At 34.6% G+C, this 288,358-nt stretch overlaps 13 protein-coding genes and 2 long non-coding RNA genes across 24 annotated transcripts; 10 read left to right on the forward strand and 5 right to left on the reverse strand.

Annotated features, from left to right (window-relative positions):
- The first annotated feature begins 23,699 nt into the window (after positions 1-23,699).
- On the forward strand, positions 23,700-33,932 carry LOC117335340 (serine/arginine-rich splicing factor 4-like). Its single transcript, XM_033895273.1, has 2 exons — positions 23,700-23,838; positions 32,468-33,932. Exons 1-2 carry the CDS (start codon positions 23,784-23,786, stop codon positions 33,598-33,600), a joined length of 1,188 nt encoding a protein of 395 aa, XP_033751164.1. The 5' UTR covers positions 23,700-23,783; the 3' UTR covers positions 33,601-33,932.
- Positions 33,933-38,045: 4,113 nt separating this feature from the next.
- On the forward strand, positions 38,046-80,426 carry LOC117335341 (putative uncharacterized protein DDB_G0279653). 2 transcript variants are annotated; one of them, XR_004534327.1, is made up of 6 exons: positions 38,046-39,824; positions 72,463-72,708; positions 73,391-73,537; positions 73,781-73,843; positions 75,092-75,211; positions 77,301-80,426. XR_004534327.1 is itself a non-coding variant. In XM_033895274.1 (5 exons), exons 1-5 carry the CDS (start codon positions 38,389-38,391, stop codon positions 77,341-77,343), a joined length of 1,935 nt encoding a protein of 644 aa, XP_033751165.1. In that variant the 5' UTR covers positions 38,052-38,388; the 3' UTR covers positions 77,344-80,426. The 2 variants fall into 2 exon arrangements, 1 of the variants encoding a protein (XP_033751165.1); XM_033895274.1 differs by lacking the exon at positions 75,092-75,211 and having other exon boundaries at positions 38,052-39,824.
- LOC117335344 lies at positions 78,684-82,533 on the reverse strand. Its single transcript, XR_004534330.1, has 2 exons — positions 81,193-82,533; positions 78,684-81,151 (listed from the first exon to the last, which is right to left on the reverse strand). It is a non-coding gene; the product is annotated as an uncharacterized LOC117335344 (long non-coding RNA).
- A 200-nt stretch (positions 82,534-82,733) lies between these two features.
- On the reverse strand, positions 82,734-93,044 carry LOC117335342 (RNA-binding protein 1-like). 4 transcript variants are annotated; one of them, XM_033895275.1, is made up of 6 exons: positions 92,980-93,044; positions 91,891-92,113; positions 91,378-91,554; positions 87,531-87,590; positions 86,620-86,646; positions 82,734-85,398 (listed from the first exon to the last, which is right to left on the reverse strand). In XM_033895275.1, the coding sequence occupies exons 2-6, from the start codon at positions 92,100-92,102 to the stop codon at positions 85,374-85,376; spliced, it is 501 nt and encodes a 166-aa protein (XP_033751166.1). In that variant the 5' UTR covers positions 92,103-92,113; positions 92,980-93,044; the 3' UTR covers positions 82,734-85,373. The 4 variants fall into 4 exon arrangements, 2 of the variants coding, with proteins under 2 accessions (XP_033751166.1, XP_033751167.1); XR_004534328.1 differs by lacking the exon at positions 82,734-85,398 and adding an exon at positions 88,831-89,465 and having other exon boundaries at positions 86,629-86,646; XM_033895276.1 differs by lacking the exon at positions 86,620-86,646.
- Positions 93,045-103,182: 10,138 nt separating this feature from the next.
- Positions 103,183-112,725, forward strand: LOC117336573 (zinc transporter ZIP8-like). The gene is made up of 7 exons (XM_033897183.1): positions 103,183-103,473; positions 105,847-106,009; positions 106,911-107,080; positions 107,868-107,996; positions 108,494-108,740; positions 109,340-109,527; positions 110,765-112,725. The coding sequence occupies exons 1-7, from the start codon at positions 103,183-103,185 to the stop codon at positions 110,909-110,911; spliced, it is 1,335 nt and encodes a 444-aa protein (XP_033753074.1). The 3' UTR covers positions 110,912-112,725.
- Positions 112,726-116,412: 3,687 nt separating this feature from the next.
- On the forward strand, positions 116,413-133,680 carry LOC117335740 (ADP-ribosylation factor 6). Its single transcript, XM_033895917.1, has 5 exons — positions 116,413-116,618; positions 117,821-117,915; positions 119,947-120,050; positions 125,428-125,626; positions 126,080-133,680. Exons 2-5 carry the CDS (start codon positions 117,834-117,836, stop codon positions 126,220-126,222), a joined length of 528 nt encoding a protein of 175 aa, XP_033751808.1. The 5' UTR covers positions 116,413-116,618; positions 117,821-117,833; the 3' UTR covers positions 126,223-133,680.
- Positions 133,681-137,057: 3,377 nt separating this feature from the next.
- LOC117335743 lies at positions 137,058-140,502 on the reverse strand. Its single transcript, XR_004534485.1, has 3 exons — positions 140,308-140,502; positions 138,926-139,036; positions 137,058-138,496 (listed from the first exon to the last, which is right to left on the reverse strand). It is a non-coding gene; the product is annotated as an uncharacterized LOC117335743 (long non-coding RNA).
- Positions 140,495-146,061, forward strand: LOC117335742 (tRNA wybutosine-synthesizing protein 2 homolog). 2 transcript variants are annotated; one of them, XM_033895919.1, is made up of 6 exons: positions 140,495-140,617; positions 141,731-142,077; positions 142,835-142,991; positions 143,501-143,610; positions 144,115-144,272; positions 145,269-146,061. In XM_033895919.1, exons 1-6 carry the CDS (start codon positions 140,529-140,531, stop codon positions 146,037-146,039), a joined length of 1,632 nt encoding a protein of 543 aa, XP_033751810.1. In that variant the 5' UTR covers positions 140,495-140,528; the 3' UTR covers positions 146,040-146,061. The 2 variants fall into 2 exon arrangements, with proteins under 2 accessions (XP_033751810.1, XP_033751812.1); XM_033895921.1 differs by having other exon boundaries at positions 140,526-140,612.
- Positions 146,062-146,063: 2 nt separating this feature from the next.
- Positions 146,064-149,262, reverse strand: LOC117335741 (kelch-like protein 5). Its single transcript, XM_033895918.1, has 2 exons — positions 149,127-149,262; positions 146,064-148,531 (listed from the first exon to the last, which is right to left on the reverse strand). The coding sequence occupies exon 2, from the start codon at positions 148,331-148,333 to the stop codon at positions 146,489-146,491; it is 1,845 nt and encodes a 614-aa protein (XP_033751809.1). The 5' UTR covers positions 148,334-148,531; positions 149,127-149,262; the 3' UTR covers positions 146,064-146,488.
- A 3,135-nt stretch (positions 149,263-152,397) lies between these two features.
- Positions 152,398-173,800, forward strand: LOC117335744. Its single transcript, XM_033895922.1, has 10 exons — positions 152,398-152,535; positions 161,966-162,042; positions 163,925-164,014; positions 165,681-165,780; positions 166,697-166,818; positions 167,821-167,988; positions 169,597-169,699; positions 171,198-171,322; positions 171,651-171,809; positions 172,542-173,800. Exons 2-10 carry the CDS (start codon positions 161,991-161,993, stop codon positions 173,180-173,182), a joined length of 1,560 nt encoding a protein of 519 aa, XP_033751813.1. The 5' UTR covers positions 152,398-152,535; positions 161,966-161,990; the 3' UTR covers positions 173,183-173,800.
- An 18,072-nt stretch (positions 173,801-191,872) lies between these two features.
- Positions 191,873-195,097, forward strand: LOC117336574 (vicilin-like seed storage protein At2g18540). Its single transcript, XM_033897184.1, has 5 exons — positions 191,873-191,960; positions 192,600-192,777; positions 193,072-193,377; positions 193,616-193,807; positions 194,875-195,097. Exons 1-5 carry the CDS (start codon positions 191,873-191,875, stop codon positions 195,095-195,097), a joined length of 987 nt encoding a protein of 328 aa, XP_033753075.1.
- A 324-nt stretch (positions 195,098-195,421) lies between these two features.
- On the forward strand, positions 195,422-196,335 carry LOC117336575 (nucleolar protein 58-like). The gene is made up of 2 exons (XM_033897186.1): positions 195,422-195,758; positions 196,043-196,335. The coding sequence occupies exons 1-2, from the start codon at positions 195,422-195,424 to the stop codon at positions 196,333-196,335; spliced, it is 630 nt and encodes a 209-aa protein (XP_033753077.1).
- Positions 196,336-210,178: 13,843 nt separating this feature from the next.
- Positions 210,179-219,138, forward strand: LOC117335554 (probable serine/threonine-protein kinase DDB_G0282963). Its single transcript, XM_033895625.1, has 4 exons — positions 210,179-210,317; positions 211,903-212,028; positions 213,141-213,302; positions 213,865-219,138. The coding sequence occupies exons 2-4, from the start codon at positions 211,910-211,912 to the stop codon at positions 216,740-216,742; spliced, it is 3,159 nt and encodes a 1,052-aa protein (XP_033751516.1). The 5' UTR covers positions 210,179-210,317; positions 211,903-211,909; the 3' UTR covers positions 216,743-219,138.
- Positions 219,139-222,474: 3,336 nt separating this feature from the next.
- LOC117335555 (ABC transporter G family member 21-like) lies at positions 222,475-262,184 on the reverse strand. Of its 5 annotated transcripts, none has more exons than XM_033895631.1 (17): positions 262,115-262,184; positions 257,946-258,153; positions 244,837-244,928; positions 241,147-241,345; positions 240,739-240,908; positions 238,407-238,512; positions 237,799-237,899; positions 237,103-237,264; positions 233,599-233,692; positions 233,019-233,082; positions 231,108-231,283; positions 230,249-230,514; positions 229,576-229,633; positions 228,394-228,608; positions 228,124-228,214; positions 225,985-226,102; positions 222,475-225,077 (listed from the first exon to the last, which is right to left on the reverse strand). In XM_033895631.1, exons 4-17 carry the CDS (start codon positions 241,298-241,300, stop codon positions 224,873-224,875), a joined length of 1,980 nt encoding a protein of 659 aa, XP_033751522.1. In that variant the 5' UTR covers positions 241,301-241,345; positions 244,837-244,928; positions 257,946-258,153; positions 262,115-262,184; the 3' UTR covers positions 222,475-224,872. The 5 variants fall into 5 exon arrangements, with proteins under 5 accessions (XP_033751522.1, XP_033751517.1, XP_033751518.1 ...); XM_033895626.1 differs by having other exon boundaries at positions 257,942-258,153; XM_033895627.1 differs by lacking the exon at positions 262,115-262,184 and adding an exon at positions 261,926-262,088 and having other exon boundaries at positions 257,942-258,153.
- Positions 262,185-267,187: 5,003 nt separating this feature from the next.
- On the forward strand, positions 267,188-269,676 carry LOC117336426 (renalase-like). Its single transcript, XM_033896939.1, has 3 exons — positions 267,188-267,336; positions 267,969-268,946; positions 269,249-269,676. Exons 1-3 carry the CDS (start codon positions 267,216-267,218, stop codon positions 269,359-269,361), a joined length of 1,212 nt encoding a protein of 403 aa, XP_033752830.1. The 5' UTR covers positions 267,188-267,215; the 3' UTR covers positions 269,362-269,676.
- The last annotated feature ends 18,682 nt before the right edge of the window (positions 269,677-288,358 follow it).

Genomic DNA, 288,358 nt, shown 5'->3' on the forward strand with positions numbered 1-288,358 from the left:
AAGAAGCGACAACAAAAGATTTATTATTTCGGTTGAGTTCACTTCCTGGTTTTCGCGCTTTCATTGCTAAGGTACCATGCATAACATTAGCCGTGATCACATGCAGCTGATACATTACTGCTTTAACGATTTACGTTTCAGTAATAACTGCTGCCTTAAGCAGGACAAATGATACCATACTTCCCTGTTGATTTTAAAGTTACAGGCTTGTGTGTTCTGAACATTTGATACCCATCAAATGGGCATAAGATTATCTAAGTTTGTCCTTTGATTTTATTGTATTTAACAGTACGATCTTCGGGTTACTTATTTGCGAAATAATACGGTATGGAATAAGGAATGTAGAACCGTTTGAAATATTTTCCGTTACTACTGCACAATCAATTTCGAAATGTTAATTTAAAACGCAAAATGAGATCCATAAGTTAATTGTGGGAAGTACGTGAAGTCTTCCCCGGGTTAATAGCTGAAGAAACAGAAAAAGTTCCTGCAACAACATATATTGGCCATCCCTTTTTTGATAACGTATTCACAACGTCTGAAAATCCCGCACTTCGGCGGCATGGTTTTGGCCAGAGTATCATATATTGATATAAATATCAATCTATTTAAAATCAAACGTGTAATTTCCGTTCCTCTACGATACACTACAAATTTGTATTGCAGTTTATCGTAGAGGAGCGGAAATCACAAGTATAATTTTGATAAGATTGATATAGATATGTGATTTTTTTAAAAGCATTTTTTTTATTTTATTTTTTTTATTTTATTTTTAAATTATTTATATTTATTTATTTTTTTATTAATTAATTTTTTTGTATGAATTTTTATCGGATGGCTTGTAGCATTCCTGTGAATGGAAATTCAATAAAAAAAAACCCACATGACAATGTGAAACAGAGAGGAGTAAAATACCGAGGTAAGACGGAGAACCTACTACTTATATATATGTTGACAAAAGTCTAATTTGTGTAAATGAGTCTTTCTAACAAAACTTATTTTTGTTAAATAACGTTAATATGTCCAACATTAGACGAGTAATGGTGGGTATAAACAATATTATATCTCATGTTACAGGAACAGCGTTATTAATATCATGGTTTGAAATCAGATGACATATAATAATTCAGAAATATGAACTATAAAATGACATTAAAACGGTTAAAAACTCTCATTGGACTCAACATACACAATATCTTCTCGCCTATAAATATTTACGTCATAATTTATGACACGCGCCCGCAGTGCCTACAATATCAGGTTAAAAGGAAAACGGACGCGCTTTAAGTAAACATTAAAATGGTATATATCACAAGTACTTTTGATAAGCAGGGATTTTAGGTGTTACAAGAATATGCTCTCATACGGAGTGTTAAATGTCATTAAATTGTTGACTTGTAGAAACATGCCGTCTTGGATTTTAGCTGTTACAAGAATTTGCTTTAATTTAGAGTGTTAAATGTCATTAGATTGTTGACTCATAGAAACGTCTCGTCTTGATCAAAACATGTTCATTAAGATAGGGATATGTAGACTCAAATAAATATAGAAACTTTGATAACAAAAAACCTTGAAATGACACGAATGTAAATAAATAGATAAATAAATAAATAGATAAATGAATAAATAGATAAATGAAAAAGATAGATGAATAAATAAATAAATATTTAGGACTGGCTCATGATCCACAGCTCGATACGGTTTCCTTTCGCACATGTGCATTTTAATACTATAAGAATATAACATAGGAGACACAAAATCAAACAAAACGTTGCTAAAAATAGATTAGACCATTTCAGTTATGGCCACTACTAGGCTCCTGTAATGTTTTTGCAACTGGAATAGTTATATTTGATATTTACTACATACACCTTAAACATGAATATTTTATATTCAGTACTACAACGAAGCAGAAGACGCTTAATTTTGCGGAGCTCATGGTCTTACTGCCTTCGTACTCTTTGATGAGTTTCCGTGCAGATCCATGCTTTTGTTCCTTTTTGGAAGCCCTTTTTTTTATTTCGTGTTAGCATTATTAATTCATTTCAATGGCGGCATACTCTGTTCAGGGGGGAGGGGGGGGGGGGGGGGGGGGGTAGGTCACTGCCAGTTACGAATTTCCAAGCAATCAGTTAATATTTTGCTAATTACACTAAAAAATCTTCAAACAAAAGATACGTTTTTCACATACAATAAGTTTCCATTTTTAGATAAAATACCCCTGTACAACTTTTGTCTAATCAATTCAGACATGCATAGTGGTGTTTTTTTAACAGCTTGGCAGTAACTTTCGACTTCCATGTGTCTCTCGATATACGGTAATACACTGTATGTAATTACCATGACGATCCTCAAAACATCGGGGCAGCATTGAGATGAAGTTGGAACCCAACGTTCCACGAGTTTAAAAAAATACACTTCTTGATCAACCGCTTTTTAGTATCATATTGTGCCCAGATTAAGGGACGTTTGCTACGTACATGTTTTGTTTGTAGAGTTAGATAGAAAGATTAAATGGCGCAGACTCCCAAGATAGGATAGATAAACTGAAAGTAATCGACCACCGTTACAAAACATCCTTTGGAACAATGTCATGCAGACATGCAAGAGTTAAACGAGAATGTAAAATTAAGCTTTGAGGTGAACAAAAATGTATCATATTTAAAAGTTTTAAAACTGAAATAGAAAATGTTTATCCTACAACAAGATAAAGACATAATTTTTATGCAAGATACATACCAAGTGTGTTTGAAAAGTATTTTAATGTAGACCACCGGCATCGTGTATCATTATGTCGGCATTTATAATTTGACGCAGAAATCATTTGCTGATATGAAAACCCTAGTCCTTTTTGTAAGGGCCTCTATTTAAATCCTTTCTTACTATTCACATTCAGAATCATCCTGTTTTTATTGCCAATCAGATCGCTCGTTAAATAATCGGCCGCTTTTCTGTATCAGTGCTATTTATTCTCTTTTGTCTACCAATAAGCAATATGCATCATTTAAGGCAATGCTTTTGACGTCATTTGAACCAACTTCTTTCGCGGCGCCTTTATTTCGCGTTTTCTTGCCTAACGACTTTTTTTTTCATGGCAATTTTAATTTCTCGATTTACAGTCATAAAGGCCTACTGTACCTATGATTGAAACCATTGCACGGCGATTAGTTTTGGCGATTGTATTCGTCCGCGAAATTCGCGAAAATTAATCGCCCGCGAAAATATTTGTATTTACAGTATATCACGATCTGTAAATGATTTTAGCGTAACGTTTCGGTGACTACACTGTCATCTTCACCAGCAAAAAGTTATGTTTGAATTGAGAGAGAGAGAGAGAGAGAGAGAGAGAGAGAGAGAGAGAGAGTCAAATGAATTTCAGTTAATGGATAAACATATGAGTTTATTCTAATTCATTCATACAAATTTCTTATATGCTACTGTGTTCCGGTAGATTAATTTGGGATTCGTTGCATTGCGTTCTAATGCTTTTTCTTTATATATAATTTGGAGATTTTCATGATTCCACTTTTTTCACACCCCATTTAAACAGCCTCAAGTATCATTAGAAAAGGCGTCTCCTCCTTCTTGTTGATTTATGTGTGATACATAGAGGTTACACAACGAGTGGTTGTTGGATATGGAATTTATTTCACACGAGTAAGTTAGGTTTTTTAAGCTAAAAGCTCGTGTCTTTTGTTATTTAAAATAACTTCCGAGTGTGGAAATAAATTCCATATCCAGAAACCACGAGTCGTGTGACCTGTAACAGTACATAATGGTGTGGCAATTCGTGACGTCACACCATTATAAATGTCTTCAGACTTTGTTGTTATATATACATTGCAGCTATAGTTCATTCTCTGTTGACGATGCGCTTGAAACACAGCCAAAACTTCACAGATGGGGAATGGTAGAAGTCCAGAAAGCCTGGAGTATATCCTCTCCTCCTGTTTGTTGCATTGGCGCAAGGCCGATACACGTGGAGACATGACAAGCTGTTAAGGCAACTAGCTCACATAATTGAGAAGGAAAGGAAAAAAGGGCGTGGAGCACAGAGGGGACCAACATTCATCCGATTTCACAGAGAGGGACAGACGCCATCTCGAACAGCAAGAAACGCCAACATGGGGATTCTTAGAGGTTCCGAAGACTTGGGGATGCAAGTGGATCTTGGCGGGAGGAAATTGGTTTCGCCAGAGATCGTTGAGACAACACTGCGACCAGACATAGTGTTGTTATCAACCAACAAGAAAAAACAACTTGTGATAATGAAACTGATTGAATCAAGGGAGACGAGGTGTGAATCAGCACATGTAAGGAAGAAGTGTAAGTATGCAGAGCTGACAGAGAAGTGTTGCAGAAAAGACTTTTAGGCGCGGAACTATCCAGTGGAAGTAGGCTGCAGAGGATTCCCGGCCCAATCTTGCTGGAGGGTGTTCGGAGCCCTCGGCATCACAGGAGGAACTGCAGTCAGAAAGTTGGGACAAGAAGCTGAGCGGGCATCACAATTGCTGTTGATGCGGCGTAGAGAAAGTAGCTGGAAGCCAACCGTCGGAGAGTAGGGACTTATCACCTCTACTGACCCAACATCCAGAGAGAGTTCCAGGACAGGGGTTGAAACCTTCGACGATGGATGGACCTGGCTGATGACGACGACGGTTGAGCAGCGATAGTATAAGGGTACTAACGAGCTGTTACTTGACGCAAAACAGAACAAAATGTATGCGAAGAAAATTGGTGAATTCGGGACAAACTGTACAAAACAAGTTGCAATGTAAAGAAATAAGGAACGTAGGAGAAATGTCTATGAAAGGAAACGGAGTGATGGCTTGACACCAACAATACACAAGTAGAGATAGAACAGAGTCTGGATTCTCAACATGAAGTCTAGTAAATGGCACAGAGGATGGGTAGGGGGATTTAGTAGTCCACAATAGGCAGTGTTCGACTATTAACGAGATGATTATCGGCACAAATTTCCAAAATGCCAGATAGATTGATGATACTTGGTTTAAACCGAGAAAAAAAACAAAAAACAGAAAAGAGGAAAAATAATGACACATGTCAGCGCAGAAGTAAGGGATGAATGGTGGACGGAAAAGGCGTGTCAGTTCGCAATTAATCTGTATTTACATAATCATGTTCCATCGAGCCCTTTAATGTCATATTGCTTTACTCTACTAGAATTTATCAGATGAAAATAAAAGTGTGTAATATATCGCCAGTCACGGTTCGTTGTATCTTACGTAAAATCATTTATATATTTTAAAGTAGAAATAAGTGTAAATGAAGAAAACACGCATTATCCAAGTTAATGCAGTGTGAGCTGATTTCGGGGTAACTTTTCATTATCAACTTCGTTCTGTTGTCACTTAGTTTACCACCCACAACAATGCTTGTCCTCCTGTCAACCCCGCATTTCTGTTTAAAACACTATTGTTTGTACTCAAGTCAACCCCAATTTCCCTTTATCACACATAATACAGCACGCCCTCCGTTCAACCCCCGCCACATTTCCTAATAATACCACACATAAAACTTAGCCTTCTTGTCAAACCCCTATTTACCTTTAACACACATAATACTGCCTGCACTCCTTTCAATCCGCCATTTTCCGTTTATCACAAAAAAAACACTGCTTGTCCTCCGTTCAAACCCCGGTTTCCCTTTATCACAAATAAAACTGTTTGCCCTCCGTTCAAATCCCAGTTTCCCTTTATCACAATAGTACTGATTGCCCTCCGTTCAAACCCCGATTTCACTTAATCACAAATATGCCATCCGTTCAAACCCCGATTTCCCTTTATCACAAAAATACTGCTTGCTCTCCGTTCAAACCCCAATTTCCCTTTATCACAATAATGCTGCTGCCCTCCGTTCAAACCCCGATTTCACTTAATCACAAATATGCCCTCCGTTCAAACCCCAATTTCCCTTTATCACAAAAATACTGCTTGCCCTCCGTTCAAACCCCGATTTCACTTAATCACAAATATGCCCTCCGTTCAAACCCCAATTTCCCTTTATCACAAAAATACTGTTTGCCCTCCGTTCAAACCGCAATTTCCCTTTATCACAAATAAAACTGATCTTCCTTCGTTCAAACCCCAATTCCCTTTATCACAAAAATACCGCTTGCCCTCTGTTCAAACACCAATTCCCTTTATCACAATAATACTGCTTGCCCTCTGTTCAAACACCAATTTCTCTTTATCACAAATAATACTGCTTGACCTCCGTTCAAACCCAAATTTCTCTTGATCACAAAAATACTGATTGCCCTAAGTTCACCCCATCCCACCAAATTTCCCTTTCCCACAAATAATACTCCTTTTGCGTGCACCACACTTATAATACTTATGCTCCGATCAATACCCGTTTCCCTTCAGCACACCGTACATGCACTTCGTTCAGTTCTCCTCTAGTCAACCCCCACCCCCTTTCTCCATCCCATCCCTACCCCTCATCCCCACCCCTTCCTCCATCCCATCCCTACCCCCCATCCCCATCCCCACCCCCTTCCTCCATCCCATCCCTACCCCATCCCCACCCCATTCCCGCAATCCACTCCCAGTTTAGCATTACACCATTTTATTTTGCATCTCCACTAGTCAACCCTATTTACTTGGTTCTCATCATTCAATTTTCGTTTTTCTGTTTCGCACGTTATGCTTAATTTCTAATTTATCAATTAAAAAATATTAAGATGCCGTGGTAATTAAACGGAAGGATTAAGCAGTAATGATAATTAGTAACAAAGCTACACTTAATCGTAGTACAGGACGAATGGCTTTATAGCGATGTCTCTATTGTGACGATTGGTACATTATATCTCAACGTCACATAACATTTCATGTTGGTGTATATCAGAACCTAAAGATAAAATTCTTGATGTCTCATTTGCATGTTAAAATTCAATCACATATGCTTATGGCAACTGTAATCTTGATTTGGCAGATTTCTCAGATACCATTCTTGCTGTTAACTACTGAAACATTTTACATTTTATCAAGATCTGTTAGCGGCAATGAAATAAGTCGAAGTGCACTTATTTAAAAGTCGTTCCGCGACAATATGAAAGAATGGAAACAGGAGCTGTCTTTCTTTTTTCTTTTTTCTTTTTTTTTTGAAAGAGATGTAAACATTTTTCCACGAAATGCAAATTCCAGTCGGTAACTGGAGCAGAAGAAGCGACAACAAAAGATTTATTATTTCGGTCGAGTTCACTTCCTGGTTTTCGCGCTTTCATTGCTAAGGTACCATGTATTACATTAGCCGTGATCACATGCAGCTGATACATTACTGCTTTAACGATTTACGTTTCAGTAATAACTGCTGCCTTAAGCAGGACAAATGATACCATACTCCCTATTGATTTTAAAGTTACACGCTTGTGTGTTCTGAACATTTAATACCCATCAAATGGGCATAAGATTTTCTAATTTTGTTCTTTGATTTTATTGTATTTAACAGTACGATCTTCGGGTTACTTATTTGCGAAATAATACGGTATGGAATAAGGAATGTAGAACCATTTGAAATATTTTCTCTTTTCCCGTTACTACTGCACAATCAATTTCGAAATGTTAATTTGAAACGCAAAATGAGATCCATAAGTTAATTGTGGGAAGTACGTGAAGTCTTCCCCGGGTACAACATCAAGTACTCTCCAGGAAATACAATAAGCTAACTGTGGGTAGCAAGTGAAGTTTTCTCCGGGAACTACACCAACTATTCCCCATGAGACACAATAAGCTAAAACTGGGTAGCAAGTGAATTTTTCTCCGGGAACTACACCAACTATTCCCCATGAGACACAATAAGCTAACTGTTGGTAGTAAGTGATGTTTTCTCTTTGAACTACACCAAGTATTCTCCATGAGACACAATAATCTAACTGTGGGTAGCAAGTGATGTTTTCTCCGGGAACTACACCAAAGATTCCCCATGAGACACAATAAGCTAAAAGTGGGTAGCAAGTGAAGTTTTCTCTTGGAACTACATCAAATATTCTCCATGGGACACACTTAGCTAACTGTGGGTAGCAAGTGATGTTTTCTCTTTGGACTACACCAAATATTCTCCATGAGACACAATAAGCTAAAAGTGGGTAGCAAGTGAAGTTTTCTCTTGTAACTACATCAAATATTCTCCATGGGACACACTTAGCTAACTGTGGGTAGCAAGTGATGTTTTCTCTTTGGACTACACCAAATATTCTCCATGGGATACAATACACGAGAGTGACTTTGAGCTGTACAATGGTTGAGAATGATTTGGGTTTCTGTAAGAAAATTAACTTTTTAGACACAAGTGGTTAGAAATGATTTTAAATACTTATAAACTCGATCATAAAAGTACTTTTTTGGTACTTTTTCTGTATAACTGGGATAAAATTACTTTGGATTTGACAGAAATTATTCCCTTTTTTAAAATAAACATCCATGGACAAAGCAGCTAGCTCCCTTGCAGGATTTCCGATGAGGTATGAGAGATTTAACATTTTACCATTAGGCCATTGCAGGGACTGCGTTGACAGCATACTTGCATTGTAATAAACCATTCTTCAGAACACAACATCTAAAGTATTATATATAAGAGATGTCTTTATCCAATCTTTGTGATCAAGTAAATGACAATATATGCAGTTCAAAAATATGTTTCTTTATGGATGAAGTACAGGTGATTATCTTGCTATATATAATATTTCCTTTTAAAATATTTTACTTTAATAAGCGAACAGTTACCGGCAAACGTTCAATCTTATATAACAACGATATCATTTTCTTATAAAAGTGAAAAATAGAATGAAACTCTTGTTCCGCTGCATCGACAGTTCTAATGATGTTTTCCTTTTCGCTTATTATTATATTGTCATATTTCAGCTACGAAAAGTACAGTGGACTGTGTCCTCACGGAAAACATAATTTTGTTCACAAGATTAAAAGCGACGCAGTGGAGCAAGCATCCGTTCAGTACGACTATTTCATGCGTAAATGTTATTTTGTACGGTTTGTCCTTCCATCGTCCTTTCTTCAAATTTATCCATGAGAAATTTCGCAACCCAGCTGAAGTCTTGACAGGCTGGCCCACCATTACTTGTAGATGAGGCAAATTTACAAAATACTAGTAGATAAGATTCCGTCATGGTTGCGCTGTCGGAATAAAAGCTTTTTAAATCGTTTTGAAACAATTCATCAGAATAAAGAGCAAAATTCATAAATGTACACAATATAACACATTTATGTTGATATGTCACAAATTTCATATAGAAATCCGCTACGTAGTCATGTTTTGTTTTGCTAAACCATCAACAGCAAGATGGTTTCACATGTTCATTATTTCGAGGTAAGTACTCGAGATATGCTCCAATTGCTCCATAAATTAAGGTGCTTTGTGAATGCGTGGGAAATATAGCACTTTCATTTGAATGTTATTGTTATGCACTTTGAGAATAAAGAAAATGTGTAAAAAGAATATGAGTAACCATATTTAAGTTATTTAAATCAAAACTTATATTATCACAATGAAGATCTCTGTTTGATAAAAATGTATACAGGAGAAAGCTAATGTTGATTCGATGAAACCATTTTGATAATAAAGGTAATTTTTAAATAGCTTCCATTACTAGTCTAACATGGATGCCCGAAACCATTATTGAATGAGGTCATTCTCAATGGATGAATGGCCATTTTATGTTTTACTTGACTAGAATGTTACAGAAAAGTTACAATTTGTATGTTTCTGTCAACGGATTTTTCAATTACAATGGAAAGCTTATATAGCATCTATATGACACTACTTCGATTCCAAATATTTCTTATATAGATCATGGCATTGTATACTTGATGTATTTTGTAATTAACAGTTATGTACCGATCATTCTCATATATTGTCATTTAAAGGGTATTTTTATACTAAAATGGCATGACGTGTACCACACACATATGTCATTCTTGTAATTTGTAATTTTCACAGTTTCACATAACATATTTTACATTTTTCATCAATCAATTTTTCTTTGTTATAACGTTGCGGTAATCCTGAAAAAATGTTACCGGAAACACTACTCATCTCAATATGCAAATTTGGAAGTGACGTAGAGACACAGGAGGTCATATCTCATGCCTCGATTTGCACTCACCAGACAACCTAATAGGACACTGAATGTGAAGGCTAGATTTGATTTGCATAAATGATACATCAGCGTACTATTTGAAAGGAGAAGTCTAATCTAGTTTTATCTTTCTTCTTTCCTTCATTAAGCACATTCTCAAAATTTTCAGGGAAAATGTTTCACGGCAGAAGAGTTAGATTAAAACATCATTCCGAAAATCTTAAGATAGTATCACTAAAATAAAGTAAAAATAAAAATTTCAAAAATCAACAGTGCTCCTGTGTTTGGCTATGAAGATAAAATCCATTTATAGTGGAAAGAATGACAAAGATGTCGTTGTTTATGACTAGGTTATAAATATGTATAAAATGTAAATTAAGTAGTGATGGGGAGTAAACTGGTACCAAATGGGCACAGTTTCATCTTATGGTATACTATATTCCAAAAAACGACAACTGAAAGATGTTGATATATAGTGTTAATGACAAATGAATAATTACAAATCACCATAATGGTTTACCCCCTCATTCTGTTGTTGGTTAATTTCCGTAACTTTGGAATGTAACGTAATGTGGAGAACGTTTTAAACTAACAAAAACAAAAAACAAAAAAAAGGTTTTCGAGAGAAGCAGATTGATGGAGATCGTGCTATAGATTTATGGGCGCCATCATGATCTCGTCAAGTTGTCATCCCCTTGGTACTCGTTGGTTTGTTGTCACGTTGTCATCCCCTTGGTACTCGTTGGTTTGTTGTCATGTTGTCATCCCCTTGGAGCTCGTTGGTTTGTTGTCACGTTGTCATCCCCTTGGTACTCGTTGGTTTGTTGTCATGTTGTCATCCCCTTGGTACTCGTTGGTTTGTTGTCATGTTGTCATCCCCTTGGAGCTCGTTGGTTTGTTGTCACGTTGTCATCCCCATGGTACTCGTTGGTTTGTTGTCACGTTGTCATCCCCTTGGTACTCGTTGGTTTGTTGTCATGTTGTCATCCTCTTGGAGCTCGTTGGTTTGTTGTCACGTTGTCATCCCCTTGTTGCTCGTTGGTTTGTTGTCACGTTGTCATCCCCTTGGTACATTTTAGATTGTTGTCACGTTGTCATCCCTTGGTACTCGTTGGTTTGTTGTCACGTTGTCATCCCTTGGTACTCGTTGATTTGTTGTCATCCCCTTGGTACACGTTGGTTTGCTGTCACGTTGTCATCCCCTTGGTACTCGTTGGGTTGTTGTCACGTTGTCATCCCTTGGTACTCGTTGGTTTGATGTCACGTTGTCACCCCTTGGTACTTGTTGGTTTGTTGTCATGTTGTCACCCCCTTGGTACTCGTTGGTTTGTTGTCATCCCCTTGGTACTTGTTGGTTTGTTATCACGTTGTCATCCCTTGGTACTCGTTGGTTTGTTGTCATCCCCTTGGTACTCGTTGGTTTGTTGTCACGTTGTCATCCCCTTGGTACTCGTTGGTTTGTTGTCAAATTGCCATCCCCTTGGCACTCGTTGGTTTGTTGTCATCCCTTTGGTACTCGTTGGTTTGTTGTCACGTTGTCATCTCCTTGTATTGTGTTATTGTTGTTTGTTTTTTTGTATTTGGATGTTTTTGTTGTTTTTTTATGGTTGTTATTATCATTATCACTTTTGATTAATCAGGAGAATGGTTGTCCTTCAATGGGTGCATTTTGGTCAATTAAAAGTAAGCTAATGTTTAGTATTGTAACTGGTGATTTGAAATATTTTAACGTGGATATTGTTCCACACACTATAATTTTTTCACAAAATGCCTTAAATAGTCATTTCATGATTTAAGTTTTCTAATTTTGTACCGATTCTATGATTACATGATACGAATCTACCACATTATGATATATAGATAACTAAAAACCACATGATATATAATAATCTACATTTTTTAAAACCACATTGTGGGGTATTAAAATGTCAGGACCTCACACATTACCTATGACATATTAAGTATTTACCATATTGATTGAATGAAAAAAATTAATGTATTTTTTTTTGAGTAATTACACAAAAAATTATAAAACATACTTGAATACCCATGTTCATGTAATATTGAATTAATTGAACCTGATCATTAATTTGGTTTAGTTTGAATCAAGCCAATTCTGGTATCAAATTAAAATCTTAAATTCATTTGATGAATTCCCATTTACATGCACACGAGTGTTGAAATTCCCTGCATGTTTAATATTGATAACACTGTATCATACAGTACGAATAAATCATTAATAATATTAGTGATAAACATTTTTTTCGTTTACATAATAAGGGCTTTCAAAAGATAACTTAGTCCATAGAACATAATTTACAGGTATCCGTTTCATCAATGTTTCTTAAGCAGAGTCCTTAGCTGAAAATGATCCATAGAAAAGCATTAAAGTTAAAAGTAAATTTTCTTCAATAAGAATTTGCATTAAATAAAGAAAATGTTATGATATGGAAATTTTAGGTATGGAGTTTTCAAAGTTAAGGAAAGTTGATGAAACTGACTCAATTTGGTCTTACTACAAAAATAAGGCTATTGACGTACAGGGGGTACGTAGTTTATATTTCAACCACAAATAACATTATCTGTATTACACAGGTTTGACAACCAGATAATGAAAAAGTTTCTTCTTCGAAATATTTTCATGATAGCTTTACTGTACTGAAAAGGGGACTTATGAAAGAACAGCTGTCTCGAATAGCTTAATATACTGTCGTGTCTTTTAAAAAAAGGATGTATGTATACACACATAAACACATAGACATATATAACTGGCAGTGACACTTACGCCACTGGTACAGATTAGAAAACATGACAAATTATTATCATGACATCAGATCACTGTATAAATCATGTAAATTGATACACATACTTTGTTACTGTATAGCTATTGGTGGGAAGTCTTCTGTGTCCATATACGTCACTTAATAAACACAGGTGCATGTCAAGCACTTACCTGACAATGATTTCCGAGTGATGATGAATCCGGGTTACTACTAATTCAAGCGTTCATATGCCTGTATTGATAGATAACATAAGTACAATAACATTATCTTTAATGACTGACTGGATCATGGTTGATTGATACGCTATGCAATTAATGTTTTAAAAGACATTTAAATGGTTATATACCAAGCGTATTTAATGTCCACTGAAATAATCAAAAACATGTTTTTCAAAATTTGTGAAAATATTAATCTCTACTGAAGGTATTAAATAATGTATCTATTAGAGCGGTACAAGATGTATCATATCGTCTATATGTCTTGTCATGTCTCCGTTGTAACGACATTTTCCATTGGCCAGTCACCTTTATTATAAAATGCTCCTGTAATAATACGTAATTTCATCATGTATGTCCAGGTGTTTATAAGGTGAAAGAAACGCTGATCAGTTGCAGAAATCAACTTTGTAAATTCTTGTTGATATACATGTACTGTAAAACCCTCCAGAATTTGTTTGTTTTTCCTTTTTTGTTTGTTTGCTTGTATTTTTGTATGGATTTGGTTTTTTTCTTTTCAGCTCATATTATCAAATATACATATCCAAGTATGACGTCAGTACATATATCTAGTTGCTATATATGATAATTGATATACCTTTAATACTAATTTGCATTGTCGGAATGCTTTAAAATATCACTATTGAGAAATAAGATGTCCAGGACAGATTAACTCTTACCAAGTGACGACTCATAGAGGACACTGAAATGCAAACACAAAGAACAAAACAAACGAAAACAAACAAAACAAAACCAAAACAGAGAAAAAAACGAAAAACGTAAATAGCCATTCAAATCGAAAAAAAAACAAAAAACAAAAAACAGCCTTCCCTGGATAGCTAGCGATAAAATGTCGGGACACCCCTAACAACTCGGCCACGACGATCCCTATTAAACGTTAAATCTAGGTCGGTCAATATAACACCAGATGTATTGAACTCGTGTTACATATTATACAACGTAACATATTATGTAAGATATGTACCCTGTAATTTTAATTTATATGCAACACCACAGCAGATGTAAGGAACCAATGTTACAAATCATATAACGAAAGGTATAGTGTACAGTAAATATCATTAAATTATGATAATCTATAATGTTATGATACAGAACATCGTAGCTTATTATATACGGTATTTATCCTTAAATAACGATAGTTTGTAATATTATGTATAATACAAAATTACCAAGCTAAGGCATTACATCTCATATAACATGAAAATTTATTACGCAATTAATTCTTAAATAACTATTGGTTATACATGTTAAACAACGTCAGATTATCAAACTAAAATTTGACATAGAAGGCTACATTTAGTTTTTTATTGTTATTGTATTGTGTATTTTCAGTATCGAGCCTTGAATAACGATGCTTTATATATATTACATGTATATAACACGAGAAATACATTGCCAACATACTATTAAAAACCAATGTTGCCCACCCTGAAGAATATCATAAAACGATATTTTTCTCAAAGAAAGGCAAGCTTTTAATGATACTGATTAATGACATTAATTTGTTTATATTAAAGTTGAACATTAAACGGTGATTGACTTGTCGATATTAATGGTGATTTTGTATAGTGAATTTTGCATTCCTCGATAGCAGTATTCCTGCTCGTCTAATCTACGGTATTATCATTATTATCATATTATTATATTTTCTCGTAAAGTGTTCACTTGCATGATGTTTATTCCACAATTTTGTCGACTATGACTTTTTAAAAACTTGTTTTATAGAATTAATACAAATATTATCAATTCATTCATGATGTTTTAAAATTATATATTGCAATGGAGTCTGTTAAAATAAGTTTAGTTCATTAAATATTACTCTGGGTGGGGTAGCGTTTAAAATGATGAATGAGAAAATTAAAATCTTTATAAGATTATTCTTAAAAGTCTTTTTATCATCAAATCTCACAAGGTTGATTGGGAAATGTATGATATATTTATGAGCACGAATGAAATTACCACATAGAAATACTACACACTGCTAGACATGTAATAAGTACTGGTATAGATAATTTAACAATACCGTCAAAAGAAATTCATAAGATATTGATCTCCACGAATGTCACGTCATGTTTTCGAGCCGTTTTACCAACGACAATAACAACTAGCACTATGTCTACTTCGTACACCATTTATAAATCAGATATACTGCATAATTAATTTGATTTGCAAAGATCACTTTCACCACACCCAGACAGCAAACTCTTATGTCAAACAGGGTCATATAAAAACCGTATAATTCCAATACACCTTCTATCTATTAAATCTCAAAGCATTCTTTTTTGAATATATCATAATTGTGATCAGACCGTGCTAAACGAACGTTCAGAAGCAGACCAAAAGACAATAATTTATTGACGACTACTTTAGGTTAAAGAGCAATTTAAAGGGAAATCGAAATGAGTTTCACCTGGAGTCGAAATACAGGTGTTAAGTTAATAAAAGTGTTTTGCTTTGTCCATACGAAATGACTCATGTTAATCCTGTATCCTAAGAAGAATTATCAATGCACTGGTTTTTTTTTAGTTCTTGGTCCCCGACATGTAAGATTAATAGAATCTTACTTGGGCCTGTTTTCTTAAACGGAACTCGGAACTCGGACCAAAACCCGTAAATCTTCTAGATGGTAGTTCTGTTTTTTCTTAAACGGAACTCGGAACTCGGAACCAACCTCAGGGTCTTATCCTGGGGTTGAGATATCCCTGTCCACAGAACAGATCCATTTTGGACTTTATGAATTACATTCTTAGCAACGGCGGGGTAACCCCGTGAAGTATGTGAGAAACCCTGATAATTGTATAACAGTGGAGAGTTCTAGGATTACATAAGACAAATACATTCGTTACGAGACATTGCCTGTCAAAGTATTCGTCACTTTTAGGTATTAGATGTTCGTTGGCATACCAAAAATCATGAAAAGAAATCTTTTTTTTTTAAATAGTTATAAAATAAGTATGGCTAGCTGGTACACGCATTAATCGATTCCAATATTATAAACTGTTAAGGTATTTTAATTACATCTATACATATATATATATATAACATAGTAACACAATTGACGATATGTGTGTGTGTGTGTGTGTGTGTAATTGTAATATGTGTATAGACAATGTATTTTGATTACTTTCAAAACTCTTCGGTAATGCACCTCAAATTTCTTTATAAAACTGTTCATTTTATCAAAATATTACCTTTCCAGGACAAATAAGTATCTTAATGCATAACAAATATTTGACATTTTAAACAAAAATAGCATTAAGTACATATTTTCATTTGCCAAAGCGTAGAAAATATCTCGCTAACCTAGACTCAGAGGTCAATTATTTACGATCTGCGATATGAGTGATGTTGCGAGAAGTTTTATTGGAATGTAATGAGTTCCACGTGTTAATTCTTTTTGAAGATTATAACGGATGGACACTTCCCGCTCTAACAGAAACGCCTAATGTTATGCAAATGATATTTTTATTATTCAAATTTATTCAGGGAAATATACACCCACGTGGTCCTTCATCACCGTGTGGCTTCTGTTTACCATCTTGACGTATTGTTATCTATTAGTCTCGTGTTAAAAGCAGTGATTTCAAAAAAAAAGTATTTACATCAAATTGTAATATATGTATATAAAACGGAAGTGGAAAACCCTAGTAACCATTGGTTCAGACCATTATGATATGTATATCGAGGGCACACAAGGACAGATTGCTTGAATTTTCTTGACATATAGAAGATCAGTTAGATTTCGCGGATACTTTATTTTCGTGAACTTACCTTATTAGAGCTATTCGCGAATACCTTCGCGAACGCTGATCTAGAAATGACTTTAAACTCGCTAATGATGAGCTACTAGATTCCTGGAATCTGCAGGACTCCTATAACGGTAGCCGATAGCTTGGTCGCCATTAAAAAAAAATTATTTTTACACAAAAAGTCGCTAAGGAGTTGAATTAATGATTGACTCCCCATGAATTAGCTATAATCTTTATTTTTTTACTTTATTGTTATCATATACTAAATACTATTGTTTGCCCCGAGAGAAGCGTGCGACGGGTCTTACTATGAGAGGAAACCGAAGTACCAGAGACATAAACCTGGCAGTTTACCATCATACCTTTTCATAACCGAACGAGGAATCGAGTCCCAATCGCCAAAGGGAAAGGCGATTGTGTTATCAATGCGACACCTTACCATTGGAAGGTTTTGGATATAACATTGAATGCCCTTACAGCATTCAGTCATCCTTTTTTATATTTACAGAATACAATATTTCTTTGACTGTCATTAATATGTTACTACTGGAACAATGTAAATTATTATGATTTTCCCCACCGTATCATAGCTCTAAACACCTCCCTATAAAAACACACTCAATGAAAAGAAAATACAAATTATGCAAAACAGTTGATAAGTTTTACTGTAGACAAGGAAACATTCAATGAGACCATGTTTTACTTGTCACAAGCAATTTATGCATTTACGTTCGATCAACATAATTAAATGTCGAATTCATTAAAATGTTAATAAAGATTGCATTACATGACGTAAGTTAATCTTATTTAACGAAAAGTTCGAATAGCTCGTTCATTGTATATTTTCAATTTTACTTCAACAAGAAAGTATTTAAAACTAAACTAAAAAAAAACAAAGAAAAAAAACAAAGAAAAAAAACAAAGAAAAAAACAAAGAAATAAACAAAACAACACTATATACTTGTGATAAATAAGAAAATCATTTATTAAGTAAAAACCACAATATTAACCGCAACAAACCATAACAATGACGAAAATCTAAACCACATCTACATTAAATGTAATCGACAGAGACAGTTACCCCTCAGTATCACAGTAAGCCGTGCGATAAGCGTGGTTATTCCATTTTCCATTTTATGATTTTGTCATTTCTAGCTAATAACATTCCTGTTTTTACAGTGTTAATATATTGCATTTGATTCGATATTCATTACCGTTTCAGAGACCAATACCCACTTTAATTCTGGTGAAAAGAAAAGTCATCAGTCTCTCAATTGGAAGCAATTTCCTTGTGTGATGTGAATACATCCCTGCTGATTCCATTATCAATACACTAGTTCTTTCTGATATGACACTCACTCCTCTTTCGTTCATGATTTTACCCTCTTATTAAAACCAGTGTTATTCAAGGTCATTCAGGACGAAAAAATCGCCCGGAACATTTGCCTGTATGAATAGACTACTTGAGGGTCACATTGTTGCCTGCATAAGAATGTGCTCAGATTACCACAAGCAATCTTAACACTAGAAACAGATGTCGATACAGCGAAGACAATACATAAAACATACAGCCGCTAGAAAAATATTCAAATTACTGCGAAACATATGCGTTAAAGTAGAGAATTCTTCAGCTTGTGAACCCTATCGTAAAGTGATGTTTAAAATAGATAACGCTATCCGGGCTGATTGCGTCACAATCGATTTACATGTATATGCACTGGTCAATCCTACGTTCCGCTGTAGTAAAATACTTATCAATTGTTTACCTCTATAGTTTCCTTGTCAAACAATTCGGTATATCGAGAAATAAAGAGAAAATATGCCCCTTTAGTTATCAAAAAATACTTATCTCCCTTGGGATGTCTGGTTGGAGACAAGTTTAAGGTTAAATGTCCGATCGGAAAATCGAACTCCATCGCATAGGTAAAAGGCATGTATGTTACCACTGCGCAACCTGACACCTGACCACCCATGTCATGGAATGATATGCAAATGATATTAGTAGTTGTCTTGACAAAAAGGCGTTAACTACCTTTGTAATCGACAGAAATGATATTTCGTCTGTTATTTTTTAAATGATACATGTTATATAAATATACCATAGTTTGTTTAATCAGATGGAAACCAAAGATGTCAAATATACTGTTATGATAGAAAACACCGATTTTAAAAATAGCAATGACGATTGGTACGTGGTTAAAGGCACCCTGTTGTCTACAAATATTATGAAAAAATATGAAAGCATTCAACAAGTCACCATACAACACCTCTCCATTACATTCAAGGTACAATGTTTTCGTGTCAACAGGTATTTTACAGGCATTGATGGCACAAAAATTCTTAATTAATATATTATGTAATCGGGAAAAAACATCCGCCATTGCAACAATAAGCAGAGAAAACGGTCCGGCCATTAACGAAAGAGAATTCAATATCTTAGGGCGTAGCCTTTAGTATTTTGTTTCTCGTGTTCATGAAGGAACCCATTTAATAATAAAAATAAAAATTCTTAAGAATTCTGTTGAGTACAAATGTAAATAAAAAATGACTGCATAGATTCGTAGACCCGATATAACAAGAACGGATTTCACAGTTTCACGTTGACAGTGCATTTTAAAATTTGAAATTAAGAAAAAATAAACAGTTTCAGATTTAGAAAAGCTTTGAGATAATCCCTTTGTATTCGCTATTGCCTCAAGACAACCATGGCTACTTTTATGCGTTGTATCTCTGTAGTATTTCATGGATACCTCAGTGAATATTCCGACGGTAAACATTCTATAAGATAACTCTTTTACCTCTGATTTTTCATGACCGAACTGACATAACGATGTTCAACTGTTTAAGTGTTTAAGTGTATGTTTAAGTGGATAATGAGTTGTGCTAATATCTGGAAGTGCTATGTACATGCTATTTGGTATCATAGAGAATACTAGAGTATTATGAGTTGACATTGAGTGTTAGTAATACATACATTTTATCTCATCGCAATAAAGATGTCAAATATTTCTCACATAATCGAAGGCGCTTTCGGAGATTATTATCTAACCACTATCATCTTGCTGGTGTCGTGGTTTTATTTAAGGGGTAGCTATTTCCGGTGTGCAGAGGGCTTCAGGTGTAAGTGGGAAACAAGTACAAGCGAACGAGTTAGACCTGGCGAAGGCGAACGACAAGTTTTAGGGGGAAAGCTGAAACTCGATATATTAGGCAGGTGACAAATAATGCTTATGTCTACACCATAGGGTATCTTATTTCGCAAACATGGTGGAGTTTTATATTACATGGTGTCTAATTTCTCATAATTATACTCTGTCGGGCTATTCAAATGACCATGTTCTATGTCCTACACGAATAAAGTTATATAGAAACATAGTCTCCTTTTCTATCTAAGACCATGGTTATATAGGAAGGTAAAAAGGTACTTAAATATCTATTTTTAAAGAATGCATATTTAACTTTATGGATGTTGTTACACTTATAAAATTATGGGGTACTCTATCTTCCGTTCATCAAAATTGGTTATATTTCAACTCTGAAATTACTTCTTCAAGGACAAGTGCTGATCAGATTGAGCAGCTATCAAATGAGTATCATGCAGGGATATCAAGGATCGATCAAATAAAGTTCAGGTGATGTTATAATATCACATACCTGTCAAAGACCTGTCATTAATAATTGGAACCAAATATGGAGAACTTACCGTACGTAGAAATTTGCTGCAAAGATTATATAGAAAGGAAGATGAATGAATGACAGAAAGAGGACGATTAAGAGAAAAAATATGATCATTATTTAAGGTTCAAATTTTTTCATGAATCTGTGTATGTGTGTTTTTCAAAAGCAGTGTCAACTTTGATAGGACTGATATATGGTATGTTTCAGAAGCAGTGTCACTGTTGATAAGACTAATATCGGTCATGAATCGGATAAAATTCAGAGACAAAGAAATAAACAATTTCCTGTTGTACCAATGCATGAGTCTGTGTAATGAATAGTGCATAGTGAATTATTAATGCCTGTCTGGTATATAAGAATATATAACAAAACTATAACAAAAAGTTTATTACAATGTTACATATCTATCATTATAAATACACAGACATACTTAAACATATTCCGTAAATAACAGCCAATTATCGCGACTTCTTATACATTAATATAGATATAAAGTCTATAAAACATCTAACTCTGATCAGTCAGTTAATTAGGAGCACGACGCATAATCATTGTGACATTTTAATTAAGACAAACGTGTATTTGGATATATTTCCGGATCCAAACAGAAAAACATCAAATGATTGGTAATATTTTAATGCCACGGGGATTATGAACTAACACATTTTCATTTCAACATTAAAGATTTATAGATACATGGAATATTTTTTCCACAATCTATTTTCCAGGATCTAATAGTCATACTCCCAACAAGTAAATTACTGATTTTCTGGGTTTTATCATATCCCATGACGGTTTGAATTATTTTTAGTTTAGTCTCAAACTTCAAACCCAAACTCTAAATAATGTAACGGTACCGGTTAAGCCAAATCATGTAAGCTTCCCATATCTTTTCCCACACCCTAAAATCTAGCTTCAGAACTCACATTTTCAGAAAAGGATTTTGCCATATAAATTTCCTAATGTTGATCAAATGCCACTGGCGAAAAAACGCTCAAACCATTTGGTGCGGGATCAAAGTGGCATTGAGAAGGAAAAAATGAGGGTTGTACACATCAAAACGCTCCTCAAAAAACAGTAGACCTACTCCGCTAGCTAACATGTGATAATATGCTCGAGTACTTACGCTTGATTGGAAACCTCTTATCTTAAATGCCCTTTATAATTACGAATTTATCCTCGAGTTTACCACCTTTTAGAAATATTTTATAAAGCTCTTCATGGTCGTTAAATGATTGAAAAGGGAATAACTTTTTCATTCCCATGTGTATTCATGTACGTTTATGTTAATTGTTAACATCACATACATTTGTTTTGTGAATACGTATCTGACATCAACATCTGCTTGAAAAACGATATGCATTTCATCAAGTCTGTTAGTCTTATATTGCTTATAATATGCTCTAGCACGTGAAGAGAAATGACATCTGTTGACATTTGTTAAACTAATCCAAAAACCGATCTACAATTACGAGTTATAATACGCCGTGTGATACATGAGACACCGCTGAACTTTGACCCCCTTCTCCCCTGTAGATTTTTACACGGCATATAATACCCCCATCTCTGTCTTCAATGTCTTCTGCGTCAAAAACCTGTTTACCCTCAGGAATGCTATTGACCTGTGCCCGGATAGCATGGACTGTTGGCGGCTTATATGTTCTCTGTATGTGCCCTCGAACAGCCAAGGTCACCGGCGATGTCCCCGTATAGTGGAGCCGCCAATGGGTCACTTTAATGTAACGCCTCACTGCGCATAGATATATTTGTTTTTGTTGCCTCGGCCAGGAGACAGTTTTCATAACCTTCATCATTTAGAGGACACAGTCTATGCTAATAATTAGAGATATTCTGAATATAGCACTAGAAAAAGATTATACAACTAAAATTAATGCACTCAGAAAAAGGAAAGATGAACTAATGGTCAACAACAAGGGAAGTAACTTAATATAACTTTCGCCAACTGGGCCTCAGGTTGAACAACACCAATTCAGCATGCGCCCTCTGATAACGGCACTATATAGAATATTACCATGAATGTTATTATGGCGCATCCGAATTTTGCAGGGAAATATATTTTGCTTGTGAATCCGACATGCATGTCAGTACATATGTACCTCAGTCATTGTGAGATTTTGTTTTACGTATTTATTGTTGCCATAGCCATATCAATATCAATCGTATCTTGTATTCAAAGAACAAAGAACAAAAGCTGTTTTTGGCATTGTCAAACAAGATGTTTTAATTGTACAGCAAGATAATCGTTTAAAAAAAAAAAATGTTTTGGCATTGTCACCAAAATAATCTATTTTTTCTTTTTTTTCTTTTTGGAATGTATTTTTGTAAAGAAAGACACACGCATTCTTCAAAGGCTTGTAAGACGAGTTTTTTTACTTTGTTATCTCGTTTATATGTAGAAAGACTTGCACAACATGAATCATTTATGTATATTTAATTATTGGAGAAAAGCGAGATACACATTTTGTTTAAATATTCAGATAAGAATGGTTGTTAAAGTTTTGGTATATGTTAAAATAACAATTTTTAAATAAGGATCGTCAGTGTCTATTTTTTACCACACAGCTTTGACATTGAACTGCTTTCAGTAAAAAAATCTGGCTTTACGCAATCTAAAATAAAATATAGCTTTCTTTACAATAGAATCTACTGATATTTCTTTTTAGCTGTTACGTCAGTCTGAACCACAATGTTGCAATTACTTAATGAGATTCATTTTATGACACGGTGAGGTAAATATTTTGCGCAAAGATACGCACAAATGACATCATATATGTACTGATATGAAACAGCATTGTATTATATATACAATCATAAAACATCTATTTTATGATTAACCTAAAGTCTAAATACAAACGAACTAAGTACGTAACGCCAATGACTAGACGAGATGTGAGACCTAATCATTCATAATCGTTAATGAACGAGATGTCAATCAGATGTAAATTTTCTTAGTAAAAACAAACTAATATCCTACATTTAAGGCGTCTATCCTTCTTCAAATACAATTATGCATAATTTGTCTTGATCAGTTCTCATTTCATGAATAATTTTATATGATTTAACCCTCCACATATAAGATCATGTGTATATAAAGGACGGTAATGGTTTGTCTGGATTAGTTAACGCCGTATGACGTTGGGGTTGTAGGCGTTCTTTCGTCGGGAATCAAGTGAAATACGGAATACTTCTTTTGATCACCATGGCCTTTCAAACGCAATGTTGTATATTGTTCTTGATCTCCATAACAATTACAGGTAAGTTTTACGTGGTAATTACCTATATAATAAATAGTAAACAATTTTTTTTTTAGATTTTCAGGTGAGTCTCCATGAAATAATTACTAACAATGTAAAATATGAATTATTATTGTTGATTATTTTTAAGTAAAGGTGAGTCTCTTAAATAATTACTAAGAGGTTAAACAAGGAACTATTATTGTTGAATGCTATGTAATTACAGGTGAGGTTCTTTGAAATAGTTACCGACAATGTTAACGATGAACAATTATGGTTGATTATTTCATAATTACAGGCGAGTCTCCATGAAATAATTACTAACAATATAAACAATTGTTGTTGATTATTTTATGATTACATGCGAGTCGATATGAAGTTATTGTTACAAGCAATAAACTGTATTTGTTTATCATTGTAACAATTGCAGATAACTGCATGAAATAACGTTATAAATAACCAACTGTTGTTATTTTCGTGTATTGTCATTTGACATAACACACAATGCAATGATTACACATGATGATAAACAAAGTTTATAGTATACTTCGCATTCCATTCCTAAAACGAGGTTGTAACATCGGTTCATTAGGAATATATTTGTTTGGAAAATAGAACATGAAAAAATCACAGCATGCCTCACATATTGTAGAGATCAAACTTGGGAAGTAAAGCATTGCATTTGAAGGGGAAAAGTGTAGACAAATACAACACAATGAAAGGTGGCGATGCCATTCATTATATTTATGTTTTGTAATTAATGTCATTGAATAAGTCATACCATAGTGTAATATTAAGAAACAAATAATATATTGTTATTGGTGGCACTCTATGTAAACGATCAATGTGGTACGGATTCGGATATATTATATGTTTGACTGCAATTTCGTTTTTTATTTAAGCATTGATGTCATTTTTTTTTAGTTTCATCGGGGTACGAAACAAATTTTGTTTGCAAACTGTATGAATCCGCGTTGCGGATTCTTACAGAAGTTTGCAAACAAAATTTGTTTCATACCCCGATGAAACTAAAAAATAATTGACATCAACGCTTATAATTAATTTTTGAAAATGATTTTCTAATTTAAAACATGTTTTATGTACAATTTTACTGGTTTTAAATGGGATTCTTTTTCTCAAATCAATACGCAACGTCAATTGTCGTATTGTGACGTCACATTTTTCGCGCCATTCTCGGAATTTCTTTCATAGATGAATTAAAAGAATTTTTCGACCAATCACATTTGAGTATTTACCATGAAAACAAAGAAAAATTTATTATAAAGTCATACAGAATCTGTAAATTTGTTTCATCAGATTATAAACTTTCTTAACCGTAATACTAGATCGGTTTTGTAAAGTGGACTATGATTATATGTAACTTCAATTTCTCTTTTTTATAAAGTCATACTGATTCTTAAGTTTGTTTAATTAGATGTTTTCTGAGCAATATATTATACTTTCTTTCTCGTAAAACTTGCCCGGTTTTGTAAACCGGACCAGCATTATATGTGACTGCAATTTCATTTTTTTTATAAAGTCATACTGAACATGTCAAAACATTTTATTATATGTTTCTTTAGCAATATATACACTTATAATGTTTTGCAAATTACTAAAATGCCTAAGCAAGTTACATTGTTGTAACATAGGCTGACAAACCTGTTTGATAATAATAATGGTTTGTTTTGTCCGACACTTTTTTAAATGCAATTTGCTTCTGCAGGAATAATTAACATAATTGATGTGATTCACTTCAAGGTGTAATGTATTGTATCAGATAGCTATCAATTTGACAATAAATCATATTTTGACTGTTTGCATCATTTTATCGTTTCCCGAGCAGCAGTCTAGGACTTTTAAAAATAATACATCTATAATAAAGCAAAGCAAATATATAACAATCGTCAGGTGAGATAGAATGATTAATGACGATAAAGACACATTTCATTATGGTTCTCAAATCAAAGAAAAACATTGGTTTTCACACGCTATCAGTCTTAAGTTGACATGTCATGCTCAACAGATGCAACACGTTTTGTGCCACGGCTCCGGGATAAGGTTGACGCCTTATTTATCTTATTTAACATTTATCTTCAACAATACCATATTGAAAGCCACTGTAACATATGTGATATTATTACGACGGTTCAATATCAAATGAATAGGTACATTATGATATTGATCACTTGGCATCGATATGTCGCCCTGCGTGGCTTTTAATAGAGGTTTAAATCAGTGTATAAGAAGACAAAAATATCGATACTGAACTAGATTTCAAATAAGGTGTGTACAGTTTATTCAGCCGAATACCCATCGAATCAATCTATAACTGTGAAAAATAGCAGCTAGTCGAATGAAATACCGTTTCCTCGTTCCTGTTAATGACAAAATCATCTTAGGTTAAAAACCGCTTAGGTTGGTCTACTTTCTGCTAAAAGAAGCCGGCTTTTTCATCCATAATTAGATAGGGCGTTAGATTTTAAAAGGTTAGGTAAACTGTACAATGAAGATGGCTATATTGGAACACAAGCATAACTTGAGAAATCACTCATCCTTTCACACACGGAAAGGAACATTTTAATCAAATCCAACACAAACTACTTGAAGATCAAATAGCGAAAGTAGGTAAAATCTTCACAGAGTTCGAGTTTTATTCATATCGGTGGCATACTTATAGGGAGAAACTGTGTTCCTTTCATGGCTGACGTATTTTTATTTTCTTCTTGGGCTGCATTATGACCGTTTCTTCAAATTCAAGTTTGATTATATTACGTATTAGCTAGGAAAGGTTGTAAGTTATCCTTATTTCAGTCCTGTTCTGAAAACATTTCCGAAAAGGCTGGCATAGCGTGTCCTAAAAGGTGATATAACAAAAGAGCAGATATGATGAATTTTCCTTTTTACAAATGAAATCTTGCTGATTTTTTACTATTTTGTCAATAGACTATCATGAAAATCGTCTATTCCTGAGACCTTTTTTTCTTTCTTTTCACAATGGCAGGTTCAATTACGTTATTTGGGGCGTAATGGGAAACTGATATATTCCTTTATAAAGAAAGTCGCTATTTATCGAGGTATCACTTTGAATTTTTTGTTGATTTGTTACTTCTTTTTGTTTGTTTTTATGTTTGTTTTTTCCCCTCTAATTTCATTGTTTATGTGTTCAATTTTTATCTTTGGTCACAATTTAATGCATGGTGCGCTTAAGTCATGAATCAGACTATCAGTTTTATTTATCCATTTTCTTTAAATAAGTGACTTTTTTTCTTCCATGTTTTGGTTTGTTTTTGGTTTGTTTTTGTTTAACGTCCTATTAACAGCCAGGGTCATTTAAGGACGTGCCAGGTTTTGGAGGTGGAGGAAAGCCGGAGTACCGGAGAAAAACTACCGGCCTACGGTCAGTACCTGGCAACTGCCCCACGTAGGTTTCGAACTCGCAACCCAGTGGTGGAGGGCTAGTGTTAAAGTGTCGGTACACCTTAACCACTCGGCCACCGCGGCCCCTTTTCTTCCATGTATGGATCGTTACATTTTCAGGCCACAAATAGCAACATTATATTTATTTTTGATATTACACTTATACAATATGTATCATTATAAATAAGAGGTTTATATCAGATGTAGAAATAGCATGACAGTATCACGAGTAGTATTTCAATGAATATGAATACATGTTGTTTGAAAGTAAAACGACTCGCAGTATATCGGAGAATCATGCCAGTTTCTGTAAATATTATATCATAATATTTTAGTTACATGAGAGAATGTAAAGCTTGTTTAACAGTCTATATGATTTGTATGACAGGGCAGTTTATATGGTTTTTATGACAGAACAGGATATATGATTTGTATTACAGGACAGTATATGATTTGCATGACAGGACAGTATATATGATTTGTATGACAGGACAGTATATATGATTTGTATGACAGGACAGTTTATATGATTTGTATGACAGGACAGTAGATATGGTTTTTATGAAAGGACAGGATATATGATTTGTATTACAGGACAGTATATATCATTTGTATGACAGGACAGTATATGATTTGTATGACAGGACAGTATATATGATTTGTATGACAGGACAGTATATGATTTGTATGACAGGACAGTATATATGATGTGTATGACAGGACAGTATATATGATTTGTATGACAGGACAGTATATATGATTTGTATGACAGGAAAGTATATATGATTTGTATGACAGGACAGTAGATATGGTTTGTATGACAGGACAGTATATGATTTGTATGACAGGACAGTATATGATTTGTATGACAGGACAGTAAATTATTTGTATGACAGGACAGTATATATTATTTGCATGACAGGACAGTATATATGATTTGTATGACAGGACAGTATATATAATTTGTATGACAGAACAGTATATGATTTGTATGACAGGACAGTATATGATTTGTATGACAGGACAGTATATATGATTTGTATGACAGGACAGTATATGATTTGTATGACAGGACAGTATAATGTTTGTATGACAGGACAGTATATATGATTTGTATGACAGGACAGTATATTATTTGTATGACAGGACAGTATGTTATTTGTATGACAGGACAGTATATATTATTTGTATTACAGGACAGTATATGATTTGTATGACAGGACAGTATATATGATTTGTATGACAGGACAGTATATATGATTTGTATGACAGGACAGTATATGATTTGTATTACAGGACAGTATATATGATTTGTATGACAGGACAGTATATATGATTTGTATGACAGGACAGTATATATGATTTGTAAGACAGGACATTATATGATTTGTATGACAGGACAGTATATACGATTTGTATGACAGGACAGTATATATGATTTGTATGGCAGAACAATATATGATTTGTATGACAGGACAGTTTATATGATTTGTATGACAGGACAGTTTATATTATTTGTATGACAGGACAGTTTATATGATTTGTATGACAGGACAGTTTATATGATTGTATGACAGGACAGTTTATATGATTTGTATGACAGGACAGTATATATGATTTGTATTACAGGACAGTAGATATGATTTGTATGACAGGACAGTATAATGTTTGTATGACAGGACAGTATAATGTTTGTATGACAGGATAGTTTATATTATTTGTATAACAGGACAGTGTATGATTTGTATGACAGGACAGTATAATGTTTGTATGACAGGACAGTATATATGATTTTTATGACAGGACAGTATAATGTTTGTATGACAGGACAGTTTATATGATTTGTATGACAGGACAGTATAATGTTTGTATGACAGGACAGTTTATATGATTTGTATGACAGGACAGTATAATGTTTGTATGACAGGACAGTTTATATGATTTGTATGACAGGACAGTATAATGTTTGTATGACAGGACAGTATATATGATTTGTATTACAGGAGAGTATTTATTATTTGTAAGACAGGACAGTATATGATATTATGACAGGACAGAATATATGATTTGTATGAAAGTATACGTGAATTACATGACAGTGAATATCGTATGTATGACAACACTATTGATGGTGGATGTGACAATATATATTCTTTCTATGATAGAACATATTACTTTTATGATAACATATGACGGCGTTAAAATCGTATACGAGAATGGCATTGTATCTTTTTATCTTAAAGGTAACAAAACACGTCTACATAATTGAAAAACAGCACAACGCAGTTAAAATCTTAAACCTGGTCATTCGGCTGACAGGGGCGCCATTTCTCTTATGTAGATGATGGATACAGGTCACCGGGACCTTTGTAGTATCTGTGTAAAATGAACTCCTACATTTTTATGTTGGAGAGATCATATCTTATATACAGTGATTCATACAAAAAGATACGTTTTGTACTGATAGTGTTACTGCCCTGCTCTAAATCACTACATCTTTCCCCTTGATCGCTTGATTGGTCAAGTAGTAGATGGGACAAGTCCTCCTCAGTGTCATCGTGAGAAAAACATAGTAGCAATTACTCCATCAGTATGCAGGTTTAACTTGTCGTTATGCAAATTAACAAAATATATAGATTTGTCTTGTATTTTTTTCAGACAGAAACTAACCCAACCTAGCATTTGTCTTTGTAGTAAAATAATTATATAACGACAACTTGTCAATAACTTAGATGTCACAACAATAAACATCAATATACGTATATGGGATTTAATTATATTAATAAATGCCATCTGTTTGCTGATATAAAACATAATATATACATACTTTATGTGAAATATGATTATATGTCAATGACAGTCATTGAAAGACTTGGTGTTGAAGTACTCCGTTAAAAGTTAACCAAAACAGGCAGATTATGAAAATATAAAAACGCCCTGGTATGACATATGGTTTTATGGTGGCGCAGTGAGTCACGAAAATATCATGCATGTAAAAGGTGTTTTCTTCGTTAAGTATAGTTATATTAAGAGAATGACTTGCAAAATATGCATAAAAGGTATATTGTTAACAATAAAAACATGGAAATTGGAATTGCTTTATTTTAAATCAAAAATGGTATGCTTAATTAAACTTTATAATAATGTATATTTATATATTTATTTTTTTTTAACAAATTTTTTATTCAATTTTAATTTTATCAACAACACATTTCAAATACAATACATGTCCATTCAAACTTACAAGCATACATCATATTCATTTAGATATAATGTGATATATATTCATACATGTAGCCATTCTATATGTCTTTACTCACTCACTCACACACATAAAGACACCAAATCAAACTTACACATTACAAACATATGGGTTTTTTCTTTTTCTTTTGCAGCCTCAGACTAATTGTTGCATTACACAGATGGTAAATAGTATATACAATATACACATAAAAGTATAGATATGAACTTTAAATTGACAGCACAAAACTGTTTCATTAAATAAAACCACATCATAGAGATATTAAAAGCATTAAAATCATATGTTAAGCCAGTTTTCAAGATTATTTTGTAACTCAACGTTGTTTCGGTATGCCTTATGCTTAACTATCATCAGCTTATGAGCTTTCAGTTCAAACAGTATATGGTTTTTTAAACTTATTAAATTGTATATATCATTTTATGACGCCGCAGTCTATCAACACATTATTTGAACTCTTTTTTAGCGTTCATAATTATCATGATTAGTTTTGTATGTCAATTGAGTAAAGTGAGCACAAATCTGCTTCTTAACATTTGATATTCGCTTGTAGTCATGTGTATACAACTATACATATGTAAATATATTACGTCAGAGACGAGATTTGACAATCTCAGATTTAATATCAATTAGTAGGTTTTCGTTTTTGATCTTTTATTCAGTTATTCGTGTCCATGTCAAACGCTCTAAAACCCTCGTGTCATAACAGATTATGGACATAACCTCACATGTCTAGAAATACGTTACAATTGAACTAATAACCCGGTTGTTTTCCTCTGATCCCCTAGCATAATTAAATCATTTTCATTACTCATGCTTGTCATAACTGCTAATCTGCGTTTTCGTTTTTGGTTAGCAGAAATGCAATAACGCGTCGGTTATCTCCAAACGTATTCAGCATGATTTTTGTCTGATTCATTATACAAAGCATTATTTATCCAAAACAGCTGTGATGATGAATATACGTGGTTTATTGTTTAATTAACATAGTGATGATTATATATTATAATGTATGGCCAGCATAAAATTTTAATAAAAAGTTTCCCCTAGTGATCTATTTTAATTTTTTAATTGATTGAAAAATGATTTTTAATTTTACGCCATAGCTAGTTATGTGACTAGTATTTTTGCTCCATTTGAAGTGCAGGATATATGTTAGTGCTGGGTTGAACTGTGTTTTGATTTGATATGTTATGACATAACTGCTGTGTGAATAAATTAGATAATTCAGAGACATCTTTTTCATAAATATGTACATCATAACGCATCTCAGTATTTAAAAAAAAATATTTGTCGATAATTCTTATCATCATTTATAGTTAAGACAATAGTCATTATCATTAAATCACCAGTTCTCTTTGATTTGACAGATAAGAGAGATTTTAAGTTGATTTATCACACTTGATAGCTAATAGCGCCTTTGTAACGAGAGTGGCCTTAACCACTGCTACAACAGCTGTCCCCACCATCAATCGTACCATTAAGTATACTTGAAAACTAACTCGATTGGCGTAGTGTTCGCTGTGGCAATCACGACTGATATTTATTCCTGACAATCTATTTCTTTAGCAATAAATATAAATAAATTAAGGATATCTTTGCTTAGAACCCTACATCCAAGTGTCTTTCCTGTACTGTCAGGGCACATTTACAGCCGAGAAGCGCAGTGGTAATATACCCCTTTCACCTATTCGAGACCGGGGTTCGATTCCCTGATCGGAGTGAAAAGATATGGGATCTCCTGCCCGACCACTGGATACTCCGGTTTCTCCTAGAGCCATTGCTCGTTTTACTTTAAGCTAACAACATAACTTAATTGTTCCACAAATATTGTCGGGAGGTTATATTGTTTCTGTTTTAGATGGAAACAAATTGTGAAGAACAATATAAAGAGTAAGATACAACATCTCTATGAAAACATTTCCTGATGAAATTGAACTTTTGCTAATAAGACATTATTTCTGTTTACAGCAGGCGTCCCCGCCCCACGTCAAAATGGCGATACAGCGATATCCCCCGGCTGTTCCCCCTGTAGAACTCCTAAGCACCTCCCAGATGAATGTATATACAGGGTCTTGACACGTAACCCAAGCACAGGAACAATCTGCCCCTACTGCATCAACTTGTGTCGATCCACAATGAGAAGTACAGCCAGCTCTATCATCCCTGGGGCAGTCAGTACCAGTAAAAACGCATTAACAAAAGAACCTGTTAAATCTAAATCTGTTGATTCGACCAAATCTAAAACTCGTAAATCTAAAACGAAACCAAAAACTACCAAAAAATCAAAATCAAAAAGTAAATCCAAACGAAAATCTTCAAGAAGGAGGAAGAGCAATAAAAGTTCAGGAAGGTCGAAATCCAAAGCAGCATCTGGAAAGGTCGCAACTAACATGCAGGCACATGTTATGAAAGACAATATTGTAAACACTAAATCGATGGAACCTGGAAAGGTCGCAACTAACATGCAGGCACATGTTATAAAAGACAATATTGCAAACAAAGCTATGGAACCGAGTTTAATCAACAATTCGCCTTCAGTTCAACTTTCTTACGGTGAATCTCCGCCAGAAAAGGTAGCTCCTTTGGTGCCATCGTCCAATGCCGAAATGTCACCTGATGGAATAGCACAATGGAAGACTCCGAAAGAAAATTCGCGTGGATCCAGGATGCAGTCTATGACACAGCAAACCAGTGTCATGGATCCGTATGCAAATGAGGCACTGCTTCAACCAGATACCATAGGCAGATCTTATTTGTCAGACACAAAATATAGGTCAAATAAAAGATATGGCGGTCGAGCTCGTCCAATGACCAGACAGGGTTATTACACAACCAATCAAAGACAAGTGTACCACGATCCTAGGCCGGGGGCATGGAATGATGGTCATTATGGTAACAATGGATACGATTACAGACAGGATGGTGACGGAAGTGACGACAGAAGCAACGATAGTAACGACGATTATTATCACACTGGCCCTTTAGTACCTCAAAGGTCACGTGGTGATGATAGCAGCAGTGATGACAACAATGACAGTTTTAGCAGTGATAGTGGAGAATCCGGCGGAGGAGGAAGCTCTGAAAACAGATCTGACAGATAATGACATTGGTAGTAAGACATAATTGAATTGTTAAAAAGTTGTATATACACCTGTTATAGTAGTTGTACACATTCATAATGTTTCCTAGAGAATTGTGTTTTGTAAAAAAAAATTAATCTATGTTGATTAAATGTAGTAGTGGCAAAATGTCATCGTAAACGTTGGTTAGCGGGTAAATTAGTAGTACTAACGTACAGATACAGTGCAATATCATTCTGTTTTTTATGGAATTGTTTATTATGCAAAAACTCATCAACGTCTGCATATGGTTTCATCGCCACCTCACAAATGGCATCAGCATAAGTATTTGAAAATACAAATTGTAGACAATACAACGTGTTTTTTTGTTTTTGTTCCGGCTTTTACGATACGGTGTTATAATAACACATATGTATTATGTCGCAATATATAGAGCCAAGCTACATAATGCTTTGCAAATTCATTTGAAGCGGCTTTTTTTTTTTTTTTTTTTTTTGCCTTTTTGTGAAATGTATTTGAAGTAGATAAAAATAGAAATCAACACGTGTGAAAAATATAAGTGGAGAAATCAAATTTAAAAAAGAAAGGGAAAAAAAAGAAAGGAAACACCTTATTAAAAAGCGGAAGCAATACCGTACATGTGCGATCCGTCATTTTGTCTCCTGTCAACTTCTGACAGCGATACCTGGCACTGACGTCCCAGAACACCACTGACAAGTCTGAATTGTTGACAACAAGGAATGAGATACAGCTTCTAATCACACGTTTCTTATATCTTATAAATCCATTTGTGATTTCTAGGCGTACATAAAAACACACATACTACAATAGTTAAACAGTAGGAAACAATGGCTATTATTTAATGTATACATTAAATTAATGAAATTACGCTCGGACATTTTCGGAATTTTCCGTCAAGTCCTCCGACTAGGCCCGACTTGTTCCGATCAAGTATTGTCATCTTGAATATGCACCGTATACAACAGTATACAGCAGTGTTGTCACAGATAACATTCCAGAAAAATAACGACCTATCAAAAGCTCATCTACTGAGTTATCACAGTAAGTTATCAAATAAACTTAACTGTGTTAACGTCTTTCATCGTTTATTCATAAATTTTGACAGCATAGTGTGTAGGAATAAAGCTCATACTGTGGTGCAGCGTCCATCGTCAGGTCGGCGTCAGTTTCACTTTAACACGACTTCTCAATAACAAAGTGTCAGAAAGCATGGTATTTAGCTGGTAGGTTCCTGGGATGGAGCTCAAACAAGTTTTCGTCGATAAAAATTAAAATGTGTTAAATATTCAAATGACTTCTTTCGCGTAAGGGAACGGCCTAGAAACAATATATTGGCACGTTCCTGGGATGATTAAGGTTGTTAAACGAAATGGCCTTGACCCATAAAACATTTTTGTTCAAACACTCAAACAACTTCTTTGAGCTTACTAACAAAGGCCTCAAATCACTAAAACATTAAAATTAACACCAGGTGAGCGGTGCAGGTCCACCAAGCCTCTTGCTAGTTCAAAAGATAGATAAAATGTCACAAAGCTTCATTTTCCATAAAATGACCACATTAATATATATCGTCTACAATATGTTAAAACCACCTGCCTTCAAATTCAACAACGTATGAAGACAACATCAATTGCGGTCAATTAACACTGCAATGGGAGAAAACTCAAGCACGCTCTATCCATTTTGACAGATTAAATTTGACTTTGAAGTAGCAGTAGTAGTACAAGCTTATACCATCATTATTTATTTATTGATCTATTTAATTTTCGTTAATTTCAGATATATGTAATTGTTTATTTGTTTATTTTTTTCCGGAGAAAACTATGAAAATGGAGATTTTAGTTACGTTTACAGCGATGACTTCTCAACCTCTTGGTGTCTTTATATATCTTAAGCAGTATAATATTATCTTACCAACAAACGAAATACAAAGATGATGAAAAGTCTGATAAAACAACCTCACAAATTCAAAAATTTCCACATTTATTATGCCAGGAAATAGCAAGAATATACCATATATGCCCATATATGGTCGGTTGTGCGGTCTATAAATGTGCGCTCGATTTCCATGATTTTATTGATTGATCGAACACCTTTTTACAACATAATGTTTAGAAAGCAGTAAGCATGTCAGTAATCCTAAGTTATACGGGTGATATTGACCTAAACTCGTGGCATTATTATAAACAACCCCGCAGGGATTTCGTCCCCACAATCTGTGACCGATCTGCTGAGCGATGTTTCCTTCTTATGTCATCACAATGCTTTATACACCGCCCATTGTCACGTAGAAGATGAATACTGAGTCCCACCGTAAAGCTGTAATGCTTTATAACAATAGAAGTTTAGCCTTCGTTGATTTCTATTCACAATACAATATATTAGGTATGTGGTAGCTGTAAAATAGAATTACTGCCAGAATGACCTGGATTAGTTCCCTGTTGTTGTCTTTCCCTTAGATCTACAGTACATGTGTTATATTTGAATAGAGGAATACGTATTCATGTCAGTGCTCAAATAGAGGTTTGCGGCGAATGCCTTATATAGGATTCAACTGAAAAAATATAATACCGACCCTAGATTAAAAGCAAATAAAGTTTGATACATTATCATACTTTCAAAATGCAGTAAGCAGTGAACGTCCAACTATAAATATTTCATTATTGCATGAAGGCATTAATGCAAGCAATAATTGGCGAGACAAAAGGATGATTAGCATTATTAGACTATCTAAATAATTCATGCATGCAATAATTGGCCAGACAATGTAAAGGATGATTAGCATAATTCGATTATCTAAATTCATAAATTCATATTTTGCCAAAAACTGAATTAAATGCTTTAGTAAGGCCACCACAGATTAAATGCCCTATACATGGAGTAGGGTTACAAATGGGTTATTCCCATCTTCAATATAAAACAGGTATTTATTGATTCCAAGGTTCCAACGATAACATTAATTATACTTGAAAGGTTAAACATTTTACAATGTCATGCTGTAATATATTTCATAATGAATATGACATCGTTAAAAGAACATATCGTTTAGTATTCTATCAAGATTACCATATGTTTAAATGTCTCATAAAGGATATGACAGCGTAAACTAAAAAGATATTATATATAAGTTTTCTATGAATATTATAATTTGTTTGCGTTATCGTTGGCTAGTTTATACAGTTTAGTATATCGTTAAATGTTCTATTAGGACTATGGTATCGTTATATTTTCTATAAAGGATATTATATAATTGACTGGCCTATCAAGTTTATTGTGTCGTTTAGATATTCTTTAACGACTTTGATATCGTTATATATTCTAGCAAGGAAATTATATCATTAGATATGCCATAAAAGATATCGATATCATTAAATATTTCATAAGATATATCAATATCATTAAATATTCCATAAAATATATCGATATCATTAAATATTTCATAAAAGATATTGATATCATCAAATATTCCATAAAAGATATTGATATCATTAAATATTCCATAAGAGATATTGATATCATTAAATATTCCATAAGAGATATTGATATCATTAAATATTCCATAAAAGATATTGATATCATTAAATATTCCATAAGAGATATTGATATCATTAAATATTCCATAAAAGATATTAATATCATTAAATATTCCACAAAAGATACTGATATCATTAAATATTCCATAAGAGATATTGATATCATTAAATATTCCATAAGAGATATTGATATCATTAAATATTCCATAAGAGATATTGATATCATTAAATATTCCATAAAAGATATTGATATCATTAAATATTCCATAAGAGATATTGATATCATTAGATATTCCACAAAAGATATTATTTTCATTAAATATTCCATAAAAGATATTGATATCATTAAATATTTCATATGAAGAAGTGGAAGGCGATGTGTGTAAAGATGTAATGTACTTTACCATTCAATAAGCAATCAACAATATGATATCGTTTACCACTCTTTAAAGATTGAGTCATTTCTTTCACAGTATTTGAACAAACTTGTCAATTATTCACCTTCTACATGCATCAAAAGTTAAACATCGCACGTAAAACCATTTAATGGGTTCTCATACCTCTAACAAACAAGTCATTGGTTTGTTTTTCCACCTTTACTAGGTTGTAAAATACGTTGTACGGTTACAAATTCACAAAATATGTTTTTATCCAGTTTGGGGAGAAAATGTCTTTCTCACGTCTGTTATATATACATTTGCATATTTTGTATACGTTGAAGTGTAACTATATTAAGATCTAGTTTAGAAAACTGTGATTAAAAATGCATGTAGTAGTTTGAATTAAGATTTTTCTATGTATTCACGGTACGCTGACTCCACAAAGTGACACACCCTCTAGTGTATAGGCGATTCAGTGTATGTGTGTGCATACACCGGTGACGGCGGATAGTTAAAACCGTACACCCCATTTACACCTGAAGTCATGGGACAGTCATACCGGTAAACAAGCTTTTCTCATAGTTCGCTGGTTCCATATGTATTGTACGACTACAAGAGGAAAGGACCAACATAAAACTCGTGCGTTTTTATAATCAAAATAGCACAACTAACCTTTTGTTTACATTGGTTCTTGGTTTAGTTACAATCCAGACTTTACACACGTGGCTATTTAACGCTAGGAGTACTGCTAGAAGGATTAGATTCGATCGGAGTTTGAACGTTGTGTTTACATTCGATGATCACAGGATTTTACTAAGCGTACCTACATGAAAGACTTCAGTAAGGCATTTCAGTAGTGGTACAGAAACGAAGACATGCAATATCACCAAGTGCCTGTGAAACCAACGGAGTATCCTCCGGATTTACGTCCTCATAACTTCGGTAAAAAACCTCTTTTACCTCTGCCTCCGCCTCATATGCGAAAAGGACAGATACCACAGGAAAGCATGTTCCCAGTTTACAATGCTCCTGCACCTTTTGTGACTTACCCCCGTGAATATTATAAAAAAGGAATCGCGCCTCCACCTGTGGAAACGTATTTTCCGACTGAGCCTTTACCTAACTACAACGGCAGCACTTATTCCAAACATCCTGTTGAAGGTTATCACGAATTTGTTCGAGATGACTGTCCTGATAAATCTAAAGTTGACAGTTCCACACAAGTGGATGACAATTTTTCCGAGGGATATATTCCAGACTCTGAACAAGGCAGCGGGTACAAGAGTAGGAAGAATGATCATAAACCAGGGAATGGTTATCAGCCATATTCTAGACAGACGAAACCCAAACGACAGGAGAATCAGAGTGGTAAACATCGCTCTAGAGACAGTCAAAAGAAGCATCAAAATGGTGTTCACCCATCTGGCTATCGAAAAGATGAAAACTGTAAACATCAAATGAATGGTTCATCATCGAACGGACACGACCCGTACATCGATGATCGACACGACGATATATCTAGACCTAAGCATCGCAGGGATGATGTTCCATCACATCAACAAGACAATTACTCCGATCCTCGAAACGACGATTATTCAAGACAACGCAAGAATGGTCGCGTATCACATCGGAGTGATGACAAAGCTAAACATCGCCGGGATGACCATTCACCACGTCGACAAAACAGTCATTCCGATCATCAAAGCAATAATAGATATAGAAACAACAGGGACAGCCCTTCGCCAAATCGACAATATAAACACTCTGAAAATCGAAGCGACGAAAACTTTAAGCATCAAAGGGACAATCGTTCTCCTCATCGAATTGACATCTACGCCGATCATCGAAGCGACGACAAATTCTTACAGCGAAAGAAGGATCACCCATCACGCCGTTCGGATACTTACAACGATCATCGACGCGACGATAAACCTAACCACCACAGAAACGACAACTCAACTCATCGATCAACTGGCCACTGCGATCATCACGGCAACAACTGCTGCAAACATCAAAGCGACGACTATACATCACATCGACACAACTCTGATCGTCGAAACAACGATAGTTCCAAACATCGAAGGAAAGATCAATCATCAAATCGACGCGATAATTCTTCAGATCGTCGAAGCGATGATAGCTCAAAACGTCGAAACGGCGTTCACACCGATACTTCACTCGATGATAACTACAACGATCGCACTGAAGATTTTCGCGACGACTATGATTTTTCGACAGGTGATTTTTACACCTACCCCAACGACAAAGAGATTGTATCAGAAGACGATCAACTTTACATTACAACAGACAGGTTTGTTTTTGTTTATTAATTTTGTATAATCGACATACAACACATTATATCATTACAGTATACCATTTACAATATTTGTTGTACACAAACGACTACGTACCCCAACTATAACAAACATATATCAAGCCTGAGAAGTTGCAGTCTTCCTCAAAGAAGGTAAGTACTCACACACAAGTTTATAATATCTTCTCAACAAAGCATGGCTATAAGTACATCATATATATTATATTTTATGTTGTATAGGAGGTGAAATACTTATTTTAAGCTTAAGGCATTATAGGATAAATCTGTGCGCCGTAATGACAAGTTATCAAATAGTATAATCCGATAGTAAGCCTTTTATCACAACCGAGAGTCATTGATAAATTAGACCTATTTGAGTCGGGCATTAACACCTATGCACTTATTGTGAAAGGACCTACTTCTAAAATCAACTAAACAACGTACTGATATAAATGTATTACCAAACCTATACAATTGCCCTCTCGTATAATTCGTACTACAAATTGTCCAACTGACATACCTATAAGTGAAAGTATTGGACCAAACCCCTTGATCAATGGACCCTGGTATGAATATTGGATCTTTATTTACCCATGGTACATTATATCTGATTGAAATGTAGTTAAGATTGCGAAGGCAACGCATGCGTATCCCAGCTAATAACACCGGATGTAAGCTATTAAGTCTGAATGTTATACTTATCCCATTACCCTGTAATACAAGCACGGGTTACTCCATTTACGGGTTTGATACATATATTGGTGTAATTGCTGAAATCGTAACTGATCTCATTTACCATGAACACACAGTATAAACTACCGGTAAACTGTATGATTACTGGACATACAGACCGTTCCCTCTAGTAGTAACACCCGGTATAATATGTATGTCTACAACCGGTATATTGTATGATTACTGAACGTATAAAATGTATGTCTACTACCGGTATAATGTATGATTACTGAACATACAGACCGTTCCCCTCTAGTGGTAACGCCGAGTATAATATGTATGTCTACTACTGGTATAATGTATGATTACTGAACATACAGACCGTTCCCTCTAGTGGTAACACCCGGTATAATATGTATGTCTACTACTGGTATAATGTATGATTACTGAACATTCAGACCGTTCCCTCTGATGGTAACGCCGAGTATGATATGTATGTCTACTACCGGTATAATGTATGATTACTGAACATACAGACCGTTCCCTCTAGTAGTAACACCCGGTATAATATGTATGTCTACTACCGGTATAATGTATGATTACTGAACATACAGACCGTTCTCTCTAGTGGTAACACCCGGTATAATATGTATGTCTACTACCGGTATAATGTATGATTACTGAACATACAGACCGTTCCCTCTGATGGTAACGCCGAGTATAATATGTATGTCTACTACCGGTATAATGTATGATTACTGAACATACAAACCGTTCAATCTAGTGGTTACACCCGGTATAGTATGTATGTCTACTACCGGTATAATGTATGATTACTGAACATACAGACCGTTCCCTCTAGTGGTAACACCCGGTATAATGTATGATTACTGAACATACAGACCGTTCTCTCTAGTGGTAACACCCGGTATAATATGTATGTCTACTACCGGTATAATGTATGTTTATTGAACATACAGACCGTTCCCTCTGTTGGTAACGCCGAGTATAATATGTATGTCTACTACTGGTATAATGTATGATTACTGAACATACAGACCGTTCCCTCTAGTGGTAACACCCGGTATAATATGTATGTCTACTACTGGTATAATGTATGATAACTGAACATTCAGACCGTTCCCTCTGATGGTAACGCCGAGTATGATATGTATGTCTACTACCGGTATATTGTATGATTACTGAACATACAGACCGTTCCATCTAGTGGTAAAGCCCAGTATAATATAAAAATGTACCAATATTATATATTACTACTAAACAAATAATTTAGGTATTCTGAAGCAATAGCAGACGACACGTTGGCGATTGGCCATTCACTTGGGTTTTAAACTTGCCTTTATTAAGACAGTGATATATATCATATATAAATATATATTGTCGTATTCATTGTTCATGAGCTAAGATCACTTTTGAAAACATTGATAATAAGCACCAGATCATTTCAAATATTTCAATTTCTACTCAAGTTGGACTCAATGAAACTACCAAACTTAATCTGTTTCATTTGCTCATGAATTTGACCAGATTAACACTGATCAGTGCGTATGAATACATGGTTAAAATCCTTCCGCGAAACGATTTCACTTTTTCTACATTGCTGTTATAAACATGGAATAATTATTAAAATTATCAAATATATAATGCATTCTTGTATTTTGTGAAAGACCAGATATGCTAAATACTTCTATTTTGACAAATTAATGCTGTTTTTAATCCTAATATTGCGGACTATTTTACTCGACCGACTAGACATGCACAATCCTCAGGCTTTTCCGCAATTGGACTTGCACAAGCTTCCAGACATTAATATCTAGACCGACTTTTTTTATTAAAAAAAAAAACAATTGAAATATAAGGATTGAATCTTGATTTGGTCGATTTCATGGGATCATGAATTGAGTTGCTCTTGAGACAAATTCAACATGAACTGCTTCGCAGTTCATTAAATTTGTCTCAAGAGCAACTCAATTCATGACCCCATGAAATCGACCAAATCAAGATTCAATCCTTAAATGTATGTCGACGATATTTTCTGTCGTTGTCAATTCAGCCCATAAATCTTTTTTATCTGGAACGATTCCTCCTTCTTATAAACTCACCTTAGGAAGGCGTGTTAATATGACGTCTTTGAATCTTAACAAACCTAATCTAGTGTAGATAGATCTTTTAAATTCGGAGATCTTATATAATAGACTAAGTTCAGTACATATACGTTAAAAGGCCTACCTTGAAAAACCTTATGGAAGGATTTCGAATATCTATTGTCAAATCATTATCAAACCCATACATGTGTTAACGTTCCTTCTTATGCAATAGCGGTGAAGTGGGACTATACATAAATAGTGATTAGGTCATTGACATGGAATTAGTCTTTTATCTGACATCTGACTTATCTTAACATTTAGAACTGACTATTAAAGCATTCGGTAAGGTTTTTTTTAAGTCTGGTCAATCTTCCATTATATTAAAAACCCGAATAATTCATCCCCAACATTCACCATGCATTTTTTTTTTTTTTTGAGAAGTTCAGTAATGGAATGCGTAATGTTTACAATATAAGTACATACTCCGTTGATGTATGTATATAATCGTCATTGGCGTTACTTTAATCCTCCGTTAATATACACCACGTTTATTCACTAGTTTTTCATGTTTGTTAATACATGATAGAACTAAAGATTTTCTCGCTCTGTTGGCACATACATTCAGATTAGAATCCCAATATTTGTAATACTATTACTAAAGAACGGGGCGTCAGTGTACTGCAAGATTTCGTTTATGTTCGGGTTTGTGAAACTAATGTTAAACCGCTGAAATCAATATTTTGCTTTAATCTGATTAGATTATACAACAGCTGGCCAAGTCCTGACTGAACTCAAGCTATATAAATAAAAAAATTCAATCCTGAAGGTTGAACGGCATCTTGTTAACTATAACACAATGGTCTGTCATTTTCATGTCAATAATAAGGCATATACAAAGCATTTCTGCTCGAATGAGAGGTTTCATCGATTTACAGAAAATAGCATCTGATACATTCTCTCACACAAACACCACAGATTCACCCATCATCTAAGCAAATAGTGTTCGATTCTGCTGTCAAAGGAACCCCTGCTATAGCTACAAGGCTATCACTCTTTACAGACGAGTTTGCACCCTATCATCAACATGTTGAGTGAATTCAGGTAGAGTATCGATATACGACATTAGCTGAAACTAACAATTATGTATCCTTTCATATAGCTTAAATAGGTATCTTCTCTATGGCTGATTTCGTATGGCTTGACATACACGCAGCCGAACTGACAGTATGCGCGATTTCAAATGCCTTTTCTCGAGATTTAGCGTCCCTTACAATTGCCAAATCTGTAGCAGGTGTGTATCTTAACATATGATATGGAGTTTGAATTTATCAGATATTTCCGATGATACTTTATATGCCAAACTCATGTTTTGAAATCTGCAGTACCTCTACTTCTTAAGATGTTTTACTACTGTGAAGTAGCTGTAAAACTCAAAGCATACTCATATTCCTATTTTAGTTTTGTTGATTAATTTATTGAATGATTAATTTTTTCCGGTGAACTGGTAGCATAGAGATATAACATTCTGTAATTTTTTTTTAGATAATAGCAATTCATTAAAATTTCAAAAATCAGCGACAAGTTTTCTAGCCGCGTATTAGTATCAGCCTGATTCACTAATGTAGTGATAAACTATATCTGGGTATTTTCCTTTAATAGAGTGTTGTGATATTAATTATTTACCATAATATAGTACTTTCTTATCTATTATACTTTCATTTTGCTGACTGTTTCTCCCATTATTTGCATCACAGTGGTGAGCACCACAACCAAACCTTGATTTGAGCTATTGGTTTAAATCCTTTTAAACTTATAGCATCTACATGCAAAACATTCGCAAATACAATTTTCATTTACTTCAACCGAGATGATTGTTTGTCCGATTTCATTATAATTCTATCAATGCTTTATTGCATTAACGCCCACTTTTTTCGTTGATTATTTTGTTCGTGACTTCGAAATTGATGGAAGAATCATTGTCGACATTTGAATTCATACATATTATGTGAGATGAATATCAAGAACATATAGTAATTTCCGTTCGTCTTTAGATACACTTTATTGAACACACACAATCGACATGTTTTGGTAGTTCAGGGGTGCTGAGTAAAGGTGGTTTAAATGCCCCACTCTCCTAAAGATGACGTGTGTATAAACGTAAACTGAATGTTGATTTGGAACACAAGGTAAACATACGCTTTATTTAAATAGGATATACACGCCTTGTTTTCCAATATAAATAACATGCAGTGAAAACTTTGATCAACACTTGTTCTTTCAATCCCCGTTTTAAGAGTGTTGCTGATTTATGCTGTTGATTATTACTTAATTTCCATCATTTACTTAAGATAGGATAATGTAATATCAAATACACACTTAACTTGATGTAATATCAAATACACACTTAACTTGATGTAATATCAAATACACTCTTAACTTGATGTAATATCAAATACACACTTAACTTGATGTAATATCAAATACACACTTAACTTGATGTAATATCAAATACACACTTAACTTGAAGTAATATCAAATACACACTTAACTTGATGTAATATCAAATACACACTTAACTTGATGTAATATCAAATACACACCTAACTTGATTGAGTATATTGGCTAAGACATTCTTAAAGATAAAAATTCCCTCGTGAATATTTTGACTCAATTTCGAAGATTCCTGGTTGGAGTAATAAATCTATATTTCATTCACTTACACCAAGATACAAGAAAATCCGCTATTGTTTGAAATAATTATTATTAAATCCTTTTGAAATACAACTAAGTAAAATCAGTAAACTAAACGTATAAATGTTAATATACATGTACACATGGGAATCCGGCACACTGTAAATGTAGTTAAGACTTTTCGGACTATTTTTGGTACTTGTTTTCCATTCCTCATTTCTTTCTATGTTTCCTTCATTCGTTTTGTTGTCCGTTCCTCGTATTGCGTTTTTGTTCCTGCCCTATATTGATTTTGCATACATTTGTAATGCCTTGTGTGAGTGTAAATAATAAAAAACCAGATGTTCTTCTGTTCATCAAGCTTTTTGCATCAACATAATATGGATTACATCAGCACAACATGCGTTATTGTTATGATACAAAAGTCCAAACAAAGATCCACAATTTCCAATTTCTATTAAAATAGTAATTTCACGAAGCAAAAGGCAGAACTGATTATCTGACTGATATTTACTTTATCCTGCTTAACATACTCGTCGGGAGATCTTATCTAACAACAGGATCTGATTCATATGGCTCACATTCATTGAAACTCAAACAAAAACATGCAATATTTGAGGGTGTATCCGCCCTGTCGACAGTGTGAATGGTATTTATCCAGATTGTACTTGAAACGTGTTAACTGAATCTGAGATTACATGTCATGCAATCCTTCTGCGATTATATTTTATGTAATTCACAAATCTTTTTTGTATTCTTTAATGTCCTTCATTCTTTAGTTGAACATTGGAAAATAGATATATACCAGTAGCAGTTGTCCGAGATTACAGGTGGTGTTCAAAGAAATGGCAGTCAACTTAAGATAGAGAACTTGTTTAATGCTTAGAACGTTTTAAAGAATGATAGAAGTAAATATTTTGTGAATATTACTCTTTCACTTTTTCCTTGAACCAGTGATGAGTATCAACATATAGATGACACATGTTGTTATGTTGTGGGACTCTCTGTCAATTCACTGATGTGAAAGGCTGTTACTGACGTATGCAGATTCTTTAACCAAACTCTACATTTGATATAAAGGGTCGTGTTTCGTTTTTACAGTGTGTTATTTGGTAGGCAGGAGTAATGAAAAATACACTGCACGTGCTGGGGCTCAAGCTAGCGACATTTTCCTCTCAAAGCAAACATTCTACCACTAGGGTTAAGGGAAATACTCGCTTATCTGAGCTAGTGAGGTGGCCTTACGCTCTCTATTTTCACACTACTTCCTCCTTCACAAAGTCTGTGCCCCCACAGACGACCACAATATAGGTTCTTCAGCTCCAAGGGAAGCCCATTAATCTCTTATTGCTTTCAAACTTGAAGTGGTCAACGGCATCACAACTGTAATAGAAAGCAGCAATGAAAAATGCCTTCCTGCGCTGGGGCTCGAACACTATAGATAGCTAGCAACCTCTAACTCTAAAGGCAAACATTCTACCAGTAGGATAAAGGGAAATTCCCACTAGCCTGAGTTAGTCAGGTGACCGTATACTCCTACTTTTGCATTATTCATATTGGAATATATATATATATATATATATATACTTAATAGGTAATTATTTGATTATTAAAGACATTCTATGTCGTATAATCATACTTGAGTTTTCGGGGGAAAAGTTAGTCTATTAATCATTCATTTACGAATTTGGCAGGTTATTATCAATATATCTTTCATAAATAAGGGAACATGAATTGGGTTTTTTTTAGATTAAAAAATAGTATGTACAATATTTCGGGAAAATTATTCATCTCGTTAATGAAACTTCAAATATATTTCACAAGAAAAGAAAACCGTTCTGCTTATCGCTGTTACTATTGTTATCGTGATAAGCAAAATAGTTTTATACTTTATAATAATAACGAACATTGTATGTATCATTGTTCTATTATTGTTCCATGTTCTAACCACGAAGATTTATACTCGCGAAATAATTCGAAGAGTCCAAACTGCAGAAGAAAGTACACATGAACATTCCCTGCTATACATTATCACAAGCCTACCCTAGTATCAAAGAGGTTTAAGGAAGCAATAAATACAGCCAACGTATTATGAAGATAATGTTTAGTTCTGTTTCTAAGTTTTGTTTTCAATACATCTACTCTTTTAAAGACGGGCTCACATTCCGTTGCCTGTGTGTTGACAGTGGGTTTCATTGGACTGTGGTTTGACCTAAATCGAGTTTGCTTCTTAAACGGTCCTTTTTCCTATTTTTTTAAATAAATCTATTGTTAGACAGAGATTACAGGATCCATTGTCACAGGGTCGTCTTGCAAAGTTGGTTTGTATCGTTTACGATTGATTTCACTCGACTTCGGTTGTGTAAAATAGTCATCTGTACACATGTGCTTTTGAAAAAAAAAAATCTTAATTGGGTAATTATCCCATTTCAAAGAGATTGTCTTGGTTTACTATTGAAAGGATATTAAAACATTGTACGCCGCACGCAAGATCAATTCATAACGATGTCGACACAAGTTTGAATTTTACAAACGTTTGAGTGATACTTAGATATCAATTATATTCGAAACTACCATTCTACATTAAGTCGATAAAGCGTTGTAAAACGATACGAAAACACACAAAAAATGACAAATAATAATTTTCGAATTGATGACGCGTTTGTCTTGTTAGCTTATTCGAATTTATTTCTTGATTATAGAATCAACCCGTCGATTTTATTAAGCGAGTAAAAATCAAAAGCATTTTTTTTTTTTTTTTTTTGAAAACTTTGCTGTGTTAAGAAACTTATAGGAAAGTACATATATGTACGCAAAATCAATCATCAAGCTCAACATATCGATGAAACGAGAGTGAAATATAACGAAAAGGAGCTTTCAAGTGAGACCCTTGAAAACATGATGATATAACTTTGAGTTCCGGAATCGCTTGCGTCTTCAGCATCAACGATGACTTAAGACAAGAAAATCTAGATCAAATTCATTTTTAATCAGGCATAATATTGACATATTACTTAATCCATATCTCTAGTTCAAATGACAAATGTTAACGGCTTTTCGGGTGTAGTCATTTAAAATGCTTATGAATATTGTATGAAATGAATTGCCATGAGATTTAATGTGTTATAAGTAATTCTAATTTGATTTCTTAATGCTTCTCTTATGTTTAAAGATTGTATTTAAATATTTATTTACGTAGGTTATAATGTGTTTATGATATGCACCACTTCCTGTTCAAACATATCAGTCAAAAAAGTCCAATAAGTTTGAATATATATTTCTCTCACCAAATTGGACACATATATCGATAAACACGTAGCGACCACTGCATCGAAACAGCTTTTAAAACTTGAGGTTGAAATCTTAAATATCAATGCTTAAATAACGACATGTTGCAGCTATAAAATAAAATAAAACCGGATTCAAGGGAAGCAGTATGACATTTCAGTTAGAAAAGATAGTACGATTGCATAGAACAGGAACTGACATGTTTTTCTATGATGATCATATCTCGGAAAAAGCAAAATACTCTGATGAGGACAAGATGATATTCTAAACATCATTATATATTTACATTTACACTGCAGCCCCACTATATAACTTTACCAAGCTCACTTGGAAGTTATGAGTGCATAACTTCCAAATCATTATTATGACGTCATTCATATAGTGACGTCATAATTGTTACGTCGGCGATAACGAAAGATGACTGTTGAAAAGGCTGTTCCGTCTTTGACGATAATAATTTGTTCATTCATCGTCGGAGCAAAATTCCTGGATATAGTCTTTAAAAATCGTTGTGAAATGTAAATATAAGCATTGGACTGCTTTTAGTTGGAAGTTATGGGCTGATGAATGCCAACTGGACAAAGGCAAATTCAACATGAAGCGCTAGTGCGCTTCATTAAATTTGCCTTTGTCCAGTTGGCATTCATCAGCCCATAACTTCCAACTGAAAGCAGTTCAATGCTTAAATACTCACAATATTTTACTTCTTTGATGAAGAGTTCATCTTAATTAATCAATGACCATATTGTATTTGTATTACGCGAGCACGTCAAAATTGAATAAGCTATTGAAAGAGGTGTAAAAATACATTTGACTCCCGAAAAGCCATAACCTATAAAGCTTAGTTTCGGTTTAGAAAATTACCGGTTTTCTGTTTATCAGGGGATGTCTCGGTAATATGGAGACCTTCGGTAGTACGGAAATGTTTGAATGCCTGTTTATCAGGGGATGCCTCGGTAATGGAAATGTTCGACTTCCTGTTTATCAGGGGATGTCTCGGTGATGGAAATGTTCGACTTTCTGTTTATCTTGGGATGTTTCGGTAATGGAAATGTTCGACTTTCTGTTTATCAGGGGATGTCTCGGTGATGGAAATGTTCGACTTCCTGTTTATCAGGGGATGTCTCGGTGATGGAAATGTTCGACTTCCTATTTATCAGGGGATGTCTCGGTGATGGAAATGTTCGACTTCCTGTTTATCAGGTGATGGAAATGTTCCAATAAACCATGAGATATCTCGATTTAGGATTGTATATGTTCCCTAGTTATTGCAGTAAGGTAAAATAAACTTCATGTTGATCATGGAATATCCCTTATATGGGGCTGTCTCGGTAAATAAAATATGCTCGACTTCCGGTTAAACTTGATGACGCAATCCTCAAAATCATGTTCACTTCCTAGCAAATCTGGAGGTATCTCAGTAACAGAAATTACTGTTCTCGACGTACTGTTCACCAAGGAGATATCTACCTTAAGGAAACAGTATCCTTTGTTTAAACAAAGCTGCTTTAAGATAAAGGAAATATCTTTTTTGTAAAGCTAATTAGTTGTTTTTAATATGTCAACGTTGATATATTTCCTGTCAAATCGACAGCAAACATAATACTGTACAAAAAGGCTGTATCATTCTGATGCTATTTCAATTCTGGTCTTATTTACAAATTACAAATATAAATATCAAATATGAGTATGATACACGGGCTACTTAATCAAATGTGAAATCTATAAAAACATACTTCAAAACGATTATAGTAAAAGTATATGATCATATTTGGTTCTAAATATTTGCTTGATGATATGACGTTTACATGTCAAGGTATGGTGAAAGTTTGAAAAGTATATTGGGGTTTCTGTAGTGGATATTATCCCATAAAGAGTTTACAACAGGGAAACATCCAACTATCAGGTCGGTGCATTTTATTTCAGATGTCTAACCTATAGTATAATATATCAAAATACTCTGAATACCATTTATGAGTGACACTATAAAGGGGGTGGATCATACATATGACAGAATTGACGAGTATAATGTATTCTTAATATCCGATATGAATATATCACAAAAAAGACTCATGTTTACGAATCTATACTCAGATCGGGCTACTAGTGATACCAACCACACCCTGTAAAAGCAATTTAAAGTTGAATACATCTTGCCGGTTGTATAATGCGTATTTGCCGGAGGGATAGTCACTTGATCCAAATATTTGTAGTCACGAGTCTTGCTGCTCGATTGGCCTTTTCTTCCTTTCTTTATTATAAAGTTCTTTATATCAAGCAAGAACGACGATATGATAAATGTCCTGAATCTAAATGTAGGGAAGCAGCAAGATAGCTGCCACCCATAGCGTTAAATACATTGGCGATCCAAAAGTAGTTTTCTGACCCCACCACCGGCTTTACTTGACTCCAACAAAGCAATTTCTTTTGAATCCATATATTTGATAATTTTCTGTTTGACAACCTGACCCGATCCACCATTGAGGTTGAAGAACTTATAAATTATAAATTGTTCTCTAAGCCATAACGCTTAGGCATTTTCTTGGAATCCATATGTATTTATCAATACATATATATGATTTTATTTTACTACCTGACAGCCTGACCTCCATCGTTAAAGAAGCTTGCAAATCCAATATTTGTTTCTATCAACTCCCATTTAAACCCTTCGTAGATCTTTTTGGCTTATCGTATATTTCATCCTGGTATTTATGTTCCTTTCAGTACTTAGGCTACATCCGCATCGCATTTGTCTATTTTACTATCATATCAAGAATGGGAAAATGTCAGATTGTTTATAAATTAAAAGAGACAGCTGGGTGAAGTATGAAATTTGTAAATGAATAGTTTACTTAGTGTCAGTGTCCGATGACAGCTACAAACACCTTAAGAGTTTATACGCAACGCTAACCCCGATACGCCCGATTTACTCGGGCTAATCTAAACTAACTACAGGGAGTCCCCATACAATAAAATACTGTCCCACTTACTCCTATTGTCAGGGGTACGTCTCCTCCTGGGGATAAGTGTATAGAAAGCGAGCGGAGCATGTCCCAAGTTCGACACTATGTAAGGTAATAACAATGGAGATCACTTTATTGACTGTGTTTATTTCTGCACATTAAGTGTTTTCATATTCTATCAAACATCACATTTAAAACGCCAGAGGGGTTTATCAGAAATTCCTACGTCATTTCTTATCTAGCGAGCTTATCCGTTTTTCGGACAAATATTTTATCATTGTTTTGCTCTGTGGAACAGTATGTGTTTTATACCTTAAATTTGATAACCTTACTATAAGCATGAATACTGCGGAAGTATATCTTACAATAAACATTAATGCAAATCTTTGTTTAGTCAAACGTTTGTTATGTTTCTAAAATTCTTCTCTATGTATTGGTTACTGATAACTTATACGTACCCTTGTCTGCGATAATATCTTTCTTTCGAAATGACGAATAAAAAAAGCGATAGTATAGCTTACATTGGTGCGATGAGCGAAAATATCATTGTCAGATTACTTTAAACTATTGAATTTACGTAATGGAAAAACAGAAGAGACAAAATCTTTTCTGAGCACGAGTTCTAACAGAATATTTCTAAGCATGAGTTCTAATGTAGTATATACATCTTTGTGAAAAGCAGTCTTTGTCGAAACATAGCTCCCAACAATTCCATTTATTCTTTAAATAAAGGTTTCCTATACATATATATTTACTTCAGCTTAAATCATATCAGACGTATATACGTTCATCTTTACTTCCATTTATGTTTATGACCAAACTTTTAAAATAAATTCGGGGTAGTGAAAGTGAGAGCTTTTTATTGATTAAAGAATAATATTGTCGAACTCATTTTTTGTTATTTAAAGCAAATCAATATTGTAATATGTATTATTTCACTTTCTCCTTCCTCTCCCTTCTCCTTCTTACTCCTCCCTTTCCTCATCCTTCGCCCTTCCCTCCTTATATTCCTCCTTCTTTTCTCTTCCCTCCATCGTCACTCTTCATCTTCCCTCATCCTTCTTCCTTTCCTCACCCTTCTCCCATTTGCTCGTCCTGCTCCCCTTCTCCTCTTTCACTTTCCTCCTTCGCCTTTTCCCATTCTTTTCCCTTCCTTCCCTTCCCTCGTCCTTTTCACTTTCTTCCTTCGGTTTTCCTCCTCCTGCTTCTTCCCTTTCTTCCTTCGCCTTTCCTCGTCCTTCTCCCCTTCCCTCGTCCTTCTCTCTTTCTTCATCCTTCCCCATTTGCTCGTTCTTCGCCCCTTCCCTTCTCATTCCTCTTTCCTCGTCCTTTTCATTTTCCCTCATATTTCTCTCGTTCTTCATCCTTCTGACGACTGACATTTTTAATTATCGAATCCAAACTGAATGATTTTATATTATTTTTTGGAATTTGGCCGTACCGTGTTAACTCATGAGAGAGAATGATAAAAAAAAGAGTTACAACAGCAAAGTAATGTTACTTAATGGCCGAGTACATCGCAATAATTACAACATGTATTCATGCGAGTCATGTACCCTGTCATCTACCCGAGAAACCTGTAATCTTGTCATCGGCCTCTTTCACAGTATTACATATTAAACTATTATTTATTCTTGATGTAATGAGTGACTTTAAAATCTCATTTCATCTAAGGTTCAACATATACACTGACTTTAGATAAGTTCCGTATAATTCGTTCTCATCTGGGATCACGTGAAAAGAACGTAATAACAATTTCACACGCAATGTTTTCAATTAATTTTATATGAGAATTTTTTTCACAATTAAGAAATATATTGGAAAACATGAGCACCCATAAACTGTTATATTAGTTTGTAAGTTAGAATCAACATTAAATGGTTCCCATGACCCGCTTCACCTTCAAATAATGGAAATATTTCACTCTCAGGGGTGTGTGATTCGTTCAATGAAATTTCTATTGGGGATGATTTGAGTTAAATAGTCCGACCAAAACGATATTATCTGAAACGAATTGAAGACGCAGTTATAATGGCTTTTATTAGCATATTTAGTGACGAAGTACGTCAGCATCGTTAAAAGTACTGAATTCTGTTTATTTACGAATGTTACAAAAACCGAAAGGGTATTTCAATAAACGTTTTTAAGTTTGGATACAGTGGCCAGTTTGATATGAAAAGAACATTTTTGTTAGCATGCTTAACCTGTTTATAGGTAGAGAGTCCAATCAACTAAAATGCATTTTCATATTGCATTTAATAAAATTTTATACAAGTGTACTTTCAAGAAAAACCTGTATATCAAACCGTGCATTTTCACTAGGAAAAAATTTAATTGTTTGGAATGTTTCGAGATTGCCAATACGGTATTTTAACTGTATTAAAATATATCCCAGTAAAACAAATGACATATTTTCTAACAACAGTCCTTGATTTCCACCGTTCGTCTGTCGGTTAATCTTTCATAAGGAACGTCAACATTTATGCGATTACTTAAAAAAAACAAAAAAACAAAACAAAAACAAAAACAAAAAAAACAAAAACTGCCATGCTGATAACATTTTTCAGGCGATATATCAAAGTTAGAATGTATTTCTACGATATATATAGAAAAATATTACCAAAGAAATATATGTTTGTCTTGTCATTTTACATCATACATGTTTCACAGGCTGATACTTATTATGGTGCAAAATAAAAGATAATGTTTCACAGCATGTCCACTCTTTTATCAATGTAATAGTGTCCTTTACATAAATCATACATCCATTTCCTTCTGACGTAACAAAGGAATGACACATTTGTAATTTAAATACAAGTATGCTGTATCAGATAAGTCTGTAAAATGAGTTTAACTTTAAATTTGATATTGTGCAAAGTTTTGATTTCATGAAAAGTTTATGAAACGAATCAAGAGTTTTTCATGTTAGCCCGCTACAGACTACATTGATATATTCTTACATGCGTTTGATCAGTCTAATAAAAAAACAAAAAGTCGTGTAACAACTTCCAATTACTGCCTTCATAGCCCTTTTGAAAATTTCTAGTAATTGACAACATATTGTTATAGCATACCATAAGTTTGTATAACAATACCTATATTATATGAGAAGTAAAGTAACACAAACCAATCAGACTGGAACAGAATTGCCTTTTGTCTCCTACCACCGAGACTAGTTCCGAAGAAAGAGATCCCGACCTCTCTAAGATCTTTGATAAGAGATAGCATAGTTTGTGATCTTTCACCCTTTATCGGGGCCATCATTGTTACGTGTCACTGCCTAACCCACCCTACCAGGGGAACGAGATATAAAGATGCTTTGTTTCTATCGAGATTGAATCTGCGGTTTGTATCCATCTTTTTATAAACAGGGTATCTGTCTAAATGCCGATGACATCCAAAACGTAGCCATCTACTTGCCAAAATTCCTGTCTGGAAATTATGGCTTGCTTGGAAAGAAGGTTTCTTTTCTATGCCCGGATTCTCCTTTTTATTGACATTGAATTTCACAGAAATTAATATCATGGCCTATCTATAAGACGAAAACGGCTACTTAAAACGCATGTGTTTATAAAGGTCTTGTTGTTTTGTGCATCACGTTTAAACCACTGGTACATATTACAATATGTATATATGAGGGGTCGTATTTGCTTGGTATATGACTTACCAATAGAGGGCCGCAATAGCTCAATCGGTTGAAGCGTCGGCCAGAATGCATACTCGTGTCTGTTTGTGTTTCTCGGGAAGCTGAGAAACGGGCCGGTCTTTGTTGCCGCGGTTGCGTCCTTTAGCAAGACACTTTACCCTGTTTGCTCTGGATGGCATGCGACACGCCTCCCGCGTGCTGTTAAGTGAGGTAGGCACCAACTACTACAAGGAAACCGCGCCTCAAAATGACGCTAGATGGTCACGGCGCGATAAATAATCAAAACAAATTTACCAACAAAAATCTGAAAGTGTAAAATTTGTTTTGCCGAATTCAAATAATATGACATCATTCATCCTATTAAACGGGCCTCACGCAACAAAGGTCCGCTTATTTAACCATTTTAGAATTCAAATGGATTCCCAAACCCAAAATTGGAAATAAAACAAGTGATTTTTCTTTTGACTCTATATTCCATCCAATATTTGCATATTTGATTATGGTGTAGATATGAGAAACATCAACATTTAAATTCGTGTACAGTCTACAAGAGGTGTTTGCTTCATGTTATTAAAAGAATTTGTCCTAGACAAATATAGTATTAGTGCCCCCGGGTAAAAAGAACCAAGCATAGTGACTTGGATGGGATTAGGTCGTTATAAATGTTTGGATCTGATTTTCCTGTATGCCGTATGTTGATATTATGCATGGGAAAAATCATTTAAAGTTTATATTTCTTGAGATTTTTTATACTTTACACATTAGTTGACATTTCAAAATGTAATGTTTAATGGTTCGACAAAAACTATCTAGATATATACATACGTATTGGTTTGTAAAATAAATTATTACTACAATGAATTTTATTCTATTCATAAAATAGTGATTTGATCAAGTCAAACAATAAGTTCTGGAAAACACTCGTCTATGTACTCCACTCAAATATCATTAGTGATAATAAAGATATCAAACGTATTTATCTGAAGTGTCAATATAGCCTTCCTTAGGTCGGAAATGGCATAATATCACTTCAAACCACCTTTCTATTTTCTATGTTTAAACACGATCCGATAACAAAACGCCATATACTAACCCTAATTCGGGTGATTATAGAAGGCTATTGTTAGAAAGGAATGTCATGGTTCAATGGCCTTTGTAGTAATTATGGGGTATTCAAAGACCCTTCACCTTGACCCGCTGACAAGCTGGCCAGGCATACCGGATTATACCATATGTTTGTGTTAGGAATGCTCGAATCATAGATTGTTGTAGGATGAAAAGATTTATTTAATTGTATTTTGTGTGCAAAGGAATGAAAACTTTTGTATTTTACTACAACATAAATCAGAGTAAGAACAGCCAGAAAACGTATCTATTTATAGAGAAAATAATGGTATATATCTTTAAAAAAGATAAACGGCATAGTTTCAATGCTGGTGGTTATAATGTAAAACTGCTTGAGAAATAAATCAACAAACTAATGCGATTCAGCACGAATAGCAAAATCATATCAGTTTGATCATTTTTGGTAATACTAAAATAAGACTACATTTGAATCAGGAATATAATTGTATTAATGTGTCATTTGAAAAGATACATCCACTTATTCAGCTTGCATTCAATCTTAATTATATTTCGTTTTTAACTGCATATCTGCATTTTGCATTTACCGCTACATTGACCAATCACATACTTCATCTTGACCAGTAACGCCACCTGGCGCGTCATATCCGGGGCCAAAAGAACAGCTCCAGTTGGATGCAGTGACTATCGCTGACTTTCTCTTGGATGTGTATGAGCTGAACTTTGTAAACGATTTAAAGGACTTCTTTAAATCACGTCAAACTCTAAAGTAGTTGTATGTGATTATAAACATTTCTTTATGAAATATTTACAAGTACATACATGCCATACATAATATTAGGATATCTGACAGTGTCTTCGGTAATGCCAAATATATATCATGGGTGCGGTTGATATTTTGATATTTTTCACGTGTGAAAAATACCGAAATGTTAGCCACACAAGTGAAATATATTTGGTTTTACTGAAGATATTGTAGGGTCTTGTTTATTACATTTTATAGCAAAATCTACTGGGCAGCTTTACTTTTACGCTACTCCCTCGTTCACAAAGAGTAAATGTATTTAAATCGAACGGGAAACTTTATATCCTATGCGTAACACATACGCAAACTGGTTCGAAAAAAGGTATAAAAAATGAGAAAGTATATATATGCGAATGATTTCTGTAGCTTGTTAACTAATTACGTAAACTATACTTTATAATACATTTGCAGCAGCTTTCAGTAACAAAAGAGGGCGTTGTCTTTTCCATGTCCGATTTGCATTGCTTTGAGTCACATTTCTCTTCTAGCTGCTACAGGAAACGCTTTAAAAAAGCAGCATGTTATTATATACACAGAGCTTCGACATAAAATGACAGCTGTCTATATTTTCAACGTTTATAAAGGAATGTTTTGTAATTTTAAAAAAAAATGAATAACAGAGGTTACATGGATGAAATTACTAACATTCTCTTTATACCATGACTTTAAATGATAGTTTAGTAATACAAGTCAAGTTAATTTGCCAATGGATGACCTTTAAAAAGCAACGAAGGTCAAAGTTTCAAAACGATCGACAAAATATTTACGATACTACATGTGTTATGATGCGATAAATATGTAACATTTTGTTTTATTTTTATTTATTTTACATCAGATAAATAACCTGTGTATATGTCGTGTGTAATATATGGGGAAAACATCATCCCCTGAAAACTATGGATTCTATGGACGCTAGTACTACTGATACTGTGTTTTTCGTCATCATTCTTGATGACATCATCGGTCAACGAGTGTTATTCGTTACAAAGCACCATTTGTGATAATGAAATACCATTTGCATGCTAGTCAACATTAGAAAATTTGAATTCTGTGGCAGGAGTGATGATATCATTTCTATGCGAGGAATATATTTTTGTTGTGTGATATTACCCACAGGAAGTTTACACGGATCACTTACGACAAGAACATTTACGACATTTCTCATCCGGATATTACGTCATTCTAATGTCCTGTAAGAAACTCCCTGCTTCAAATGGATGCGTTATTCGCCATGGAACATCATATCACAATAAATACAATATTTTAAACTGTGATATGTGACTATTGATTCGAGGACTGTGTCGTAACGATCTAAACTAATGAATCAGTGAAAAATTTAACAGTTATATGATTGTGCGCGAATCAGCCAGAGAGTGTAATCAACATCATTCCATATGGATTATATACCAGATTTCATACGACCAATTCAACGTTGATGTTAACCTCGGCAGGAAGCAACTATTCCATCGTTACAAGATCTCACCAAAATTATATCTTAAATGCCTATGCTACATTTTCTCTTTCATTGGTGGACTTTTTTTTCTGAAACAAGCAACAACCGAATTTTTCAACCATACCAGTGGGATCAACAAGGCTTCGTTCACAATATTGCAGATGCTTTGTTTATCATTTCCGAAAGAGCAAACGTCTTTCCGTTGACGACGTCTGTCTATTTATATTAAATATAGAATTCAGGAAATGTCACGTACTCAAAGTGTGAGTTGTGATAGTCACAGCTAAAAAATGGACTCTTAATGTGCATAAAAAGAATCTGTCAATCTTTATTTTCTACAAAGATCCATAATATTTCACATTAAGCAGTTGAGGTTGACCTTTCTGTTTTCCTTTTAATCTGTATCCTTCCTCATATCTCAGTACCATGAGATGTTAGTCTGCTAAATAACAGCATTTGTATTTCTACAAATGAAGATATTGCTACATCATCTGACGCTTGTGCTATCTACATACCACCACTGTGACAACATCATCTGTCGCGAGAGGCACTCTGAAATAGCTTTGCCTTCGCTTCCCTTCAGAAGATATTCATTTTATTGGCCGTTCTTCTAGACCACGTTAAAAAGGAAACGGAAAAGCGTGTCTAAATTTTAATCTAAGATTTTTGCACTGCCGGATTCAAATGACATGCATTGTATAAACTATGAAAGAAGGAGAAGGCTGGAAATGAGCTTTTCTTTCACCGTCGTATCATCTTACCTACGTGCCTGGTAGAAGGTGTTTCGTTGATAATGTATTCTGGTGGAAATTTACTTCCTCATTGATCATGCATTAAAATGCGTGCGAGAACATGTATATTATATGGCAGTCTAGCAATCATTTGTTAGCTTACGTAATGACACATACCACCTTCATGGATTAAGATTGAGATGGTGTTATATTCTGTTGAAATATTGTCTTAATCCTTTTATTGAGTTTAGGCGTTTCTTATGCCGAACGATGCTCTTCTTTCCATTAGATGTCTTCTCCCCAATGAAGTATTTATATCGCTTTTGATAGAGTTCTAATTCAATCCTGGTTTTCATTCATTCTGTTTTCTTACTTTTTTCTTTGTCAATATTTTCGAAAGGAAATCTGAAATTGTTTCATATTATTGAGCTTGGTTATTAAGAAAGTTTTAATAAACTGAAAATGTTGATTTTGCATATCATTAACATGGGATTGGGGACGAGGTTGTCAAAATGTGCAAGATTGCATAGATTTCAAACTTAATCTTTTTATGGAAAACATTTTAAACAATCTATTAAATTTTAAAGTTGTCTGGTGAAACAGGTGGTAAGAACAGTATTAGCGATATGTCCTGTAAATATGTTTGTGTAGACTTAATTCGTGTTCAAGGACTTGTTTTATTTAACTTTTTTCTTGTATTTTATTTGATTTCTGGATTAAATGTTTGAGTAGACTGGTAAGTAAATTTCTTTGGCTAGACATATCTCCTTACTGGCAACCTCCGACTTTTAATTCTCGTATACAGTATGTTCAAACTTAAACGCTTAATTACGGATAAAATAGCATAGTCAACATGCTCACCTGTCACATAATACTTATAAAGATGTATAAAGCTTTCATACAAAAGCTTCAGCGATATGCATTGGGGGTTTGCACCATGCAATGAATATGTCTCATAGCAAGGTTTTAAAATCGGGGCTTATATAATGCACTGGTGTTTTCTGAATATATTTAGGGTTCGTTTTAAAAAGTCAACATCGCTTTAATTTTTTGTTTTATTTATTTTCTGGTATGAAGTACGGTGACAGGACAAAATTGTATATGTGTTAGTATCACGTTGAACAGGACATACGTCATTTTGAATGGATAGCATGTGGAGCGATGGCAACAAGAAAAACAACAAAATAGGTGCACACCAATGAGCTAGACAAAGACACCCTTACAATATACATAGGGACACGTGTCCCGTGGAATGTCATATTCAAAAAGTGAGCAAACATCATGCATACTCATGAGCATAAAGACAGTAGAATTTCAAGTCTTTACACTTTTCTTTTTTCTTCTATCCATACAGAAAACAAGCCAACATTAAAAACACTACAAAAGGAAATATTAAAGCTGACAGTTAAGAGTGAGCTCTCTCATATATGTAGAATTAACATGTTTACATGTATCTATGTGAATAAAGAATTGTCACTACCAACACAGGAGAAATCCACAACAAGAAAAAATAACACTGCAATACACATTAAAAAGGAAATAACAAAATCAACAATGGTAACGTTGGCACCTTCAAGACAAAAAACAAACCGCCGAACAAAAAGAATGTACTCTGCCAAAATCAGTTAAATCAAAGCAAATATGGAATACATGAATCAGGGAGATCATCTGACGACCAGTGTAAAATACAAGGAGAACATGGCCAGTTCTTCTGAAAGAGTAAATGTCTGTTTTATAGACTACGCACGCCGTGTACATTTATTTAAAATCCACGATATGCCATGTCGTCAAAGTATGGTGAGCGTCAGGTTGATGACAACTACGTCAAAATGTACAAAATGAGTATACTCTCTAGTATATACATTTCACTCAAGAAAACAAAAGTATTTCTAAACGTAATCATAAAACATGCCTTCATCAACTCGTCAACCCTGAGAAATGTACTGTGACAAACATTTCATGTCATGTGATGTTAATACTACAGCTGTTTCGTCCCTCTAGGACCCATCAGTGATGTTGAGGACATAATACATCTGTTTCGACCCTCTAGGACCCATCAGTGATGTTAAGGACATAATACAGCTGTTTCGACCCTCTAGGACCCATCAGTGATGTTAAGGACATAATACAGCTGTTTCGACCCTCTAGGACCCATCAGTGATGTTAAGGACATAATACAGCTGTTTCGACCCTCTAGGACCCATCAGTGATGTTGAGGACATCATACAGCTGTTTCGACCCTATAGGACTCGTCAGTGATGTTGAGGACATTATACAACTGTTTCGACCCTATAGGACTCGTGAGTGATGTTGAGGACATAATACAGCTGTTTCGACCCTCTAGGACTCGTCAGTGATGTTGAGGACATAATACAGCTGTTTCGACCCTCTAGGACTCGTCAGTGATGTTGAGGACATAGTACAGCTGTTTCGACCCTCTAGGACACGTCAGTGATGTTGAGGACATCATACAGCTGTTTCGACCCTCTAGGACCCGTCAGTGATGTTGAGGACATAATACAGCTGTTTCGACCCTCTAGGACCCGTCAGTGATGTTAAGGACATAATACAGCTGTTTCGACCCTCTAGGACTCGTGAGTGATGTTGAGGACATAATACAGCTGTTTCGACCCTCTAGGACCCGTCAGTGATGTTGAGGACATAATACAGCTGTTTCGACCCTCTAGGACCCGTCAGTGATGTTGAGGACATAATTCAGCTGTTTCGACCCTATAGGACTCGTCAGTGCATGATGCTAAGGGTCTATATAGCTTGTGTTGAGACCTAAGAGATGACTAAAATATGTCGAAAGAAAATCAAAACCTCAATTGTGGGGTAAAAGAGTCCAATAATTCAAAACAAGCCAGCATATCGCTGGATTTTATAAGCAAAAAACTGAGAGACTGTCGACCATCGACAAAGGCATCGCATCCATTGCGATTGAACGCTCTGTGGTAGCGTAAACAAAAAATGCTCAACAACAAAGTATGACGCTTACACATAAACATCATGTTACAGCCATTTTTCGGTGTTGTGTAATAGCAGTTGTATCAAGCAACTACACAAGGGATTATGAACCAGGAACATTTAATACGACTAAATGTATACACCAGTCTGGCTGTGAGCGTTTTAGAGCTTATGCGTACCAAGAACATATTAGCCACGTTTCAAATCACTTACGGATTAATCCAGACCAGGGGGAAAGGATACTTATTTGAGAGAGGGAGACAGCGGTACCCTTGCTACAATACACTCTCAACATCCAATTACCACGTCTTAACTATCAGACACCGAAACAGAATTTCAAGGCCAGGGTGGAGATGTCGCCAGCAGACCACATTGTGTTTAATATCCAATCTAAACGTCCTTAATGTTTACTTATATCTTTTAATGTGTCAAGGACACAAAAGCGATCGTAAGTCTTTACCGCTTACCACCAAACTCACAAATAACCTTTTTTTCAATTTATTTCACTAATCCGTCATAGTGCCAATTTGTCACCGGCAGGTTTGTAGATTCGCACAAAGGCTTTGTCACTCTGTAGATATAACTTTGTTTGTATCCATGTGGTATTTTGATGAAATACAATAAAATTACGTGTAATGTATCAGAAATTAGTATTGCGATATTTTTATTGTTGTCATTGTTGTTGTTGTTGTTTATAAATGCTTGCTACCGATAGTATGTTTTTCAGTAGTCATCTGATGAGTTGGAAATGAAACAATATAAACAGATTCATGAAAATGTGACAAATGTGTAGATTCAACATTATATCACACTACACCAACGTGAGTTTCGATTTTTTTGATTTTTTTTATTTATTTATTCATTTATCTTTTTATTTTTTATTTATTTATTTATTTATTTGATTTTTGCTTTATTTCTGGAAAAAATAACGGGTAACATTAATCCGGTGTAGTTTTTCATAATGAATGGATTTATACATCGGGAATAACAGATTAGTTTTTAAGTAAAAAGTAAAGTTTTAAACTCCGCAAAAATAACCCTACGCCAAAAATTTCCTGTTTGCGGTGCTGTTTTTTGGTTTTTTGTTTTTTTGTGTTTTTTGTTTTTTTTTGTTTTTTGTATTGCTATGATGTTGAGTTTTTTAATCGGCTTCAGGAATGTGTAAACATCTAAAGAGAGCCAGAAACATCTGTTACGTCGTTAATCAGAGGCACGATCGATAGAGGTCTCTTCTACAATTAACTCCCTCCAGGCTTATTACTCTCTGATTATACAGATGTTTGCATATAAAATCTCACATGTTATTGACTGAGACATGAAATCAATGTTCGTAATCTGATCGAATGAAGCGCGTGCTTATAAGTTAACCCATTAAGTGTAATGATACCATACAGTATAGGTTATTTTGATTTTTTTCCTGAATTTCGTCAATACACCCGTAAAGATTTCTCGACATGTGTCATAATCTTGAATTTCGTATGCATTTCTAAGATCAGATAACATACAGAAACTTATATGAAGTACATTTATTTCTTAAAATGAATCATCTATGGTTACATGAAACTACACACTGGAACAGGAAATGACGTCATATCAAACTACAGAGAGACAGTCGGGTGGAGATATTCTACGAGGTGACACTCAGGTGAATACTTCAAAGGATATTCCGCACGAGTTGCAAAATTTTTGTTGTTATTTACTTCTTACGAACATCTTCTAATATCTTTTAAAACTATCGTCGACTTCAAAATATCTTCTCCGTCGCCAGTATCCCGGTCAATATAAAATTAGACCGATGAAATATATCGTATTGGAGAATCCGGAAATAAAGGCTCTCTGGATTATAGATTGTATGTACATTGTATTAAACACACACACATATATATACCATATATATAGAGAATACATGTTCAGTGTCTAAAAAGATTAGCTGTACTTTGGCAAGGGTAAAGAAAGACAAAAATGGTGAGTCTTGTCTTTCTTAACAATATTTAAAGACACTGACCATGTGTTCTCTATATATTGTATGTATAATTTTAAAAACAAAATGTATTGGTAAAAAAAACTTTAATTTCTTTATTTCCCCGCGTTTTGTTATCAAAATAAAACTCATATATTGGAAACTCATGTCATGATATTGTCAGGATTATTCTTTTACTGAGCAATTATCAAGTTATTTTTACACCTTATATCGCTCTAAATGATTGTGTTAAAGCTACGCAAGAGAAGAGCTCTGTGAAAGATAAAGATAACAAATACGTCATATGCTGAAAAATGATAACAGAAAAGCATTCTACAATTGCTTCGTCCATCCATGGAACTTCATTTATGCTTCGTGCCAAAAGGCTGGAAATACAAAATGGATTTCAAGAAAAATAAAAATATTTCTGAAAAAAAAACAACTTTGAAATAATGCATAGCAGTAAATATATAATTTCAAGGTGTTGCACAAACCTAGAATTCAACCTCTTTTGTACATTTTTGATATTAGATAAACTTAAAAGAGCATCTTGTCACCGGTGTTTGTATCAAAATGCCGTCACTTTTCAAGTCATTCTTTGCTGTCGTATGTGATATTACTTAACTTTCGGTCAAAAAAAAGATGTCGTCATTTGACAAATGGTTACAAAACTAAGATTTTACAAAATCTGGAACATTCTGGGTTGGCGTTTATCCAGATTTTTTGGGGGTATCTTAATATCTACGGAGTGGCGTGCATATAAAGACACGTTCTCGCTTTCCTTTCCTCACCACCCAGAGAACGGCTGCACGCGTGACCTTCACCTTCATCGCGACACACTCCGTCGGCAGGTTATATTACTTCTCGGTACATTCCTTTCTAACCCATTCTCTCATATTACAAAAAGGTTCAGCAAAAGTTCGTGGTAGGCTGGTAACAAAAAGGGGTTACTTACAAAAGTTAGAAGATATGTTTTCTGGTAAACATGTTTTTAGAATATTGAGTTCCCCCATTAAGATTTGTTGTTTTGATAAACATTTTTAGTTCATTACTTTTCATCATATTAAATTTCCAAATGCATTGAAGAAAAAACATCATTAATTGAACCGTGGAAGAAATGCTATATCAGTGCTGTGAATCTCTGGCTTTGTATCACATATTTGATAAAACATCATGGAATCTCTGAAATCTAGAAAGTTAATAGGGTAACACAGTCATGCCTTGCTGTACTATTTACCACACAAAGGTCAAAGGACATTCTTATAGTCAACAAATTTTCAGACCAGTGACTTTAAAAAGAAAAAAAATATGTATTCATAATATATATTGATCAAATGATACCTTCACTGGGCAAATCACCTCCCACTGACCAGGTTTTTCGTGTTTAGGAAATACCACAACAATTTCAGCACGAATAATTACTGATAATTAGTTAATTAACAAACATATAACGCCTTCCTATTCAAAGAATATATGAAGAGTCTACATGTACATAGACGAAACTTCAACAAAGTAAGACAAAATATCTAATTCTACCATGTTTGCTATGCAAGGCCAGTTTTGATTGGTTTAAAACCATGTATTATTTTCCAATAATACACGCTCGTGCCAATAGTACACGCTCGTGAGTCACGGCTGTTACAATTTTATATATCTAAAATTCACCCGTTTAGTAAAAGGTTACTATAGCCGAGTGGGCTAATGGGTTAGTCTTTCAATACATTTTTATCACGACGCGAGTTCGAATCCTACGGAGGTCCCCCTCTTTTTCTCTTTTTCTTTTTCTTTTATTCTTTTTTTTTTTATTTTCAAAATCAATGCCATATGATAGATGCTTTTGATCGTAGTACTGTATTGCCTGTATATTTCATCAACAAATAATGCAATACTCAAGAAATAAATTACAAGGTTTTCTCGGGGTTTCTTTGCTGTTTTTCTATTAGAAAGAGGTCGATCTCAGAACTAAACAGTACATGGTAGAATAGATAAAATTAGACCGATGAAATATATCGTATTGGAGAATCCGGAAATAAAGGCTCTCTGGATTATAGATTGTATGTACATTGTATTGGATAAATACACAGGTGTGTACGCTGTTCACTTATAATTTCACCTGGGGTTGCAGTTCTATCGCTTCGTAAGACTGTCTTCTGTTTATTTCATAATGTACAGAAATAAGGACCACCTTCATTGACGTTCGAGTCCTATCTATCCTAGACTCGGACTCGGATATTTTGCAATTTTAATTAATAACTCAGGCCTGCGGCCTTCGTTATTAATTTAATTGCAAAATATCCTCGTCCTCGTTGTATATCCTGCAACAATACACGAATCATCGTTAATTATTTCTTAAGTAATTTACAGTGAGGAACATATTGAACGTCAACAATTACTTTTGGGAATATCATGTGTAAAAAACGATTTAAGATAATGATTTTCAGTAAGACATTGCCATGGTGTAAACTATATCGAAATGTTATTCTAACTAAAGAATATATAACTAGGGCAAAACAATAACAAAATATAGCGACTCTTGAAATGTAAAATGAGAATAGGACCACGCGCTCCGGAAGCGTAAACTTCATACTAAAAGCTGAAACATACTGCCAAAATCAGAAATCCTGTTTCCGTAAGTTACATTGCGATGTGTTCCAGAGTTAGCTGGAAACCATTCTTGTGGTAGCTGTTGTCATGACTGTAGAACCGACATTGTGTTTTTGTTTGTGTGTGCGGCTCAAGAAGATGGGATGTTTGATTTCTGCACTCTCTTAAAAGCCTTGGAACAAGACCATGAGCAGTACTTCCTCGTGGTATAGTACAGTTCCTTCCCCACGTGGTCAGCACAGGTATCCGTCCTTTAAAATGGTGTATAAATATAGGTATATCAAACTATTTAAAATTGTCAGTTGAATTCTGTTTTCACAAGTAAAACACAATGTACTTACATGTTGAAAGAACCACCAATTTACGAAACAAAATGGCAGACTGATTATGAACAAATCCCTCGGGCAAAGGGATAGCACAACATAGATTTGCATACTGTATTTAATTTAAGCATGCAAATATGTACATTCAAGCATGCAAATATGTACATTCAAGCATGCAATATGTGCATTTAAGCATGCAAATATGTACATTCAAGCATGCAAATATGTACATTCAAGCATGTAATATGTACATTCAAGCATGCAATATGTGCATTTAAGCATGCAAATATGTACATTCAAGCATGCAATATGTACATTCAAGCATGCAAATATGTACATTCAAGCATGCAATATGTACATTCAAGCATGCAATATGTACATTCAAGCATGCAATATGTACATTCAAGCATGCGATATGTGTACATTCAAGCATGCAATTTATATGTGTACATTCAGGTATGCAATGTGTATGCACACAAGAAAACGGAAACAATTTTATGCGAATCTGTCAAAATTAACGTCAGAGATTGAAGTGATGGATGCAGTAAAAATATCTAATAAATTGTATTACGCTATTTACTGTACATTAACTGAGACTGAGAGGGTAAATAAGGTATATATTTGAAATATATGTATTGTGTTCGACAAACACTGACAATAGAATGGGGTTAGGTGCTTGTTTGTAAGGAACAATTTATGTGGCGTATCTAAACAGTAAAATCATACAATGCCACAAACAGCTGACAAAGAGAAAACCGGAAAGCAACCGATATGGCAAAAGTACCGCGGTAAAATCTGGTAGAACTTGTTTTGTCGGCATTCTTTGTTGTTTTTGTAAAAATAATTTGACTTTAGTTTAATAAAATATAAATAGTCCATCTGCACAACAATGACATACAGGAGGCCAACGATGTGTACTGTAAGTTAGTGTTTTATTATGTAAAATGTCGTCTATCACAAGCAATAAAGATATTGCTGGTGACTGGCGTTTCGATAAAAGCTCTGTTGTTAACTCCCCAAACTTGATTGACCAGCATAGCGTGTTAAAACTATAAAGTTCTTAACTATCAAAGTGTTTTACTACATGTGAGTAAAAGGAAAGCGTAAAAAATATATAAAAATATTTCGCTTTATGAAGAAAATTAATGACAGTCGAGGCATTGTATAAATTATTTTATGTATTTGATATTTACGTTCGATAATAAACCCCCAATATCGCGTCTCGTTTTTTTCTCTCCCTCATAAGAGAAAAAAAAACAGAAATTCAAAAGCATCCCTACAGTTAAGCGATAAATACTGTTTCAATAATAAAACACACCCATAACTCTGAACTTCAATACAGCATGTTAAAACATTCATTAAAAACATTCAAGTCATTTTAACAATTTATTCGACCGTAATTGACAGACTCGATATTCCTCTTCATGCGTGGATTCTTCTAAACAGTTGATTGGACTGTGGAAAGTGGGCGTGGCTACCATGTTAGTTTATAACAACAATTCACGCTTCCAGTTGTATTACATACTAATTTACAGTCAAGTAATGTACGAAACTAAAAACTCGAATGGTAGTATGTGATATATATAAAAAATAACTTAAATGGAAAATAAAGTAGATCTCGAAATGAAAAACATATAAGTTTGTTTTCAGTATCTTTTGAATTCAAAACAAACGTTGATCAGATAAAATATTTAAATTATCAAATGTGTGTTTTTATATGAAATAAGACCTGAAGTTATATGTCGGTTCGTCGAACACTAAATAGCGAAGAGAAAAATGAGAGACAATTTGAATGCCGCCATATGCTACAAGGAAGGGAAATAAGTTATTGTGAAATGATCAGTGTTGATATCACTGGGAAGACGTGTATTTGTCAGATCAGTACAGAACAGCTTGGATCTTAGAAACTGGATATCGCAATGATGATGATGTCGAGGATACGATATAGGGACATCGAGTGAGTACACCAAGACATAAACAGATGCATAAACGCACTGCATACATGCGTAGTATTTTTCTGTATGTTTTTTTTGAAAATACATAGTTACTGCACGTGAAGAAATCTCTTTGAAAATAGTTAACGAAATATTTGTCACTGTGAAATGAACACTACCGTAGTACTTTTTGATTGCTGTTTTCCTTTTCTATAATTTACTGCATATGGTACACTTGCATTTGGCAGCATTGTCTAAATTCTCATGTCCCTGTGACTATCACAGAGACATGCGAACCCGTTACAGTCAACATTTTTTTCTTGGGAGGGGGGCTATATTAAAATCGGATACACGACATCCCTGCCCAGCTATAATGAGCCAAGGGGGTGTCATTTTTAACGAATTGTAAATCTACCCCCCCCCCCCCCCCCCCCCCGTTCTGAAATGTGCTATACATATAGACTGTAACAGAGTCTTAGGTCCTGTGCTAGCTATCATAACTACTACAGAATATGATGAATTACTTTTTTTTAAATGTTTATTTGATTTTAAAGAAATAACTGCACAATAACGATTTTCAAAAAACAGTAAGATATGTACAATGTTTTTTGTTTTGGTTTTTTTTTCATTAAAAAACTATGATACCGGTGCATATATTATGGATGTGATGACATACATTGGAGATGATGCCAGTATCATAAAAAAAAATACAATGAAAAATAAATTCATATGATTATTCCTTTTTGAGATCCCATTTAAATTCGTTTGAACTCATAAAACGATACAAGTTTTTTAGTAAACTGCTTTGCGTACTTTCAGTTTGATTGGGTTTTTTTAGGTAATCAAATATTTTTTGCGAATGTTTTAGATGTAGGCTAGCATGAGATTTCGTATTCTAAGGGAGGTAACTCGATGCAAAGCTTAACATTCCATTTGTTAAAATCTATCTATAGATAACTATATATAACGAAGTGAACTTAAAATGATTTTTCCACATTGCATTAAATTTCCATCCAAAAATATTATTTTTAATATAAATATTTGGGCTTACGTTTATAATATCCGTCCGTGTTGGCGATCCGGAAAAGAACACGTTTCTAATTTAGTAAGTTCCTTCCATTTCCGGACTAGCTTTGTTGGTATGTAATTTCGTTTTCCATTTCTCGCATTTTTATGCACATATTGAAGCCGTTATCTTCATAAATTATGTTTGCTTGGTATTTCTGTATTTGGTTAACATTTGGAATCCATAAATCGGCTAGACAATACACCCTGTTTGCCAGCAGGACGATTTCACTCGACACCTCGCCACATGTTGTCCATACTTGCTGATCGGGACTAAGCTTACCCAAGCGTGGTACATAGAATGGGAATTAGACATCTACTTTATTGTAGCTCAGGTTATTTGACACTTCCTTGAGATTTTAATTCTTATTGGTAGCTGTTTTATGTATAGTTATTTGTATATTATTTTCCACCATCCTTAATATTTTTGATAAAATGCCCTATTTTAGAACGCGTTTGACCCGGCCGGTGTACTACTACTACATGTGCGGTACAGTATATGTACAAAGAATTACATCATAGATTAGTTTTGCTGCAATTTTGAACGCTATCACATCTTTAAGACTAGACAGAATGTTGTCCAAATAGCTATAAGCTATATTAAACCTACTTCCCACCGGAAGTACGAATAATAGAGATAAATAGGTTATGTTACACATTATGGACATGTAAATATTTTAAAAAATGGCCAGAAATATAAAATACAGTAGGCATTATGTATGTTGAATTGTTAGGATCAGTTTTCACTTCACCTTAGATTATGAAGTATTATTATCAAAGAAATAAACATGCTAATGATTCATTGCACTTACATTATGGCACTAAACTTTTGAAGTGGACATCAATTAGTTTGTATTGTTAATTGAATGATCAGATATATAATTAAAGACTACCTTTAATTATGTACTAGCTCATACCAGTTGGAAATTCCCTTGACTTTATATCCGCATAGAAAATGAGGTGTCATTAGTGTTAGTCCCAGCTTAGAAAAAAATTTCATTAATCCTTTCTAAAGTTCTATATGTTTTGTTGCGACTGACATCTACAAATATATGCCATGTGAAAGGCTTTATTAGTTGTGGTTCTGTGAACATGTCTTATGACACAAACTGTGCCTTTATTGTGGGTCAAAGGTCTTATGACACTAACTGTGCCTTTATTGTGGGTCAAGGAATCCATGGTTGATTGTTTCCAAGGCATTCCAAAACATATTGCATCTTTACAGATATTCACATGTCTTGTGCAAAAATTGACAATGCTAAAATAAAAGAATAGAGATGCATAGGTAATTATTGTTACAAAACCATGTAACAGGCTGTTGCCCCCTAAAAAAGTGACGTGTCCTGGATACAGTCAAGATTTTTGTGCTCTTGCTGTTTTGTCTCAGGTTTATAAGGTTACAGTTTTGTTCTGCTCTGTTGTATCTGTTTGATTTTATAAACGCCTACCAGGAATCAGGTCAAGAACGTTAGTGTGTACATGTGTTGCTCTCCAGATTGGGTAACCCTACTCCTAGGAAAGATCACACTGGTATATATATATACATACCTATATGCATATCAAATTAGTTACTGGTATTATATGAAACCATATAAAACATTTAAATATTTTGGATTGATATTTATTCAAGGCCCTGTATAAACAGGAGATCTCAATATGTATTCAGGGAAATGGTCGATTTTTATAAGCTGAAGCATTTGCTGTGGTCCGAGATGGATTTCCTTGTTCCAAATTAAAATCCATATTATGCCAATGACTTGTACCTATAGCTTACTTTTGTAACTATGTGTTATACATCAATATAGAAATGTACTATTAGTCATCAGAATTGCTTACTTTCCGCCAAACTTAAGGAGAATGTTAAACCTTTAGGGTTTCATGCATTACTGTTGACTTCATTCAAAATTTCCTTTCCATTCAACCAGCATTTGCGTTAAAGCCGTCCCCATTAGCTTTATTTAGTTTTTCCAGGAAGTGCATTCAAGCTAAAAGAGGAACCCAATTTACAATTAGTTAATACCTGTCATAAAACTATGAGTACATGTAGACATATAGGTAAAAAGATCAAAGAGTAAAGTTCTGACCTCACTTGCACTGCAGCCTTGATGTGTATAATATATTGTGTGTGCACCATTTGAAAATCTTTAACTTGAAACATTCTAATTTCCTTCATTTAAGAAATGCCTTAAAATAAAGTTCGTTACTTAGTTGAATAGAGATCTACATAATACTAATTTTCTATTTTATTTATATTTTCTCCCGATGTTAACCTGTCAGTGGTCTTAATGACATATTTATCAAAACTTCTGTCTTAAAGATTATTTATGTTTTCCCCCTTATAGCATTGGCTGGCCGCTTGAAAGTGACAGTATGAGCAGTCGTGGAAGTTCCTCTGCTGGGGACTTGGACTGTAAGGTGTATGTGGGGCAGATTGGACGAGGCGCAGTGAAAGAGGAGCTGGAAGACAAATTTGGTCGTTTTGGACGCATAAAGAGCGTATGGATTGCCCGCAATCCCCCAGGCTTTGCTTTTGTGGTATTTTACAACATCAAAGACGCTGAGCATGCAGCAGATGAAATGGATGGAGAGTAAGTACGACCGTACAGCAATCAAAACTGTACTGGAGTTGTTATTCAGAATACAGTGTGCTAATTTAACGATAGACCGAGTCTAGTAGATTTGCTGTCGGTCTATGAAAAATAAATACACTGAAGACCGAATGTCTATGCACAAGAATCTGGTGCATATACAATAAAATCGGGAGTGACATAACACCTTCCTTAAATATATGGATAAATGAGATATCTATTTACCCCAGAACACCCATTTAGTCCCATCTAGGCATTTTATTCCGTCCGTATTGAACCTCGTTTTACGCTAGTCAAAATTTCATACTGTTGAGCCGAAATTTCCCAGAAATCTAAAGGATCAAAACATATTTCGAATAGACAAGTTCCTTCAAACCCAAGAGTCAGATCTCATTTACGGAGTCAAAACATACTCTTAGTGGTCTACTGGATGCCCAGGTTACATATCACAAATTTCTACTGAAAATGGCCCAATTCAGTTATTTATATTAAGAAAAAACTGAAATATGGCATACAAATAATTTTGAGTCGTCCAGATCAGACTTCTGGAACATATGGTGGTTGAGTCTGAAGAAAAAGGACAAATCTGTGGCTCAAAATTCTGTTTTCTAGGTAATTACAGAATATTGAAAAAATACCCATGCATGATTTCTAAATGCTAATACATGACTCTGTTTCATAGGATCATCAATCATAGAAGAGCTCGAGTAGAAATGTCCAGTGGGAAGTCCAGGTGGGGAAGCTCAGGTCCACCTACCCGAAGGAGGGATAGCCGAGATGGACGCGATAGTCGCAGGCAGAATATGTACAATGGAGGAGGATTTTCAAGGTATATTATTGGCATTTCAAGATGTATACTGGTGCTGAAAGATTGCAATATCTTTAACTTGTACAGCTAATATGAAAAACATATTTTTGGTATTCAAATTGTCTCAAGCGTTTCCTCCATTCTTTGTCGGGTTACATTTCATATATAAATATTTGGTAGGTGCTGCAATAGCTACACTATCAGAATGCTAGTTTTCTTGTGACTTCACAGTTTTCTTTTCAAAAACATTGCTTGTGATTTTAGATCCAGGTCTCGTTCACCACCAAGATACGACAGATACAGGAAGTACTCTCGGAGCCGAAGCAGGTAGGAAAGTCAGGGAAAGTTACGAAGTCCAACACTCAAACGTCCTGTCACTTCAATGACAGATGAACCTAACATGTACACACATCTCAACACTGCATTGAGTGATAACTGAACCACATGCTACAGTGACAACTCAATCAAACACAAGTCATCCAATACATTAGTGACAACTCAACCAAACATACACACATCCCGACACTACAGTGACAACCAAACACACACACATCCCGACACTACAGTGACAACCAAACATACACACATCCCGACACTACAGTGACAACCAAACATACACACATCCCGACACTACAGTGACAACCAAACACACACACATCCCGACACTACAGTGACAACCAAACATACACACATCCCGACACTACAGTGACAACCAAACATACACACATCCCGACACTACAGTGACAACCAAACATACACACATCCCGACTCTACAGTGACAACCAAACATACACACATCCCGACTCTACAGTGACAACTCAACCAAACATACACACATCCCGACTCTACAGTGACAACCAAACATACACACATCCCGACACTACAGTGACAACCAAACATACACACACATCCCGACTCTACAGTGACAACTCAACCAAACATACACACATCCCGACTCTACAGTGACAACCAAACATACACACATCCCGACACTACAGTGACAACCAAACATACACACACATCCCGACTCTACAGTGACAACTCAACCAAACACACACACACATCCTGACTCTACTGTGACAACTCAACCAGGTTTTATTTTAAACAAAATGGATTGGTCACAATAGCTCTTGTGGTTTGTGAACTGCCTCTACTTAAAAACACAATCACTGATAAAAACAGCCCCAGAGGAAAATACAATGTCTGGGGGGGGGGGGGGGGAGGCAAAATTCCCAACACCAAAGTCCAATTTACGGTATTGTTCGTGATATTCATTATGACAGAACAATAAACAAGACTGTCGGACAACCCCTGAGGTTATTTATGAATTCAGTAAAATCTCGTTCTTGTTCTGTTGGATATATATATATAGGGAACTGGTCGATGTGAGAAAAATGAAGACAACCATACATGTACACATACATATCATTCACATAGTGTTATGTGGATGGGGAGGTGGTATATGGTGAGCAAGGGGGTTATGAAGTTAAAAAAAAATCTGATTAAAGTATGTTTGTGTTCAGTTGTTTAAATTTGGCTTCAGTAGAAACTGATTACTCCCCTTGTCAATTGTAGATCCGCTGATGTTAAATCTCTACGCCTCCCTTCTCAGGATAACAGCCTGGGATGAGGAGATATACTCGTCAGATCGTCTTTTAAGGAAAACTTCTCCTCTCAGTTACATACTCTCAACATGCGAGTACACTTTGTCTGTGCATTGTAGAATTATAACCATATTTCATCTATTTTTAATTTTTTTTTTTTATCCTTTTGTCGTTTGACAACTTCAAAGGCTATAGTGAATCATAAGGCATATCTTTCAGAAGTGTACATACTAAAAAGCTTCAGTGATTTTGCTAACAGTTTATCCGTGTGGGAATTCCTCTTAAAATACCTGCTACTTACATAAAGTATAGTGATCTTACTAGTTCGATTACCTTAATCTATAGTTTAAAGTTCTCTTTCAACTGTGAGTTTTAATTATTTTACTTATATTAAGTTCAAACATTTTGTTACCAGATCACATGTTATGACGACATTTGCACAGTTTTACAATCTTACGATTAATTTTCAGACTTAGTATGTAATTCATTGTAATTTGATAGATAACCAGAATTTGGATCTTTAATTTTATTGCATGAGAAAAGTAGAGGCTTTAGAAGAATACTTTTGAGTTTAGACATTAGTTTTCACTTTGCCAAGCTGAAGTTTGCTTAGTACGTTGTATTTACATAGATTCACAGATTTTTAGTCCACCATTTGATGATGGTGGGCTGCTTGAATCACCCTTGGTCGAATTGAATTTTGAGACTGATCAGAAACAAAATGGCTGTCTGTTAGCCATTTGATTTCTGATCAGGTTGAAGTTTGTTACAGCTATTTCTCAGAAAGAATATAATGAATCTTTCTCACATTTCATATATATATACAATTTTTAGTTCCCCGTTGGTCCCTAGCTGTGCATATTGAGTTTGAAGACCGGAAAAACAAAATGGCTGGCAGGCACACTTTACCATTCTTAACAGAAGCTGGGTCACATATATATATCCATGAATTCAGCGAAAGATTTATTTTATTGATTAAGAAGGTGGTGGTATATCTGTATGAGCTCCCATTCACTTTTTATTATTCCTATTATTAAATGATTATGAGGAAAGAAGGGAAATGTAGAAAAAAAAAAGGGTCTAAAGTCTATCATAGGAAAACTACCATTTTTAAATGACCATAACTGTTAGGGTTATAGGACCTTAAACAATACAAAACCATATTGCGGGACCACAGGGCTTTTTTTCACTACTTTGGAAATGGGGCCTATGGCTTTGGGATTGGGAAAAAATGCGTGGCAACAGGTAAATTAGGAAAAATAGACAGAATGATAAAAATAACAAGAAGACACAAATATGGATCTATGCTATATTTATTTAATCTCTTAGAGCATTATCTCCCTCTATCAGGCCAGAATAACCAATTAAACGTAGACGGAAAGACACCATCCGGATTTTTAAAGACATTATTTTTTTATAGATCATTCGATTGGGAATTTTAAATGGTCGTATTAGTGAAAATATCCAATTTTGCTGTGGGGAATGGGGCCGAAATTCAGTCCCAAATCGGCCCTGGACCAATATTTATTTTTCAATGGTTGGATGCTAAGATCTCCCTGGAATCTCTTGTCAAGTACATCCTATGCTATCCTATATTTTTCAATGGTGGGAATGCTAAGATCTCCCTGGGATCTCTTGTCAAGTATATCCTATGCTTTTGTCCATCATTGCCTTTAAATAGCTCACATTCCAACTTCTCCTAAACTCCATATTCTAATAAAAATTTATAAAATTCAACTCAGTTCTAATAAAACTCTGGAGGGAACATTTTCTGACAAAGGATTCTCCAAAATTTTGAGTAATATGCTCCTAAGGCTTTGAGGAGGGTCATTTTAGCTAAAATTCAAAGATCTTCTTCAGATATTCTGGTATCACATATATTCTGAATAAATGGTCAGAGCTTTTTATCAAAATTGTAATACCCCAAGACTTCACATTCCTCTGTTAGGAGGCGGTGAAGTTTGCAATATGTTTTTGGCGTTCAGTTGATATCAAAGTTGGCTGTAATCATGCTAGGTCTCCTGCATGCTATATATATAATAGTACATTAATATTACCATGGCTACATATTCTAGCTATATATACATATATATACATTGTGATTTTCATTTAGAGTTGCTATAAGAATTAAACCGATGTGTCTTATTTCTGAAATGACATATGTGTTGTTTTAATTTCAGGTCGAAATCGCCTTTTGAAAACATCTATCGGGACAGACGGTGATGCAGTTGTTGTTAGTGTGTTTGAGGACTACATGTTAACACAGAACTCGACTGTATAACAACCGACACCCAAAATTCTACTCTACATTTCGATGAAATGAACAGGCAAATATCCGAGAACATTAACACATTTTGGAATGTGAACCCCCTCCAACAACTTTTTTTAAGGAAAAGAACTCTGTAGATATAGAATTTTCATCCCATTATCATTCAACAGTTTTTAAGTTTGCAAGAAGAAGAAAAAATCACCTACATCTGTGCGAGTTTGTTTTGGTTGGTTTAGGACTGATGCGGCCTACTTGAATTGCTGTAATGGAACTTAAGTCTATTGTGGGTGAGGAAATCACAGAATTTCAATATGATGATATGAACATGTTGAAGTAACTGAACACGTTGTATCTTAATTGTGGTTTGAGTATATAGAATTACTCAACTTTTGTTTTACTACTTTTATATATATATATATATACACAAAAAAAGTAACAAAATTCAAAAGTACCATCAATGAAGAGATGTTCGATGTGCAACCTGCAAGATCTTACCGACTATATGCTGACTGTATCAGTCTGCTAACTGAACCATCAAGAGTTGTCCGACTGTCTATGACCTTCATCTTCATTACTTGTGACCTTGATTATTCATCATCCGTGAAAGCAATTGCATTTTTGTTAAGACAACATATCATTTTGCATCAGATTCATTGTTTTACAACTGTAACAAAGCCATGTGTGTCTTAGCATTTTTGTTCCCTCTAAATTTAGATTTCAAAGAAAAGCCACGTTAAGTGTATTCATATCGATAACATGTGAATATACCAAAAAAGATTCTTTATGAGTGATCTTTATATGACTATCCTTAAGTCATGTTATGGTACTCCAGTAAAATCTTAATAATTGAAAATACTTATATATATGTATAAACACAGGGATTTGGCAAAAATCCCAACCCACTGTCCATATAATTGAATAATATACATGTACTATGTATATATTGACTTTGGGGTGGTTATTTGTGTCAAATCTCTGTGAACATATCCTATATTAATACCATCATACACAGGGGTACAGCAATGAATGATAACCCCACCATCCACATATATGTATAAATGTATCCATACATATATATGAACTTTGGTGGTTGAACTGTGCGCCAAGTCCCTGTGATATTTTTCTCTTGCCATAGTTATATTCAAATTGTATGGTCTACTTTTGCTCCTATGAACTTACAGATCATGTGATAAATAATCAAAACTGGTCCATTGTTTTTGTATTAATTGTAAATTTGAAGGTCATGATACCAAATCAAGATAAAAATTTCAAGTTGTGCTTTTTTTTTTTTTTAATTTATGATATTGCATTTGGTCTAAGAAATGAAAATGTGACTGTTACGATTTGAATGGTGCATTGCTTGCAGGCTTAGCTAACATGGAGCATTTAGGACACTGGCTTTAGACTCCCAAGAGTTGGGATCAATAGAACTTGGCTTGATATATTTTGACAGGACAGATTTCTTTGTTTCATAAAATATTGAAACATATCTTCATTCACTCCGTTCAGGATTTTGTGAATTTTTTATTAACTCTTAATTTTGGAATACATGTATTTTTTTTTTCTACAACAGATTTCCAATTTTGCATTCAATGGTAATATTGAATCTTAATTTATATAGTTATGAATTTAAACATTTTGAAAATACAGAGATAAAGAGCATTTTACATACAGGATACAAGGGAGACTTCTGTTTGATGTTTTGTGGAATATGGGACCAACCACTTCCCAAACTGGATGAAGTAATCAATGCCAGTGTTGAATTGTAAATGTATTAGAGCTGTTTTGCATATTGTTACTCATAGGGCATATATTTGTACATAGAGAGTATTTGTACATTGATAGAAGTTTTAGATTGGAATGCAACAACTGGTATTATTATTCACGTGTAGATTTATGCATTTATGTTGATATTGTTCAATTTGATTACCTCCCTTTATAGGAAAATTTACAACAATGAATATTCTTTTAAAAAACAAAGTTTGTTCTAGAAATTACATAAAAGACCAGAACATCCAGTCTGTATGTAGCTACCAACACTTCTTTACACATACAGGTAGAAAATGTAAATCTGTTTTGAAAGTGTATAAAATCACGAGAAGATCCCAAATTAAGATTATTTGACTGATAAATCTCGAATTTTTATTTTATTTTCATCGCATGTGTACAATATATAAATCTAGATATAATTACCATCTTCAGATTTTGTCACCATGAGAACAAATCTCTCCAATGATATTGAATTTTGCATATGCTCCTGCCCCGGGTACTTTTAAGAATCAAATCGAACAATTGCAAAATAAGGGTATTTTATCAATTTACTCAGGTTATTAAAATGAAGAAGAAAAAAATCTTTCTTGCTTTCAATTGCACATTTAGAAACCAATATTTGGTTCCCTATGTGTAGGCAAATGTATCCAGTGTGAAAATAATTTAATACTTTGCATCAGGTGAATTTAGTTGGACCCAAAGAAATGGTATGTTCATGTCAGGTATAGGTAAGGAAAACTGATAGATGGGAATCGAGCACAGATATATACATGTATAAGATTATATTTCCACATAAGGGTCAAACAGAGCATAACTTTTTGCTGGTTTAGGCCATATTTTGTTTTGTACTAGCTTTTCACCATTAGCTATTGTGATTTACAAGAGGTTAGAAAACATGTAGTATACCACATATATGTGTGCATTGTTTACAAAAGATATAAAGTATATCTACCCAAACTTAAGTGAACGTGCACAAATTTTAGTGCTTAGGACTAGCTTTTATACAGGATATGTGGTGGTCTGTTTTTAATTTGTGAATATCATGAAATAATTACCAATGTTTTGATTTTTGTAAGTAACTCAGTGTTCACAGAAAAGATTTTATGATGACAAGCTACCGCTTGGGTAACTTATCAGATGTAGTTCTCAAATAATCCATTTTAGATTTGGACTTGCATCAGTTGATAAATAGACTTTGTATGACTTTTAAATCTTGTATGATACCATCTCATTCCATTATGTCATTAAAAATAAAGTTTGAAATGTTGTTTATAGACTTGTTGTTTGATTTCATTGACAAATCATGTATTGTGACCTCACATACTGCTAGCTCATATAATGCTCAACACAGAGAAGTTAAAGGCACACATGGAAATGGAATTAGTTTGTTTTGGTGTCGGAAGTAGAAAGGTGTTTTATACTGGTGTCAGAAGTAGAGGTGTTTATACCGGTGTCAGAAGTAGAGAGGTGTTTATACCGGTGTCAGAAGTAGAGGGGTGTCTATACTGGTGTCAGAAGTAGGGGTGTTTATACCGGTGTCAGAAGTAGAGATGGTGTTTATACCGGTGTCAGAAGTAGGGGTGTTTATACCGGTGTCAGAAGTAGAGAGGTGTTTATACCGGTGTCAGAAGTAGAGAGGTGTTTATACCGGTGTCAGAAGTAGAGAGGTGTTTATACCAGTGTCAGAAGTAGAGAGGTGTTTATACCGGTGTCAGAAGTAGAGAGGTGTTTATACCGGTGTCAGAAGTAGAGAGGTGTTTATACTGGTGTCAGAAGTAGAGAGGTGTTTATACCGGTGTCAGAAGTAGAGAGGTGTTTATACCGGTGTCAGAAGTAGGGGTGTTTATACCGGTGTCAGAAGTAGAGAGGTGTTTATACCGGTGTCAGAAGTAGAGAGGTGTTTATACCGGTGTCAGAAGTAGAGAGGTGTTTATACCGGTGTCAGAAGTAGAGAGGTGTTTATACCGGTGTCAGAAGTAGGGGTGTTTATACCTGTGTCAGAAGTAGAGAGGTGTTTATACCGGTGTTTATACCGGTGTCAGAAGTAGAGAGGTGTTTATACCGGTGTCAGAAGTAGAGAGGTGTTTATACTGGTGTCAGAAGTAGAGAGGTGTTTATACCAGTGTCAGAAGTAGAGAGGTGTTTATACCGGTGTCAGAAGTAGAGGTGTTTAAACCGGTGTCAGAAGTAGAGGTGTTTATACCGGTGTCAGAAGTAGAGGTGTATATAACGGTGTCCGATGTAGAGGTGTCTATACCGTGTCACAAGTAGAGAGGTGTCTATACTGGTGTCACAAGTAGAGAGGTGATGCCAAAGTGACCGTGACATTAAACTTAAGTGAAATGACACGATGGCTCCATTGCTGTAGGCAGCATCTGTAATTGAGCCAAATGATATGTTGATTGGATGTTGAACAGCACAGAGTAACTACGGTAGTAAACAGGTACTAAAGTGTCTATAATATAGGTTGGAGAGTGCAGGTTTGCTTTTATTCCCTCTGATGCGAAAGCTACAAATAAATCTGCACTTAATACACTAATTTCGGAATATACTTCGTGTCCACGTTGGTAATTTTTCTTTTTTTAATGTCTCTCTAAGCAAAACTTCACTTTTGGACCTAGGTAATGTGTTTCAGTACAAATATAGGAGAAGGAGGATATGGTGTCACCTAACAGATAAAGTAATATCATATATATATGTACATGTATGTTTTGAGATGTGAATATTTCTAACTCGTCCTCTAAATTTGGCATATAGGTACTGTACATTGAACATGAAACATTCATTGTGTATAAACTTTTGTTGTTTCCATAGTTGCTATTTTTGTATTTTTCTTGCATGGACTAGCCAAGCTTTTGATTACATTACTCTCCACAAACCCTTGGCAGATATAGTCGTCAGCTCTGGTCATCTTTGCACCTGAAATTTCGACGTTGCAGATGTACTTCATCGGTGATATAACAAACACAAATGGAGGCTCATCATTCTGATGAAATATGTGATCATTAACTTCTATCAATTGATCGAGCACTTCAAATATTTCCCCCAAATATTGTTCATCTGTGTTTTTAGGTAAAATGCCATATGACATAGTCAACAAGGTAGCTTTGTACTGGGTACTGCCACAATTTTCGTTTACTGCGATACCAAGTCTGAATGTAAGACATAATTTGATTGGATGCCCCGAGATTCCAGGGTGCGTCGGAACAACATCACTATATCTATACGGTATGCCAAGGGGAGTGTAAGCCAATCAAAGCCTTGGCTAGCAAAGATAGGACTAACCATGAAAGCTTGTACTAACAAAATAATGCGAAATCTCCAAACCTGACCACCAAATAAAGTATGTACACATGAAAATTTCAAAACAGATTTCCGAACAGAAATCTAGAGTATACAGACTCTTGTGCTTAATAGTAATGCTATTTATGAAACTGTGAAGTAAAACCTGAACAAAAGAATCTCCTGTCCACTGATCATACTACACATAGGACTGTTTTGATGATAGACAGGACAGACAATTCACCATTACATCAACTTATAATTTCCTTTCGCCAAGTGAAAATAACACCTATTGATATTAGTACACCACTTTTATTCAAACATTTTAATAGTTTATCCTGAATAAAGATCTTACATTCAAATTAAAGATTTTTGATGAAATAAAAGCTGACTATGGAAATATCAATCTGATCAAAATACATCTCTTCATTAAGCGTTAGTGTATTTGATGAGATATATTTGAATCAGATTGATGGCAATATATACAGGTCATTCCATGAATGCAACATAGAATTCGTAAAACGGTCACATAACTTTTATATATCTAACCAGTTAAAATGGGAAACAACATAATTACAAAGACATCCTAACCTATCAGTGCCCTATAATTTCCATGGCTTTAACCAGAGTTTCACCAACATGAATTCCTTAACTTGGTATTTTCCGAGGATAATGACATGTCTCTAAGCTAAGAAATTTGTCTCGGCTCCAAAAAAGGATTCACCTAGAAAATAAGTTAAGGGACTTCTTGAATAAAATATTCATGAAACTGGGCTCTGAACCATCAAATAGCTATTATGCAACACAAAACTTGGAGGATGTTTGATAAATACATGTCATATCAGAGAAAGACACCTATTTTGTCTTGGTAACAAGGGATAATTTGGATATAAATTACTTGCTAGTCCTACCATGTTATTACTAGCAGCAACCTAGCTCTTGAAGGCTGAAGGTTACAATTCCCCAGAACTAAAAGCATGTACCAAAACATGTACAATGAGAATCATCCTACTTGTAATGAAAGAAATATAATTAAAATATTACCAATTAGAAACAATTATGGAATTGTATTTTATATGATATTTGAAAGAAATATGAAATTCTGATTTAAATTTTAACTAAGACTGCATTTACACCAAAGAGCATTTGTATTTCAAAATTATATTTTCTTAATTATAATTTCACACTTGTGTACGTTGGTGTCATTGACCTGACTTAAGCATATAATAGGCCGATAAAACCATATCCCTGGCATAGTTACAGACTTACCAAGTGTCCATTATCATATTGCACAATACCTACAGAATATGACAGCAACATCACACATCAATATCACAAAATCCATCTAAATACAAAATTGAGATGTTCTTTCTAACATAACCAATAGACTATTCATGATTCAAATAAATTTACAAAGTCCAATTTCAACATAAATGATAAGATCATGAGTGAAGACTAGAGAAAAATAAAACAGGAAATTTCACAAATGAATAAGGTTCTCCCTTCAAACCCAAAGAAGCAAGTCTTTTTATTTCTTAAACTCAAGTACAGTTATTGAAAATATTAAGATATCTGTTTATATAACCTGGATACAATTCTGTGGTTAAAATATTTCCTTGTTCTGTAATTTTAACTGTTGATGTAAAATAATTAAGAAAGCTTCTGGAAACACTTATTTGTGTTTTATTTCTTCATTAAAATTTTCTGACAAGACATACAAGAATGACGACAATATGATTAGAAGGTTAAAAACAAAATTATGATATAAATATATATATGGTACCTGCAATTTACGGAAATTATTTCCTCCATTCACACAAGCTTACACTCATTACGATCTACTACCACAAACATATCACTACATTATTAACACAGGTCCCAAGAACAGCATGACAATCCATGATCCACGAAAATACAGACGCTTGATTTATAATGTATAAACAGTGTATTATATGATGTTTATCATCCGGAGAAAAATCATTGACAGTTTTCACATACAATATCTGTTAATTCAAACCTAACAACAAACTAATATACACTGATGTTTGCACTATACATATATTATTGGATCTCAATCAAGATTAGCAACAAAGAAATACAACAAAAATTTTATAAACCTGTCAATCGTTGCAAAAGCATGAAAACAATTGCAAGTTGAAGATGTTATCATGTATAAATTCTGACATGCTTTTGATTTTTTTTTTATATGGCACTGGCCAATTAATTTAATTACTAGGTTACTTTAAAACACATGCTATCAACAAATATTACCGCATTTGACCAAATAAGCACTAACAAAACACACAAAAAGATGCACTTAATAAAAGCATGTACAAAGAAAATTTCCATGTGAAATCTGGGTGGAAAAATGAATAATATTTCATTTTCATACTTTTATGAAGTAAAAACAATCTAGATCTTAGTTAAAATACAAAATTATATTGGCAGATATGATCAGTAAAGTAAGGAACTTCTTAAATGTTTCAATTAGCAGACCCATCCTCTAAGTCTTCTCATGAAAAAAAGTAAGAGGTGTTCTGATAGAGGCAGTTGCGCTTATTGGGTCAAATACAGTATATTACAAAGTAATATTTAAAACATGACAGTCTAAAACTCCAGGTGGTACACATGCCAGGAATTTTTAGCAGTCTAGTAATGTGTGGTGTAAGGCAACCTGGCCTACATCACAGGTGGGAAATATGAATTACTAGTATATACTGATAGCTTCACAAGTCCTCAAACCAATGCTCAAATGCCGATTATTATTCCAAATGTTTGTACATTTCAATACGCTCTTGTCTGTGATAATGAGCAGCTCCATGACTTAAGAAACTGCAGGTTTTAAATGGTTTGTCCACTTGACAACCATTAACACCTTGTAGCCTGCACTCCAGAGAGACTAAATGCCTCACTTTTTGTCCTGTTGCACCAATTAGCGTCTGTATGGAGAATTTGACCTACAAAAAATGAGAAACATCATTTTATTTGCCTATAATTCACAAATGGGGGATAACCAGAAAGAAATAATTTCCCTTCATGCAAATGGATGCAAGTGCTACCAAAGTGGAAAACCTCAACAATAATTCATTTTTCAGCAGAATATGATTGCATGATATACATATGCATGTGTATGACACAGTTTGCAACACTCTTCCACTTTCTTTAATTATAACATTATAAGGAAACAAATTAAATGGTTCAATGCATGTTTACATGGCGAAGATACAAGATTTATGAATTGTCAAAATATTTTATGGTGTAATTAAGTGTTGTAAGTTAAGTTGTAAGATAATGCCCTCTTAACTGTCCATTGTTTAAAACACCCTTACATATGCATGCATAAATGTGAAACACTCTATACATGTATATACCTAGATGTAAATGAAGACTTTCAAACAATTTTCGTGTGTAGCTTTATAGGGAACCTTCCCGTTTTGGTTTCTTATTAGAGTCAAACTGTAACTTTACCGTTGGGAAAGCCCAAAAATTGCATGTGTCTAAAAGAGATGCTGGTATTTTTGAAGTTGTAAAGTAGACCTAAGTTGTTGTGACCAAAATTAAATAGTAGTCTCTGAATTCAAGGGTATACCTTGGTAATGAATCTAATTGCAAAAAAAAACACAAAAAAATATAGACAGAAGATTCCTAAAATGTAACCATTAATAGTTCAAAGTTGTTGCAGATCTGAAAAGTAAAAGACATAAATATCCTGCCATCAAAGTTACTACACCTCACCAAATCCCCATCCCAAAAAGCTTTCTAGCAAGACATTTTTTCATACATCTCTCAACATCATTGGTAGAACAGTCAAATCTACTTGAGTCAGCCATATATTGTTAGTTTATTAAATACGGTATTTGGAAAAATATTTTTCATTAATTAACATTTAATAATGATAATTAATAGGCTCATTTATACTATCATCAATAATCCCCCCCCCCCCCCCCCCCCCATCAATTTCATTAAACCTTTAGCTGCTTCTTGTTAAGTACGTCGAACAAATATGGCGTTAAAGCAGAGTTGACAGTTCAAACTTCACGACATAACTGTACTATAAAAAGTTATAAGACAGCAATGAAACCTGACAACCCAACAACCCCAGCTGACCATGAGATAAGGTTTTAAGTTGTAGGGAGCCAATAACGTGATAGCCGACTATACCAAAATACTAATCCTACCTGCTGCTACTGCTTCTAGAATGTCTTCTGAAAACCAAATTATTCTGATAAAACTCTTATCATGTGAAAATTAAAATATGTTGTGATTTCTTTTTCCAAAATGCATCATATTTGTTGTCGTTTTGTTGCTATGTCCAATGAAAATACTTTGTTGTCGTTTTGTTACTATGTCCAATGAAAATATTTATTCTGAAAAAACAACCCATTCTGCATTATGTACAATTTTTTCCTCGATTCCATCTTCACTAGCCCAGGGTTCTTAATTTTGTATTCACCTTTCCCTTATTTAAAAGCGTAGAAAACACAGCAAAACCGGATCAGTGTCAATACAAATTTATGTACCCTTGGCTAGTGAAGATGCCTCAATACATACCAAGACAATGACCCAGTATTATTGAATCCTATGATGCTTATATCTAAATGAATGTTATTTGCAAACTATAACACCTCAATTTCATATGTTCTATCTAAAATTCCAAATACTATTATAAGTTTGCAAGCCTTATAACATTTTAAATAAAGTCAATAAAACATCTCCTAACCATTTAAAATTGTCAGTGATTAGCAAAATCTTTAAATCTACCAGAAATGAGTCACCAGAATTGTTGATTACAATATATCTCAAGCTTGCTGATATTAGACTAAGAAAATATTTCAAATATTATAAAAATGTTGTGAGTAGGGAATGTGCTGCCATCAGATAGTAGCTTTATTAGTATGCATAGGACTGACTTCCTGCAGTTACAAAAGTTTTTTTAAACCTAATGAAGCAGTGTGCTCTGCAGTTAAAATTAAAACAGCGCTCAAATTTTAACTCTAACTTGGTTTAAACAACTTTGAAAAAAGCTTACAGACAACCAAAAACATCACATTTTGTTATCATATAAAATAGTCAAATCAGGAAAGTTTACCTGCTGCGGCTTCTGCTTCTGGAGTACTTCCTGCGCGGTGGTGGAGATCGGGACCTCGACCTACAATGAAATTTGAGGTTAATATCCCATTTTCTCATTTAAATATTTTCTACAAAAATAAAGAAAAATTGACATCAATTCTGGAAAGCATCACACAGTACCTGAGAGAAGATATACTCTCATTTTCCAACAGCATTTAGAATTGTGTTATTGATGCGAGTTAATATTGTACGCATAAGTGTACACTCTGTTAGTAAAAACAAGGAATTCACTGTCAGTTATATTAGAATTCAATTTTGTAATTCTTGATTTTTTAAATTATTTCAACATTTTCATTCAAGATTAGAGATAGTTATATCAAGTGATGTTTACCTTAGTCTTTTTAGGTAAAAACTTTAAAAACATATCTCACTGCTTAAAAATATCAATTATTTCAAAACATCTGAATCTGACTTGGAACCAAAAAAAAATGGATAAGTGAAAAACAAAACCCTGAACAGTGAGGGGGATATATTAGCAGTTAACTATCTGTAAACCACCTCCAAGGAAAGATAGACAGGGAATACAGCAATGATTTTTTTTATACTATTCTATGCAACTATTTTTCTATTTCTGATCTAGATTTTCACACATGAAATCTGCTAGAACACAAAATATTTTCTTTTTTTAAGTTTAAGTATAATTAGTTAATTACAAATGTATTTTTATTAAAAATTAGACACCTAAGTTATCAACATTGATAATATAGATCAAAAGCTTGAATTTGCATTGCTTCGCTCTTTAGAATTGGAATTGAAATACCTCTGAAAAAGAAATCTATAAACCTTTAAATTTAAAACTTGACCCAGTAATTGTGACGCTAATATATATAAGATACAAATTGCAAGATATCAATATAACAATTTTTGCAACAAAAATTATTCTGGATCCAAAACTGAACTTAAAAGCAGCAATCAAACTTATGGCAATGAAAAAGTTTATATTGAAACCCAGAATGCCAGTTTCAGAAAATAACAAAACTAAGGAAGCAGATTACATTTTTCAGTGCACACCATCCAACTTGATCCCAGACCAATAATATGCACATTATATATAAATATATATATATAAATATTTTATATAAAGCAACAAATGAAATATGTTAATAATGAAATAAATGAAAAAAATATATATGAATGTAAAAGGAATTAAAATGGTAAATACAAATGCAGCAAGATAAAGGTTAGTAGAAAAATAAGCATGGAATGATGAGTTAGAACAAAACATGAATGACATATAATACTGGATTTGTACCCAATACCATTGTGCTGTCATCAATCGATGATGTCTACTGACGCTTGTAGCCCTGCTGAGTGGACGCACGATGACTGCAGATTTTGGACAGATTTGGGAAAAGTGGTTTGCCCCGTAAACCTTAGAGCTGAGGGTGAACATAGTGTTGTTTGTTGTGGTAATGATGGAGCGAACGAGGACCGAAGCCGAACAACGAAGAGAGGGCTGTAGATAAGTTGATTGATGGTGGAAGGAACCTACACATTTGATTGACAATTGTCAAATTGGTGCCGTTGCACAATAGTCAATCAGTTAGGTAAATCGTGTGGCGACAAGAGCTGAACTATGCAGAGGCGGACTGATGATGGGCAGAATGCTGAAGACAACTCCCGGGGATTTTGGAAGACTTTGTTGTAGAAGTCTTACTGTACTGTAGCACCTGATGATATTTACGACGTGGCTTGTCAGAGAGATTGCTGATTTGCTGTGCCGTAGTACGTTGAAGTATTGAAACAAAACGTTGTTTCTTGGCGAGATGCCTAAGGTGTGTGCCTGAGCTAGGCTGGGCGGCGAAGGTGGGAGGAGAGTTGATTTGTAAGTGTAAGACACTGCACTGATGCTGTTGGCAGGTGAAGCTGTCCAATGGCATCAAAGGGGATAGGCCTGTAAATTGTTCCGTTAAATTAATAATATATATATCTTAAATAGATAAATAACAAAATGAAAGCATTTTTTTTCTGATGAGGGGAAAATATTCAGCCTGATATGGCTTTTTAAAATTATATTTTATGATGGAAAATAAAATATTTTCAAAACATTTTTTTTTGAGGATTATATACATTTTGCTCTTTAATTTACTGCCACATTTACAACAAAAAGCCCATGAGCTTGAATAGCTCACCTGGATTCTATTGAAATCTTCTGTTATAGAACATTTAAACAAATATATATATATAAATATACACAAGCTGAAACATGCTCAATGTTAATTAATTATGATGAATGTTAAAAAGTACCCGTGTACACAAATAAGAACGGTCTTTTTTACCATGTCTTATGATATCCACAACAATAAATTAATGGGCCACACTTACTTTACCTGCTCCTACATCTAATTAACATGGCTAAATCTAACCGTAATCTGTCGGCCAATGAAAGTGATCATTCTTCCAACTTAAAAGTCTGCATTACAGTTTTACACAAATATTCCAATATTTACCCTTTTATGTGCAACATCAACCAAATCTGTTTAACTAATTATTATATAACGAGGACGCTCACAAGTTAAAGTATAAATACAAATCATCAGGAATCAACACAACAACTACAAATTCAAATGAATTCTGCTATTCTACTCTAAAGAGGGCTTTAGTGATTTACTTCTAAACCAAAACTGCGAAGACAATTTTCAATTCTACTAAATAAAATGAAAATTTGTTAATTGATTCTGTAGCTTTAATCCGGATTTACTGTTTACACCTTCCAACTGAATATGAGGCCAGGCCATCTGCTCGATTTTTCTTTCTAGTTAGCAAAAATTTTAATATATTTCTGAACCTCAAGACACTACACAAATTTACTTGATACATTCTCCTGTTTAGCATTACAATGCTACGGTATATAGAGATATCTTTTTAAGAAATCTGCAATAAGTTCTGTTCTACTTGCTAATGCCACTCTTCCGAAAGTGGATTGTGGGAGTCACTGAGTAAACACACCTACTTCATGTTTAAAGTATAATTTCTGACCCTTTAGATGCTTTACCATGTTTTACTTAAAAATCTGCTGTTTGGACAAATTCTTCTTCTGAGAAATATTAAAGACAGACGAACGATATGCCATAGTAATATTTTTGTGTCTTTTTCTTCTTTATGTTCTTAAGTTTTACACTTTGCACATTACATTTTTTATCACTTACCATGGAAAATTTAACAAAAATCATTATAAATTTTATCTGTATCAAAAAACTTTAAAATAGATATATTGTGATTTTATTTTAAGTTACTGGTTAATATGTTCAACAAAAAAGTTATTTCCTTAATTCCTATATATAACCAGGCCCCACCCATACGATCAGCAAGTTCCTAAATTATACAACTGATGAAAGATATAAATGATACATGCCTCAAAATAACAGGAGAAAAACAACTAAAACGACATATCTCAAAAAACCTAAGAAACACTTCACCATTTCATTTTTTTCAATTTTAAACTTATAGATTAATTGATACAATATTAATAATTAATATTAATTCTATTCAAGAAAATAAAGAAAATATTTTGGAATATATCTAGTTCTTGCAGATGCAGAATAGAAAAAATTTAATGACTTAAATCATTATTAATCAATAAGCTTAATATATATGTAATTTGTTTTGCACAAAATTTGTACAACAATTCAGAAGTTTTAAACAAACAGAAAATGGGGACAATTGTACAGACACACCAACTTCCTAACAAGAACACACTTGATACAAAACATCAAACAAATATGGTACACGAAATGTAGGACAGATGACTTGTTCACAGGAAAAAATGAGTTATTGTACTTTACTTCTATAATGTATATGCATACCTGGAACGTCCCCGACTTGTTCCTGGCCGCCAATAGCTATCTCTGCTGTCTCGTCCTCCTCTGCTACCACCACCACCACCACCACCACCTCCGTATTGACGTACTGGTGGACCACCCTTACCCCAACGGGACTTTCCATGTGACATCTCTACTCTCACCTTAGATCTACATAGTCTCCTGAATTATGAAAGTGTAACATTAAAATTTTTACAGTTTTATTTACGTAAAAAAAGACCAAAATGAAAACTTAAAAAAGTTTACATTCAAGTAATTATAATCCTCACAATAGAAAATGTAATATTATAATTCATTCCAGAGAAATTTTAAACATAGCCACTTTTCAAATAAATGTTCACGAGTTATTTTTAAAACACCACATCTCTTGTCGTCATAGAGCCATATTTTTTTTTATATTTGACTAAAAGACTTGGTGTATGGTGTAAGTCTACAAGTAAGCAAGGCTCTCACTAAATTTTGTTGTCAATTCAAATGAATTTTTTGTGGTTTTCTTACTTTCCATGCAATTCTTTGCATGCATCCTCTGCATCCCTGGCATCTTCAAATTCTACAAATGCAAACCCTGGCGGATTCCTGGCAATCCACACATTCTTGAGTCGCCCATACTGTCCAAATGCATCTTCTAACTCCTGTTTGTTGGCATTGTTTCCCAATTCACCAACATAAACCTTACAGGACAGTGTCCATTCCTTTGAGCGGCCACTCATGTTTTATTTTCCTGCAAAATAAAATTTTACAATCAATTTACATCATCATGTCTGGAGCTCAATTATATTCAAATGCAGCTGAACTGGACTGGGATGAATGCCGGACAGTTCAATGGTTAGAGCGCCCTCTAACAGTTCGGAGATCCCTGCTTCGAGTTTTGGACTGGTTGTTGCATTTTCCCTCTCCTGTACACAAATATATGCTAGAGCCCTACAGTCAAATTATAATGGGATGTGTCACATTTTTTATAACCACATAGTACCCCTAGTATCAGTGGTGCAATGCTGCCAGTTTCCTTCATTAGCCCCCTCTTTTCACCGGTTTGGGAATTGTTTTTCCCTTCACAATTTTTTAACTTTCCACTAGAAAAACATAACAAAACGAAAATTGTTGGTTTGTGAATATATAATGATCTATCGTAACGCTGACAGGTTCCCAATACTGTAGCATGAGAAACACTTCGATTCGGGGTTGGATATAGTAGGGAAGTGGGGGGGGGGGGGGGGGGGGGGGGGGGGGGGGTTAGCAACTGCATGGTGGATTCTTCAAACGTGTATATTTGCTAGGGCGTAATCAAGAATCAAACATCAAAACAGCTATAATATATTATCAAAATACATCTATATTCTACCGGATGCCCAGATACTGAGCTCGCATCAGTGCGACTAGTCTTGCCCGAGTGCAAAAAAATATGGCCGCAGCCATTTTCATTTTGCCATTTTTGATCCTTCGTAAAACTCCGGTAATACGATAAACGATACTGTTACACAAACGCATTTAAGCAATTTGATTAAGAAACCGTAGCTTCCCTTAAATAATGCTCTAACGTTTCTCTACCCAATACCAAATGCATGTATATGTGCTCTAGATTCTTACGTGTCTCGACGCAAGCAAAATGGCTTCTTCCCTCTGAAGCATACAGGCGTTTGATTGGTTGTCCGTATCGGGGTTGTAGTCACGCTTTGAAATAGACTTGCCGATGTTCCCACTAACGGGAATTCGACGTCAAAAATGAATAAAAGCATTATCCAAACAAAAATACTGAAATGCATATTATGGATTGCTTAGCATGGGAAGCTGATCAACATTAACACATGTGTACACTTTAGCCTACATGTAGATATACCATACGGCAGAGCACATGCAGACAAAACTTATAGACATACATGTACACAACTTCAGACTGTCTTTTTTTGTAAGAGTCTAGTCTAAATAAAATTAATTAATGCTTAATGTTTAATATCCATATATTGTTAAGTGATACTGCTATATCTAAAGAGATTTTTTTTAAACTCACAATCAGGTAAATACATTTGTATGCTTTTATATTCTATTTATTTTAGACAATCGGTTTTAATAGCTCATTAGATCTCATGTTGATTTGTTATAATATGTACCGACTATACATAAAGTTTGAATTGAATTGAAAGTGCCAATATGCAAGGTTACAAATAAAATAAAATATAAAAATGATTCAATGTCATAATGACATTGTTAGTTTAAACTGTGTCTTATTTGTCAATTTCCATTTAATAATTTAAAAAATATATATATAGCAGTTGGAATTTAATAAAATAATTAAACATTGTTAGTTTATACACTATGGGCGCTGTTTTAGTATAAATCTGCAAAATATGATATCACTAAATCGAATTAATGATATCCTATAAGACATACCATTGCCATTTCCCTGTGCTTACAAACTATCTCTTCTTTCACTCCACTGATTTCCAGTTTTGTTTAATTGTATGTATATGATCGGGTGGCACAGTGGTAACACACTTAAATTGCATTTCACCTATGCGGCCCGGGCCGGGGTTCGATTCCCCGATCGGATGTGAAAAGGTATGGGGTCACCTGCCCGACCACGTTGGGTTTTCCTCGGGTACTCCGGTTTACTCCCACAGTAAGACCCCTCGCGCTTTTCTATCCGGGCTAACAAGCGTGATTAATATATACGTTGATATAATTACTTGTTTCGCAATTGTTGTGAAATAAATAAAGTTAACATTTTTTAAAGTACATGTATAGACCTATATAGTCTACTGTTGCTGTCACATTGCTGAAATAAATTGTGGATGAGAGGGCTACTATAAGTTGCCATAACTTTTGCCCAATCATTTTGCTTGTCTTAAAGAAGCAATGAAATATATTTAAATTAAAAACTTATTCCATTTAATGATATCACGAATCCGAATTAACGATATCAATTTATCGCATTTGTGATATCAATAATTCGAGTTAATGATATCACATTTTGTAGATACATGTAAATGCTAAAACGGCACCCCATATATATGAAAACAACCTATGGCAAGCCATAGATATCTTAATTTTATCCGGAGCATATATGGAGCTATGTGGTTATTCAGTAATTAACGAAATTACATACGATATGTAGACCGTATAATAAGTAAGATATATCATATCCTATGAATGATATTTTATATAATCAATTATATATATCTAGCCCCGGGTTGCTTGACCACATACTGTGTCCCCTCGAGTGGAACCTTTTTTTTTAACATATGAGAGAGTCTTCTTAATATACATGTACACATTTTAGAGCGTTTTCTTAGTATACATATAAACCCGAGAGAGTCGTCTTAAATATTTGTTTCATTAAGTATAAGATATATCTTAAATGATATAAGATATCGTCCTACAATTTGGGTGGATCAACATACGTGTCAACCTAATTGACAGTCCGTCCTGTCGATATGGACATAGTATAGAGGACGGAAAACATTTTATTTTTCATTGCCCATTATATAATGTACAAAGAAATACAATTCTTAGAAATCTATCTTGGTATATATATATATATGACATACGAAAGATGGCGTGTCAAACGTTGCAATATTCAAAAATTGTAAATATATGTGCAACAATATATAATATATATGCAATAAAAAATATTTATGTGCAATAATTTTAAATATATATATATAATGCCATCTGCCTGCCCGTTATCTTTTTAAATGTATTCTCATTTCAGTTACAGGTATCATTCTTTCTCTCACTATTCCCTTCCTCTAAATTCAAAATCAACATCGCTCTATGAATGCAGTCATACACTCAAGTTTTTTTTTATGCTTCTAAAGATTAAAACAATATAAACTTACTACATCTACATCTGCTACACAAACTGGTCCATTCCTCGAGCTCTGTTTGCTCCAAAATTGTAGAATTTAAAATAACAATCTAAATGACTGTAAAATCTTGGCATAACCCTTGATAAAGGGGCAGCCGTTTGTCAACAACAGAAACGTTTAACATATATATATTTCATATTTTAGTATTCAAACATAATTTCTTTAGCAATGGTGAGCGAGAACTACGCCATACAGGCCTTACAAGGCCAGGCGCCACCCGAGAGACATTTGTTTCATCTTAATCGTCACTTTCCGAGAGTTTAACGACATATACACTTCTTTGTTTTGTAAATGCTTACAATTTTATAAAACACCATTCTATTTCTATAGAACTCACCTGAAATTCTTTAAGATAATTCGACAGTGTGTCAGCCGTTCGGACTACTTCTACGGCTGAAAGGAAAATTACATATATATATGCGTGTATCTTTTTATTGCTTTTTACGACCTTTCCGATTTGTTCGATAAAGCATGTCACAAACATCTTAAGCTGAAATATTGAACAAGGGAAAACTTACTGTTGTCTGTCTGATCGTCAACGATTCGTTGGTCATCCCGCTTTGGACGACTATGAATGTTTCTAGGGTGTTCTTCAATTATATGTTCCCGCCCTTCTTTTGTTTTATATTATTGACCTTGCTGAGAAGGGTGTAGCACGAGTTTCCTCTGGCCCCGACACCATGTCTGGTGTAGCAAACATGGTGTCAGGGCCGGAGGAAACTCGGGCTGAGAAGGGTGTAGACCTATTCTTTTCCTTTTCTCAGTTTCCCGAGAAACACCAACAATTAGCAACATGTAGTTTTCTGATAATCAATTATCGCTTACAAGACCTTATAAGAAAAAGAAAAGCTCAGACTTTTGGAGAGTGGTACTAGCTTAAGGTATAACACTTTTAGCAGGTGCGTAGCTGCCTAGATACGCAAATATGCAGTTGCGTACACATCAGTTTTCAAAAAAAAAAAAAAAAAAAACACAAAAACTAAGAAAATAAAACATAAAATTAAAAAAATAAAAACAAAACAAAGAAAGCAAAAATTCTGTTATTTATATGAGCTTATCTATACACAAAATATGAATGATGTCCCTAGGTGATGGGTCTTGTCGACGTAGGTAGACTGCTTTTCTAACACACAAGTCCTTCTGCTTTCTAATGTTCGTCACATCCTGTGCTCAGTATCGTTCTCCATGTTCACTCGTAATCCTTCTTTGGTCTCACTTCGAATACATATCCCTGGCTACCTTCGCCGACAAGACCAGTGGAACCAGGTACACCGTCAATACGACATAAAATTTACAGATACATGTATATATACGATGAATGATACATTTTAATGGTACTAATACACAGTTGGTGTTGGAAGGAAGGGTTTAGATAGGATAGGAGGAGAGTGGCAGGAAGGGAAAGAGAAAAGAAAGGGAAGAGAATTAGCTACCTAGGTATTTGATTGGAAAAACTCATATTAAATGTTAAATCTTTTCGAACCTGATATGAACATTAGTACAGACCTGCAAATAAGAATATTATGGTTAGTATCGAGATTTGCGTCCCCGAAAATAAGATGTTCCACGGTGATTTCTTTGTAACAGTTAAGTTAAGGGATTGAAGCATTATGCTTCTGACTCGATCATATTTTTTACAGTGTAGTAAGAAATGAGAGGAGTTTTCACAAAGGTGACCGCATTCGCAGGTAGAGTTTGCTAAAAGATGATCTTTATGAAGATCATATTTTAGAGGACTACAATGATTACGTAATTGACAATGTATTATATTGACTTTTATATGCCTGTATTCGAGAAATTTTTAAATTTGAATTGGAATGGTATCTTGGCGAGATAGAAAGGTTTTTAAATGCCTGATGAATTGTGATGATTTTGCTTCTGTTGCTAGGTTATTCCAGGAATTTGATGTACTTGGTAGAAAAGAGGATTTTTTTACTTGTAGTCTATAAAGTGGGTTTTGGAAATCATCTCTGTTTCTAAGATTATAATTAGTATGATTAGACACTGTGGGTGTGAGTAGGGACTTTAAATATAAGAAGGAGAGTTATCGTTACGAATATAATAAAACATACACAATTTTCTATGTGTTTCGTCTGTCTGCTAGCGACTGCAATCTAAGTTCCCTATATATATATTCTCTCTTAGTAAAGATAGGTAAACCGGTAATTATTCGACCTGCTTCGTACTGCATATTCTCAAGTTTATTTGTTGAAGTGGCGTTACAGTTATCCCATACTTCGGAGGCGCACTCGAAAAGTGGTCTTATAAAGACAAGGTATATTTTTTTCCAAGTTTTTCCTATTTATGATGTATTTTAATTTTCTTAGAGTTGCTATATATTTAGTAGTTTTAATTAAAATGTCTTCAATGTGGGAATTCCATGTACCACTGTTATTTATTACTACACCTATATGTTTGTGATTGTTTATAACAGGGATTGGCGTATTATCGAAAAGAAATTGTGGGTTAGAAGGTATAGTTGTGTTAGAAATCAAGAGTATTTCGGTTTTAGGATTGCAATTCATTAGCCATTTATTTTACCAAAGATTCATTTGTTCCATGTCAAAGTTTATTACTTGTTTAATGTCGAGTAGATTTTTAGAAGAATGTGTCAGTGCGGTGTCGTCAGCAAAGAGCCTAGTAATTTAGATAGAAGTGTATTAGATATATCGTTTATATATATAAGAAAAGACGTGGCCCTAGAACGGATCCCTGAGGAACTCCAGCTTTGATGCATAATTGCGAAGAAATAGTATTTTGTAGAACAACTGATTGACGTCTATTAGTTAAATAGTCTTTCAGCCATTCCAAAAGTTTGCCTCTTATCCCGTATTTTTCTAGTTTTATTTAGGAGACCCTTATGCCAACCTCTATGAAAGGCTTTAGAAAAGTCGCAGAAAACAATAGCAGTATGTTCATGGTTTTCCAAGGCAAGACGTATGTTATGATAGAGTTCGGTTAGTTGGTGAGTAGAAGAATGGTGGGAATGCAGATTGAAGATTGTAGAGAAGTTTGTTCCCAAAAAGATAGTTGTAAATATGTTTATGGTGTGACATGGGCTACCTTCCATGAATAGGAAAATATTGTACGAAGGGATTCGTTGAATATAAGGGTAGGAGGTTTGGTTATTCCCGAGGTTAGTATTTTCATCATCTTATGACTAATTCCGTCAGGACCAGCGGCTTTATTAATGTCAAGGGTATGAATTGTATCAGCAACCTCTTGTTCGCTTATGATAATTTCAGAAAGGGATATGTCAGTCTGGGTTTCAAAGTAGGATGTATCATCGCCAGGGTCGTCTAAGTCAGAAACAGATTTTAAAAAGTTATAAAGAATATTGGATTTCTCATATTTGTCAGAGGTAAGGCAATTAGTTGTTGGGTTAAGCAAAGGAGGAAGAGTAGTAGTGGTATTACCTTTCAAGAGCATGCTTATTAGTTTCCAATATATTCTAGGGTTAGCTGAGCTATCCTTTATTAGCCCATCAACGATATTGTAGAAGAGGGTTTTATCGTGTTTGAGCATGTTACTAACTTTGTTTCTGGCACGTTTGTATTAAATTTCAGACTATGGTGATTTAACTCTAATAAAATGTTTCCTTCATCTCTTTCTACGCTTTATTTCCCTTCTTAGATGACCGTTCATCCATGGTTTGTCGTTTTTGTTCACGGTTATGGTCTTCGTAGGAATATTCATGTATAAACGTATTAAGTGTATTAGAAAATATGTCACTTTTTTCATTTACATTTTCAGCATCAGAAAACAAGTTTTCCCAATTTACATTTTAAACTTCGGCTTTAAGGATCAAAATGTCTGCTCTATTGAATAACCAAATCCTCCGCTTAAATGACGCAGGTTTTGTTAAAAAAAGAAGATATTGAAATAAGAACAGCTCTGTGATCACTAATGGTTTCTAAAACAGGTATAACTATGGTTGAATCGGCTCTGATAGTATCACTAATGTAAAATGGGTCGATTAGGGACTGCGTTGTATTAGTTACTCTTGTAGGACTGGTGATCAGGTAAGTTAAATTATATAGTTAGGTAAGGATGCTAAGATCATTGCTATTACATAAAAGTACATCAGTGTTAGTGTCGCCTGTCAGTAGAACATGTAATGTGTAATTAAATGCTAAACCAAGAGAGTGTTTAAGTCTTGTGCAGATGCCAGAATTAGCATGCTGCCAAGGAGGTTTATAAAGTACGTTTTGTTTTCGATGAAAAATGCAATCCACATCGTTTCATCATTTTGAGTTTCGAGGTCAAGTCTGCGTTTGGGAAGTATGTCGTTGGTAGAATATAACATTATACCATCACCAAAAGCATTTCTATCCTTTCTGAATATGGTTGAGAAATTAATAAGAAGAAGGTCAGAATCGGGGACAGAAGGATCTAAACGCGTCTCTGTTAAACAATATCATCAGTGAAACTATCAAGGAAGTCAATTTTGTTTCTGACGCTTTGAATATTCAAATGCATGATATGAAGAGAGTTATCGTCTGGAAGAGAGAAGGATTCAGCGTAGGAGAGATGAGATGAGGAGGAACTAGCCGCTGGTCCTAGATATATCCCCGGACAAAAGTATAATTAGAATTAAAACAGTTGCAATATTGTTTAAATTACTGTAAGTTTGTAGAAGAGCGAAAAAGATAAAAAAAAAAAAAAAAAAAAAAAAGCATGGGCAGGCATGTAAAATGTAAGTAAATAAGATCGTGGTAGGAATATGAATTATTGCAAGGTCTGTAACGTATCTTTAATCTGAACAGTTTAGAATAATAAAGTCCAATAGCACATCTCCATGAGGATAATGAGCACCCTGTCATTTTAAGTCCATTGGAATCGCCTTTTAATAGATAATTGAAAATGTTAATTTGTTTATCAAAGGGGAAAATGCTATTCAGGGAATACAAATGTACGCAACGATAAAATATAATGTGCATAACCAGATAAATTGCATTCTATGTATATTCTTCGTGTTATTGTTTTTACCTATTTCACATTCAGTAAGTAGGCAAAAAGAATATGGCATGCCGTTTGGGGATTTACCCATTTAATTAAGATATCTTTACTCAGATTAGAGATATCCGTATTTATTGAAAAAAGATACATATATCTTTACTTAATCAAAGACATCTGAACTTAAATTAGAGATATCTGTATTTTAAATACAGATAATATGTATGTATGTATGTATGTATGTATGTATGTATGTATGTGTGTATGTGTGTATGTATGAAATAGGGATATCTGTTTTTCTATTAGATACAGATATCTGTATTTATATTAAAGATATCTCTTATCATCAAATGAATAGAGATATTTGAATTATCAATAGAGATACAGACATCCGTATTTAGATAGAGATATCTGTTTTTAAAATTGAGAAACAAACCAATTACTTGTGTGGATATACCTAAAAGACTTGTTTAGTGATGTACATGTATATTGACTATAAAACTGGTCATTATTTTTCACCCTTTTTCAAATGCATAGTTGCTCAATTAGTCGTTTGCCGGTTGTATTAACCAGGTAATACGCAAAATGTAATTGTATACCTGTATATTAGATTCTGAATTTATGCATTCTCCCTTGTGATATACGGTATCCTATATAGTCTGTGAGGCTGATCACTATCCACTTTTGATTATTAATTACCCAAATTTGAGTTTATGTGACGTGCTCATCAGAAATGAAATAATGGATCTCAATGTAAATTCCGACTATATACATTGTACATGTACACTGGGTTTTTTTTCGTCGTATTCACATAATTTGGATGCATACCGGCTTGACATATAAGAATACTTCTTAAAATCCAGAAGCAGCATTTTGATGTTTTGGTTTCTATCCCGAAGGTATCCACAGTTTGTTATGTCTTCGAGCATTTTGGAGTACATATGGAGTGTATATATTGCTCAAGATGCCCTTGAAGCGTTCTTTAACAACAGCAATTTCGAACAATCGGAAAGCCACTCGGGCCTTTCCGCCATATTTCGGAGAGAAAAACACGTGTTTTCCGAAGATATGATCAAAGCATACCAAAAATCAATGGGTATTTTATAGCTTTGGAAGTTTTCATAGAATAGATATTGAATTAATTGCAGTTTTGTATGATGTTTGTATTGTTTTTTTTATATGTCGTGGAGTGTCCAACCCATCAATCATATTGTCTTTCGAATTTAATGAGTTGAAAATCTGTTGTTGTTTACACACCATGCATATCATATACTTCTTTTGTGAGGGACACATGTGGTATTGGAACATAAAAATCAAATAAAAAAGAAAATCGTTGTTTCAGAAACAAACGAATTATGTTTGTTTGAGAAATGTTTAATGGACCCGCAACAGCCAAATAAGGACGGGTGTCGAGGTCAAATAGCAGCAACATTATTTTTGTATAACCTTGATTTAGAGACAGCAGTTCAAACACTGTCACAAATAAACATCAATATGATTAGATAATAAACGAAAGATTATTTATTTAAGATCGACATCTGCAAACGTCAAGTTACGACTTAATACATACAATGTACAATTTACTGTCGTATAATATATACAATTTGTTACCTACTGTAGTACATTTTGTGAGTAGTTCATATACTCCTATGGTAATGACAAATTAAAATATGTATCACTGACTGAGAAACACATTTAACTGTCCATCACATGGATCAAATAATTTATTTTTTTTTAAAGAAAAAAAAAAAAAAAAAAAGAGAGAGAGAGAAAACAAAACAAAAACAGGACACTGTTCCTAGACATTTAAATATATATTATATTAATATAATTATATCGATATGATTAATTGCAAGTTAGGATATTATTCCCAATAAGTGACCCAACGTCTAATAAAATTTAAGGTTATTTGAATAGGACTTGTTTTTGTTCGATCGTTAAGTAAGACTGCATTTCAATGACAGAAAATATAATTCGTTAGTTCTGATCTTGTTTTGGGCCACATTGTATAAATTCATAAAGCCGTATACAATACTATATTACATCTATACATACAAAAATATACATGACTGAGATTTAGAAGAAAAAAATATAAAACATCAGAGAAAAATATGTAAAAGGCATTCTCACAGAGGCATCTCTGAACGGAGGGTAGGGCATCCAAACCCACATCTTTGTTTCAAACGACCGCTCTCTTTAATTTTACGTAACTCTTTAATGATTAAAATCTTTTTCTTGAGTACAGATGAAGGGTTTTAAGCATAGTGAAAGGAATCCCATTTTTGCATATACCGAAAGTCTGCTAAATCATCATGATTTCTATTTTCGCGAATTTATCATTTTCTTTGATATAGAGTAAATAAGAGCCCAACGAAAATAAAAGATTTAAAACCAGAGGGTCTGATTCCACGCTTTATGACAGACATCAGTGAGTATCGAACAAGAAGTGAAACTTTTTGGTCGATTTCGATATTTGTATGTGGTCTTTAAGCATCCAGGCACCACTGACGAATGCTAGAAGGACGAAACAGCTGTTTGGTGTAGTTTTAATTAATTATACATAATTGCCTCTATTTCAAAATTCCAACGATATCATTTTCACGGAAGTGTGTGTGGGTGTGTGTGGGTGTGTGCATACGTGTGTCTGTCTTCTGAACAATACCGTACTATATCGGAAGATCTTTTCATACATGATGATAGTTCTTTTTAATTTTAATTAAAATCCATGGCTAGGGAATGTGACCAAGCATTTCATATCAGACCAGTTATGATACCAGTTGGTAGACATAGCAGAAAATGTGGTTCCGTGACTGGATATTGAACCGACAAATTATATTAGCATCCGGATATTAATAACATATGGCACTAGCTATTGTATACTTATACATGACCATTTGATGATATGTTTTACATATTATATGTTAAACATTCCAAACGTATGTTTTATTTATACAAAGATGTTAAGTTAATGGTACAAAACTTGTGTGGGAAAAACTATTCATCTACATCGCGTGGAAACTTAACTGCATCACAGATGTATCTGGTAATCTTCCTCGTGGTTGGTTTCTTGACCGGAGGTAGTTTTGAAAAAGTATTTGAAAACATTAATGTAAAGGAACTTTTTGTGAACAGACTTTTAGATAAATATGGTTCCGAAGGAGCTATTTCAGAGGAAGGGTTTTACAAACTTGGCAGTATTCTTGGCTTAGATCCAACTTACGGTGTTTGTAATTCCACAACGGATACATGCTTGCGCCAGGTTGGTATAACTGCAACTTTTCTTAAAGTACCGAAAAGGTTCTATGTGTGGAAACGAAGAAACATTATGAAATCATTAACAAAGAAGAACCACTCAGATTTTTATCCAAATAAGAAAAAGAAGATAATAACATAATATGCAAGGTATATGATAATATTACAGAATTTTCATAAAAGTAATTTATATTTACTAGTAATCAGAATTATCGTTTTGTTATTATGAAAGAATTGACTTGTCGAATATACATTACAAGGAAACGATTTCTATACAATTCACCCTTTGCTGTGTCCATTGTGCTAAAGCTCTTCACAAGCTAGAATTAAATTCCTAAATCTAAACTATATATGACCATTCTATGATATTGACGATCATGAAATATTATATACAGAGGATATCTATCAGTGTCTTGAGTAATACCAAAAAGATTTCACGAGTGATAATAATTTTCGATATTTTACTTGTAAAATGTAATAAATATACATACATATACCACTGAATATCTACTGATAAAGCACGAAACTGAAACTAAAAGAAAAAAATCTATTTTTGATAGCGGGGTTTTGCCATTTATCATATATAGATATAGCATGTAGTACTATATTATAAATCCATCATAAAGTTGAGAAATGATTGTGCTAACTTGATAATAGTTCTTTATTAAGTTTACTAGAACCAACTTATATGATTAATTTTCTAGGCTATCATGAACAAGTATCACATAGCCCATTCCACCCAAACCTATCCACTATTGTACTTTTTTCATCCACTGTTGTATATTTCCTTTCGTAGATATATCATAATCAAGCTCATTCCTTAGTGCACTGCTTAACATTTTGTTTAAATGACTTCATTGATACTTAAAGCATTTTCACCGTCGTCGATCTTCACCGTACCCAATACATTACACTATGTTGAGTGTTATGAAATTAATTATGGTTATATATGCCTCCTTTTTATGTGATAACATCTCTTTTGGGCCTTTATATTATTTTCCCCTTAAAACAGCTTTATGATTAAGTTCTATATGCCTTCGATATTAAATATTTAACTCTATTTCACGTGTGTGGGTTATATTGACAGACGAGGCGGGTACCTGTGGTCTGACAGAGACAGTGTTCTGTCACCCACAAGTGCTACGCCGGCGTAGTCGAACGTAGTTTCTGAATTCTAAATAACTACCCTGAGCATGAATTCAATAACCATTGCCCTATTTCAGTATTTTCGTCAATTCAAATTATCATTTTAAGAATAATATCATTAGGAGCATTTTGTAATGTTGTAACAGGTGAAGACATTTGTGAAAAAGTATAACTGTTTGAAATGATAGCAATTGTTAACAGATGAGAATTGCAAGTATTGATTATGTATTAACACGAACAATATAAATTGCGTAACATCTGTAGAAAAATTAGTCGGAGTAATATAAAGTTCATATATTCTTCCCTCTATTAATGAACAGTCTTCTATAATTGTTCTATACAATTTTGCCGGCGTGTTATCGAGTTTGAGTTAGAATTATGGTTATATGTTATAATGTCGGTATTTTTGTTTTTGCTTTATACATGTAATACAGAATATCATTTAGTTGATATTTCATAATAAACGAGAATGGGTTCGAAAAAAAATAAATACAGCAGAATTTGATTGAACAAGATGGCCACCAATGGGCGGATACAGTGTTTTAAACAGTCAAATAAATGTCGTGGAACATTTTCCGGGGCAGGATAAATGCTGCTTTTCCCCAAAATTGCTCTTTACTCGTTACCATGCAGTTTTGAGCTTGAAGAATATCTTAAAGAATGCATCTCTTTCCAGTCAGTCAGTGAAAATTAAGTGCAGCAATGGTTTTGGTTTTTGCTTTGATTTTTTTTTTTTAATTTACGTTTCGGAAATCATCACCAGAACAGAACCTGATTTTAAAATCCTCAAGTAATAAAATCGTGAGAGTAACATACGTCACAGTAATAAAATAGTGAGAGATACTACACGTCACAGTAGTAAAATAGTGAGAGATAACATGCGTCACAGTAATAAAATAGTGAGAGATAACATACGTCACAGTAATAAAATAGTGAGAGATAACATACGTCACAGTAGTAATAGTAAAATAAGGAGAGATAATATACGTCACAGAAATAACATTTAATCGCATTTTTTGGAATAACTAAATAACTTTTTAACAACACAAAGACAAATAAAAAGAAGATTTTTCATTTAACTATATCTCTTACTGTAATTTCAGGCAACGTAATGCTTTGAAAACAATAATTTTGAATAAATGTCTTTTTAAAACAAACAATTAGTCCTGGAATGTGTAAAGCAACAGATAAATCACTATTTTAAAATGACCACTGCTTTTGATTTTATTTAAAGTGTTTAGGATACGCAGACATCTTCAAGCAGTTCTCAACAAATTCAAGCTTAAACAGCAGTGGTTTAACCAATTGTCTTCCCGCCATTGTCTACTCGGCACAGGATCCCTACTGTCACCATGGGGACGAGAAAGAGATTGTAACCAAACCGAGCTCAGCCGAAGGTCAGTATTATTGAAACGTGATGACCAATTTCCTAACGTAAAGCAGAATGAATTACTTATTGATATATATCAATCTAGGTATCCACTAGGATAGTCCTCTCGATATACTAGAAAGGATATAGTTGACACTGTTATAACCATCTGTATAATTCTTCATTAGTGTTAATTTGTCCACTACAACTTACTGTACGTTCATATTCTTATATCGCAGGTTGCCCTTATAACTTTCTGTTTAGACTTCAAATTAGTACATATTTATGAGAGCTTCACTGTTATTTACCTTAAGAAAAATCAACCTTACAACAGTAAAATTAAAGCTGGGCATTTAGAGACGCTATGTTAAATATACATATTTAAATATCGAACGGATTTTTTCGATGATAATAGCAGCGTTAAATTCCTTCTGATGTTTTCTCATTATACTCTATTGTCATTCTTTTTGTATCATTTATATGTTGTATTTATATTGCTAAATGGAAAATGACAAATAAAACACAGTTTAAATATAAATATACTTACTTTTGATTTAAATATCTATTAAAAAGAAGGTACACATTTGAAAAACAGGAAAGTCTTTATAATTTCTTCCAACGGGTGGTTAAAGTGTTAAATAAGTTGATAACAGACAGTATAAAGTGTATAAAAATATATTTTGTAGATGATGTTAAATAAATTACATCAATGTAACTATTAAAGGGAGGTTACTCGCTACATGTACTGATTACATACCAAGACTACGGCTTCAAACAAAACATAGATATTATTTTTAATTATCATAAGTTACAATTGAACATTAAATACGGAAAGGCAGATAGACCAATATCTAGTTTTAACAACAGTTAGATATATCACAATAACATAACTGCATAATGAGTGTAGACAGCAACTGCTTGATTTTCAGCATGGAGCTATGGCATCGGATCAGCGTCCATCATTGTTTTCATCTCGAACATTGGATTGTTATTTAAACCATGTATGCAGTCACGGGGCTTTCAGAGAATCATGTATTTCTGTGTGGCATTGGCTGTGGGAACTCTTGGAGGTACAGGGATCCTCGTTCTCATACCTGAGGTAAATACACGACCTTGAAATTTTCGGTTGCCCCACTTTCTCATCTTAGATACCCATGGGTTACCTTCACTTTCGTTCTCAAAACCAAACAGTTCCTCTCATCACAATTTAGGTCTTGGATATGCAATTAATCCTTACACGAGCTATATGTAGTGGTTGCTTGCCATTGTGTTTGTAGCCCTTTGTACAGGTTGAATGAAGAGGGGAAAAGACATGGAGAATACATGTTGCAACTACAAAGTTGCAATTGCAGAATCCAACAATATTTTATCCTCCAAACATCACTGTTACTGATGGATATATATATATATATATGTTACTAATATGTATCTTGTCACTGATAGAAAAACAGTGTTACATACTATTTTGAAATACAGAATATGAATACGCATTATTTATCGAATAATGAAGGAATATTCATTTAATATACTTGTAATCCGGTTTTACCATGAATGCGTAAAAATGATCCAATGTGTAGATGAATGACTTTGAATGAAAGTCCTCGTGTATAAAGAAATATTACTTGTCAGATTCTGAATACATACTGGTCAAAAATTCCTTTAAAAGGCTTAAACGTTCAGAAATACTCATTAAACCATAACACAGCGTCATGTAACGTACATCATTAATTTTCTAAAACCGGTTGCATCAATACATTGGTTTTGTCCCATGGAATAATTGATAACCGTTTGCTCTTGTGGCCCATGAAATAATTGATAACCGTTTGCTCTTTTGTCCAATGGAATAATTGATAACCGCTTGTTCTTGTGTCCTTTGGTGTTAACAGTCCTTGGGAATGACGGGTGACGATAATCCCATCCCCGACTACAAGTGGAAACTAACGATGTCCATAGTCGGCGTCTACGTCTTCTTCGTATTGGAAAGATCCATCAACATTGCTTCAAATAGGAGAGGGGTATATAACGACTACTTATGTATATACTTTATTATGTAGTCATAGCCATAACTGACTTATCAATGGTTCTCAATACGCGCCTTGCTAATCCTATTGAAAAGAAATTTCGGTCCTTCTTGGGCACCTCTTTTATTTGTTTTCTGTTGGCTAATCCTCTGTTCCTTTTGTTGTCATTCGAAATGCATCAACGATATGATATTTTCTGCTATTCCACGATATTAAAACATTAAAAGACTTTAAGCAAAAAATATTCCAAGTTATTTTTGCAAGGTCTTAATTTTCACATTTGCTTAAGCTAATTTCCCTAACTTGTGGAATTCCATTCTTGTAACCACCAGTTTCACTATAAAAAGGCATAGAAATACCAATCAGTTATATGAGAAATGTTTTACTGATTACACAGTATGAAATATATATTCATGTTCCGGGGTCTGTCGTTTGTACAACTTCTTAGGAGAGACGTCCCTGTTACATGTTTGCGTAATATTTTGTTTTAGAAAAATGACGTTGAAAAAGCAGTTGAAACAACTGAGCAAGTTTTCTTTCAAAATGCCGATTCCCATGGACACTCACATGTTCGTGTAGAAGGGGGCGTGGCTACCGTAGCATGGACCCTTCTACTGGGTGACGCCCTCCATAATTTCTCGGACGGTCTTGCCATGGGAGCCGCATACACGGAAAGTGTAGCAGTTGGAATCAGCGTTTCCCTAGCGATACTTAGCGAGGAACTTCCACATGAGTTAGGTAGGTGTGACTTAACAAATTGTTAGCCAAGACAAACACTTATATTGACCACACCAAAGGTTAGCAAGAGCATGACCAAACCAACGGATATATAATGATCACAGCAACTATAGGTGGGTACATCACGTGAATGCTACTAAAAGGCTCACTAAATTGTTCGAGCACAACGAACAACACATTGTTCAAAATTATAGAACTTCTCTCAATAAGGGGTTAATATTGTTCTTGCAATAAAACATACATTTATCATTCTGAAAAATATATGCTTAAAATAATTCTGCTGAAATGCTTAACTGACATGTTTAACTGTTTAAACATTTAATCATTTGCCGTTTATACATATATATGCAACCGAAAATGTCAGAAAAGATGTTTTTAATGTATAGTGTGTTTTCGCATAGAAATAAATATATATGTGCTGCAGCATATCAATAGCGATTCACGGGTCTGTATTCAACGGAGGATGTGCATTTTAATTTGATTCTGTTTTCGATAAAAGTCTAGTAATTCAGTTTTGACTAAATCATACATTATTCATTTGAAAGTGTCTATCCTTTTAAAGTATTCAACAGATAAAACGTGATTTCACTTCATTTCAGGGGATATAGCCATTTTGTTACACAGCGGGATGACAATCAAGCGAGCGCTCCTTCTGAACTTTCTGGCGGCGGTGACAATATACTTTGGACTGGTGATCGGGATCGTTGTGGGCGAGAACACAGATGCCAACACATATGTCTTCGCTTTTTCTGGGGGATTATTTATTTATATTGCTCTAGCTGATATGGTGAGTGGGTAAAAGTTTAAGTTTTCCTCATGATTTATGTAGCGAGCGTTTCTGTACGCAACGCTTGTGTAATTTTGTGCATGCTATATCTCTGATGCACTGGGTCAAATGTTGGTTTACAGTTTGGTTTAAAAAGCTTTTATAACCAAAAATATTTATAATACATTGGTCAATACATGATGTATATACAACAATTAAATACAGGGATTTGGTAACAAGAGTACTATCTTATTTTGAGCCATTTCAGTTCAGAGTTTTGCATCATTTTAATAGCTTAGTTCATTCAGTATGAAGACTGCATTAAAGGATGATTGTCACCACTGACGTCCTTGAAATGACGAGTTCGGACATGTGCGGAAGTTATAGGTTTTTCCTCTGGCCGAGAATTGCTTCTCTCTTTTAGTTTTTGGGATAAGGACTTGTTCAACCGTTGTCGGTTAAATGTGACTGTGTGGGTTTTCACACTACCGTGCCCAGATGTGGCATTTCAGTGGGATTGCACTATTAAATCGTCCATCAGTAGCCCAATCGCTCGTTGACATCATTTTTCTATGTAATTGTATTGTGTTTATATGTCATAAAAATACCAAACAAAATTTACTTTCGGCATAAATATCAATGTTATTTATATGGTATGATAATGTCTTTTTAGTAACGCTCTGTAGCTGAAATTGTTAATAAATCTATCTATATCTTTGTATCTGTTGCTATACAAGCTAATCTTTAATTATCATTTACTTAAAGTTCTCCCATTTAATAGTAATAACATCATTTGCATTTACATTAGCCGAGTTTCCTCTGGCCCTGACAGATGTCTGTCAAACATGGTGTCAGGGCCAGATGAAACTCGGGCTACATTTACATGTATAGTCGAAATTGTCTATAAAAGCAGGCCACACAAAAAAAAAAGAGAATGAGCGGCCATACAGGCATTTAAATAAACAAGGAATTTGTTTGGAACGAAACTGATGTTGTTAGGGGTATTTTATTATAAAAAGGAGGAACTCAAAGACAGTTTATTGTTACATGTGACCTTTAGGGCAAGTTCGATTGTTTGGTTTATTTTGTTTAATGTCGTAACAGCCAGGGCCATACTTACATACATCATAAATGCCAATAAAAGATAATTTAAAAAAAAAATTGTAATGGTAAGTTTTGTATCTAAAATGTTTCTTAAAGGAAAACAAAAGAAGTTATATTGCTTTTACAATCATCTGCTTTTATCATTATATTGTAGATTCCAGAAATGAATAAGCAGGCGACATTTGCGGCCAAGGCAGGGCATGATGGTGCTATGACCGTGTTTTTCCATCAAAACATTGGCCTCCTCCTGGGATTCACAATAGTTATATTACTTGCTGCATATGGTTCTATTATTTCTTAATAGCACCAGACTTGTTCTATGGCAGAACCAAATAGCGGGCTAATTCCGGTTTGTTGTATTTGTGAAGGGTTCCAATGCGTCGTATCAAGTAATATGAATGGGGAGTTTTTGTTGGTTTACTGTAAATCACTTATATTTCGCGTGGGATTTATTTTCGCGTTAATACGTGAGGAGAGTCAATCGCGAATTCAAATAACAACTTTGTATGGCGGTCAAGCTATATGTTACCGATACTGGAGTCTTGCGGAGATCACGACTCTAATACTAATAGCTAAGCGTTCGCGAAATCATGAATTCGTCAATCTAATTAAAATCTAGATGGTCATTATCACTACGTTACATGGACATCTAACAACATCCATGGTCATGCAGCCGATAAACACTGACCGCGGCCTTCACCTTTGGTACAAAATCTGCACGCGTACGGTCGATCAAATTTTCCTGAACTGTTTATTGTTTCATATTGTTAAATTGTAAAACAATATAAACGGATTTTAAGATAAATAATATGAGTACAATATATACATTTTTTTATTCTTATAATGTATGTATCGTTTTCGAAGAATATTATGCTGTCATTGTAGCCTACGTACGACTCCTGTGTGTAAATCGCGTGTCTATGTCAAAGATAATTCAACGGATGGAGTTTGTTTTGATCTGTAACTGTGCACAATATTGTTTATTAGATAAAGGAATAATTGTTATCATGTAATTAATTAATTTCTTTGTTATTATTTATTGCTTATTTTCGACTATGTTATCAAGCACTTGTTCTGCATACAACCGATGGTAGTCGGGTATTTTGTCTCCGTATACAAACGGACACGGATAAGTCGAACCATCGGATAAGTCGAATATTTTGCTTGGTCCCGTCGACTTCGACTTATCCGAGTTTTACTGTATTTCAATATATGTTATGAATCTTACTTTCATATGAATTATTATATTAAAGATACAGTATGTTTATCATCATAAACTCAGAAATCATGTATTACAATACAGTGATATTTGATGAACATTGGTAAAAAATTAAAACTGAGAATAAAGAAATGACTACGGAATGAAAGTTATGTATGGTCAGTTTTGGGATACTTGAGACCTTTTTTAAACACAGAGTAATTTCTAAAATGCTAAATCTTCGAGAATACCGTATGATTTGAATTTGAAGAAGGTTTTTTTTTTTTACCATATGTTCTTCTTCCAACAAAAGGTTAATGACATGCTGTGGTATAAGAAATCTATAGAATTTTGTCAATTTTATACGGTTGTGTAGGTTGAATGCTTTGCATATTTTTATTTATAATTACCACTTTTTAATTTTTGTTATTATTATTTGCATTAGTGGAAATGTTACCTTGTAGGTAGAAAGAGGGGCTTTTAGTTAGAATTACAATTTTGTTATTGTATCGGTATTTTCTGTTGTTTTTGCATCACTGCTTCTGCTAGAGAAGTTTTGTCCCCAAGCAATCGCTCTTCACCCACTAAAGATGATAGCATGTACGGCAAAAGAAACATACAAAATCATACTGGATGGGTCGGCGCCCAGTTTGGAAACGGCTCCCATTGTGGACCATAGAGATAGTGGGTCAATTATTGGAATAAAGAGTACAAAATATAAAAATTCTGAAACTTTATACAGACGTTAACCTTGTAAAATCGGCCTTTCTGGTTTGTTTTTAATATTTCCAAATGAGAAACCAGAAATGTGTGTCCTGTGTGGGTTAATATATGTTGATGAAAACAGGTATCCCAGTGAACCATGCAAATCTATACATGTATATTAATAATTCATATTTCCCCTCGTTTTAGCGGTTTTGAATTAGAATTATGATTTTGTTATTATGTTATGTCGGTATTGTCTGTTGTTGTTGTTGTTGTTGTTGTTGTTGTTGTTGTTGTTTTTGTGTGCTTTTTTTTCTTTCTTTTTTTTACATTGGCTTACTAAAACATAATTTAATGTTTATTAAAATTTGCTGTGTTACACAAATACACGATTTCTATTATGTTTTACACACTATCGTGCGAGTAAACTGGCAAATTACCGTACCGACGTTAGCCTTCATCGGAATCGTTCTCGTTGGGTTGAAATAAGCAGGGAGCGACCAAGCATTTATACAATAATGTACATTCATTGTGGCAGAAATGAGGCGAAATCGTGATATATGTGTATGTTGATAAGTAAATGATATATCGCAAGGAATAAACATGGAGAAAACGTGGTTTAATTTACTGTAAAATACAACAGAAAAACCTCAGGGTCAACAACCAGGGACAAAGCATTACTTAAGTATATTGTTTGGTAAAACAATAGCTATTTACCACAACAAAACGTGCTTTATCTGCGTTTACAACAACGTTAATGTAAGGACGAAATGTGATTCAAACAGAAAATGTGTATGACAATGCCTAGCACGCAGGGACAAATTGTTATTGTATAAATTAATGTAAAATTAAGCAAAAAACTTGAATGTAAACTAAAACAAAGTGGTGTTTCAGACGGATTCCAACACCCAGAAACGAAAATGATTTTATCGATGAGAAAATATTTACTACAGACCAACAACCAGGGACGAAATAGTATTTTCTTTACCCTATCAAAAATATTTACTACATAACAACCAGGGACAACACGTGATTTTATTAACTCTGACATAAAACAGAACGTGTGTCACACACAGGGACAAAAACCTTATTTTACTAACTGTACAGTAACGTTAACTATGGGAAACCATTATCGTGATTACATCTTTACAAATTGATTCATTTTAAAAATGCATCTACTTATAATCATCCTGACAACGTTAACCAAATACTACAAACAAAATGCCTTCCATGATCATTAGTGTGTTCCCTGCCTACTCTCCGAACAGCTGGTATAGGTAAGATGTAATATTAATCAATGTTCCATCTTTATCGAGTACCTGGAGAAAGGCCCATGGGGTCGGACAGGTGACCCCCTAGGGCGATCCAACGAAATATCTACTAGTAATCAAGGAGAGGTGCCAATATTTTATTTCATAAAATTACGACACGCATATCTTATCTATTTGACAGAGGGTCACCATTTCGTCCTTGAGTAAACGTTAAAGTTCGCTTACCATGGCCCCATGAATCATGACAGATCGATAGGGCGCATACGAAGAGGTTTGGGGTCATCCCGTTCATCGGCAACGCTGGTTCTCTTTCTCTCTAAAAAAAAACCAACAAAAAACAAAGTAAAGATGAAATATTTTCAGATTCTTTTTTATAATCTTTATTTTTACCCCTAATTGCTCACTCCGGTTGTATGGTATGGCAAGCCAAGTTGTCATTTATTCGCGGAGCAAAGTTGATCCAATATTTTACCAAATTATATAAGATATCTTATACATCACATCTAAGACATATAATATATAAGATATCTTATTTAAAGTTTATGAGATATCTTATATCTTTTAGAAGATATCGTTGTTATATCATATAAGATATCTCATAAAAGATATAAGATATATCATAAACTTTTCTTTATAAGACATCTTACATCTTTTATGAGATATCTTATTTAAGATATCTTATATAATTTGCTAAAGACCTGGATAAAAGTTGCTCTGTCAATAAACGACAACTTGGCTTGCTATAGTATGGGTTGTATTCAACTGCAAAGCATTTGATATTATTCCAGATGTATAAACAAAGCAGGTCAATATGTTACATCCTACATAAAAGTGTACAAAAATCGACTGGCAAATGGATGCCTTTTTAAGTATGAATTTGGGTATACTTGTATATGGTAGAATGGTGATTATAAAACAGCATCATACAGTTACTTCATCCGTTTCTATGACTCGTCATGCATGGAAGGAGAAGTGTACTAATGCCCACATGTAAAATAAAGATTAATTCAAATAAATGTAGCTACCACACACTTGTAAGAACAAAGCCGCGAATGGCATCTTTAAATATGAATATACAATGAATTAGATTACAATATTGAATATAAATTATATATAATATTATGAATATAATTAAAACAAAACTGCGTCAAACAAAAAGGTAGATTACATAGACCTATCAAACATTATTATTACCATCGATAAACATAAGCGGAATACCGCCTTTTTTTTGGGGGGGGGGGGGGGGGGGATTTTAGCGTAGTTAACGGGTTATTTCCCCTTAGTAAATTTAAGTACCCCACATCATATTCATCCCTTGTAATCAGAGATATGCGCATGCGTTACGGAAGGGAAAGCGTCTTCCTCTTCATTAACGAAACCCACCATATGATAAGGTAAATCTGAACAACTTAGTCGTAATATTGGGAATGAGCAGGGATGTACTATCCATCACATTTGTACCGTGCTTCTTCTTCTTCTTCTTCTTCTTCTTGGTTGAACATCCGCTATTACTGTCTTTCGTCATTTCATTGGACAAGACAAATTAGGAAAATGAGGAGAAGGAATATATATGGAGCGACAGACGAGAAAGGGAGGTAGAGGAGTCGTCTGTCGTATCTAACCTAAAATATTTTAATAATTTTGAAGGCGACCCCTCATCCAAACAGTTAATTGTCCTATCCTAATATATCCAGAGATGGTAAAGGCGATCGACTCATATAGGGAAATTGAAATAATCTCACTTATTTGTGCTATGCTGGCTTTGAGGGAAACTGTCCATTTGGTTCATTTTTTTTTATTTGTACATTTATGAAACGAGTCTTAGAAGTTTTTTTTGCGAGTCTTGGCTTCGAGACGATTTCACAAAAACTAACGCATGATATGAAATGAAATGAAAATTTTATCACATAAGTAAGAAAACTGGTTTGCAGGCGACGGTAAAATGTGGAGGGCTAAATCCAACGGAGACATCGATTTTGTTGCGCCATTTTTGATTCATGACGTCACGTCATTGTCAGGCTACATTATGACGTCACAAGTCAATGAATTTTTGACAGCACAGCCAATGAAACGCTCCAGGGTATACTACACTAATATGTGACGATACTGTATGTGGAAAAGAAATATATATGGGCAAATTCGCTTGGTAACAGGTCGAATACGAGACGGTTTTTTTTTAATTTGATTTTCTAGATTTAGCTAGATCTAGACCTATTTAAGAAAAGTTAAAAGCTTATATTAAGAAAAATGACAAAAAGTACGGTTTGTTCTGCTTTTAAGCAAAGTTAGCGACATACAATGTAAGTACGTGCACCTATAAACCGCAGACTAAAATCAGTTAATCGCCTAAAGGCACTTCAAAGTTGCCTCTGGCTAAAAATTGGTTCAAAATAGCCGCTGATTTGTTACCGAAATCTCGCGAGATTTTAATGCAGACCGGTTCAGCTACTGCGTATTCTTCCGCAATATTTTTAGGTTTCATTGCTTAACTTTATTTTGAATTATAACAAGAAAATAGAATTCCAATTTTATTTTTGTGTCTAAAATCTATATTTTGGAAGTTATTCCTACACGAGCAATTATACTATAACAATCGGTTTATCGGCACTACTTTTGTCCGCCATTTTGCGGAATATCATCGAGGTCATTCACGCCATAGCTGCAAAAATGAGAGATGGATCCGAATAGATATGCACCTGCTGTATTTTCATCATATGTTATTTTATAAGACGTGTAATTTGTGCTCATGAATAACTAGGTCACTGTTTGATCCTAATCTCAAGGTTGAGCCACCATTAGGCCCATAGATATCCGTAACTTTACGTGTATACCAGGTAGGTGTGATCACAAAAATAACAAAACGTTCAAATCACAGCTCGACTTATCTCGTAGCTTCCGCTTTTAGTTTGGCTTTTGAAATTTGATATCGTGCATATTTAAATAGATATGTCTGATTGTCGCGTTAGGAAACTGTTCACATATTCTGTAATTCAGTATTCTGCGTATCATTCGTGAAACAACAAGCCAGTACAATTGTCTGTCGACAAGTGACATTCTGGCCTACACCCATTTATGTCAAATGGTGACTACTAGCCTAGGCAGTCGTCAGTCCCGGTATACGTTTTCAAAAATATTTTACATATATGCTTGAACATGCCACCTTTACCGCCAGGACTTAACGGTTTTCAGCGTCACAGTGTTACCCTTACTTTAGCCATAATTTGTTTTTTAAATGCATGTTTTATTTCACCTACAGTAGCGAATGTGTCATGACATCATCACAAGATATATTTGATCCACCATTAATCAGACCCATCCTATCCATTAGACAAGTTATACAAAAAAAAGATTTATATAAATCTGGTTCAATATATCAAAGTCTATTTGCTGCTTCTATGGCATATCAACCTAATGTTAAGTTTAGTTGTAGGTGTCTGTTTACATGTACAATTCCATGGATCAGACATCCTGATTTGGTAAATTAAGGTTCAACAATTTCGCTGTTGGTCATATTTTGATCGGTCCAGTGTCCCAACCTCAGGGGCACCCCCCATCAATAATATAAAGAAAATTGGGGGACCATGGGTTCACTTCAAAGTTAAAAAATGATATGGTATAAAGTCCTACATCCCTTATGAGAAATCCACATGCATAAATTGTCAAACTGACCCTTCATATTTGCTGAAGCTTTTCAGAATGAGCCAGAACATAGCCTGACTTGCTTGTATTTGGTTATGTTTACCTGTTTATGTCCTTTTAATGGTGCAGCAAGATTAATGGAAGCAATAATTATTGTAATCAAATCCAGGTTGTTTAGATAGATATTGAAAAATGTTCCCCATTCTTTGAATATTTTGAAATTATTTCAATTTTAAGTCAATTTCCCCAAATTACAGTTTACTCAGAAAGATTTCCATCGCAGTGCCCCATCCCACACTAGTTAGTGAATAAAAACAACTATAAATCTCCATATGATTGTGTTAATAAATCAGTATGACAAATTAAAAATACATAAAACATGTTGGTTGTTTTTCAGATAAGAAATCAAGATGGGGAAGCTAATGTCAAAGGTCTTTGGCAATAAGGAAATGAGGATATTGATGCTGGGTCTAGATGCAGCAGGAAAAACTAGTATCCTTCATAACATAAGCTGTCATTATAACAGGATTGGTGATGAGGTTTTCTGAAAAATGAAAGTATTGGAGTTTAAACATGCTTCATAAGAGTATGAAGATGAGTTAAATTCTGTGATGAAATTATGATATAATCATGGTACTACAAGTACAGTTTTGAGTTTGTTTGCCCAAAGGGTAAGCGAGCTTAATTATGCCATGGTGCTTCATCTGTGTCCATCCGTCTGATGTCGCCATAGATCAATAGACAACCCATTTTGAATAACAGCTAGAAGCAAACTATCACATTCATTGAGTTTAAGTTAATCGTTTTGTACCCCTCAAGGTCACAAAAAATGAAATGTGTACAATTTAATTAAAAAAACTAACCAAAAAACTAATGAAGAGGTAAAGGGACATAGAATTCGTTCTTGGCATTAACAAATTTTACAATGTCAGTGTTAGAACATCTTAAATGTTTTGAAAAACGTGCTGTACATGTTTCATGGTGAAACTTGGTTAAAACTTCTGAAGAACTTCCCATCGGATAGCAATGTATATATATTTGTGTTACTGTAATTAAAAAAAATTAACTGGGAAAAAATCCATGTTTGTTTACACTTCAGTGGCATGTCAAAGACTGAGACAATTTCACTTGCATTCAGGGCTGGTTTTTGTAGGTGGGGGAGGGGCGCATTATCCAGTATTATGGTTTATGCTACCTAAAGATTTATCAACCCTTGTGGTTTTTGGCATGATGGTGTAATTTTGATATTTTGTCAATTTAGAGTCTTGACAAGATGGTGGACTAAAACTAAGTAGATTGAGGGGTTCCTTCATCATCAGATTTGATCAGCTATCCAAACTAGTCAATATATGATATATATGAACTTGATCCAAACAGTAATAGTTTGTTTATCGGCACTTTTGAGGGCCTCTTGAGTTGAAAACAGTCTCTATCTGTAACAATAGCTGCTACAACACAATACAGTATCCAATGTCACTTTGTCCCTCTACTAATTAACAAAGCATGGTATGACTACTAACGATACACACAAATCTCACAGGAGCTCTTATATAACCAATCGGGGATATTGAGTGAGGTCAGAATTGGTAATTTTACAGGGCTAATATTTCCTGTCCATTAGTTTGTGAAGATTACATAACCCACAAAATGACCTTGTCAACATTTTAGAGGAAATTGGTTAAGGCAGGCAACCATATGTGTATACTTTTCTCTCTGAATAGGTTTATATATATATATATATATATACATGTGCGATATTTGTTTAAGGAGAGATATCTGATGGGAGCTTCTTTTTGATGTGTCATCTTTAAATGACCGTTACATTCAGTTTTTTTTTTCAAGTACACAATAGAATGTTGGAAAGAAGCCCTCTGAAGTTTAAGTCTAATTTAGTGGAAGGTGTCTTTGACTCGCTTTAAAGGTAACTGAAGCTATTCAATGAATCAAGTGAGCAGTGCAGGCCTCGTACGGTATATAATATAGTAATAAAGTCCTAAAAGTTAAGAAACAAAATTAACAATTGATATTTTTACCATATATTTATACAATACGCTATACAGTATAACCTGTCTAAACTGGACGTCATCGAGACCAGCTTATTTTGTCTGTTTACACAGGTGTCTGATTTATTGAGATTGGTAATGTTCAACATCTGAAAAAAAAATGGTTTTGACTAAAATTTAAAACAAAGAAAATTTACTTTCAAAGAAAAGTTACTTTTCAGTGATTTCTGTTTTTGCTGACCGAAAAAGTGGTTTCATGATTTGGATGTTTTTATTTACAAGTGAGAAATAAAAAAAAAAGATTCTAGAGAGAAAATGTTGGAACCAAACAATACAGTCCGAATAAACAGGGATCTGGTTTTGACAAGTTATACTGTACGTTTTATATTTATATACATTTACACTTTATGCTTTTTTTTTACTTTTAACCCTGATTTTGATTATGGCACCATTTTTTTTTTTGTGTTTTTTTTTGTGTTTTTCTGAGTGTGATGTATTGTCATCCTTAACTTGTTTTCAGCTGTTTTATATAAAATTAAATTAGGTCAGAATGTAACGACTATACCAACAGTGGGCTTTAACGTGGAGACTGTAGCCTATAAAAATGTCAAGTTTTCTGTATGGGTAGGTGTTTTTAGTTTGTAGTACAGCTTTCATCAGTTTGAAAAATCGTGTATGGACACGAAAATATTGCAATACATACAACATGTAGTGTTTTTCCTGGACATTTTGGGAAATTGTGACTATGTGGAAATTGCACATTATTTGTGCAGCAAAGGTGCAAAGTTATTCAGAAAATTTGGGCACACCAACAGCATAGATAGCTGGGTTTTGTGTCCTTGCATAAAAAATACCCAATTTTATTTTTTCAAGATTTATGGAATTTACAATTTGCAATAACCCAAGTGTGTAGACAGGAAAAATTCTAACATATTGAAATTATTGTCAATGGGTATCTTAAAAAAAATGATGAAACATCACACTACAGGTGTAAATTTCTCTTTAAATAATACCAGTTATAGATTAATGATATTATAAGGGTGTCCTTATACCACCAATGATGTAAGTAAAAAGAAAATAATATAATTAATCAGGACTTATACCAATTACATACAAGTATTTATATATATTATATATATATCTTAGCGTGATGTATTGTCATCCTTAACCCGTTTTCAGCTGTTTTATATAAGTTAAAATTAGATTCGAATGTAACAACTATACCAACTGTCGGCTTTAATGTGGAGACTGTAAGGTTTAATAATGTCAAATTCTGTGTTTGGGTAAGTATTTTTGGATCTTGTAGGGCTGTCAATGTGTCATCGAAATCTAGATATGAAAACATGATGCATCTTCTCTCAAATTCTCAACATAGTTACGAGTGATAAAATATATAACACTGGTGTGATGTTTCATCATTTTACCAGTAAATTGAATGACTCAAAATATTTTAAAATCTGTGTTGACCTTTACATGGAGAAAAGGAGAAAAGTCTGAGCTTTTTCTGGGAACGTTCTGTAGTTTTAGTTATGGATCTCAGTCGCAATTGAAATTGACAAATACATGCCTATTTGTGAATGCATTGTTTCCGAAATTTGTTATGTATGTTTGAAAACTTGCTTCCCAATAAGTTCCTTTGCTTCCTGAAATAAAGGAAAAGAGCTGATCCCAATATGATAAAAAAAAAAGAGCCCAAGGTATATTCTCCATTTCCAACTTTGTAGCACAGATCACGTAATGTTAGATTCAGATGGATTCGTCTAAATTTGGAAATTTGTTATGCAACAGACAACTTGGTGATGCTGTAAGGTATTTTTAACGATGAATCGATGACAGCCCTAGTCAGTAGACAAAAAAATATAATCATATCTATAACGTTCGTAGAATTTTTAAGTCCCTTCAAACAAAGTTTGCAGGACTTACTGATTTTACCTATCTCTATTTATAGATGTATCTTCTTTTCCTTCTTTATCCTTTGTCTTTATATGTGATAGCTAATTAAAGATGATTTTCAATCTAGTGAGAGCTTGGACCCTTTACCCTGTTGATTCATATATTTTTAACTTACATCAGATTATAAGGTCAAACTTGCGTTTAAAATACGACAAAATAAAAAAAAAATTGAAAAAAAAAAATGAGGTGTCCCAGCCTTGAAAGAAAAAAACTTGGACAAATGAATTTCCTAAGAATATAATGATGTTTATGCTGGGAGTCACAGTTAGTATTAAAAATTGACCATCATAGCGAACTATGGAAAACAACTAGTATTAAAAATTGACCATCATAGCGAACTATGGAAAACAACTAGTGTTGATTCAGGTTATTTCTTTTAATTTCTTTCCTTCTATTGTGCGTACAGTGTGCATGCACTAAGAATAATACAAAATTTGTATACTTTTTCTATGTCTGTCTGAATTCGACAAGAAAGTATGGTGTTGTCCGTCGTAGGACATCAGAATTGTACATGCTGTCCATTTCATGATTTTATGGGGCAACTAAATTTGGAATCTTTTCTTTTCATTATACACAACTTTCTTATTGACACTCCTGGTGTCTTTTGGTGAGCGTTCAGTCCTGTGAGGAAGGCTTTGGGTTCTGTCCCCTGGCTGTGACATACCAGAGTCTCTAAAAATAGTAGTTACTACGACTCTTGCCTTTTGGAAGGGATGACTAGTTTGCCCATTGTCGATATAATGTGACTGGGCAGGTTGTCCTACTGGGAGTCTTTGACAGTATGCATGAGGTAGAACTATAAAGCCGGCATCTGTCATAGAGACAACCACGAATATACAACAAATTCCCATAGAACACACAAACAACAGATGCATGCATATCTTGCACACAGGGGGGCCCTACTTAAAGTTTAAACCAAACAAAATTGTACAATTTTCTGTTAACATTTGAGAATGTTTATATATTCAACAAAGGAGAATTTAAGAAGACTGACAAATTATACACTTGGCAAAAAGTTAAGAACCACTTAAAATCTTTTGTTTGCTATATTTTAGAAACTATTCATTGACAACTCAACAGGATATATAGAAATGTATTTTTAGACATCTAACAAAAAATATACACAGTCGAAAAGGAAAAGAAATCTACAAAACCTGAAGTGCTGTATCATTTTTAAAAAGGCGTGTTCAAAAAGACAATACCAAAGTCTAGAAAAAATTGACTTTCACTGCCTCTTATTAACAGAAACATCATAAAACCACAAAAACCATTACTTGATACAGAAGATATACTAATCAACAAGTTCTATTTGGTATGAAAATGTTAATATCGGGTATATATAACCACCACATTTCTGGTACAATTTGAACATGCCCGTTGTCTCCTACCATAGATGTCGAAGCTTGTTCTGAGGAAACCTCTGCCACTCCTAAATCAATGCAACCTGCAATTCTGCAGTTTGGAATTTTGGATCCCATGTATTGAAATATTGTCAGAGACACTATATCTGACACAATGCTCAATTAGGTTCATGTCTGGTGATATTGCAGGTCATGGATGGGGAGCATCTCCATTACTTCTTGCTGAAGATAGTATTGCTCTAGGCAGGCTATGGGTGATTGGCATAGTCATCCATTAGAATAGGCCTATATATATGCCAATGGATGTAAACAATTAAAGCTCAAAGAACCTAATCACAGTACTTCTGCACATTTAATGTCCATCAAGGATAAAAAGCAGACAAAGCTTACATTTTAGAGAAAAGCATCCCCTTTAGAGAAAAGCATCCGCAAGCAGACTGTACTGCCACCACCAATGCTGTTGTGGCCATAATGTTACTCTGGCTTTCATCCACCTCCAAAACCAGGCACGTCCTTAAATTACCCTGGCTGTTAATAGGATGTTAAACAAAATAAACCAAATCTAACCAAATGGCAATAATGTTATTTTCTGCAATTGGTATGCTGTATTTCTAAATCTCCAAACCTGGAACCTGCCATCTGTCTGACTAGGTAAAAGGCAGTTTTGATCAGACCAGTTGACACTTCGACAAAACCTAATATTCCATGTCTGGTGATCACATGCCCATTTTAGTCTTGCTTGTTTGTGCTTTCCAGTCAACAGGGGACATTTTACTGTCGGCTAGAGCGAAATCGCCTAACATTCAAATGTCTGTTGACGGTACAGGGGCAAATGCAAACATTGACATTCCACTATCCTCTGAGCCTGTTGGCAGTGGTGAATGAAGCTCAACTATTGTGTCTACACATGTACAGAACTCTTGCCTTCTCTATCTGTAGTCTGTTGAGGTCTGCCAGAAGCATGTCAACATGCCTAGTTTGGTTCAGACGCTGCATCAACCAAGAAATAGCAGAATGGCTGACATTTAAACGTGCAGCAGCAGCAGCTTGCCATCTTTCAGCATTTGTCAATTTTTGATGTGCTATTTTTAAATACTGAACTGTTTATCATTTACTGGTCTTACATGTACAAATGCTGCTTTAGGTGGCAAAACAAATTTATGTTTTGTCTGAGTATGCGATACCCCAGTTTAATCCAGGTTATCGTTAAATTGGGTGTTTTTCTTGGTGGCATACAACACCAAACACAAATAGAGAAACAGCTTGGAGTATGACGAGGCTTACTTTTACAAAAGGAAAAAAATCTCTTAAAAATCACTTTTAATTAAAATTTTCATGCTGAAATGGATGGTCCTAACCACAGGTGTACTCTTATATGTTATTATTTTATAAAACGAGTCAGGCACCTGTGTCCTAACTTATAACCAAGTGTGTTTAATATGAAGATTTTGCCCTGAATTAGTGTAAAAACAAAATACTTTGAAAACACCCTTAATAATTTGAATCCCAAATTGTCAGCTGTATTAGCCATGACTCGAAATTTGACTGTAATAATGCACTGTAAATTTTTGTATGCATATAAATGAATCATTCTTTTCTAACCAGTTCCAGCTACACACCACAATTTGATGTGTCATACATACACAGCACATATAAATGTCATGAAGTGCAATTGCATTCATAAAGTAAACCATTTTTTAATTACATTAATATTAATTTATGTTTGGGGATCTGGTTACAGCTTGCTCATAATTAACACACTGGTGAATAAATTAGAATACATTGAATGCCACTGACTTAAAAAGTTATTGTAATCATGAACATTGACCAGTGTACGTGTATATATACACAAACTGCCTGTGATGATGTGCCGTTGTGAGATGTAATTCTAAACACACCTACATGATGTCATGTGTGATTCAAGTACCGGTATTAATACACATATTATAAGTAGTACGTGATTCAGCCTGGTTAAGTGTTTTACAGTGTATGCTTTGTAAACTAAACAGACCTAAATGTTGTATCCACGTCATCCACTTAATACCTCGGTAACATATCAAGTCTAATTAAATACAAAATAGGCCCAATTAGATCCATAATTACAACTCTTATCAACTAGTATTAAAACGATCATCAGGGAAAGTTGCTTCAGGTAATGACCTCAGTTACATGAATGACAAACATTGGACTTGTATATATAATAAGACCGCATTGATCCAACGTCATCTATAAACTAGCAAACATTGAAAATTTGAAACTATGTAGTATTTGTACTGTTGTCACTTCATTAGTTTGGAATTAAATGGAAATTGTTGATATGAAATTATGTATTTGGAAGCTAATCTTCATTTAATGACCGGTTTTCGTGACTTTGCTGTTTTTCTTCAGTTACTTTTACACTAGTTGAAATACCTGTACAATTTTACAGGTATTGAATGCATTGGTAAAGGGAAGGGAAGGGGGATGGATATTCCCGTTAATCCTGTGAATAAATTATCTGTATTACTTCTGAGCCATTTAAGTTAACATGTATACCCAGCTATGGACGGTAACATAATTACTGCCAGTTACAGATATCTGTCAATGGTGTTGGTAAACAGTTAGGATGGTGGTTTAAAACATATTAATGGTTTAAAAATATTACTTTCCCAAATATTCTAATATTTCCTTCTTTTTTTTGTTGGTAGGATGTGGGGGGTCAAGACAAAATACGACCGTTATGGCGTCACTACTACGCTGGTACCCAGGGTCTGATATTTGTAGTGGATTGTGCCGACCGTGACCGAGTGGATGAAGCTCGCCAGGAACTGCACAAGATTATAAATGACAGGGAAATGAAAGAAGCTATAATACTAGTATTTGCTAATAAACAAGATTTACCTGATGGTAAGTATGAGCTTGCTTTGATACACAGTACTGTTTAAATATTGTACAGAATATTTATTTGGCTATCAAAGATAAAGCTAATGTAAAAATGATATATTATATTCATGAAAATGAAACTGCAACATGTTGGTTTGTTATTGAAATATAAATAGAATAAAGAAATTTTAAAATTATAACAAAGTTCATTTCCTGTAAGCAAAGATTATTAGGGCTATTCCATTGAAATATCCACCTGACCCCAGGACTTCACAATAAATCACTATACATGGTTAGATTGCCCGCCTATTACTTCTATCAAATAAATTCTATAGGCGGTACCCCTTAACCAAACCTGGAGTCCTGGGGTGGGGTAGATGTTTTAATGGAAAAGCCCTTAACTATGTATGCATAGGTTATTACTATGTATAAACTGTGTTACAACTTACATAACAAACACATTTATGTTTTTGTTAGCGATGAGACCCCACGAGATACAGGAGAAACTAGGACTAACACGGATGCGAGACAGGAACTGGTATGTACAGCCTTCGTGTGCCACTACAGGTGAAGGACTGTATGAGGGGCTATTGTGGCTCAAATCCAACCACAAGTCGTGACCTAGGAGTGCTGCATCCCAAGGAAACATTTTTAGTACAAAAATGCTTTTATTACGATATTCATGAAAAAAAGAGATACGAGCAGTGTGGTGTCTACTTTGCCGGTAGAATCTGATTATTAATAAAAAGTGGCGTATTGTCTTGGCAAGCAGGAGTCCGAGAGTTAAGCAGTGGACACATAATGTGACACAAGAGGTGTTAAAGCCACCAGACTTTGTAGAACATCGGAGAGAATACGAGGCATACATGATGTATATTGCTATTGGTGTAAGCTCAATGTGACAATTAAAGAGTAGAAGTCGTCACCATAAATATTAAGGAACGCTACTGTACCTACATTATACTTCTCATTACTATGAATGTGTATACATACAAGTCTAGATTTTTTTTTCTATTTTTCTGTTCTGGAGAACTGGCACTTTTTGATGAATGTGGCTGGCTGTTACCTCTAGTAGCAATGCTTGTGCATGAGAGAGTAAGTGTATGTGAGAACGAGAGAGAATCTATTGCATTGGCAATAATAGAGAGTGAGATTGGATTTTTTAATCAGACTTTTTGTTAATGTGGGTATATTTTTATTGTTATTTTAAGAGAGTTTCCATTTGGAAATACAAATACAGTGTACAAGCTTTTGTTAAGATAGTTATATAAACTGGTACCTTCCATCCATAATACACGACAGCTTACCACTTATATCCAGCAACTGAACACTGTCAAGACAAAAGTGCAACAGCCACTGTCAAGCCAAAGGGGCAACAGCCTTGTCAACCTGCAGCTGAAGTGTCACCAACTTGGTCCCATCCGTTTATTCAAATGTAATATTACATGCTTAAATCATGGCCAAACTGCGGTTGTTGATACAGGCCTTGAAAAGTTTTTATCAAGGCTCATCTGAAAGTAACCTTAAATCACCAGATCTGTCATTATTTATAAACAAACAACTTTGGTCCAGCAGGTCTAACGGTTTAGGGCGGGTATAAGCAGCCCTTGTCCGTTCTGATAGGGATATCGAAGTAAGTTTCCTGTCTTGAATCACCCACCTAAAAAATTTCTGTTGTCAGTTGTGTAACAAAAATATTTCACATACTAATTTCTCTAGCTTGAGAGAAGTGATTTATATAAAATATTTTGGAAATTTTGCAGAAAAAAAGATGACATGACTGTTCAGAGAAAGTAATACAAACAAATTAAAAGGAATGTTTAAATTACTTGTGAAGTGTGGTACCTGCATTCTAGTGCTGATCACAAAGTATGCATCTGTTAAAATGATATTTTGGTTTGTCCTGTCCTTGTGTTTGTAAACAATTCATCCCTGTTCATTAATTTCTTCGCTGGCATATCCCAGTCTGTTGATTTCTTTCGTGGCATTTAGGTTGCTCTCGGTAAAGTGGTAATTGTGTTCCAGGCTTCGAGATTAATACAATCTTGGTGCTTACTCCTACGTTGTATTTTATACATTTAGTTATAAATTAGTAAGTCAGAGATCTTGGCTCATGTTGAGTACCAGTCTTCTGTGAGACTGTTTTGATGATGTATATATTAACTAATTATGTGTTTGAAGAATAAGGATTGTACTGTATACCCGTAGTTCATTAAACATAGGAAACAACGCACTACTGTGCTGTAAACTATAAAATAACTTTTTTTTTTTAAATAATAGAATTTAGGTTAGGTAATGTCTATAATTATCAATTTGTATGTCACATAAAGTCTTTCATTTTCATTAACGCTTACTCAAAATGTATGTTGGGCTTGTGATCGTCTATAGTGTAATTGTAGTGGTGTCTTCTAAGTAGAATATTTCAGATCAATCATATTGGTATTAAAAGTTTGTTTTTTTAATTCTTCGTCATTTAGGGATACTTTTAAAGTTATTTTGTAATATTTCAGGTGAAGAATATATTGACTTATTTCAAGATTGCTAAATAAGGTATTTCTAAAATTATTACCTGGTATGATTTTGGGTACAGAAAGATTCTGGAAGAGGAAAACCAGAATGGCAATCCTAAATTTCATTCAAAATTACACATTTCTGTAATAATCCTTTGAAACTTTCTAAATCCTCCTTAAAATGTATTTCTTGTGGTTCAAATTAAGATTATGTGCTACGTTGTGGTCTAGTTTCAAAGTACATGTATATGCTACAAAGTATTCAACATCTGGTCCCATTTCAACTTCCAGACCCAAACATTTCACAAATAGTTTTTCAGTGGTATTAAAATTATTTTTATTTGAAGTATTTAATAAGTATCTCTACTTAAAAAAAACACCAGAATGATAGAAAAGAAATGCAAACACTGAAATATTAGATTTTTGCTTTGTTTAGTTGGTTACAAATAATTCCTTTCCTTTTACTAAATCAAGTTTTGAATAACTAACATGTTGGCCTTTTTATAATCTGCATGTCTTGTCTAATGGTATGTGAAATTCATGTCTTTGGTGGTTTTGCCCTTAAAAGTTCTATTTCGAGACTACATTAATCCTCTAAAAAGAAGAATTCTTTCATGAGTTAAGCTGACAGTAGTAAACAGTTGCTTGCTGCATGATTTAATATTCTGAACAGGATTTTATTTCAAAATAACCATTTTTGATATTTTTCCGTGTAAACATATACCTCATGAAGTCCTATTGGGCCTGTTAAACAAATTCAAGGTAAGAAACATGTATATCACAATAGCTTTTCAGTGTTGTCAATTAAAAGCTGAGAACCTGAGACTTAAAAAATAAGTGATAAATCTAGAAAAACATTTTGAAAAACAAGAAATACTCAAAATTGAGACTTTTAGTATAGTACCTACCAGTAATTAGTTAACTAGGCAAGTTTATTGTGATGAATTATTATTTATGTTGCTTTTGTAAACACAGCTCTGAACTCCGAGTAATGATCGAGGGCGTCTATGTTATTCGTGTGTTACTCTACCCAAATACATTAGCAGATTGTTGGTTTTGTGTATTCAGTTGTTTATGTTAAATTCTAGTGCAATTTTCATTCTTTTTTGGTGTATTTCCAATAAAATATTTAGTATTTGGAAAACAAAGTAAAAGATTGCTGCCTCTACAAGTCACTGCTGTTAGTGACGTCCTTACTATGGATCCTGGGTTTCTGTTGCTATCTTCATGTCATATTCCATACAAACATAAAATATTACCTACATGTACAAATATTTCTTTGTATAATAACTGGAGAAACGGTCTAGGAATTCCTTGATATTTTTATAGGGAAACCAATTCTGATGTATATATTATTTAAAACACTTACAGGTATTAAAAGCAGATTTTGGATAGTTTAATTCTGTGTTAAAGAATTCAAAAGTATTAAAAATTGTATAGGAGACTTTTGATCAGTTTCTGATACAGATGTTTAATCAATATTTCAATGTTAATACTCACCTTGATATTTTAATGTGATTCTTAGACTGATTTTCGATAAATAACTTCTTAAAATCTTAAGCGCCATGGAAAATAATATTTAGGAAAATCTGTCATTAAAATGATTAATTGTGAAAGGCAAGTAGTTAAAATAAGCATGCATTGTACATGCTTGATTTTTTTAAAGGAACAAGAACTACCTTCAAATTGTAAGATTACAATGAATTGGGAACATCCTTAAAAAGAACATTTGAGATGATCCGTTTTTAGTGCATATCGTTTTAAAAAAATGAATGGCTGAATGTTAAAATGGCAGCTTGCATACAAATTTATGGTTTTTAGAACCATTTATGATGAGTGAAATGAAAAATTACTAGTTATATTGTGTAAAAACTAGGCTGTTTCATTTCTTCATTAAAAATCTAATACCACACCACTAACATCAATATCAGTGCACAATTTATACAGTAGATGTATCAATTCAAGTTGTATTGTTAGAAACTGAACTCAACCATAGCACAGTATAAACTTTTTGTGTATTTTTACCAAGCATGCTACCATATTGAGTACAACTTCTGTATCCTTTTACAGTCTTTAAACCAACATAGGTTTTCCTTGTACCGAGTAACTAGAAATTGGGATTTTTTTGGGGAGGGTGATACCATACACTTCATTGATTTCCTGATGGTTCATCCAAAGTGCCTTCAGAGTGCAAGAAGGAAAATGAACAGGTATCAGCAATGAGATTTTAAACAGTTTTCTAGCTAGCTATAGGCATACAGAATATTAAAGAGTGCTTATGTAATATATTTTTTCTTTATTTAATTTATTTATGTGCATATTACACTATTTTTGGGATGGAGTACAGTTTTTGTGCATATTGGGGGACTACAACTTCGCTTGCCAAGTGTGTTATATACAGTAGGAGAGTACCGTCTCAAACACCATTGGCTAGCGAAGTTGGGGAGACTAGTGATCTAGTCATATTTCTGTCAGAGTACAAGGGAAAGCCTGCAATGAATATATTATTTTTGCATGCATATGACATGCTAAATTTAAACATGTCCTGAAGTGTAGGTTAAAAGGCCGTTGCTTTGACTTTCAGTGTAGTTGAAAGTCCTTGGCTTTTCCGTCTGTTCAGCTGTTACGATATGTTCTGATTTTCCAGTGTTACATGTACATTACATGTACATGAGCAATGTATGATTTTGAAATGCTTATCCTTTACTGGTATATATGTATAGTAGTTAAAGTTTATATAGATCGTACAAAGTTACAGTGTTATTTGTTGCAGGCTTTAAGCACTAGAGTCTGTTAATTTAAGTGATTCATTATTGTTTAGAACCACAGGGACCTGGCCCATATCCAAACCCATAATCCATATGTATGTATTAAAGCATGTAGTATACGGACCATGCGTAAGGGATTGGTGCCAAAACCCTGTGTTTAGAAGAAATTTCCTTTAAATGTATATGAATTTTTTTTTATGATTGGTCTTGAAATCTTAGTGTTATATCACCTGATTGTGATACTGGTTTTGAAATACTGCTTGAATCCATAGCATAAAATATCAAACCATGTTTCATTGATGGTCAAAAAAATTTCACCGAATTAAAAAAAAAAAAAAAAATCATTATGTAATTTACACTGCATTACAATATTGCATGCTTTCAGTGAACATGATTTAAAAGTACAATGTACTTGCCCTGACCTTTGACCCAGTTTTTATGTCACCAGTATTCTCGTGTAACCATCATGTGTATGCTATTATGTTACTCTTGTATGAAGTCATTGTGTTGTCTCAAAGTATTCCCCATGATCATTGACTGGATTTGAATTATCGTAATTATGAGGAAAAAAAATTATAATTTTTTTCTGTTATTAGAAAGCGTGATTTAAAGTTGACCTCTACAGAATTAATGACTTTTAGCATTGGAAATCTGTTGAACTTTGAACTACATTTTTTATGTGCCATTAACATATTATGATTGACATATACAGGTATTTAGGAATCTGAATGTAATCAACAGTAATAGCTATTTAAGGTTTTTGGCGATATTCATGTCGCAATGTATATATACTACATCTATATATGTATCAAGAATACCAAACATTGCGGCCAGTATCAAGTCCTTTTTTGTCGGTTAATACTTTTCTCAAAAACTCTATTCAAATTTTCAAACTTTACTTCTTGATTTATGTCATTTCCTGTACTTAAAATATCTCTTTTCACCTTGAAAGTTAGTTGTTGTTTGGAAATATATTTTGGCAAAAGGAGATGGCCATTGTTTCCATAGTAACTTGTATTTTAGTACATCAAATGTTAATTTATAGAATTTTGATTGGAAACTTGCAGTGCTGCCATTGTTAATGTTTTCAGCAATATTGCAGTCCTGAATGACTCGAGGGGTAGATTTAAGGGAAAGAATTTGATGCTGAGCAGGGACACAAAATAAAGATTGACTAAATTGTACAATTTGTTTCAATATTTTTTTGTCTTTCATAATGAAATTATCAAATTAAAGTGTGTCATAGCTTTTGTTCAAATAACACGAGATGTACTAAATTGGTTACCGCTGATTTCATCACAGACGCCCTCCTAGATTAAAGAACATTTTTCGGGGATATTTGATATAACATTAATAGTCGAAACGATAGATGAGTGAAATATAAATCAAATGAAGTTTAATAAAAAGATGTTTTTCTTCCTTTCATATTTTTTTTTCTCAATATTGTATGTTTTGTTTTTCTGTTCTAGAAATATTTCTTGCGCAATTCCGCTAGAAAATAGCCCCTATGATTAATATGGCTGTACTGTCACTGTACTTTGTATATCTTGTAGGTAGCTTGTCAAAATGACCATGTGAACCATGTATCACTTACATTTATGATTTATGATTGGTGCTCTCGCTACGATTGTCCTGAATTCCCTATCCTTATTATTGTTAATATTATTCTTAAAAGAAAGTTTTCTCTTGGTATCAGGCTTTTGACTACAAATTAATATTATTATTTGAAAGTCTTCATTAAAGTTTCAAACTTTAATAATTTGTATTGATAAGCATGACAAAAAACCCAAAAAAACATTTGATTACCATAGTGTTATCATTTGCTCGAATCTGCTGTGTTAAAACTAAGATATCCTCATAATAATAATTTATTAAGTACCCTGTCCAAACTTATCAGTTCAGCAGAATCACAAGGAAAACAATCCTTCATTGTTCTAAAGAAATCAATATCAAAACCAGTGTTATGATTCCGAAGACACACAAATATATTTGGTGAATTGAAATACAACATGTTTTGTTTTAGTTATGCGTATGTTTGTACATTATTGTTATACCTAGTAATTTTCTTTAACAATTATATCATGATTATAATTGCTAGTGAAATGAAACTTACATCCCAATAAGAGCACTGCTAGAGACATGGACTAAATCATGCATACATTACCATGAACAGAGTATTTTATTGGAAATCTTATCATTATTAGAAATGTTCTGTGGAATTTAGTGAATAAAGCATATAAATAAATCAATGGTGAAATTCAGCTTCAACAAACAATGATTTTGGCTTCATATAAGTGTAATAATATTGCATTTTCATAGTGTTTTTTGCTTAGGAATTTTTATTATGGTTTACTGAAAATTATGGTATATTGTTAAGAAATGGCGCTTCCTAAAACATTGTTGTTCAACCTTTTGTAGTTTCCATTTATTTTTCATTACAAAACATTCCACATTGCTTTCTTCCTAGCTTTCAGGAGTTACTTCCCCTTTACTTGCATGTCTCTCTCTCTCTCTCTCTTTCAACTTTTGTTTAAGTGAAAAATGAAACAGTCCATTTGTATGGATGGGTGGTTTGCTTGCATGCAGTAGGATGTTTTTTCACCACAACTAAAGTGGAATCCTACATTCTATAAACTACAAAAAGGTGAATTTGCCTACATGGATCATAATGGTTAAGTGCACATGAGAAATTTTAATGTATATAGCCTCACAATTATTATGCAAATACAGAATACTTGATACAGATAAAGGAAACATGTAAGAATATGTTCAATGAATAAAAACATACATTTTATTACAAGAACTGTTTTCTTTTTTAACCTGACATCGTCATGAGGTTGCCATTTGATAGTGGTTTGACGTCTATCCATACTTGTAAACAAGTTGTTGGCTCTCTATCCATACATTTAAACATTACCTGTTTTTGCTGTTTCTCGAGAAGTGACAAATGGATTTTTCCGATGTTCCAAATTGTGAAAGTACAAGTTTGAAACTGATTTAAAAAATTAAAGGCAGCTCTCTTGGATTTGGATGGATTAACTTGAAAGTGTTCACTATTTCCCAGAAAAGTAGGTTCTTTTTGAGTCACCTGTCTTTTGGCATTATTGATTGACAGAAAAGATAATCGCTTGTCAACAGTACATCAGATGTTGTATACTTGAGATGCAACTATTCAATGATTTGTAGTACAGCACTAATAATGTAATGGTAATACAATAATATTCTTTTAAAATGGTGTATGGTGTATAGATTTTATAGATTTTTTAAGAAAAATCAAACGTTGGCTATTGAAAGTTTATATGCTAAGTTGATTTTTTTTTTTCCTTTGGAAAATATATCTATACACAAAGAAGAAATTCCTTTGACCCATATTCAAATTCACAGGGGTAAAAAAAAATTAACATTTGTACAATGTCTTCTGATTACCAGTAATCTAAAAGGCGTAGAGGTGTGATATTTGGCTGATGAGTTCAAAGGATGAAGACCCGACAAAGTTTGCAAAAAGAAATGACCTTGACCATATGCAAGGTAACAAGGGTCAAATTCAAGCATCTTCTCACACACTGAATGACCTAAAATCACATTTGACTGGTTAGTTCCTGGGATTGAACACCACAAAGTATATGAAAAGAATTAACCTGGACTCATATTCAAGCTCATGGGTAAAATTTGTTAAAAAATTCAAATGCTTTCTTCTCACAAGCAAAAAAGGCTTGAATCATGAAATTTGGCTGACAAGTTCCTTTGATGACAAGAATAAAAAACCTTTCTCTCATAATATTCAAATCTTTAGAGGTCAATTTTGTTCAAACGCTTAAATAACTTCAGATTAACTAAAAGGCCTAGAATCAAGATGTTTGGCTGGTTGGTTCCGGATATGATGCTCAACAAAGTTTCTATAAAAAAGTTTATTGAACCCTATTCATGGTCACAGGGGTCAAATTTGAAAGAACTTATACTTAGCTGTAAGGCCTATAGAATCATGTTCTTTTAATTAACTGGAAGGCAAAGAATCATCAAAGAAGTGAATACCAAGTGAGCAATGCAGGCCCATTGGGACTCTTGTTCTGAAACACCAAGAGATGTTGCACCCACTACAACACGAAGGACAAGGGAAGCTTCACATAATTAGCCCATCACACATTCTCAAAATGTCAGACATTCTCAAATTGTAAAACTGAAGATTTAAAGCTTATTATATGCTTGTGGAACATGGATGATTAGACGGAGGATCTTTCCCGGACATACTGGTTCTTCTTGATTGGCACCTTCTTGTTCATGTACCAATTTTGAGACCAACTTAGGAACAAAATGAACTACATCTTGCATTTGGACCGACACAAAGTACATGAACATAAACAGATTTCATGGGAAGAGGAAATAGATTATTGTAGGTTATAAAAAAGGGTCCATTGACCAAATATTATATTTGGTCTTTTGGTTAGTGAGAAGTAGTAATTTAAAGGTTTTAACAAAATTGACCTCTGCGACCTTAAATATGGGTAAAGGTCATTTCCTTTTGCAAACTTTATCTGACAGTCTTGATTAGTGAGAAGTTGCTCAAAGGTTTTAAGATATTTGACCCCTGTGACTTTGAATATGGGTCAAAGTCATTTCTTTTCTCAAGCTTTTGCAGACCTCATAAAAGAAACCAAATATCATGGTTCTGGGAGTCGTGGGTAGTGTGTTGTTGAAATGGAAATGTTGACGCTGAACAGACTGGATGACAAGCTGCACCATGACATAAGCTACTTTGGACCAGGTGAGCTAATGAATTGGGTCGTGCCAAATTCAGGGATTTTTAATATACCTTGTAATGATCAGAAATATGTGTAAAGCCTGTTTTACTGTGATTAAGCCAAATAATTAATATGAAATTACATCAATAAACAGCTGCCTTTTAGGACTCTGTGATGCTAGGAGCCATAATGTGGAAATCCAATATTAGACTTTCCTCTCGATGGATCCATAGGCACTTTTTGGCCATATTAATAGTTATTTAAAATCTTTCAACACTCTTATTCAGGTTTTGCCCAACTGCTGTAGCTACCCTGAAACACAGGATCTTGTACACATTTATGACTCAGTTGTAGGAATGTGTCCAGCCCCTGTACCCTGAAAAGGAATGTCTTTCTTACAATATTCCTTCTGTAGATAAGGAGGTTGTCAGCCCGAGACTTTGTGTGCACAAGGAAAACAACACCGGCAGTAACATTAGCCGTCTTAAATTTGACCTGTTGAGGATGTTCCTATTCACTTTGACTTATATCAGGAACTTCATAAGTGATTACATAAATTTCATCACAATAGACTTTGTCATTCCCAGGCAGTTATTCCATAAAATGTTTTGACATCTGACCCAATGACATGCCTTTGTTTACCTTCATTGAGCCCCAGTTTCATCATATTTCTTAACTTAAAAGTTTTCATAGGAAAGCATCACAGAATTGAAATTCCTTAACAATTTTTTTCTTCTTTTGATCCAATGAATTCTTTCCCAGTGGAAAAAAATAAAAATTTTCCTAAGGAGCTTTTTTTTGGGAAACTGGGCCCTGGTACAGTGCAGTGTAAATTAGTTAAGAAATGCATTGAAGTTTCACAAATCAGGGCTACTCCAAGTTTATCAAACAGTGGCCACGAACAGAAGTAGTTTAATTAAAAGATATAATGTACCATAATCAGCCACATTTCCCCCCAGGCCCACAATGCAAATATGAAATTTTAATTAGTTTCTGTAATCTCCTTATAAGATATATTATGGCTGTTCCAAAATTATCTGTGTGGGAGGCAGTTTTTCAGACACCCCACCAACCATGAAAACACTTTTAGTAAAAGGAATACTAGAAAAACGGCATTTTACTCCAAAAACCCACCAAATTTTAATTAAAGTGCCCCCAACTCCTCCCACAAAGATAATTTTGGAAAAGCCATTACTTGAATAGCCCTCGGTGCATTGAAGAATGAATGTGAACTAAAATGTATTTTTCATTGTTTTATTATTGTACTAAAACAAATATACATTATCCACAGTAAAACACATATTAAATTTAAAACATGATGCAGTTTACACAACAAAACATAACTACGTATTCAAATTTTAGCCTAGAAAGCAAATGAATGAAGACTACAAATACTTTTATCAGAGGTATTCAAATGTAAACAGTTCTAAATCTTTGTATTAAAATACTGTTTTTTTAATACATGTACTATAGAAACGTTACGAGACAGACACTACTGCTACTTGAATACATTATATGATCTGAATTGTGGTCATGATAAGTTATGAAATAATTTAAATCTTCCAAATGTCAACATTGAACAATTTTAATGCATATACATTGTATAGCGTTGTTATTCCAGTCAGCAATATTTTTCACCCAATGAAGTTTCAAAATACAGAAATTTACTATTAAAACATTTCTATTTTTTTTTTTAAATCTCCAACAGTGTTCATATTAAATAGTGATAATTTAACATGCTACGCATGCCTGTAGTTTTTTCTGCAGTACTTTTATTACGAAATGTAATCTTCTTGATGCTAAAAGTTGTATTCCATACACACTATATTTCCAATACAGAAAACCCTCCTCCTCAACCCTCTTCATTCTGAATATTTAAACATAATTTGCCAATTTAGAAAATTCCATGCATCACTGTTCAAATCGTGTCCTTAAGAACAAGATATACAATTGAAGTTTGGTCGATCCAGGTGGGATGATTTAATATGGATCAAACTATTAAGTACTCTGATGTGATATATATATGTTAGTTTGTTAGTCCTTACTGGTCAAATCATTGATTCACTCCTAAAAACATGAAGTGTGATATAAATTTTCAAAAAGCAGTTAAGAATTCTACAATATATATATGCGAGCTTTCAATTATCCAAACTCTCAGTCGGTCAGCTGGGTCAAAAGGTCAAAACTTGCAACATGAAGAGTTTACCTGTATTGATAAGGTCAGGATAACTGGAAATTAGATTTATATTATATAACATTTGTCCCGTGAGGTTTCAATATATATGCAGTGTGCTGTGTTATTACTGTATTACATCCTAGTGATATCAATTTAGAATTTCTTGTAAGAAAATAGTCTATCAAAGGTTACTGACTGAGATTTCAGTTTCAGATACTTGCTATAGCTAGATATAGATATATATATATAAAATAACAAGATGTATCCAATTCAAGCAGAATAATCTAAGGCGTTAAAAAATATTCAAAATCTCATTGTAAAAACACTAGCAAGACCAACAGGATCTGAGCAGCATATATATCTCACATTGTAAAGAAGATAGTCATTAAATGGTTGAAAAAACAAAAGAATATGAGATTGAAAATTTAAATACAATAAATGATTTAAAAAGATAATAGTCTTATTGTAGAAGTTTTTCAAGACCTTTTCATGAAATTCATTTTCCGACAGTTCCACTTAAGAAATTGTAGTTTTAACAAATTATAAATTGTGCTCGATATAAAAAAGAGTGTTGTCAAAAATGTTTTTCTTTTAAACATAAATGTTGCACGATGCCCAATTTTGGTCCTTCAGTTGCAGATCCTTTCATTTCCTTTTTTTGGAGATCTTGATACTACGGATGATCGGCATTACAGGATTATCTACGAAAGGAAAAAGCATCATCATCAACATAATTCACGAATTAACTATTCTTAATCTTCATTTTTTATGTGATTTATATTCAAGTTTTAACTTTTATATTTAAGTCAATTCAGTTTGTTCTCATGGATTTCGTAAATTAATTTTGGCAACCACTTTTCTAATAGACAAACACTCGGAAAGAGAAGATATAAATCTTGGAAATAGCATCTACACCAAATTGTACACCTGGTGCCCTCTGATAAAAAAATAATAATCCAAATATTTTTTAATATTGAAATACTATATATTTCCCTAATTTTGGCATAAATACAAGGATTAAATTTGAATTTGACGAGAAGTATGATAATAAACAGTAGCCTGTGCCAAGTGAAATGGACTAAATAAGGTTTAATCATTCATCCACAAAAGACATTTTGATTCAACTTTACCTAAATCAGACTATTATGCAACTTTTTTGGTCTCTGAATGGATTCACAGACTGTATCACTCCATTCACCAAGCCATCTTCTGGGGCATGCTGGTTTGTGTAATTCATAATTCTGAAATCATAACGAATAAATATTTGACATTTATACATCATCACCATAGATATTTGACAGCTCACAGAGATAAGTGGTGGCGGATTGCTAGTCTCGTTGAATTATTAATTAAGTACGTATACATGAATAATTCACTTGGAAATCCAAGCTACCCAATTGATTCTTGTATCTATAAATGACATTCCCGAGTTGCTAATCTACATTCTAAATTATATATCACACAGTAGTTCAATATGTAATAATATTATCATAATATACACTACACATATATAGATGTGTATACCATATACTGCACATATATAGATGTGTATACCATATACTGCACACAGAAAAACAATGTGCTAATGTATTAGGGCTTATGATGAAAATTAATCTGTATATTTCATCAATATAGTCATTTAAACTTCGAGTATATATGCACATTCATAAGATGCATTTTAAGATTGTAGATATCTATAAAATAAGCAAAAAACATTGAAGAAAGATTGTAGTCAATTTCAATCAGCCATCTCCTGCTCTCGAAGTTCGGGCATCCTTTGTTCTAAAAGGATATTACCTAAATTTACGTAGCTAAAGCTATATTTATATGGCCCAGCCCCTTTATGGACTCTCCTTCCAAAAGTTGACGCTATCGCATTTAATAAAATAATATATATATAATACATTAAATTGTATTTAACTAATTTCAACCAATAAATACATGCTGATAATATTGACTGATGAGGCTCTTATAAGTGCTTGATAAGCTATTTTAGATGTGATTTCATGCAGAACAAAATAAGGATAAAAGCAGTAGGTAAATTATTCTTCAATTTGAAAAATAACCATGAAAAGACTTTAGAATATTTTATGCATTCATGTTATATTATTGTAACTTAATTAATTCGCTTTCATTGAAGTGGAACATAACTTTCATATAATCACAGAGCATACAGGGTATACTCATATGGATTGTTATCTATTCTTGTTGATAGAACCACTGTGACAGTACCCACAGTGCCATGTTATATACCACGCCCCTTTTCACCAAAGATGAACAAAGCAAACGAATTATAATGAGCCACAAGCATCTACATCACAAAGATGCTCAAGAGAAACACATAATTTGCAACTTAGAGAAAACAAAACCATTATTTTTTATCAAACAGAATACACAAAAACACGCTTGGCCCATTAAATATGTACAGTAGACATCCATTGTCTTGAACGATAATCAAATTAGTTATTAGATCGATCGTTTCCTGCTATTTTGTGACGGAATTTTCACTTACTCCTCAATCGCTTGCGAAACTGGGATTCGTTGTACATTAGCCTCAAGACGAAGCTGTCCCAACTGTTTCTGCAAGCTCTGGATTTGACTTGACATTTTGAGATGATCAAATATTTAGGAAATATTTTAGCTTCGCCAAAAGTCTCTCGGACGCAAAACAAAATGTCGCCGGTTTCTTCTCGTTTTGTGTCTCGCTGACAACGAGAACATACGAGATTCAAAATGGCCGCGCCCTGGTGCTTAGAAAATTTCAACGAGGGAAAGAACGATAATGTTGTGATATCCCATGCAAGGGATGCACAGAAAGTAAGGTGGGCACATAAACAACAGTTCGCTCTTCTCGATGATTAATACTCACTGGATAAGATATACTGTCAACTATATTTAGGAGGACATAGGCCATGCAACTGTCAAAATGTCGTATCGTGTGTCCAAGACTGCAAGAGCGCTATATTCATTTTACTACACTATATGATTTATTATATACTATCGTATGTTCATACACTGGAATGTTATGACTTCAGAAACTGGACTAATTCAGTTCTTGATCATTGTCTGTCATTGATCACAAGAGTCAAAAATTGTCCATAACAGGTCACTTAATATAATAATTGTGACACGAATTCAAAAGATTTTCTTTATCCACCTGTGGTAGGCCTATATCTATCCTACTCCAACAATGTTAGAGATTTTAGACGGGGAGATACTTTTGCCTCTTATGCTATAGGAGTAGTATATATCCGTCCATCGGTCTAGCTTCAACTATTCCCTTTTAACATTTTTTTTTGGTATGGTTGGTTGGTCGAGAAATCTTATCACGTTTTTCATATAGAAATATGAAGTGTATTGAAATGAATTAAATTTTACCTATATTCATGAACTGGAAAATGTATTTTAGCGTAATCTTTAAATGATCAGTTTTTGTATAACCAAGAGGCCTAGGATCATGATATTTTGCTGTAAATATGCTGGAATGTCTCAGAAGGGCAGCCAAAGTCTGTTTAATGCACAACCACATTTACATACTTGTAATTTCATGGTCAAAGGTGCCAAATGTGTTCTTTAACTGACTTATTTTTTTTCAAATCTACATAACCTGAATATGCCAATTGGTCTGGTTGAGGAAAACCACCAACCGTCTGCAGTGAGCTAGAATTTTTAATTTCTATTAATAACACAAGATTTCTCAGTCTACCAAACTTATTTTTCCTGGCAGCCTTCTGAACAATTTTTTTCAAAGTTTTTCAGAAATGTTGACCTCGTTAAAATCCTATTTTCATGAATCTGATTTAAACCAGCCCTCAATGAATTTCACAAAAAATCGTTTTGTAACTGGAGTGCATAGCAAGATAAAAAAAACTACTGACTATACTTTTTTACCAATAAAACTATATATGAATGTGACGTTTTAATTCTGATTTCAGACAAATCTTAGAAGACAACAAAATATTTGACAACAGGCGAAGATTGAAGAAAATTTCTGAAGGAAGAATCGCAATACCTTTGAAAGAATCAGGGAATTTGGAGCCTGTAGTTGAAGCTCTTTGTAAAATTGGTATTACTATTGAAAAGGAAAGTTGGAAATTACCCTTGTCAAAAAGTGCCTTAGCACGAACACCATATGATTCTTTGGTTGCCTCAATCTGTGATCTCTTAGGAAAAGATGATGTAGATTTTTCGACACTTTTGAAGGATATTCCAACCCACTGGGAAAGACATGGTGATCTGATTGTGTTTCCAGTCAACTTTTTTACTCAGCATGCTTGGCAAGGTAACATTCAAGCACTGTCAACAATTTTGTTTTGTCAGACTCAAAGTTTTTTAGCGCATATTGAAAATAGATCTGCGACAAACACCCAATTCTTGCCATAGAAAACAGAAAAATCACAATTTACCAGAATGCTTTCAGTGTAAAAATCAATAGAATGAGATTACCGCTTCTGTAACATAATATCTCAACTATACTTTTTTCCTGGTGTAGTATTTAAATTTATTTGCCCTGGGAAAAGACTTAACTTCTTAAGCTCTCAAATTTATGGCACCTTGATCAGATGTTTTACTTGATCAGAAGCGACCCCATATGTGGCTCCTTGATCAGATGTGGCACCATTTGTGGCTCCTTGATCAGATGTTTGACTTGATCAGATGTGGCACCATATATAGCTCCTTGATCAGATGTAGAGCTGTTTGTGGTTCCTTGATAAAATATGGCACCATTTGTGGCTCCTTGATCAGATGTGGAACCATTTGTGGCTCTTTCATTAGATGTGGTACAGTTGTGGCTCCTTGATAAGATGTGGCACCATTTGTGGCTCCTTGATAAGATGTGGCACTGCTTGTGGCTCCTTGATCAAATGTAGCACCACTTGTGGCACATTGATAAAATGCGGTAACATTTTGAGCCATCATTAGATTTTATTTTATTTTGTTTTTAATAAAATTATTAAATACAGTTATATTCAATTTAACACTTTTGTTATTTTCAGTTATGTGGTGAGAATGATGTTCAATGTTTAATCTGTTACAAGGTTTAGGAGCTAGACTATGGGAGGCTGTAGCTACAAGTCTTGGATGCTCCAGATTAGCACAGAAGGGAACCATAAGCTCTAATGGTTACCGGTCTCCACAAGTGGTTCTGTTGCTCGGTGAAAGTGGATGGGTGGAACATGTGGATAACAGTATCAGGTACAGTCGAAGTCAAACCTTCCACATTTTGATATTCTGTCATACTCGTGAAATATATGTTACATTGAACGGGAAACCATTCAATATCCTCTATTTACTTCAATGGTGTACACTGCAAAGATCATGATTTTTAAATCTATGGAAAGAGTATGTTTTTAAATACATGCTAAGACTTTTTTTCTCACATTTTCCTATCAAAACCAAAATCTGAATACACTCAGATATATTTTCACGAACAAATATTTGCTGATTAATACACATACATAGATGAACAGCACTGTATGGTACGATACAACATCCATGAAGGTGGAAATGCTTGTTACGAAATTTGCATTAACAACAAAGTTCGCACGATTCCTGTGAGTTTGTTGTATCCAGGTAAGCAATGCAGGTCATATGGACCTCTTGTTCAATGTTTAAAAACACTAGTAGCAGTGTGTGGAGCCACCTTAAGTGGTACGTCTGGAATCATATTCAGCACAATTTACCTGTAGAACATTTTGTTACAGGTACACCTATGACATAACTAAGTGTATGTTCAGTGCTGGCAACATCACCGAGAAATTAAGGGTAGCAGGTTTCAACTGTGCAGGAGAAACTGTCGTAGATCTTTATGCAGGTACGTTGTAGTATTTCTTTATTCCATCCAGACTTTCACCGAAACAAAAACTGCTAAATAAAGGTATTTAATATACCTAAATAAACATATTCATAAACCAAATTAAGTTGACTCATCATAGCGAATAAAGTATCACCAAATTAACATTTCTGCATCTGTTGTTGGCTGTTTGTTAACAAGTACTTGTACAAGGTCAATACGGGTGTAAATCTTAACAAGTACTTGTACAAGGTCACTACAGGTGAAAATCTTAACAAGTACTTATACAAGGTCACTACAGGTGAAAATATATGACCAGCTGACTGAAATAAATTATTTTTTTCTTCATGTAAGGTCCTAGGGGTAATGAAATTTTCAAACAGCTTCTTCTTAAAAAAAAAACAAAAAAAAAACGCCCCCATGTCATATTGTTATTTGAAAAGGTAGCTAATTGTTCTATAAATTCTTTAAACATTGATCAGAACCATATATTTAACAAACTAGACTGTTCTGTTTCCTTCTCAGGGATTGGTTACTTCACATTGCCTTATTTGGTCCATGCCAAGGCTGAACATGTCCATGCCTGCGAGTGGAATCCTGATGCTGTAGAAGCCCTAAAGAAAACTCTCGTACTGAACCATGTATTTGATAGGTGTACCATACATCAAGGAGACAATAAACAGGTAAGTTTTTCATTAATTCTCAAATTAATGTTTGTAAATTAAAATTTGTTCTGTATAGTAAGTAAATATTTCTCTCAATGTTTTCTACGTGAAATTATAGATGCAATATGCTCCCAATTATATGTTTGTATAATTAATGAGCTGTTCATTAGGAAATAAAGTTGAAAAGTCCTTGTGGAAGGGTTTAAAAAATAAATAATTTCAAAATAAATAAATTGATAACCCTAGCTCTTTTGCAGCTGTTCAAATGCTAAGAGCACTAGGGAAGAGTAGCATTTTGAACAGCTGAGAAAGTGCTTGGGATATCAACAGATTTGTTCTGAAGTTATATTTTATTATATAGGCCTACCGTATATATATGTGAGAAAGAGTCCAATTGCGTTAAAAAATTAATAATTTACTAGTCTGTACTGTCGATATTACTAAATTGATTATCTTTATGTATATATGTTTGACCTCCTATCATTGATAATTTTTATGAAGATAGAACACCCTTTTGTGAAAAATCAACGAATTTCAGTTGGTGCTAATAAAGACTTATCAATTATTTATTACTTATCAATTTTCTAAATGCGATATACTGATGACATTAAGAAAATCAACAAAATTGCTTTCCATTCAGATTTTTGTTGACTATTTCATTTATTTCTCAGCTCTATGGTTTACTTTGAAAAGTGAACAAAATAAATCTTAGGGCTGAGAAATCAATGAAAAAGTGAATAAAAGTGAACAAAAATCTGTAAAGAAAGCTTTTACAAAATTCTACCTCACAGTTTAGTGATGACCTAAAGTTAGGAAAGATCATAATAAGGAAAATACAAGTATAAATCTGTATAACATTTGGTACCATTTCCAATTAATAAACATTATTAACTTTTTTCAATTATTCCATGGTTAACAACTTTGTTTCAATTCTTAAAAAAGTATGATATCCGAGATAAAATGATTATGTCCGAGATAAAGTGCTAATATCAAATTGATTTCTTTTCATAACAGACTTGTCCAAGGAATATTGCTGACCGGGTCAACCTAGGATTAATACCCTCGTCTGAGGAGGGATGGCCGGTGGCCTGTAGAGCTCTGAGGTCTTCTGGAGGCTTTCTTCATATCCATAGTAATGTCACTTCCAAGCATCCCAGTAACACAGACATTGGTAACCATGGAGATACTATAGACAAATCTGATTCTTCAATATGTTTGAAATATGGAAATGCAAATCATGTCAGTTTGAAAGGCAGTACAGATATTGATGATTTAACTCAAGATAAAAGCGTTGCATTCAATGTCAACAAGGATTCTTCAAAGAAAGAATTAAATATGGCAGAATCTGAAGGAAAAGCAAACAACAGGAAGAAAAAATTCTGTAACAGTGATATTTGTGATGATGCCAGTCAGTGTACTGTGAAATGTGAACGCGACAAAAACAATCTATCCTGTGATAATACTTCCAAAAACCAAGACAATGTCGGAGAAACGACTGTGATAGCTTCTGGAACTTCTAATCAAGGTTTTCCATCTTTGAAAAAAATATGTTCGTGTAAAAATAAAAAAATCAATCAACGGTCTGCAACTGAAATCAGTAAAGGAGACTGGCATCTCTGGGCTGAGGATGTAGCCCAGAAAATATCACAGTTGTGCACCCAGGTCCGCAATGATAATTGTTTATGGACAGCTAACATTATTCACATTGAACATGTCAAATCATATGCTCCACATGTTGATCACCTGGTACTCGACCTAGAATGTCGACCCGCGACAGATAAATAAAAACAAAAAATTTTGTTCATTTTCTAGTTTCATTGTATCTTTATTTTCGCATGGAATTCCAATTCCAATAATTGATCTATTCACCAATTAGTGCTAATCAATAATTTGATAAACTCTCCACCATTTTTTCCCCTAGTTAGAGGACTATATCATAAAGATACACGTGTCATATCCTCAGAGTTAATATTTATTTTTTCCAGAAAAGACATGAAAAGAGTCTTTGACATTAAATTACCTGGTACATTACATATACATATATGTACCAAAATCAAAAATTTACAAAAAAAACTCTTGATTTAAAATGTTATTTTCAAATTTAGGTAAAACAGTTTCAAATCTTAATATTTTACAATGAGAAATAAGAAACAATATTATGCTAAGAAAACTGTTTGATTTATGGATGATCCAAGGTTTATCTTTGAGGACAGGAATATGTTGATTATCATTGATCACCATAAGAAACTGGACTGTCTACTGTCAATGATGTTTTTAGAGATTGTGAGGTTGTGACATTGACAGCTACTTGGTAGGAACAAAGCTTTGTCCACAAGAGTTTCTACCTCCTTCGTGGAGAGTTTCAACTCTGCTATACCTTTGGTAAGAACGGAATTCACCGAGTCGGAATCCCTAACCATCGTTCCCAGGAAATACAGAGACTGTGCTCTAGATATAAATCCTGCTAGACATCCTTCTCTCTCAAAGGTGTGTATTTCCTCAAGATACCTCCCACCATTCTCTCCGCTCTCACCGTAAAATCTCCATACTTTTCGGGCATTTGTTAGGTATATGTTGTCTCCATATCCATATGCATGCAACCAGTTAAAACTTTGTCCTATTTGCCCAAGTGGTAGGACAGTTTCTATTACTGTACATTGGTTTGTATTTGTATCAAAACACTGTACAAAGTCATATATACTGTTTGGATCTTCATAACAGATGCCACTGAAGAGGTAAATGTTTTTGTCCGAAACGGCCACTGCTGCCTTGGCGACGGGGAAACACAGAAAACCACATTCTATCCAGTCGCCATCTACACCAGAGGAGAAAGCAAACATCAAAACAGACCTTGTCGTATCCATGCTACTGTTGCTCCCCCAGGAGTCTTCCTCTCGATATCCACCAAGAACATACACATTCTCCCTCACTACTGCCATACAATGGTGTTGCCTTGCCTCGTCCAAACAGGGTAGTGGAGTCCAGTTATTCTTTGTGCCGTCGTACTGCAGAAAGTCATTTCCTCCAGTCAGGAGCAGACGTGATTGAGTGTAAGTACAGGTCTGGTAGCCTGCTGTTTGCTGTTCTGGAGGAATGAGTAATTGCCATGTCTTATCCCCATAATGATAACACCAAAATTCCTCGCTGTGCGAATAATTCTCAAAATAACCTAATACTACGAGCACTCTTTCACGTTCATAACAGGGTCTGAAGTCGCATCGCACAGAGTCAAAATTAGCTTGAATGCCAGGATTTTCTGAAAATAATCTGGTTTCATTCATTATACTTTGTAATGCTGTTTCCTTTAAGAAAGGAAAAGATTCCTCAATGAATTGCATTCTCAACAAAGGGAAATGAACATGGCAGAAAACTTCAAACAAAAATTCCTTTCTTTTAGTTAGATTGTGTTGAAACCAATTAGTCACAGCTGAACAAACAAATTCTTCTGAACTTGCATGTAAGTTTTGATGAGAAATGAGGAATATCAAGTCTTGGCTTTTGAGTTCAAGAAAGTCTGATGTTTTTGTAAACTTACAAAAGTTTTGAAGGACATATCTTTGACATGTGTTCTGTAGCTTTGTAAGCTGAGGAAAATCTTCCACTGATGTTTTCCATAAATTGCACACATTATCAAGACTAACTGCTTTGCTTAATGTTTCTTCACAAATCGCCTGCAAGGACTCAATCTGGAAATATACTGCCAATGGTAACAAATCAAATGTGTCGCTTACACTTGTCACTTTGCCATTGTAGACAAAATGGAGCATTTTTCTGATGAGGTTATCTTCAAAAACATCCAACTTGATTTCCTCTTGCTCACTTTCTTTCATTCCAATCGTGAACATAGATTTAAAGAATGAAGAAAAAGTGCTAAGGATAATCCTGTGGCATGGAAATCGCTGATGTTTGGTCACCAGCGTCACATCACAGAACTGACCCTCATGGAGAAAAGTAGAAAGTCCATTCCTTAAGGCAGAATGATGAATCTGACTGATAGCCTCGCCATCACTATCCAGTATCTTGTCTTGTACATCTTCCACAGTGATGGATGATTTCTCTGATGCTCCTTCGGCCATCATAGTAAGATTTTAGATGAGCTTTCCGTTCAGTATGACTGTGATGCAAATCATTTACTGCTTAATATTTTGCATTTCATTCTGACAAATTCAAATACAATATATCATCTTATAGCAGGTGTGTTTGACTTGAAATTGTCCCAAAAGTGATGCATCTTTGAATTTTCATCATCACTTCTGTTCGAAGATTCTTACATGCATCTGAAAAGACAAAAATACAGATTCTTAGATATTTAACAGGTAATGTTTAATGTCCAAATCTGTTAAATTAATTTGAATAACTTAATTCACCATTGATCTCACTCTGACCACAGGCACATGTAGGCATTTGAAATTCTGACAGAAAATTGAGATATGTAGTATAAAAAATCAGGGTGTTATTTAGTACATGTCACCTTATTACTAGCACAGACTAGCAGGTGCTAGCAGGGATTTCCTTTTAGCCTAGTAGTAGCATGGCATGCTTGAATTGAGACACAGGGACACGTTACAATAATAATGTATGTATAAAATATATGGGGGGTCGATATAAACATAACACGTGTTATGTTTGTATCGACCCCCCATATATTTTATACATACATTATTATTGTAACGTGTCCCTGTGATTGAGAGGAAGAGGTCGCCATAATTTTAGGGCAAGACTAACTTTAGGTTAGTTCACAGGTTATGTTTGTATCGACCCCCCATATATTTTATACATACATTATTATTGTAACGTGTCCCTGTGACTGAACAGATACAGTTCTACTTTTGTGCTAACTTTTCGCGGCTGAAATTTTAAAACATTGCTTACATTAATGGAGACATCATTGGTAAAATAAAACAACTGGTCTCAACAGAATCGCATTCTCGGATACCTGCAGAACACGGAACACGGAAGGGGCACATGGCGTCCTTGGCGACATTGTCAATTCATGGGAGGTAACTCTAATTGATCTGCTCGGAATTAGGCAGCGTGCCATCAATATTACACTATACTGTAAGAAGGAAAACAGTTACATGTTCTCTCCTCGATCTATACAATTTCCTTCCGATAGGCTACAACACACCGCATTGAAATATCTAACGGAGCTTGAAAGACATCGTATATGCCTAATTAATAATTGATGAACAAACAACTTAAAAGTGATAAAAAATGTTTGACGCTTCATTCTTGGACGAGGGGCATGGATATATAAGTTGTAGGTATGGGGCGCCGTTTTACCTTTTATTCTCAATTAGTGAACCGCTTAGTTGTATAATATATGGATACTCCGATAACATAAAGAGGCCGCTACACCCGCAGGGGCTTGACACGATTTTCCAAATGATGGTCCATATATATATATATGTATGACACTATAATACATATATATGGACCATCATTTGGAAAATCGTGCCAAGCCCCTATGGCTACACCGGTCAATTTATAATCTGACCTTAGTATGCCGACTGCGCCGTCTGTTAAAATTTCTCGCTTGTAGACTGGGCTGAAATAGGCCTACTCAATACACTATTTTGATCCTCAAAATAATTTATGTATATGTTGTCTTAGGTGTTACACTTTTATTTATTTTATATACTTGTCTGTGAAATAAGAGAGCCGCGCAACTCTATCCCGTTGTGTGTTTCTACAACAATGCATGTTTATTTGAAATAACAATAGGTTTGATATAACAATATTAGGTTTGGAATAACAATGTTGATGTTTATTGATCTATGCATGTATAATTACGTACACTAGTAACTCCAGGATCGTGCCCACAAAACCACAAAACCTTCCCTTAAAACCCATCATCGACGCAGTCATGCATATCATATCAAACACGTGACAAATTAGCCATGCATCACTGCAGACAGTGATACAAATGTAAAAACGGCGATAAAAATATCACACTACCACGTATACCTGGGTATTCACAACAACGAAGGTAGGATGAAAAAGGGGGATTTGATTAATAATTTGACCAATATTATCATTTGATCAATATGTGATTGTACATTACTCAAATAAAATGTGTCACTTCCAACATTTAATGGTTGGGCTTGACCGATAGAGTTGACTAGGTTGCTTGTTGGGTTTATCACCCCGTGAACAACCAGTGTCCTTTCGAGGCGGAGTCTCCTTGTAGTAGTTGGTGACTACCTCACTGTACAACATACTAGAGGCCCGTCGCATGCTATCCAGAGGTAAAGTGTCTTAGCTAAGGACACATCCACGTCAGCACAGACCGGCCCGTTCCTCGCCTTCATTAGAAACACAAAACGACACGGGCTGGCAGCATCGAGTTGAGGGGTCATCATTTGATATCCCCTTTTCAGCACAAGACGGTCATTAAGACGAGACTTATTTGAATTAATCATAAAGATATTTTTTATCAATGCAGTTCCTGTTGGGGATAGGAGGGTGGGGTGGGGCCCAATAGGGTTCTTTGGTTCAAAAATCTCTACGAGTAATCAAGAATAAGAAAATTATGAAAGCCACATATTTTGAAATATGTTTTTCAATCCTTGTGTAAAAGAACATTGAGAATCAAAAATAGCAACCCGGCTATATTATTCAAGACAGCAAATGGCACAATTACAAATTAGAATATGATATGAAAAGATTGTCAAAAGATTAGCAATGATCCAAAATTGGTGTCAAAAACGTTAGCAGATGACAAAACAAGGGATAAATATAATGATTTCGGTAATATTGATAGAAGAGAGAAAATGAGGGGACATACAAAATGAGGCCAAACGTTTGGAAGAAGGTAGGCAATTGAAGAAAAAATCACTACACGGAAGAAAATAGTTCATACCGATGCGTTGTGAACAGTCTAGTTGTGTTTGATGTTGCCACCTGGGTGTGGGTCATTGGAGAAGGAAATTAAACACAAGTGGAGTGAGATGTCATTATCGCCAATGCCGGTCGCAAGAGCAGCAATTATGCCCGAGGTAGTAATATATTTAGACGAATAGTTTGCAGCTAAACCCGGGCATTCTTTGTATTTGGAGGATGAGCTATGATACTGACTGCATTCTTTGCAGAGAGTTTGCAGATCTTCAACACATATTGTCATTCTGTGCGACATGCAGTTCTAGGAAATCGAAGATGCCTATGGCGCCATGATGATTTGTAGCAACAGTAGCGAGTAACATATAATCTATTAAGCATAAATTAAGAAGAAGGAAGCATTTCAAGGGAAAGAAAATGTCATCCAAATTCCGGTTCCGGTTTCTAAGTAACGCATAATAGTATAATATGAAAATCAAACCATTTCAAGAGATATAAAATGTCACCCAACTTCCGGTTCCGGTTTCTCAGTAGCGCATAATAGCATTACATGAAAAATAAACATTAAATCACACGAAATAAGAGAACATTTCAAAAAGTTTACTCCACAAAATGATCCATAATGTATCACATTAGATTTGTTATATGAGAACTGATTATAAATTATTATATACAGCATAATTCGAAAAGACTTGTACTAGATCTAATATTGATAAGTCTGATAAAACAACAAAGAATACCGACATGTAAAACGAAACCGAAACCCTCACTACAAAGAAAAATAAGGAGTTACACGGAAACACTTGAAAATGTTCATGCAAGGGGACCAGACATTCCACAAGGGCAAGCGTCCATCATACAGTAAGGTAATTTGAATGTCGAGTGGCCCTCTCTCTCACACATAAAACATTATGAATGTGTATCAAGTGTCAAATGTATTATATAACTTTATTTAACACTGTGATATTAGGTCTTCAATCTCAATAAATGTCCACTTAGCTTGGCATAAGGATATGACGGTATTATAATTAGGAAACATCCCGAATAAGCCATCTTTGGCATAACTAGCAACAGTTTATCAGCATACAACCATTCTCTATATTGACACAATAAAACGCTTCAGCTGTCGTGTTCCAAACAACTTGTCACATATAAGTACTCACTTTCACGATAGAACACCGTTTCCATAGAAATGTCATCACGGTACGTTATTGAAACACATTCCCTTGGCGTTGATGGCGATAAAATCAATATTTGTTCCAGCGGCAGTATCAGATTCGCTCACCTATTTCTAACACACCACACCACCTGTCAGGTAACTGTCACCATACCTGTATTATCAGGAACTAGGCTCAACGACACGCAGTGACGGATGTTCTAAAATCTTACGCAAGAGAAATGTTGGAACAAATTCGGGTTTTCGATATTGTCGATAACACATAAGGTAAGCTATGTCGTATTACATCAAGCCATTACTGTATATATATATATGTTAACAAGCTCGACAACTTCGCAGTTAGAGCGAGACCTATCGGATACAAGAAAAATGCCATTTGGATGGTTGCACATTGTCCACCTCCGACAATTCTGTCTTTACTTTCTCAAGTTCGCGCTTATAACTAGTACAGGGTCAACCACATGTAAAAAATATGTAGACCATCTTTATATATAAATATGGTATTAGGATATTATCTATCAATAAAGTCTGGTTAATCATAGTGTTTTGGGTTTGGTGTTTTGGCTTCATGTTGACTTGGTTATATTTCAGTAGAAGGGCGAACACTTTCCTATTTTTTACGAGTTAGTGAAAGATAGTAAAAATATTCCCACCTCTTGCAGCATATAACACTTATTTATCAATAAAGCATAAATATTCTTTTTTTATTACGTTTTCTGTATCAGTGTATCACGGTATGAACTACTGGTAACATATACTGTGTAATTGGAAATATTCGCGGAGGATTTAAATTCAGCTATATTCGCAGTAATTACAAATAGAGCGAAAATAAAAATCCGGCGAATGTTTATATATGCATTGAAATTTAAAGAAGTGTTTGCTGCAGATGTTACAAGGCGTTATTGGGCTAACTTTAATACCCAGGAACTAAGTTCATCTGGAACAACCGCCAAAATATTAGTCCTGTGAAATTTAACATGTATACAGTAGAAGGATTTGTGTTTCATACTAGTATGTGAAATAGATGACACGATCGAAATTGGTTGTTTTATCTCTTTGGACGGGAGATCAAAATTAAGATCAACATGTCCTTCTTCATGACATTGCTATCCTATGTTCACCTTCGTTTGAAATCGAGATATAAAACCTGCTTCGATGACCAGAGGTCAATTAAAGTTCATAAGGGCTTTGTACATGAGTCTCCAAAACTACAAAATTTGACGGAAAATCAAAGAGGAAACTTTATTATGAACATGTTCGTAAATATGCTCGGTAGGTGACCGATTTAAAACTTGTTTACCTTGGTATTTAGGCTGGGTTTTTTTTAAAACGTTGATTTTTTTCATACTTCTAATCCTAGCCTGGGATTAATTTCAATATTGTTAGAAAGCTTTTTGCTTCGAGAGTAACAAACAACGAATATATTGAACGAAGAAAAAGAAGGAAAGAAAATATCGTTTGTTAATGAATAATAAGCAAGGGCCCCTTCCCTTCATGCTTATAAGTTCATTTTTGTCTGTTTTTTTTTATTGTTGTTTTTTTTTTTGCTTTTTGGGGTTTTTGTTGTTGTTGTTGTTGTTGTTTTTTTTTATTAATATTATTTCTTTTTATTTGTCCAAAGAAAATGGCTTCCGCTTCGCAGTCGAACCCGTATTTGAATGACAATAACTAAACACGAGTAGTTCACAAGTGACCAATTCAAATCGATAGATGTTGAGCGTGTTTGTACGGGTTATGTGTGTAGGGCGTTGTATGGACATAAATGGGAGCATGTGATGAGTATACATGTAAAATACATGGTGTGTTAAATGTCAATTTTATTTTTATTTTACAACAATTGCGATACAAGTTAAATAAATTTATAATCAATCACGCTTGTTGGTCCCGGATGTGTAGGCTCATAATGTGAGAGGAAACCGGAGTACCCGGGGAAAACCCATGAGATCGGGTAGATGACTTTAAACCTTTTCACGTCCGACCGGGGAATCGAACCCCGGCCGCCTAGGTGAAAGGCACGTGTGTTACCACTGTGCCACCCGACCACCCTGGAGTGTTTAGATCGTTTTGGATGAGTCGATGATTGTGTGGTAATAATGATAATATTTTTTCAGGTAAAAGGCACAATCTTAATACAATTTTTAAACTATCAAAGAATACTAATATGTGAATAAAACTGTAGTTCTAGCTCAAAATCGATAACAGAACAATGTTGTTTCGAAATTGTACGGCTTTATTAACGACACCAGCCATGGAAATCTAGCTAAATCCACGCAATATCATATTTTCAAAATACCAGACAAATTGATAACGATAGTTGCAGATTAAATGAGCAAGAAAAACGCCGATGTTTATATCAGGTGAAGAAATTGAAATTTCACAATGGGATTAGGACAGTTTGCTCTGCATCAGACAGCAACGTTCAAAACCTTGTGTTGTAAGTTTCATCATCAGTTTGTAGTTATCACACATCGTGATACTGAAAATAAACCACCTGATTATGTCGAATTAGCGGTACCATGCAGATTCATCACGATAAATTCACAGTACGAATACCACACAGATAGTGGTATATAAAGGCGACTCTATTTGTCATGTTAGGTAAAGATCGAGATGAGCCTCTGGTGTGTATTGATGTGTTGCGTCCTTTAAGGGACTATATGGTTAAAAAAAACACGATGAGAAAAGGATATAAAACGTTATATTTCCTATGAGTATGTTACAAAACTAACACTTTCTGTTAATTACAAAAAATAAAAGTCACTGCAACTATTTATGACAGATATCTAAAAAAAAATAAAGAATGTAAACATTGCGGTCTCAATCTAATTCATAAATTACAATTCTATTACAATTTCTGAGGTTGAAATCTAAGGTAATACAGGTTCAGGGGCTACACACAACCAATATGGTTAACATTGTCATTCAAAGACATCTCATTGATGTATGTGAAAGTGACATTAAAGAAAACTTTTGCTACTTGTTTTGTGAAAGTCAACTGTGAAAGTAAACTGCAGATTTAACCTCATATGAAATTTCATAAGATAGGACCACGGCTATTTATCATGCACATACGGATTCAATAAGGGTATTTTCAACCAGAAGGTCAAGCATTTTCATGATTTCGTTCTAAATATATTTCGTTTTGGACTTATTCATGTTTTTTTATGTCATATACTTACGACTATACAGGGTTTTTTTTATCCGTATCCTCTCATGGAATGAAATATTCTGATTACAGAAAAAAGAATGCTCCTTAAGCCTTGTTAAGCAGTTTACACAATTTTGAAATGAAATATCTTAATAGATAAAAAGACGTTAATCAGAATTCTAGATAGGTCATATTGTCACTATACAACTGTCACTCTGATTTGGTGTATTGCGAAGTTAAAGGTTGTCAACGACTAGCCAGTTGACAGGGATGGACGACAAAGAGCAATTGAAGCTTATCAACCTTTAAAAGTACGCTAGTCTCAAAGTCACATTAACGAATACGTTGATCAGGGATCCCTACCAGATTCAAACAGCAAACAAAACATTCGCACGGAATTCAGACTGAATTATCCAATGGGAACATGGGTAACGATATTGCTTCCTAAGGTCAAAGTTGTGGCTGAAAAGAAAGACACTCGATGCTCTACTGTGGAGAAATTCTAAATGTTATATTTACTGAGACCAAACTGTCTGGGTTTGTGACTGAAGACAAAACTGGGAATGAAGGTGTATAGGTTATACAATAATGGTTTGGTAATTTCAGGATTAAAGACCTGGGGTTATACTCCAACACGGTCGGTGTATGGTCTTGTTGTGAACCACCTCCCATCGTCTTTCTATGTTGTGGCCTACTATGATAAAATAATACTTAAAATTCCATCTCGAGTTAACACGACACACGGGGTTCGGTTTTCGTTAAAGGTCTCCTGCCTTTGAGGAATATTGACGCAACTCTGGTTACGTCTGGTTAATTGTGTGAATTGTTGCCCCCATCGGGTGTGAAATTACATGCCAAGAATGCACAGTCTGCACACTGACTGTTAAACAGACCCATCATATTCAATAATTAAGAAATTCCATTTAGTGGTATCAACATGAATAATTTCAGGAATAACTAATTTTAGTAGGCGTTGTCAGAAGTGCAATGCAAGTGAACTCATACCCCAAGCGAGATGAATCTATATGCATCAAGTTAGAAGTTCCAGTGACAAGAAGCCCTTAACAAACATTTGTTTTCACTTTGTAGGTCAAATGTCAAAGTATTAAAACGACCAACTTTTCAAATATGTCACTGCCTCAGCTAGGTGAACCCATGCCCCAAGTATGAAGTTCCAGTAGCAAATAGTGTAGGAGATACAGCCAAGACAAGTTTTTTTCTTGGTGCAGGTCGAAGGTCAAAATTTCAGAGTCAAGGTAACCGTTTTTGGTGACGCATTTGAACGACTATGATCTCCTGCACAGAAAGGTGGTAAGTGATTATCTTCTGGCAACGAAGGAGGCTGAATATCCACTGGAAACGAAGATGAAGGAGGTTGGATGATACAGTTTAACGAATAGAACTACAATGCTATAACCTACAGGGAAAAATGTTGAAGGAATATCTACAAAGAGCAAAAACTATGAGCAAGAAAGACAGCTTGGAACGATGACGAATGAGGCTTGGTTCTCTACTGGGAACGAAAGTGGGTTATTTACAAAGAATCAAGATATATTCTTTATTCAACTTAGAATTTAAAGTCGTAGATTGTTTATCAACTGAGAAATAATTTAATCAGATGGAATGAGATTGAATTCTCAAGACGACACTATTCAACGCATGATATCCCATACAATGTGTATACAGTTCTATTAACACAGCGAATATTATTGTCTCTGGAGAATAGTCAAACTCGGGTAGGCTTATAGGCTCTTGTCAAAGAGGAAATGTACATGTATGTATTTTTAATCTAAAACGCCCCGGTAAATCAATATTAGGGTCATTAAGGATTCAAGGATATTTTACTTATCACCAACCACTGTGACTCTATAAACCAACACTGCTAGGTCACGTCATGCTATGTTAAAATATATATGTTGCAATCTTTGACAACTTTGTGAGTTGTTTCATCTCTATATAGACAGCAAGGCTCATCATTGTACTCTACATATGATCTTGGAATCAGGTGATTTTTAAAATACTTTTTGAGTATGACAAACTATGCCTATAAAATTCGTACATCAATTGACTAAAAAAGCAGGTGACATTGAAAGTTTGAAATTAGTATCCAATTATTTCTAATTCAAATATTAGGATTATTTTTTTTATTTTATATTTTGTATTGATACCTGTCTAATTTGTCTGTGAATGATGTGAGAAATTTTGGTTTCATACTGATTCCTCTTGTTAAAATAGTCTTGTTCTAATAAATATTGTCTGAAACACAACTTTTCAACAGCTAAAGATATCGTGATGAAATTATGCATCAGTCGTGAGAACAGTGTACTATTATACGGTCTCTGAGACCTTCATTTCTAGATCAAAGATCAAAAAGATATCTTGGTGAAACTTTAAACATGATATATATTATTCGCTTTAATTCTGATAGTAATGTGTCTGAGAAACAGACGTTTAGTTACTTTTTCATTACAATAAATATGGACATGGTCATAAATATATATGTTTAATTTGCAATATTATTCATATAAAACACAAACCTTGATAAAATTGACAAAGCTAGCATGGTGTATGCCATTTCGCCATTTCAACTTTTTTGTATTATTCTTCTTAAAATTAGTAGGATATTTTAGTCTTTTACAAGTTAGGTCTGTTCCAAAATTCTTTTTATATCTTAACATCTAAGTAATTGGAACATTCTAACGTGAAAGAATTCTTTAATAACAAGAAACTGGGATTCCACACGTTCGTACAGTATTTAAGAAGTATTCATCATACGTACAGTATTCATAAGAAGTAGCCAGATTTGCTTGGTAATCGATTCTCAAAACGCGTGGAGGTACATTTCCAGTTTAAATATCAGTGAATGTAACTAGTGGCTCATACAAGGTTTATATTGACTGTAAATAATTGATTTGTTTTTCAGAATATTATTGATTTAAACAGTGTGTATCTGTAGATCTGTATATTGTGACTATTTCGTTATCGACAATATGTTATCTGTTATGCAGAAAATGACAGTTTCGGGTGATTTAGAGTAATGTTACCAAATTGAAATGCTGATGTCCGATATTTGGAGCTGGCAAAGCCTGTGTTTTGATACATTTCAATATCAAATCGATACTTTGCTCGCTGAACTATGTCGAGATATGACGAGTCTGGTGTGAACTAAGTCGAGATATGACGAGTCTGGTGTGAACTATGTCGAGGTAAGACGAGTCTGGTGTGAACTATGTCGAGATATGACGAGTCTGGTGTGAACTATGTCGAGGTAAGACGAGTCTGGTGTGAACTATGTCGAGGTAAGACGAGTCTGGTGTGAACTATGTCGAGATATGACGAGTCTGGTGTGAACTATGTCGAGGTAAGACGAGTCTGGTGTGAACTATGTCGAGATATGACGAGTCTGGTGTGAACTATGTCGAGGTAAGACGAGTCTGGTGTGAACCATGTCGAGGTAAGACGAGTCTGGTGTAAACTATGTCGAGATATGACGAGTCTGGTGTGAACTATGTCGAGGTAAGACGAGTCTGGTGTGAACTATGTCGAGATATGACGAGTCTGGTGTGAACTATGTCGAGATATGACGAGTCTGGTGTGAACTATGTAGAGGTAAGACGAGTCTGGTGTGAACTATGTCGAGATATGACGAGTCTGGTGTGAACTATGTCGAGGTAAGACGAGTCTGGTGTGAACTAAGTCGAGGTAAGACGAGTCTGGTGTAAACTATGTCGAGATATGACGAGTCTGGTGTAAACTATGTCGAGGTAAGACGAGTCTGGTGTGAACTATGTCGAGATATGACGAGTCTGGTGTGAACTAAGTCGAGATATGACGAGTCTGGTGTAAACTATGTCGAGGTAAGACGAGTCTGGTGTGAACTATGTCGAGATATGACGAGTCTGGTGTGAACTATGTCGAGATATGACGAGTCTGGTGTGAACTATGTCGAGATATGACGAGTCTGGTGTGAACTATGTCGAGATATGACGAGTCTGGTGTGAACTATGTCGAGGTAAGACGAGTCTGGTGTGAACTATGTCGAGATATGACGAGTCTGGTGTGAACTATGTCGAGATATGACGAGTCTGGTGTGAACTATGTCGAGATATGACGAGTCTGGTGTGAACTATGTCGAGGTAAGACGAGTCTGGTGTGAACTATGTCGAGATATGACGAGTCTGGTGTGAACTATGTCGAGATATGACGAGTCTGGTGTGAACTATGTCGAGGTAAGACGAGTCTGGTGTGAACTATGTCGAGATATGACGAGTCTGGTGTGAACTATGTCGAGATATGACGAGTCTGGTGTGAACTATGTCGAGGTAAGACGAGTCTGGTGTGAACTATGTCGAGATATGACGAGTCTGGTGTGAACTATGTCGAGGTAAGACGAGTCTGGTGTGAACTATGTCGAGATATGACGAGTCTGATGTGAACTTTGTCTAGATATGACGAGTCTGGTGTGAACTATGTCGAGGTATGACGAGTCTGGTGTGATGTGGGTAGCAAAGGATGTGTTACTACTGTCTAGATAAATGAAGTAAATAAACACCTAAATATATTTTATGATCGTATTGACCAGTAAAGTTCGGGGATGTTGGACAGTGGTTGAACGGAAATGTTATTAATTAACCAGACCAAAATGAATTTAAAATAAGAACGCTTAGGATGTTTCATCTATATGAGAAATGTTTTAAGTTCTTGATTATAACTATAGCTCTTTCAGTCCGTTTCCAATAGTAGCATATTTCTGAAAGTACTAATCTATCCCCCCTCCTCCCACCCACCACCACCACCTAACAATAACCACCACAACCACCATCACCACCACAACCACCACCACCACAATGCCCCTGCCCTGCGCATAATTATTAAAATATCAAAAAGAGTTAATATAATCATCAATATTGATGAAATTCCTTATCCTAAAGACGAATACATAGGCTTACTCTATCCACGAGAAAATTATTGTTGTATCGTTTTGGATAGAATGATATCACAAATATGTTTTCACGACTGAGGAATATACCTAGTCACACAGTCCATATACACATTTGTATAAACGTCATGAAGTATGTATATATGTAGTCTATATTTAGATTAAATACCATAAAGGGAGTTAAGATTGTACCAAGTTGATGCCTTGAGTACAATTATATCGATTTCTTAAATCTTTATGGCATTCCAAGTGATACACTATTCATTCCTAGAAACATTTCTATGGATTTTGAATAAGTGCTTTCATAAAATCTATTTTTAGATAACAAGGATGGTTGTGAAATATACAAAATGATTCCTAAACTTGGTTGCCTCCATACCCACACACATCCAAGTTAAACAAGACATGTAATCAAAGAAAACCATTTCGATTTTAAACATCAAATTTAATTTCAAGCTTGATTGGTTTTCAGTAACGAAATTATTGACAAATGTTGGGAATTTATATTAGCATGATAATATCCTTCTTATCGATAATTTCAATCTGTCATTAACAAGGAGTGTAAATAAAAACAAAAATCTAGATTTGCATGGAGACTCCTGAAAATGTACAAAGAAATTTAGACCAGGTGCTCCGGAAGAGTAAACGTCTGATGCTTCATCAACAACACCCGCAATACAAATTTAGCTCACATCCGGGATAAGTCATAATCCCAAATGAGGATTAGGTTGGTGTCATATCAACAAATGTTAAATACGTCTGACTTCATATCGAATAAGGAAATAGAATATTTCCAAATGTGATCATGATGTCGACCACGGAACTCAATGTTCTTCATCAAACTGCATCTCTCGAAACCTTGTGTTGTTAATTTCTATGTCAGTAATCGACATCTGTTACGGAAATCGTGATATTGGGATTGAATATCAAATCAAATAGGACACGTTAACACCATAGATAGGGGATGCAGGGATGTTGCTATCTAGCAATGGAAAATTAACACTTGGAAATTTGAAACTATCACGCTTATCATACAGCTGATATGTAAATTGTTACTGTTGGTAATGCTGTTTTACTGTTCTTGTAAAAAACAAAACAAAAAGAAAAACAAACAAACAAAAACAAAAAAACAAAAACAAAAAACAAAAAAACGAAAAACTAGCGAAATACTAAAAACTATGTTTCTCTTTTTCATATAAAGACTGATAACAATTTGTGGTAACAATTGAACTTAGGTTGCGTGTTAGGTTTTTGTCTCATCAGGATATTTGTTCCTTTAGATAATGGTTGTTTGGGCGTTTGTACTTCATGATCCTTGTATAGACAAGCAGACATTGGTATCGTCCTCACTACTTTTATAAGGTGTTTAATGTTTTTAGCAAAAGATTTCTTCAAAACACTTTAATTTATATAATCAATAATGTTTCTGATTAGATTTCATTGCCATGTATGGCATATGCTGTTTTTGTTTGATTTTTTGCTTTATTTGGGTAGAGATTGTATGGAAATGTCTTTTGCAATGCGTACAATTTAACTAATGCATTAAAAGCATCATCTTTTGACAGTGTTAACTTCATTTAAAGAACTAATCGTAATGTATATTTTTTCAGTTAAAGGAAAGCTGAAAAGGGCACCATGAACTGGATTCTACTTGCCTACATACTTTTTGGATGTCTAGTCTACGCAGGTTAGATTTTATATATCTCATTTTGTATACAATGCCACATAGTGAAAACACAATGCCTGTAGGTGGTTCAGTACTGGTTTCGTGTTGATGCACTTTAACATTTGCACACTAATTGAGCACAATTACTAGTACTTAGTTCATGAACCATAACAACATGGCTGTTTGTATGAACTGAAATGGGTTACACCTTTATTGTATAAAGGTCATTAGGGAACTGTATTCATTACTAGCATCATTATTAACAATATCAGTACGTATGCTTGCTTTTGATAGTGGTTTCACAATATGCGATGATATGTAATTTATTATGATAATATTTATTTATGTGTACTTGCCACCGAAGCGTTATATAACTGCAAGAGATAGTTAGTAAGAACTAAAACCAATGTAGAATTCATTGTCATAGATGTTCTAAGCATTTAATTGGAGGTTAGTTATTGATAATTCAATTTGTTTGTATTTCTTTGTTTTCACTCTTTCTTCATTTGATTAATATACTGAAGAACTGTATACATGTCCAAAAGGTAGCCAATCATAGCATAACAATAACCACATATTCCTTTTAGGTACGTGTTATAATAATGCTATATATATACACTACACAATTTGATGCTTGCTTACAACACTGTCATTTACCATATACATGTAGCTGGTTATTTTGGCAAGGTTTTGAAATGGTAAACTATGAACTGCTACACGTTAGCGTCGCAAAAACTAAATTCGAACCGGCTATATTAGATATACGTCTCTGTATCAGAACACCCGTCATAATTGATCGAAAATAAGGTACAATACGGCAAGTCTTAATCGCTAAAATAGAATACGAGGTAGGACAATCGCTAAAATAGAATATGTGGTAGGACAATCGCTAAAATAGAATATGTGGTAGGACAATCGCTAAAATAGAATGCGAGGTAGGACAATAGCTAAAATAGAATATGTGGTAGGACAATCGCTAAAATAGAATATGTGGTAGGACAATCGCTAAAATAGAATATGTGGTAGGACAATCGCTAAAATAGAATATGAGGTAGGACAATAGCTAAAATAGAATATGAGGTAGGACAATCGATAAAAATAGAATATGAGGTAGGACAATCGATAAAATAGACTATGAGGTAGGACAATCGATAAAATAGAATATGAGGTAGGACATTCGATTAAATAGACTATGAGGTAGGACAATCGCTTCAATAGACTATGAGGTAGGACAATAGCTAAAATAGAATATGTGGTAGGACAATCGATAAAAATAGAATATGAGGTAGGACAATCGATAAAATAGACTATGAGGTAGGACATTCGATTAAATAGACTATGAGGTAGGACTATCGCTTCAATAGACTATGAGGTAGGACTATCGCTTCAATAGACTATGAGGTAGGACTATCGCTTCAATAGACTATGAGGTAGGACTATCGCTTCAATAGACTATGAGGTAGGACTATCGCTTCAATATACTATGAGGTAGGACTATCGCTTCAATAGACTATGAGGTAGGACTATCGCTAAGATAGACTATGAGGTAGGACTATCGCTAAGATAGACTATGAGGTAGGACTATCGCTAAGATAGAATATTATATATTAGGTAGGACATTCGTTAAAATAGAGCAATTGCTGAAATTAGATTTTACGCTTAAACACTAAATTCTACGCTTGCTGAAATATATATATCGACTGAAAATACTGAAGCAAGGCAGTTCAATGTGATTTAAGATACAAAGTAATATATAGATAGTGATATAATAGTGATATAAAATAATGAACTACGTGGTTTATTATTTTCCTTGCTTTTTAACTATATTTCATTCAATTACACTGGCTGTATCATCAACGATATTTTGCTTATTCATTTACTATATTTTTCCCTAAAACTACAGATATAGTTTTGGACAGTTGCAGCCAAGAGTGTTTAGATTTCATCGAATCCATACACACAGAAGCCAGCACTATTATTCGAACGCGAACAGGTAACATGATGAATTAATCAGTATTCATAGAGTCTAATAAAACAAAAGATAACTATTCAGACCATCACTCTAATAATTGAAATTCATTTAATCAATGTATTCAACATTTGGGTTAATTCACTACTGCATTTTAACATATGTGTTGGTCCAATTTGAGTTCCATGACGATCCTTCTATATGTATTTATATGAAGGGCTTGTTTGTTGCAGTTAGGTATTCCTTATTCCTTATTCCTTATTCGGCATTGCTTTATCTAATATCTAAGATATTCTGTGTTTTTGAAACTTTTTTGTACAATTCTTTATGACGATTTGTTTACCCAAGGCATGACATCTATAATATTCGCGAGGGATTTAATTTCGCTATATTCGCGGTTACAACATATAGCACGAAAATAAATACCCAGCCGATATGCAATATTATATGTCTATTATCTCTTTGGAGAAACGAAGCATCACGGTAAATAAAAAAAAAGCTTCATAAAACATGCGTTGAAAAAAAATTATTTTGTTTCGTTGACACTATTACGATTTTATATGCACTTACTCCTTTTTATTTTGTTTTTCACCACTAATTTTTTTAAAATATGTAGTTCTTTCGTCATTGTTTTCACCATTTTTTTTAGTTTTTCACAAAACTTGTTAAAGCATTGAATGCTGCCGCCTCCTCCTCCTCCTCCTCCTCCTCCTCCTCATCCTCAAGGAATGTGATATACCACCACTATCGTTATATTGCAACCATGAAGACCAATACCAGACCATAGTTGAAAACAGAATTGATGTGAAAAAAACAAAAAAAAAAAACATGGGTAACGTGCACTTTCATGGATATTTACAAAAACAAATCCACCAATCCTTTCAGTCAATTGACCAACACAATGCAAAATATGCTGTGTAGCGCATTGACAATCAAAGCAAACCAATCATGTCGCTACTTCAAATCCTTCCGTTATGGTTCCACGATCGATTTTGGAAAAGATTACTTGGACTACCTTCTTTTTAAGACCGCTGTATTTCTTTAATTTCCACATCAATTGGAAGCTATCGATCTATCAGAATTGGATAAAAGCGTATTTTTTCTGTCGGTACAATATTCATTATGTGTAGTGTATGAACAATTATTAATGTCATATCATAGAAGGGATTGTATAACACACATGATGTTGGCGCATTTAAATACGAATTGAGAGTCAGATCCAGTAGAACTGAACTGATTTAATCTGCATCAGAAAGCTGTTTTGTCCTTCTAGGAGACGTAAGCGCTTGGAGGCGACTGAAAATAGATAACAAAATAAATGGAAAGAAGTGTCAAAAATGCAGATGGGGTAGTACAATGGACCAATGTTCATTTTTGTAATTTTCACTATATTGTCAAGTACATATTATTCTATGAAACATGTCACTATTCAAAATACGTGGCATACAGGTTATGGCAAACATAAGGGACTCTTTTCCACCAGCAGTGTCTACCACTGCGAAATAAAAGGATTCTACAAAAGACAAACAAGATTTGTTCATCCATAATCTTCCTTTCGCTCAACTTTAGAACAACTCTTGTATTTTCCTCCACTGTTGCCGAATTCCGAGTGTCCAAACATATATCATTCTCTACTTTTACAATTTTTATCACGTTTTTACTTTTTTTCTCTTTCTTTTTATTTCTTCAGCTGGAGTATGGCGTCTGACGATTACAATGAAACCTCGTACAGCGTATACCGGTAGATGGAAATCTATTCGTTTTCCTTACAATAAGCAGCCGTATATCAGGTACATTTTTTGACACAATTGAAAAATAACACCAAATATAGAGTTGTGTTAAAAGAGGAGATCGTCAAAACAGATACATGATTATCTTAAATGATTTTGAAATTCTGAATGCAACATTTAGTAAATAAAAGACTTTAATCAATATTTTGAAAGACAAATATATTTTGAATGGACGGATTAAATGCATTTCCAAGAAAAACATTGTCGTCGAAGCATAAGACGCTTACTCTTCTGAGTTGTATGGTCTTAGGACCTTTCTTCTTTAACAAGGATTTGAATACGTTTTTTTTCTATTAAACTTTGCTCAACTTGTATCTGTTTTGAATTAGGGAATTTTCCTGTATATCCATTAGCCAATCACAAGGTCAGGAAATGGATTATTTCAAAGAATATATATATATATATATATATATAATAAAAAGCCAAACACAGATCTGCTGTCTCCCTAGTACTTTCGCGGCTACATTTTGCCGCTCTTCAGGATCCCCTGAAGAGCGGCAAAATGTAGCCGCGAAAGTACTAGGGAGACAGCAGATCTGTGTTTGGCTTTTTATTTTATTATTATTTACCGTCACATGGACATTTCAACTTTATTATATATATATAGATGTTGTCCGAGTCATTTTTTTTAATTTTTCCATATATTTTCTTCCACAAGGACTACTATTATTTTTTCTCTATATATATAGATATATATATATATACACACACATTGTGCTGACCAAATAATTGTGTAGAAATATCTCGAAAATATGGGTGATTTTAAACACACTGTGAACAGTTAAAAAAGCTTATTGAATTCATTCACATGTAAGAGTATGTGATTTGTATGCAACGCTATACAATGAAATTATTATATTATTTCCTATTATAAAAATAGGATTACAATGAAGGAATATTGTTATTTCTTTCGTAGCAATTTGGAGATCCAATGGCCAATCAATGCCTTTCCTGGACAGATAATCATGTTTGATGTAAGGTATATAAACCTTCAGAGTAGCTCAGAGTGCCAGGCGGACAGTGTACAACTCTACAACGGTAAGTAAGAAACTGCATGATGCCTTATAACTTGTAACTTATAACATTCTGATACTAACATATCTAACAAGAACAGATAAGTGTCCCCGATAACATGTAGTTCGTGATGAATACTAGTCGATACATCGTACCTTACAATTTAATGATAGATTGAATATTAAACGGATACTCTTAGAATGAGATTAATGATATTAAATATGCATAGAAAAATCTGGTACATGTATTTCGTAACAACATATTTTGGAGTTTTTCAATCTGAATTATCACGTTTTATCACATTATAGAGTGATGTTACAAAAATAGCAGTAGTTCAAATTAACCTTTAATTGTTAGTGTGCACTTTAATTAATCTTGGTTCTACTGTGTCTAACTCGATGTGTACCGTATTCTTGAAAGTCCCGCATTACTGAAAACTTTATAGTTGCTGCTTTCAAAAATCGGGAATGGATTTCATAAGCAGTATTGTAAAGGTAATTAAGGGCCGCGCTGGCCGAATTGTTAGGTGTCCAGACAGTTTAGCACTTGCCCTCCACCTCTGGGTCACGAGTTCGAAACCTACCTGGGGCAGTTGTCTGGTACTAACCGTAGACCGGTAGTTTTTTCTCTGGGTACTGCAGCTCCCACCTCCAAAACTGACACGTAAGGCAAATGAATAATATAATAACACATTTTAAAAATTTCCCTTAATCTCATCTATTTCATTTTTGAAATGTTTGCCCTCGTGGATATCTGCTTGCTGAAAACCATTGAAAGCATTTTATCTAAAAAATAAATCATATAACCGAACCCTATGGAGGTTATAGAGATACTGAAAAACAATCAAGACTGATAAATAATCCCAATTTTATATAACTTGTTAAACAAAACTACTTTTCTATAAGCATCCAAACATCAACAGTCTATGAAAAGTGTGTCTTTAAATTGGTGGCATGCTGGTATGCCTTGCGAGGTAAGTTAAAATGCAGGATAATTCAACATTCCAACTTGTTTATCTGTTACCAGGTGTCGACTATACAGACAGTAGTACCAGTATGGATACTTTTTGTGGTACATCCCGTAAAGCACGTTTCTACAACTCCACGGGATCAACTACATCCATCAGGTTCATATCCAATAGTGACGATGCTGTAGGGACTGGCTTCAAGATCAAGTATCGGGCTATAGCACATCGTAAGTAGTTATATACTATTATAATTTTATTATAGCCATAAATCATAAATTTTACACTGGTGAGGCAAAATACGTAATATCCGATAGGTTTTCACTACAGTTGCAGTATTTTTATAATTAATATTTGAATTTACTGTTGCATATAAGTCATTATATTTATCACCAAGTACAAGTTATGAATTTCATAACAATAACATATATGGGTATTTCAGCTGTAACCACATCCACGACAACGACTACAACACCAACAACAACAACAACACCCACAACAGCACCCACAACAACAATCATAACAACAACCACAACACCAAAAGCACCTGAAACAACAACATATAAAGCATCAACAACAACAAAACCGACAACGCATATTGTGGCAACAACGACAACTACAACTACAACTACAACGACAGAAAAGATAACGACAACTAGTCTGAAAGACATGGCGACCACTGACAAACCAACAACAACAGCTGACCCAACAACAAAGGTTGTGGTTACTTCGCCGACTTCTACAACGACAATTTCGGACGAGGAAGATGATTCACCAGGTGTTGCTTTGTTTTTTTGGTTTTTGTTTTTATTGTTTTTTGTTGTTGTTGTTTTTTGTAAAAAAAATTTAATATATTTTCCACAGTTTTACCCAAACAAAAAACAAAAACAAAAAAACGAAAAACAAATATCCCAAAAACTAGGAAATTAATGAAATTGGTATGTATTTGGTCTTTATAGACAAATATTAGAAGAATGCAGTCGACAACATTTTAGAAGTCATCGAATAAAATCACCCAAGCGTGGTATGGTGTAGACCCATGGTAATCAATACTATTGTCCAAGAACAGAAGAAATATATATTACACTGTTCGACATGTATAATTATGCTAGTCATAGTTATCATATTTATTAATTTATTACATTTATTGGTTTATTTTATCTACTAGTATTAGTTTTTTTTGTTGCTTTTATAAGTTAATTACATTTATAAGTTTACCATATTTATTAGTATAATATATTTCTTAGTTTATTACATGTATATTAATTACTTTGTTACATTAATTGGTTTATTATATTTTTTTATTAGTTTGTTATATTCATTAGTATGCTAATTTTGCTTTGGTTTGTAAAAGGCTCGGATACATAGCAAATTGTTTTTACTGTATTGGATGAAATAAAATTTACTAGCCCAGTAAAAACAAAACATTTTCACCTATATTTAGGTGTTTAAACAATTATCTCCGCTCGTAAAGGAAACAGACAAGTACAAATGTTTACCCTATTCCCAAATTGTACACCTACAATGTACATATTTTTACTCAAATCATTTAGCAGTGAAACAATTTTTGTTTTCATTTCTTATCTTTAGTATGGAAAACTGTAAGCAATGGTTAGTAGACTTTGGTCAGTACGGTGACAACTCCTTTAAATTGAACAACTATTTAGTTACAATTCTGTTAAGAGAGAAGGATAAATATCCTGTGCGTGTTTAAACTTTATTTTCGGGAATAACGCCGGCTGTATTTTCATCGTCAGATATTTAGTTTTGGGGCAAATGTTGAAAACCTTTATGGTGGCAATTTTGAAACTAAATTGAAATTTGTTTCTTACCAACAGCCATCCCATTCTGCTTCCATCATTATACAAACCAACATATCCTCACTGCCACATCGGAAGCACAGGTGTTCCAATCACGTGGTTACCCCACATCATACCCCAGGTAAGTAAGGTGGTTTCACATATCACGTCATGCTGGATAGAAAAGTAAAGCACATAAATAATTGATGAATAGAGGCGATCGATGTTTAACAATACATGTATTTATTACATTTTTACCAGTGAAATATCAAAAATTATTCATTCTATAAAAGTGATATTTTTCACTAGTGACAAATATCATATTTTTCACTAGTGAAAAATATCACTTTTGCTGATTTGTCCAATCAAATCAATGATTAGAAAATACCAAAATAATTGACCAATCAGAAAGCCCGACATATACGTCAGCACCTGGACAGGGGAAACTACTTTATTGTTTACAAATTATCGCTGTAGTCCTAGTTAGCATACGGGGTAGGGTTTTCGTTGATAAAAAATGTAATAAACAGAATATCTAACAGCGTCTTCAGTAATACCAAATATATTTCACGAGTGCGGCTAATATTTTGATATTTTTCACTCGTGCTGCGCACTCGTGAAAAATATCAAAATATTAGCCCCACTCGTTAAATATATTTGGTATTACTGAAGACACTGTTAGATATCCTCTATACCTTCGATATGTTTTTTTCCATGTTAGAATGTCAGTTTTAGTTCGGGTCCTATATCCAGGATATCAGATAAAGAATATGAGTTACTATTGTTTTTACTGCATTTGTTGTAAATAATAAAGATTACTTTTCTATAGAAAACACAAAAATATTTTCCACCTATATTTAGGTGCTAAAGCAGTTATATCCGATTGTGTAGAAAACAGACAAGTATAAAGGCTTACCTTGTTCTCAAATTGTACACCTAATACTGTTTCAAGATTACATATTTTTACTCAAATCATTTAACAGTGAAACAAATTCGGATTTAGATGTATGGTGTCTATCTTTTAAGACATTATTGACAGATATCTCACACCCTCTGTTTATCAAAACATCATCAGTTAGCAAAATATCATGCTTTTAAGTCTCCAGACCATTAAATCTGTCCACATTAAATATGTTCTATTGTCATTTTGGAGTTGAATAATATTCATATTTTCAAAACCTTCAGTAAATTCTTCAGACATGAAGACGATTCTCAGTTTGGTCTCTTTGACAAATACGCAATTTATTGTAAAATCTGTTGTCCAAATTTTCGTTTTTGGTAAAATTAGAAAGGATAATGAAACAACATTTGTGGATATCACGAAATGGACTCATACCGTAAAATTACATATCATAGCAGCAATCCTAGTTTAGCGCTTTTCGCGTTTGAATACATCCTCTAAATCATAATTGTTCCATTTTCAGTATTTGCAGATTGTTTTCTTTAGGACAAGTGCTTTGAATAATAATATATAACACTGCTGGTCTGAATTGATTCAGTTATGGCCTAAACTCCGAGTGCGTCAAAATAAATGCTTTACCATTTCAGTTTTCTTCGCGAATTCTCTTCAAAATCACAGAAATTCATTGAAAAATACAAATGTTACAATAAAAAACTTTTGCTGCCACACTTTGTTTCAGTAACCTTCGAGAAGAATGGCTTATCGTTAAACCTAAGGCTAATGACTCCCTTACCATCACAGTTGTGGACGCTGACACCGAGTTTAGTGGAAACTGTGGTTACGACAGGGTGGCCATATATGATCGTACGTATTAACACCTAAGCCTATTGACTTGAAAAAGACCTAGATGTCTGTTACTGTACATCATGGAATATTCGCGGGTAATTGTTTTCATGGTCTCGGACTATTTTGTTTTCATGGGTCAAACTTGCGTAGGTACCTCATATCAACAAATCGTAGTATAATTATTATAGCATTTTTGCTAAACCCGTTCCCTTTATTTTAGTGATGCTGTATGCAACCAGGTAAACCGCGAATATTTATACAAAACAAAACGTTCATGTTATACAGTATATGCTGCCATAAAACTTATAGAAACTTCATTGTTCAGTGACGAAAATCTTTCTTTCAGGAAGCTGCCCAGATATTTCTGCAGTGCGGATCTTTTGTGGAACAGCAACGCCGTCCGTGACGCTCTCGGGAGATAAGTTTGCACTTGTCCGTTTTTATGCAGACACCACAAACAATGGACGAGGCATTATGGTTAAATACTGGCTGGAAGGGAACACAGGTTAGCTATTAAACATGTTTCCTTCTTCATTGGTGTATTTATCGACAATGTTATTAAACATAGCGCGCACTGAAGTGCTATCGAAATATAATATTAACTTGATAGATAGTGGATTTATATTTGAAAATGAGATCCGACTGAAAATGATTTGCATCATTCTAATGTAACTGAACGAGCGTCTTACTTTAAACATTGTCAATATTTTTCATGTTGGGTTTATAATATAAGATGAACGTACTTTATTTGACACAAATTTTAGTGAGTTTTATAATTTTAACCGATTTGCTCATTGATGAATTGGCACGCCAAAATTATTTTATAAAGAAACAGTATATATAGACTGTGCAATTAGTGCAGTCGTAATTAAGCAAAATACACAGAACTGAAGTCTTTCGAACATTATCTTCGCTAGCCAAGGCTTCTGATTGCGTTGCACTGTACGAACGTTCATGGAGTGTGACGCATTCAGAACCTTGGTTAGCAAAGATGTTCGGACTGAGGCGAACGATCAACTTAAGGTCAAAGGTCGTCAAAAGTCGTCCCATACTAATTATACAATGGAGGCAGCATTTACCTTTCTTACATGGATGTTTTGTGTAATCTATATGTGTCCCCTAGACGGGTATCTCCTTTTTAATGGTGCTTCTTGTGTTCATATATAACTACATATAACTTTATAGCAGTAACATATAACACATTGACTTGATTTCTTTATTTTCGGTTAACTCGCAGATCCGACAGCAGGCGATAGTGGTCTTGATGAAGCGAGTTTGAAATCTATCATCGTTGGCGTCATCGTTGCTGTCGGAGGATTCTGTGTTTCACTCGGTGTCATTCGATGGGCCATGCGATGTCAAGAGAGACGAAGACGAAAGGCTGGAGATGTTCGACGACGCAGTAGTACAGGAAACGAAAGCGCCAATCAGCCTGCAAGGGTGTCTAGGCGTCACCGACAGTCGGAGAATGGCGGGAATCCCTCAATCACTGTCGTTGGTGTTTCTCATGGAGGTCGGACACAAAGGGATGGCCCACATGGAAGAAATTCCCTGACTGATTTCACAGGCGTTGTAGTTCGACCCCCATCATACACCACGCTGTTTGAGTCCAGTCAGGGGCGTTCCGAACTCATCCTTCAGCCTCCAGCGTACGATGCAAAGTCGTATGAACCACCGCCTTACCCCGGAAGCCCTGTCCCTCCACCTCCGATTGAGGCGCCACCAAGAATGAACCGACTGCTGCCATCCGTCCATGGAACAAGGGGAGGCAACCGGCGAAATCAGAGAAGAACACAACATACTACACGTATCGTTGTTAAACCACAGGACGCCGAGAGGGAGGAAATACATTCTCCTCCACCGAGATATGAGGAATGACCGATAAGTTTTCAAAGATAACACATCTCAATAATCAAGCGTGAAGAAATTTACGGAAAGAAATAGCTATCTTTGAGCTAAAAATGTTCGGAATGGTTTTTTTCTCTCTCCGTCATAGCGTGAATGAACAACGATACTCTAACATCATTATGTGCTTGTCTCCAAAGTTTTCCTTTAATTTAAATTTTGTTTTGGGTTTTTTTGTTTTTTTTAATACGTGAAATTTTACTTTGGTACGCATCCTTTATGTCAGATCACAGACACCTGTGTTTGTGGAAAAGGGGACATTTTCCTGAATCATTCAATGTGATAACACGGTGTTTGAAAAACACATGATTTAACTACTTAATTAAGTAGATTAAATATGTAAAGAAAATGTATAAGCTGCTAAGCTAAACAGATTATGTGTACTGATTTTTGTTAATGTATGTCCGGCCATTACGACAGAAAAGTGGTTTCGTTTTAGCACGTATTAAAGAACAGAAATCAAATATAATTTTCCTCGACAAAGTTTTGATTACACACTCTATTATCTGAGTTAATACTGATGATACGAACCATCCAAGTATTGTTACAAATATTCATGTACTGAGGCACCCTGGTAAACAGAAAGTCAATTTTTTATTGTCTTTGTGCAATAAAGTCAACAGATCGGTTCTGCCATCAAGGTCCCCCCCCCCCCCCCCCCCCCCCCCACGAACTAATCGAACATACACAGTAGAAACATGAGGATGTGGAGGTACCGCAAAAAAAAAAAAAAAATTAAGGATACAAAGTTCGAATCCTACAAGTAGAGATATCCATTGCAGTGGCACTTCATTGCAAGAATCATGCTCACATGTCGAAAGACTGTTATCATCTTATATTGTCGATATGGCAACCATTTACTTTTGTTAATGTACAATCTACATGTACATACACAGTACTTGAGAAAGTCTGGTTCTAGTCATAAAATTGCATCCTTCATTCCAAATTCAGGAATTGGTGTTGGCAGGGGCGTACGAAGATCCCAGGTGATGGCCAATGCGAATAGTTGTATCTACATCATCATTTTAATATTTGCAATGCCGAAGTATTGAGTTTTATCAAATGCGTTTATAAATGTATGTTTGATTGTAATCGAATGTAACATAAATTCAGTATAGCTAAGTGTAATAAGCGGTGAAGGAGTCGACGGCATTATTAAAATACCAATTGTTTATATTGTTCAATTAGATGCGTCTGGGTATGATAAACTCTGTTGATCTGTTTATGTATGTGTTATTGTTATCTTGCTGTAACTACAAGCAAAGTAAAATTCTCGATACAAAAAGTAAGAAATTAAGCAACATAATTTTATTCTATCTTAGTCATTACTACGTGTTTGACAGAGTCAAACATTCACTGAAACATGAACGCATTATATTGCATTCGGAACACCCTCTTCAAATGTTAACGGTATGCTAGGGATATCTATATAACAACAACAATGATATATTGTTATCTTTTCCAAAAGGTGTTTATTTCCCAAACAAACTTATGTTGACTGTTACGTTAATAATTTTACTGAATGATTACATTTAAAATTCGTCTTCTGTACCGTTTTACAGTCTCTGATATCCATCCGTCTTTTCGTATTAATCATTTAAGATTGTTTTTATTTACTTACCATTTAAATGTATCTCTGTATGCTGGTAGTTGTTAAGTAGAAATTTGCATGCAACAATTCCAGGCTAAACTGAAGCCGATACTCAAGTTCGAATTATCCTAATTTAAGTCATCAAGTCAACTCTTTGTCGGTCAATACTGCTATAATATTATAACAATAAATTCGTTTAGAAGGTTTTATTTTTCGGTTTTAGAAATGATGTTGAAACTACACGCTACTTAAATAAAGACATTCAATATTAGTATAATAGTTTATTGAAAACGAAAATTGTGTTAATTCATGTTCACCTTCCCTATCATTTCCCATTTCATACTTATTACTGTATATATGTATAGTTGATATATATCTTAAATGATATTGACGCCTATTAAAATGCCGAATATTATATACTGGTGTATTTTGATCAGCGACAAAAAAATAATGTGCGTTAATATTTTTTTTTTTTTTTGGTGAACAGAAAATGAAAACTTTGGTGATAAGGTTACATTTATTTTCTGAGAAATGTTTCAGAGTTGTAAATACTTTTTGAAGTTTTAACAAAATATGCTCATTCACAAAACCTACATATCAGCATCATACTGTAAGCCAACTTATTTTCGCGTATTTCGCGGGCGATTAAAAGTCGCTAATATTAATCGCCGCGTGGAAGTGTCAATCACAACTACAGTAGACCTTTTAAGACTATTTATTAATCGCGAAATTATAACGTCGCGAAAAAGTTGATAGGCATGAAAACGCGAAATGAAATCGCCGCGAAAATAAGTTGGTTTAAAGTAATTTCTATAACTCATCACAACTTATTCAACTCCATTTTCGAGCTCAGAAGCTAGCATCCATATACAATCATGTATGTGTTCAATTTAATGTTTATTTAAATATTGTTATAGTATTTGTTATGATATTGTGTAAGTTTTCACATAAGCATTCTACATGTTATACTGTTAAACGTCTGTGATACTTTGACATATTTTTGGAATTGATGTTGTTTTATTTTCTCTGGAACTGATGTGAGAGAAATCATTATTTTTATATTTTGTTATTCTGTAAAATTACATTGATTTCTCGGCCACCGATCACAGGAGCAAATCTTGATATCTAGTCTTATATTTAAAAAAAAAATAGACAGAAATACCTATATATAGATATATAGGTATTACCGGCTATTGTTTTAATATACAGAGGATATCCTAACAGTGTCTTCAGTAATGACAAATATATTTGTGCGCAGCACAAGTGGAAAATATCAAAATATTAGCCACACTAGTGAAATATATTTGGTATTAATGAAGATACTGTTAGATATCCTATTTATGATATTTTTACAGCAAAATATAACGGGTCAGATTTGTATTGTCCCCAATGTCGTATAAGAGGTTATTTGATTGGTCAAACCAGAAAAAAAGTTATACTTTCACTAGTGAAAAATATCAGAAAAGTTATATTTTTCACTGGTTAAAAACATCATTTTTATAGAATTAATAATTTTCGACAAATCACTTGTTAAAATGTAATATGAGACTAGACATGCCCCTGTGCTCCGGCAGTTGAGTTAATGTTAAAATTAACGATATTCTTAACGTATGACAGGCTAAAATTAAGCCTTCCGCCCTTTTTTCACTGTTTAAAATTACACTCATGGTTTTTTTTCTCGGTAATAAAACTTTTGTTCCACTCCTGTATATTTTTACTTGACGATGTTCCATTGTAACGTTTAAATGTTTTGCTGAATCAAATTTCCCATTTGTATTTCACTTTTTAAATTGACACCCTCATTTGCTTTTCTTGCAACCAATTTTGTTTGAATTGTTTTCCCCCAAGTTTTGCGGAACAGATTTACAATGAAATCGCGAAAAGTCATACCTATATGTTCCAAGTAAAATTGGTTTGATAATTTCGTTTTGACTGCTTGTACAAGAAATGAGTAGTCAGATTTTGTACATGTGTGTACTTCACAAAATTTACCACAGCGCCGATATACAAATACAAAATGCTCTGCAATCTTACAGCCTTTAGCGTTGGCGAAAGAATATGTGCTGATGAGATTTACTCCATTCGTGCGATCTTAGAATAATTCAGCAATCAACGAAAAAAAAAGATTCGTGTGATAGTATAATATGATAATTATCATCGGGCATTGAATTTCGATTCACTCTCTCTGATAAATTTCGCGTACAGGTACAAATTCCAATCAACCTTGTCATTTATCATTTGTGAATGGAACCAATCATATATACCCAGTCATGAGCCTTCGATTCTGTCAGAACATAAAAAAAACTGCATGTGAAATATGTCGTGTAAGATTCAGAGAGTGGAACCTTCTGATTTTGAAGTGAGAAATTCACACTCAGCAAAATATTAAATGCTGAAATGAAACCTATTTTGCTACAATGTACTTGTAACTGTAGAATCACAATTTGTATTTCGTCATTGTTCAATCTGATTAATCTCATTGGATTTACTTCGAAAATAAAAATGCTTGAACTATTCATTTGTGAATTAAAGACCATTTGTATCTTTTCACTCTTTGTCTAGCATTTTATTTAGAGTTCTCTCCCTTGTATCGTTGGACAACCAACGTTTAAGCGTTGACTATATCGCACACATTAACAAAATACTAAACATAAAAGTAAAATATAATATATTGAATAAAAACTCATTAGATACTGCAAATTTTGAAATTATATTTTATCTTAAATTGGAAAAACATAAAATGTAAATATGGAATATCATTTATCAAAGAGTTTGATTGGTTTATTATTGTTTAACCTCTGGTCATTAAGGACGACCTCCCGTGCGTGCGACATACATGTACATGTATGTTGTGAGTGCGTATGTGTTTTTGGGAGGCTGCGATATGTTCTTCCTAAGTCTCCTTGTGATAGTCCGGAAAGTTTACCGATTGAAGTGCTACATATACCAATAAGACTTATGGTAAAACGAACATGAATTTATCCATGAGAGAATGTGAAAAAAAAAGAAGATAGATTGCGGTCTGTCGGATAGAAAACTTTGACCCACAGTTTATTCCATACACGTAGAAAACCTCGGCCGAGTAGTTTATTGGTAAGCAGGTGACGAGTCTTTAATTGGCAAGCCTATAGAAAACCATAAACTCATAATTGCAGAAACCCGAGTGTAAGCAATTAATTGGCCTGCAAGCAGAAATGGATGAATATTTTGGGGTTACAAAATTATTCTTTATAAATCTCAGTAGCTAAATACGTTACTACAATTTTCATTTTTTATTCATTTTTTTTTCGACAGCGTCAGATTTTTTTTCTGTCTTCATCCAATTGACGTTAATAGGAACCTTTATCAAAATTATATCAAAATAATCTAGTATAGAGAATAAACTGTTGCATGTTAACTCAGGCAGGTTGGTAGATTACTAGTCTACTGATCACAGGCGTCTGCGTCTGGTTGTATTTATAGAAAAAAAAACCTGCCCCGGCTCCTACTTTATCAACCTTGTTGATATAGTAGGCTTAGGGACTAATAGTTGTTTCTAAAAATACTAATCAGATGCTGACGCCTATGCACCGATGAACAACAAATCACAAATTATTCAGTTTCCAAATTGAAAAAAAAAAAAAAAAACATCATTTGTCGGTTACTTTCATTTCTGAAAGATAGTTATTTGCGTGCGAGAGAAAATTATGATCTTTTAACTTTAGAAAAAAAACCCCACTAAAATGAGAGAGAAAATGTACTTTTTCGCTAGTTTGATTAAATGCTTTTAAAACATCAGCTATGGTAGTAAAATACATCGCTATTGCCGGTAATATACAGATATAACTGAATATAACAGTAATTCTGTTATAAAAAAAAATCTCCGGATCGTCAATACTAACTTGACAGGTTTGATTTTCCACGATACCCATTGACATGTCTCTCACTGAAGTGGAAGCATTTCACTTTTCAACATCGACCTGCTCGTACTCATTTGACACAAAACTCTAATTTACAGTGTAAGGCATACATAGAACACGTGTGTCCACTATATAGAACACGTGTGTTTTACTTAGGAAACACGCCACATCCGCCCGTTTAACGTGCGGTAACACCACACATGTATGTACACGTGATGGTTTTTAAAAACATATACATGTAGCCCGCGTTCGTTTTCACCCCGATGTGTACTGTACAACGTGCAACGCCATCACGTTTGCCCGCATATGTTAATTACTGCACTCTTTAAAACAGGTCAATAGCTTACAGCACGGAAAGAGATAACAGTGAGTTTCGTTATTCGTGACAGACCATGCATGTCTCAATTTGAACTTACATATTTAAACACTCGTGTATATATTTTGTATTTCGGTGACGGTTGCCCGGTACGACAAGTTTACTAGGTCGGTCATGTTGACATATTTTATGTTTTTCCTTTACCTGTAATGTATTATTTCAATGCTTCAGATAACTTAAGTTAGCCAGAGTTTTGTAATATTTGACTTTACAAAATTTTCCAGTTTGAAGTTTCCTTACGACGTAACAATTCTTTTTTTTTAAATGATAGCATAAAAAAATGCGGGAATATAATAAATAAGAAAATAAATGTCATTTATAAATAATTGCCTGCCTGATACAGTTTGATTGTAATGCTTTTTTCATAGTCGGTTGGTTGGGGTGTTAAAAGCATTATTTTCATTTCCTGTAAAATAATAGAAAGGAAGAAAGAAAGAAAGACAACTGTGCATCGTACTACGTTCTTTACATATTAAGAATAGTTCACACGTTTCCTGATATTGTCAGAAACAAGCATTTACGTCACATTTACCATCACAATTACAACCACAGTCAAAATCCAATACAATTGTAGTTCCATTCTTGATTTATGTTTTTGGCATTTTATAACAGAAAATTTAAGATAACTGTTAGCCTTGTGATTGGTAAAAGTTGCTAAAGTCTGACCGATGGGACTAATATATATATCGGAGAAAATAGGTATATATCTTTTTCTATGTTAGATTTATTCCATATATTTTCCTTTTTGCTTCGAATTTGAGATCTGCTTCAATTATATGCATTTGGAATTTTTCACACTTTTCTTTAACTATTTGCATTGTCACTCAGTATCAGGTCTGAGGTGGAGAAACATGTTTGAAGCACTAAATCTAGAATAGGAAGTACATTTTTTTTTATTATAATACTATCCAAATACCAAATTAAATTTAGCCATTCATTTGGAAAACTCATTATTCCAATTTCCAATATTTAAAATGATACTGAATTTGATATGAAGTCGTTCAATATTATACGATTGAGTTAGATATTTTTTCCCAGCACTAGTTTTCCCATCTGCAATTTATTCGTAATCAAAACCGATAAATGAAAGCAAAATATTAATAACAAAAGGAACATTTACAATGATTTACCCTAGAAGAACAATTCAATCTCACCGCCAATTAAATGTAGGCAAATTGTATGTGATGTCGCGTTCTCAAAAGGATAAACAGGGTAGTGACAACAGGAAGCCAAACACCTACTGTGTCCAGTAATCAGAATGCAAATATAGTGTTTTGTACCGAGATACTTCAATTTAACAAATTGATTGCAAACATGACTTGTGACAATGATTATGCCGGACATGCGTTAATAGCTCCATCAAATATAAAGTAAGAAACTTGTAAAATTCAATAATACGGTTGTTTCGTTCTTTTTGGAGTGCTTCTAAGGCACATACAGTTTGTAAATCAGGAGGTAAAGTTATAATAATATGTCAATGGATATTTTTCGATATTATATTATTTTAAAAGAATTTAAATCAAGAGACTATGTTCTGAATCCGTTTCAGTGATCGTAAGTACTTAAGGAAACCAACGGAATTAAACCATCTAGAAAAAAAAAAAAAAAAAAAACAACAAACAAACAGGAAACCCACTATAAGCTCTCCAAAATATTACTCTCAAGCTAAATAGTGTTAATCTAAACCAAACTCAAAGTTTACCGAAAGGCTATAGTGCTTAAAATCAGTTGTAAGTTGTAAAGGTTGTAAAGTGCTGCCAACATCGACAGGAGTACAGATGTTATTAACAGGTAGACTAAACCATTATTTTCACCTTTAGACAGAGATTACATGGACTCGTCCGGGCAGAGTTTTCGTGCACTTAGTTTAAGTACAAATGAACTACGCAAACTCCGTCTATAGTACGTTCTTACTTGTAAGAGACACGGGTATCGATTCACTTCCCCAACACAGTGCATCTCTACTGTTGTCTATCAATGTGTTTTGGGGACATCTAGCCCTTATTTAAATAGGAGAGTGCTTGAGAGAGTTCGCTGAATGCTACCAATTTCGGGGAAAAAAGTTTGTCAATATTATAGTTTGACAGTGACTGCCTCTTAATTACAGTGCACTGACAGCTCGTGCATGTTTCGTTTATAAATAATTCATTGCAATATCATTTTCAAAACACCTCTTATCAATATTTTTAAATATTTTTATTAAAATCCTCAAATGGAATATTTCAAGTCTAGACACATTACCTAATAAAATAGCTATGCACCTGCACAAATTGAAAAAAACCCAGGTCCTGTTGACCTTTTGTTTTATCTGTTAAATATGTACATGGATATATAATTACTCTAACTGCATGCATGAAAAAGATTTGTGTTTGAGAATGAAAAACGGATTTGTAGGATAATATTGCATCTTCTTTCTCGACACTACACAAGTGTGCCGGACTTTGTAATCATTCTGTTACCCTCAAACTACTCATAGTCTTTCCTCACACTTAATTTGATGTATTTCTACATTACAAAGTATTTCCCCGCACTATATGCATGATGTATTCCTACATTACATGTACTTTTCCCGCACTATATAATGTATTCCTACATTACATGTAATTTTCCCGCACTATATAATGTATTACTACATCACATGTAATGTTCCCGCACTATATAATGTATTACTACATCACATGTAATTTCCCCCCACTTTATGATGTATTACTACATCAGAAGGGATTCCCCACACTATATAATGTATTCCTATATTACTTAGTATTTCCCACACTATATGTTGTATTCCTACATTACATATTTTCCCCCATACGATATTATGTATTCAGCGCAGTATCAATGTATTCCTTTACTATAATATATTTTACCACAGTATAGGATCATTTCTCCAAACTTTATGCGGTAATCCCCACACTAGATGATGTATTCCTACATTACAAGATATTTCCCACGCTGAATGATGTATTCCTACATTACAAGATATTTCCCACACTGAATGATGTATTCCTACATTACAAGATATTTCCCACACTGAATGATGTATTCCTACATAACAAGATATTTCCCACACTGAATGATGTATTTCTCCATTACAAGATAAATCCCAACACTTTTTGATGTATACTTACATTACAAAGAATTTTCCTACATTACTAAGTATTTCCCACACTATATGTTGTATTCCTACATTACGGTACATATTTTCCCCCATACGATATTATGTATTCAACGCAGTATCAATGTATTCCTTCACTATAATATATTTTACCACAGTATATGATCATTTCTCCAAACTTTATGCGGTAATCCCCACACTAGATGATGTATTCCTACATTACAAGATATTTCCCACGCTGAATGATGTATTCCTACATTACAAGATATTTCCCACACTGAATGATGTATTCCTACATAACAAGATATTTCCCACACTGAATGATGTATTTCTCCATTACAAGATAAACCCAACACTTTATGATGTATACTTACATTACAAAGAATTTTCCTGCATAACATAGTATTTTCCCCACACGATATGATATTTCCCCGCAGTATCAACGTATCCCCCCCATTACAATGTATTTCACCACGCTACATGCTATATTTCTACATTACAAGGTAATTCTCCAAACTTTATGATGTAATCCCGGTACTATATGATGTATTCCTAAAGTACATCATATTTCCCCACACTTTATGGTGAATTTCCCCTCACTCTATGATGTTTTTTTCTTTATTATATGATGTATTATTCCATTTCAAGGTATTTTCTCGAACATAGTGATGTATTTTTCCAAACTTAATGATGTAATCCCCACACTATTTAATGTATTCCTACATTACATTTTTTTCCATACGATAATGTTTCCCCACAGTATCAATGTATTCCTCCGTTACAATGTATTTACCACATTATATGATGTATTTCTCCACACTTTATGCAGTAATCCTCACTCTATATGATTTCCTGAATTCCTTTATGACAAGGTATTACCCACACTATATGATATTTTCCCCATACTGTATGATATATTCCCCACACTATATGATGTATTCCCCACACTGTATGATGTATTCCCCACACTGTATGATGTATTCCCCACACTATATGATGTATTCCCCACACTATATGATATATTCCCCACACTGTATAATGTATCCCCAAACGTATGATGTATTCCCCACACTATATGATGTATTCCCCACACTATATGATGTATTCCCCACACTGTATGATATATTCCCCACACTATATGATGTATTCCCCACACTATATGATGTATTCCCCACGCTGTATTATGTATTCCCCACACTGTATGATGTATCCCTCACACTGTATGATGTATTCCCCACACTGTATGATGTATTCCACACACTGTATGATGTATTCCCCACACTGTATGATGTATTCCCACACTGTATTATGTATTCCCCACACTGTATGATGTATTCCCCACACTGTATGATGTATTCCCACACTGTATAATGTATTCCCCACACTGTATGATGTATTCCCACACTGTATGATGTATTCTCCACACTGTATGATGTATTCTCCACACTGTATGATGTATTCTCCACACTGTATGATGTATTCCCAACACTGTTTGATGTATCCCCACACTGTATGATGTATTCCCACACTGTATGATGTATTCCCACACTGTATGATGTATTCCCAACACTGTTTGATGTATCCCCACACTGTATGATGTATTCCCCACACTGTATGATGTATTCCCCACACTGTATGCTGTATTCTCCACACTGTATGATGTATTCCCACACTGTATGATGTATTCCCAACACTGTTTGATGTATCCCCACACTGTATGATGTATTCCCCACACTGTATGATGTATTCCCCACACTGTATGATGTATTCTCCACACTGTATGATGTATTCTCCACACTGTATGATGTATTCTCCACACTATATGATGTATTCCCCACACTGTATGTTTTCCCCACACTGTATAATGTATTCCCACACTGTATGATGTATCCCCACACTGTATGATGTATTCCCCACACTGTATGATGTATTCCCCACACTGTATGATGTATTCCCACACTGTATAATGTATTCCCACACTGTATGATGTATTCCCCACACTGTATGATGTATTCCCCACACTGTATGATGTATTCCCCACACTGTATGATGTATTCCCACACTGTATAATGTATTCCCCACACTGTATGATATATTCCCCACACTATATGATGTATTCCCAACACTGTAAGATGTATTCCCACACTATATGATGTATTCCCACACTGTATGATGTATTCCCAACACTGTATGATGTATTCCCACACTGTATGATATATTCCCCACACTGTATGATGTATTCCCCACACTGTATGATGTATTCCCCACACTGTATGATGTATTCCCCACACTGTATGATGTATTCCCCACTCTGTATGATGTATTCCCACACTATGATGTATTCCCACACTGTATGATGTATTCCCAACACTGTATGATGTATTCCCCACACTGTATGATGTATTCCCCACACTGTATGTTTTCCCCACACTGTATAATGTATTCCCCACACTGTATGATGTATTCCCCACACTGTTTGTTTTCCCCACACTGTAAGATGTATTCCCACACTGTATGATACATTCCCACACTGTATGATACATTCCCCACACTGTATGATGTATTCCCCACACTGTATGATGTATTCCCCACACGGTATGATGTATCCCCACACTGTATGATGTATTCCCAAGTCTGTATTATGTATTCCCCACACTGTATAATGTATTCCCCACACTGTATGATGTATTCCCCACACTATAATTCTGATTTATTGCGTGTATTTAATGATGTTTTCCTATATTATGCGGTATTTTTCCACAATAATTTAAAACAGCTGTGCATATTACCTGGTATTTTACCTTTGTGATGTAAATTTCTACCATGCACGTTTCTATATTAAATATCAATATTTTTACGGATGTTTACGCATGGGTAGTAAACATGGCTCGGTGAAGCCATGAATAAAACATACACAGAAATCCGGTCGATTTTTATGCACAACAGTTTAAATATAGAAACCGTCGAGAATTGTCAAGATTTAATCGCAAATCGATACCAACACCTTCAGAACAAAAAACAATATATAATAATTTGGTCAAAATAGTTTTCTTAACACCAATGCATTTTATCTTGTCGAAAAATATTAATTTAGGCTTTCAAGAATATAGTGTTTACACAAAAAACGACTTGGTATAGTGTTGGATGGCGTGACAGTATACTGTAAACTAGAACGAGCATTTTCTAGTGCATTTAATTGCCCCCGGCCGATAAGCAGTCTGACACATTTAAGTCTATTTCAGTACATATACCTAGAATAGTACTGGTATAAAAATAATCACAAAATGGAATATTCCATTTCGTTAACCGAGGATGTTGTTTTAGCAGTAATTAGACGCAATGGAAGAGTCTATATCTTAAACTGACAATCGACTCATCCAGCATAATTCTCGACAAAGCCATCCGTCATCTTGTCGAGTGAACTATATAAAGCTATACGTACTTGAACGCATATTATAAAGTGTTGTGGTATATGCTGATAACTGTACTGCCAATTCACACAAACAACTTATCAGCGATCGACATATGCCTTGGTGACATATTTTCTGGATTTGAAGGGGGACCACTAGAGATAGGATATACCTTGGTGCACCACCGGGTTTTACGACCTTGGCCGAGTTGTTCAAGGGGTGATTAGGCTAATCAGCTCAACAACAATTTCAAAATCATGATAAAATCATTTCTGGTTTTCAAATTTTGTCATGTTAGTTTAATCAGAAAATATTCAACCAACTACTCGCAGGCAATACAAATTCGACTAACAACTCGCATGCAATACAAATATTCGACTGCTACATTTGCCAATCATATATCTTGCTGCCATATTGACTATAACATTAAAACCACTGTTCAATACTTAAATTTACATTGTCTTGCCATTTTCGTCAACTTTGAAAAAAAAACTAAACCAACATAAAAAAGAAATCCGCCTTTTTTAATGTCACATGACCCACTGGGTGTTATAGCCTGAGGCAGTGGGTGTTAAAGGCGTATGGTGGCAACTACCTCTTAGCTTTGTGTCAATTGGGAAATGCGGAGCAAAGGTAAACATATGCAAATATTCGACCAACAACTCGCATGCAATACAAATATTCGACCAACTCGAATGCAATACAAATATTCGACCAACAACTCGAATACCATACAAATATTAGACCAACTCGAATGCAATACAAATATTCGACTAACAACTCGAATACCATACAAATATTAGACCAACAGCTCGAATACAAAGATATATTCGACCAACAACTTGCATGCAATACAAATATTCGACCAACAGCTCGAACACAATGAAATTTTCGACCAACTACACACATGCAATATGCATCTCATTCCACCAAATACACACATGATTAGCCCGAGTTTCCTCTGGCCCAGACCAGACAAGGTGTCAGGGCCAGAGTAAACTCGGGCTAATACATATCATTCAGTAGACAATATTGAGTCATCTTCAGATACATTTGTATATGTATAATAGATACACAATCATAGCAACTCAATGCAAGAGGCTGGACAAACTCAAAACACAAAACAAAACAAAACAAAATTAAGACATTTTTTGTAAATGTTTCCGAAGAATAATGTCCCTTTCCTGTATTGTAAACTGTTTAAAAACACACACATACAAAAACATCATACTAAAACGTGTTTAGTGTAATCAGTATTTTAATAATTTTAATACAATATCATGAAAACATTACAAAATATAGTGTATAGAAGGATTTGACAACAAGCTTGAATAATGGATCATACACGTCGAATTACAATCACTGTTTCATACTAGATTATTTTGGTTTGGTTTATTTTGTTTATCGTCCTATTAACAGCCAGGGTCATTTAAGGACGTGCCAGGTTTTTGAGATAGAGGAAAGCCGGAGTACCCGGAGAAAAACCACCGGCCAACAGTCGGTACCAGGCAACTGCGCATGCCCCACGCGAGTTTCGGACTCGCGACCCAGGGATGGACCACTCGGCAACCGCGGCCCCCTAGCTATGATTAATGAGTCATTAGCCAAAAATATGTTATAAACGTTTGTGCAACAATTGAGTCATATATTAATCCATTTAAATTGATCACTTTTCATTAAAATTGATAAATTGGAATAATTAATCCGTTTAATCAACAAACGTGCCACTCACTATAATGTCAGTAATCCGAAGATTCTGATGTTATCTGATGTAGCTAACCAATTACTGAAAAATAACATCAGAAATCTCCGCATTATACAGACAGATGGATATATGTGATAATCGTATGAAAATAGAATTGTGCTAGCACAACATGTATGTAATTCGACTATCTGGCTAAGAATCGATTCTCGAGTTCACTGTTTGCGTTTCCGTATGCATTAGCTAACCACAGTCTACAAAAGTGTTACATCACGGTAAACACCAGCCACATAACTTGGAACATCCCAACATCCTACCAGCATATGGAATGTTCCACTTCACTACAAGAAAAAAAAATACAGTTAAAAGTTACGTAAGTACAACGAAAATTGCCTAATAGTGACCCAGACACGAGTTTACATGATTATGTAAGGTTAAAATGCATCACCGTAACACGTAGTGGGTCACCGACACTCCTCTACTCAGTACGGCACCACCGAGAATTGTGCTCTCAGTTCATCTGAGGTCGCACTCTCTCTAGACTGCTCCATTGCGAGGCTGCTACTCGAGGCCACGCGCCAACGCCACGCGCCGCGAGGGGCTACATGACCCGAGAACGGGGTCAGTGGAACGTCCCAGATAATAAGCGATCGTGCACCAGACGATTGTCGGTCACGTTGCCCTGTCTGCCGCGCGTGTGTCGTTGACCTTTAGACATTACTTCTTCTGAAGCAACAATTTCGTCAATACAGTTAGCCTCATCATCTCGGATGCAGATTTTTCTCGTGCCTGCCGGGTTTATGTCTGTTGTAGTGTAGGAGGCGAGGGAGGATATTATTTGTATACACTATCAGACATGTCAGAGGCAAACAGCTGTGATCTGTATATAGCTAAACGATGAATGGATTTTCTGAATCGGTCAATAAATAGTTGCATACGAATAGTTATATGAATCAAAGAGCTTCTTGTTTTGTCATGAATTATTAACAATTATTAAAAACAAAAATGAACATATACTATCTCAAAATAAATGCGTTTTCAATAGAAAATAAGTGCATTGTATAATTTAAACAGTAGAGTTTATGACAATAATACGAAGATTATTAAGCATCATTTGAAGGCTAGTAAAATTTTGTATTATTGATGCGCCTAATACGTAATCACAATGACATCATCCTATGGTGCAAAATAAGTACTGTCAAAATTAATTAATATTTATAATATATAAATGTGCATGCCTTGTTTAAATCACATTTCCTAGTTTCTCAAAGCAAAACACATTTCCATTTTGATTAAGGTTTGATTGAGTGCATTACACAAAACAAAAATATTTAGAAAATGGATTTGCTCTACATCATAAAGTACTTAATCAAAATGACACGTCATCGTCTCCGTCGTCCATTATTCAAATTAAAAATCGATCAAACGAGTGAGAGCACTGACGAAGTACAGGGAGGATAAATCCAGGTGTTCCAGAATAGTAAACGTCTTCTGATTCATCGACTATACCCTACATAAAAATAAAGCTGCATAGGTAAAGCCACAATCTCAAAAAAAGAACAAGGGTAGCGACAATGTAACCACTGGTCTTATCATCAAGCATCCAACACGTCTGACAAAGAAATATGATATCTTAAAAAACAAAAAAACAAAAAACACAAAAACAAAACAAAAAACAAAACAAAAAAAAAGCACAAAAAAACAAGATCAAGATGTCGACCATAGAACTAACCTACGGTCGTCATCATCTAACAACCAAATGAACATTATATATATCACAATTACTAGAGAGCGGGACAATGAGACATTTTTATTGTAAACTGATGTCACTCTGGTAGAAAACAACATTCTGATGCTTATATGCATGTATATATATATATATATATATATATAAATTGAACTGTGAATGTCAACGGTAATCATGTAAAAACGATTTATTTACGAATAAGTTATTATTGAAATAACACCAAATCAATCACAAACTAGTTATTTTTCATGGGAAATTAAAAAAGAATATGAATAAAATAGATAAATCAAAAAGATTCTACATTCTCTAACTGGTAGTGGCAGCAGAAAAGTATCTTTTTTTTTATTTCTGTCATTCAAGTAAACTTTGTCTTTCTAGGACTTGAAGGCCTGAAGTGTAGATGCCAGAAGGCGCCGAAGTAAACTGAAAATATGTTGAAAGAAATGTCAAAATATGGATGAGGAGGTGCATATTAAGCTTCAAAATTCAACAAATTTTATTTGAAAAAATGTCAAGGAAGAATGCTAAAAGACAGAACCAAGACTTCAGAACAATCAAAACCAAAGGAAAATATCAGCATTAGAAAATGAAACACAACAAAGCAAAACGAGAGACAACAACATGGATTAAGAACGCAACAAAGCAAAACGAGAAAAGAACAACAATGACTGAGAACGCATAAAACCAAAACAAGAAACAACAAGAGGAACTGAGAACGTAACATTGAAGTTTAAAAAAAGACAAGAAGAGGAACTGAGAACGCAGTAAAGCTAAACGAGAAACAACTAGAACTGTCGCCAGGATGGCTGACTAATACCCCCGCAATCTGCACAAGTCAATGGTGAATTGGAACTGTTAATTAGAGGCTAACTAAGATAACCCAGTAATATAGTGACCAGTTGCCATAGCAACCATAATTTTGAAAAAAAAGAAAGTGGCATGCACATCTACACATGGTCCTCTATATTTGTGTGAAGTTTCATTGAAATCGGCCTTTCGGTTTAGGAGGAGTTGTCCGGACAAACCTAAAGTTATGGTTCTTATCAGAAAACCTGTTTATAGTGACCAGTTGCCATGGCAACCATAATTTTGAAGAAAAAAAATGGCATGCACATCTACACATGGTCCTCTATATTTGTGTGAAGTTTCATTGAAATCGGCCTTTCGGTTTAGGAGGAGTTGTCCGGACAAACTTAAAGTTATGGTTCTTATCAGAAAACCTGTTTATAGTGACCAGTTGCCATAGCAACCATAATTTTGAAAGAAAAGAAAGTGGCATGCACATCTACACATGGTCCTCTATATTTGTGTGAAGTTTCATTGAAATTGGCCATTTAGTTTAGGAGGATTTGTCCGGACAAACTTAAAGTTATGGTTCTTATCGGAAAACCTGTTTATAGTGACCAGTTGCCATAGAAACCATAATTTTGAGAAAAATAAAGTGGCATGCACATCTACACATGATCATTAATATTTGTGTGAAGTTTCATCGGAATTGGCCCATTGGTTTAGGAGGAGTTGTCCGGACAAAATGCGTCTACAGACAGACGGATGGACGGACGGACAGACAACCTGATTCCAGTATACCCCCCCCCCCCCCCCCCCCCCCCCCCCCCCCCCCCCCCCCCCCCTAACTTCGTTGCGGGGGTATAACAAGGACTGGAACGCACCGAAGCAAACGGAAAAACAACACTAGATGAGAACTGAGAACGCACTAAAGCAAAAAGGGAGACAGCAACAAGGCCTTAGAACATACGGAAATACAACAAGAAGAAATGAAAACGTACCAACGTAAAAGGAAAGACAATAAGAGTAACTGAGAACGTACTAAAGCAAAAAATAAATAAATAAATAAATAAATAATAAAATAAATTAAATTAAATTAAATTAAAAAGAAATAATCAAAAGGAAAGCAAAAACTGAGAACGCACGAAATCAAAAGGAAAGACAACAAGAGGAAATGAGAACGTACCAAAGTAAAACGAGAGACAGCAACAAGGACAGAGAACGAAACGAAGCAAAACAAAAGACAACAGAACTGAAAACGAAACAACGTAAAATGAGAGACAACAACAAGGACTCAGAACGCACGAAACAAAAAGCAAAGATAGCAAGAGGGACTGAGAACGTATCAAAGCTAAACGAGAGACAACAACAAGGACATAGAACGCAACAAAGCGAAACGAGAAACGACAACAAGAACTGAGAGCATACTAAGGTAAAAGTAAAGACAACAAATGGAACTGAGAATATACTAAAGCAAAACGCGAAACAACAAGAACTGAGAACGCACGAAACCAAAAGCAAAGATAACAAGAGGAACTGAGAACGTATCAAAGGAAAACGAGAGACAACAACAAGGACAGAGAACGCAACAAAGCGAAACGAGAGACGGCAACAAGAAATGAGAACATACCACAGCAAAAGAAAAGACAATAAGAGTAACTGAGAACGTACTAAAGCAAAAACAAAATTTTTTAAATAAAAAAGACAAAAAAAGACTGAGAACGCACGAAACCAAAAGGAAAGACAACAAGAGGAAATGAGAACGCACCAAAGTAAAACGAGAGACAACAAGAGGAACTGGGAACGTATCAAAGCAAAACGAGAGACAATAACAAGGTTTGAGAACCGATCAAAGCGAAACGAGAAACAACATCAAGGACTGAGAACGCACCAAAGCAAAGCAAAAGACAACAAGAGGAACTGAGAGCATACCAAAGTAAAAGGAAGACAACAAGAGGAAACGTATTTAAGTAAAAGGAAAGGCAATAAGAGTAACGGAGAACGTACTCAAGCAAAAAAAGCAAGGACTGAGAAAGCATGAAAGCGAAACGAGAAACAACAACAAGGACAGAGAACGCAACAAAGCGAAACGAGAGACGGCAACAAGGACTGAGAACGTACCAAAGTACAACGAGAGACAACAGCAAGGCCTGAGAACGGACTGAAGCAACGGAAAGACAACAAGAGGGACTGAGAACGTATCAAAGCAAAACGACAGATAGCAACAAGGACTGTGAATGAAACGAAGCGAAACGAGAGAAAACAACAATGCCTGAGAACGCACCAAAACGAAACGAGAGACAACAAGGAACGACAAGGCATCAAAGCAAGAGACAACAACAAGGACTGTGAACGCAATAAAACGACACGAGAGACAACAACGGCTGAGAGCGCATAAAAGCGAAACGAGAGACAGCAACAAGGACTGACAACGCACCATAACAAAGCGAGAGACAACAACAAGGACTGAGAACGCAACAAAGCAAAACAAATGACAACAAGGCAGAGAAATCAAGAGAACGAAACAAAACAAATACAAAAGAAAGAAAAAAAGAGAACAAAAAAAAAAACAACAAAGAAAGAAAACGCACAAAAAAAGAAGAAACAAAGGAAAGAAACAAAGAAAACGAGAGAAAAACAAGGATCAGAACGAACAAAAGCGAAACGGAAAACAAAAAAAGGAACAAGAACGCACAAACAAAGAAAACAAAAGAGAATAGAAATACAAGTAAAAGAAAAACAAAAGACTGGAACGAAATAAAAGGAAACAACAAGAAAGGAGCAACAAGAACGAGACAGAGAAAACAAGATAGGAAACATGAAAGCAAACGAAAAAACGTAAAAGGACAAAAACGCAAACAAACAGAAGACGCAACAAGCAAAGAAACAAAAGAAAAGAACAACAGAAAGGCAAAAAAGGATGAAACAAAGAAAGAAAAAAGGTAACGGAAACAAAGCAAAAAAGAAGAGAAAGCAAAGAGGAAAAGAAAAAGAAAAGAAAAAAAACAAGAAACGAAACGAAACAAAGAAAAAGACACAAGGACGAACACAACAAAACGAGAGACTGAACGCAATAAACGACACGAAAACAAACGGACGAGAACATAAAGAAAACGAAGAAGCAACAAGGAGGACAAACAAAAGAAAAAGAAACAAAACAAGAAGAAAACAAGCAAACAAGACAAAGCAAAGAAAACAAAGAAAAAAAGACAAAACAAAACTAGAACAAAACAAAGCAAACAAACACAAAAAGAACAAACAACAAACGAAGAAACAAACAAGGAAACGAAACCAAAAACAAAACAGAAACAACAAAGAGAAGAACCAAGCAAAGAAAGACGAACAAGCAAGACAGACAACAAGAACGAAAGCAACAAGAAGAAAACGAAACGAAAACAACAAGACACGAAAAACAAGAATGAAACAGCAACAGAACGAAAAAAAACGAAACAAAAACGAACGAACAACCAAAGCAACAGAAACAAGAGGAACAAAACCAAAGAAAAGAACAACAAACAGAACAAACGAAAAAAAAAACAGAAGCAAAAAACTGAGAATACAAGAAAAGAGGAAGACAACAAGAGAGAAACACAAACAAAAAAAACAAAAAACAAACGAAACAACAAAAAACAAAACAAACAAGAAACGACACAAAACAAAACGAAAGACAAAGCAAAACATGAAAGCAACAAAGAAAAAGAAAAAACGAAAGACAAGAACAAAAAGACAGAAAAACAAATAAGAGAAGAAAAACCAAAGACAACGAAAAAACAAACAAAGATACAAGACAGAAAGAACGACAACAAACGAACAGAAAGCAACAAACAAGAGAGAACAACAACAAGAACAAAGAAGAAACAAGACAATGAACAACAAAGAAAACGAAAACAAAAAGAAAGAACGAACTAAACAAACTAAAAGAGGACTAGAAAAAGCAAAAGAAACAAGACAGAAACAACAAGAAATGAGAAAGCAAAGAAACGAACAAGAAGAAAACAAGAGGAACGAAACAAACGAAACAAAACAAACAACAAACAAGAACACAAACGACAAGAAAGACAACAAAGAAGAGAACGAAAACAAAAAAAAAAGACAAACAAGAAGAAAAAAAAACGAGAAAAACAACAAATGAGAACCAACAAAGAAAAAGAGGAAACACAAGAACGAAACAAAAGCAAAGAGACAAACAACCAAAACTGAAACGAACAAAAGAAGAACAAACAAGAAAAGCGAAAAAGCGAACGAAACAGACAACAAAGGAAACGAACAGACGAAACAAACAACCAGAAAAAACGAAAAGAAAAAGAAAGAAACTGAAAAACAAAAAGCAAAAGAAAAAAGGAAACAAACAGAACGGAACGAAAACAAAAAAAAAACGAAAGAAAAGCAACGAGAACACAAAAGAGAACAAACAAAGAAGAGAAGACAAAGCAGAAGAGCAAAGGAAGCAAAGAAAGAAAGCAAGACGAAAAACAAACGAGAAGAAACGAACAACAAACAAGCAAACGCACAAAAGAAAGAACGAAAACGACAACAAGACGAGAACGCAACACAAGGACGAAAACGAAACAAACAAGACAAGGACGAACGCAAAAAACGAAGAAACAACAGGAGACAAAAAGCCAACGAAGACAAAGAGAACAAGACGAGAACGAAAAGCAACAAAGACAACAAAAAACAAAACAAGACGAAAAAGAAAAACACAAGAAAAAACAAGAAAACAAAACAAAGAGACAAGAACAAAAGCGTAACGAGAACAAAACAAGGACGAAACGAAACAAACAAAAACGAAAAAACAAAAAATGAGAGCAAACGAATAAACGAACGGGAAAAACAAACAAGACGCAAAACAAAGAACAAAGAACAAAAGAAAGAAACAGCACAAGGAATGACGAAAGCACAAAGAAACAAAGACGAGAAAACAACAAAGAAGAAAACAAGAAAAAACAAAAGAACAGAGACACCAAACAACAAAACAACAAGAGAAAAACAAAAAAACAAACAAAAGAAAAAACAAAACAAACGAGAACAAACAACAGAAAAAACGAAACAAACGAAGACAAAACAAGAAGAGAACGCAACAAACAAAACAAAGAGACCAACAAACGAAAAGAGAGAAAACAAAAAAACAAAAGAAAAAAGAAAGGAACAAAAAAACAGAAACAAAAAAAGACAGAAAACGAAAAGCAAAACGAAGAACAAAAAAAGAAAACGAAAACGAAAGACAAAAAACGAAACGAAAGCAAACAAAAGAAAAACTGAAAGAACAAGTAAAGAAAGACAAAAGAATCAGAACGACAAAAAAAAAGACAAAACAAAGGACAACAGAAAGAACAGAACAACAAAAACAACAAGACAAGAGAACAAGAGGAACGAAAAGAAAAGAAAACAACAAGAAGACTGAGAACAACAAAGCAAAACAACAAAAGAACAAAACTAAAAGAAAAGAAAGAAGAAAGAAACAGAAATAAAACAAGAAAAGAGAGACAAACACAGCAAAAGAAAAACAAAAAGACGAAACAAAGAAAACATAAAAAATAAAAAAACAGAAAACAAAGAAAGAAACAAAAAAAGGACAAAAGAGAAATGAAACGCACAAACAAAGAAGAAACAAAGGAAGGAACGAACAAACAACAGAAACAAAACAAGGTTAACGAACGAAAAGCGAAAAAAACAAATGCAAAGGAAGAAGCAACAAACAACAAAGACAAAGAGAAACAACAACAAAAAAGGAAGAACAAAGAGAAAGAAAACGAAAGAAAAGAAAGACTAATGGAAACGGAGACAAAAGCAAAAAAGAGGACTCGAAAAGATGAAGCGAAACAAAAAACAAAACAAGACAAAACAAGAAAAGAACACGTAAACAAAAGAAGAAAACAAAACAGAGAACAAACAAAAAGAGAACAGAAAAGGAAAGAACGAAGCAACTAAAGAGAGAGACACAACAAGAACTGAAAAACAAAGAAAACGGAAACAACAAGAAGGAGATCTAAGAAAAGCAAAGAAACAAAGTGAAACGACAAAGAAACGAAACAAACAACGAGAACGAAAAACCAAACAAAGAAAAAAGAAGAAAAAACAGAAAGAGAAAAAAGCAAAAGAAAGGAAAAGAATAGAGAACAACAAAACAAACAAAAAAAGAAAGAGAAGACTAACACAAAACAAAAGAATATAAAAAAAAAAACAAAAAAAAAAATAAAACGACAGAAAAAAAAGGAAAGACCAAACAAAAGAAAGACAAACAAGTAAAAGAGGACAAAAGGAAACGAGAAGAACAAAAAGAACGAGAAGCAAACAAAGCACAAGGAACTGAGAGCAAACAAAGAAAAGAAACCAGAGAAAGCGAAACGAGAAAGCAAAAGAAAGAAGAAAGACGAAACAAACCAAAAAAGACAACAAGAGGAAAGAGAAAAGAAAAGAAACAAAAGGACAAGAAACGAAAGAAAAGGAAAGAAAGGCAAAAGAAGAGAAGACAAGACAAGAAAAAAAACAAGGACTGAGAAGAGCAACAAGGAAAAGAAACAAAGCAACAAGGCACAAGCAAAACGCAAAGAGCAAACAAGGAGCAAGAGAGGAACGACAAAAAACAAGACACAAGCAGACGGAGAAAGATCAAAAAAAAGACAGGACAAAAGATAACAACAACGAAGCAGAAAAGACAGAAACAAAAGGAAAACGAACAAAAGAAAACGAAGACAACAAGGAACGACAAGCACAAAAAAAGGAACGACAACAAGACTGAGGAAACAACAAGCAAGAAGACAAACAAAGGACAGAGACCAAACAAAACAAGAGACAACAAAAGCTGACAAGACAAACAAAACGAGAGACCAACAGAACTGAAACGAAAAACAAACGAGAGACAACAACAAGGACAGAGAACAAAAAAACGAAAACAACAACAAAAGAGAACGCAACAAACAAACAAACAAACAAGAAGGACAACCAAAAACAAACGAGACAAACAAAACAAGAACGCAAACGAAAGGAACAAAGACGAAAAACAGACAACAACAGGACTCAGAACGAAACAAAACGAAACGAGATACAACAACAAGGACGGAGAACGCAACAAAACGAAACGAGATACAACAACAAGGACGGAGAACGCAACAAAACGAAACGAGATACAACAAGAACTAAGAACGCGCCAAATCGAGACAATTGGCAACAAGGAACGAGAACGAAACCAAGCAATACGAGAAACAGCAACAAGAACTGAGAATGAAACAACGTAAAATAAATGACAATAACAAGGACTGTGAACGCACCAAAGCGTAACGAGAGACAACAACAGGGACTGAGAACACAACAAACCAAAACAATAGACAACAACAAGAACTGAGAACGCAACAAATCGAAACGAGAGACAAAAACAACAACAACTGAAAACGTAACGAAGCGAAACGAGAGACAACAACAAGATCTGAGAACGCACCAAAGCAAAAGGAGAGAAAACAACAAGGACTATGAACTAAACGAAACGAAACGAGAGACAACAACAAAAACTGAGAACGAAACAAAACAAAAGACAACAACAAGAACTGAAAACGCAACAAAGCGAAACGAGAGACAACAACAACTGAAAACGCAACGAAGCGAAACGACAGACAACAACAAGGAATGAGAACGCAACAAAGCAAAACAAAAGACAACAGAACTGAAAACGAAACAACGTAAAATGAGAGACAACAACAAGGACTCAGAACGCACGAAACAAAAAGCAAAGATAGCAAGAGGAACTGAGAACGTATCAAAGCTAAACGAGAGACAGCAACAAGGACATAGAACGCAACAAAGCGAAACGAGAGACGACAACAAGAACTGAGAGCATACTAAGGTAAAAGTAAAGACAACAAGTGGAACTGAGAATATACTAAAGCAAAACGCGAAACAACAAGAACTGAGAACGCACGAAACCAAAAGCAAAGATAACAAGAGGAACTGAGAACGTATCAAAGGAAAACGAGAGACAACAACAAGGACAGAGAACGCAACAAAGCGAAACGAGAGACGGCAACAAGAAATGAGAACATACCACAGCAAAAGAAAAGACAATAAGAGTAACTGAGAACGTACTAAAGCAAAAACAAAATTTTTTAAATAAAAAAGACAAAAAAAGACTGAGAACGCACGAAACCAAAAGGAAAGACAACAAGAGGAAATGAGAACGCACCAAAGTAAAACGAGAGACAACAAGAGGAACTGGGAACGTATCAAAGCAAAACGAGAGACAATAACAAGGTTTGAGAACCGATCAAAGCGAAACGAGAAACAACATCAAGGACTGAGAACGCACCAAAGCAAAGCAAAAGACAACAAGAGGAACTGAGAGCATACCAAAGTAAAAGGAAGACAACAAGAGGAAATGAAAACGTATTTAAGTAAAAGGAAAGACAATAAGAGTAACGGAGAACGTACTCAAGCAAAAAAAGCAAGGACTGAGAAAGCATGAAAGCGAAACGAGAAACAACAACAAGGACAGAGAACGCAACAAAGCGAAACGAGAGACGGCAACAAGGACTGAGAACGTACCAAAGTACAACGAGAGACAACAGCAAGGCCTGAGAACGGACTGAAGCAACGGAAAGACAACAAGAGGGACTGAGAACGTATCAAAGCAAAACGACAGATAGCAACAAGGACTGTGAATGAAACGAAGCGAAACGAGAGAAAACAACAATGCCTGAGAACGCACCAAAACGAAACGAGAGACAACAAGGAACGACAAGGCATCAAAGCAAGAGACAACAACAAGGACTGTGAACGCAATAAAACGACACGAGAGACAACAACGGCTGAGAGCGCATAAAAGCGAAACGAGAGACAGCAACAAGGACTGACAACGCACCATAACAAAGCGAGAGACAACAACAAGGACTGAGAACGCAACAAAGCAAAACAAATGACAACAACAAGGACAGAGAACTCATCAAAGCAAAACGAAAGACAACAACAAAACCTTAGAACGAAACAAAGCAAAACAAGAGACAGCAGAACTGAGAACGAAACAACGTAAAACGAGAGACAACAACAAGGACTCAGAACGAAACAAAACGAAACGAGATACAACAACAAGGACGGAGAACGCAACAAAACGAAACGAGATACAACAACAAGGACGGAGAACGCAACAAAACGAAACGAGATACAACAAGAACTAAGAACGCGCCAAATCGAGACAATTGGCAACAAGGAACGAGAACGAAACCAAGCAATACGAGAAACAGCAAGGACTATGAACTAAACGAAACGAAACGAGAGACAACAACAAAAACTGAGAACGAAACAAAACAAAAGACAACAACAAGAACTGAAAACGCAACAAAGCGAAACGAGAGACAACAACAACTGAAAACGCAACGAAGCGAAACGACAGACAACAACAAGGAATGAGAACGCAACAAAGCAATGCAAAATACAACAAAAGTGACTGATATCGCAACAATCAAAGCGATTGGAAAGTCAAAGTGAAGACACAAACAGGAGGCTCGAAAATACATAGGAGATGGAATACAAAAAAGTTAAAAAGAAAATACAGGAGGCTCGAGAATACATTAGGAGATGGAATACAAAAACGTTAAAGGAAGAACAACAGGAGGCCCGAGAATACATTAGGAGATGGAATACAACAAAGTCAGAGGAAAGACCAGAACAGGAGGTCAGAGAATACAATAGGAGATGGAATACAACAAAGTCAAAGGAACGACAACAATAAGAGGTCAGAGAATACATTAGGAGATATAATACAACAAAGTCAAAAGAACGACAACAATAAGAGGTCAGAGAATACATTAGGAGATATAATACAACAAAGTCAAAGGAAAAACAACAATAAGAGGTCCGAGAATACATAAGGAGATGGAATACTACAAAGTCAAAGGAAATATAAGAACAAGAGACCCGAGAATACATTAGGAGATGGAAACAAAGTCAAATAAAAGAACAAGACACCGGAGAATAGATTAGGGGATGGAATACAATAAAGTCAAAGGAAAAACAACAACAGGAGGCTCGAGAATACATTAGGAGATGGAATAATACAAAGTCAAAGGAAAATAGAAATTAAGAACTTCCAAAAACATGTGTACCTTCATTCACAAGCGTCTGCATTTGGTTAGTATTTATAGAAAAAACATGTAAGCTTCAAACCTATTATGATTTAGCGCTAATATTTGTTTCTATAACGACTTACTAGATGCAGACGCCTATGCTTTATGTTATATGAATACACCATGATATAAAAATCGGTGTCTGTTAATCATATTTGAATGAAAAAGAACACTGGGTTCATGATTTAATTCAATTAAGTCTTGTAATTTTACTGTTAGGTATAAATGAATACAAACATTTCGACGACGTACTTTGTCTAACCGATAAAAAAAATCTTAACCGCATTTAGCAGCCTTTCACCGATTTACACAGTTAAGTAGGTACATAGCACGTGACCTCGTGACCTCAGATTAGAATATTTCTATCACAGAAGAGTCAATATCCAGATGGGGAGTACAGGTATAACATACTCGTATTATCCGAGTTTTTCGAGTTATCCAAATTCGAATTATCCGAGTTTATTTTACTAAGATAAAGAGAGAATTCGGCCGGGACCGGCGAGGTACTTCGAGTTAAGCGGGGTATTCGAGTTATCCGAGTTCGAGTTAACAAGGTCCCACTGTATAGTCAACCTATGTACTGTGTAACCACATAACGTTCTGTCCATAAACATTGGACAGGTGAGCTTACCTGGTAAAGAAATTTAATCTCCATAATTATATTTCACGTTGAACGCAATGTGAGAGGTCACGTTGATCTGATGATACCTACTAGACTAATTTTTAAAAAGTAGGTAAAAGAAAATGTTGAAACTATATTTCAATCGAAAGGTGACTCTAAATCTTAGCTGTTTAACAGATACGTCATTACCATGAATTGCAGAAACATTATTTTTCGAAATGTTGAGGCAATGTTTTCTGCGCGGATAGATTATTGGAGAATATGGTTCATTATCCTGTGTGTCCTTTTGCTTTCAAGTGAAATAATTGTTTTATATCATAAGCTTTCACTCGATTTGCCTGTTCCCCTTTCCTCCTTGCTCTGATTTCATAAACTGCAGCTGTACTAACTATCTTGTGGGATTTTTTGTTTGTTTTTGTTTAATTTTTAATTTTTTTCCAATATCATAAATTTTGTGTGTGTATGTTTGTTTTATGTTATTTTTTTCTACCATATCTATTTTGTGGGTATGTTTTTTCCCTACAATATTTTGTATTTTTTTTTCATTAAATGTTTTCGTTGTTTTGTTTTTTATTTATTTTTTTCTCTTTTTTTTTTTCTTTCTTTCATAAGTATTTTGTGGGTGCGTTCAATCACTACTAGATTTCATTCTAATTTGCCTTTTTTTGTTTCCCCCATGACCTGATTGATTTCTAACGTAAATCATTACTGGTATTCATTATAAATCTGTCAGTCCGCTTCTCTGCAATCGCCCATTTTGTTTTCCTCTATCAATTATCACTATTAGAAGTCTTAGCTCAGTCCATTGTGTTGGCGAGTGTAATGGATGGGCCGGTCCACTTTATAAATGCGGTGACTATATTTAGTCTCATCGGACTACACTTAAACGACCGTTACTAACCCCTCTGTACTGTACTCACCCACATGCACTAACCGCCTCGTTTTGGGACTTAACACTCAGAGATAAGTTAGATATGCTTCTCCTGCATGTTTTAAATGTCAAATTACTTCCGTGATATTTAAAAATACAGGTAATGTCAGAGACCTCTGGTAATGTTAAGCGAGATATATACACATATATTTTAAGACATACAAAAATGTATATATGTATTTTTACTTATGCTATAAAATTTCATATTTTGTTGTTCTTATTTATTTATTTATCTATTTATTTTTTCATCTATTCCTTTTATCAAACTAACATGAGCAAGATATGATTTAAGACATACAAAATGTATATGTATCTTTACTTATGCTATAAGATAGCATATGTTGTTTTTATTTATTTATTTATCTATTTATTTATTTTACCAATCAAACCTAATTTTCGAAATCACAGAAATAAGAATTTACTGTAATAAATTACGGACATTATGTAGTGTTTGATTATATACTGCTTATATGTATATATATTGCTGCTTGATTATGTGGGCATTAAATGGCTTGTAGAACGTTATTTATACATTTTAATTGCTTGTGGAATAGTAGTGATATATGCTTATATATTTGATCAATTTTACATATTTTCAACTGTTTTCTCTTATCTTACTCTATTTTACATACATATATCCAGATTTACATTTTCTGGTGTCATGCGCTACGCGTGTATCATATGTTGGTGATCCACAGAAGAAAAAAGGAAATAGTGACGTCATACGGCACACAACACGAATCTAGTAATTGATCGGATCAGTAACTCCAGACTCTGTACCTGGTGACATTAGCCTCGACTTGAAGAACTGATATTGAGGCTGGGAAATATAGATCGATCCCAGTTGTGAGACAGCGAGTGAAGTGCCCTCATTCCGACGTAAACTCTATTTTAGGTACAATACGATCACTTTGTTACGTCAGACACGCTTCGGGCATCCAAATGAAATGAATTCGTCCTACGTCCTCCCATATTTTCAGACATAAACCGTTCCAGAGATAGCGAGACAACGGTGATGTAGGATTCAGTAGGCACCAGAAACACAAATTAATGGAATACACATTTAGATGGGGAATTTACTGATTTCAAGTCATTGAATATAATTTCAATATACTAGTAATATAATACTCACATCCGTTTAAGAGGAATACATTTTTTTTTTCAATTTTGCCATTGTATATAAATACAAATTCAAATTAACACATAAAATTGATATTGGACGTAATTCGTTTATCAAAGATGTCTGATAAGACTACATGTATTTGTAAACAAACGCTCCGTAACTAAGGGGATTTCTTCAACTTAATTTTTACAAAGGAAAACGTTCCCTGATTTAAGACATTTTTTTTATAGAAGTAACTTTCATTCTTATCTGCAATGTTGTTTTTTAAGATAAAGAATTTTCTGAATTTCAATAATGTTGAGAACATCATCTAGGCCTATGTGAAGTTTTATAATACTTGCCGGTCAACAGATAACGATGACAATTGATTTTGTTGTGTATATGCCTAATGACGTCAATCTAACCGGTATGTGAATTACAAGTAGAATATATATATTACATACATATATACCAGTTTTGGGATGTATGACAAGCTGTTGATGAAAAAAAAAAAATTTATTAATAGCAATCATTTAGTTTGTTATCAAAATAAGTTATTAATATAATAAAATGCCTCTTTTTTCCACAACACCAGGCTTGCCATTATTCTAAATATTTGTGAATTATTGATTATTGATTATTATCAAATAACTAAATCACTGTAATCAAAATACCTACAAGAATTGATGTATTTGTATTCATTCATTAACGTCGTACTTTTTTTAATTAAAGATATCCTTAGCTGGGCCCCGTCTTTAGGTTACTTGGTACTTACAAGGAAATAGCTCTTCGCCGCTACACATATATATACATGTATATTCAAATATAAGCGATATATATATAGTGCTCTATATATAACTGTTCCGTATGACCGTGAGCTATACTTGTACTAAGTCCATCTAGTAGATATAATTATTTATGTCGATATAAATACAACACATACATTCCACGCCAGGTCAGTGTGCCCATTTCTAAACGCCGCGTGTATAGGTCACGACAAAACTGCCGTCTTCAGCAGAAATGTACATAGCGCCTTCGTGAATCTTTCATGAAACCTCTCTGTGTACAAATCAATACTATTAATTTATGTTGATACGTAAATTCGGCTACAAAAGCAATGTTTACTTTGTTAATAAATCATTATGATTAAGAGTTAGTTTGCTGTAATGTGAAATATTGACCAGGATCTCACACTATACAATACCAGTAGTTTCCATTGAAATACTGCAAAATCGATTTGTCTACCGGCCCAGAGAGACATGGGCTAGATACATAGTTTGTTGTTGTTCAACTCAATATCTAGGTCTCCCATATATCTTAATTAACCTGTTAAAATACCACGACGTTTAAATTTCATGTCACCAACCGCTTAACTGACACAGAACCCTTATCATGCGGGACTAATCGGCCTCTGGCCCATTGACGTTCTAGTGTACCCAAAGGCCCGAATACCTGTACTGGCTATGCAGAAAACGGCTGTATATAATACGTAATAGACCTAAAAGATCGAAACAACCTCGTTGTCGACCCGCTATGACCCAGTATGACCCAGTAAGAGCGAGTTCATCAACCTTACGTCAACTCATAATGGGAGTCGTTCACCCTTCCTACAGGGGAGTGATCCCTGTGCAAGAATAAAAATACAAAAAAGTATATAAGGTCGATTCACCCAATTTGGGTTCAGTCTATTTTAAAATGACACGAACTTTACTAAAGCAGAAAATTACTAAAACTATGGACTGATCCTTACCTGGTTTAACTATAAATAGAAGACGTAACTGTACTTATGTCTGTACTGCAAGCGTGTATACATGTACAATGAAATAAATGCACCTTTGTGTCTACAACGACACTGCGATGTCCGTCGTCCGACGTCCGTTTCAAGTCTTGCATAACGCCAATGAAGATTTATTTTTTGTTTTTCCTTTCGATGAATTTGGCCTGGAAAATGTGCTGGACGAAAAGAAGGGATTCAATTTTGTATAAATGGACTGTAACCCGCCTGTGGTATTGCTACATACATGTAATTAGTGGAAATAGTTTAGCTTATCATTTGTTCTCTAAAGACAAAGGAATTTTAATGTTTATATATATATATCTGTGTGTGGAGTAAGAGTCCATGAGCAAATCATAGTCGATTTTCATTAAAGCGAGAATGTATACCCACCTCCATTTTTGGGTGAATGCACGTGGCTTTCAAGAAAAATACGGGATGATATTTCAGATCAATTAAGTTAAAGATTAAAAGAGATTACAATCAAATAGTAGACTATACCACCCATTGGAAATTAATGAATATCACATCCCTGTTGTCAATATAGTCACAACATTTCGAAAATAAGAAACATTCAGAACAGTGTACAATTGTCTTCACCTGCTCTCAGTTTAAAATATTATTGTATTTTGTTGAAATATTTATGTAACAATGTACGCTTTATGTTAATACAGACCCCTTGTGGGACCCTGATTGGTGAACAAACCCTTGTTTCTTAGAAACAGGTAGTCCCTATCTAGGTATTACATGGACCCTTTCAACGCCCGTTTCGAGTAGTAACCAAATGATACAATTACAGTGGACCCTCGATAATCCGAACACCTTCGTTCCCAGTCCAAATCGTCCGGATTACGAGTTTTCCGGACTGCCGAATTTCGTCTACCAGGTCAAAAAAGTTGCGTGTAAGAGTTATCTTCCCTGACTATATACAATGTGGGACGTTTAAATGACATATTACATATCATAAACATGTCTAATTGTCAGTCTTTTTTAAAATGTGATTTTGTAGAAACTAAAAAATAAACAATGTTTTTAAAAGAACTTGTAAAGTGAAAGTTGTTTTATTTTTCAATGTCAACCTCACTTAATTGGTATGAATATGAGATCACAATCATGCTACCATGATTAGCTCCAATTACTCTCACCATTGATGAAGCGGTATTTTTAGAGGTATAATAATTGATACAATCATGACATAGCCATAGACCCCTAGTTGGGACAATCAACGACTACAAGTACTAGGCATGGACAGACAATACATTCATGTGACATGGGCAGTCGGGTCCATACCCAATCCTGGGCAATGATATAAGCTACATCGCTTTAAGAACACTTGATGGACATGCAGTGACAATGACAATGACAATGACAATATTTTATTCTCATAAACATATAAAGTGTAGAGAATTATATACATACAAAATTTGTACAGGACATATGATATAATACATCGATACATTTGTTAAGCAAGAGATTATCTTAAATATTGTTGAGTCGTATACTTATTTCTTTAATTAATTTCACAAGTGATTTCAATTCATCGTCTACTACAAAATTAAAAAGTGTATTAAATTAAATTTGAATGTACTTGGTCTTTCATAATAGTATCTAGATATATATTTTTTTCTGTTTAATGCTATTTGATGATCGCTGCAATTCCCAACTAAATCAAGTGGTCAAGCTGGACATGAGGATCGACTGTGAACATTGGGACAGCACAGAAACATAACTGGAAATGAACAAAAGGCGTACATTCATTGAAAATTGAAACGTTTTTACCGTGATGTCCCTTTAAATAGATAATGGAATTCGTCTCCTATTTCATTCAGGTTACACAGACTACAGATTCTATTTTCTCTTGGGATGTTATTCCATCTTCCGTATTCGATTGGTAATTTAATGTTACAAGTTCGAAATTTACAATAGGAATTAGCTAGCTTAGGAGGGAGGTCAAGTAGATATTTTTCTAAACTTAAATCATGTTTATAAATTCTGTAATTGGTCCCTTTCTGAGAATTGAAAACGTCATTTTTCCAATTACATATGAACAAATTTCTTAGGGTATGAAAAACAGTATTTTTTAAGCAGCGTATACTAGTAAATTCATGGTTTTCGAAAACATCTAATAAATTACATTCTTCAAAAATATTTTAAATTTAGTTAGACCATTGAGCATTATAATGTCTTAAAATTTGGAAAAATTTGTTGCTCAATTTATTATGAGTTGAGACCATCATTTTGGCCCAAAATCCAATCATACGAACTTTTATATTTATACTTAATGGAAACCTTCCCAATTCTCCATATATCATAAAGTTTGGTGTAGATGTTTTTAATCTAAGGATATGTTTACAGAATTTCAAATGTAGACGTTCTAAGAGCTTGGTGTCACAAAACCCCCAAACCTCACAGCCATATAGTATAATCGGTTTGATTGCTTTATCAAAAATATCCATTTTACAATCGATGGACAGATTATGATTTCTGCATTTTGAAATAGCGCCATACATGGCCCTAAGGCCTTTTTCATATAATTGTTTGATATTCAAATGTGTAAAACCATTTCTAGTGAAACAAACCCCGAGATATTTAAAATTTTTCACAATTTCTAAATTATTGCCATCATAGGTGAACTGTATATTTCGTGACACCGTTCCTCTCCCAAAAACCATTATCTTAGTCTTGTCAATGTTAACTTTAAGATGCCACAATTTTGAGTAGGTGTGAAATACGTTAAGTTGTGTTTGTAAATCTTCTACTGACTCTGCAAGTAGAATGGTATCATCGGCATACAACATTATATACAACTTGAGATAAACTTGTAGCTCTGTCTCTAGTTTTCCCGCCAAATTAGATAAACCTCTACAGTCATGTGATATTAAGAAATGTTCTAGATCATTTAAAAAGATTGAAATAAAAATGGGGACAAATTTTCCCCTTGTCTTACACCGGAATTACAATTAAAAATATTAGAGACAGAACCGCCTTTAATTACTTTGGCCTTAATTCCATTGTACATATTAATTATGACTTTAAAACATTTCCCTCCTATATTACTTGTAATTAATTTGTTCCACAGTCCTAATCTCCAGACACTGTCGAAGGCTTTCTCAAAATCTATAAATGCACAGTACATTTTACTTTTGAATTGTTTTGATAGTTCAATTAAAGAATAGAGTGAAAAAATATGATCAGTTGTAGAATGATGTTTTCTAAATCCCGCTTGGTTTTCTAGTATAAGTTCAATGCTATCTGCATAATTGGTGAGTCGTTCATTGATAATGGTTGTAAATAACTTACCCAGACAGCTTACCAGTGTAATTGGTCTGTAATTATTAGCATCATGGATATCTCCTTTATTTTTAAAAACTGGTATAATATTGCCCATCAACCACACATCTGGGATATTACCAGTGTCGAATATATAATTAAAGAGTTTGACGTATAATGGTAGCATGATATCTGCAGTAGATTTTATATATTCATTACATACTAGATCTTCACCAAAAGCCTTATTGTTTTTTAATCTAAAAATACATTTTGATATTTCTGATGAAGATATAGGTATATTTAAACAAGTATTGGCTCCCAGGTTCGATAACTCTTGGAGCTGTTCACTGGAAAATATATGATTATAAGTTCCCTCAACATTATGGTTAAAATATTTACTGAAATAATTGTAGAGATCCTCGATATCTGCCTTACATGTTTTTTTCTTACTAGGACTACCTTTGTTTAATATTTTCCAATATTCTTTTGGGTTTCTAGATCTTAAATTGTTTAATTTCGTTTTAATCTGAATTTTATGTGCAGTAACTGATGACTTCAGCGTTTTACGATATTTGCGTTCCTTATCGTATAAATCTTCTTTAAATACTTGGTCACCATACCTTTTATATAATCTTTTGGCTTTTCTGTAATTCTGTCTTGCTGATTTACAATCTTTAGTGAACCATGGCTTTTTGAAATTGGAATGTTTGGTCATAGGTTGGGTAGTACCAAAAGCATGTTTAGCGGCATCGACGAAAATTTCACTCAAAGTATTTACAGTTTCATTGATAAAAGTTACATTTTCAATTTCATTATTGCACATGTTATTTACAATATTCTCTATATACGAGTATCTTTCAGATACTGACTGTACAAACTTATCCTTTTCAATATCATTCCATTTTTTTGGTTTGGGAATAAAACAATCCTCTTCGGAAATCTCATTATCACAATCGTTTGTAATATTACATGTTTTAAGTAGATTTAGGTGCATTGGACAGTGTACATCTGACAAAAGAAAAGAAAATTCATTAATAGAAAAATCATCTACTAATTTAAACAGTTCAAAATTCCCTATACAATAATCTACAACACTTGCATTCTTACATGTAAGTTTACCGACATCTCGGTCTTCGCCCATTCTACCATTTAAAATAAAGATATTACAGTGTTTACACATGTCTAATAAACGCCCGCCATAATTATTTCGTACTTGATCTTGAGAAAATCTTGTCTTTGGTACATGTATTTCTTCAAATTTATTTACATCCTGGTCATCAAGATCATCATCTATATCATCTATAAAATCAGGAGCGTGATGAATACACTAATGCTGTCAAGGTTGATCACAGCCCGAGTCTACACTACAAAGATGGTGTCAGGGCCAGAGGAAACTCGGGCTAGGTTGAACAGTGAAGAGTGTCTGGTCATATCAAAAGATTATAACCCAGATATTCCAAACATATAATGGTATTAAAATTTGCTCAACCAAATTTGCTTCGGAAGCATACACTTTTCCTCACGACTTTAGAACCTTTTGTTGAATGAAGGAATATAATGGGCAGTACGCAATATATGCAAAAGCCTACTACTCTTGTGCAGCTCATTGCATTTCAACCAAATTCGTATGAACCATTTGAAGTTTCAACAGCGTATATCTTTTCTAAGCACTCACACAATACACATATGCACACTACAATAGATGGTCTTTAAGACTATGGACCAAAAATTAAGTGCTATGTAAGGCTAGCTTTAATTTTTGTCTCGATTGTATATGGAATTAAGGCCGTTCATGTCAAAAAGGAGATAAATTCAACGCTTTAGCATTTTAACGCAATAAACATAAACTTTGTTGCATTAATTACATTTAACGTGTGAAATGCTCATTGCAGTCAACATTTAACGCGTTTAAACTACAGTATAGTTTTATCAGAGACCTATATTACTAGTATATAGGTCTCTGGTTTTATGCGTCAAAGTTTATGTTTAACCAGAGACCTATATACTAGTAATATAGGTCTCTGGTTTAACGCGTAAATTTATCTCGTTTTTGACATAAACGGCCTTTCATACTACAGTACAGGTTTTACAGGTTCCTCTTCAAGAATTCATAATGTAATTTCGAAATAGCTTCTATTTCAACAAATAAAATAATATTAATACACAGACGTACAAACAAAGAATAAAATATTTGAGAACAACTTGAGAACACAGGCCGTTTTCGTTTATCGCGGTCCACCCGGTGGACCGGTTCAACCAGATTTATGAAATAAGGACGGATCTGGTGATTTTTTTCAGGCGAATAATGACCAAAGCTTGCAATGCCTGCATTAACAGGCCCGTCAAGTTATCTGCCTGAAATGTTACGTTTAAAAACAGCCAAACCGGCTTGTCCGCATAAACGAGCAGACCCAAAACTTGTCAAAAAAAAGAAAAGAAAGTTCTCTCAATGTTCCTTCCATGCAAACACTCAAATGAATTAGTCTGAGTTTACCGCGCAGACGCTTGTATTTCCGGGAGCGGTGGATTTGATTTTGTAAACAGTCCAAACACACCTCGGTCACATCCAGTTGTAGACCTCACTCAGCTGTTATTGGTAGACTACACAAAGTTCACCGAGAAACAACGGTATATTAACATATATCTCACGGCATTTCTTAAACAGGACGAGGTGAGAATATAAATGAAATGAAAATAATGTCTATAGCAGTACAGTAGCTGCCTATAGCAGTACAGTAGCTGCGATAACGTAGAATGAATACAGTATCCATACCCTGCATACTCTGACGATGACCATCTGTCAGAAATTGTCCGTCCAGACACAGGGACACGTTACAATAGTAATGTATGTATAAAATATATGGGGGGTCGATATAAACATAACATGTTTATATCGACCCCCATATATTTTATACATACATTACTATTGTAACGTGTCCCTGTGGTCCAGAGCTACGTTATCGCGCTGGACTACAGCCGGACAATTTCTGACATATGGAGAGCAGTGTAGGCAGGGTATGAACATATCTGTTTCACTGACACTGTCTCCTTCGTCCCGACCAAAGGGGGTATGTCTAGTCTTGTATTAAAAAATGTATTTCTGACTATCTTTAAAGACTAGACATGCTCAATGACTTTTTGGGGATGTCAATTGGAAGTTATTTCATGTTTAAGCCAAATTCCCAAGATTTCCAGTTTACTCATGAAAAAATCTTTACCAATTCATCAATTTTCTTCCCAAAATGAGACACAAAGGCCCCATCCCAAACCAGTGAAAAAAAGCGCGGCCAGCCCTTGTGTTCCGACCATAGGGGCATGTCTTGTCTAGCGTATATTAAGAATAGGCAGAAAAACTCATATAAAGAGTGATATTTCTGGCTATATTTTTCAATATAAGACTAGACATATGTTCTGACCGACACTGGCATTTGCAACAAAAATGACAGACAATAATTTAATATTAGGTTACGCTATCAAAGCTAAATCATCACCAGGCTTACTCCTATACGTATATGAGGTCTTATTCCACCTGATTACATTGGTTGATATTGCGACATGACAGCCTGTCAAAAGTTTCCTGTCGTGTAAACCTCTAATATTATTGGAGTACACCAGGCTATAATCCAGACCAGTCCAGTCTGCATTAGTATAGGCTGCTGCTAGCTTTACAGTTAAAAATTTCAAATACTTTAAATTTGTAAGAAAAATTAAAGATACCAAAGTTTGATCTTCTACAGATAATAATAGATATATGAAAATACCCTGTATGCCAGTATTCTAAATAGTGTATAAGACCCTGCTCCTGTTCACTGAGGTAGCTACTATGTGTAGCTGATCATGATCAAGATCTGCATACCTTCGGGATGTTTTTGGATACACCAATGCATCATGACCATGTGACAAAGCATGTAGCCATACAACAAAAATAGGTTCCCAAAATGACAGTGACGTCATATTTACTTCATCTATACTGTATACGTTTTTTTCTAGAAAACTACCACATTTGGATGGGAGTGGGGCCATTTATGATATATGCCTTACAGTACGAAATGTTTTTGAAGTTATTAAGCCTGTTATATATATATTAGATGCATGATTACTTGTCTAGAGAACAATTTTTCTGACAAAATGTTAATTCTTATAACATGTTACTGCAAATATTATAATAGCATTATGCAGAAATACAAGACAACATCTTTACATTATCTGTACTTCAAAAACTTTTCATTACATTTAACCCTTTTCTTTGATTGTAGTGATTCAATGCCAGTGAGTCGACACTTAGTATTGGCCACTGTGACTGGTTTCCCTGACACACAAGTTATCTACCCTTGTTGTATCAGCTGCTATTCCAAACTTCTGAAGGATCAGAATCAAGACCGGTAGGTATATACACTCTATAGTAGATATATCCAGTATATAATATTATTATTCAGAGATTTTGCCAGGCGTACTAGCTGGTATTGGGGCCCCATGCCATTCAATTGAAAATTAGCCCTGGCTGTATTTTCCCCAAATTTGATCTAATTTTTCTCAATCAGAAATCAAACAACTCTGAAAGTGACAACAAAGGCTCTAGACTAAATATTACTGAACGTTATTATGTTCATTGTTACAGATTCTGATGATAGATATTAATGCCTGCTTGGATCATGTCTGTATTACGCTTTCCTCAGAATGTAGCTAGCTGCTGTATTTCCCAATGAGATGTTGCTTATAAACCTTTTTCGTGATTTTCATCAACCTGCATCTCTCAAAACCCTGTGTTGTTAGATTTTTTCCATCAAGTCATTCTCTGTCACGGAAATGATGATACTTGGAACAACTTCTTGAATATTTCCTAATCAACTGGGACATATATCTTCACAATCTAATTAAAAATAGATGTTCGTTAGCCACTCCACTCCATGAAATCTGTATGAATGTTCCTACAGAGTTTACAGAGTGGATAATGAACATTCTAATCTTAATTAGATATATATCTACATAGATAATATAATGTGTTAATGATCCAAAGATAAAGATTTAAATTTCCTGTCGTAGTTGTACTCTATGAAAATTTGTAATATGTGTACAATTTGCATCCATGTATGTAAATACATTGCGATCCAGGTATTCACATCATCTAATAGACGACTTCCACAATGATTATGTCAGAACATTGTGTCGACTATCACTGCGCCATTGAAACGTTCTTTTTTAAGAACGCCGATGTGGCACAGTAGTATATATAAGCTGCGAATATTTCTGGCTAGGCTATTGGGTGCCGTAGATCGTGAGTTCGAGGCCCGGTCAGGGCGCGAGTCATAAAGTTGTCTTCCTTCGTCAATTGTGTTATTATGTTATATATAATATACATGTATATATAAACATTTACATACCAATATTAAATAAAATACAAGTATCAAAGCTGCTCTTGAATTTCAAGCATTTTCTTTACAAGATATATGGATTAATTTTTATGAGACTTCTTCATTTTCTGTACATTTGACAGTTGGTTGTGCTGCAAGTGCGGTCAGTCCTGCCAGAGTGACCAGGTGGAATGGAGGTACCGGCTAGCCTTGACCATCACAGATGGGGATACTATTGCCAGTGTCTGTCTGTTTGGAAGCATGTTAGACCAGTACTTTGGAACCAACGCTACCCAATTTAAAAGGTTTTTAAAATGCTGAAAAATCTATAAACATTCTTTTATAAGAATGGACTCAACAATGAATTTTTATTACAAAAATATGTAGACAGAGACTGCTTATAAAGAACCCTAAATTCTATCAGAGACTTGACAGAGTTACTAATCTGTATATTTCAACGGTGCAGCTATTTTTGCTAAGATTTTATAAATAATGATTGTTTTTACATATATTGTTTTCTATTTTTAAATTTTTTTTTTTTAAATTGATAATAATAATTCCCTAGAGTTTATTAAAGTATGCATGTTAGTAAGTATTGAAAGAAGTAGGATGATTACTGATGTTGAAAAAAAAACTTTAAAAGACTTACCAGTCTGTTCGAAATTGTGAACAGCTTGTCTGTAATTCATCTGACCTTGGAGACAACAGATTCAAAACTTAAGTACCAAATAAGGACATATAAGATTAAAAAAAAAATATCCGTAAATTTTAAAATAAATCATCTTTGAAATTTATTGAATGGTATAGTGGAAAGAAAATACATATATATGATAACTGTGTTGTAAGATGTTTATTTTGTCTACCCAGGTACCTCCTTGGACTCGAGTCATCATGTGATCATTCTGACCAATTGTTGAAGCGAGCTGTAGAGCGGTCCTTCATTGGTCACTCCTACTACTTCGGCTTCAAGAGGACAGCTAGTACCATCAGACACTGTCCAAATGCACCAGTTACTCTCCGCCAGATAGTTGACGTTTTAGAACCAAAACAGCAGACATCACATGAAAATCTCTCTCATATTGTTGCCTTCCAGATCCTATCGTCAACATCCACAACCCAGACCACTGTTCTGAATCTTATGCTGTTAGATTCACAGAAAAAATCATCACATTCTACTGAAAAGTCACTGCCTCAAAATGTAGAAACAAAGTTGACCAAGAAGGAACAAGACAATTGCTCCGTAAAACAGCTCGAAACAAAGAATGACTCTAGTGCGGTATCCTGTGAAGGTTACTCGTCCGGTGAAGGTCATAGTAATTTGACATGCTCGCCAAGTTTTCTCTCAGTATGCACCTCTTCATTTGGCCAGGAGACTGCATTGCTTAGTTGTGATATGTCAAACTCTGTTGATAATATTTCCCGTGAAAATGTGTCAAAGCGTCAAAGTACAAACACATTTGATTCAAAGGGTAATTTTCATCAATCTAATTTTTTGGGTCAAGTCTGGACTGAACCACTGTCTTCTTTTGAAAGTGTAAGCCCTAAAGTTGCACCAGACAATATTTGTATGGACAAGTCATCTACAAAATCCTCACCTTTTAAAATACAAGAATCATCGGAATCGCATGAACTTCTGAAATCACGACCAAACAGACTTGATAGCTCCGGATACAGCTCCTTGTTAAAAATTTCGGTCAATTTAGAAGGTAACAACTCAGAAGATATTTCACTGATGAACGGATCTTCGAATCAATGTTCTTGGAATAAAGAAAACTTCGGAGATGATAAATTTGATAAAGGCGCAGAAACAGAGAATGATCCATATTCTGAATCCTTTAACAATAGTTCCTTCTTACTAGCTGATGGCATTTGTTCAACAAACGCTCAACCTTTGTTGAAATTTGACAGACCGAATAGAAAATCAGTCAAAATTCTTCATCCGTTATCACAAGGAAATCATATTCTTTCATCAAAATCCTCCTCAAATAATGTTAGCTGTCCGCCAAGGGCTCAGAGTGGTTTCTGCAAAGGAAACTTCACAACAGGAGGCAAAATTAAAGACAGATTCAAAAAGTTCACTTCCAGTAAAACTATCAGAATTAAAAAAATGAGCGATGACAAGAAACACAGCTTGATCAGAACAAGAAACTTTCCAGGCCAACAGTCAATGTCTTGTAGTGTTGTAGCTCCAGTGAGGAATTCCAAGATATCAAAGGACTTGATGGATAGTGTTAATGATAAAGTGGGAAAAGACAATATTCCTCAATCAATACCAGGTAAAATCATGGAGAATAACAATCCCAACATTGTATTCCCAGAATCTGAGGACTTGTGGGCATATTTAACAGACCAAGAAGGATTTGGAGAGACAGAAAGCATTTCTCTGGGAAAATTACAAACTTCTGTACAGTCAAAGGGAGATAATCATGTCGCTGAGAATGTGAATAGGATAAATTCATTTGAGGAAGACTCAGATGAAACATTTGAGGAATTTTTCGATCCAGAATTTTTAAATTTAGAACATGATACTAGTGATCAGGAAGATAAAACTGATGAGAGGGCTAGTGATTCAAAGGAAAATAATGGCAAAGTTGAAATGCACGATACTAATGAAGGTATTGAAGCTGGTGTAATGCTAGATTTTAATGAAGACACCGATATAGATACTCACAATTGTGATGAAATTGTTCAGACAGGCACAAAGCATTCTGATGAAAAGATTGACACAAGTACACACAGCTCTGATGAAGAAATTGATGAAGGGATGCATGATTTTGATGAAGATGTTGACTCAAGCTTACAGCTCTCTGAGGGAGAAATTCACACAAGTACACAGAATTGTCAGAAAGAAATCAAAAGAAGAGCATTTTATTCTGATGAAGAAATTGATGAAGATACTCAGAAGTCTGATATTTTTGATAACTTAGACCCTTCAGGAATACATGATTTGGATGAAAAAGCTCAACCTACCACAAGGATGTATGGTTCTCATGAAGCACTTCATACTGCAGAAACAATCGGTTCTGTTGTCGGGGAAATAAATCATACTGGCAATAAAACTGAGTCTGGAATTCAAAATAGTGGGATAGTATTACAGGCTGCTTCATCAGATTCTGAGAAACATGTAACAGATCACTCAACATTAAATAACCTCAAACCTGATAATAATCCACAAGAAGGACTTGAATCTATGCCTGAATCAGAGGGTTTGTATGCGTTTCTGGACAGTACATTTGGGGAAGTGACTGATGAACAAAATTGGAATGTTCTTCCTGATAAAGAAGGGGATAAAGAGAAAGTAGTGGAAAAAGAAGAAATTTTTAATGTTTTCGATATTGAAAATGGCAATAAAGTTACTCAAACCAAGCTAATCGACGATACCAACAATGACAAGATTGGAAGCGTTTCTGTAGGCAACGATCGTGGAAATTTGAACTGTAATGGTGAAGCCGATTATGTGAAGATTACAAACTTTAAAGAGGATACTGAAGGAAATCGTGATTACGTCCTGCCATCTGGTGATGAAACAATGGAACACCTAGAGAGTATGTTTGATGATTCCTTTGACGGAGAAGATACCAGAAATGAAGACTTAGTCGACTATTCCAGCCAGGAAATCCTGCTTGTTAAGTATCCGACACATAAAGATGATTCTACCACAAATAAATCTCAGCAGTCTTCCTCAAAATCATGTCAAAGTGCTTCTTACTCTAAAAAGGAAAGTGCTTCGTCCTCTTCCAGATAAGGCTACCGATTTGTCTTGCAACAGAGCTAATGCAGATCCTGGGTTAATTGACCCAAATAATGACAATATTGATCACAATTCAGAGGATTCCATCGCTTATAAACATTGTAAAGATATTGATCATAAAGATTCTTGCAGTCATCCTAGTCAAGATAGACATACACAGGATATTCAGAGTCGGGAACATTCGACTCAAAGTCTGCATTTTCAAGATGTTGCTGGGTACCCTTTACCTCTTAGTAACGATCACCGACGTCCCATCAGCGAAAATTGTCCGAGCCAAGAGTGGTCCAGTGCGTCGAATGGATCGTCATTCGCCTTTAATTCATCAACTGATCTGTTCGGTTGTTCGGGTAACAGCAGTAGTGTTGCACTTTGTAATGATACCTACTCGCAGTCTTTAACGTGCGACGATGTTCGAGTCGCCCCAAACAGAACCCAAGCAGAAACAGCTAGGATAATTACAGGTAGCTTAGTAAAGGATGATGAACAGGAACAGGTAAAAACTGTCCAATTTGCAAGGAGACTCAGTTGTGTGAAATCCATACAACTAATCGACATCGAGATGAAAATCCGACAAAACCCGGGACTTCGACTTCCTGTGATACCAAAGTCATGTCTCAAATCACAAGTAGGATCACCCCGCTCATCACCATGTTTTAAAATTGACTCGAAAAAACCCAAATTGTCAAAAATGTTTAGTTTAAAGAAGCAAGAAAAAGTGGAGTCTCAGGATTTGTTTTCTTGTTCTACAATATCAGAAAGTTCTTGTCATGTCCTGAATCCAGTGTGTGATGTACATGTGCCTGAGGATACAGAGAGTGTGTTTGCTTGTGATGAAGCTGTAAATGAAATTCCCGGAACACAGGACCTGTTCACTCCAAGCCCTGTACACATGTCCGACAGTGTGAGCTCTGATTTTGTCCTTGGAAGTGCTAGTTGTAATAGACAGGGTAAAAAGTTCAAATTTCCAACATGGACCAAGAAACATTTGCATTGTCAGACATTTGTGTCTACCCCACTTGATGGGTATAATGAAAATCTTGGTGCTGATGAAAATGAACTGGCAAGTCTATCTCAAAATAGTGAAAATTCTTTTGCTCAGAATTCTGCATCTTTGTTTTTGGATAGTTTTGATGAGCTGCATGTTACGAATACTTCAGCACACTTTGTTAAAAACCTGAGATCACAGGAAGATAATTCGCTAAGAACATTAAATCATGGTAAAAGGAAAGACATCAGCCCTGTATGTGTGGGGTTAAGTGACAAAACCAGGGGAGATAACCAAATATCACCAGGGGAAGTAACTCTCGATACTGGTTCGCCAGATTTGTTTGGAACTTCAAATACTTCTGCTGGTAGTACTGGGGTCAGATCAAACAGAAAAGTTCAAACTTCAAGTGTAGCAACAAATTTTACTTTTCCTGTGAAAAGACTTTTTTTAGATTGATCAGTTGATTTATTTTCAAATGTGCCATCACAAAAACCTTAATTACGCATTAATTCCATTTTTGCATTATTGGATAAAAAATCTAATCAATTGATGAAGAAATCTTTTACTACAGCTTAATATTACCCAAAAACAAGTGTTCAATTCCAAACTTAAAAATGAATGTTACCTGAATTCACACCTTTATACGTTATTTTCATGTCCTAAATGCATCATTTCAAATTTACATTTAAATTATGATCAGATGTTTCTGTGTGTCAACAAAAATATTCATGTGCTCCCTTTGGCATTTTATTCAACTTTCATTTTTGTTTGGAATCCTGGATGGTACTCAAATTTTGAACAACCATATTTCTGTAGAATATATGGAATATACTAATGCCACATATTCTGAAGCTATATGTCCTTGGTATTGATGTTTTCTTTATTCTAGTACAGAAAGCTCTGTGTAGCAACTTGGTAGTCTATTTTACCTATATAAGAAGTGAGGTCCGTTTCTTAACATTAGAGCTAGTATGGACACTTTATATCAAATCTGGGTAGTCCATTTTACCCCCTATCAGAGGGAGGTCCGTGTCTGAACATTAGACTTGTATGGACAATTTATGTCAAATCTGGGTATTCCATTTTACCCCCTATCAGAGATGAGGTCCGTGTCTGAACATTAGACTTGTATGGACAATAATATCAAATCTGGGTAATCCATTTTGCCCTCTTTCTGATCATGAGTGCTGGCTCCCAAATTATTATCATGACTTGTAGAAGAATGTACATCTGATTATGTTTTTTGGGTTTTGTGCAATAAATTAGTTTGATAAAATGATGTATACATGTATATTCATTGCAAACCTTATGTACATGTACTTGTGAATTTGTGATAATTAACACAATATTTGTAGACTTTATGATTTAAAGGAGTTAATAAAAAAACATTACTTTTTTAAAACAAGTTTTTATTATATCATTCACTCTTGCCAGTGGCCTGGATGGTACCACACAATTAAGGGGCCTTACTGAAGGAGGAACCCAGACTATCCAAAGAAAATCCATGTGGTCTGGCAAGTAACTTCATACGTTTTTACTCCAGATCAGGAATTAACTCCCATCACTTTTGTCAAATGTACATGTGTTACCATGGCCAACTATCCAAGGAATTGAAGCTGGCAACATGTTTATCGACAAATTGATTGTATTTTTTTTTTGCATTTGTGTGAAAACCTGATTTTTTTTTGCATTTGTGTGAAAACCTGTACATTTATGTACACATTGTATTTTTATTTGTGTATGATCTGTGATAAGTGTTAATTGAGAATACATTTACTATCTGTTTTAACTACACTTGTTATTATGAATTTCATAGGAATCTAATATTTGGAAAGTTAAACAAGAGGCCCATGGGGCTGGCATTGCTCACCTGGATATTTCAGTGATTATGACAGAAAACTTATATCATATTACAGATACTTTTCCCTTTTTGAGATTTACCTCTTGTTAAGTCAGTATAACCGGGTACTTCCCATTTACTAGCATTTAGCTTTCTTGTTCAAAAAAAGTTTCAAAGTAAATTAAGTTGAATTGCACTCAACATTAATAGCCAATGGAATTCCTTTATTGGTCTAAGCTCCTATTCCTCTGGGTAAATGAGTTAATCCATTTTCAGTTCATTATGCCAAAGGGTTATGCAGACCAAATTTCATTAAATACTTTTGTCCCTTGCAGCTGAAGAGAGATTTCAAAGAAATTCCTCTTTACTCCTTTTGGGCCTCTCTCCCCCCACAGCTGAGAATCTTACCCTGAGGGTCGAGATCCCCTTGTCTCAATCCAAATGGCATAAAGGACTATGTTTCTCTTATGCTTTTTGGCCTCCTATATGTATATAATGTTGATGTCTCATCAATTCATGCCGTGACGTCATTGTATTGTTGACATGGCGTCATTGCATTGTTGTCAACAAGTGTTACCTGTCATACCCTATAAGGGTAACAAAGAAATATTGAACAGGTACACATTGTTAAATGGTAGACAAGTCTATGTATGATGGGAGAAAAATATGGGAAGGATGAATCTCAACAGAAATCATAAACATAGTTAATAAAGCAACAATCACCATTGTATATTATTATGCATTTAAGATGATTTATTATTTAAACAATAATAACAATAAAAAATCATTTCAATACAGCTTTTCACATAAAAAAAAATTCTCAAAAAAAAAAATCATCTATAAAAACTGCAATGACCTCATGTATGAGAGTTTAGTTTAGAAATTTGCAGAAATTTTATATATCTTTAAACTTGTAATACAAATGGACAGAAAATTTGACCCTGTTTATACTATCACATATACAAATGTTTTACAATTTGTAGCTTATAAAATTCATAAATCATTATGTAGAAATAAGCCCATGTCTATTGCATCTCATAAAATAATTCTATTAAATGTTATTTCATTGTCCTGTAATAAGCCCAACCCAAGTCAAAGTTTTTATATTGGTCCTCTGGGCTAATTACAGGATAAATATGGTACAGGAAGTTGTTAGTAAAGAGGATGATTTTCATTGGTCAGAAGATAATGACCCTTTGGCTTGGAACCAGACTATCTAAATTACAATACATCTAATGTCACAGCATACATCTGTACATCATTATCCCTGTTTCCACACTAAAACAGTTGATATAATTTTCTTTTTCCATGAATTTATAATTAATGAACCTTACATTTTTTTGCCTACAAAAATATTTTTATTGCAAAGACGAAGGAAGACCAGTTAGATATTAGTCACAAATTCACTCTCCAAAATAACTGTTAGAAATACCTGATATTAAAAAAAACTACCCGCAATTCTACAAAAAAAAATCAAACATAAAAAGGCACAAATATACTTTTTGTTTGTGTAAGATCCAAAACATAGTCAAGTAAACTAAATTTGATCAAGTTTATAATATAACAGATTAATATTGAACAGCAAGATGATTGTATTACAAGCTTTAAGGCTACCACTCAGGAGATCAAGGTTTCAGATATTTTACCATTAATTCAAAAATCTATATGCATGAGTAACCTTAATCTTGTAGAATGCAATTTCAGTATCAGTTTTTTATAGTTGAATCTTATATACTATGGTATGAGAGATTAATGCTGGCCACAGGGACTTGGCACAATTACTCCCTAACACTCTAAGTACAAGGGACTTAGACACATACTCTCTAACCTCTCATGATCAGTATATAGGGACTTGACATATACTCCCTAACCCTCTCAATACACAGGGACTTCACATATATTCTCTAACCCTTGATACACAGGGACTTGACACATACCCCCTAACCCCCTCAATACACAGGGACTTGACATATACTCTCTAACCTTCAGTATACAGGAACTTGACAAATATTACCTAACTCTCTCAGTATACAGGGACTTGACACATACTTTTTAACCCTCTGCACACAGGGACCAAACAATTCCTTTGACCCTGAATGGAATATTTAATTGCAGGGTAGTACCCCACATAACTTATTATCACAGTTCTGCATGTCAGAATGAAACATCTCACCTCAGGGTCAATCCCCCAGATCAGTCAAGCCCCTGTGCTTCAGTATATCAAAGCCTGCTGTAAGGTCATTTACACACAAACCATTAGTTCTAAATGCAGACTTGTAATTCTGCTCTTCTACAAAGTGTTACTCTGATTTACTCCAATCTAATAGGAACAGAAATGCAAGTACATTTTTGAACAGATTGAGCATGTGGTTAGGAATTTGGGTCAAGTCCCTGTGTAAAATATAACTGGCTAAAACCCTTTTGTACATTGTACATAACAGATGCTGAGTGCTGAGCCATTTTCAAAATATGTTAAAATACTTCTAGAAAAATTTGAAATGTGACAACAAAATATAAAGTATATATATTATAAGAAAAACTGATATACTATGCTCCCAATAAAGTAATTGCAACTGGAATGTGCAGACATGTTTATTGCACATAGGATATTATGCTAAGTAAGTTAAGAGAAATAGAAACACATTGTAGAATCACACAAACAGAGGTCCCTAAAAACAGGTTGTCATTTTACACAGGTTTACACAGACAAACTCCAAAAAACAGGTTGTCATTTTACACAGGTTTACACGGACGAACTGGTCTGGACCTTAAGTGGTAATAAAAAGTTAACCTGTCCATCCTTTAAATGCCTTCAAATGTCAATGACCTTTATTGTGTCTTAAGTTATAACCCCTCAAAAATAACTCAAATTTGACCTTTGACCTCAGTACCTTGACCTTTGACCTCAGTACCTTGACCTTTGCCATACAGACCAGGAAGCCTTGCCATATCTTATTCATAAATACCAATTGCAGTGACCTACTTTCATTACTAGTAAGTAACCATTTGTTTTGGGACTCGGTTATTTGCTACCAGGGCAAGTTGTGGGATGTCTATTTAACCATTTGTTTTGAGCGAGTAAGAAGCTATGGCCCAGATATCAACTTGACATTAAACCACAATGTGGCCTTGGCATTGGATATAGACATGAAAATGGTATATGGCAACACACATATACACTTAGCCATTAGGCATAAATCCAATAACTAGCCCTGAATTACATTCAGTGATCAAAATGTTGTTTGCTGAACAATTCATTGTACCTTTGACCTCATTGTGATCTTGACCTTGGTGTACAGGTTTGACCTTGGTGTACAGATTTACTGACCTATCATCAAAGAACCCAAAGTTCTAACCCAGAACTTCATCTGGGAAGAAGACTGCGAGGTAAAGTAGCAAATACAGTAACTGTACGGGAACTGTATAATGTTCCCCAAATTACAAGAAACATCTAACAGTGCTTATTTGTACATTGTATATTATATAGTGATAAGGAAACAATATTTTTTTTGAAAACAAAACAACTATATACTGAAAACACAGAAAAAAATTTCACAGAATTTGAATCACAAAAAATCAAAATGGAATGAAAATGAAATTTCCATTGGTAACAGATTAAAACTGGTAATATATGATAAGAACTTCAGTTGCAGTGTAGAGGGACCTTGTGTTCTGAATATCCAGTAAAAACTTTTCTCGCTGGTTACAATTAATTATTCATATGTCCTTTTAATTGACCTTCAACATTTATTATATAATAACACATGCATGAAATGGTACAAGATGGCAGTATCGAAATCAGGGTCATCAAACAGACATTACGATCATTTATCAAAATTAAGAGAATGAAGCACAGTCATTATTTAGGGTTATTAGTAAAGTGGCATGATATTAAAAGGTTAAATAAGATAATCACCATAAAGTTCATTAAAATATTTACTGAAAACTTTGATATCACCAATTAGCTCTAACCGGTTTCTCAAATACATGTACCTATCTGAAATTGATCACAGACTGAATTTAACAATATTGTACAACTTCAAATTATCTTTTACCTTGTAAATGCGTCATTATTTCAGACTGATCTTTGGAAATTGAATAAAGAAAAGAATTTTGGTTTTAATAACTGGTTTTGACCTGGCATGTGCAAATTTTAACAATGTAAACAATGTACAAAGAAACAACATTTATGTAACAATATTTCAGACTTAACTCTATTGTAATTGATCTCCTAAACTGATCGACTACAGCCGAAATTTGTTTATGGCTATTGATGCTAAGACTACAGGATTTAAAATATTGGCTGTAGATATTATTAATACTGAGTTTAACATTAAGAAATTAAAAGCTTGTCAAAATCTAAAAATGATTATCACAAAGCTTTATTGTGGTCTAGAAATCGTCAACAAGTTTCGACTTCTAATATTGAGTTGAAATTATTTTTTGTAAGTGTTGGTTGGGTTTGGGTACAGGTCAGACATAGGTCCTCCATCCTTGAATAAGAGTACATATTTTGTCTTTAGATCCACAAAATCATTAAAGATTAAACCCTTCAGATTTATAAAGTTCATGCATTTATTTGACTTCTGACTGGTCTTCTGAATGCCCTGTTCAATGACAAGTTATTTATGGCAGTTTCAAGGTAATTGGTTGGTGAGATAATTTTGACCTGTCTATAAAGGCAACCTGTCTATAGTGACCGTTTTACTGCCTCCCCTTGGGCGGTCGTTATAGACAGGTTTGACTGTATAAAGACAAGTAACATAATATATACATAAAAACATCACAAGATCTTGAATATCATCCTAGCTGGAATAACAGGTCAGCTTCCAATTGGATATGATAACTGTTTAACTTTTGTTCTCATTTTTGACTTTCTGGGTGTGACATGATGATGAGGAAAAAATAATGAAATGCACAACCATTATATTTCGATTCTTTGCTTTGCTCAGCTCTTCATCAACAATCATGTGTTCCAATAATGAAATATCTAATTAACCAAAAATCAAAAATACAATTACAATTAAGTAACATAAAAAATACAAACCGTTTTTTTTTACACTCTGTTAAATTAAAGCTGCATTTATTTATTACAAGATAGGGGAATTATGAAGTTCATGATAAAATATAATATTTCTTTGTTTCTTCATTTATAAAATATATATCATTTTTAGTAAATGTTTTCTAAAAACTCCAATCAATACACATAGAACACAATATATCTGAATAAATCTATACACGTCACAGGACAAACATACAGCTAACATTCACAATATCAAATTCTCACAGGACTAAATCAATCGGGTCGTTGGACAAATCGCAGCACAAAATAGCCAGCTATTCTAAATGCGATGATGAATATAAAGAGAGGCAGCAGATATTTCCAAAATGGCCAGTCAATTCCGAAAAACTGCAGCACCTCCTGTGACGGGATTGTGGTAGCATTGGGGTGAAGGCAGCTGGAGAATTGTGATTCCGATATGTTGGTGCTGGAGGCACAGCTGTAACAAGAACATTTCTCAATTTAAAACTACCTGGTAGATATCATTAGTCAACGGCTACTATGGACAAAGAGTGTTAAAGGGACATAACTCCAATGAAAATATTCATGTGTAGCAATTTCAAGTTTCACAAAAAAAAAATTACAAGCATATTAGGTATTTCTAAAGCAATACATGTCCCCTACTGGCCCCCACTAAAAATAGTATCGGTTCCCTTGTCCTTGACCCAAAAACCCGGAAACTTGAACTTGTCAGAGATAATACAGTCCTTTATATCATTTTGTGAATAAGCTACTAGAGCACTGACAAACTCTAGCATTACATACATACATACATATATGTACAAGATGGATGGAGAGAAAACCTATGGTTTCCCAGGTAGAGGACTAATAACTTTAGTGAGTAATAAGATTTTCTTTGGACAGACATTTTCCAGTTTACCTTCTAGGTTTGTTGTTGGGAGTATAATTATAATTAAACACGAGGATATGATGAAAACTACATCATCATTTTTTAATTGGTTTTCATGTAGTTGTAGAAATAAAGAAACTGTTGGGAAGCTTTAAACCATAAAATATGTCCCAAATTGCAGAACCAAACCAAATCCCAAATCCTTCTTACAAGAGTAAATTTGTCTCTCCTGGAAAATGTATATATGGTATCAATGATAAATGGTTCTTATCTCCATGTTTCGACATGCTTTAAATTTGGGCTAACAATGTTCAGAATATGTGTAATCATTCAGGAGAAGTAGTCTTTAAGAATATGTTCTCAAATGTTCCATATCAGACCAAGTTTATGCTGAATATTTTAACAAATTTGCATATATGTAAATATTACCACTAAAATGTTCTTTGCTATGTGGTTGGTTGTGTGATAGGAGACACTATCGAATATAAATACTTACAAAACTGGTGGAGCATCCGTGAATTCTAATGACATCAGGCAATGGAAAGTGTAGTAGAGAAAGGATATGTATTTCAACCAGGAAAGCCAAAACGGTAGATGTCTAGTGTAAAAACCACCTAAAATTAAATAAAATAAAAATAATAATGAGTTTTACTGCATTTTTGCCAGTGAAATATAGAAATTTATCAAGCTAATAAAATTTATATTTTCACTGCAGCGATGGGTAGTGAAAATATAAGATTTTGCAGTGAAAATATAAGATTAATATAATTTTTCCGTTTTTGACCAATGACAACGGACCTTTGTATGCACCTCGTTGAAACTTGCCGATATTTCCAATCGAAGCGGAGATAGATAAATTGGTTATTTTGCTGTATTTCTGAAATTTTCAGACTAGTTTTGGACAAAATACTCACTTAACGTTAGCTATCCATGCACAGAATATCCTATAACAGTAGAAAACGCTTAAATTGCGTTGATTAGTTCTTTCAAAATGGCGCCGTCAAGTTGACGTGGAGTAACGTCACAAAGAGATGATGTCATTACTGATTCCCGCACTATTTGACACTATAATTTGTTGATGTTTTTAATTTTGTTTTTAAGTTTATGAAATACAATAAAAAGAAAATTGAATGGTTTCCCGCTAGATATAACATATATTTCACTTGTATGACAGAATATTTCGATATTTTTCACTCGTGCTTCGCACTCGTGAAAATATCGATATTCTGTCATACTCGTGAAATATATGTTATATTTAATGGGAAACCATTCAATATCCTCTATTTATATACCGCTATATCACAGCAACATAGCCGTCTCAAAGTGGTTCACAAATTATTTTCAGTTGTTATTGGGCCTTGGGCCACCAGCCAATGTCTTTCTCAACTCCCTGCAGCCGGAGCTGCCATTTCCACACTAACAGCTTACACACAACATTTCTTGCACTGCCCTACTACATACTCATTCACAGCTGAGTCGACTGTAACACAACGGAGTAAAGTATCTTGTTCTAGGATACAACACAGTGCCCCAGCTGGGACTCGAACTAGCGACCCTTTGAATTGGTCAGATAGCACTGTGTCCTACCACTAAACCACAATACCTCCAGAAACTTGCTATTGAGATTAATCACAGTTTTTGTCATCATGTTTTATAAAAGAAAACCTGAAAATCTTGATATGCTATACATTATATATGTTTTATAATGTCTGAAGCATTTAGTAGATTACCAATCATAAAATCAAATTTTTACTAGGCTACAACAGACATGGGTTAGCTTCAAACAACATGCCAAAACATGCTTGCTGGTTTTATCGCCCCCTGAACAGCCAAGGTCATTTTGAGGTGGGGTCTCCTTGTGGTAGTTGGTGACTACCTCACTCAACAACAAACAGAGGCCAGTCACATGGCATCCAGAGCCATTAAGGTAAAGTGTCTTGCCGAAGGACAAAACCAAAACTTCACAGACCGGTCTATTTCTCAGCTTCCTGAGAAATACAAACTGACACGGGTAGGGAGCATCAAACAACACACCACAGATTTTCACCTGAGGAACTATGCAGCCAGCACTCTAACCAACTAAGCTATCACAGGCCTTCAACGAAACATTTTTTCACACTTACTGATCCCTGTAACTATGTTATCAATCAAGGCCTTTATTCATACAATTTACACCTTTGTTGGCTATACCCTAAATATGGTGAATCTGGGCATCACTGTTATGAAAAAGTAAAAAAGAAAATTTTAAAGTTTGAAAACATTTGAATGCTGCTTAAGTTGTATGATCTAATCCACAATGCTGGTATTTTTTCACCCTAATTTATCTATAATAATCGATATGAATGTCAAATACAATGAATGTAGGCTTCATGGGTCCTAGGAAGTCATTGAAACAAGATTGATGGCCTATCTGAGAGAAACATTGAAACTCGAACTTGATCTGTAGCAACTCATACTGAAGTTACATACCAACTTTCACCAACATACCTTGAAGCATGGCTGAGAAAAATGCGGAAAACTGAGTGGACAGACAGACCGGCGGACGGTATACAGACGGACAAGGAGGAAACTTATAGTCCCCAGGTTTCACCGGTAGGGAACTAATAAGTTCAAACTCTTCTCATGTCTGACTTACCTAATAACATGGTGGTCATTATACACACTGTAGCAATAGTCATTGCTCTTCTGATGTCCATACATGCTATACCAAGGAACAGTCCTATACTCTGTAACATAAAAACCCATAGGAATTGGAAACAACAGTCAAAGTCTGTTATTCTTTCCACAAAGAGGTAAAACAAAAACACAATTTTATGCATGACTCTTTATCAAAGAATGATTAAGATGTTAATATTTATGTGAATATTTTTGAATGTTAATGATATTTAAATTTTCCCCCACATACCTGCCCTGCTATAGAATGAATGAAGAGTGTGCCTAGAGTAGCAAAATATGCTGACACTCCGTTTAGTCCGACGGACCAGTAGACTATCGTTCCGAACACGAGGGGCTGTGCTAGGATTAGAGGGAGTTCGCTGGTCATCTTGGCTAAGTAGTAAGCTGATACCCGGTACCAACCCGAAGCACGTTCTTTGTTAATCACCATACGTTCAGATGGGACTGAAATGGAGAATAATCCATAAAGACTCTATAATTATAGAAGATCTTACATAAATACTAGCGTATCGGTTGTCACCTTAGACTTGTGGAATCAATCCCAATCAAACATTAATATCTGGTTATTTTGGAGGTAAATGTTTCTGTGACAGCCAAGGTCACAGGAGGCAGAGAAATAATGACCACATCAATAACCTCTCTTACCTCCATTGCATTCATCAACCCTTTTGTACCACTTCATCAATTAATAACCCCTCTTCTCCACCTGCATTCTTAGCCACTCTGCTCCCACTGCATTCATAGCCCATCTTGTCCCATTTCATTCATAGCCCCTCTTTCCTACTGTATTCATAGCCCCTCTTTCCTACTGTATTCATAGCCCCTCTTCTGCCATTGCATTCATAGCCCCTCTTTCCTACAGCATTCACTGCCCCTCTTCTGCCATTGCATTCATAGCCCCCTCTTTCCTACTGTATTCATAGCCCCTCTTCTGCCATTGCATTCATAGCCCCTCTTTTCTACTGTATTCATAGTCCCACTTCTCCTACTGCAATATTCCTTCTTCTGGTGAATCACGGGCATATGACACCAAATATATGTTTTATAGTATGCTATAATACATGGATGGACTTCATGCCAAGTCCCTGTGGTTAAAAAACTCATGATGATGTAAGCTGGTCAAAGGGGAATAACTCCATGATATAACAGAAACATTATCCTATTGCAAAGTTAGTGTCATGACTGCAGTCTCCAGTGTACCCAAGTAACGTTAATTCATACAAATCAATGTAATTCCTTTGTAATTTCATCATGTCATGCATAAAATCATCAATGCTATATGTAACTTATGCCCTACGTTGGCATGATTTGAGTATCAAAAAAAACTTGGTATCTAATAAAAATGTATCTTAATGGCATTAAGTAACACATTTATAAGTGTCTAAACAAAAAGGTTTTTAAATGTACTCACAGGATGTGACTGTATCAAACAGTGGAGTAAATCCATAGTTCATGGACATGAAAAATATCTGCAAAAAAAAGGAAGACACCATTTGAAAATATTGTTTCAATTTATAGCAAAAATATATTAAATACAAACATATAATCATCCACACTTTTTAAATGTTAATTACCCTGATCATATATATGCAGACAAAACTAATGTACAATGTTATTTGATTTTGATTGGTGCTCTCTCATCCTCGATACTCCTGGGATTATGTTCACTTTCAGTCTCTCCATCCCTGGCATATGTCATGGCAAAATCAAAGGCACGTGTTCGGCTATTTGATTGGTGTCAGTAAGAAAACACCTGACCAATCGCTAAGCTGATGTGATTCTTTTGAAGACTACAGTGAAACGACAATCAAGTTAAAAGAAAGTAAATTTGATGCTACATTGACCTCAAGATTTGTTTGATGTGCATCAAGGGATCAAACTAGTCTTCTTATTTCATCTTCAAGATGGCCGTGACCGAGTTTTCAATTTTGTTATGACATATTCCTGGGGTGCAGATATCGTAGGTGCATGAACATAACCCTGGAGTAACAAGGATATAATGTTCTACCAACTTATGCTATCACACCTAGCCTATTCTATGTACATTATTTTCCACAATATTTAGGATTTTCATATTAACCTACCACACCCATCCGATCTCGTAGCGTGGTCTCTGTCCTGGGAAGCTGGAACCAGATCAGGCAGACTAGGATCGTCATGGTGACAGCCTCGATGACCTTGAACTTGTTGAAGATCTGAGTTTTGGACTGGCGGAAAGTACGAATGGTGAGATTTGTGTACTGAGTGAGGAAACCAGTCGGCCATTTTTGTTTGTTGTTAATTGTGGTTTCTATGACACCGTTGTCGATATCATCCAGCTCCATCAGACTCACATGAATGCTTCCTGGATCTACCAGATTAAAGGAAATTGCCTTAGGAAGTTTTTCTCTTCATTAAAGTCATCAAATCAAGACTAAATGGTTAAATTTTAATCCACAAGTTTAAAATCTTTGAATTAGAATGTATTTTGATACATTGTACTAGCATGATTGCAGGGATGAAATGAATCTGCGGCCTTTACAAATCTTATTAAGGCTGGCTAACATCAGAACTCCTGCCATAGTAAAAGGTAGGAAATATCAACTTTCATGAATATCATTCTCTCATAATGTAAGGACACCTTATTCACTCGGCCACCACGGCCTCGGGGTCAACTCAGAATCTTTGAATAAAATCAGTGGAATTAGATTATATAAACAGGGGTAATGATAATCACTGATACTGGGTCTTTGACACATTTCTAAAAAGGGAGGGGGGGTGTTGCTTATTACCAGGCTGGATAAATACAGTAACTCATATTAAAACCACCTTTCTCATGAGTCTAACGCCTTTGATTTAAGAGATTTCAAGGAAACTTCAGTATCTTAAAAGAGCTACGTAAATCAAAAATTCTATGGAGTTTTCATTTTCGAGTTACCAGTCTGACACAATAAATTACCGTACCTTCTTCATCATTTGCAGCCTCTTTAGGTTTTGACCGAAACCTTTTGATGATGCTGAATTTGTCGTAGAAGTATCTGTTTTGTTTCTCGTCAGCCTTTGAGGTAGAGCTAGGTACCTGTTCAACCTTGACACCATTTTGATCTCTTCTTAACATAGTAGGCCAATCGCTCTTCTGCCTGAAATGTAAAGTCAAACTTTATTAAAACAGCAAAATATTTTTTTATGTTTTTGATCCGTGGTGGGAGCGAGTTCCTACAGACAACATCTCCCACAAGTTCTATATGGTTATAGAGGGACAGCTAAGTATTGAAACACTCCTAATAACAAGGCTCATTAATTTCCATGTCAGGTCGGAAAGGTACACTGTTTTGGTTTGGTTTGTTTTGTTTAACGTCTTATTAACAGACAGGGTTATTTAAGGACATGCCAGGTTTGGAGGTGGAGGAAAGCCGGAGTACCTTTGACAATCCCTATAGCTACATGTACCCATGTCAGTTTGTGTTTTTGGGGAAGCTGAGAAACGGATTGGTCTGTGCTGTCATGATAGAGTCCTTGGGCAAGACACTTTACTCGAATCACTCTGCACAACTGGCCTTCCGTATGCTGTTCAGTGAGGAAGACACCAACTACTACAAGTAGACCCCGCCTCAAAATGACCCTGTCTAATCACAAGGCGATAAACCCAACCAACAACAAACATTAAACTTCAAAGCGACCTATGATGAATGATCATACAAAACATATCTTTATATATTTATCATCTAAGACACAATTACACGGATATGGGCTTGAATTACAGGATGAAACATGTTTTTCGATAAACAGGCAAATAATTTACCACCACAGGTATCCATCACGATATTTATCTGCTAGATCAAAAATTATCTGCTTAACTATGAAGATGGGTAAACAATGCCTTTCATTAGGTATTAACTTAAAAGGTCTTTTATGAACATTTATCATCTGATAATGTGTTATATTATATTATACAGGTCAGGTGGATGACCACCTAGCTGGGTGACCCCCAGTTGTGATTGTACACACCGGTTGCGGTATCTTAATACCCTACATTCATCATGCCCATGCGGGTGTTGGCCGGTTGAAACACCCGAGTTGAAACACAAACCATATTTAATCCCCTACATTCATCATGCCCGTGCGGGTGTTGGCAGGTTAAAAATACCCAAGTATAAACACGAACCATAGTTAATCCCCTACATTCATCATGCCCGTGCAGGTGTTGGCAGGTTAAAAATACCCAAGTATAAACACGAACCATAGTTAATCCCCTACACTAAATATGCCCGTGCGGATGTTGGCCGGTTGAAACACCCAAGTTGAAACACGAACCTTAGTTAATCCCCTACACTAAATATGCCTGTGCGGGTGTTGTAATACATGTATATATAGGCAGTTCCATATCACCAGGTTGACATGAAAATCCTGAATGTCTATAAAGGTAAGCTTTCTATAATGTTGATGTGTATCCCCTTTAGCAGTCTTTATTCACAGGTTTGACTGTTTACAGTAACTAACTATTAGTTTCTTGTTTGTTTGTTTTCTTGGTTAAGTGTCCTGTGAACAGCCATGGCCATTTTGAGGATGGGTCTCCTTGTAGTAGCTGGTGACTACCTCACTTAACAACATACGGGAGGCCCGTCGCATGCCATCCAGAGCAATTAGGGTAAAGCGTCTTGCCCAAGGACACGACCATGACCGCACAGACCAATCCGTTTCTCAGCATTCAAGGGACACACACCGCCACAGATGAGAAGCATCGAATCATGCAACTCAGACCTTTACCTGAATAGTTATATGGCCAGAGCTCTACCCAACTGAGCAATCGCGGCCCCTCAGTATAATTAAACGCTGATCAGTCCAATAGTGACTGTACATAATTATGATATATACCTCTGGTCGTACGCTGCTGCCACTATCTTCTTCCTCGTCTTTTCATCCTCTTTCAGTTTTTCCACTGAAATTTGTTAAAAAAAAGAGAGAAAGATCTTTCAATTGAAAATACACGGAGATAGTCATAGTAAAACCATATCTGAATTATTAAAGGTATTTCAATTACCCATTTGAGAATTTTTATCATTTTTCACGTATTTTTTAAAACATTAAGTTATTAATGAAAAAAATGTATTCGATCACCGTATAAATAAAAAAAAACAACACTATGATAATAGATATCACCTCAATCTTATTTATACTGAAAATTGATTGAAATAAAAGCTTATTGATATTATATATGTTGCTTTGACATATGGGTTCAATTCTTGTCAGGTTACTCAGCCGGAATGTGTTTTTCCTTGTTTTTCATAAATATTAAGGAAGGGATACAAACTTTTAAGCAGTGTGCTTGTTGTGTTACATTTAATTAACCCATCAATGTTACTCACATACAGTATTTCATTAAGTTCAATCAGGATATAAGACTGCTAATTACATACACCTATAAGCAGATAAAATAAGGAAATATGTAGCTTACAGACAAAATCTGCCGGATTATAATGCTGCGACATCTCCATGCCAACCGAGCTGAAGAACTCCACCACCTTGTCTATATCTCCGAAGTAAGCAGACTAGAATTTCAATGAAAATCAAACATCTGTATTCATCAATACAAAAAATGTTTCTATTTTTAGCATAAAACAATTAACCTATCTATATATGCAGTCACATATCATAAATGGTTCCATAAATTTCTCTATTATCAAATTTAAAACATAAAAGATGCTAGGCATGTAAATGCATTTTTTTCTGCTATAAAATATTGCATGAATATTATATCATACCTGGAAATAGATTTCTAAAAAATAAGTCCAGTCTTTGCAAAACTATTTGACTGAACATTTGTAATCTTATGTAAAATATTTTTTCCCTTTTTCTTTTATTTATCTTTATTTTTATCAGTTTTATTTCCTTTCATTTTATCATTTTTCTTTTGATTTTTTTTTCTGTTTAGAAATTGATTATGTAAACACAGTACTGCACATGTGCAAGCTTAATTTTAAATGGAGAATCTTAATCAAAGCTGAACACTTCATCACTTTTTAAACTTATATAACTTCAAAATAAATCTCTACATACTGCAATACATAATTTTCAGTGTTGTTTGAGAAGCAAAACCTGAAATTGGCATAAACCAAATATAGTTAAAATGTATCTAGATTTAGTATAAGCAAGGCACGCAGGTTAGTTCTTACACCAGAGGGCACTGTGTTAATTAAGGAAGCAGTGCGAGAGGTTGCTACTGAGATCATGCAAGGGCCACAACAAGGTCACACAGAACTGAAAAATCAACAAAATTTAATTAAGTTTAACTTACAAAATGTAAAATAATAAATATGAAACCTGCTCAATGCTCATAGAAAGGTTCAATAATTATTAAACTCACCTGGCTCAAAATTATATTATTCTATACATGTCTCTAGTTGCTTGGTAAAATGAATAAATAAAAAGGATTGTTTCTGAGATCATGTTCCCATGGAATTGATCGAGTGTCATGGCGGTAATTAATTGAACATGACTGCAAAACTCGCTTAAGCATCAAAGCTTAAAGCTAAAGCAAGGTTATGCTGGGAATTACGGACTAAAACTTAATACCCGACTCAACATCAAGGTTATGCTGGGAATTACTGACTAAAACTTAATACCTAAGCCAACATCAAGGTTATGATGGAAATTACTGACTAAAACTTAATACCCGAGCCAACATCAAGGCTATGTTAGGAATTACGGACTCAAACTTAATACCCGAGCCAACATCAAGGCTATGTTAGGAATTACGGACTCAAACTTAATACCCGACTCAACAGATCAGTGTTTTGCTGGAAATTACTGACTAAAATTTAATACCCAACTCAACATCAAGGTTATGCTGGGAATTACTGACTAAAACCTAATACCCAACTCAAAATCAAGGTTATGCTGGGAATTACTGACTAAAACTTAATACCTAAGCCAACATCAAGGTTATGATGGAAATTACTGACTAAAACTTAATACCTAAGCCAACATCAAGGTTATGCTGGGAATTACGGACTAAAACTTAATACCCGACTCAACATCAAGGTTATGCTGGGAATTACTGACTAAAACTTAATACCCGACTCAACATCAAGGTTATGCTGGGAATTACTGACTAAAACTTAATACCTAAGCCAACATCAAGGTTATGATGGAAATTACTGACTAAAACTTAATACCTAAGCCAACATCAAGGTTATGCTGGGAATTACTGACTAAAACTTAATACCCGACTCAACATCAAGGTTATGCTGGGAATAACTGACTAAAACTTAATACCTAAGCCAACATCAAGGTTATGCTGGGAATTACGGACTAAAACTTAATACCCGACTCAACATCAAGGTTATGCTGGGAATTACTGACTAAAACTTAATACCTAAGCCAACATCAAGGTTATGCTGGGAATTACTGACTAAAACTTAATACCTAAGCCAACATCAAGGTTATGCTGGGAATTACTGACTAAAACTTAATACCTAAGCCAACATCAAGGTTATGCTGGGAATTACTGACTAAAACTTAATACCCGACTCAACATCAAGGTTATGCTGGGAATAACTGACTAAAACTTAATACCTAAGCCAACATCAAGGTTATGCTGGGAATTACGGACTAAAACTTAATACCCGACTCAACATCAAGGTTATGCTGGGAATTACTGACTAAAACTTAATACCCGACTCAACATCAAGGTTATGCTGGGAATAACTGACTAAAACTTAATACCTAAGCCAACATCAAGGTTATGCTGGGAATTACGGACTAAAACTTAATACCCGACTCAACATCAAGGTTATGCTGGGAATTACGGACTAAAACTTAATACCCGACTCAACATCAAGGTTATGATGGAAATTACTGACTAAAACTTAATACCCGAGCCAACATCAAGGTTATGCTGGGAATTACTGACTAAAACTTAATACCCGACTCAACATCAAGGTTATGCTGGGAATAACTGACTAAAACTTAATACCTAAGCCAACATCAAGGTTATGCTGGGAATTACGGACTAAAACTTAATACCCGACTCAACAGATCAGTGTTTTGCTGGAAATTACTGACTAAAATTTAATACCCAACTCAACATCAAGGTTATGCTGGGAATTACTGACTAAAGCTTAATACCCGACTCAACATCAAGGCAACACTGAAAATATTTGGCTAAAGCTGCAACCAACATCAACATCAAAAAGCAAGGCAGAAAAACAGCTTCAGCTAAATTTAAGGTAAGTTGTTAAAGAAACACAGTTAAATACACAATTCTGTTAAACTAAGATAAACATGAAAATATAATCAACAAAAAGGGAAATAATAGGAGACTTAACAAAATAAAACAACAGAATGACATAGATAACAAAAACAAGTAGGTTTTCTATTTGAGTTTATATTCATGTTTGTTTAAAACAACAAATATACCACAATTTTTTAAATAATAATTACCAAACATTCATTTTTTTTATTTTAATTATTTGATATTTTTCTTAAATTTTATCAACATTAATCAATATTAATCAATTACATCATTTACATACTAGTGTTTGTTTAATCAATGATTTTACTGCTTTTTGAAAAGTTTACATTTATGAACCTTTCCATTAATCATGGTTTGTTCTGAACAATAATATGTTGGTGGTGGATTTTCAGAGAAGCATTAAACTTTAAAATTTTCTGTAACAAGTGTTAACAGTTAGTATTTACAAATAATCTGGCAGGATATTAACAGTAATATCGAAAGACATATCAATAACACATGTAGACGCATGTTACTGTGATGTTAGTTTTTAATGTTATTAATGTAAACAAGGAAAGCATGCAACACAATATTATGGATAAGAGCTGCAGAATATCAAACTGATAACATTAATTAACAATTAAGTGGTAGTTAGATTTTTTCTTTCATGAACATGCATACCAACCCATGCCGTAACTGAAGCAAGTTTGATAAATTAAGAATTACCTCCCCTTCTGACATGAGCAATAGGCTATCAAACTGGTAGAAGATGAAGCTGGATGGTTGGTGTATTGTGGCCACAACAGTTTTGTTGTGTTGCCTGGCGTACATTTTGAGGGTCTGTACAAGGCTGAAAGCTGTACTGTAGTCCAGACCAGAGGTTGGTTCCTGTGACCACAAAGGACATCATCAACATCATTATCACATGTACAAACTAGAAATATGTCTGTTAATATGTGTAAGCCCCTGCTCACACTTTAAAAATGGATGGATCAAGCTAACATAACATTTAGTCAAAGTCTAAAACATGTGAAAATATGACAAAAATAAATTATTTTTAATAAATAAATAAAAGCAAAATTTTTACTCCACAGCATTGATGTTTGACCCCACTCCCACCCCTAACCTGACAAAACAAAATAAAACATAACTACTCTAACCCTTACATGACTACTCTAACCCATACATTACTACTCTAACCCGTATATAACCACTCTAACCCTTACATAACTTCTGTAATCTTATACATAACTACTCTTACCCTTACATAACTACTCTAACCTTATACCTAATTACTCTTACCCTTACATAACTTTTCTAACCTTATACATAACTATTCTAACCTTATACATAACTATTCTAACCTTATACATAACTATTCTAACCCTGTACATAACTACTCTATGAGGCCTCATGACTTACATCAAGATATATCATAAGAGGATCGGTGATCAATTCACAGGCAATGTTTGCCCGCTTCTTTTCTCCACCAGAAAGGCCTCTTGTCCACATGTCACCAATTACTGTTGATTTAAATCATGAATGCAACGAAATTCATTTTTTATCCAATGAATAGTCATCATATTGAAATTATTGTCAACATGAATGCGACTCATAAGATAGATAGAGGGACATCCATTAGCACTACATGATTCCATTTCTGTTACTTAGACTGCATTCATATCATATATAAATACAATTCAACATGTTGTCATGTGACCAAGAATGTATTTACAGTCCCTATACAGATAATTTAGCCAATCATTGTGATGAGGTCAACACAAAATATAAATATAACATCATAAACTTACAATATCAGAAACTCACCATGTGGCATGTGAATTGTGAAAATATCTTTCAGCTCATTAATTTCATCTAAACAGAATATTTCACTCTTATCATTTATTTACCAATTTTTCTATGAGTCAGACATTTTGATCCCTCCAATACCACAAAGTACATGTAAATAAAACTACAAAGTGTGCCAAAGAATTCCTTCACTTCTGTTATTTCAGAGGAAGCTGTCTTACTTGTTTCAAGGCACTTGCTAAGGTCAAGGGCATCTACGATTTCATTGACCTTTTCTAACTTCTCTTTCTTTGGCATTGAGTCCGGTAACCTGACCATTGCTGCAAACTAAAAAGAGCAAAAAATATTACAATTTTTTTTTTTCAAGCTAACAAATCATAGCCAAATTGACGTGTCCCCCTCATTTGTTGATCACTGAAGGCTAATACCAAAGAGATTCATATCATCAAGCACTTAGGTGTATGCTGAATGTGAAACCAAAATAATTTTTCTGGTGCAATTTTATGGCCATTTTTTACACTGTTTACACCTTATCATATATATTTTTAAAGTGTCACAGTCTAACTGAGTGGGCTTCTTGTTTGTCACCCAGATGCACACATGCAATACTGAGTACCATATGTATCCACAAATAAACTCCTGCCCACAAATAAACAGCTGCCCACAAATTAAGGCCTTGTATCAGCCTTACCCACACAAAAATCACTGTCTACAAATAAGTCTCGGTCCAAAAATAATCAGCCTTTGCCCACAAATAAATCCCTGTCCACTAATAAGCCCCTGCTTACAAATAAGACACTGCCTTCAAATAAGCCTTGTCAACAAATATGACATTTCTCACAAATAAGCCCATGTCTACAAATAAGTCTGTGCCCACAAATAAGTCCATGACTAAAATAAGTCCCTATCCTCAAATAAGTACAAATGTACCTGCAAACAAATAAGTGCCTGTCTACAAATAACTTAAAACAAGTCCCTTAACCTAACTTATTAGACTTTTTCCTTAATCTACCATATCACAATAATTTCCCTTCATTACTGATATCGCGCAGCTTTTAATGAAATCACTTTCCAACATAATTTTGTTCCTACATTTTTTAAGCCATTAATTCAATTTACTGCATTTTCTACCTGATCTAGATATCCGATCTTTGATAACATTTGTTGTAGAAATTACTCATAGCTTTTAACAATCTGATTAAAATCAGCTGTTACACGGCTACGTTTACTACGTACTACGCCTGAACATCTGGAGGTGTTCCGATCAGGGACAATTGGAGATTTCACTTCATGATTGTAAATTGAACAAGAGATCCCAGAGGGATCTTGGCGCCCACCATTGAATGATCTTCATAGGTTCCATGTCAGATTGATCTTTTCTCTACTTTTCCCTTCATTTTACTAATCTGTGCAAATTGAGACATCCCTCCAGTACTTTTCAAACAAGGGAATCCTAGCTATATAAGAAATTTGAGATTTAACGTTAATGGCTGTTTCTTGGCCAGGTTGTTTTCAGGACAGACTGGTCCAAAAATGCAATACAAGGGACCAAGGGGAACCTACTTATGAAATTTGAGAAAGATCCATTCAGTACTTTGAGAAATAGAGATAACAAACTTCAATTGTCAAAATCCAAGATGGCTGCCTGTCGGCCATGTTGTTTTCAGATTGGTCTCAAAACGCAATATGCATAACTAGGCACCAAGGGAAACCTACATATGAAATTTCAGAAAGATCAATTCAGTACATTCTCAGAAATAGCAATAACAAACTTCAATTGTCAAAATCCAAGATGGCTACCTGTTGGCCATGTTGTTTTTCGGATTGGTCTTAAAACGCAATATGCATAACTAGGCACCAAGGGGAACCTCCATATGAAATTTGAGAAAGATCCTTTCAGTACTTTCTCAGAAATAGCGATAACAAACTTCAATTGTCAAAATCCAAGATGGCTGCCTGTTGGCCATGTTGTTATCCGATTGGTCTCAAAACGCAATATGCATAACTAGGCACCAAGGGAAACCTTCATATGAAATTTGAGAAAGATCCCTTCAGTACTTTCTCAGAAATAGCGATAACAAACTTCAATTGTCAAAATTCAAGATGGCTGCCTGTCGGCCATGTTGTTTTCCGATTGGTCTCAAAACGCAATATGCATAACTAGGCACCAAGGGGAACCTACATATGGAATTTGAGAAAGATCCCTTCAGTACTTTCTGAGAAATAGCGATAACAAGAATTGTTTACGCTTCAGTACTTTCTGAGAAATAGCGATAACAAGAATTGTTTACGGACGGAGGGACGGACGGAGGGACGGACGGACCACGGACGCAGGGCGATTTGAATAGCCCACCATCTGATGATGGTGGGCTAAAATACCAGTCTAAAACAGTATATGAAAGTGATTGCAATCTTAAACAATGAAACAGTACAATCTTATACAAATGAAAAACACATAATCAACATGATGACAACAAAATTTAACGAAGTGAATATATATCATGTTAAATCCCATTTTTACAATAGATTAAAAATTTTACGATATCTACTTACTGTCAATGTTTCCTTTAAAGTGAGATTTGGGAAGAAGACATCTTGCTGGAGAACATAGCACACCTTGCGTTTTAGGGCTTTATTGATTTTACTTCCATTCAGAGTGATCTCCCCTGAAGAGAGTGGGTTCCTGCCTGCTAGAGTATTTAGTAAGGTTGTTTTACCAGCACCTTGAGAAGAGGAACGAGCATGAATGAGAAAAAATCTTTAAAGAGACACTTGTCACTTCACATTTTTTCAAAGATCTTATAGGTGTCTTTAAACAAAATCAACAGGATATAATTTTGCGAAACTTTAAAATCAATTTTTCTTTTTTTTTTAAATTATTATTTACAACAAAGATATAATGACATAATGCTTTCCTGATTGTTACAGTTAATATGCATAATAACTATAAACAATACTGACCACTTGGTCCCATGATAGCCAGAAGCTGACCAGCTTTGACCATTCCGCTGACTTCCTTTAGAACTTGTTTTGGCCCAATATGAGCGCTTACGTCGCGGAATACAAGCTCCATGCCCCGGCCTCCGTTTGGTTTAGTGTCAGGCAGACTGGGCATTTTAAAATGATTTCAGTGCTCCATTCCAGATTATTTAATGCAGTTCTGAAAGAGTATAACTAGTTTAGCTATAACTTATTTTATATGTCAACTCAAGCTATATTGATTTTGTAATTTACACTAAAGTACATGCATCAATGGCAGTATAATGGAGTTTGGTGTCCAATGGTGTCAGTATAACATCGTTTAGTGTCCAATGGTGGCAGTATGTATAACAAGGTTTAGTGTCCAATGGTGGTAGTATAACAAGGTTTAGTGTCCAATGGTGGCAGTACAACAAGGTTTAGTATCAAATGGTGGCAGTATAACATGGTTTAGTGTCCAATGGTGGCAGCATAACATGGTTTAGTGTCCAATGGTGGTAGTATAACAGGGTTTAGTGTCCAATGGTGGCAGTATAACAAGGTTTAGTGTCCAATGGTGGCAGTATAACAATGTTTAGTGTCCAATGGTGGCAGTATAACAAGGTTTACTGTACAATGGTGGCAGCATAACATGGTTTAGTGTCCAATGGTGGCAGTATAACAAGGTTTAGTGTCCAATGGTGGCAGTATAACAAGGTTTAGTGTCCAATGGTGGCAGTATAACAAGGTTTAGTGTCCAATGGTGGCAGTATAACAAGGTTTAGTGTCCAATGGGCGCAGTATAATAAGGTTTAGTGTCCAATGATGGCAGTACAACAAGGTTTAGTGTCCAATGGTGGCAGTATAACAGGGTTTAGTGTCCAACGGTGGCAGTATAACAAGGTTTGGTGTCCAATTGTGGCAGTATAACAAGGTTTAGTTTCCAGTGGTGGCAGTACAACAACTTCCTGGTTTAGTGTCCAATGGTGGCAGTTTAACAAGGTTTAGTGTCCAATTGTGGCAGTATAACATGGTTTAGTGTCCAATGGTGGCAGTATAACATGGGTTAGTGTCCAATGGTGGCAGTATAACATGGTTTAGTGTCAATTAGTGGCAGTATAACATGTTTTAGTGTCCAATGGTGGCAGTATAACATGTTTTTAGTGTCCAATGGTGGCAGTATAACAAGGCTTAGTGTCCAATGGTGGCAGTACAACAAGGTTTAGTGTCCAATGGTGGCAGTATAGCAAGGTTTAGTGTCCAATGGTGGCAGTATTACAAGGTTTAGTGTCCAATGGTGGCAGTACAACAAGGTTTAGTGTCCAATGGTGGCAGTATTACAAGGTTTAGTGTCCGATGGTGGCAGTGTACTGAAACATGTTTTTAGTGTCCAATGGTGACAGTATAACATGGCTTTAAGTGGCCAATCATGATTACAACAAGGCAGTGTAACAAATTTAAGTAAAAAATCATGGCAGTTTTACATGTTTTCAATATTACATGTTTTTGGTTTTGGTAAACAAACAGCTCTATCTTGTTCATACAATATACATGGTGTAATATTATCTCACATACAACAGCAGAGTTTTGCAGGTAGCTGGCTTTTAATGAGGACACAGTACTGTATCGAGTTACACATGTATACATATATAGAAGGGTCACATACGGTCAGAGACTGGTAAACAAGCAAATTGATTATCAATAATGACGTCTGGGTAGTCTTTAAAACCAATCTGTCACATCACAAACAAAGCAATTTAAAGCATAATTAACACACTATTATTTATCTGAAGAAAAAAGATTTTAAAAAAAATCATACATATAAACCGGTCAAATTTTCTCTTATTTAAGCTTGTAAGTAATGCACTAAATTTTTCAAATATGACCAAAAATGTTCATATATAGTAAGAACACAATGAAGGTGTTTTCAGGCATAGTTGAATGTGTCATCTACGTGTATTGACATAAATGCAGTTCAGAAGTACTAGTAGCTACTTGACATAAATGCAGTTCAGAAGTACTAGTAGCTACTGTGTGCATATGATTTAAATTCAAGGCAAAATGAAATATAGCTACAAGTCTGTCCCAAGTATTGGCCTTAGGTATTTCTTGTTTGACATGTTTTGGATATATATGGAATGTTGATGAAGCACAACAAAAACAACACTGTTGTCACAAAAATCAATAATATATGCTATTGGGACATTTAACAATGAAATATTCCAGGTATTCTAATATAAGATATTAATAATGCAAATTCTGTAAAATTTCTCATTGTCCAGGATAACCAACATTGTTGATATGCAGTATGTTTGACCAGATGGGGATTTATTGAAGTTTTTTGTAATCTTTATTCATCATACAATAATTGTGAAAAAGGTTTATTATATACTAACTTATATTAATCACTCTTGGTAGCCCAGAGGTCTGGGAGCATACAAGAGTATCTAGAGAAAACCCAGATAGTCAGGCAGGTGAACCATTATACCTTTCCACATCCTGTTGAGTCAGGGAATCTAACCCCTGGCCGCCTAGATGAATGAAAGTGTGTCACCCAACCACCCTAAATTGACAGGAATGTTATCAAGATTTTCTTCAAAAGTGTTTGGGGTTCCAGGTGATATAAACTTAGTCCCAATACTTTACAAAATTAATGTACAGCAGAACCTCTCTATTAAGATCACAAAGGGAGCTGGGAAGGAAACTCACAAGACAGTTGTATAGTTTAAGCACTATCAAAAGAAAAGAGCATATTTACTAGTCCGACCTCTAGTCATCACATCAATCGGGAATCCAATGTTCAGCTCCCTGAAAACTTTCCTGTCCTGTATAGCTTGGGTTGAACCTTCACATGTCAGCCCCTTGGTAAAATCCCCCTAAATATAACTGCCCCTAAATCCCTTCCTTAATACCAGATCCTAGCCCCAAAGTTTGTGTGTACGTGCTCATCTTCTTGTTAGTGTATGTACTTGTGGTATGGTACATGTTTTTGAAAGGCAACATGTTTACAGGAGGACAGTTAAGCAGAATGTCAAACAAACTTTCCTGAACAATGAATCGTGAGAAAAGCGCTTAGGTTCCAGAGTCATGACTGGTATAATGACAGTATCAAATGTGACATCACCTGCTATCCTAAATCTAGAATCTAAAAGTTGTTTAAATTCTGACATATGATGAAGTGAAATGAAGTTACCCGAATGACATGAAAAAGGCAATAGGAATGGGTAATGAAAAATACCCTGCCCATTGAAGCTGGAGCTCAACTAGTGACCTCTCTGTCTCTAAGCAGACTTGTCCTATACCACTAGCTAGGCTAAGCAGCCCGAGCTACATATTGAATGGAGAAATAAAGGTGACCTTATACTCAGCACTGGTTACACAAGTACATATCAAATTTAAACCGGCACTTTAAGTACATACACGTTTGTATGCATTAAATATATATTTATAAATATTCAAAATGTTAGTCAGACAAACAAATTTAAATATCACGAACATTTTTAAAAACAAGTAATGTGGATGATGTCTTCAGGTGATTCATTTAATGTAATTTTAACAACATTATTATGATGTAACACAATCAATATAGACATGGAATTTTGGTTTCTCATCAGTTCAGACAATTAAAAAGATATGTATAAATTCCTGTGCTGCTACATATAGCTGTTTATGAGGCATTGATGGGTTACTCACCTGACTGATACAGATGGTGTTTTCTCTACATCCACAGCTCAACCATCATGGTAGAATACAGCACATTCGATTGTAGCTACAAGCTGCATGCACTGAAATCAACACAAACAAGCACATCATCACATTGATACTGCAGTATAATCATTATCATAGTGTAAATAGTTCAACTTCTTTTTTTGGTTCATGGAAGTTAATTTCAAAGCCATAATATCATTTTCCAGTTTTTCTACACAAAATGAAAATTTATATATACACCATATTTATCTGCAAATAAGCCCTGGCCCACAAATAAGCCACATACCTGTCCACAAATAAGCCCCCATTCACAAATATTAAAAGTCCCTAATAAGCCACCATCCACAAATAAGCCACAATCCACAAATAAGCCACTATCCATGCACATGCAAATAAGCTATGGCCACCACCCACAAATAAGTCCCCTTCTTGATTTTCACCAAATTGTCAATTTTAAAAACATAAACCAAAAGTGGTTCACACTTCAAACTTGAATACAATTTTGTTTTTCATTTAAACCCTTTCATTGCTAAACTGGCTGAAGACATTTTGTCAAAAATAGGTGCAGACAGACTTGAAGTGTTCTGAATTTTCAAACTAAAGAAATAGTACCCAGTATAAACTGTATTGTATATGTATTTAATTTTATTCCTTTTGAAAGAAACAAGATCTAGGACACTGTAGAGGATACTTGATACAATAATTGCACCTTTCTGAAATTTTAACCAAAAATCAAACAAGCCCCCTGGGCCCTGTCTAAATGCCTACATTACAGCAGAATAAATTTGCATTTATACATAAAATTTAGCTAAAAAAACATCCCAAATACTTATGTCCAAAATGAGAAAAAATAATTATTTCCACAAACTGAAGCAATGGCATCCCTAAGTTAAGACTGCGCAAAGAAATTCACACGGAGAATTTAGGAAAATATGACACTTCCATACTTTTCAATGAAATATATAGGCCTTTGAAGTTTGAGAAATTTGCCCAAAAACTTAAATCATTATTTGACTGTAGACAGCTGACCTGATAATCAGGTATATCTATTATCTGTTTAAACATCAAACTTTTTAATATTCTTTCTCTCTTTACACTCTAAATATAATTGTCTTGTTAACTTCAAATTTTGACTTACCCCAATATTACAATTTCAGAAAAGTTTAATTAGATTTTAAACAAATTTGGTTCCATTTAAGTATCTGTGCACTCTCTTGCTCTTTATCTAGCAAATTGTAGGCCAGATAATTTAATTAATCAAAACTTTAAAATTAGTCTCCAGTTGAAGATATTTTATAACCAAACCTGGTCTGCGAAGCTTCACTGGATGCAGAAAACACAATTTTACGAATACCTCTGATTCAAACAACTATGAGCAATTTGTTTCATCAACAAAAAGTATACATGTATGTATACAAATATACATTTTCAACAAAGCATATATAACTACAACAGGAAATTCAAATCTTCACCTTCAGATCAACAATATATCTAGTTAAATGTTTCAATAATTAGATATTTAACATAGTAACACAAATGACGAAGGAAGACAATTTTAAGACTCGTGCCTTGACTGAACCTTGAGCTCACGATCTACTGTACTTACGTAATCTATACATTATAATTGCCGAGGCAGAAATGCCTGCAACTCATACCACTGCGCCACATCCACATTAATACATTACTAAATATACACCGGCCCTTCTGTTTTTAGGAGTGAGATTTATGATTTTTTTTTATCTAAATCCATCTTCTTTATCATTACCAGTATTCATGATGTTTATAATCCAATTACCATATAGTCTATCAGAGAGAGCAGCTTTATCAAAATATGTACGAGTGCTAGAATCAGAGACATATATACAGAGATTGGCAGCTCTCTATTTGCCCTTGTGTTTACATAGTGGCCCCTGACCTTCCCACAATCCTTTGCGGTCGCTCGGTTCAGTCTTCACTAGACGCCATATTGGAGAAAACTTGAAAACCAGACACATAATTATCGATAATTTCTTTTTGAAATCATCACCAAGATCCAATTATGTGCTTTAATTTTATTAATATCAAAGTGCAGAAGTGTCATCAATATGAAATATATCACAATTTGCTGTCAAAGTGTTTGTATTTTGAGTATGAAAGTCAAGCACACCGCAGGAAAGATCGGCGGGAATCTCCAATTTTCGAAAAGTCCCTATGGGATTTTCGAGAATACGGATAAATGACAACAATGTGCATGATAAACAAGACCACATTCCATAAGTATGATAGTTTTTGGTTAATGTGGTAACTTTTGTAGTGGCCTAGATAAAACGATGTGCTTTTTGTGTGCGTTTAAAATTGACGATGTTTTGGTCTGACGTAATGGCTGCTTAATTACAAAACTTGGACATGTCGATAGGACCCAATGAATTTTCGAAAATACGGATAAATGACAACAATGTGCATGATCAATAAGACTATATCCCAGAAGTATGATAGTTTTCGGTTAATGTGGTAACTTTTGTAGTGGCCTAAATAAAATGATGTGTTTTTTGTGTGCGTTTAAAATTGACAATGTTTTGGTCTGACGTAATGGCTGCTTGGACATGTCGAATAGGACCCAATGGATTTTCGAAAATACGGACAAATGACAACAATGTGCATGATCAATAAGACTATATCCCATAAGTTTGATAGTTTTTGGTTAATGTGGTAACTTTTGTAGTGGCCAAAATAAAACGATGTGCTTTTTGTGTGTATTTAAAATGACGATGTTTTGGTCTGACGTAATGGCGGATTAACCAGAACATGTCGAATAAGTTCCAGTACATCGATACACACATGCGCAAAGCCCGATTTACCTGTGCTCGCGTGTGTGTGATAGGGGACAGGGCACTCTCGATAAGGGATATGCTTGAGTGGTCACGAATAAAGGGAGCCACCACTTGTACAGGGAAATAGCGATGTTACTTATCTCTCTATATATGTCTCTGCTAGAATCAATGACAGGTGTCGTAAATAAAGCATAATTCACAGACACTTTAAAGGGAGTCATGTAAATTAATCCAATGTTCAAATTTTCCCTTGTTTTTATAATGCACTTTTAGAAAGAATTATTACACTTTATTTACATATCATTATTCTCTGTATGCATATTTTGTGACAGGATCATTCTATAAATGTACTTTTCCAAGGCTTGATAGTGCAAACAAACACGATCTCCCACATCAAAATTTGTTAAATGTTGCAGATGTGATACATTTTAATTACATTTTTAAATGCATGTGAATGTTTGTTTGTGACATATACAGCGAATGTCACATATATGGTATCAAATCTATTCATATATATCTTCATGAGTAAATCTAAAACTTTCTTGCACTATTTTAATTCATGTACATGTCTATGACTTATAATTGATATATTCCCGATCACGATTATGCTAATCACATATATTGTACATACAATGTACTTGTACGTGCGATTCTACATCAATGAACCTTGAGCGGAGGGGACAATTATCTTGGGACACTGCAGCTTACATATTTACCTTGTCTCTTGCATGTATCTGCATTCATTGAAGGCTATGTAAGACACAATTGATTTAAAGAGGTTATTGTTTTTTCTGGATGGATCTACTTTACCCCAAGATTTAAAGACAGATTTTAATATAGTAGGAAGTTTCATAAAAACCAATTTCATATAATGAATTAATTTCCTTAAAGACATAGGATATGTGGGATTCAGGTGTCAAAAAATTATACCCAGTATTCAGGGAAAAGACTTTCAGGTAGAATATATTAATAAAAAATACATTACAGAGAGTCATTTTCACTGATATTATCATAATAGACAGGATACTGATGATAATTTTCAGCCAATGAAAATCATAGCAAATTCATTTTGCATCAATGATATCCGTTGGCCAGAAGCAAAACCGTTGACCTAAAAATTACTACCAAGACATGAATTTAAGAAGTGATCATGACCACAGGTGTAATTTACATGATCACTTGATTAGTGAAAATCTCATTCCTCTGTTACGTCAAAACCTGAGTATGTTTTCCTTAAAATTGTCAGGTAAGAAAAGACCGCCGAGTGTTATAGTTTCATGAAATTTTGTCAAGTTAGTTTTACCGGAAACGGCATATCTGCGTCTTTACTATGTCAAATATATTATATGGAAAATCAGATCGGCATATCTGTGTCTTTACCATGTCAAATATATTACACAGAAAATCAGATCGGCATATCGGCATCTTTACCATGTCAAATATATTAAACTGAAAATGAGATCGGCATATCGGCATCTTTACCATGTCAAATATATTAAACTGAAAATCAGATCAGCATATCTGCGTCTTTACCATGTCAAATATATTATATGGAAAATCAGATCGGCATATTTGCATCTTTACCGTGTCAAATATATTATACGGAAAATCAGATCGGCATATCTGCATCTTTACCGTGTCAAATATATTACCGGTATACGGAAATTCAGATCGGCATATATATGACAGAGAGGAAACTTTCTCAACAACGAAATAGTTGGATATAAATTGGTCATCTATCACTCGCGACGACCACGTGCACGGCCTTATCATCAGAATTTTATTGACAATGCAGGTGCAGCTATCGATCATGAGACAGTTAAAATTCATATGAATGTGGATGATCGATCGAGTTGCATTCAACTTTTTGTCGTACAGATTTTTAAGACGAAATTCACATTTTTTTTTCATAAAATTTTATGTTAAATGAATTAGTTTAATGCATTTTTGCATTGCACATTGTATTATGTATAGTGGCATCAATCAAAACAATGTTTTTGTGATGAAATATCTTAGATCCTCTGAGTTTAAACCGAAGGGTAAAGATGCGCATATGGTTTACTGAGCTTCAAAAGTTTATAAGGTACTTGAATTCACAGAGCATGAAGTTCAAAATCTTGAATCAAACTGATGGAATGACTGAGAGCTTACTGACTGATATTCTACTGAGAAATAAATTTACTGACATTATATACGACACTGATACGAATCTTACAAAAACCTTAATGCATTCGCAGCAGAATTTTATCAAATTTCCATGAATGGAAGACTGTTTTGGCACTTTACTTACATAATATGTTAATTAATTCCTTTCCTTTATCCTGTTGATTACTGTATCGCTCCAGGTAAACTGAAGCCATAAACAAAATTAAAGTGCCACATGGATAACAAGATAATTACATGTATAAAGGGGATATCAGTTTCATCAGCCCATCTTCCAAAAATTTCATAACCTTGACAGGTACGTAAGCCAGCTAATCCTTTGTCTAGTCTCATGTTACTGACAATCATATGACTAAGTTAGTGCCTATCTAAAGCTGGTGTCAATCAAATTTAAGTTACGTGCCATATTGTTTTGTATTTGTTTTATTTTTCAGAAGTTTTCATTCAGTGTTAAGTACATATATACAACTGTACTCAGAACAATTATCATTATTACAGTATCATAAAATTGCAGATCTAACACAAATACCTTACTCCACATTCATAGTATCATTAATTTTCTTTTGATGAATTTTCCAAATATTACTTTTACACTTTATTTAAAGAAAGGAAGAAAGCAGAAAAGAAAATGTTAAGCAAAGAAAAAAATCATAACTATAAAGAAAAAAGAAATAAGAAACGAAACAGAGGCATCATAAGAGGTTACATATGCCATGTTGATCTCCCTCCCATAGTGTGAAAGTTAAGTTTTGGGACCAAGGGCTTATTTTTTGTGAACTTCTTTTAGCTTGATATTGTAAATTGATAATTCAATGGCAAAAATGAAGAAGGGGGATTATTTGAGGTCAGAATCCATCACTGATTTTATGGATTTTCATTGGTCTTGGTATATATCGGTGAGATGACAGTGTCCACATTTAGGAGATAGGGGCTTGTTGAAGCTAAACAAACTGGGTTATGGTTGTCTTTCGAGAGTAAATTAGGAGGGAGTGGTGAAAAAATTAATTCTGTTTTAATTTCTCTAAAAAGATAACAAATCACGATTTAACAGTAAGTTGATTGTTTATGCATTCCTTTATTGTTACATTGTATATTTCTCTTGCTAATTTATGTATTTTATGAGTCAAAACGTCTGAAAATTGTCAGAATTCTAGACCGTCTCTTCGCCTCCTCTCCCGTCAATTTTTCATAAAAAGTAACCAAAACATCTTGGGTGTTAACAAGGCGAAATTGGTATATGAAGGCATTTTGGAGACTGCACTTATTAGAGAGTCATTATTGTTATCACTGGAATAAAAACTGCAGTCGCTGGTTGCGTAAACAGAGGGTCGCTTATAACAGAGTTAAAATATATAGTGAAAACGCTCGGCAGGAATTGAAATGGTCACGTAGAACAGAGAGTCGATATCGCTTAATTAAGAGATGGTCGTTTGGACAGATTCAACTGTATATGTATATAAGGTCACCTACGTACATAGCAAAGGCTTAAGTAGCAATTTCCCTTTAGCCTAGTGGTAAGGTGATATTGTCTGCAGGGTACTAGTGTTTGTTAATTTGAGCCCCAGCATTGGCGCAGTCTTTTTTTAAACCACATCTTATTACACAATATACTGCAGGTGGTATACAGAAATCCTCCTATACCCGGGCATGCCTGATCTGCATAAACAAAGTATATATCAAAACAAAGCCAAAAGGGAGACACTTATATTTACAACTGTAAATAAATATGTAAAACAGTATTCCTATATATATGTAAGCTGCGGGTATTTCTGGCTAGGCGATTGGGTGCCGTAGATCGTGAGTATTTCTGGCTAGGCGATCGGGTGCCGTAGATCGTGAGTTCGAGGCCCGGTGTAGGAGTCAATTCTTTCCCCCTGTAAAAGTTTCCCTGGGGAATTTTAAGAAATGGCTAGCCAAAAGTTTCCCCGGCGAAACCGGTCAGGGCACGAGTCAAAAAGTTAAATGTCTTCCTTCCTTCCTGTCGTAGTTGTACTGAGAGAAATATATATATACTATCAGCTTATTAGCCCAGGAGTGGGGAACATTTCCCTTTGCCCTAGACGTGGAACAGTACAGTACTGATTTAAGAGAGCAAGAGGTCACTAGTTCAATCCACATCGTGTGGAGGATATTTTTCATTTCGAGTTGTTGCTGTCTTCAGAGATGAAGACTTTGTGAAGAAATGTGATAAAAGTGAAAAAAGTTTACCTAATTACTCGACAGGCTGCATTGTGGGAAATTTCCCTTTTTATTCATTGAACATGTGGTCAGATGTATGCTTAAGAGAGAAATTGGTTGGAAGATTTGAACTTCTACTTTTTAAGACAGGATATATATTTATTACTCCACTTTTACAGTATTTGAGATAACTGAGTAATATCTCAAATGAAACCTTTAGTCAGAACTGAATTTTTACTTGGAGTAAAGCAGGGTATTCGACGTACCAGAGTTCTAGATGACCAACCTCAACTTCAGCAATATACATTTACAAAATTTCTGAAAAGTAAATATGATATGAAGATCACATATCTTAGTTTCTCTACATGTGTACATACAGCTATTACTTAGGGACCTCTAACCAAACAAAAGTACATAATATTTGATAAAGTACCAAACATCAGTGCATAATATTTGATAAAGTATCAAACATCAGCATAAAATATTTGATAAAGAACCAAATTTATTTGATAAAGTATCAAACTTATTTGATAAAGTACCAAACATCAGTACAAATTTGATAAAGTACCAAACATCAGTATAAAATATTTGATAAAGTACCAAATATTAGTGCATTATATTTGATAAAGTACATCAGAATAATTGTTTCGTGTATAAACTATATATCATTCTTACATACATGCCATGAACTTATGACACCAAAATATCAGTTCTTGTTCTTGGCTCCCGACACATAAAAAACACAACAGATTATACATAAAACATTCATGTGACGGTGTTTGATTACACTAAATATTGGGCAGTGTATATTGATACTCAAATTATTGTTGATCATGAGATGCAATACTCATCGAGACTATTACTGCTTCCAAGTCATCAATATTGCTCATCAAGGCTTTTACAGAGACTCTCTCAGAGGAAATGATTGAAAAAAAAATAACAGGCAATAATGACCATTACAACTGTTGGCAGTGGGAGAAATCTATTGGAAAACGCATAAACCGAGGTCAGTAACCTGACATCACCATGAACAATGACCTCTCGCAACATCAACACAAATGGCCGAGTCAAGGTCATTGGAAAGACATGTTTGCTACACCAGAGAAGAAAGTCTTTATAAAGTAATAAATTCAACAGGATTCAGCCAATCATCTGTTATACAGTACAGGGATAGATATTAGTGCCGCACCAATAGGAACTCGCATCCAACAGTAGCATTTGGATAAAATATTCAAATTATATTATGAGTTGTAATCGATGACAGTGTACATCCCAGAATTAGTAACACTATGGATTCTTATCTGTGGATTAATGTCACCCTCAGAGTGACTCCTCGGACCAGTCATTCAAGCGATATTACAACTGCTTGTCGATAACACAGAAAATCAGACATATTTCACAATTTTGTTTTTATCAATAGGCGGGATGTGCAGAATTCATATATCACCTCATATGCTATGATTAGCCATTAGTCTTATAGCTTTTTGTTGTTCTTTGACTTTGATATTGTAAAATCTATCAAATACTATACATTTATCCTCAAATAATCCTAGCCTCCTACGTATACCCTAATGTAAAGTTTAGTACTGTATTTATCCTCAAATAATCCTCCTACCCTAATGTAAAGTTTAGTACTGTATTTATCCTCAAATAATCCTCCTACCCTAATGTAAAGTTTAGTACTGTATTTATCCTCAAATAATCCTCCTACCCTAATGTAAAGTTTAGTACTGTATTTATCCTCAAATAATCCTCCTACCCTAATGTTAAAGTTTAGTACTGTATTTATCCTCAAATAATCCTCCTACCCTAATGTAAAGTTTAGTACTGTATTTATCCTCAAATAATCCTCCTACCCTAATGTAAAGTTTAGTACTGTATTTATCCTCAAATAATCCTCCTACCCTAATGTAAAGTTTAGTACTGTATTTATCCTCAAATAATCCTCCTACCCTAATGTAAAGTTTAGTACTGTATTTATCCTCAAATAATCCTCCTACCCTAATGTAAAGTTTAGTACTGTATTTATCCTCAAATAATCCTCCTACCCTAATGTAAAGTTTAGTACTGTATTTATCCTCAAATAATCCTCCTACCCTAATGTAAAGGCACTTTTAGCTTATCAGTAATTAAAGTTTTGGGAATTAAAAAGGCTTATTATATTTTTGAAACACTTTCAACTTACCTTTTTTTAAATTAATGATTCTTCAAAAAGAAGAAGGGGACTTATAATTATTTGTGGGATTTTTAAAGGACTTACTTTCAGATGTATACTTGGTATATGTGTACTATGTATATATATTACCTTTAGATAGGATACCTTATAATTATGCAGGGATGCACCAATTGTCAAAAAATACAGAATGAATTGCAACTTAATTGTATTTGAAAGCTTTGTATATATCTGTACGCCTGTTTTCTTAATTAATTTGGAACAAAAAAAATCATTGTAAATATGAACCCAAAGTGATGAGCCATTTGATGTAACAATACAACTAAACCTAGATCAGTATACACATTGAACTTCGCTTGATCTTTACTCTGTTTTAACTCTATTGACTATACATGTATATTATCTCTTCTTGATTGTGAGAGTTCATTGCGAACATCTGCCTGGCACAGAGCCATGAGTCAATGGAGAATGACCTTTAAACAAGAGGCCCAGAGAGACAGCTGCATCACTCACTTAGATATTTCAATGATCATAGCAAAACACTCTCCTTAAAATTATATGTTACAAATATTTTCCTATTTTTTAATCAATACCACAAACTGGCAAGTAATCAACACTTTTATTTAACTGCATGATATTTGGAATCATCACTGTTCCAAGGATTACTCCAAGCAAATGAAGCTAAAAAGTACTCAACTTTAAAAACCAGATTGCACTTCCACTAATGGGCCCTGCCCCCCTTGGTCACACCCACAATTTATACAAAACATGTCTTCTTCCCCATGGGAAACTGAACAGAAGAATGCAACAGAAAAGGGATTTTGCACAGTTCTATCTTTTTGAGGCATTGACAATGGACAGCAAAGGGGAGTGATCAAATAATGGCAACAAGTTAATTTATAGAAGAAATCAAAATATATAAATATATAAATAATTGAGTGTGTTTTTGCATGAGGCAGGTAGGTAGGTATATATATATATGATAAAAGTTTCTATTTCAAAAGTAAATTATCACATCAATCATTATCAGACAATTCAAACAACATAAATTATACATAATTATAACATAACGATACAGCTACTCTCAATCTGTAACTGTGTGGTCTCAGTTCACACTCAACATACAGACTTTGTCATTATACACAAAAATTAAACAAAATGACTTACGAATTATCACGATACGCACTCATAATACACAACGATAATGACTGCTGAATCGTGATACAACTCACGTTTAAGTTCTAAATGAAACGTAAAATATAACTAACAAGAGGCTCAATATAACTGTATTGCTCACATGGTTCAAATGCAACGTTGAAGTTTTAGGTTAATTATCCAGATGCTAATCTGGCAACTTTATAATTAAGTTATTATTCAAATAGAAGAGTATGTTAGGTTTATTTATTTTAATAAATTTTGTAACCCTTCATTTCAGTTTGTTACAGACCCAATCTCAGGTCTCCAGGCCTCTTGTGGTTATTGAGAAGAAGTACTTTAAAGATTTTAGCTTAAAATTGTCTGACCCCTGTGACGTTACATGAATGCCAACATCATTCATTTGATTAAAATTGGTAGCCCTTCACCTCTGCATGCAACAGGCCAAATATCAAGTCTCTTTTCTCATATCTGACCCCTGTGACATTGAATGTGATTGATCAAGGTCATTCATTTGAACAAACATAAGTATAATTCACCCACGTACTACAGACCCAATATCAGGTCACTGGGCCTCATGTGATGGTTATTGATGGAAAAAGTTGTTTGAATGAAAAAGTTGTATGAATGAAAATGTTGACTGCATATGAACTGACGATGTACACCTTTTTGTTTGTTTTTGTTTAACGTCCTATTAACAGCCAGGGTCATTTAAGGACGTGCCAGGTTTTGGAGGTGGAGGAAAGCCGGAGGTACCCGGAGAAAAACCACCGGCCTACGGTCAGTACCTGGCAACTGCCCCATGTAGGTTTCGAACTCGCAACCCAGTGGTGGAGGGCTAGTGTTAAAGTGTCGGTACACCTTAACCACTCGGCCACCGCGGCCCCCGATGTACACCTATTAATAGGCAGGTGAGGTAAAAACAGATCGCACATCTGCCAAGTATTGATCATATCAGTGAAGTTCTGTGAAGACAATTAATCCTGAATGAAAGTACTTTAATCAATGCAAAGCAGTTTCTCAGTTAGACTTGGGTAATTTCAACACCCAGCTGAGTTCCACTGCTGTTTAAATTTAAAAACAACTGAACAGCTAGTCCTAATATAAAACTTGGCTACCTAGCCATTGTATAATCACATAACGTCATAAAATCAGATGAATTTTGTTGTTACAAAAGATACTATGAAAAGTGGTGGGCTGATGATCGAAATTAATCAAACAAAATCAGTCGAAAAAGAAAATAAAGCTGATCACCGCAGAACTCAAAGTGGATATTTTTACCGGGTGGCCTATTCGGCTACCAAGTTTTTTTTAAGTCATAAAATCTAGGCGTCAATTGGAAAAGTTAGTCGCCTGGCTTAGTTGTCTTAAATTTGAATTTTTTTTTTTAATTCTTTAGATCAACATAACATCGAGCTCTGTACTATTTTGGATTGTGAGAGCATTTTAGCATTGACTGCAACCTTTGAAAGATTAACCAAATAGCAAAATTGCACAATTTTTTTAGTGGCCATGCAGGTGCCTTATAGGTCAGTAACTGGACGCCAATGGTGAATTTAAGGTGCCATGGCCACTAAAATAGGCACCATATTGACCCCTGCACCGATGACGATTTATAAAAGCAAATAATCGTGTTCGTAAATCTTCGGCTTCACATGTTTTTGTAATGTTACCACACCAAGGAGTAGTTATCTTACATTTACAAGTGAGGGTTAATTTAGCTATATTACTGTAACAACTGTGAAATGCTTTGTGCTCAGTATTAGATATATTGATAACAAATGAACTTGAGATGTACATAAATTTTCTATATAAATTTTCTGTAAAAAGGCAATTCTGTGCTAAATTTAGGAAACCGATAATTCCGACTATCGATCCTGAAAGTGAATCCAATGCATGTTTAGCTATAAATATATTCAAATATGAATATAAAAATATATTCTGTGACCTTGAATGTGAGCTTAATTTAAGATACTTATACATGTATATATACAGATGGCAAACGACAGATAATAACTAATGGACAAAATGAAAAGAAAAAAACAGGTTTTGTAGATTCTGTCTGAATAATGACAAACTAATACAGTGTATTATAACCAACCTTTTACACACTGTATTAAGGCCTTGACCTTTGACACAGAAACCAATTTGGACCTAGAGTACAATGTACATAGACTGGTTACAGTAGCTAGTGTAATTTACTCTCAAGTTATACAGTATGCGCAGTGTAACCCTAAACCTATCAATGCTTCCCGACAGAATATAGGCTATACCGTCCAACACCCTTATCTGTATACACCCGACACAGCCCTCAGAGAAAGAAAACAACTTGTTAACACAAACTTCCCGACACAGCCCTCAGAGAAAGAAAACAACTTGTTGACACATTAAACTTCCCGACACAGCCCTCAGAGAAAGAAAACAACTTGTTGACACAAACTTATAACTAAACAGTGTACATGTATTAATCATATATTGATTACTATTTGTGTAGCAACAAACATGTAATTCTAAATTTGATACAAGAAAAAAAATTATGAAATACTAACATCAGTTGACACACAGACCTATACATAATATAATTATCTATATGTACATGTACAGCACTTACCTACATAAATATAGGGTTGATCCTTAATGATCCTATTAAGATGGTACTTGTATTCCTGGGGTGAAAACTGGGACTACCGAGACCAGAAGATCCTTGGGTGGTAATCCTTCAGTGAAACTTGGGTCAGATTCTCTGGTGGAAGTTTGAGTCTGATGGTACTTGAAGATCCCTAGGTGGAATTTGTGTCGATTGACCATACCCGATCTTTATATCTGCAAGACAGGCCAGTCTGTATATAAATACATTTGCATGGAGTGGAGGATCTTATGTATTCCTTTAGCTATAAATACATATAGTAGACTCCGGTTGCCGACCTTTCCCAACTGGCCTTCACACACAGCTGAGAAGTACAATCAGCCTCATGCATTAATAAGTAAAAACCCTGATGTTAAATATATACCTGTGAGCCTGACACTACATATACTCTGAACAACCTGCTCATTAATTTGACAAGACCAGGTTTAAAGGCACATGGGCATTATGTGTCCAGTGTGAATTTTCTGTGTACATAGGTACAATGTATAAACCTCTCTTTACAATCAATATAAAGCATACTCTATAAAGCATGTTGAGGTCAGTAACCGCTCTATCTGGGGGTAGCCAGGGGTCAGGGCAGTGATCGCAGCTATAGGAAACAAGGCAATGTAATAGGGAAATCAATGAATCCTCTGTTGCTGTGTAAACTCCCACCTAATTGCCCTGTGTCAACAACCTCTGATCAACCCAGATCTGGCCTAACCTTTAGAGTTCTGTATAGGCCTGTACTGCCATGTATGTATATATATATATATATAGTTTTAAATAATACACATGTACTAGTTTTCTTGTACGTAACCCACAAGTACTATGGACAGCATGTGCTTAAAAAAACAACTAAAAAATTTGAAAAAAGTTTTTGACTTTAAGATATTTCATATTTTAATTAAAAACAAACATATTTGACGCTTTAAAACTTATTAATCTTTTTATATAAAGATATGGACATGCCATTTTTCTTATCAAAATAATCGATATAAAAATATAATAATAAAAAAACAACTATCAAATCTTAACTTCATTATTGCTTTTTGTTTCTATATTTTTTTATCCAATTTTTTTTTATATAAGTTACCAATAAACTTTCAAAAATTTAAAACCATTTAAGAATATTTTGAAATAGAGAGTCCTGCAAATTAAAGGGGATACTTAAAGTATTGCATTGCCCCATGAATATTTCATGAAAAAAGTTTTCATATACATGTATACTAGCTGGTAAATATAAGTAATCATACAACTATATTCTCCTTTTGAGCTCTTATATCAATTGGGTTTTGCGTATCATGCAGTCTATACATTATTACTTTTTTAAATGATTTTGTAAAATTGTGATTTTCTGTAGTCTCAATGATTATTCGAAAGCCAAAATTTTGCTGAAATTTAACACTGAAATTCAACATCCAATCTTTCCACTATAGTTATGTCCCAATTGCACCCCTCTGCCCCAGGCCAACACACCCTCCATTTATACAACATTACATAATATATAAAGCTCCATTCAATTTCATGAAACCATCCTTTGTAAACATTCTGCAGGAAACACTTTATACATATTATTTCACTGCATATTAATTTTCGCATTGTATTCAGGAAATGTGCATATAGCAAAAATAAATTCCTTGTGCATATAATTACTAACTTCCACCTATTACTATAATTTTATAGTAACTGTTAAATAATGGTAGATAAAGGATTTCATATCAGCTCTGCTCCTTTACCTGAATCACAGCCAACACCCTCCATTAACACAATTAAATGCACCACATCAAATTTACATTTTTTTACATCATGAGATTCGATGATTATTACTTTGATATCAAACAATCTCATTAAAATCATATTTGTAATTTCCGCTCCTCTATGATAAACTGCAATCTAAATTCTATTGCAGTACATCATAGAGGAGCGGAAATGACAAGTCTTATTTAAATTAGATTGGACATCACAATACTTACACAAAATAATTAAGTCAACAGATGTCAAGCAAAACTAGTGATGTTATCAATGTCTTGCAAATGTTTCTTTTATTTTGTGGTCCAAGAAAAATATATCAAACTCATTTGCATAATTCATTGCAAATTTAAGATCAATTTATTTCAATTTCAAGACATCTGACCCAGTGACCTCGAAAGTAGGTCAAGGTCATTCATTTGAACATTGTTGTGAGCTCTTTGTCCCAGAATGCTACAGGCCTAATATCGAAATCTCAGGGTCACCTGGCTATTGAGAAGTTGTTTAAAGATTTTAACACATTTGATCCATGTGACCTTATGATGTAGGTCAAGGTTATTCATTTGAACAACTTTTGTAGGCCTTGTTTCATTATGATACAAACCTAATATTGAGAAGAATTTGTTTAGACTTTTACACATTTAACCCCTGTGAGCTTGAAAGTAGGTCAGGGTCATTCTTTTGAACAAATTTTGCAGTCCTTTATCCTATAGGATGCTACAGACATGTACACGATATCATGGTGATCGAGAAAAAGTCAGTCAAGGTCATTCATTTATCTAAAAAAAAATTGGTAGCCCTTCAACACAGCATGTTATTAGCCTAATACTTTAATATCATCACCCTAGCTGGATTCTCTCTGTTATTCAAAAGAAGAGAAGTTGATCAAAGTATATATATATATATTTATCCTGCAACTGCCACCGCATTGTCGGAATACACCCACCGTATATATTTTTGCTGTATACGGCAGTGACGGAAAACAGCTGTATTTTGGAATCTTAGCACGTGCGTCAGTTCGACTGACCTACTTCAAAGTGAAACTACGTTTAAAAGGCGAACATATTTCTGTCATTTTTGACACCGTTTCACTTCAAAATGATTATTTTTGATGATTATTTTTATGACTGTTGCAGGATAAATAGAATACATGGTCAGTGTCTTAAAATATAAGCTGTATTTTTGGCTCGAGACAGAAAGACAAAAGTGGCTCGCCAAGGCTCGCCACTTTTGTCTTTCTTTACCCTCGCCAAAATACAGCTTATATTTTAAGACACTGACCATGTATTCTCTATATATATTGCCCCCTGTGACCATGAAAACGAACAGAAGTCATTCATCCTAGCTAGCATACTATATAGGCCCAATATCTGATATCTCTGGGACTCTTGGTTATTGTCAAGAAGTTGTTTGAAAGGAAAAATTTATGCTGGACATGCAGATGCCGCACTACCACTTAATTAGAAGCTAATTAACGTAATTAGAAGCTAATTAACGTACATTCCCTTCAGGCAATTGAGAAATGAGTCCTATCACCTTATATTAATAACATATATGATCTTATATGATCTTGTTTGCCTCCATAGAAAGGTGCTTGGGCTTTACCGTGGGAAAAAAAATCTGGAGCGACCAGAGAAAACCCACATTGTCAGGCAGGTGACCACAGGGGTTTGCTAAAAATGATATGATATACAACTGTATGAGATGGGTTGCACCTGTGTTCAATAATAATATAGAGGTAATCAAATACCTTTCCACAAACCTTTCAAACCCAGGCAACTAGGTGATCAGCAAGTGAGTTACCACTCAATTCCACCCGAGTACATTTTTTTTTTTTACTCTTTATCAAATTGTAGCCTTATTGAATAACTTAATAATAATAATATGTCAAGAATGCTAACCATTGATGCTATATATCTAACAATAATATAGAAATAGACTGAAAGGAAACAAAATGTGGTTGGCAATGAAACAAAAGCAGAAGTGTACATATGCTGCTCAATTGTAGCTCATGATATCGATTCTACTAAAGGAACACATAACGTTCCGCATGTATATTACCCATGCAATTTATAGTAACCGCATCACAGCAGCCGACCCTAGGTAAATATAATACTTCTTTAACTTAATTAGGCCCGTGTCGACTTATAACGAAATTTCTATTAATTGTAAAGACAAATTATTTAAAAGCATTGCATAAAAGTTAAATTTACAAACCAAATGGAGGGAGAGATGTATGCCCCTTTCTACCACGAGAGATCGAGACCGACACGACCCCATTCGTCACTGTTAGGTTACGTAATGTACTCTGAGTCTCAGCGTTTATCCAAATTACGAGGTTAATTTTTTTCTGAACTCGTACTGTTGATAAGTTGGCAATGTTAGAACGTGGACATCTTTAGTTACCTGCCTGGCATGATTATCTAGAGTAGAGGCAGTGATTTTTTCATGCATCGGTTTTCTCCAGTTACCATCGGTAATTGTATTTTCCGGAACGTCAGTTGAAATGACTCATCGTTAAACGAAACGATATTTTTGTTTTACGGTTTTCATACATTTTATACAAAATCTAAGCATTTTTCGTGCATGTTTATTTCTGGACTTATGTTCTATTACATTTATGTGTACAATTCACGAAAATTATATCTGCTCAAAAATGCATTTTCAGTAGATGTACTTTTTTCGCATTCTTACATGCAGCTGTAAAGCTTTAAAATACTATGATGTTGACTGGCATAGTCACATGGATGCCACAGTCTTATTAGGTCTAGTATGATGTCACAATTGGAACTTTCGTTGAATACTCCTATGTTTTATTTATTGATTAAAAAGTATATTTCAATAAGTGATATGAGTAAAGAATCATCTCAGCTACACACTAATTACATAGATCTAGATATATATGGAACAGGTATTAGTTACACAATGCTCAGATTTTAAATAATCAAATATGTTGCACTTATAGGCAATATGAACGCCAAGTTGCCAAATAATATAAAATCAGTTCGATGCTAAAATATTGTTTTGCGATATTTTGTCTGCTTTGTAATATCATAAATTATACGTATGGTTGGATACGAGAAAGTGATTTTTTTTTTTTAGATAGTGTTATGCGTCTCTGGTTAACCAAATTCCCGCATTGTTTAATGTATTGACGATATTTCATGTGAAGAATATATATATAAGCCTCAAACTATTCTATAAAATATTCGACAGTCTGAGTCAATGTCGAATGCGTTATATTTGAAGGTTTGACTCACGATGTACCCTTCACACACAGGGGCATGTCTAGTTTTATATTTAAAAAAATAGTCAAAAATACCTATGTATATACACTTTTTTTTAAATATAAAACTAGACATGCCCCTGTGCTTCACACGTTACATGCTCTTCAGTGCCCAATATCATACATGTATACACCGTGTATCATCCCGTTGCGGATATTGCTATTTTCCCCATTCTATGCTTATTCAAAATCTTACTTTTATCTTTCCAATAAGTTACCTTGTAACCATAATTAAGTCTTCTGTGCTCATTAAATTAATATTGTAACTGGTTTTCAGTCAGACTTGGGTTTGAATTATAAACCACGGTCGGTCGTACTATTGGAAATCGTGTAAGGCAAACAGAGGCAAATAATCCTAGATTGAAATAACAGGCCTGTTTATCTGAAATAGAACATACAGAGGCCCGTTTTTAGACAATATTAGAAAAATACTAGACGGCAATACTCTTTGAAAGAAACGCATGTTAAAATGCAGTATGCAGTGAACCATTTTATACCCGAATATAAACCAATTAAAAGTGCAAGACCCTGACCCCATCTATGATCTAGTTTCAGGTATGCCCTAAAATTATTATCCGACCAATCAGAAACCCCCAGCCCATCCCCACCTTCAGCAAACTGGATTCAATAATTTGCATATGATAATTATGTGTACCAGAGACTTCACTCCATACACATACACTGTCATCACTCCACACACAAACACTGTCATCACTCCACACATACACTGTCATCACTCCACACACATACACTGTCATCACTCCACACACACACACTGTCATCACTCCACACACAAACACTGTCATCACTCCACACACATACACTGTCATCACTCCACACACATACACTGTCATCACTCCACACACATACACTGTCATCACTCCACACACAAACACTGCCATCACTCCACACATACACTGTCATCACTCCATACACAAACACTGTCATCACTCCACACACATACACTGTCATCACTCCACACACATACACTGTCATCACTCCATACACATACACTGTCATCACTCCACACACTACACTGTCATCACTCCATACACATACACTGTCATCACTCCACACACATACACTGTCATCACTCCATACACAAACACTGTCATCACTCCACACACAAACACTGTCATCACTCCACACACATACACTGTCATCACTCCACACATACACTGTCATCACTCCACACACATACACTGTCATCACTCCACACACACACACTGTCATCACTCCACACACATACACTGTCATCACTCCACACACATACACTGTCATCACTCCATACACACACCTACACTTGTCATCACTCCACACACAAACACTGTCATCACTCATACACCAACACTGTCATCACTCCACACACATACACTGTCATCACTCCACACAACATACACTGCTCACTCCACACACATACACTGTCATCACTCACCACAACATACACTGTCATCACTTCCACCACACATACACTGGTCATCACTCCACACACATACACTGTCATCACTCCACACACATACACTGTCATCACTCCACACACATACACTGTCATCACTCCACACACATACACTGTCATCACTCCACACACATACACTGTCATCACTCCACACACATACACTGTCATCACTCCACACACAAACACTGTCATCACTCCACACACATACACTGTCATCACTCCACACACATACACTGTCATCACTCCACACACATACACTGTCATCACTCCACACACACACACTGTCATCACTCCACACACATACACTGTCATCACTCCACACACATACACTGTCATCACTCCACACATACACTGTCATCACTCCACACACATACACTGTCATCACTCCACACACATACACTGTCATCACTCCACACACATACACTGTCATCACTCCACACACATACACTGTCATCACTCCATACACAAACACTGTCATCACTCCACACACTACACTGTCATCACTCCATACACAAACACTGCCATCACTCCACACACATACACTCTGATCACTCCACACACATACACTGTCATCACTCCACACACATACACTGTCATCACTCCACACACATACACTGTGATCATTCCACACACTACACTGTAAACGTCTCTGTGTTTTACTCATTTCCTAACCATCCACACGAGTTACCTCCCTTACCTCGGTACAACCTCCTCTGTACCAGGTTCTGGATATCCATCAAGTATGCCTTATCCGGCAATGATATGTATGTAGCTTGATAGGTCATTACTGAGCCACACCCCGTTAATATTCCTGGACCTATCCGGACCTATCCGAAACCCAAGCGTTACAATACCGACGTATCCTAGATCGACAGTGTCATTGGAATATGTCGGGGTACTGGTGCATTCGATTGTTTTCCAGCCATAACCCCCTGATAAAAAAAAATAAAATATATATACCCGTTCTTTCAATTTCAATGAAATGGAAGACAAGTTGTCAGTTGTGGAATAACAAAAATGTGTGTTAACTGCAATTAATACAAAACTTTACACTATGATTTTCTGACCGATATTGAAAAATCCGCGCCATGGTTTTCAATTTCCGTAAAATGTCCACCTTTACGACGCATGGCAAGGAATGTGACTTTACGTTCACAAGATGCCAAACATATTTAGTCAAAAAGGGTTACACTACATATTTCCCTAGCTTTATCTCTGGCTTTATATATATGCTTCATAACCATTTCCGAAAAATTGTGCTGCGAATGTGTGTCATTACTGACTACTAAGTACTAACGGAAATGAGACAATTTAAATGAAAGAAAACTCCAAATGTCTTACAGGATCGCCTAACATCAATACATTATAGGTTAATGAGATATATATTTTGGGGATTACAACCACACCAGCACATCCGCCCCTTTCCTACTGTCTCCCAAAAAGCTCTACTATTTGGCGTTTTAATATGATTTAAATTTGGAAAACATTGATTCCCCGTTTTTAAGTATTAATAGAAAAAGTTTTAGCCCGTACTCCTAGGCGTCTGCTTCTGGTTAGTATTAATAGAAAAAAATATCAACCCTTACTCCAATAGTTGGAGAACGGGCTAATACTTTTTTCTGTGTCAGCTGAGTCGAGAAAGATCACTCACTCTACTATTTGGCGTTTTAATATGATTTAAATTTGGAAAACATTGATTCCCCGTTTATAAGTATTAATAGAAAAAGTTTTAGCCCGTATATTTACTCCTAGGCGTCTGCTTCTGGTTAGTATTAATAGAAAAAAAAATATCAACCCTTACTCCAATAGTTGGAGAACGGGCTAATACTTTTTTCTGTGTCAGCTGAGTCGAGAAAGATCACTCACTCTGTCTAAAAGCAATACTTTAAAACTTTCTTGTTAAAAATGTTCTAATTATTCTTCAAAAATTGAAAATTAAATTGTAAATGAAGGATACTTCTAAATTCTCTTCCTCCGTTTCTCTCTAATTATCACCCTATCTCTACTCTTCTTAAACTCACATTTTTAAAAATAAAATCACTTTATGTAAATTCTAATGTCATCTTGTGTAAATATTTGTGTTGTATACTGTTTTTGTGAAACGGCTTTACATACGTTAGAAAACTTGTGCCCGATCCCTTTGTATAAACTAAACCAGAAACAGACACATGTGCTATACTAGAAGTATACGTGTCTATGTGACAGATCACTCTTTAGAATATCGGAACAGTTCCACCTCGGGTGGTTCTCATATTTTGCAGCCCTCTCAACTGGCAGAGAGGAGCTTTCCTTTATATGGACCAAAGATGATCTTCATTATTTTCGAGAGGATGTCCTATAGCTGTCCGGCCATACCGTCCTATTAATTATTGTGGATCTTTAATCAATCCCTTTTGTTTCTCAGTGGCTTCGGCTCTTTGATTTATATATTTCTCGCAACCTGAATAACTAGTCATTATTTCTTATATCTTCAATGAGTTTATGGTTAGATTTTGGTTACTTTTTCTAAATTTACAGGATACAATTCTACCGCTGTCAAAACAAAATTATATTATTGTTGCGCCTGAATTATCAGTACGACTCAATTGAAAGAGATTTTGTCCATTCTCTGTAAATCTCAATCATTGTGTTATTTGTTGTATACTGATTGGTCAAACTTTAAAAACAAAACAAAACAAAAAAAAGCAAAAAAAAACATTATTGGTTGTATTTAATTCAAATCTCTCTATTTTCACAGAAGTGTTACCATGGCAACTGGATAATGCATGGATGTTAAAATGGCGACGGGACCATCCGTAGCGGTTGTTGGTGGTGGGATATCGGGGCTGGTTTGCGCTGTACGACTTAACCAACTGGGAATACGAAATGTAACTGTCTTCGACACCGGTAAATAATCATTTTATTATCATAAGAGAGTTGTTTAATCTTTTTCATCGTAAAAACAAAATGCTTAACCTTTTGATAAACTTTTACCTTCATGTCACTCTGAAATATAGTTGCTTCACCAGAGCAACGGAAATCCTCTTCATTCGGGCAGTCATTTACATTTCATCAAACCGAGGAAATGAGTTTAAATTGTTTTCGAACTTTTATGTCTGCTATGCTAACATACCTGTCATAGCCTTTTGATATTGATTTGCATAAGAATCACATAGTATTGGTGTCGTTGACAGCTTGGTTTAAGCTTACTAATGACACTCATCGGCATTTCTTTAAGCAGTAATGGCAACATCATCATGCGTGGTCACATACAGGTTAGACAATAGCGGTTGCTGTCGATAAAGAAACACTCACTCTACTAGAAAACCTTGTCTTATTCAGCATGTAATTTTACAGGACCTCTTTACAAACTGGTATTTAGTTTTAGTATTGACATGTCGGTATTCTGAGTTCGCTTATCTACACAACGATTTGTCTGCTATTTTTGTTTAGTTCAGGATTTCGGAACAAGCATACGATATTGTTTACTGGTTTACAATAACACATGAACTGGGACAAATTTTATTTCTTGTTTTAAGGAAAGCATGCAGCTGGAGGGAGATGTTCTAGTCGTTATGTGAACATAGACGGGAGGCTCCATACGTTTGACCATTCCACCCAGTTTTTCACTGCGTCAGACAAACGCTTCTGCAACGTCATATCCTTTTTACACTCCAAGGGCGCAGTAAAAGTGTGGCAGGGTCCGATTGGTCATTTAAAAGGTGGCCGTTTTCAGCCAATGAAATCTCTAACTCAAGCTTTTGTGGGAGTTGATGGCATGTCTTCCATATCTAATTGCCTGGCATCCCATGTCAACCTGAAACGCCCTGTTTGGGTAGGAAGCGTTGTTTGGGAGGAACTACCAAGGAAATGGAAAGTTGATAGATTTGGGTTTTACGACTATCTGGTGATAGCACATAATGGCAAATGTGCTGATAGGTTAATGTCTCACGCGGGCGTTCCAAAAATTCATCGCCTTCTTCAGGTCCGGTTTACGCCTCGTCTTGACACAAAAGACCAACGCATGCAACTTTCTTCTCTGTGGATGTTAATGGTGGCCTTTCCTAAGTCCCTGTGTTTACCGTATGAGGGAGCACACGTAGAAGATAGGGACATTTCTTGGGTTGCAAACAATACGGCAAAATTATCCCAAACAAAAACTTCCATGAATGGAGTCGAGTGCTGGACTGTATTCAGCACCAAGGAGTTTGGTAGTACGCACAAAGTCCCACAAGAAAATATACCCCCACAAAAAGAAAAACAGGTAACTGATGAACTGCTTGCTGCATTTGCAAAAGTCACTGGAATAGGATCAAAGTTACCTCCACCTAGATATACAAGGGTTCAGTTATGGGGAGCAGCCCTCCCACTCAATACTCTCTCCACAAAAGAGGAATGCGTGTTTGATGGCCAACATAACATAGGGATATGTGGGGACTGGTTGGTGAGTCCTTGTATACAGGGAGCCGCCATTAGTGGGATTCGTCTTGCAGAATTTATCCAAAACCACTCTTCAGGTAGGTAGAGTAATTACTAGTGTTACTTTTCATATCTTAGTAAATGACTCGGATGTTTTATCCTGAATATCTTTTATCAGGCATGAGTTTATGTTTGTAGAATAAGTTCGCCAGCAAATGTAAATGCATGGTGTCAAAATAAGTCCCTGGATATAAAACCAAACAGGACATGTAAACGCACCAGGCAAAGTAGGCATTGACATATTACATTATCAGACATATCTGTCCGTTTCTCCTCTAGTAGATGTAATATCAAATTTGCTGAGTAAAATAATGTTTTGATTGATTAATTTTGTTCTCAGGTGCTAACAGGACTGGTACGAGTTTACAGCCCGAATTTACATCAACAGATGGTCACGCCATCGGCTCCTTTCCAACTGATTCCTCCATAATATTTAAACCAAAGAAGACATAACGATTTTCAGAGTATTGTACTTTTTTGTAATACGCTTCTTCGTGGGTTACAATAAATGATAAAAATTGTGAAAAAACCTTGTTACTTCATTTGGCGTTTATAAAGAAATAAAGAAAGCGTTGTAGTTTTGTGTCGCCTTTGAAGCATGGCGGACATTAAATTATAAGAGATCACATAGGCAATTCTCAATTTAACTGTTTCTTCGTTGCCACTTGCTACATTGATTTGTTGCGTTGTATGTGACTTTGTCATAATAATTCATAGTCATTAAATTTTTCCTGCTGGATTTATGACCCCTTTGGGAAAATTTCTCGATTAACTGTTTTTCGTACTTTTATTTTCTACCGCTCGTCACATCAATTTGTAGTTGGTTTGTAGATTTATTATAATAGATATCAGGTCAAGTTTGAACCCCATGCCAATGTTCTTTTTTTCTGAAGTTTTTGCCTTTAACACATAGGACATTTCTGAATAAACTGTTATCCGTACTTAAATGTTCTATCGCTTGCCACACATTTGTTACTTGGTGTATGGATTTATGATAAAAAATTTACAGTTTTGAGTTGGAATCTAATCCATTTGTTTTGGTGGAGATATGGTCCTTTGCACATAGGAAATTCTGGTATGTGTCTTTGTCATTATGGATTTCAGTGCGCTTTTGAACCCTGTGTATATATTCCACTTTTCGCTTGCGTTATGAACCATTGCATATAAAAATTTATCACAATTAACACCTTTTTCGGACATTTCTTAACAACCGTTTGCAACATCAATTTTAATGTTCACGGTGGGGAATCACGTGGTCAGAAGATACGAATTCAAAATGGCAGCCGCTAGTGCAGGAAACATAAAATGAGGGAACATACTCATTACATAGGTTTTTTATTGTAGCGAGCATATGTCATACTATAATCTCGACATATCCATGCCTCATGTGTGCTGGGACAGTTTGTTGTTATCCGTAACATTCTGACCAAAATTTCGAATCGAAAGGATTCCACTGACGAATTCGATTCAAAATTTTGGTCAGAATGTTACGGAAAACTACGGACTGTTCTAGCATACATGAGGTATGGATATGTCTAGATTATGGTATAGCGTATGCTCGTAACTATAAAAAACCTATGTAATGAGTATTTTCAGTGTTTTACCTCATTTTATGCTTTCTACACTGGTGGCCACCATTTTGAATTCGTATCTTCAGGTCACGTGATTCCCCTCCATGATGTTTGTACACGGTTTTCATTACCATAATTGATTATAATACAGGTTTGAACCTTGAATTGGTCACTATTAATATTCCACTCTTTTCGGAAGTTATAACCCTTTGCACATAGGAATTCCTATAATCATATTAACTTTAAGTTTGCTAAGGGGACACATCCACTTATGTGGAATTATAGTTTAAACATAACAATGGATTCAATCACGGAAAAACTATGGTTGCTTACAAGTCGGTTTATGCCATGATGCGACATCCGTCCGTTGTCTGTCGTATGCAGTCGTCTGACGTCAACTTTCATCTCTAAATAACTTTTCCTCAGTAACCAAAAGCCCCACAATGTCTGCAAAAAAAGTAATGGCCTTTACCAATATTCAAAGTCTCAGGGATCAAATTTGTTGAAACACTTAAAGGAATTAAATAACCAAATGTCTCATGATACATGTACTTTGGTAGATTCCTGGTAGTGAAGTCCGACAAATTTTGTGAAAGGAAATTACATTGTCCCATATTCACGGTTATAGGGGTCAACCATTTATACATCTTCTTCTCGATAACCAAACAGCCTTGAATCAAGATATCGCGTCGATATGATCATGGGATGACATATGATGGGAAAAGAAATGATATTGACGCGTATATATCTTCATTGGCAAAGGGCCATATTTGTTGAAGCACTTACACAAATACCGAAAGGTCTTAAATTGTAATATTTAGGTTGAAGTATCATGGTTCGAAGCCAAAAAAAGCTTTTATTTTTTTTATTTACCAAAAGACCTCAAATCATGAAACCTTGACCCACTCTCTGTATGCGTCAATGATGTCGTAGTTCAGTGATATTTAATGTTGATATATTGGAGGAGGAAGTCTTCTCTTGGTCTTTATCTAGTTTCAACTTCCTGTGTGCATGTAAAAATACAAACTGTACATTGAAGTGAAATAACCGACATTAGTTCACGAGTTAACATGAAATTATTTCTTTTGACTAAGTATGTATAATATTCTCTTATTGTGTCCTCTAAACGACGCTTTAGTATACATAGAAAAGTACTTAGCATAAGTACGCCCGTTTCACTGAACAGTATAAATATGGCTGCACTTAACCTCACTGTCGGGTACCCGTAAGGGAATGGTCTTTTCAAGATGGCGGACCATCATGATCACAGGAGATCGTAGTGCACTTTAGGAGACAAAATCACTTACTTATATAACCTGATTGTGACAAGTACAAAGTCCAACTTTATTTGTCGGATGTTATTTGTTTCCTAAACAAGTTTGAATCATTCGCAAAGTTGAGCGAACTGTAAAACTCGGCAGCGATGCGTGTTTATACACCTATTAAATGATCAAAACAAGATAAACTTTATCCTTATTTATCTAATTACATCAATCGCCACCTCTGCGTCAGTGCAGAACTTGCCGATGTTTTGGGTTGCTATTTCCATAGGTAAGTATTCTGATACGACTAACATATTAGGTCCTCAGAATGACGTAGCAACGTAACACAACGAAAATAGACAATAGTTTACAAATGTAAACATTTATAAACAACCAATCAAAAGCCATTTTACTAAAGGAAAAGTGTAAATAGTTTCCAAAATACAAAATATTTTCGAAAATCTGCTAAAATTAGAAGAAATCCACAAAAACAAAACATGATTTCATAATATAATATCAAAATAATAAATACATGTATACGTATATTCATCATATATATGTCAAACAATATCATTTAAATATAAATGTAACATTTACTTACAATTTTTCTAATATTGAAGACAACAAAGATAATAATTTAATTAAAATTATTAATTAAAATAATTGTCTACCCATAGGTAAACGTCTCTAGTATTTAGTAATTTGTTCATGTCTGACAATGCCATTAAATTGATCTTGATAAGTTATTTCTACATCGTGTATCTTTGTGCAATCTGGTCAAGATGTGGTTATCAGATGAAGCGCTGTGGAAACCCTATAAAATATTTGATAATTGTTTAGTTTGATAGATGTCGTTCACCGTTAATACGTGGCCAACTCTTCTGAAGGGCCGGAACACGGCGCAATTGTCCTTTTAAAACGCTGGATGAGGATGCTTAGACGGGTTTTTAATGTGAGCTTAGTAGATTTGTCTCTTGAAAATGAACACAGTTCAATGCAAAAGCCATAGTCCCTCTTAAAGCCTTTTCTAAATGGTAGCCTTAAACTCAAAACGCTGATATGGATACTCATAACATTATGATATCAAACTCAGTAAGAGACAACATCCGTAAGACAGTAGAAACACAACAAGGAATATGAGAATATATATACCTTTATATAGACTAGAAAACTCACTCGCATTGTTAACGAAAAAAACCCTCTTAGTTCTGTTTCCTACACTGCTTTCTTATAAACAATTATCAACCTTATAGAAAACAAATGATGGTTCGTCGACTCTCAGTTCTATCCACACACACACACACACACACACACACACTCACCCACACACACACACACACACACACACACACACACACACAAAAAACAGGATCTAAGTCGATATGAAAAAGTTTCTCGCATTTCGTAAGCTGGTCTCTAAACGTCGGACAAACTTGAGATCATGATCGTCATTGTTGTCGTCACAACTGATACTTGTCGAAGCTACAAAAAGTAGCTCAAAGATACATTCATTTCCTTAAAGGAACAGACTACAATTTCATAGAGAACTTACGACAAATAAACCGAAAGGCCTAGTAACACATCGTGTAGGCGTCCTAATCTACCTTCTTGAAGAGACATGGAAGATTGTTCTTTCAGAACAGGTCATGTATAATGGTGGGCAATGTGGACAGGTGAAGATCTTCACACCGAATATCATCTCTATTCTGGAAAGCCATTAATCTTTTTTTGATTTAGATAAATGAGTATTGTCTGATTGTTCGTTTTTCTAATATAACTTTTAGACATGTGGTATAAGTTCAATTGAATTTCACACTTAGCTACCTCCTTGCACTGGGAAAATGTTCTTCAGTTAAAACTCAGTCGACCGTGACCCCGCTCGGCGCTGCATACTTTCAGCAGATTTTTCAAGAAAGTGTGCATCCGGGGTACTCTTGCACCATATGTGCTGGTAAATCATCGCAAAGCGAACATTGGAATAGTACATATAAGTTAGCACAACATTTCTTTTCGAAACGACTGCAGAGCGAAATGCCGCGTTTGAAGTGACAACAATATCGCGTTTAGTTGGGCGTCACGGAGTCGCAGGGAGATTGGGTGACCGTCCCATTACGTCACGACGTCAGGATAGAGGCATACGTGTCACACCTCCGTATCGGATTTCAGACCGCGACGGACACGTCAAGTTGTCGGCACTCTTGGTTAGCCAGTGTGTCCAAAAATGGTTAGGAATCGGTTGCGGGAGTTTCATTTAAGTCCACGATGTCCCTATAGTGGTCCGCCACTTACGCGACGTCAACGTCGAATGCAGTGGCTGTTTGCACATGCACCTAATCGGTCTCGTTTGGCCCATTTGAGACTTGTGTTGTTCACTGACGAGTCTCGCTTAACAGGTCAGATGGTCGACATCATGTCTATCGAAATCGCGGTGAGTGATATTCTGACGCAGCTTGCGTAACGGGAAGTGCCAGATTCGTGGGATAGTCTGTTGTGGTATTTGTAGGGATATCTAAAGGCGTGAAAACACCTCTCTTGGTTATAGATGGTAATCATACAACAGTAAGATATCGGTACCATATTTTAAGACCACGCGTTCTTCCTTTTATCGATCAACGAACCCTTACGTTGCAGCAGGGGCCTCATGTTGCTAGGGTTTTTCGTGCTTTCTTGCTCAAAACAACGTTGCAGTTCTTAATTGACCACCATACAGTTTAGATCTGTTCCCAATCGAGCATTTGTGGGACAGGCTATACAGGAGGGTAAGGAAGCGCGTCAACGTCCAATATAACGTCGCCCAACTTTATTCGGGAGTCGAATAATATTCTTCAAAAGGCAATAAACACCCTAATTGGGTCAATATTAAAGAGAGTATGAGCAGCGACTAATGCCAGGGGCGGGAACACACGCTACTGATTTGGATCAGGAAACGGCGTAGGGTATCCTTGCTTTCACGGTATTTACGCAAACACCGTTTGCGATAGGACAACAAAAGTCATCAAAATGTATTCAGTAATGATAAAATAATCAAGAAACCCATACCATGGACACATAATGAAAGAATCGTGTAAAATAATATCTATCAAAAATAAACTTCAGTTCCTTTTTTCCGTTAGTTTACATACCACAGAGAGATAAAGTAATTACGGGAAACCAGATCGCACTACATCTGAAATATTATGGGCGAACTTGATTCTAGCTTCCCGTCAGTGCCGTTTGCCGGTTTTGAACTTGCCGACGGCACGTACATTCAAGCAAAGCGCCTCATTTGCAATTTGGCCAACATAGACCAAAACATATTTTTATTTATTTTTTATTTTATACATTTATATATGAATAAACTATTTCAAAAGCATTGTAAACATCGAACGCTGCAGAACGTTCAAAATCAGCTTATTTTGCAATATAAATATGACTGAAATAGCCTGACCGGATCGAAATAAGTTGAAAATTCTTTAACTTCTCACTTAATTTAATCTTTCGGTTGAACACGTCACCATGCATCTTGTTTGCCGGTGTGCCGGTGGTTTCAAACCGGAAGGAATTTACGCCGATCGGCATGTGCCGAAATTGCGCGCGCATATTCGGGACACAATCAAGTAATTTTACCGCCTTCCCACCTTGCCACCGACACACCGGCACATCAGAATCAAGTTCGCCCTATATCATAAATGATTGCGAGAGTGAGGAGATAATTGTTATTTATTACAGTTTCAATATCTGAAATATTAAGATGAAGAAATTGTCACCAACTGATAAATACTGTAATATTTTAGATATTGGCGAATAAGAACGGTGGTGCCAGTATTTATTTAAATGAGAGTTGACAGGCACATATCTTTCATCAAGTTGTAAACAAATTCCAAGCGCAGTCGAATCGACTTCTAAATTTCAGCACTGCTTGTGATATGTAAGAACATTTATTCACATCTATCGTTTCTTAATCTACCAAATAAAGAGCTGTTTTGTACAGCTACTCCGAGGACTTGTCGGTGTCATATGGGGCGAAAATATATTCCACAATTACAATAGGTATAGTCCAAATACTTACACAAAGGTAGGTATCTCGACAAGATGTCTGTTTTTTTTATATTTGTTATAAGCCAGAACTTGATCTTATCAAATATATATTACGATTGCGGACTTCCCATGCGGGTGTGTGGGATTTCTTAAGGCGAAGTTAGATATATATATACACACGTTCTATGTAATGTATATACAAAGATACGTAACAAGGCAATGTCTTAAGTACGACAGCGGAAATCTTTTTAATCTTTATAAACGGATATTTAGAATAAAGATATGCTGATATGAAACAAGTAAAAAAAAAAAAAAAATTTATAATTAAAAGATAAATCGTTAGGAGTCAATTTTCCCCAGAAATTTCACATGAAGCGAACTGGGGCTTCCCTATTACAGATAAGATTTACACATAAGACATTTATCCTTACAGGGCAATCACGTTTGTTTTTAAATACATTGTTTTACCGAATAACAGTCCTAATTTACTGGTCGTAACTTGATGATTGAACACAAAAACATTAAATGATTTTGAATGCTCTACCATGTGCTTCATATTTGTATGCATGTTACCCACTTTAATTTCATGTAATAGAATATTTGCTTGACGATTATGTCCTTGTTAATCATTCCTTTAGTAGTCGAAAGCCTTATGATACTTTTATCCATTAATATATATATATATAAAGTTTTATTTGAAATTCAATCACTGGATAATGTTTGAGTCAATGTAGTCGTCACAGCTGTGTTTGATTTTCCTAGGATGAAGCAGGATATTATTTTGATGTATTTTTTCATACTGTATTGTTTTGTCGTTTGATATACACAATGTATATTTCTTCACCTTCGGTAAGCTGTTGTGATGTGGCAATTTATCTGTTTGCTTTTCTAAATGACACTACTGTGCTGTGCGCTAGTTATAAAGTACTTTGCAGAAGTACTTCTATATACAGAGCAGTTAAAATATAGCCGTATAATTGAGGTCAGTCGCAACATCTCAGCAAAATTTTGGAAAGGCTCTTACCGAATTCCGAGTCTTGGCGGAATTGCCGAAAAGTTGTGATTAGTAATAACATGTATCATTACCTAGAAATAACTTTCGTTATTCGCTACGCCCTCTAACAAGTAAAAACAATACATTAACATATCGGATACATATTATCGTCTCCATCTCCAGTATCACACAGGAACAGGAAAGTCTCACAAAAAGATAACATCAGTCAACATTTACATATGAAAAATATTTATTTTTGTAGGTCTTTTTGCATGTAGAATGCTTGGTTAAAAAATGATCTGGTTTCAAAAAGTTCTAAATTAAATAGCTTTATTAAATCCACAAACAACAGATTAAAAGACAAAATATAGTTTTCATATATATGTGTGTGTTTGAAAAAACAATACCCAAATACACATCACGAACATTTAAAAAAAACAATCTATCATTCTATAACAACTGAAGATAAAAGTATGATTCAATGCTAATTTTCCTAATATTTAAAAGATTACGTGAAAAATATAAAATAAAGTTTTTTACAATAACAAAAAAACGTGCATACCTCATTAACTAACAATCGGAGCCCTGGGCCTGTAAATAGGAATTACAATATATTTCGGTAGGAAAACGCATCTATTATGTGACATGTTTTCTCCTTGTCTGACGGTGCCGTTAAATAGTCTTTATACAAGAAATCTTGATACGTTACCATGACCTCACTACTATTTTTAAGTTTCTAGGTATGACAGAATATTTCGCTTCGCACTCGTGAAAATATCGATATTCTGTTATACTCGTGAAATATGATTGATATTAAACGGGAAACAATTCAATATCCTCTATAAATTATAGCCTCTCCAATATCTCAGAGATTTATGCAAAATAATATTCTAAGTAATATTTTCCTACAAAGCTTTTCTTATCAATTTGTTATCAAACTTCAAAAAGTTTCATTTTACAGACCTTCAGCCCTATCCACAAAAGCAGCCATAGAATCTATGACGATGTGAAAAAGTTTCTGGTATTTCGTAAGCTGGTCTCTACATCGCGAGCAAACTGGACATCACCGGTCATTGATGTCGTCACAACTAACATTTGTCGAAACTACGCGACTGAAAGAACAATCTTTCATCGTCTCTTCAAGATGGAGGATTAGGACGCCTACAAGATATGTTAATAGGCCTCCTGTTTGATTTGTTGTCTGGAAATAAGCACAAGTCTCTCCGAAATCGTCGACTGTTCCTTCCAGGAAATTAACGTATCTTTGAGCTACTTCTAGATCATATATAATGCTAGGTAATGTGGCCGAGTTAAGATCCCCGCATCGAACAGTATCTCTTTCCTGAAAAGCCAATATAATATATCATTTAATCATATTGTATGCAGTTAAATGAGGAAGTCCATGGATAAACGTTATATAATCATTAGTAAATAATAATGTTATATATATTAGGTAATCACTATCAAATATTTTTCTGTGTCGTTTTTTTATGAAAAAAAATCATCCCACATAACGATTTATCATGTCTTGATTTACATACAATGTGCTTACCACAGAAAGATTCTGGTTGTCGGCAAAGTAAATTAGGGGACCCAGATCGCGCTACAACAGAAATGTAATATTGATAAATGTTCGCTAAAAACCGAAAAAAAGGTTTTTATTCATCACAATTTCAATATTGGAAATATTAGGAAGAAGGAAATGGTCACCTACTGTTAAATATTGTAATATTTCAGATATTGGCGAATAAGAAGTATGCAGCCGAATTTTTTTCTTCAAATATCTATCTTTGTAGATAAGAAAAACTGTTTTTGTAAGTTGCCTTATATTTCTTATACATTGATACGGTGTACAAAACGATTAAAGAGTCGGCACTCACATAGATATTATCAAGTTGTGAAACAATTTAGCGTAGCCGACCCGACTTATAAAATCCAGTACTGATTGTGATACATATAAGCCTATTCTCATGTATTTTTTACTTTCTCTATGAAAGAAGTAAAATTGTATTATAATTACCCAAGGTTGTTCTATCGCTTCTAAATCTGTTATTGCCTTCCAAATGCTATCCCTGCCCTCTTGGATTGCCCTCGACGAAACTCCTCTCAGTGTCCTCAGTATCATGGTTATTATCAGCATATCTGCAGCCAATTGTAAACCTGTAATATCAAAGATATGTCACGTATTGGTTCATCGCATATATACCTAACGTGCTGTTGGTGAATGTGAATTATTCTACCAGAAATGTACCAATGAAAACCAAGACAAAATAGTGGAAGATTGTTCAGAGATGTACAAAAGAATGTCACCTATGTATACTTACAAAAAGGTAGGTATCTCGACATGATGTCTGTTTTGTGGTGTTCGTTGAAAGTGAGAAATGACAGAATATTGTAAGATTTATATTACTTTATATTACGGTAAGGGACATTCCCATGCGGGTGTTGGGGATTTCTTTCGGTGAAGTTAAATATATATATACACGTACTATGTATATGTTAAGATACGTAACAAGACAGTATGTTAAGTACGACAATGGAAATCTGTTTAATCTTCTTAAACGGATATTTCAAATACCGATATGTTGATATGAAAGGAGTCGGAAAAGATTTGTATCCCTAAAATGATATTAGTAGGAGTTAATTCGCCGGATGGTGTTTCTGTTTTTTTTTTTTTTTTTTTTTTGTTTTTTTAGAATTTTGATGAAAGTTTTACATGTAGTGGAAAGGGATTTTTTGTTTCCCCGACAAAAGGATCACACGCCCGATATAGAAAAGTAAAAATGCGTCCTGGAGACAGTGTATATTGTTTGTGTTCTGACTTACAAGTCATTGCTATGACACTTGACTGTAACAAAATAGGACATAACACTCTGCAAGGCAATCACGTTTGTTTTGATACCCTGTCATACTGAATAGCCATTCATAATTATCAGCGATTTATCTGTGACTCGTGAAAAACTTAAAAAACAAATTGATGATTGAACTACCTTCATCAACGCGTGGTTTTTAATTCAGCATCGAATATTTTGAACCTGCTATTCTCGTGAATATAACATACAAAAAATGTATTTATTCCGTTATCAAGATAATCCTCCTTTTTGAATTTAGGATCGGATGACATAGAATCTTTTTGGTGCCAATTTTGCTTATTACTAGTCAATGACGCCATTGCCTTTCTTGGCTGACTATTGGCATTTGTTTTTTCGTTTAGTCAACTCAAAACTCGCTTTCTGTAAAATTTAAAGACAGTAAAGATGGTTATTTTTTTCAGGCCGAAAAGCCGCTGTTTTATTTTCTGAAATATCATCTTCTTTCTACAATCCATGGGCGGAATTAGAGTTTTGCACGTTTCTATTGGTCATTTAAAGGATGGCCGTTTCTCTGCCAATGCATTCTCCAGAACAGGTATTCGTGAGAGTTGATTGGGTTAATCATTATATCTTATTATGTAATATTCAGCATCAACCTTTGGAATCAAACTAATGAAGAGTTGATGAAACTTCAATGTGGACATTGTGCTCGTGCGGGCGTTCTAAAAATTCATCGTTTTTCTAGGCACGATCTCCGTCTCGTTTAAACGCATGCAGCATAAATATTTCTCTGTGGAAGTTAATTGTGACCATTCCTAAGTCATTGTGTTTTCTGTTTGTGGGAACACACGTGGAAGGTCAGGACATTGATTGGAAGGCACACAATACAGCAAAACTTTCCAAAAGGAAAATGTCCATTAACTAATGGAAACAAAATTACACACGAAAATATTTCATCACAAAACGAAGAAAAATGTAACTGACAAAGGTCTAGCTGCATTTGGGTCACTGCACTTGGATCAAAGTATCCTTGACATGAATATAAAAAGGTTCAGACATTGGAAGTAGTAGTCGTCCCACCTACTACTGTCTCTAGAAAAGGGAAATGTGTGTTAAATGGCCAACACAACATTGGGATGTTTGGAGAATGGTGGCATTTCCTTGTTTCCAAGCCGTTGTCATCAGTGGGATTGGGCGCGCTATAATCATTCAAAGCCACATAAGTTTGACAGACATCATTGGTGTTTCCATTAATTTAACTTATGTACAAACGGGTATGAGTGTGTGAGAATCCTGCTCATTGCAGACCACTGAGTTTTTTTTTTTTATTCCGAAATGATGACGAAGTACCAAGGGATATTGAGCGGGATAACGGCTTAACCTAAGTACCAACAATGTCTAGGTTATTCTGGGTAGTAGGTGTGATATCAAATATGTTCAGGAAAAGCAGTAATTTGATTGATGGATTGTTTACATGTGCTTACAGGACTGGTACGAGTTTACTACAGCTCGAATGAACAGCAGATGATAATCACGCATTCGCCTCCTTTCCAACAGATTACTTGATAATGTTACAACCAAAGACATAACGAATGACAGTGTTTTGTATTTTGATAATACGCTTCGAGCACAGAATCGCCAACATTTAACTTAAATGTAGTTGTTTATTGTAATATATTTCTTCAAAATGTGATATGGTCTCTCAATTGTTGGTATGGCTATTGAAGGCCATGGTACTTTTATCAAATTATAGAAAATAAAAAAACCAGTTTTATTTGAGATTCAATTACGGGAAATCTTTGTGTCAATAATGTCATCACAGCTGTATTTAAATTTCCTAGATTGACGGAAGAAATTATTTTTGTTTAACGTTTCTGTATTGTGTTGTTTCGTCATTTGATATACACAATGTGTACTTGTTCACCTTCGGTAAGCTGTTGTGAGGAGGCCATTTTTTCTGTTTCCTCAACTAAATGATACCACTATGATACTACTGTGCGCTAGTTACAAAGTACTTAAGCAGAAGTACTATATTTGTCCTGTGTCTGTCTTGGTGACTCTGGGTAGTAGGTGTTTTATCAAATACATTCAGTTATTATAAGTAATTTGATTTATTTTTTGACAGAAGTAATCTCCTCAAGAGTTGGCATGGCTATAGAAAACCTAACCATATCTAAAAAAGTAATAATAGAAAACAAGAATATGTCAGTGAAATCATCACAGTGGTATTTGATATTCCTAGTTTGAAGGAAGAAAATATTTGTGTGTGTATGATTTATGTTGTGCTGTACTTTGAGATACAAACTGTATATTTGGTTACCTTCAGTAAGCTGTTGTGGGGATGACAATTTATCTGTTTGCTCCTCTCAACGACATTGTTGTGCGCTAGTTATAAAGTACTGAGCAGAAGTACTTCCATATACAGAGCAGTACAAATATGGCTGTATAACTCACTTACGTCAATCTCAACATCTCAGGACAATTTTGGAATGGCTCTGGCTTAATTCTGATTCTTGACGGAATTGGCCAAAAAGTTGTGATTGGTAATTACATGTATCATTTCTTAGAAGAAACTTTCGTTATACCCTTTATAACAAGTAAAAATAGCACATTCATCAATCGAATCTACATTATCCTCTTTGTCTCAAGTATCGCACATGAACAGGAAAGTCACACAGATAACATCAGTCTACATTTTACAAATGAAAAATATTTATTTTTGTATTAAACAACAACCAATAAAATTCCATTTATAAATTTGGGACGTGAAATGCCTGGATATAAAAATGATCTGGTATGAAATAGTTCTAAACTAAATACCTTTATTAACCCGACAACAGATTAAAAGACAAAATATAGTTTTCATATATATATGTGAATAAGCAATACACAACACGAACATTTCAAAAAACAATATCAAAATGAATTAATGGCAATTTTCATAATATTTAAATGGCTGAAATGTACAGTTCTTAGAGAACATTCGACCACAACATCTCAGCAAAATTTTGGAAAGGCTCTGGCAAAATTCCGAGTCTTGGCGGAATTGCCGAAAAGTTGTGATTAGTAATAACATGTATCATTACCTAGAAATAACTTTCGTTATTCGCTACGCCCTCTAACAAGTAAAAACAACACATTAACATATCGAATACACATTATCCTCTCCATCTCCAGTATCACACAGGAACAGGAAAGTCCCACAAAAAGATAACATCAGTCAACATTTAACATATGAAAAATATTCATTTTTGTAGGTTTTTTTGCATGTAGAATGCTTGGTTAAAAATGATCTGGTTTCAAAAAGTTCTAAATTAAATAGCTTTATTAAATCCACAAACAACAGATTAAAAGACAAAATATAGTTTTCATATATATGTGTGTGTGTGAAAAAACAATACCCAAATACACATCACGAACATTTAAAAAAAAACAATCTATCATTCTATAACAACTGAAGATAAAGTATGATTCAATGCCAATTTTCCTAATATTTAAAAGATTACGTGAAAAATATAAAATAAGTTTTTTACAATAACAAAAAAACGTGCATACCTCATTAACTAAAAATTGGAGCCCTGGGCCTGTAAATAGGAATTACATTATATTTCGGTAGGAAAACGCATCTATTATGTGACATGTTTTCTCCTTGTCTGAGGGTGCCGTTAAATAGTCTTTATACCAGAAATCTTGATACGTTACCATGACCTCACTACTATTTTTAAATTTCTAGGTATGACAGAATATTTCGCTTCGCACTCGTGAAAATATCGATATTCTGTTATACTCGTGAAATATGTATGATATTAAACGGGAAACAATTCAATATCCTCTATAAATTACAGCCTCTCCAATATCTCAGAGATTAATAAGTAATATTTTCCTACAAAGCTTTTCTTATCAATTTGTTATCAAACTTCAAAAAGTTTCATTTTACAGACCGTCAGCCCTATCCACAAAAGCAGCCATAGAATCTATGACGATGTGAAAAAGTTTCTGGTATTTCGTAAGCTGGTCTCTACATCCCGAGCAAACTGGACTCCATGGTCATTGGTGTCGTTACAACTAACATTTGTCGAAACTACGCGACTGAAAGAGCAATCTTTCATCGTCTCTTCAAGATGGAGGATTAGGACGCCTACAAGATATGTTAATTGGCCTCCTGTTTGATTTGACGTCTGGAAATGAGCACAATTCTCTCCGAAATCGAGGTCTGTTCCTTCCAGGAAATGAACGTATCTTTGAGCTACTTCTAGATCATATATAATGCTAGGTAATGTGGTCGAGTTAAGATCGCCACATCGAACAGTATCTCTTTCCTAAAAAGCCAATATAATACATTATTTAATCATATTGTATGCAGTTAAATTAGGAAGTCAATTGATAAACGTTATATAATCATTAACCAATGATAATATTATATTGATTAGGTAATCACTATCAAATATTTTTCTTTGTCGTTTTTAAAAAAAAAAAAATTCATCCCACATAACGATTTATCATGTCTTGATTTACATACAATGTGCTTACCACAGAAAGATTCTCGTTGTCGGCAAAGTAAATTAGGGGACCCAGATCGCGCTACAACAGAAATGTAATATTGATAAATGTTCGCTACAAACCGGAAAATGTTATTATTCATCACAATTTCAATATATGAAATATTAGAATGAAGGAAATGGTCACCTACTGTTACAAATATTGTAATATTTCAGATATTGGCGAATAAGAAGTATGCAGTCGAATTTTTTTTTCAAATATCTATCTTTGTAGATAAGAAAAACTGTTTTTGTAAGTTGCATTATATTTCTTATACATTGATACGGTGTACAAAACGATTAAAGAGTCGGCACTCACATAGATATTATCAAGTTTTGAAACAATTTAGCGTAGCCGACCCGACTTATAAAATCCAGTACTGATTGTGATACATATAATTCTATTCTCATGTATTTTTTACTTTCACTATGAAAGAAGTAAAATTGTATTATAATTACCCAAGGTTGTTCTATCGCTTCTAAATCTGTTATTGCCTTCCAAATGCTATCCCTGCCCTCTTGGATTGCCCTCGACGAAACTCCTCTCAGTGTCCTCAGTATCATGGTTATTATCAGCATATCTGCAGCCAATTTTAAACCTGTAATATCAAAGATATGTCACGTATTGGTTCATCGCATATATACCTAACGTGCTGTTGGTGAGTGTGAATTATTCTACCAGAAATGTACCAATGAAAACCAAGACAAAATAGTGGAACATTGTTCAGACATGTACAAAAGACTGTCACCTATGTATATGAATTTAATGACGAATGCAGTATCTACCAAGTAAAGAATATAGAACTTCACCATACAGTTCCTCCATGTCAGTGTGTAAGGGCCGAAAATATAATCCACTATTACAATAAGTTATAGTTCAAATACTTACAAAAAGGTAGGTATCTCGACATGATGTCTGTTTTCTGCTGTTTGTTGGAAGTGAGAAATGACAGAAATCTTTGGTATTAGGTAAGGGACTTCCCATTCGGGTGTGGGGGATTTCTTTCGGTGAAGCTAAATTTATATACACACGTACTATATATATGCAAAGATACGTTACAAGACAATATGTTAAGTATGACAATGAAAATATTTTTAATCTTATTAAACGGATATCTAAAATATAGATATGCTGAGAGAAAAGTCGGAAAAAGATATCTATACCTAAAAAATATCTCGGTAAGAGTTAATTCACCGGATCATGCTGTTTGCTGGTCGATATTTTTTTTATTGTTTTTGTTTTGTTTTTTTACATGTAGCGAACTGGGGTGTTCGTGTTTACGACAGAAGGATCAAACATCGATATATTATAACTAAAAATACACAGTAGGAGTTAATTCGCGGGATCATGCTTTGCTTTGATTTTGATGAAATTTTTACATATAGCGAACTGGGGTTTTCATTTAAGACAGAAGGATCTAGCATTTGGTGCATTTGAAGACAGTTAAAGCATCTTTTTTCGCCCCGGAAAATCTAAAAAGTGATGTGTTTACCAAGGGAAACGAAAATGAGCAACTCGCTTTGGGAAGAAAAAGCGGGAAAATGTTTTACACGAAAAACCGAATGGTCCAAATCAGCAATCATGATAGACATGGAAAGTTTGCATTCATAGCTGGTTAATTGGGACAACGCACACCAGTCCTGATATCTACCACAACCAACAGCTACATATGCGGATGTAAATGGTGCCTTCGCCTAAGGTATTACGTTTTCCGTCTCAGGGAACACATGTTGGAGAAAAGGATATTTGTCTGGTCGCAAATATGACAGCAAAACTTTCCAAAACGAAAATTTCCATGAACAGAGTTAAGCCTTGGACTTGATTCAGTAACACGGAGCATTGTAGTACATACAATGTCCAACAAGAAAATATTGAGAAAAGAAAATTGAATTTTGACCACTTGTCTAAAAGTCATATTAGAACAACTGAACTTGAGTTGTTTTTTTCCGCTAGTATATATTTGCGTGTTACTATCTAAAGCGCTACACAGATATACAGGCGTTTGCACAGAAAACTTAATGTATATATGTTTGGCAGTGGTATGTGTACTCCGTAAAGTACAAGGCCGGAAACTCCGTCACGAACGAAACGGTACCCTACCTCACTCCAATTGACTAGATATACATTTATTCAAACTAACATGGCGCAAACTTAATACTATCTTCATCAAGAAACATTTATCTTTAACCTACCGTGTGATTAAATACGAAGTGTTACATAAAAAAATAAATTCTGTAAAAACGTCACCTATTTTCTCCTTCTACACACCATTTTGCAGACCGCTCCCTCAGCCTGTCCAGATTCCTCATTTTCCTACGGGCTCAAAGGGCATGCGTTTATATAATATAATGTCGCCATGTGCACCCTGTGGGGTCATCTCGACATTCTTTACATACTCATAAAGGTGCTATGACGTTGTTTGTGAGATAACAGACTAATAAGCATGTTTGTATATTAGTGATGAGATTGTCTTTTCCTTTTCTCCAACTGCATCATTTTAGTATTTGTTGAAACTTTGTTTTGAAATCGAAAAATTACGATACACATTAACTTGCTTAAGACAGTACCTAGACGTTATAGATAATTTGATCGCCATGAACGAACAGTACCGGTTGCGCTTTTTCAAAGCTGTGAAAATTAGACGATGTAGTAGCTTTGTACGGTTATGCCTCTCATCAACAAAAAAACACAATTGACTATAGTATGAATATCAGCAGTTTTCTATCGTTTTACGTATGATGTTTTGTTTTGTTTGTTTGTTATATTTTTGTGTGTTTTTTGTTTGTTTTTGTTTTTGTTTTTGTTTTTCTTTTTTTTGCGGAGGGGTTGGGGTTCTGAAGCTACCCTTATTGCTTAAAAACTCTGGCGTTGACACGAAATATTAACTGGAATTACTCCTTAAGTATTTTTAATTCAGTTTCTTTATTATGTAAGCCCTACAACTAGCTTAATAGTATAGCGTTGGATGCTTACACATACAATTACAATTACTCAGGTTATTCATCAATAACTTATATGCATATTATGCGATGTACAGAAGAGTTGACTAACATAGATAATCAGTATCACAAATTATACTTTACAATAACTGAAGTCTTTGGCATTGTTGACACTAAGCGGCAAAATTATATCGAGTTCATTCATATCGAAGTCAAGTAAGCAAATAATACTCTTTCAAACAATTCAGTAAAAAATAGTTGAGAATAAAATGAAACTAATCCCGATTATTTCGATAATCACACTGTGATAAATATATATGCGAAACCCGAGTACTATATGTACTCACAGAATTTCTGGAAATATTAAATTTAACATTGTGGGACTTATTGTTTTAGTTTTAACAACACAGCTGAAAAGACCTTTATGATATGACTTCTCAAGTGTTTGTATGGCTATTGAAAGCCTCGTGGTACTTTTATCCTTTAGGTAATATTTACATCTCTCCTTTCTTTAGCTTAGTTAACTCGGCCTGCGAATAAATTAGCATATACGCAATCAAAAAAAAGCTCAGTGGATTAATAAGCCCAGTAATCGGTAACATACATTGTAATCATGACGTCGTCTATTAGTGACGTTACCGGAACGTCAACTAGACGGCGCCATTTTGAAAGGACTGAGCAACGCAATTTTAGCGTTTTTTTCCCTGTTACTCGATGATCTCTACACAAAAAACTAATATCAAGTGAGTATTTTGTCAAAAACTAAACTGAATATTGCGGAAATAGGTGCATATTTAACTTCTTCTCTAGGTAAGCTAACAACAAATGACTGAAATGTAGTTCTTAGAGAACATTTGACCACGTTACTACTTAAACTGTGTCAATACAATTTTTGCTTGCCAACCATAGTTAATCTGAGACGGAAATTCTGGATTGTGAATATATCAATTGATTATAAACGCAAAAGGTATGTAACAAAAATGTTGAACGTAGATTTAGTGGAACTATATTATCTTGACAACCACGGCTGCTGTAGTGACCAACGTCGCACACACCAACGCGCTAACCATAGGAAATGTTTGTTGCCAACTGTGGGGATACTACCGTATACGCAGTCAAAATGAACAGTCAGTTTTATTTGACATTCAATCACGGGTTGATCTTTGTATTAATAAAATTAAAACCTCAGGATTTGAATTTCTAGAATTTTCCTATTGTGTTGTTCTGTCGTTTGATATACACGATGTGTACATGTTCACTTTTAGTAAGCTGTTGTAAGGAGATGAATTTATCTGTTTCCTCCCATAAATGATAC

This window comes from Pecten maximus, chromosome 10 (assembly GCF_902652985.1).
Source record: "Pecten maximus chromosome 10, xPecMax1.1, whole genome shotgun sequence".
In the NCBI taxonomy this organism is placed as follows: domain Eukaryota; kingdom Metazoa; phylum Mollusca; class Bivalvia; order Pectinida; family Pectinidae; genus Pecten; species Pecten maximus.

Coding starts and splice junctions, on each gene's coding strand:
- LOC117335340 (XM_033895273.1), top strand. CDS start 23,784: ATGGCCTTTCAAACGCAATGTTGTATATTGTTCTTGATCTCCATAACA. Junction 23,839..32,467: donor GATCTCCATAACAATTACAG/GTAAGTTTTACG, acceptor TTCTGTTTACAG/CAGGCGTCCCCGCCCCACGT.
- LOC117335341 (XM_033895274.1), top strand. CDS start 38,389: ATGCAATATCACCAAGTGCCTGTGAAACCAACGGAGTATCCTCCGGAT. Junction 39,825..72,462: donor CTTTACATTACAACAGACAG/GTTTGTTTTTGT, acceptor TCCCCCTTATAG/CATTGGCTGGCCGCTTGAAA. Junction 73,844..77,300: donor TACTCTCGGAGCCGAAGCAG/GTAGGAAAGTCA, acceptor TTTTAATTTCAG/GTCGAAATCGCCTTTTGAAA.
- LOC117335342 (XM_033895275.1), bottom strand. CDS start 92,102: ATGAGTGGCCGCTCAAAGGAATGGACACTGTCCTGTAAGGTTTATGTT. Junction 86,647..87,530: donor AGAAGCAGAAGCCGCAGCAG/GTAAACTTTCCT, acceptor TTTGGTTTTCAG/AAGACATTCTAGAAGCAGTA. Junction 85,399..86,619: donor TCTAGAAGCAGTAGCAGCAG/GTAGGATTAGTA, acceptor CATTTTTTGTAG/GTCAAATTCTCCATACAGAC.
- LOC117336573 (XM_033897183.1), top strand. CDS start 103,183: ATGGTACAAAACTTGTGTGGGAAAAACTATTCATCTACATCGCGTGGA. Junction 103,474..105,846: donor CGGATACATGCTTGCGCCAG/GTTGGTATAACT, acceptor TTTTATTTAAAG/TGTTTAGGATACGCAGACAT. Junction 107,997..108,493: donor TTGCTTCAAATAGGAGAGGG/GTATATAACGAC, acceptor ATTTTGTTTTAG/AAAAATGACGTTGAAAAAGC.
- LOC117335740 (XM_033895917.1), top strand. CDS start 117,834: ATGGGGAAGCTAATGTCAAAGGTCTTTGGCAATAAGGAAATGAGGATA. Junction 117,916..119,946: donor AGATGCAGCAGGAAAAACTA/GTATCCTTCATA, acceptor ACTTGTTTTCAG/CTGTTTTATATAAAATTAAA. Junction 125,627..126,079: donor TAAACAAGATTTACCTGATG/GTAAGTATGAGC, acceptor TGTTTTTGTTAG/CGATGAGACCCCACGAGATA.
- LOC117335742 (XM_033895919.1), top strand. CDS start 140,529: ATGGCCGCGCCCTGGTGCTTAGAAAATTTCAACGAGGGAAAGAACGAT. Junction 142,992..143,500: donor CATGTGGATAACAGTATCAG/GTACAGTCGAAG, acceptor ATTTTGTTACAG/GTACACCTATGACATAACTA. Junction 144,273..145,268: donor ATCAAGGAGACAATAAACAG/GTAAGTTTTTCA, acceptor TTTTCATAACAG/ACTTGTCCAAGGAATATTGC.
- LOC117335741 (XM_033895918.1), bottom strand. CDS start 148,333: ATGATGGCCGAAGGAGCATCAGAGAAATCATCCATCACTGTGGAAGAT.
- LOC117335744 (XM_033895922.1), top strand. CDS start 161,991: ATGAACTGGATTCTACTTGCCTACATACTTTTTGGATGTCTAGTCTAC. Junction 162,043..163,924: donor TGGATGTCTAGTCTACGCAG/GTTAGATTTTAT, acceptor CTAAAACTACAG/ATATAGTTTTGGACAGTTGC. Junction 171,810..172,541: donor CTGGCTGGAAGGGAACACAG/GTTAGCTATTAA, acceptor GTTAACTCGCAG/ATCCGACAGCAGGCGATAGT.
- LOC117336574 (XM_033897184.1), top strand. CDS start 191,873: ATGAAAGCGAAACGAGAAACAACAACAAGGACAGAGAACGCAACAAAG. Junction 192,778..193,071: donor GAAACAAAGAAAGAAAAAAG/GTAACGGAAACA, acceptor AACAAAACAAAG/CAAACAAACACAAAAAGAAC. Junction 193,808..194,874: donor AAACAACAAGAAATGAGAAA/GCAAAGAAACGA, acceptor AACAAACAACAG/AAAAAACGAAACAAACGAAG.
- LOC117336575 (XM_033897186.1), top strand. CDS start 195,422: ATGAAACGCACAAACAAAGAAGAAACAAAGGAAGGAACGAACAAACAA. Junction 195,759..196,042: donor ACAGAAAAGGAAAGAACGAA/GCAACTAAAGAG, acceptor ATAAAACGACAG/AAAAAAAAGGAAAGACCAAA.
- LOC117335554 (XM_033895625.1), top strand. CDS start 211,910: ATGCCAGTGAGTCGACACTTAGTATTGGCCACTGTGACTGGTTTCCCT. Junction 212,029..213,140: donor AAGGATCAGAATCAAGACCG/GTAGGTATATAC, acceptor TACATTTGACAG/TTGGTTGTGCTGCAAGTGCG. Junction 213,303..213,864: donor AACGCTACCCAATTTAAAAG/GTTTTTAAAATG, acceptor TTGTCTACCCAG/GTACCTCCTTGGACTCGAGT.
- LOC117335555 (XM_033895631.1), bottom strand. CDS start 241,300: ATGCCCAGTCTGCCTGACACTAAACCAAACGGAGGCCGGGGCATGGAG. Junction 233,693..237,102: donor TGCTCATGTCAGAAGGGGAG/GTAATTCTTAAT, acceptor TTGAAATTCTAG/TCTGCTTACTTCGGAGATAT. Junction 226,103..228,123: donor AATGACCACCATGTTATTAG/GTAAGTCAGACA, acceptor ATTTAATTTTAG/GTGGTTTTTACACTAGACAT.
- LOC117336426 (XM_033896939.1), top strand. CDS start 267,216: ATGGATGTTAAAATGGCGACGGGACCATCCGTAGCGGTTGTTGGTGGT. Junction 267,337..267,968: donor TGTAACTGTCTTCGACACCG/GTAAATAATCAT, acceptor TCTTGTTTTAAG/GAAAGCATGCAGCTGGAGGG. Junction 268,947..269,248: donor TATCCAAAACCACTCTTCAG/GTAGGTAGAGTA, acceptor TTTTGTTCTCAG/GTGCTAACAGGACTGGTACG.